The sequence below is a fragment of the Dromiciops gliroides genome, chromosome 2, assembly GCF_019393635.1.
Source record: "Dromiciops gliroides isolate mDroGli1 chromosome 2, mDroGli1.pri, whole genome shotgun sequence".
In the NCBI taxonomy this organism is placed as follows: Eukaryota; Metazoa; Chordata; class Mammalia; order Microbiotheria; family Microbiotheriidae; genus Dromiciops; species Dromiciops gliroides.
The window spans coordinates 460,476,452-460,764,809 of NC_057862.1; the positions used below are offsets into that span (position 1 = coordinate 460,476,452).

Below are 288,358 nucleotides of genomic sequence, written 5' to 3' on the forward strand. Positions count from 1 at the left end.
GGTCTAGTCTTGGCTCTCCCACTGGCCTGTGACCTTAGGCAGATCACTTCTCTTTTCAGATGTCATTTTCCATAAAATGAAGTGATTAGATGAGTGAATCTCTTCCCTAGTTCTGCTATTCTAAGTTCTGCATTCTAAGGTCCCATCCAACTCTGACATGCTCTGATATATCCCAATACATCTCAGAGATGAATTAAAAGTTCTTTTTCAGGACCTGTCACCTTCTCTTTCTTGAGTTCTTCATTCCCACCATTTCTTTGTTTCTATTACATCTCTCTGAGATTGTGAGCCAATTTGGCAAACAAGTAGCATTACTGATCCTTGGGTTCATAAAACATCTTAGATATTTATTGGTGCCCGTTCTATACATAACACACATACTCTTCATTCTATATGATTTTGTGTGCATGTTGCCACTTTGCCTTTTGCTTTAATATCTGTCATGCATTCAAGTTTGGATGTTGTAAATTTACATACATGTCTCCCTAGGTAATAAGGAAGATGAATTTAGGATGCCTTATCTCAGTCATCAGCAACTTCCAGCAGGAATTCTTCCCATGGTGCCTGAAGTGGCACAGGCGGTAGGAGTCAATCAAGGACATCATACCAAAGAGTTTACCAGGGTAGCTCCCAATCCCGCCAAGGCAACAGTCACAGCCATGATTGCTAGAGAGCTGTTGTATGGGGGGACTTCCCCCACAGCGGAGACCATTTTAAAGAATAACATCTCCTCAGGCCACGTCCCCCATGGGCCACTCACCAGACCCTCTGAACAACTGGATTACCTTTCCAATGTCCAAGGAATCCAGGTAATTATTTTTGCATCCCGTGTAATTGTCTTTTCATACCTTCCCAGATTGTTGGGGAAAGAGGAACTTGCTAAAGAAATTTAGCATATGCCACAAGGACTAATTATAAAGATTCCATTCTTTAGGGGAGGATACCGAGCTAACTTCTGCCTTGGCATAGACTTATAAAATTTTTTGCTCAGCTTTTAGAGGAGGTACTTTATATTGTGGGTCTGAGAAAGAAAGAATTGTAAAATGTCACATCACTTGGTTTTTGAGGAGTCTAATACCTCTGAAAAAATCGACAAAGCCTTCTGGAGAAACTAAGCCTTTGATTTAGTAGCCTTCTTACAACTTAGCCTTTGAAAGGAGTGGTTTTGATGAAGGTGACATTCTTTGCATATGACATTTTGTTCACCAAGGTGGAGAAATGATTTCAGACCTGGAGAAATTAGCAGAAATTAGGGTCCCTGAGAGGTATTTTTAGGCCCAGAATTGATTGTATATTTGAAGATCTCAGTTTCTTCTCAGCAACAGCAAAGTAGCTTATAGGGACTGATTTGGTGTTAATGCAGGTTGCAGGAGTATATGTGATGGTGAGTAAAAATATTCGTCTCCAGTCCTTGGAAACTCTTTCCTGGCCCAGTCAGGCCTAATAACCAGTATGAAAGATATAGACAGAGTAATGCAGGTGTGATCTCTGCGGCCCAAAGCACTTGTCTCATTTTTCTTAACCTCTTTTGTAGAACTAGCTGAGACTTGCACAGTCATTTTCCTAGTTGTCCTTAAGAATGATCATAATTTTCTTTGTTGTTTTTGCCCTTCTTAGGTGGAGTACAAAGACTTCCCAAAAAACAACAAGAATGAATTTGTCTCTCTCATAAATTGCTCCTCTCAGCCACCTCTGATCAGCCACGGAATTGGAAAGGATGTGGAATCTTGCCATGATATGGTAGGCTAAATCCTTAAGTGGCCTTGCCTATTCTCAGTATGGCCCTTTGGATTGAAAATTAAATCAGTTTTGAGCGGTGAATAACAAAGCCCAAGCCTATCCCACTTATTTCAGCTGGTAGTTGACTTCACATTTTCTTTGAAAATCTACTCTTTATAATTCCACCTCTTTGCAAACTCCTCGTTTATGCAGAACATTACCCCAAGGACACTGTAACTGTATCCTGAGTTTCAGTTGTTCACATTTCTGATTCTGTTTCTCACATAGAATTAATCCACTTTTGACCTACAAATATTTCTCTGGGGCAATTGTTCCTCTTGGTACAAACCTTGCACCAAGACAAGAACTATTTTTTACTGTTTCCTCCTAGTATCTCTTTCTTTTCCTTCTGCACACTGCTTCTCCTGTCATTTGTGACTTTGGGATCAGTTGTCTTGAGTTATAATCCTCTTAGACTAGTGTCTAGCCCTTGGGAACTCTCACCAAAAAGAAGTTTGTCAGTTCCCAACAGTGGCCACTAGCTAGAACACCTGATGCTGGCAGTGAAAGCACTCTTGTACTTTATATTTACCTAAAGAATCTGAGGTTTCCTTAATGTCGGTGTCCCTCTGGCCATACTTTAGTAGGCAGCTTTCATTAGTTGGCACATCTGTAAAAAGAAATTAGACAAAATTTTTTAAATCCTAGCAACAAAATCCCTGGGGATGAGCTTCTTTGAATTTAGGCTGTTCAGGCCTGCACCCCAAGGCAAAGGACCCACCAGAGCTTGTGGCTCACCTTGGACAGTTCCAGGCCACCTTCTTGCCACCATTAGATGGAAAAACGCTGAGTAATGAAGGTTCTTCCTCAAACTAATTTTAAGTGGTTGCTGCCCACCCTGACCATCACAGTCAAAGGGATCTCCATTCCCCACTTTAAGGTTATTGCCCTGTGGTTAATGAGAAATGTCTTTTCTTCCCCTCCCCAGGCTGCACTGAACATTTTAAAGTTGCTGTCTGAGTTGGACCAACAGAATACAGAGATGCCAAGAACAGGAAATGGACCAATGTCTGTGTGAGTGCATTGTTAACTATGGGAAACAAGCCTTTGCTCCCCTTACACTAACTCCAATAGTCCCTTGGGCTTTATCAGATCATCAACTGGGGAGTGATCTTTCTCCCTTTCCCTGGAGAGTACTTTCCCATTTTAAGTAGGAAGTGCCACAATCAGCCTTTGCCATAAGCCCAGAACTACCTGATGGACTTCCTGAATGTGTTGTTTTTTTGTTTGGTCAGGGACTGAATGTATCACATTTCATAACTGGTGCCTCATGACTTCTTTTGTGTGTTTTTTCTCTAAAGGTGTGGGAGGTGCTGAACCTTTTCTGGCCACAAACCACTTTAAACGTTCAACATATATACTGAATATACTGAAACTGCTTTGCAATTTTGGAATTTCTGATGCCTCCAGTGGCGAGATGTGGTGAATGAAGGCAATAGTGATGAGAATGGAGACAAACAGGAGGAGGCTGTGATTGTGAACTCTCATGGTTTCTTCTGGTGGGGCCAGACAGGAGGTGGCAGTGGGGGAGTTCTGACAAGAGCTAAAATCATGCACAAGCTACTGCTTGGATATGTTCATGGAGAAGGAGGGTCAAGTGAAGGGAGATCAACTCTCTGGTCTCCTGCATTGAGTCCTCCTGTCTCAACTAGGAAGTAATTGTTCATCATCCTGGAGTCACATGGTCTTCTTCAGTGCTTTTGTCTTGTGTTTTATAGATGTGTGAAACCAGAAAAGGAAAGCAATCCCCCTTCTCAAACTGGCTAACTCAAACCTTTAGGGACAGACACTGGACAGCAGTGCCTGACAGGCATTAGACTTGACCCAAGTCTGAAAGCACCAGAGAAAATCAAATGCTTCCTATTCAGTGTAACCTGTTATAGAGTGAGTGCTGCAGCCCTTCCATCTTCCTTGTAGTTACTGAAACCATAACCATTGCTTTATCTGAAAACAGTGATACATTTTTTTAGTTTCCTTTTTTGTTTTGATTGAAAACGACACTATACGTTTTTTTTTCATTTGAAAGTTTCTCAATTGTATCTAGTTATATAGCACAGTTTAGAAACTTGTCTGAGACTGACGTTCTCTGTAAACTAACCTGCAAAGATCATATCCATGTATGTGGCTATACATTTTGTTTTTGTCGGAATAGCTTTGCACCATTCCGATGATGCCAATTGTGTGCCATCTAGTTTAATGTCCCAGATGTATATAGAGATATATACCTATCCATATATCTCTCTATATATCTCTCTTTATATAGAACCTTGATGAAGTTGCCCAATGGTTGTGTAAATTGGACATTTTAGGAATTTTAAGCTTTACATGATCATTTGGTTCATTTACTATTTCCTTCTTTGTTGTTGTTGTTAAACACAACAGAACTTAAAATAAATGAATTTTGATCTTTCTTTTTAAACATTATTAAAAAATAAATGTGTGTATATATAGCTCTCTGTGGCACACAGCTTTCACAACACTACAGGATATGATCTCAGTGTAGTGCATATAAAAACTGCAGATTGATTTTCCTTGAGTGCTTTATACTGTTGAATTACATCTCCATGTAGGGCTGAAAAAAATTAACGATGTTTATATATAAAACTGTGTTGCTTTTGATGTTGTGTTATTGTGCACAGAAATGTGTGCAGTAAGTTTTTGCATATGGTCCAGGTAAAAAAGCACGGTCGCCTTGCAAGTTAAGTACTGCTTCAGTTCATTGTTCACGCTGGAAATTTTTTCTCCCCATGGAATGTAAGTAAAACTGAGTGTTTGTCACCAATAAATGGTCATACTAAATTTTTTGGGGTTAATTTATTCTTGTATACTATTGTTGTTGCTGGATTGCTTCCCCCTTCCCTTTCCCTCTTTAGGGGAGTGGAGGGAAGGGTTTGTAATGCTAATGTGATTCAGTCTGGCCAGTAATCAGAAGGTCTGAAATAACTTTATATAAAAACCATTGATCAATAAAATTGCAACTAATGAATCCTGGTAATCTTGAGCAGTGACTAAAAAAGGGGGAATGCAGAAACTTGTTTCTGGATCACAAGCCTCGTGGGTTATTGGACTGTGATGTTAATGGATGTTCAGTTGTAACTGGGGCAGCACAAACTCAGGACAACTTAACTTCCTCCCGTGGCTCTTACTTCTGAAGGTCCTGTTAGTTGCCTTCCTGAGGCCACACCGACACTGGCAGACACTTTCCCTTCCGTACATCTTTTTGGGGCTCGGGAAGGCTCAGGTGTCTCACACAGGCATAGGCCAGATTCTCAGGGGAGGGGAGTAAGCTGTAAGCTGTGCCTTACTTGACACAATGGCACCAAAATGGGGCAGCCCCACTCTCGTCCCTCCTTACTGAATTTGTCCTGGACACCACAATTGCTAGTTACTTATCTACGAATGTGATCTGAAAACATTGCTGAAGATCTTCAATTCAAAAATCAAGTGTGGGTTTTCTTAACTTGGAAGAACAGATTAAGCCACTGAGGGAGCTGTGTTGGCTGCTGTGTTTCTACCCAAAGTCACAAAACCTTACCTTCAAAAGTACAGAGCTATATTGGAAGCTCATCTAGAGAATTAAAATCACCTTCAACTCCATAAGATGTAAGCTTACATTTTTGTATAATGCTGTCAGTTATGAAATAGGTAGAAGATAGTTCATTATTTGATTCCTATTCAAGGTCTTGGATTTATTTTAAAACTGGAAGGACCTTGTTAATACTTTTCACTTACGAAGAATTAAAGTAAACAATAACATGGTGTAGATCCTCTGAGACAGACTGATGATAACACATGGGTGATTACGTGGCAGAGTCTGAGACCTGTCTTGGGTAAATAGTCACCCACACCAAGGAAATGATGGATCATTTAAAGTATCTGAAAACTCCAGATCATTCTGTTTTCACAGATCCTTAGTAAGAGCACATATAGACAGCAATAGGCTATGGCAGAATGTCAGTAGTCTTGCTCTGCTTGACCAGAACTCTACCAGCTCTTTTAACATATAGCATCAGACTATGCCTTTGACAATCCATTGAGCAGATCTTTTCTCTCTTTTCTTGGCTATTTAAACACTTATTTTGGTACTTAATTACAGAAACCATTGGAATGTACTAAATGTCTTCTAAACTATAAAACTGATTTTGAGCATTATATGCAAAATGTATGGTTAAAGGGTTTGTTTTTTTTATTATTTTTGGACAGAACCAGAATTTTGTAAAACAAGTTTAGCATGCTATTTTTCCAAGTTGAGAAGGTTTTACAACTGACTTGCAACCTCTGGGTAATTGGTGTGATAGAGAAAAGTTAAGCTTCAAGAAGGGGTAGGAAGCAGGTCTTATGTGTTTTAGTTAACATATAATAATAATATAGTATTAGATATGGGTAGTGTCTAAGTATTCCCATTTTACAGACGAGTCTGAAGCTCAATGAGGGGAACTGACTTGTTCAGGACCACACAATTATAAAGCAAAAGCTAGAACTTGAACCCAAATCTCTTCAATCCTAGTCTAGTTCTTTTCTGACTATGCTCATTAGGAATGGTAGGTAGGACTGTATCTGTAGCTCTGGGCTGATAGTTTTTTGTTTTTTAAGATTACCTTCATTTTAAAACATACACCTCCCAGGGGCAGCTAGGTGGCACAGTGGATAGAGCATTGGCCCTGGATTCAGGAGGACCTGAGTTCAAATCCGGCCTCTGACACTTAACACTTACTAGCTGTGTGACCCTGGGCAAGTCACTTAACCCCAATTGCCTCACCCCCCCCCCAAAAAAGAACAACATACACCTCCCCTTTCGCCTACCCAATTTGGTTTCTGCTTTTTAAATTCCTAATTATGAGATATTTTAATGAATAGTGTAAATCCCTGGGAGTCACCAAATATAAACTACATTGAACATTTTGCCTCTGCAGAAGGCGATCTCTGTTAAAATGAAGGACTATGGTGATGTTTGAGGTGTGATTATACTGTTCCACTACCTCAGAATCTGCATTTAAGAACTCTCTGAAAACTCCATATTCTGCCACCAGTCATTAGTCCAACTATGGTATTATCTCTGTTAGAAGTGTGTAAACTCAGGGCATCTCCTACCTGAAATGCTGAGTGTTTCTGGTCGTCTCAAGAAACAGAAGGTCAAGAGGAGGGCAACTGTAAGGGCCAGGGGCAGTGGCAGTGGGAGGGGCTGTTACTTGAGGACAGGGAAATGTTAGGACTCTTCTGAGGTGTGTATTATCTTGAAGCGGGAAGTCATCTAATGGAACCCCAGTAAGGCTATGCTTAGAGCTTATAGTTATAGTAGGACTAGATGTTTTTAGAATTTGAAAGACAAAAATATATATTTTTTACATTGGACAATAAAGTTATTTAAGATAGAATGATAGAATCCCAAACTTAGGAGGAGCTACAGAGGCACTGTAAACTGCCAGCAACATCCATCGTTTACCTAGATTCTAACAGAGCATTTAATGGTTTTATTCCATGTTACTGCAAATAAGAGATGTGTAGCCCAAAGTTCAGGTAAGTAGTTTTGGAATTGGTCTGATGTATCCAACGAATGATGGCTGATTCATGGTCTCTCTTGGAATACCTCAGGAATCTCTGCTGGGCCTTCTGCTGTTAATTTTATCCTGGCAGTATTGGCATGCTCCTTGACTTTCTGGGGCACACAAAGCTGGTAGAGGTATCTTTGTATGAGAACATTCAAAAAGATCTTGAACACTGAACTGAATTGAATATGGTAAAATTTAATGGGAATAGGTATTTAAAATCCAAGACGAGGAAGATGTGGCTAGAAAGCAGTTCAACTGAAGGTCAGTGAAAAATAAACTCTCAATGCGGGAATAGGGATTGAGATGGCAGCTCGAAAAAGAAAGCTGTTTCCATTTTAGAGGGCACTAAGAAGGCATGGTGTTCAAGGATAGGGAGGTGCTAGGGTGAGTATACTGCCTTGGTCAGATATCTGGAATTTGGGCATTGAATCTCCAGAGATTCAAGAGAGCCACCAGAGTAGAATAACCAGGATCATGGAGGATCTCAAGATCCTCCAAAATCAAAATTGAAGGAACTGGGGATAACTTTATTATTCAGTCCTTTCAGTCATGTCTGTCAGCTTTGATCTAATTGTGGAATTTTCTTGGCAAAGACAGTGGAGTGGCAGTATTTTAATACCCAGAGAACATAAAGAAAAACACTGAATAAAAGTTGCAGAAACAGGCTCCTAGGAAAACGTCATATAAATTAGTTATCCCAAAGTGAAATGGACTGCTTGTAAAGATAGTGGCTTTCCCTTCACTAAAGATCTTTTGAGCAAAGATGGTCACTGAAAGGTGATAACCTTTTAAGAGTGGCTGGCCTCTGAACAACCAGAATTATAACTGTATTGATGTTTAGATATAGTTAATCTGTGTTTCCTCTAAATCTTTCCAAGCCCAACCTCTCCAGGGCCCAGAATACTGAGATTAGTGGCCCACAGACCTCATACTGTGAAGCATTTTTTTTTGGGGGGAAGGGGCAGGGCAATAAGGGTTAAGTGACTTGCCCAGGGTTACACAGCTATTAAATGTTGGGTCTGAGCCCATATTTGAACTCTGGTCCTCCTAAATCCAGGGCTGGTGTTTTATCCACGGCACCACCTAGCTGCCCCCAATTGTGAAGCATTTATAGCAGTTTTCCTATTCTTAATTGTGCTAGTCACAGACAAATGCAGAACAGGGCTTGGATTCATATGATCCTTCAAGGCCCCTTCAAGTGACATGAACTATCCAGGCCCTAAGCTCCAATATATATTGCACTACATGAGCAACAGAACAAAAAATCGTGGTTCTATTATTGTGGTTTGTTGAATATTGATGAATTTAAGAGAAAGTGTTCGAGTGCTATTTTAAGGTTGATGTTGATGATCTTGGAATGTTCCCTTGAATAAACAAAACCAGTTTGGATGTCATCTTGAATTGGACTTTACCAGTTTACCTTTGAAGTATCTCAAAACTTGCTAAGTAGCTTTGTAAAAGGGCGGGAAATGCAGACTCTGCCCTATCTACCTCACAGGCAATTAATCTGCTGTTGTGGGGAGCATTGAGTTTATTATTGATACCACTTTTATACTTATGTTGATGGCAGGCTTTTGGAATGAGGAATTCTACATGAAATTGTGCACTTCTGTTGTGTAGTTTAGTCTGTCTTCAATTTAATATAATAGCAACAAACACTGCCCTCTTTGTCATTGCCTTCTCCTGAATTTCCTTTAGCTCTTTTCTGTACATTTAAAAAACCTTCACTGGTACTCTTTTCTTCCTTTTTGAACTTTAATTTCTCATCATCTGGTTTGCCTTGGTGTTGCTAGGAGAATCTGGGAAAGGAGGATGGAGAGAGAGATGGAATACATGTAGCCTTGTCTCCCTCTGAGGCCATGGCAAACATCAGCACCCTTGGGATGGAGAGTGGAGACCAACTGTTGAGAACACTGAGAGCTGGCCTCATACGTCCCTGTTATTAATAAGTGTTTCCTGTCTTAGTGAAGGCATCCTATCTTACATGAACAAGATGAAACAGCAGCATCTCATAGAGTAGCAAGGGGTTTCAGTTTAATGTATACTTACTCACCCCTCAGAACTAGACATTTGTTGTACCTGGGGAAACATTGCAGAAGATAACACTTAATAGATTTCCACTCCTAACAATAGATCACAACATGGTCAAAAGTGCTTACGTCATGAGCTTACAATTCCATAGTCCTTATTTGGTAAAGTAAGGATTATATTATCCCATTTCAGAGGTTCAGAAGTAAAGTGACTTACTCATGAATTATGTTAATTAAAAAAACAATAGGAAGCTGTGAAACTGAGAGGAATTGAAGTTAATAGGGCTTAGATCAGGTATCAAACTCTAGGCATGTGGACCACCCCCTCCACCTCACCCCCCCCCCCAACACTGCTGAGTGCTGCCAGAACCAGATTAAAATGTAATTGGGAAATGTTTAACAAAATAAAAATACCATATAACCTTGGTGGTAATTTGAAGTTTTCTAAGTCAAGTTGTGTTTGTGTTTAACACAACTTGTCTAGATGTGTGAGCCATAGGCTAGAAGACAGATGTGGCTTCCAGATAGTTTTGTGCCTAGAGGAAAAATGTGATCTTTGTCTGAGATTTGCAAAACGTGAATGCATAATCACAGGCTCCAGATCAAAGAAGACAAGTGGAAAAGAACAGAACAAACTTCCTTTTGGCACCTTCTTATTTCCCTCCTATCTAAAGGTGAGGGGTTTCTTCTTGTTTTCTTTACTAATAGTATCTACCACAGAGTAGGAACCTAGTGTTTATTGAATAAAATGAAAACTACTCTCCTAAGCTACCACTTGTCAGGTTCTATGAAGGTGTGCATTAACAGTTGTCAATAGGGCAATCCTTGTCCAAAGAGAATTTCTGCACCAAAACTATTCAGTCTGTTACTTAAAAATTTGAAGAGTACTTTTGAAATAGTTCTTCACATTAATTCTGTGTCCATACACATTTAGTTTTTACCATGTCGTATAGCATCTTTAACCCATTTGGTCAGAGTGAAACAAAAGGGTGCTGATTACCTCAGCTGAGATTTAAACAATATGTGGAGGATCTTTATTTGAAGAGCCATCAGAGGTATGGAATGACAACCAAATAACTTGGTTTTCCCCTCAATGACAGGCCAGTAAATAAGGATGCAGAAAGATGCTTTAAGGATACTAGTACATTTTAGAGTTTAAGAGGAGATAGTTGAGGTGTTGTGTACACTGAGAATTAGGGATACCATTAACTCTTGAATAAGGGGCAGCTAAGTGAGTCAGGAAGACCCATCTTCCTGAGTTCACATTTGGATTCAGACACTTACTAGCTGTGTGACCCTGGGCAAGTCACTTCACCCTGTTTGCCTCAGTTTCCTCATCTGTAAAATGAGCTGGAGAAGGAAATGGCAAACCTTTCTAGGATCTTTCCCAAGAAAACTCCAAATGGGGACTGAAAATGACTAAACAAAAAGAGGATTCTAGACTTGGTTCATGTCGTTTCTGTCAATAAAGCCAGTAAAGTGTAACTTCCTAAATAACTTTTCAAACTCACTAGTCTAGTTTCTAGCTTTCCACTGCCTTGGGTAATCACCTTACCTTATGTATAATTACATTCAATTAACAGGACAAAGGCATGTGTTCAATGGGCCTCCTTACTGCCAAAAGCAAAAAACATTCTAAACCTGTCTCACAGAAAATATCATGCTTATTCTAACTTGATATAAGACCATTAGAATTACAAAATACACCTTTTAATTGTGCTACTAAACAGAGTCCTTATATAAATCTGTGCTTGCTTCTAGTGAAGATGAAGTCTGTTGTGGTGTCTCTGGGAAATTAGCAGGGCACCAGGAATCAGCTGGCTGCTTTTCCTCTCTGTAGAAAACATCCTCTAAAGCAGTAAGGTCCACTTCTTTTTTGTTTTTGTTTTTGGTGAGGCAATTGGGGTTAAGTGACTTGCCCTGGGTCACACAGCTAGTAAGTGTTAAGAGGCTGATCTGAACTCAGGTCCTCCTGACTCCAGGGCCAATGCTTTATCCACTGTGTCACCTAGCTGCCCCGGTCCACTGCTACTATAAGTATTAGAAGTGGGCTCATTTATGGCCCAGATTGTTGCTTTTCTCTTGTTCTAATGAACATGGCCTGGCAAATATTTGTCAGGCCCTTCAATTATGCCCCAGGCTTGGCTGCCCAGTCTCTTGCCTGGCTATTTTCTCAGGGTTCTTCAGGTGTCCATTGTCACTGTTGTTTTAAGAATCTACAGGGCAGTGGATAGAGCACCGGCCCTGGATTCAGGAGTACCCGAGTTCAAATTCGACCTCAGACACTTTACACACTTACTAGCTGTGTGATCCTGGGCAAGTCACTTAACTCTCATTGCCCTGGCCCCCACCCACCTCCCAATTCTCAGTTGTGGTCTATTTCCCAAATGTGATCCAACTCAGTTTCATTCAGTCCTAGACCCAGTTCAATGGTCATTAAATATGCACTGATGGTGTTTTAAACAGCATGTTATAATAATCAGTGGCATGTTAAGCTGGTCCATACTAAATAGAAAATAGTTATGTTACAGGGTAGATGCCATGAAGACCAGACTCATAATATGCCACTTGAGAAAGCTGATGGTATCTTTGCCCCTTCAAAATTACATTTCACTGACGGTTACTTCACTGACACAAAAAGAATATGTGTTTAGATTCAAGAAACCCTTAAGATCCATAACACTCTAATGAAGAATTCACACCTTGGGGTGAATCTAAATTAAAGTTCTGTCCAGTGACACTTAAACCCCATCACCATTGGTATAAGTAGTCAATAAACTTCTATCTCTGATCTTATTTGAAATTCAAATCTATTCTTTTTTTCTTTTTCCCCTTGGGTGAGGCAATTGGGGTTAAGTGACTTGCCCAAGGTCACACAGCTAGTAAGTGTTAAGTATCTGAGGCTGGATTTGAACTCAGGTCCTCCTGACTCCAGGGCCAGTACTCTATCCACTACGCCACCTAACTGTGCCCTCAAATCTATTTCTAAAGTGAATACTTGGCTTTACTGATGCTTGATGTTACCCTAAAACCAATGACTGATAAGACTAATCAGGAAAAGGGGACAGCTAGGTGGTACAGTGGATAAAGCACCAGCCCTGGATTCAGGAGGACCCGAGTTCAAATTCTGCAAATACATAAAACTTAAAAGTAGCCAAGAAAAAAATAGCAAGCCCAAGAAATAGAAGGCTGGTAGGCACTGCTGATATTAGACACTAGATTCATCTTTCCCTAGAGGAAATGAAATATTTATATGATAACTGATATTAACAGTAAATACAGATCTTAGAAATAGCCTGTAAAGTATGAAGTAAATTTCTTTTTTTTTTTTTTTGCAGGGCAATGGGGGTTAAGTGACTTGCCCAGGGTCACACAGCTAGTAAGTGTCAAGTGTCTGAGGGCGGATTTGAACTCAGGTACTCCTGAATCCAGGGCTGGTGCTTTATCCACTGCGCCACCTAGCCGCCCCCAGTAAATTTCTTTTAAAAACATTTTTAAGTGTCTAGGTTATTTATCTTAGCACTCTTGACAACTCTATGAGAAGGAACTGGGCAGAGTGGAGAGTTGACCTCAGAATCAGATCTACCTTCAATTTACTCCCTTGACACTGTGCCTCAGCAAGTTTGTAAGTTTTATTCAGTGACCAAGAAAATGCTCTAACCTCATAACGGCTAAATAATTTGTATTGGTAGAAGAAATCTCCTCTACCATTCCTACCTCCCCCCAAAATACTCCCCACTAGTGATTTTAATAAACAAAGTTTTGAGTACAGAGGAAAAGAATGTAAATTAACTGCTTATCTTAGTAGCTATTCTACCCATAAAATTGATTTTTAAAAGCTCTATTCTTTCACACCATTAATATGAAATAAATCGATTTGTTAGAAAAAGGAATTCAAGGTTTCAGATGTTCTGAGAGGTTAAGTATGTTAACAAATATATTGCTCACTGTGCAATTGTCTATTCACTTAATAGCTGACCATAGCTTTGTCATACAGTTTAGGGTTTTCTACCAAGCCAGCAAATGCTCTGTGCCTACTTATACCTCCAATAGTCTCAGCTGTCTAGACTTAGCAGAGGAAAGTGAGATTCCAAAATAGTGAAGCAGCCCTGATGACTATGCTTGTTAGTGCTAGAATCAAGACTAGAGCCCCCAGCCTCCACTTCCAATCCCATGCTGCCAGGTGAGTTATGTTCTAGTTAAAAACACATCACACAGAAAATCTTTTTACTCAGAGTCTGCTTTCTTTTACACAGAATGTTGTAACAAAGTAGACAATATAGGACCTGAAATTTCACTATGATACAGCTTCTGCCAGACATTTTAGAATGATGAATGAAGTCAGCGCTCAGATGTCTACTTTTTAATCAATGGAAGGTGACAAAGCCAGAAGCAGTCTTATTAGACCTGGTGCACACACACTTAAGCTGCTTTAAACGTCTCATTCAAAACTATAAAAACAATAAGCATTAAGAGCAGTAGTAAGCATTTACAAGTCAGGTTGTCTGAGGCTTTATGAAGGTGAAGGCATATCCTTGAATAATTTTCACTAAAAAGTATTAGGGTTAGGTTTAACTGATAGGACCCTGAATATATAATTTTTGCATAAAGTAGATTCCAAACAACATTCACTTAAAAGTACCATAGGGCTAGCGTTGAAACCCTTTTAAAGTTTTGTCCCCTTAATGGAAGCCATAGGACACTTTTATAGTTAAGCTCAGAGAGGTTCAACTCTTGTTCACTTTAAACACTGTTGTCAATAGTATCTCTTAAGATGAAATTGAGCTCAGTTCCTTTCTAAGCATGCCCATCAAAATCCTGAGCGAAATCTTGGGATAGATATAAAGGACAATTGCCAAAGTAGGGATAGAAAGGATGGAAAGAGATAGAGGACACTAATATATCAACTCCAGAAAATTCTATTGGGGTAAAAGCTAAGTTCTTAAAAATCAAGTTATGTCACTGATCTAAAACACAAGGCAGAAAAAGACAACCCAAAACTGACTTCAATTCCTAAAAAATGAATATAAAGGAAAAAGTACCTAGTATCTACACACAGGGCATTGAAGGAGTCAAAAACATTTATCACACATGGAGAAATTCTCACAGCATCCTTGTGAGGTTGGGATAGTATTAGCCCCAATTTGCAAACAGAGAAGCTGAGAAAAATAACTTAATCACCCAGCCCATATTATTGTGGCAACATATCATTGTGGCAATGGTACAAGAACCACTTGAAATAGCTCTACTGGGTTGTTTTTCTTTTAGATAGTCAGTTCTCCTTTAGAGATGGAGAGGAGGTTCTAAGGGACCTGATGATGTATTTCTCGAGGTGATTTCCCCCCCAAGGGATCATTATTACAAAACCCCCAAAGATCATAAGTAAACCTATTCTTCAGCTATTCTGTAATATAGAGTTTAGAGTTTTCTTTATTGCTGACTACACAATTAAAACCATTCACTTTGCACTGCTTGGCAATTTACATAAACAAAATTCTGTATTTATCCACATTTTAAATAAAAGAAGCTAGAGGAAAGACACAGAAAATACAAAATGACAAAAGCATCAAAAAGGAAAAGGCATTTAGTGACAGAATATGACTCTCTACAGCAGTGCTCTCCAGAAAAGTTAAAAGGTTATCCAAACACAGCAAATGTGGATCCCAAAATCAATCCCAAATAATGAACTGCTATATTCCCTTTGAAAGCTGCAAATTGGGAATGGAAAAAGTCACCCACCTCCATTACCTATGATCACACAAACCACCTAATTTACTCAAGTTCTGCTTTAAGTAACATTTAATATCGTTTACAAGATGGATTCTGTGATAATTTCCAAAAGGAGACGCTTGCATCGGTTTATCGAAGCTTGGCTTACAAGTCAATATCCTTTTATAGGAAGCCACTATTGAATTGTTGCCCATCAAACAAATGAAGTTCAGAGCAGTGTTACACTTGCTGCTTGGAGATATCCCTGGAGATACTGTAATGCTTCTGCATTCAGACTAGTGCTCACCATTGAAGGAACCTTCAAAAACAAGAAAAAGAGAATTTCATTGTAGACAACAGGACTCTCATGCCACAACATTAGTTCATATCTATGTTGTTAATAACATCAGGAAACCTTGTTGTAAACTCATTCTTTTGGCTACCAAAAGAAATGTAAACAGGGAGATTAGCTAGTAAGTAAATGACACGGGCATTAACTCCCCTGAAGGTATGGTTCTGCTTACCATCAACCATGCTGCTTTCTACTTGTACATACACATCATTCCAATGGTACTAGCTGTCCCCTCTAATACCATTTTGCCTAATGTTGTGTTATGTAGGATATGCATACACTGGGGTTTTAAGGTAATCTAATTATGTATTAATAGCCTGAGATCTGACAAGGCAAACTTATGCTTTACAAATAAATGTCCACAACAATGTATCCTGGGGAACAGCAACATGCTGTGTGAATTAGTACAGTCATAAATAAAACTGTGACTTGGTTATTAATGGGAGGAAACCACATTTTATAGAAGAACTGAGCTGAGACTTAGTCTCATTTCTTTCTATACTACCTGCCTTATCTGATTGAGATGTGTGTGTACACTTGTAAAGATCTAGATATTGACCCTGAGAACTTGAGTAGGGTGCGCTATTTCTGTGCAAAGACTTAATCACCTGCCTAATACTTATTGCTCCAGGGGCAGCTAGGTGGTGCAGTGGATAGAGCATCCACCCTGGAGTCAGGATTGCCTGAGTTCAAATCCGCCCTCAGACACTTAACACTTACTAGCTGGGTGACCCTGGGCAAGTTACTTAACCCCAATTACCTCACTAAAAAAAAAAAAAAAAAAACCAACAAAAAAAAAACCTTACTGCTCCTTAGTATAGATCATCTGGGTATAAAGAAAAAAAAAATTTTTTAAAGGAAACTGCAACTAAAGACCACTGAAATGGAATTATAGTTCAAAAACTGAAGGCATTTCTCCCTGATCCATAAATTTAATACTAAACATGTGAGAGTTGACAGAAATCTCTATATTTCAGGAAGACTATCTGGAGTTTTTCTGGGCCAGGAGTAAATATAATATAAAAACCAAGTAATTCAAGAGTTTATCCTTAGCACTTTTCTGCAAAACATCTCCTAATCATTCAAAATAACATCCTCAGGGCAGCTAGGTGGCGCAGTGGATAGAGAACCGGCCCTGGATTCAGGAGGACCTGAGTTCAATTCCGGCCTCAGATCCTTAAACACTTACTAACTGTGTGACCCTGCACAAGTCACTTAACACCAACTGCCTCACCAAAAAACCAAAAAAAACCCCTTCAATTATAGGTGTGGGGGAGTTGGGGGGAGGGGAGAAAGAGCTCTATTCCCTTCCAATTCAACAAAAATAAAACTGGTGAAGAACTGCAGTGTAAATAGTTTTCTCTTTTCACAAAACAAGTGATACCTACCCGTCCTGGACATGCAGTAGACAATTTATGAAGAGATTGTGCCAGGTGGATTTTGGGATTATTCACCAATTGACCTACAGGATCATGCTCTTTTTTGCCAGCAAAGGCAAGCTGAGAGAAAGCAGTCTGGTATCCTGGTGTATCTTCAATATCAATAAAATGTTCTTCATCAGGGATTGTGTCATCTTCAGGTAATTCAAAAAGGCCAATAAGAGATTGCAATAAAGGTGTCCTAGAAGAGATATTGGAAGAAAGTAAAGATCACGAATGAAAGGCAGACTGATTAAGTTTGATTAAAACAAACAAAAAAAAATTGGAAAATACAAATTAAGACTTGAGTATTAGCAATTCCTCTGAAAATCAGAATAAACTCTAAGACCTGGAAAGGACATAAATCATACTCCTAGGGAAGGTCCATGTAGGAAGGGATTACATTTTACTGATATATATATATAGTTGTTTATGAGGATCTACCTAGTGCAGTGGATAGAGTACAGGGATTGGAATAAGGAAGACTTGCTTTCCTGAATTCAAACCTGACCTCTAACACTTCCTAGCTATGTGGTCCTGTCCAATGAGCTGGTGAACGAAATGGCAGACCCCTCCAGTATCTCTGCTAAGAAAAACCCAAATAGGTCACAGAGAGTTGGACCCAACTGAATACAACTGAACATGGCTATATTACCTCCTCAGTGTCTCATTAAAACAGTGTATAGTAGGCAATTCAGAAATGATTATTGAATTTTAATCACTTAATTTGATGCCATCATTTTACAGATGAGGTAACTGAGGTTCTAAGAAAAATTACTTTCCTGAGATCGTAGAGCAAATTAGCGTTTAGAGTAAGGGATGTAGAAACCAGGTCTCCTGAACTGCAATTTGGAATTCTTTCCAAAACTTTATCTAAACAATTTTATGGTCATAAAGACAAGTAGGAGTAATAATGAAAATACATTTAGATCTCTGTACTTACCAAAGCTTTGTGTACTCAGTATCCATCATTGGAGGACATTCCGTTAGTAATTTAGTTATGCCAACAGCACAGATCTTCTTTTCTACTTGTCCAGAAACTTTCTGTATTTCAGGAATAATGATTTTCTCCAAGACCATTCCAAACATTCTGTTAAAATAAAGATGTACTCTGTATCTTTTTTTTTTGGGGGGGGGGGGGAGGGAGGAGGCAATTGGGGTTAAGTGACTTGCCCAGGGGCACACAGCTAGTAAGTGTCAAGTGTCTGAGGCCAGAGTTGAACTCAGGTCCTCCTGAATCCAGGGCTGGTGCTTTATCCACTGAGCCACCTAGCTGCCCCTTGTATCAGTATTAAAGTAGAACACAATGCTGAAAAAATAAAGCAAAATGTTTTGGCATAATTTTTGTGCCAGTGTTGAAAGTAACAAAAGAAGCCCCAAAATTATTCTTTCTACCAGCAAGAACAGAGGTTTTTAGTTCCTGGGATTTGACCCATAAGTAAAAGACCAAAAGGTTGTCTTTGGCTAATCAACACCAATATTTGAAAATAAACAATGATCAGTATTAATCAGGACTCTTTAACAAATTAATTCTCTAAAGTAAGTATTAATAACATTTTTATCACAGTCCAATTTACTCCATAACTTAAATTACATCATTAGCTACATTGGGAATCTACTTGGAAATGAACACAAAGCTCTAACACCCTAACAAAATAAGATAGAATGAGATAACTGTGGGGCTCCAGAATAATTTCTTATAGGGTCTCTTCCTTATAACACATCTTCAAGGACATTGGGGAAATCAAATTATGGTAGCCAAGGTGTCAAATTAGTGAGCAAATCCCAGGACACAAAAATCCTACAAAATGGATCTGTTAAGTTTAAGAGAGCTAGTCTCTCATTTTCCTGCCAACTTTTGGATGGATGTGATGATAATACTCTAAGAACTGAAGTTATATGAATACTCAAGTAAAGTAGAAGGTAAGGTAGAATTACGGCTACAGCTAAGAGAAAGAAGAAGTTAAAATCCAAAAAGGAGGTGGAATAGAGTTAGGGAGAAGATGGATGTCTAAGTGCAAAACCTACCATGAATAAAAACCTTAAGGCTTAACATGAGTTATTTAGGTTTGGGGGAAGGGAAGAGGATTATACATATATACCCACCTTTCCCCCACTCCCCTCCTCCACTTATATGAGCAAATGGCTTGAAGAAGAATGGTATTTGCTATAAGGAGAGCTGGTGCAAGGAGGAGATGATGCATGTGGACATGAGAGAAAAGAAAAAATAAGAAGCCCTGTGTCAGGTAGGCAGTTGTCAAGTATTTATTAAATGCCTACTATATTCCAGGAATTGTGTCAAATGCTAGGGGTACAAATAAGACCCTCAGGATACAGAACCTACCCGTAGAAAGCTCACATCCTACTATGGAAGATAACACGTAATTAACTAGGTCCTCATACAAGCTATGTACAGAACACATGGTAATCTCAGGGCGGAGATATGAGCTGAATCTTGAAGGAATCTAGTGGAAATAGGAGGCAAGAGTGAAGGAGCAAAGCAGTCTAGACATAGGGGACAGCCAGGAGAGGCAGTGTGTGTATAAGGAATAGCACATATAGTCAGATCATATTAGAATGAGTGGAAGGGAGTACAATTCAAGACTGAAAAGGGCAAGAAAGGACTAGATTATAAAGAGTATAAATGCCAGAGGACTTTATAGCTGATCCTGGATAAGAGGGAGCTGATGGAGTTTACTGAATTGGAAGTGGGAAGGACCAGGGAGGAAACCTGATCCACACATTATAAAAATCACATTGCCAACTGAGCAGAAGATAGACTGGAGCAGTAAAAAACATGGCAAGGAGGCCAATCAGGAAGCTACTGCAATGGTCCAAGTGAAAGGGCAATGTGAGTCCAATCTATAGTGGTGGCTGTGTGAGGGGAGACAAAAGGAAGAACATGAGAAGGCTGGGGAAAAAATAAAACTTGGCAGCAGATTGGCAATGTGGATGAATGAGTGAGGAGTGGACAACAGAGGGTGAAAGCCAAGATTTTTGGGAGGATGGTGGCACCCTAGATGATAGTACAGCTCTGAAGAGGGAAAGATTGGGGGGGGGGGGTAAGGCAAGTGACTTGCCTAGGGTCACACAGCTAGTAAGTGTCAAGTGTCTGAGGCTGAATTTGAACTCAGGTCCTCCTGAATCCAGGGTAGGTGCTTTATCCACTGTGCCACCCAGCTGCCTAAGAAGTGAAGATTTTAAGGGAAAAGATATTGAGTTGTTTTGGACATGTTGAATTTGAGATGCCTACAAGACACCCAATTTAAGATGTCCAAAAGGCAACTGGTGAGGCATGACTAGCTCAGTAAAGAGACTAGGACTGTTTTTAACTTCCATTATATCTTCAGCAGAGTCCCCAGAACATTACAGGTGCTTAATAAATGCTTGTTGATTCAGTAATTATATAGCACCTTCAGAGATTACAATTGAATCCATGGGAGCTGATGAAAACACCAAGAGCTATAGTATAGAGCAGAAAGATAAGGGGGCCAGGCTGGAACCTTATGGGATACTCAAGGTTGGGGGGTGTGACATGAAAAACCACCAAGGGAGTCCAAGAAGAGGTGATGAAAAAGACAGGAGGAGAACAAGGAAAGAGGAGTGTCATGAAAAACCTGAAAGGAGAAAATGACCAACAGAATCAAAAGTTGCACAGGACAAAACAGATGATAACCCCATGAATGAAGACATTTGGCATGCCATATTCTCATGACTAAGCCTAGTTACGTGAGGCAATAACCCTTAGGAAGGGACAGGGTATGGACCTGTGATTTAAGCAATTGCTTAGATGGATCTTTCAAACTCTTAATTTCTGTTATTCTTTGATAATGACCTGCTATGGGAGGTGGTTACAACCAGAACACTGGTTTAAGGGCTAACAAAATCACATATCATCCCTTTTCTGGGTATTTTTAAAAAATGATAAAAAGCAAAAATAATCAAAGAGAGTGGTTAGAAACTTAAAATACACTGAATGTCAAGTAAACACATTACAATTATACTTACTTTGGCTGTATGCTGTCAAAGATCTCTTGAAGTGCTAGTGCCCCATATTTTATGCAGTATAAATTAATAAAGACTAAGAAACCTGTTGAGAAAAAATGTTTAATGGTGATCATTTTAGACTGGCTCATAGTGAGGGAGAGGGGAATGTAGAAAACATGAGTCTAGAAGTACACAAAAGTCATCTTAAACTTCAGTGACACTTTGGCTAAAGTATAAACACCACTAACTGTTCACCTAATAATGGAATTTCATGCTGTAGATGTCTGGAGGTTATCTTAAATTAAAAACCTATTATATATGGGTATGGGGAATTCACAGGGTCATAGGACTCCTTCATTTTACATATCAAGAAAGTGAACCGCAAAAGGTTAAGTGACTATTCCTTGATCATGGAAGACTCATTCCTACAGTTCCCATCCCTCTTGAGGCAACCATCTTTTGTCTCTATCAGAATTTCTAGGGAGTAAAGAATCCTGAGAGGTTGTCTTCTCTTGTTCAATCACAGCCTTAAAGTGATTATAATATGTCAGGCCTCAATGTTTTCAAACCCTCTCCTACGATTTTCAAAGAACTTAGAGCTAGAAAACATCTTATGATATCAACTATTAAAACTCCTTTATTTTATAAAATGAGGAAACTAAATGCCCTGAATATGGTGAAATCCCCTAGGAAACAGGGAGTAGGGCTAGTTTCTGAATCTAGAGCCTCTGCCTACAAAGCAGGAATTTCTCCTACTACCACATGGCTGCCTAAAGCCACCACTGTGGTCAGATGTATTTAAGTGCCCAGAGTTCACACAAGGTTGTATTCTCCCAAAGAAACAAGTGTTACAAACAGTGGTCAGATACTGTTGAAATAATATTACTACTTCAAGCCTGTTATATTATAAAAAAGCTCTGTGGCTGGTATGGTAACCTAACCACTAGTTTTAACACTATTTCTATGGGAAAATCTATTCTGAGTTCTAAGTAACTACTAAAAAAAAAGATACACAATTGCCAGACCCCAAAATACCACAAGTCCACAGAACATTCTTGGTCTTAGCTCCAATAGCCTCCAATTTACACAACTCTCTATGGTTTGCAAAATACTTTTCTCCAAATGTTAACAGTTAAGTAATACAAAAACTTTGAAAAATCTGAGGGTAGGGCAGCTAGATGGCACAGTGGATAGAGCACTGGCCCTGGAGTCAGGAGTACCTGAGTTCACATCTGGCTTCAGACACTTAACACTTACTAGCTGTGTGACCCTGGGCAAGTCACTTAACCCCCATTGCCTTACTTAAAAAAAAAAAATCTGACAGTAAACAGGTTTGGAAAAGGTGATGAGATTGGGGGGGGGGGGTGGGGCGGGGTGGCAATGAGGGTTAAGTGACCGGCCCAGGGTCACACAGCTAGTAAGTGACAAGTGTCTGAGGCCAGATCTGAACTCAGGGCCAACGCCCTATCCACTACGCCACCTAGCTGCCCCGAAGGTGAAGAGATTTGTCCTCACATTTATAGAGATGGTAGGGCCAGGAGCTGAAATTGAAAGCAGGCCTTCTAATGCCAAGACTTTTCCCCCCATGTGACATCAATGAATCTATTAAAAACCGGGGGAGGGGTGGTGGTGGTAGAGCTAGGTGGCGCAGTGGATAGAGCACCGGCCCTGGAATCAGGAGGACCTGAGTTCAAATCCGGCCTCAGACACTTAACACTTACTAGCTGTGTGACCCTGGGCAAGTCACTTAACTCCAATTGTCTCAATTAAAAAAAAAAAAGAGAGAGAGAAAAACTGGGATAGGTCAAGAAAGATGAATGCAGGGAGGCAGGAAAATTTTTAGGACAAAATAAAGAGAAACTAAATTTAAAAAAATATAAACATGAAATTTATAAAAGTTTTGATTTTGTAAATAATTCTCTGTTCCTGTTCTGTGTAGATAAAATTTTCATGTTTGATGTTTGTCAAGTACAGAAAAATAAAAACAAATTATAAAATCTTGTATTTAAAGAAAAATGTGAATAGCTAGAATAACAATTTTCTCATAGAAGCACTATTCAAAGGATCATAAGCTATCCAACAGGGATTTCTAACAATAATCTAAGAATTCACATCCCATGAAGCATGGGGTTCATGTGTTATGTGTTCAGTAAATAAGATTATTTATACTAACGATTTCTAGTAATTTTTCTACCTTAAAAAAATTTTCTGTACATCACCAAAATACCTAGAGGTCTCTTTACTTACTCTTGATAAACTTGGTGGTTTTGGAATTCTGAAGTCTTTGGAACAGCAAAATGAAGATTTGCTTTCTGTACTGGTCAACTGACTCCCTAGTGAATAGAATAAAAGTATGACATTATTGAAACAGCTTTATTATCTTTCTTAACATCAAGTGAAGAAGTTATCAAACACAAATAGAACTGTAGTGATACTCACGGAGGCATATGCTCAATAATACTGTTGAGAAGAAAGAAACCTTGGTGATCATTTGCTTTAGAAGCAATAAGCTTCTGGAAAACACCTAGTAATCCAGGCTGGAAAAAAAAAAAAGAGAGAGGGAGGGAGATAGATCACAATTAAATAAAACAGCTCAGGAAAAAAATGCACTTCTTTTTTCTGCATATATGTTAAATTTCATCAACTTGTTAAAAGGATGATTCATGCTAAGAAAACAGGAACTTTAACATTAATGTTGTTCAAATGCAATGAAAATATTGTATTTAACATGAATGAACTAGGCTTCTGATGTAATTTTAAAAAGATAATCTTGGGCAGCTAGGTGGCACAGTGGATAGAGCACTGGCCCTGGATTCAGGAGGACCTGAGTTCAAATCCGACCTCAGATACTTGACACTAGTTGTGTGACCCTGGGCAAGTCACTTAACCCCAACTGCCTCACTATTAAAAAAAAAAAAGATAATCTTGAATGACATCACCTTTATAATTTAAATCTATCACACCTCCCATCATGAGACCACAAATCTATTATCAAAGACCAAAACAAATCTATCCTCATGGGTTCAATTTCTGTGCCAACAGCTAGAACACAGACTCAATCCATGAAGTGTTCAACCTCCCAATAAGCCATTCTTTGTCACATAGCCTCCAATCTGTGCATCAGAAGGTCCATCTTTTGCCTATGAACATCACATTGTAGAACGGTTTATCCCACTGGGAAAATCCAAAGGCTTTCATGCCACTTACTAATTTTTCTTACTAACTCACACTCTTCATAATTACTTAACTATCTTACAATTAACAATGCATTTACTAAATTTACAATGACCCTGCAGATATTATAAGTCCTTTTATCTCCATTTTGCCAAAGTAGAAACAGAGAGGTTAAGTGACTCGCCCACCATCACACTCCTAGTAAGTGCCTCTAACCTAGGTTTTCTGGCTCATGTGTGGTGTTCTTTCCACTACATATCACTATATGGTACCACCTAAAGAGTATGGACAAGGGAGAAAAAATGCTGTGAAACTCTAAGCCCTTTTAGCCAATAGGTAATAATTTCATTAAAAAAAAAAGTTTGGCTGGTAAGGTCAAAACTGTTCTTTTTATCATTTTCTCATAGGAATACAGATGTAGAGCATGAAAGTACCTTAGAGGTCACCCATACAGTGATGAACGTGAAGCCTTGGGACCTTAAGTCATTCCTGCAAGGTCGGTCAGTCAGTACTTAGCAAAAGCCAAGATTCAAAACTCAGCTCTTCTGACTGCAGGTGCAGCTACTGAGGCTATTTTTAAAATAACCTGATTTTTCAAAATGGAGATCTCTTACTACTAACTTTTCAGGTGTTAAGAGTATGTATATTTTAATAATCTAGATAAAAATAACTCCATCTATAGTGTTTTTTAAAATTACAAAGCACTTTTCTCACAAAACACTTGAAGAAAATAATGCAAGTATTACTGAAGAGAAGAAACAAGAACCTACATTAATATTATTTATTGATTCAATGTAACTCATCTTAAAAAACAAACAAAAAAATAATAAAAATAAAAACATACTTTATTTTGATAAAGCTAGCTTTAGAGGACAAAATTAATCCAACTTACAATTTTATCTGCTGCAGCACTTGCTATCGTATTTGAACCTTTTTCCAAAAATGCCTGGAGGAGCCTCACCAGTGGAGGAATGTTTCCTGCTCTTTCCCACAGCACTGGCTGGAGGAGGTGAGGAAACAAGGCCATGTAGGAAGATGGAATGCCATTTTTGTGTGTTTCCAGAAGCAAAGACATCACTTGAAACACATACGGAATAAACTCTATTTGATGGAAGAAACAATATTTGTATTAAAATCAACATATCAACCACATCTCACAACCATCATTCCTACTCCCTTATTCAGCAGAGGAGCTTGCACTAGCTTACCTTGTACATCATTTTGCAGAATTTCTGTAAATACCATAAACAAAGCCTCCTCAAAGTTTACGACAGCAGCAGGGTTGGCTTTGCAAGTTATCCTTATGGATAAACATATTGCCTCAAACATGTAATGATTAAAGTGAGGTTTGCTTGGGTTCTGAAATAGAAAATAAAACCAATGCAAATTACTTTATTGTTAGTATTTAGATAGCTATCTTAAACTGCTGATAGTTTTGAGATGAAGTGTCTTTATTTCATATTATTATAATAGCCCAAGTTATATATTATATTTTATAAGCTGTATTTTACAGCTTACAAAAGACTTTCTTGGGCAACAGTAATTACAAGTATTTTTACAGATGAAAAACTGAGGTTTAAAGGGAAAGGACACTCCACAGCAGAGCCAGAATTTAGAATCAGAATCTGAGAGGTGGATATGCCAAATGTATCTATCCGAAAAGGAATTCCGTTAACAATATCCCTGACAACTGAGTATCCAGTTTCTCTAGTAAAGGAGAATCCACCACCTTCCAAAGTAATTCTTATTATTAAGAAGTTATTCTTTCCATTGAAATGAAATCCACTTCCCTCCAACTTCCCCACAATGTTTCTAGTTCTGCCCTCTGGAGCCAAGCAAAACAAGTACAATCCCTCTTCCACATGGCAAACATCACATCATCTTCCCACATCTTTCCATCTTCAAATGATCCTCATGTGGCCTGGCCACCAAGCCCCACACTAACCCTAGCACATACCTCCTCTGGATACATTCCCACCTTGTTATGGTCTTCCTTATAGGTGGCTCCCAGAAATGAATTCTAGGTGTAATGATTTAGGAAAAAAAGAAGACAGTGGAACTACAAATTATAGGCAAGGCTCTTTCTATCCTGTCATATGCTTCTTTCTTTGTATTGATTATTTCTTAAGTAAAGGGAAACCCTAAAAAGCAGCTTTTCAAACTTAAGTTTCATACAAGTGAACTTAAATTAATTTAAACTAGGAATGCTTATGCATTTTTTAAATTGCAAAAACCAAACTCAGGTGGGAAGCAAAGCGCCCTTTTCACCTTTTAAAAAAATTATCCTAGCCTGAAGGCTTTAGATTAACCTGAAAAAGAAACCCTTATCAGTTTTGCTTTAGATATCAAATCAGAAATCATGACTAGCTTCCCTCTCTATAACTCACCCACACAGGGACTCTTTCCTCAGCTATTAGAGCCAGGGGCCCTTGACTGATCAACTCAAGAGAATTAGAGTATAAACTAAAAGGAGGAAAGGGGGTCTCTTGATTATTTCAATTACCAGTTAGGAGAAACTCTTGAGAAAAGTGGTAAAAATCAGACTCAATGACTTTAGGAAACCGACTTTCCAAGGGTGTGCCAAAAGGACCAAATGAGTACCTTTTATTAACCCTAAATTCTGTAATTTTTTTTCACACTGTGAGATTTTCCTTGCTCAACGTTTCAATGTTACTTTAAAATATCTTGTGTTGAGAGATGTCTGAAGACATGAGGAGACTGTGTATTGGAATAAAGAAAAAAATTTAAGTCATTCCTGGGAGATTTGGGGTCTAGAACGCTGAGTACAATAGTAATAGTCTTCTATGCAAAAAAATTTTCAGGGTATGTAGGAAAGTAATGATATAACCAGGGAATTTTAAAGCAGGAAATGACATTAGAGATTATTTTAACGACATAAATAATTGTTATAGAACCCAACCAAAATAAATAGACTGAAATACTAAAGTTTTTAATCTAATGTTATCCCAAGTATTCAATTATATATCTAACAACTGCTTACAAACTGCTTCTGAAGAGATATAAAGAGTAGGACATGAGTAAAGGAAAAAAACAGAAAAGAGAAAACATTCACTGACAAATTTTCTTGACAAACCAAGTTTCTGAAGATAGGGCCAAAGCCTAAAATACAAGTTTTTCTGGGGGGCTTTTTTCCTAGCCATAACTTCAAATGAAAATAAAGTGAATCTAAGTTTTCTAAACAAAGACATGATTATAAAATGTCTCTTAGCAGTTTTTCATTACAATGTCTATTGTATACAGAGTCAAATTTTCCCTGGAGCCCAATAGCACTCCCTGAGAATAAGATCAAGTTTTGAAAATCTTGTTGGCCAACAGTGTGCCATTTGGCAAAATGATAGTTTGAAAGAACTAATACACCTCCCCTCAATGTCTAATTTATTACAAAGGAGAAGTAAAGGATGATTTGTATTTCAGAACTGTCTCTCCTTTACCTTACTAACAGCTAACAGCTTCTGGGTAAGCTGGGTGATGAGAGTGGGGATGTATGGAATTATGGCTTCTTGCAGGAGAGAAAAGCTTCTCATGATAGCTGTAAAAGAAAAAGGAAATCAGGCTTAGTCAAAATTCCAGAACACAATATTAACAGCTTAAGTAAAAAAAAGTCTCTGGTTCCATTGTGAAATGGAACACTAGGTGGCACAGTGACTAGAGCACTCAGCCTGGAACAGGAAGAGCTACGTTCAAATTGGACTTCAAATACTTATTAGCATATGACCCTGGGCAAGTTATTTCACAAACTGCCTCTACTTCCTCATCTGTAAAAAGGGGATAATAACAGCAACCACCTCTCAGGGTTGTTGTGAGTATCAAATAAGATAATATTTGTAGTACAGATCTCTGCAAACCCTAAAGTGTGATGTAAATGTTACCAATTATTATGTTAACAAAATTTTAAATATCTATTTAGCATCTAACAAAACTTTACACAGTTGTCCCTTGACACCCGTGGGATTTAGGGGCATGGGACAACTGTGGATGTGAAAAACCAAAAATAACTTTAGGTCCTACCCCAAACTTTTATTTTTAATAATTCTCATTTTAAGACACTAAACAAGTAAAACAACACATAACACCCATGAAAATGTTGCAGTTTCAGTCAAAACAATTCTAGGGTACTACCACAGGACTATCGGATTGGATAATAGGGCAACAGAGGAAAATAAAAAATGTTGCAAGGGATATGGGGAAAATGAGACAGTAATGCTCTGTTGGTGGAGTTGTAAACTGATTCAACCATTCTGTAGAGCAATTTGCAACTATAACCAAAGGGTTATAAAACCAGGCATACTCTTTGACCTAGCAATACCACTACTAGATCAGTATCCAAAAAGAGATAAAAACCAAAAAGTTAAAAAGGACTTATATGTACAAAAAATATTTATAGCAGTTCTTTTCTGGTAGCAAAGAATTTCAAATTGAGGGGGTGCCCATCAATTGGAGAATGGCTGAACAAATTGTGGGATGTGATTATGATGGAACACTATTGCGCTATAAGAAACGATGAGCAAGATGCTCTCAGAAAAACCTGGAAAGACTTACATGAGCTGATCCAAAGTGAAATATACTGTGTACAAAGTAACAGCAATATTGTAAAGATGATCAGCTGTGAATGACTTGGCTATTCTCAGCAATACAATGATCCAAGACAACTCTGAAGGACTTATGATGAAAAATGCTATCCATCCCCAAAGAAGTGGTGGTGTCTGAATACAGAATGAAGCATAATTTTTAAAAATTTCATTTTTCTTGAGTTTTTTCTGTTTTCTTTCTCAACATAATATGGAAATGTTTTGCAAGACTACATACGTATGACATATTGAATTGCTTATCTTCTTGGAGGTAGGAAGGACGAGAATTTGGAACACAAAAATGTTAAAAGTTGACATTTCTATGCGAGACAGATTAGTATCTCACACACTAGGCTAAGTCTTCTCAGCTGCCTATATAGCTGTAGTAACTGCTTCACAGATTTCCTTCTATAAAAATCACGAGATACAGAGATCACTTCGAGAAAACCAGGTGACTGCGTCTGGATGGTAGAGAAACAAAGAGGAGGCATTCCAAAGAGAGTGCACAGCCAGCAGTTCTTTAGTGCACTAAAAATGTGACTGTTTATGATAAATTTGTATATGTATACTCATGGTAGTAAATGTTAAAACATATTCATAATATATAATATTTATGCGTTTGACTTACTAAATTTAAATTTTTAAAAAGTTTTCTTTACAAACACTGTAATTTTTCACAGCAAATCTCAAAAAAATTCCCCTCTAATTATCAATAGCCAGCCCCCAATAAACAAATCTGTGAAGGAGAAACCTGAGAATGTCATATGATAACTGTAATTCTCTATCTCTTGATGAGCCCTCCACATTTTCAGGGGACAAAGTCTTAACTAGTTAGTTTCCCTGATCTCTTTATAGCATACCAAAGGCACAGACAAGGGAAAAAAAAAAAAGAAGAGATAACAAATAGCACAGAAAGCTTTAAATCTAGGAGCAGCAGAAGGCCTCAAGTGCTACCACTACTACATGCCTGAGTACAACAGTCTAAAAGATATGGTAGCCTCCGTTTGGAGGATATAGAGGATCCAAAGAAATGCCAACAATCAGAAAAAAAGGAATGAAGAAACCTACACAAACTGCACAGAACTACACTTTGTGCCAGAAGTCAAATAGACCACCATGAACAAACTGGTTAGAACCAGATTAAAATATAATTGGTGGGGGCAGCTACGTGGCGCAGTGGATAGAGCACCGGCCCTGGAGTCAGGAGGACCTGAGTTCAAATCCGGCCTTAGACACTTAACACTTACTAGCTGTGTGACCCTGGGCAAGTCACTTAACCCAATTGCCTCACTAAAATTAAAAAAAAAAAATTAATTAAAAATATAATTGGTAAATATTTAACAAAATGAAAACAGATAACAATACATTAAAAAAAACTAAGTAAAAACAAGCAAATAAAATAATTAATTAAAAAAAACAAAACCTAAGTCAACAAGAATCCAGCCTACAAGCATCCTTAGTGTAAGAATAAGAGTTTGAGTATTGCTGCTTTAGGCAAATGTTATGCAAATACTTTGCATCTCTGTTGAAAATACTGTCACAGCCACAGAATGAGGACTACCATTGTTGCTAAGGCATAGGAGATATTGCAACTACAGGGTACCATTTTTGGAATTGTTATTTTTCCTACAATAATCTTAATTAGTAATTAAAGTGCTATTTTCCTATTACATTTCCTAAAGATCTTGGAAAAAATTTTTTTTAATGTTTTGGCATAAACATACAGTTTTTAAGGCACACAACTAGGTACAATTCTGAGTAATTACTGTCTGGAATCTGAAATTAGCCACTTAGTTATGGTCTCAGGGTATGCTAGAGAAATGCTTACCTTTCATTATATACTCATTTTCAGAAGAGCCAGGATGTGTGAGTGCTTTGAAAAGGTTTGTTAGCAGAATCTCTACAAAGGGTGCGATTTCTGCAGCTGTAATACTATAAACACAATTTCCAATTAATATTAACAACTATTTTTTCTGTGAATTACCTAAAGCAAAAATTTTAATCTGAAGCTAATTTCTACCACTCTGCAAGCCATTAATTATGCTATTTCCCACCAGATGACTGCCAGTTCAGAAAATAACGATGGGAAAAACCAAAGCCAAACTTAATTAGAAAGGCAACTTTTTTCCAGCAGTCAGAGTATGGGACATACATACTCAAACTAAATAGCCCCAAAGCCACAAAAAAAAATTTTTGAACACACTATTTTGCTATCATCCATGCCACAAATCCACAACCTAACATTGACAACACTTACATTTCTTCTATCTACTACTACATGAAAAGCATGATTGGAGTGAGAGAAATGGTTTGAGGGAAGCATAATTCATAACCTTTGCTAAGCAGGACCAGCAAAGCTTCCCCATAAACAACTTAAAACTATGAATGTCATAGTTCTGGCACCAGAAAACTTACAGTATAGCATTGTTGGATCCTTTCATGGTAAACAGTCTTTCAAGAGCATGAGCTGCATATGTATGAACCACAATACTTTCAGCTTGAAGATGATTGATCAGAAGAGGAATGGAAGCCAAAAGTTGTTCTTTGGGTACCTGAATAATTCGGTAATATGCTTTTCATTCATAACAAAAATACATTCATCTACATAATCAGATATAAATCAGAGAAAAGTTTTAAAATCAAATTTAGAGACTTATCTTAAAAGTTTAAAAGCCATTTTAAAATACAGAGTGTTTTTATAAAGTATATGAATCAGAGGGGAAACAATCTGACTCCTAGAACTGCTTGGGGGCAATTGACTTCCTCAACCTGTCCAACAGCCAATGTGTTGAAAGAGATGATCCAATCCCAGACTTCCTGACTCTGAAGCATTACAGCTCCATTCACTATACCAAGTTGTCCTATGATTTACTATATTAATTGGGGAAAAAAGGGCTAGGGATCTACAGTGGAACAAATCACTTTAAACTCATTACAGAAAGAATAATGAAAGATTCTTGCAAGTACATGGGTAAACTGTAAAATGCCCAAATCAAGGAAAATATTAAGTTTTACCAATAATAGGGAATAAGAAAAACCAAGGTTTTGAAAAATCTGATGCCAAAAGGCCACCCAAAATACATATTCCCGAAAAGTCGGCTCAAAAGTGAAAGATGGGTAACACTAATACTTCTCATTGTGTATTAAATATTCCAGTTGAAAGACCATTTCTATCTAAAAAAAAAAAAAAATGAGGGCACAGATAATAAAGGGATTAGAGGTTGTTAAAGTATATGAATCAGAGGGGAAACAATCTGTTATTGTTAAAAGATCCACGTTTGCACTGTTGAAAAAATTAAAATTGCTTTAGAAATACCTGAGAAAAAAAGAAAATAATGAAGAAAAGAGCAAACCTATTTTAAATGTTCACAAAATTTATCTTGTAAAATTTATCATTAAAGAAAAACAGAGGATAATACTCTTGGTAAAAGGGCAGGAAAACTGATATATAAGGTATTAAAAAGTTTAATACAAGGCTTAAGATTTTCCCACTCATGATCCCTTTTTGCCCAAGAAATTTTTATGCAACTCAGGGTATAGAAAATAGATATGTGGGGCAGCTGGGTGGTGCAGTAGATAGAGCACTGGCCTTGGAGTCAGGAGTACCTGAGTTCAAATCCAGCCTCAGACACTTAACACTAACTAGCTGTGTGACTGGGGGCAAGTCACTTAACCCCAATTGCCTCACTAAAAAAAAAAAGAAAATAGATTTGCATAACCTTTTATTGTTGCTGAATTTTTCACAATCCCCACATTCAGTAACACAACCCCAAAAGGGGTTGCAACGCACAGTTTAAGAAACTTTGGTTTAGGAGATAAATAATGATTGAAAAAGAAAAAAACAACTTACCTGATTCCTGAATATCATGATATATTTGATACCATCAGCCTTAAGTACAGGAAATTCATTCACTGTTAAAAAACAAGAGAACACCATGGTAGAACAAGTCATGAACTAAATCACTAAAAAGTGAACCATAAGCAAATCATTCCAAAACTTAAGACATCTGGGAGTAAAAATTGGTTTTGTTTAGGCTTTAATTCCTTTCCCAATACTTTAGAGAAAGCCAGAGTTCTCAATAACTAATAAAAAGATTTTAGGGGGCAGCTAGGTGATACAGTGGATAGAGCACCGGCCCTGGAGTCAGGAGGACCTGAGTTCAAATCCGGCCTCAGACACTTAACATTTACTAGCTGTGTGACCCTGGGCAAGTCACTTAACCCCAATTGCCTCACCAAAAAGAAAAAAAAAGATATTAGATCAGATATATGCAGTTCTGCTATAATGCTTGTTTTGAAAACATGAATTTGTTCCAGAGAAACTGATATATTAGGGAACACTTTAAGCATAATGTGAATTTCAGGGTTTGCTTATGCACAACTTCTTCTAAGAGAAATACCAAGAACGCAGAAAACTACCCAACTTCACGATAACTCACTAGCTGCAAGCCTTCTGACACCCACTTCCACATGCAAACTTCAGGCCTCTGCCTAGGAAAAGTGCTTTCTTTATTGCATATCTTCTGTTGCAGTGAGAGCTGTGACCTGACCAACGTGTCTGAGGCCAGGCCAGGCCAGGCCAGAACTAGAGCTGGGGTGTGCAGCAGGTTAAGGCTAAGAATCACGCCACTATTTAGTGGAGTAGCTATGTATTTAACTATTTCACATGTATAAAATTGTGCTACCATTTTTATTATGTTCCTATCTTTTTAAAATACATCACTGCTGAAGTTTTTGAGCACTCTGCTCCCAACCCCACTTTCCCCATAAACCCAGTTTTTTTAATTGTGTAATTCAGCATAGCACATTGCTTTCTGGGGAAAGGATATATCATGTTATAACAGAACTAACTCTAAGTATTCCCTTGAGGCAAGGTCCTGAGTCAGCCTGACCACACGTAATAAGGAAAGTCAACATATGTCAACAGTCCATTAAGTTTACTGAGTTACCAAAAAAATCTAATAGAAAGGAGTCATGGCACAGCTCTAACCCATGGCTAAACCTGAAACCCAAGGGTATAAATTCACCCCCAGGTCTCCAACATGATAGAAATAACTAACTGAAAGGGCTACCATACAAAAGAAGAATAAATATTTCTAATTTTAAAATTCCTAGTGGAAAAAATGTCACACAGATGGTGAATATTATGCAGCTAGGTGGTCTAGTGAATAGAGTATTGAACGAGGAGAAAGATGACCGTAATTCAAATCTGGCTTCAGACACTTGGTAACTCGATCAGTCTGGGGAAGTCATTTAACTTCCATATGCTTTATCTGTAATAAAAATTCTGGGACTACTTGCCAGAATTGTTGTGAGGATCAAGTAATATTTGTAAAGCCCTTTGCCAACCCTAAAGCATTGTATAAATGCTTGCTATTATTGTTGCTATGTGATATTAGGGTCCAGACAATTACAGGAATTTTATCCTCAATATATAAATCTGAGAAGTGTGTTTCCATTTTTAAGTATAAAGGTACTCTTATCAAGCAAAAACACAAAACAAAAGAAAAATCATCTTTTGCAAATATTTAGAAAGTAAAAATTTCATTAAATTCTATGGGACCTTCAAATTAATAAGTCAGGTTTTTGGACTTTAATGTTATCTTTTCCATAATCAGATTTAATTTCTAGAAACAGAATCCATTAAAAATGAGGGGGAGAAAATTAACAAAGCTCAACTTACCATTAGGTGATTTCAAATCAGGCAGAATGTGATTCACAAAGAACTCAGTAAGATTTACCAGTTCATTTGCTTGTGTAATTCCATGCTGAAAAATAAATTTAAATTCAAATGGAGTTAAAAACCTAGGGATTCTAACCTAAAATATTAGAAAGTTGACAAAAATCTGACAAAGGAGCTTGACAAAATTCATATTTTAAAATAAAGACTAAGACTTCAAAACATAAACAAAACAGTCCAGGAGAATATTGAATAAAGAACAACACAACTGCATCATAAATAAGTGGAATATGCTAGTGTGCCTGATGGAGTTTTGAAAGCAAGAGACTAAGCTCAGGTAAGAAATATGGTACATGATAATTATTTTGACTCTCAACAGACTTTAGGCGACCTTGTACCACCAGTCACACTCTCTGAGCTAGGTTAAGCAGAGAATTATAACTGTAATAATAGAAACAGTACTGAAAATAGAGTCAAAAGACATGAATTCAAGTCCCAGCTCTGCCTGTATTACCTTGGTTATTTTGAGAAAAGTGTTTTGAAAACCTTAGAACATTAAAGAAATGAGTAAGTACTTCCTACACTGGAGATACCAATAACGAGCCTCCAAGAGTTACAGATATCCTTAACAGTGAAGGAGGCAAATAAAGCCAGTCTACAATCACCACAGAACTATTTCTTGACTAGAAATCATAGCCCAACAGAACTGGACTGTAGAATATAGATATTCTAGTCCCTTTTTTTGTTGTTGTTGGGTTTTTTTGTTTGTTCTGTTTTTTGTGGGGCAATGGGGGTTAAGTGACTTGCCCAGGGTCACACAGCTAGTAAGTGTCAAGTACCTGAGGCCAGATTTGAACTCAGGTACTCCTGAATCCAGGGCCGGTGCTTTATCCACTGTTCCACCTAGCCACCCCGTTCTAGTCCCTTTTTAAAGATGGGGAAAATGAAGCCAATAAAAGCTCAACAGTTTTGTCTCAAGTCACACAAGGAAAACACAGCAGAAGTAGTACTACAATTCTGGTCTCCTCATTTTCTACCCAGGGTTCCCCTTTACCACTTTATTCTCCCCTAAACAAACCAGAATGACACTGACAAGACTTCTAATAATTTCTTAAAATAAAATCATAAATGAAAGGCATTACTCTTTGCGTCTGAGCTTTTGAAGCTAATGATGTTACTAGATAAATTGCTGCATCTTTGTGTTTCCAGTTGACAGATGGGTTCTTGGCATATTCCTGCAGCATCGAATTGACATAACCAGAGAAGATCCCTGTCACAGGTCCTTCAAAAAACTTGCATAGTCCTCTTACTAGATCACAAGCAGCCCTTCGTCTGGTATCAATATCTATAAAATCAAAAAGGTGAAAATGATCAAAGAGAAAAAAAAACCAGTCAGTAGATAACAAACTATTATACACCAAACAGACAAAAATAACCCAAGAAAAGGAAGATAATTTGTAACAGCAAAACAAACAGAAATTAACCATGAAGATGTAACCTAAGGAGATCACATCACTTTTGTAATATCACAAAAGACGGCCTGTGATATTATAAGGGATGTGAGTTTTTGTGTTGCTGATGATGAATTAGCATTACTTGAAGGAATTTCAGGTTAAAATTGCTAATACTAACAAGCTCATATTTAGAGAACACTTTCTAATTTAATAAGTACTTTCCTCAAAACAATCTAGGAAAGCAGGGGAGTGTCAACCAAATATGAGGTTCAGGAAAATTAAGAACAATGTATAGTCACAGCTACTAAGTGTGATCTTCAGCCAAGACCTAAACACAGGACTTGCTCACTTATGAGGCTGCGAACAAGCTGTTGGTCATCTTTGGGACCATTTCTTCATGTGTAAAATGATAGTGGCTGAGAAAACAGATCCAGAGTCAGCAGGAGACAACAAAATCCATCCCCCATGTATTTCTGAGAGCTAGATATAGTTTCTACATTTTAAAAATTAGCTTTATTGTACTTAAAAAGATAAAAACCATTTTTACTCTGGGGCCACACAGAAATAGGCCAGCCCCTGGCCTGGATAATCTCTAAGGACCCTTCTCCATCAAAACTGCCTGGAGCCTACTGATCTGAAAGCTCTTTCCATCCCTCGCTACAGACCAAAAATTAGTTTGTGCTAAAGTTAATGTGCTTGCCTTCCTAAATTTCATTTAGAAATAGAAATGTAGTAAAACACTTAAAAGAGAAAAAAGTGTAAAGCCTTATTCTCTACTAAAATGTTATCCTCCATTAAATTAATAATAAAAATATAACAAATTATTGATACCTAGATATTCTTCCAGACCTTAAGTTTAAAATATGTTCTATTAAGCCAAACTGAAAACAAAGACAACAAACATATCTATTATAGGGATAACTCCAGGTATGAAAATTGTATTACTGGATGAAGAACAAAGAAAAAAGGAAAATATAAAGGCCAGATATTTTAAGACAGATTATCTTGAAAGGTGAAGTTGAGGCAGCACAGTATAATGCAGTGATTCTTAAACTTTTTGATCACAAGACTCCTTTACCCTCTCAAAAATTATTGAGGACCTCAACCTTTTGTTTATGTGGGATAGACCTATGAAAATTCTGTACTCTCTTCCCTATTATGGTTAAACTTGTCACTTGAGAAGGCCATCTATAATAGGTATCTCTAGGGTACCTAGGTGGTGCAGTGGATAAAGCACCGGCCCTGGATTCAGGTGGACCTGACTTCAAATCCAGCCTCGAACACTTGACACTTACCAGCTGTGTGACCCTGGGGAAGTCACTTAACCCTCACTGCCCCCCCAATATATATAAAAGGTATCTCTACTTCCTCTCCTCTCACTCCCCCTTCTTAACTCTCTAGTCAGGTTTCCGACCTTGCCATTCAACTGAAACTGTGCTCTCCAAAGTTACCACTGATCTCTTAATTGCAAAGCTGATGGCCTTTTCTCAATCCCCATCCTTCCTGAACTCTCTGTCACTTCTGACACAATCAATCACCCTTTTCTCATTGATAATCTCCTACTTCAAGGTTCTGGTGACAATATTCTCTCCTGGTTCTCCTACCTGTCTGACCCCTCCCTCTCAGTTTCCTTTGCTAGATATCCATCCAAGTCATGCCCACTAAAGGTGGGTGCCTCCAAGGCTCTGTCCTCTGTCCTTCTCCCTCTCAACTATTTCACTTGGTGATCTCATCATGGTTTCAATTATCATCTCCATCTATGCTCATGATTCTCAGATCTACTTATGTAGCACTAAACTCATCCTGACCTTTCACATTTCCAACTGCCTATCAGACACCTCAAAATGCATGTCCTCTAGTCCTCTTAAATTCAACATGTACAAAACTGAACTTGTAATCTTTCCCCAAAAAATCTTCTGCCTTCTGAACTAACTTCCCTATTATTGTTGAGGGCACTATCACCCTCCCAATCACCCAGGCCCACAACCTAGGTGTCATCCTTCATTCTTTACTCTTTCAAACACTAAATCCAATCTGTTGCCAAGTCCTACCTTCATAACATCTCCCCTATATATTCTCTTCTCCCCTCTGACACTGCTACCACCCTGGTGGAGCATCATCAGTTCATGACTAGACTATCACAATAGACTGCTGGTTGGTCTCCCTAACTTGTCTCTCCATTTTCTAGTCCATCTTCTACTCAGCTGTCAGAAATGATCTTCCTAGAGTCCAAGTCCAATTATGTGTCCCCAAGTCCCATACAATCAATTCCAGTGTCCATCACCTCCAATACTTTTTGATTAAATCTGATTTAATGCTTTTTTGCAATTAAGAGAATCTCATATTTTTATACTTTTTCCAATTATTTTGGAAGAAGAAAAACTCAACGACTCCTAAGAATAGTTCAGTAATATTTTAGGGGTTAAAAGATAAATTAACAACAAGAATTTAAAACAAAAGTTAATGCTATATAATTATAATAGTCAAGTTAATCCACCAGAAGAGTTGAGAAAACTTTCATCCTCTTCAATATTTAGGTAGCAAAGCAGGATTATGAAATGTTGTATTTACTGTCAGATATAATCAATGTGCAAGTTGTTCTTACTGAACTATTTTTTTCCTCTTTTTAAATCTTTGTTATACTAATATCCTTTTATCTAGCAATACTACTGCTGGGATTATATCCTAAAGACATCCCCCAAAAAGAGAAAAAGACCTACTTATACAAAAATATTTAAAGCAGCTCTTTTTGTGGTGGCTAAGAACTGAAATCAAAGGGATGCCCATTAATTGAGGAATGGCTAAACAAGCTGTGGTATATAACTGTAATGGAATATTATTGTGTTATAAAAGAATAACAAACAGGAGGATTTCAGAAAGTTCTGGAAAGACTTATATGAACTGAGGTAGAGTGAAGTGAGCAGAACCAGAAGAATGTTGTGCCCAGTGACAGCAATAATGTTTGATTGAAGAACTGTGAATGACTTAACTAATCTCAGCAATACAATGATTCAAGACAATCCCAAAGGACTAATGATGAAGCACACTATCTACCTCCAAAGAAAGACCAAAGCATGCTATTTTTCACTTTCATTTTTTTCTTTTGAGTCTTCTTAAACAAAATGACTAATATGGCAATGTTTTACATAATTGCACATGTATAACATATATCTGACTGCTTATTGCCTCAGATATGGGGGAGTGGAGGGAGGGGTAGAATTTGGAACTCAAAACTTTAAAGAGTAATTAATCAGTGGAATAGATTACGCACATAACATACAAACAACCATAATAAATTATGTTTGATAAAACCAAAGATCCAAACTTTGTGGACTTGAACTCATTAGTCAACAAAAACTGCTGGGAAAACTTTAAAGTTGTCCTTAAACCAACATCTCATACCATATGCCAAGTCAAAATGAACACATAATTTAGACACAAAGGGTAACAAAAACAAATCAAGGTAGTACGGGAAAAAACTACATTCATATATGTGGATAAGGGAAGATTTTATGACCAAACAAGAGATACAGGGGACCACAGGAGTTAAAATGGATAATTGTAATTATAAGAAATTTAAGTTTTTGCACAACTAAAACCAATGCAGACAAAATTGGAAGAAGGAAACTGGGGGAATTTTTTTTTTTATACAGCAAGTTTCTCTGATAAGACTAATTTCTCAAATGTATATGGAACTGAGACAAATTTATAAAAAGCCATTCCCAAATTGATAAATGGTAAAAAGATATAAACAGGCAGTTTTCATAAGAAATCAGAGCCATAAATAATCATATGAAAAAATACTCTAAATCACTAATAATTACAGAAATGCAAATTCAAACAACTCTGAGGTACCAACTTATACCTAGCAGAAATAATAAATGAGGAAATGAGGGAAAGATAGATATAGTAATGAACTGCAGGGAGAGTTGTGAACTGGTCTGGAAAACAATTTGGAGCTATGTCCAAAAGAGCTATAAAACCGTAATAGATTTGACCTAAAAATATCACAGCTGGGTCTGTATTCCAAAGAGATCAAAAGAAAAGGAAAAAGACCTATATGTACAAAAATATTTATAGCAGTTCTAGGGGATGCCCATCAATTGGAGAATAGCTAAACTAGTTGTAGTATATGATTACAATGGAATACTATCGTGCTAAAATAAATGAAATGGGGGGATGGTTTCATAAAAACCTGGAAAGACTTCTATGAAGTGATGCAAAAATGAAGTGATCAGAACTAGGAGAACATTATACACAGTTATCCAAAACAATTCCAATATACTCAAGATGAAAATTGCTATCTACCTCCAGAGTGATAAACTCATGAATTCAGTACAGATTGAACCATAGAGCTTTTTCACTTTCTTTATGTTTCCTTGCATTTATTTATTTTTGCAGCATGGCTAATATGGAAATATATCATTTGAATGACTTCATACACACACACACACACACACACACAGATATCATTTTGCTCGCCTTTTCAATGGGTGAAGGAAGGACTAGGAAAAGGGAGAAAATTTGGAACTCAAAATTTTAAAATGAATGCTAAAAAATAAACAATTTGAAGAAATACTCAAAGATAAACTGAGGAGGTGCAGAGGTATATTCATAAATAAATGCAATTCAAATACAGAAGCCATCAATCAAAAATAAGATAAGCAAAGATCAAAGATTACCAGATCCTTCCAAATCCCTCCTTATGTATTCTTCAGAATTATCTTCAAAGGCCTCCTCATCAGCAGCTGAAAATAAGAATTAATATATGAGACACAAGACATAAAACTGAAACCATTTTACAAGCCATCACACTTTGTTGCTAAGTACTTGTAACTAGTTTTATTCCACAGAAACACTAACCTTGCCTCAACTGAGTAGATGGCTATTTTTGCTCCCAGTTGAACAGTAAGTATCATTGGGAAATCTGGCTACTATCAAGTCAATTGAGGCAACAGTCATACACTGTAGGATCAACGCGTGTTTTACAGGGAACTTGTTCCCTCCTCCCTTCACAAATTTGCTAATTTACTTAACATGCTACATCATATAATTAAGCTCCAAGATTTTAGAAAATGAATCTTTTTTGTCAAGAGTTCTAAGGAAATATTTCCAGAGTTATAAAAGTATGAAAACATCAGGACTCATTGTGAAAAACTGCTTTTATTTGAAGTCTGAGCCTAGCTAGGTTCAATAAAAACTAAAAATCATCAGTTTTATTCTCAAACCTAAAAATGTGGATTGAGTAAATAAGAGATACATAAAGAATTACTGATGACTTCATATGACCCTGTAATCTGGTTGTTTTAAAACTAAGACCCCATTCATCCAATAAGCTAGTTGCATGAATGACAATAGTTACCTCTAAATTCCATGTTAGGAACAATAACCTTTTCGCAGATACTTGTGAGCGTATTCTGATCTTCAAAGAGATTCTTATAATGAGGTCTCTCACAAACTGAAGCCAGAAATTGAATTGCATTACTTACCAACTAGAACAAAACATAAAAAGGAACACTTAAAAACATAACTAACCATTGCATTTCTTGAAAAATGAAGTTCTAAACATCTGTTCTGATCATCTACTTACCAAATCATATTTGACCTCTTGGCCTGTTGTTACTAATAAATTCCAGATTGCTGTGACAAATCGGGGCAGGTATGGCTGGAATTCTTCATCATATTTTTGGGCATAGAGTGCAGCATTATCACAAATTTGGGATTTTAATAACTCCAATAGGCCTGCTTCCTCTTCATCCTCACATAAAAGAAAACTGAAAACTCAAGACATACTACTATGAATTTAGAAAACAAAACTGAGTACTATAAAACTCAAAACTACTAAGAATCAAGTTCTCTAAATAGTACTACCCAAAGAACTGGAACAAAACATGAAGATTCATTTGTTCAGTCAACCATCTGGGGGACTAAATAATGATGGATTTTCAACTTTACATTTATCTAAAATTGCATTGAAGAAATATTGCTGAATCATGCTCTCAAAAGATTCTCTGCCTTAAAGGTTTTCTTTGTTTGTTTTCGCAAGGCAATGAGGGGTTAAGTGACTTGCCCAGGGTCACACAGCTATTAAGTGTCAAGTGTCTGAGGCTGGATTTGAACTCAGGAGCTCCTGAATTCAGGGCCGGTGCTTGATCCACTGCGCCACCTAGCTGCCCCCTGCCTTAAAGTTTTGGGTTTTTTTTTTAACTTTTTCTTTTCTTTCTTTTTTTTTTTTGTGGGGCAATTAGGGTTAAGTGACTTGCCCAGGGTCACACAGCTAGTAAGTGTCAAGTGTCTGACGCTGGATTTCAACTCAGGTACTCCGGAATCCAGGGCCAGTGCTTTAACCACTGCGCCATCTAGCTGCCCTGCCTTAAAGTTTTAAATAGAAAATATTTAGAGATTAAAACAAGATAAAATAAGATACTGGAGAACCTGGAAGCTACTGATTCAGCTTTATCGAGTGGCAAAGTATATTGTCTTTAGAACTAGCAATAGGTTGCTATAGCACAAGGCTTGAATGAGTTTCTTTAATCAGTCAAATATTTCACTGAATTTGATGAAAATATGTCTTCATGCTAATAAAAGAACAGCAATAATCTAAAGGCAAGTACTTGTCAGTATAGTGTGTGGTGTGGGAACTCATTCCTGAACCAAAACCTTCAACAGCTGGCTCAGTAAGTCCTGAGCTGCCTGAGAACACATAAGTGAATGACTTGTTCAGGGTCACACAGAGTAACAAAGTCAATTGAATTCCAGAATTGACTATATCTCATTAGCTTTCTACTACACTATGCTACCATCAGGCTGTTAAATCAGGCAACTACAAAATTCAGGGATGTGGTGTTCTAGCCAGTGACAGGAGAATCAAACAGTTATTAAGTGCCTACTGGGGATATAATGGAAGAAACAGTTCTTGCCCTTAAGGCTTGTAACATTCTTTTGGGAGATATAACAAGTACATCTATAAATATATACAAAATACAAAGTAAATTTTGTTTCTTGAGATGGGGATGAGGGTTACTAACAGCAGTACGGATCAGGAAAGGTTTCGTGGAGAAGGTAGCACTTGAGCTTTCAGGGAAAGTGGGAATTCTGAAGAAAACAGAAGTGAGGAAGGATTTGTACATTTGTGGACTGAAACTAAGGAAATTATGAAAATTTATGGTGGAATCAACTGAAACTTATATTAATGTCAATTGTTTTATGTTGTTTCATTTACACAGGAGCATTAAAATACATGTATGGGAAAATGAATCCCAGATGTATCCAGCCACCTTTTTTTTTTTTTTAAGTGAGGCAATTGGGGTTAAGTGACTTGCCCAGGATCACACAGCTATTAAGTGTTAAGTGTCTGAGGCCAGATTTGAACTCAGGTACTCCTGACTCCAGAGCCAGTGCTCTATCCACTGAGTCACCTAGCTGCCCCTCTAGCCAACTTTTAAAGCATTTCAAGTGTTTTACATCAAGCCAGCCTCTTGGAAGACAACTGGACAACAATTATGCTTTATGGGTAGCTAGGTGGGACACTGGATAGTGTTAGGCCTGAAGTCAGGAAGACTCATCTTCCTGAGCTCAAATCTGACCTCACACACTAGCTGTGTGACCCTGGGCAAATCACTTAACCCTGCTGGTCTCAGTTTCCTCGTCTGTAAAATGAGCTAGAGAAGGAAATGGGAAACTTGTCCGGTATCTTTGCCAAGAAAGCCCCACATGGGGTCACAGACACAAGTAGAATGACTTTATATAATATGCTTTACATAAATAATACTTACATCAGTTTGAAGCAGCTTATTATCCAAAGTTAAGAGAGTATGGAAATTATTCATCCATGTTTCCATATTATCTTCAAAAAATTCTGGTAGGTCCTAAAAAGTTAATAGATGGTAGCTTAAGAAATTTCATTAAAGTGAAGCATTATGCTATTTTTATAAGTTCTCCAATCTTTATGTTCCTTAGTTCCTACCTAATAAAAGTCCAAGATCATTAGCCAGGCATTCAAAGATCTCTAAGATCTAGCTCTTCCAGTCTACCTTTTATCATATCAACCCCTTATGATCAGGAAACTGGAGTGTTTACAACATGGCTTGCTTTTCTAGTGCCATTTTCCATACCCTGAATATACTCATTAACATATCCATCTGCTCAAATACATCTATCCTTAAAGGGGAAATTCAGTTGTCATGAAACCCTCCAGTTCCCCAACAAAGTTAAACTTATTCTGTACTTTAGGGTCCTATAGCACCCCATACCTTTCCACTGATCATTTGTATCAGGGTATTTTGTGCACACAGCACACTACAGCATGCATTAGAGAGCTGGCACCATGTTTTTTCTTTGATCGCCTTCAACTTCAAGTACATTCTACATGTTGAACAATTATTAACAAGTGCTGAATTGAACTGGTGTTCAATAACACTTGAATTAAGGAATTTAACATGATCTTAAATATGTACATTTCAAAAGAGGAAAAGGTATAGTTTCTAATATTTTGTACAGCAAGGAAAAAAGAGTGGCAGTCTTTCTCTGACGTCTCAATGTGACCTGGAGAAAACTAATGAGTGCTTAATTCTTGAAGACTATGCCAATTAAGCCTAAGCTCTAGCAGGTCCTACCAAAATGGAAAAACTTCCAGTATGGACCCAAGGACAGACTTTTTACTATCTATCTAATTAAAGCAGAAGAGTCCAATCACTTAAAAGTTAGCCATGAAGTGATGACTACTTTGGCCAGAGCAACTACTTAAGCCATCTACTAAATCAATCTGACTTGGTGGAAGAAGCTTCCAGAGATAAAATCACAACTACTGACATAATGAAACAGTCTTTCTTATATAGAATTCTATATAACTAATGAAATTACTAATGGGAATGCTGAGATGCTAAACTTCCTTAATAAAATAATTGAGATCCAAGGTTTTTTTATAACCATCTAATAACAACACAGAAAAATAGTAAGAATTAAGATGAAACTTACCTGAAAGTTTAAACTGTAGAACAGTTTTGCGATCAAAATTAAAGAGGAAAAAAGAACTTTCAAAGCAGATGCATCATTTGCATGGGTGCTGCAGAGTTCGATAGTAGCCTTAAAACGGGAAGAAATTTAGGTATATAATCAGTAAAGAAAAAAATCCCCTTACAACATGTGGTCTGTTTTGTATAATGCAGCCAATTGCCAGGCTGGATCTATTCATAGTTCTCAACTTAGCCAAAAAACAAAAAAAACAAAAACAAAAAAACCCCAAACACCCAAAAAAACCCCAAAACAATGTAAAAATGAACAATCTTCTTATACCATATTGTATTTTTTATGAAATAACATCTCTTTTCCATAACTAGCTCATACTTAAAGAAAAATCAAATTACACCAGCAAAGTTTTTTTAAGTTAAAACAAAAACCTAAATACTTTTGGTCAAAACAGGATTTCAAGGTAGTTCCATAAATTTGATTTTTAAAATTTGGACAAACTCAATTAACTTAAAATTCTCACCCATACCTTGAAAAGATTAGTCAAAGGTAGTGCAAAGGCATCCAAAACAAGTTTAATTTCAGTCCATAACTCGTTTGACTTAAATTCATGGCGATACCTAAGAAATAAATAAGTAGCCATTTTATTTGAACTGTTTTTATTAGAGCTTAAATTCTTGTATATTCACATTGTAATCTTTTCAGCAATTGACAATGGTGACCAACCCTTCTCTATATTTTCCTCAGGTATGGCTTTCATGGCAAAATACCTTCCTACCTTTATGACTGTCTCCTTCACTAGTTCTATTTCCTAATGCTTTCTTAGGCTTTTATTATTTTCTTCCTTTTAAGGGTTTTGTTTTGCTATTAGTCTTTATACACAAATATGGACTTTTGTACAATAATAATATTACAGGTACTTTACATATAGGAGACATGGGCAACTCATTTACCCTCTTTGAGATTGTTTAACCTCACAACCCCAATCTACATATGAGGAAACATGAGGAGACAGCTTCTATCCTAATTTTTGTCATTTCCTCAGCACTAATGACTTTTTTTCTTTTGCTTTTCTAAAATGTCATGTTTTCATTATCTCTACTTAGGTGTCTACTAATACAAGAAATTATATCATATTTCTACAATACGAATTTCACATGGGAGAGAAATTTTTCTCATCTTTTATAAGTCTGGCCACAGTCACTTATGTTAGGATATCACAGAACAAATTAGACTTAATTTACTATAGAACTCATGGAAGACTGTCTTATATTTAGTAGGCACTTTTAAAAAGGGTTTCCAAATTAATTTCTTTGACATTTTTAAATAATAAAATATGAAATATTTTATATATTTATAAGAAAACATAAATGACACATAGGAGAATTTAGTGAAGGAAATATGTATGCACTGTGTATTACAACTGAGAAACAGATATAGAGATATAGATATAAACAAACACATGAAAATACTGTGTTTGCCACAGTAACTTAGTGTTTGATAAACCCAAAGATCCAAGCTATTAGGGAAAGAAAGAAACTCACTATTTGGCAAACAACTATTAAGAATATTGGAAAGCAGGGGGCGGCTAGGTGGCGCAATGGATAGAGCACTGGCCCTGGAGTCAGGAGTACCTGAGTTCAAATCCAGTCTGAAATACTTAACACTTACTAGCTGTGTGACCCTGGGCAAGTCACTTAACCCCAATTGCCTCACTAAAAAAAAAAAAAAAATACTGGAAAGCAGTCTGGCAAAAACTAGGTATGGACAAACATCTCAAACTGTATATCAAGAAAAGCTCCAAATGGGTACATGATTTGGAAATAAAGGATGACATCACAAACAAATTAGCAAGGCATGGAAAAAATCAACTGTTAAATCTACAGCTAGGAGAAGAGTTTTATAACAAAAGATAGAAAGGCTTATAAGAGGTAAAACAGACAATTTTGATTATATAAAATATAAAACTTTTTACACAAGCAAAATCAATATAGCTAAAATTAGAAGAGAAGCAGAAAATTGGGAGGGAAATATTTGCAGAAGGTTTCTTTGGTAAGAGCCACTCCCCAAATGACAAGTGATCAAAAGATATGAATAGGCAGTTTTCAGAGGAAAAAATCCAAGGTATCAATATTTATATGCAAAAATATTCCAAATCAATAGTGATCAGATAAATAATAAAACAAATCTAACATACCATCTTCACATTCATTGGATTTGATAAAAAAGAAAAATGACAAATGTTGGTTGGGTGTGGGAAACAGATACACTAACGCACTATTGTACTGGGGGAACTGAGAACTGCTCCAACCATTATAGAAAGCAATTTAGAACTATGTCTAAAAAACTACTAAACATTTTATATCCTTTGATTCAGTAATAATCCTAGTTGGTCTATACCCCAAAGAGAAAAAGAGAGTCTATCTACAAAAATATTTATAACAGTTTTTTATCATAGCAAAGAACTGGAAACTGAGGAGACACCCTCAATTGGGAGAAAGGCTGAATAAGTTATGGTATATGAATATGATGGAACACTATTGCACTATAAGAAATGATGAAAGGGATGATTCAAGAGAAACCTGAGGGGCAGCTAGGTGGCGAAGTGGATAGAGCACAAGCCCTGGATTCAGGAGGACCTGAGTTCAAATCCGGCCTCAGACACTTAACACTTACTAGCTGTGTGACCCTGGGCAAGTCACTTAACCCCAATTGTCTCACCAAAAAGAAAAAAGAAAAAAGAGAAACTTGAGAAGATTTGCATGAACTGATGCAAAGTGAACAGAACCAGAAAAATAACTTAGATAATAACAACAATATTTTAAAAGTCAAAGGACTTGGAAAGATTCAAGTAATTGTTTATAATGTCACCCTTTAAGAGCTGATTATGATGTCAACTTTTATTTCTAAATGATGTATTCATTTAGAGGTTTTCTTGATACAGTCAGAGATGTCTGTCCATGACTAGTTTTTGCCAGACTGCTTTCCAGGTTTTTGTCAATAAAACATAATGATCAACAATAATTCCAGAGAACTCATGATGAAACATTCTACTCATCTCCAGAGAGATAAGACTCAAGAGGGCAGATTGAAGGATATGTTTTTGGACATGACCAATAAGGGAATCTGTTGTGCTTGATTATATGTAATGGGTTGTTTTTCTTACTTTCCCAATGGGAAACGTGGGGGAAGAAGAGAGAGGGAATGGGAAGAAGAGAATTGGCACCTAAAAGGGAATTTAAAGGAAAAAAAAAACAAACTTGCTTGTTTTATTACAGAGTTGATAATTATCCTTCAGATACAATGCCAGTAACCACAAAAATATAACTGTTAACAATTCAATAAACATTTACTGAGCATCTATCATGAACAAGTACAATCAAGATATAAGTACATGTGTTCATATAGTTCCTGGGTTTGTCTTGGCAAGTAGACTCCCAAGTATTTTATATTGTCTACTGTTACTTTAAGTGGAATTTCTCTTTCTATCTCTTGCTGCTGGACTTTGATGATGAGTGAGATGAGCAGAACCAGAAGAACATTATATACAGTATCATCAACATTATATGTTGATCAACTGTGATAGACTGGATTCTTCTCACCAATAAAATGGTACAAGAAAGTTCCAAGGGACTCATGATGGAAAAGGCTCTCCAAATCCAGAAAAAAAAAAAAAGAACTTTGGAATATGGATGCTGATTGAACTATACTATTTCTTTAGTTTTTGGTGCTGTTGTTTTTCTATTTTGAGGTTTTTCCTTATTGCTCTGATTCTTCTCTTATAGCATGACTGATTCAGAAATATGTTTAATGTTGTTATGTATATGTATGTATATAAAAACCCTATATCGGATTGCCTTCTGTCTAGGGGAGGGGGGGAGGGAGGGAGAAAAATTTGAAATTGGAAATCTTATATAAACAAATGCTGAAAACTATCTCTACATGTAACTGGAAAATAATAAAATACTTTTATTTAAGAATAAAAAATAAAATAAAGAAAGATATAAGTATATTTGAAAAGCAAAACTAAATAAGCATTTGGATTCTTTTTTAAAAAATCTGAATTCATGCTTTCTGTGTATATATACACACCCACACAAATCCTGTACCTTTTAAATAATGAATGTGCTGTGCGAAGAACCCCATTGATAACATGGAAATCTCCACTCTGAAAACGATTAACCATTTCCGTCAGTAAGTCAGGCCATTTTTGAGGAAAATCTTCTCGGCCAATGATGCTAATTGCATCACTCAGCTATAAACAAAAAAAGAAATAATTCGATTGAAGGAAAGCTCGATAAAACAAGTCTGAAAAGATAATAAAATATATGATCCTTCATTACCTGTTTCTGAATCTGTTCAGGACTGCTAAGCATCAAGTGCACTATATTGGCTTTTATGGCTATCCGATCTGCTTCACAGATTTTGTTTGGTTCATCCTCAATCTAAAAGTAAAGTATTAATAATTAACATAAAACAATCATACATTCTCTTCTAAGTTTCTGGACAAACTACAATTATATTTTCTCTTCAAGGAGGGCAAGTTTGAATACTCCTTGCTACCCATCACCATTTCTTGGTTAACCCTCTATCATCATAAATTCAGTAATCTCTTCTCTTTTGAGGTCCACACAATCCACCTAATCAAAATCCTGGTAGCTGGTGTTATGGACCTCCAGAATATTCTTCTTTCAAGTTCTGTACCTGGATCACAATTTTTTCTCTCCCTTCCAACTCCAGCCCTCATCATAGGCAACTTCAACACACATATGGATATTCTCTCAAACATGCTCACATCTCTCACAGTTCATCAACTTAACTCATTAGCCACACATAAAGATGGTCGGTCATACCCATGTGATCTTGCCATCCTCAGAAATACAGCATTTCCACTTATTCCCTTATCTGGTGAAAATCTACTGTCATTCTGCCTGTCTTACAACCCGTAAACCTTGTTCTTTGTCTTGTCTTCACCATGACCTCCAATCCCTGAATCTACCAGTTCTTTTCCATGCCATCTCCTCTCCATTAGCTATACTCTCCTTTTTTCCAAATCCTGACTCCTTGGTAAACAGATTTAACTGTGTTCTGAGTCCCTGATTCCTTTATCATATTGCCATTCTTGCCCCATCAATCCTCACCCTGGGATAAGACCACTCCCACACCACCTGCTGCCTTTGCTCCTACAAATATGCTGCTGAAGCTAGGGGGGGAAAAAAAATCAGAAAACCATGTTTACTGGGTCCACTACAAATTTATGTTATTACATAACCTCAAAAGGGACCTTATTATAACAAGGCAATCCTTTTACACTTCCCCAATTAACTCACAATCCCACTTACCAAGTTTTTTCATCTCTCCTCAAACTTTCCAAGGCTCTCCCCTCCCCCCATCCTCTCAGCTAAGAACTTTGCCTCATATTTTAACGGGGAAAAAATTTTGATGTCATTTGTCCAGAGCTCTTTCTTCTCCCCTTCCTCCTCATCTCATGTTACTCAGATGCCTTATACTCTTACTTAATCAGGCAGGCAGGCTTTCTACTTTCTCTACGTGCACAAGTGATTCCATTCCATTCCTTCCTATCGTGTTCAGCAGATTGCCCCCTCCCCTCCATTATGCCTGTCCTCTCACTTGTCTTCATTCTCTCCCTGTCTACTAGCAGCTTCCCTACTGCCTATAAACATGTTTATGTGTCTCTCCCCACCATCCTTAAAAATACCTAACTTGATCCACCTATACTATTATTACACATTTCATTGCATAGCTATTTTCCTATATTTCTATTCCCTATCATGGTTAAACTCCTCACTTAAGAAGACCATCTACAATAGGTATCTCTACTTCCTCTCCTCTCACTCCCCCTTCTTAATTCTCTAGTCAGGCTTCCGACCTTGCCATTCAACTGAAACTATGCTCTCCAAAGTTACTACTGATCTCTTAATTGCAAAGCTGATGGCCTTTTCTCAATCTCCATCCTTCCTGAACTCTGTCACTTCTGACACCATCAATCACCCTTTTCTCATTGATAATCTCCTACTTCAAGGTTCTGGTGACAATATTCTCTCCTGGTTCTCCTACCTGTCTGACCCCTCCCTCTCAGTTTCCTTTGCTAGATATCCATCCAAGTCATGCCCACTAAAGGTGGGTGCCTCCAAGGCTCTGTCCTCTGTCCTTCTCCCTCTCAACTATTTCACTTGGTGATCTCATCATGGTTTCAATTATCATCTCCATCTATGCTCATGATTCTCAGATCTACTTATGTAGCACTAAACTCATCCTGACCTTTCACATTTCCAACTGCCTATCAGACACCTCAAAATGCATGTCCTCTAGTCCTCTTAAATTCAACATGTACAAAACTGAACTTGTAATCTTTCCCCAAAAAATCTTCTGCCTTCTGAACTAACTTCCCTATTATTGTTGAGGGCACTATCACCCTCCCAATCACCCAGGCCCACAACCTAGGTGTCATCCTTCATTCTTTACTCTTTCAAACACTAAATCCAATCTGTTGCCAAGTCCTACCTTCATAACATCTCCCCTATATATTCTCTTCTCCCCTCTGACACTGCTACCACCCTGGTGGAGCATCATCAGTTCATGACTAGACTATCACAATAGACTGCTGGTTGGTCTCCCTACCTTCATTCCATTTTATCTTCCACTCAGCTATAAAATCTTCCTAAAACACATTTAACCATTTCACTCAATTTGATAAACTGTTGGCTCCCTATCACCTCCATATGAAATATAAAATTGTTTGTTTGGCACTCAAAAGACCTTTACCTGCCCCCTATCTAGTTTCCTTACACCTAACCTCCAACATACTCTGTGATCTGGTGACTGGCCATTTTCACTTACTGTTCCCCATGCATGGAATACTGTCCCTGGTTTCAAGTACCATCTAAAATCCTATCTTGTATAAGAAACTTTTCTCCATCTTTCTTAATTCTAATACTTTCCCTCTATTGATTAGTTTCAATTTATGCTATATGTATCTTGTCTGTAAATGATTGTTTTCATACTGTCTCCTCATTAGACTGTGAGGTTCTTAAGTGTCTTTTGCCTTTCCCCAGCTGCTGACAATTAATAAATGCTTACTGACTGACTTTTAAACTACTAATTTTCTGGGATATACATCTCAAAAGGGCCTGCCGACCATTAGAAACAAATAACTCCATGAAAACATAATATTACTAAAGATGTCACAGGGAGAGTTAGTGCTACAGGAGTAAGATTTTGCTACCAATGCAGGAAACCATACAACATGGCAATGGGAAGCAAGCAGTCAAAAACAAACAAAAAACCCCAACACCACTGGAGCTCAAACAGTGGTTGTAGAATATTCAATTTCATTTTTCATCATTAACCTGATGTTACAAGTGGGTTTCTCTGTCATTTCAGTGAGTCTTGAATATAAAGTATTAATAGTTCTAACATAAAAATATGCCGGTCAAGATATTAAAGCATAGTATGCTTGCCTGCACATTTATTTGCTCAAAAGGTCTGTATCCTTCCTACTTCACCTCATGTGCGTTGCAGTAGTGAAATGAAGACAAAAGTTTAAAAATATGGAAGTTAGTTCATTTCAAACCATAATCCAAATCTAAACCAAATGAATGTTTCATCTCATCCTGATCTAAGGCATCAAAGACATTTTTGTTTGTTTGGTTGGGTTTTTTTGCGGGGCAATGGGGGTTAAGTGACTTGTCCAGGGTCACACAGCAAGTAAATGTCAAGTGTCTGAGGCTGGATTTGAACTCAAGTACTCCTGAATCCAGGGCCAGTGCTTTATCCACTATGCCACCTAGCTGCCCAAAGACATTTTATAAGAGAATTTCTTGGAATTCCAGACCTAGACAGAGCTGGATGACTGGAATGCTATGGAGTGCTAACATTATTTCTTTAGAACCATCATGTCGCCAAAGGGTGTTGAGTTAAATAAGAAAAACAGGTTCTGGGGGTAGATTGGTTCTGTTCAGAGTTTGAAAAGAGGAAAGAGAAGGGAGGGTAAAAGGAATTCACTAGTGCAGAAAGACAAAGTGGTTAGAACTTAATATTTCTCATACTTGAGATGTATGAAAAGAGTATGGAGAAAGGGGTAGAGGCAAGTGAGCAAATGAACTTAATTCTTATATGAAAAGGACAGAGGAGGGTTGAAAGCATAACTGTGGGGGGCGCCCCCCCCCCCCAGCAGCTCATTTGTGCAGTGGATAAAGCACAGGCTCTGGATTCACAAGGACCTGAATTCAAATCCGACCTCAGACACTTGACACTTACTAGCTGTGACACCCTGGGCAAGCCACTTAACCCTCATTGCTCCCCCGCCCCCCCCCCAAAAAACCAAACAACATAATTTGGTAGAGGAAAACAAGTAGGATATGAGTGGGGGAAATTAAGAGGGAGAATAAAAGCAGGAAGGGAATATTGGGAAGCAAAACAAACTCCCTTATTATTCTAAAGTATCCAAAAAGGCAAAAAAAATTATTTTTAAAGAACCAGAATATAAGGAATTGCCTTAGATCTCAAGACAAATGGCTGAACAAACTGTGGCCTATCACTGTAATAATATTGTTGAACCACAAGAAATTACCAAAAAAAGAAAATTTCTGAAGATCCTGAGTATTATGAACTAAAATAAAGTGAAGAGAACAAGGAGAACAATTTATACATGAACAAAAATATTATTAAAAAAAAAACTTTTTGAATCCCAGCTCCATTACTGACCCTACCTGTGTGACCTCGGACAAGCTTAACCTCAGTTTCTTCACCTAAACAATAAAGGGATTGGCTTTGAAAAAAAAAATCTGTGACTATGAATTTTGGAAACTGTCTTTGATGTAGTATTAGCCACATTATCATTTGTAATATAAATATCATTTGTAATATAAAAACTTAAAATATAGATTGACTTTCAAAAAAAAACAAACTTTGACTTTAAGAGAGTTAATCAATGCAACGATCAATCAACTAATTGTGTCCCCAGAGGATCTATGTATAATGAAGCATGTTACTCTTCCCTGACAGAGAAGTAATGGACATAAGGAACACAAAGAGGCACACCTTTTGAAGATAGTTAAAATAATTGTAATAGACACAGATTTTGAGTTAAGCTTATTATCAATTTATAAATCTCTATCAGTAAGAGATTGATCAAATGTCTCCCAATAGAGTGCATGGCAAACTGTCCAGGTTTTTTATTCCTTTTTGATAAAAGGCGGGTCATTATACATCAATCAAGTATAACGGTTTCATTTGGAGGTGCATTATATTAAAAGGAAGTGAAGTTGACATGTAGAGAACCCCCCACCCAAGCTGACACAATGGTTTCCACTGAGAACTGGTTCATGCAGGCTACATCTCATCAGTAAAGTACTCCAGCTTATCTAGACAAAAGAATCTGTCTCCACCTAAGGATCCTTTTGTGAGCTTGGGGTTGGGGTGGTGTTAACCTAGATAAGATTTGAAAGAATCTCTCTAGGAGAGCTTATCTTTGGGTGGAGGGAAAAGAAGACTAAATAGGGGAGCTCTCTGGGTCCCCTTAAATACTGATTATTAATAATGATTTCTCACATTTTGGACATGTCCACTGTGACAATTTATTTTCCTTGATTATTGTTCACAAAGGCATTTTTTTCTTTCTCCTATTTTTAATGTGGGGAAGAGGGAATGTCAGGATGGAGAGCTAGCCAAGAAAAAGAGGGACACAACATTTTTCAAAATAAACACAAGAATATACTGAAAGAATTCAGAAGGATACAAAGATAAGCCAAACAGTTTTCAAAGTAACATGTACAACTTATATACTTTTTTCAAAAATTCAGTTTCATATAGAAATCTGTTTTTGTGTTCTATATAAAAATGTTAGTGGGTTTTGGTATTTTAAATTAAAAAAAAAATTCCCTCCAAAAAGTTCTTAATCATTAAGAAAAATAATATACCCTTAGCAAGGGAAGCTATGAAATTTTCTGATAATTGAGCTATACAGACTGTAAAGGATAGGTACAGTTTCTTGAGTGGAAGTAGGGAGATGTGCTGAGCAATCCTATTTCTTTTCAGTATTAGAAAAAAAGCTACATCCATCAAATGCATATATATGTAGATATATACATATACATACATACATGAAAAATACACACACACAAATACTGGCATGTGGTTAATAAGATAACATTTTCTAATTTACTGTCTGGAAAATAAGTAGCTTGCTAAATAAATGTGCTCTAAACAGTAAGCTTGAAGAATTCCTATATGGAATAAATTCATTTCTGACACCCAATTAATCTTATCTGTAATATCATTGCTACTATCCCTACGAGGAAACTGCTTGTTTCTTTACTCCAGAGAAGAGTGAAAAAGTGAGAACAAATCATTAAACCTGTTTCATAATTTAAAATTCTGGGGTAGTTTTAAAACCTATAGCCACAAACAACTACATATATCTTTTATGTAGTTATGAGTATTTTTACATTCCAAAATACAGGGGCTGGCTGCCATTATGAAGAACTCCTAGGAATAAATAAAATTATTTTGCCATTATATAAAAAGCCTTTTCTCCGTGATGAGATTTGTTCTTCATTTGGTTAGCTTTATTCCATTTATGCATCATCTCATAATTTTAGTCCAAGACACAGAAATAACTCTTATTGTACATTCAGGCCATTAAAAATACCATTGTTTCTTCTTGACAAGGCATCTTTATCACACGATTAAATTTATAAAATCAAATAAATAACAGCACTAAAAAGAAAAAGGGTCATTGAAAAAAAAATTTAAATGCGCAGAACAAAAGTTTAAATGAAGATATGCATACAAAAAAAGATCTGAAGCTAACATGCAGAATTTATTATAACAATATATTTATATGACAAATATTTATTATAACAATAAAACAAATAGGATAAATATATATTTTTTAAAGCAACATCACTTAATTCAAAGGTTCTAACAGTTGAAATTAATGGAGATGAGATAAATAAAAATATAAAAACTTAGCCATTACCAAGGAATTCAAATCTATAAAAATTGTTCAAGTAAACAATGAGGAAAAGGGGTTTTGAAACAGTCTTATTCCAAAAGTCCAAAAGTTTCTATTTAATTTGTGTTAACCAATATTTTGTAAATATTGCGTACAAAGGTCCTATAACTTTACAGGAAAGATGAAAGTTCAAAAATTATATTTACTAAAATACCTACAATTCTCCAGTTCCTTTTGATGTAGTTCTTGAATGTTACTGAGGCACACACTTTGATGACATTATCTTGAGATTTCTCCAGCAATGTTAAAAGCAACAATGGGTAATTTTGATTTCCTTCAACAGACTCGAGGAATTTCTCAGCTGTAAAATAATATAATTTTTAGAGAATGCCAAATCTTATTAAATATCAAAATTCTTTCACTTTAATATACAAGAAACAAAAATTTAAAGATTTCAATTTCAAAGTTAAGAATGGACAAATCTAATCAAAACTACCTAAGTCAGATGTCCTTAATCTGACTGAGGTTCTCAAAGACCTCCAAATGTTAAAAGCATAATCCCAAGCATTCTAGTTTTCCATTATAATACAAGACAAATCTATTAGGTCTATTTTCCCTCATGTATAAAATGAAGGGAATAAACTACATGATACAACTACCTAATATATATACAGTGACTTGCAGTTCTAAATGTACTTTTAATATATATCACCAAAACTTAGCTCTTCTCAGCAATACAATGATCTAAGACAATTCCAAAAGAATTATGATGGAAAATGATCTCCAAATCCAGAAAAAAAAAAAAACTGTGGAATCTGAATGCAGATTGAATTGTACTGTTTCCACTTTTGCTGCTGTTTTTTCTTTTTTTGAGATTTTTCCCCTTTCATTCTGATTCTTCTTTCACAATATGTTTAATGTGATTGTACATATATAACCTATATCAGATTGCTTTCTGTCTTGAGAAGGGGGGAGGGAAGGAGAAACATTTGTAACTCAAAATCTTATAAAAACAAATGTTGAAAACTAACTTTACATGTAACTGGAAAATAATAAAAAATTTTATGATTAAAAATATTTCTATTACCTCATTTCATCCTTAATACAATGGGGTATATGTCTTTTTTTTTTAATTTTTTTTTTTTAGTGAGGCAATTGGGGTTAAGTGACTTGCCCAGGGTCACACAGCTAGTAAGTGTTAAGTGTCTGAGGTCGGATTTGAACTCAGGTACTCCTGACTCCAGGGCCGGTGCTCTATCCACTGCGCCATCTAGCTGCCCCTGGGTATATGTTTTAAAGAAGAAAAAATTGGGTACAGCAAAGTGAACTGAATTTTGCTAAAAATCACAAGTAAGTTGCAGAGCTAGGCCTAGAAAGAACACTTGTTGAATCATTTCAGTTGAGTCCTCTCTTAGTGAAGATATTGGAGTGGTTTGCCATTTCCCACTCCAGCTCCTACTCAGGAAGACTGGTCTTCTAGACTCCAGGTCTGGTGCATTATCCACTGCTCCACCTAGAACACCTAGCTGTGTTCTAGTCATATACGTCAAACTAGAACACAGGTAATGACTTTTAGTCCCACATTGTTTTTGCTACCCCATGTTGGTAATATATGGTCTCTAATTTGCTTTCCAGATATAATATATTGCATTTATGATCAATTAATTTACCTAAACCCTTTTTGAATCTCTTTAAGTTTTCACTCCATATGAAGTAAAGAGTTGCTATTTTTTTTTGGCCATTCTTTAAAGCAATGTGTTCTTTAATATTTCCTACCTCTTCCAAATTTCTTGGGGTTTTCTCTTTTCATGATATTCCAAGATTTACTTTAATAAGTCTGTATTCGGGGCAGCTAGGTGGTGCAGTGGATAGAGCACCGGCCCTGGAGTCAGGAGGACCTGAGTTCAAATCCAACCTCAGACACTTAACACTTACTAGCTGTGTAACCTTAGGCAAGTCGCTTAACCCCAATTGCCTTACCCCCCCCAAAAAAAGTCTGTATTCACTCTTATGTAGAACATTCATGATCTTTTAGAACTGAACCACACATCCTCTCTGCATTCCTTTTTCTAGATTTATGGGGCTCAATCCTTTCAGTGTTTATACTGTTAAGGGCTAAAATTCTAGCTAGTCTTTCTAAAATATCTAATGAGTGGTCGCCAATAAATTATAAGCTTTAGTAAGAGTTAGGCTTTTAAGCATTTATTAAGGAGAATAAGAATTTGGTAAAGAGAGAGAAAGGCCTACATTCATCTATTAAAGGGAGAACACGTTTCTAGCTCCCTTCTCTGCCAGTGTCCCCAGGAAAGAGCATCAGACAGAGCGCTACTCTCTTCCTTCTTCCTCCCACTCGCCAGCGTCACTTCCTGATGCCAAAGAAAAGACTCCTGGTCTTGCCTTCAAAGACCTTCGCTTCATGGGAGGAACTCTTCTACAGTAAGTCTCCAGCAGGTGGCGTCATTCCAATCGTTACAATACAGATAGCAACCTTTCTACTACCTTTACATTACTCATATGAATCTTCCCCCTCTGCTCATGTAAATATGCCCTTTTCTCCATCTTCTCAATTTCCACTTATTTTTCTTCAGGCATGACCAATAGAAATAAGAGTAGACCATATATCAGATCATCCCACTAAGTGCTGGTCTGAACTCATGCCAAGTTTTTCATTCTTATAAGTACAATTTCAATTATTTCTTTTAACATTCATTACCTTAAACATGCCCACAAATAAATTTGTCACTTTTTTTTAACCCCCTTACATAGCCACCAAAAGAGCGACATATGTCTGTGTAATATATATATCTATCAGCTTAGTGTTTTACTACTCAAGAAGAGTTTAGGAACATTTGAAAATGTGGAAACTTCACCATGAGCTGCTTCTTCGAAACCACTTACAAAGATATTAAGTAAGTTCAGTTCATAAGAAATATTCTGGATAAATTCTCCACTTGGAGAAGCACCAGTTGACTCCTATTCATTATTTTCCATAAGACAATTCCCCAACTAGGACAAAATATTTCCTAACTAAAATAACTGTAATCTGAAGGACTTTGTCAAAGGTTTTCTGAAAGTCTTAGTATATTGTAGTCATATAAATATTTAACACTTAAAAAAAAATACATGTCAGGTAAGACTCCCTTTAAAAACCAGGCAGCCTTAATGTTCAGTGATCCTATGCCACCAATTAGCCAGTCTATACTTTTAGGGAATCCCCTTATGGATCCAGAGACAACCTCAAAAACATATTGGAAGAAAAGTAAGTTATATATTCCATCATATTACTGTGATATATAAAATCACATTATATAAAGGCTTACACAATTTGGACTTTTAACATTTCTAATAAACATTAGATTAATTTAGTAGGAAATAGTCAATCACTATTTTTTTGTTGTTGTTTTTTGGATTTTTTGGTGAGGCAATTGGGGTTAAGTGACTTGCCCAGGGTCACACAGCTACTAAGTGTCAGGTGTCTGAGGCCGGATTTGAACTCAGATACTCCTGAATCCAGGGCCGGTGCTTTTATCCACTGCGCCATCTAGCTGCCCCCCAATCACTATGTTTTTAAAATTTGAGCCTTAAAAGAAGTTTATTAGATTTAATATAATGTTGTAGGTGACCCTACTGTATTTGAGTCCCATACTTCATCAGAAATTTAATGACTTGCTTTCAAGGAATTAAATTTAATTTCTGTGCCTTAATTTCTCTCTCTCCAAAATGGACAAGTTTCAACCAGGGAATTAAAAAAAAAAAAAGAAAGAACAAAGTAAAACACCATTTATAAAGATATACTCTCAGATTTAAGCTAACACCTTTCCACTTCAAAGATCCAACAAGCAAAGTTTAAATATTGAGAATGAAAATAAAAGTAAAAGGCAATAAGGAGATACGTAGAATTCACTCAATAATATTGGCTAAAAGCAAAAGTCAATATTGGGGCGGCATTTGTAAGCAAAGTAGATTGAATTTTACCTGGACGTCTGATAGCAGGATCAGGATCAAGCGTTTTCTTTAAATACTCTGTTAGAGTTTGCAAATTTGCATCACTTAATTCCATTGTAGCAGAACCTAAAATTCAGAAGAGGTTTGAGTAATTAATCAAGTGACTGCTATAATTTCATTCATGGAATCATAGATTCAGAACCAGAAGGAATCTTAAAGGTCAAGTCCAAACTTTTCATTTGACAAGTGAGGCCCAAAAAGATCTTAATCTTCCTGACTTGGGTCACAAAGCACAAAGTGGCAGATCCATGTTCAAACCCCAATCCCCTGACAAATCCTACTACACCAGGGTAACTGATCATGACATATTCCTTTCTCGTATATATTAGCCTTTTATGTTTAGGGCATAAATTAATTGAGAAAGGCTTCTAGGAGCTAGACTTTAAGGGAAGAATGATTACCTTGATAAATGAAAACAAAAGTAAAGCATATCAGAATAAGGAAAGGTATGGAAAAACAGAAGCAAGAGAGAGGCAGAGCCAAGATGGATGAGAAAAGATTTCTCCAAAATCCCTCTGGACACCTTTAAATAATGTCATTAAAACAATTCCTAGAATGGCAGAACCCACAAAAGGACAGGGTGAAATAATTTTCCAGCCAAAGACAACTTAGGTCAGCAGGAAAGGTCTGTTGTACTGGGGTGAGAGTAGAGCACAGTCCAGTGCAGGCCAAGACAGCACAGAACCCACCCCAGCAAACCAGGAGGTTTTGGAAGCCTCTGAATCAGCAGCAACAGCAGCTTCTGGAACACGCAGTCCACAGAAGGTAAAGGGGTCAAAAAACTGATCATGGGAGCAGCTAGATGGTGCAGTGGATAAAGCACTGGCCCTGGATTCAGGAGGACCTGAGTTCAAATTTGACCTCAGACACTTGACACTTACTAGCTGTGTGACCCTCGGCAACTTAACCCTCATTGCCCTGCAAAACAAACAAAAAGCTGATCAGAAGAAGACTACAGGGGTCTCTTTGCTGGCACTGGGGGCAGGGCTCTTTTACTTTCCCCATACTTGGATCTGGGTTGCAATCCTGGGTGGCACTCCCATGACAAGAGGAAGCACTAACACACTAGAGCTTGCAGCTTCAGTGAAGCAGAGAACCATATCACAATTCCAGGGCAGAAAAGAATGCTAGTGCTGACTCACACACCAGAGCACAGACCAAAAGAGTAGTAAGCACACCTCTCCTTAGATTATACCTTCTTGGAATAATTGAAAACTTACAGGTCCCTAAAAGTATCTCTGAAAACAGCTATACAAAAATCCTGAAGCTTGGGACAATGAACCTTCCACACTAGAAGCAGGGCCCCATTTTAACAAAGAGTTAAAAGTCAAGAAATAGACTGGGAAAATGAGCAAACAACAGGAAAAAAAAATCTGACAATAAAAAGTTACTATGGTGACAAGGAAGATCAAAATACATACTCAGGAGAAGACAGAAAAGTCAAAATTCCTACATCCAAAGTTTCCAAGAAAAATATGAATTGGTCTCAAGCCATGGAAGAGCCCTTTTTCTGGGTCCCCCTAGTTATTAGTGCCTTCCTCTTTGAGATTACCTTACACCTATACTATATTTATTGTTATTTATGTGTCTCCCCCATTAGAATGCTACTAGATCTTTGTGGGCAGGGATGGGTTAAAGGGTACATAAGAAAGATCAGGCCAGGCTGGGGGGGTGGGGGGGCCCTCTGGGGAGTCCCAAAATCCCATTATTTTCTCACACAGGAATTACCTTAGTTAAATGTCACCCTTTATATTAGCCACTTTTGGTGCTTCTAAAAAACCCTCTAGTTTCAATAAGGAAAAAATGTTTTCACTGTATTAGGCTGATTTCAGAAATTCTACTTTATTCACTTAGACTTAAAATATATTCGTGTTTATTATTTTTTAAAATGATCTATTCAGTCTTTTTTCTTCTTTTATGTACATAATAAAGTGCTTTGGAATCCTTAATGTATTTATAGGAAAGCTATACGATATTCTTTTATTTCTGATTTCTATTTTCTCATTTTTCCATGCTGACATGCTGAATTTGTAGTGAAATAGCTTTAAAATTTCCACAATATTAAGTGTTTACTGTTTTCTGTCCTTGCTGTTCCTCAGATGGGTCAATTCATCTTCCCATCTCAGCACCTTTACATGTGATATCTCCCCCTTCCTGGAATGTACTTACTCCTCACATCCAGTTCTTACAGTCCTTAATTTCCTTCAAAACCACAGCCCTATCACCTCCTATATGAGGTTTTTCCTGATTCTCCCCAGCCTCAGATGCTAATGCCTCAAAAGAAAAACAGCAATTCCAGTAAGTTCTGCTGTAACACTATTTTTGAAAACAGAAATTTGGGAAACAACTTGAGCATTACTCAAATTTCACTTTTGCTTATATGCACTTTTTTCTGTGAAGGGTAAAGTACCATATTTATTGCATATCTTCTGTTGCAGTAGGAACCTGTGAGCAGTCTGAACTCATATATTTCCCTTCTGCCACCACTTTCTGCTATAACCTCCCTGGGTCCCTGAACTCTGGCCCTACTTCTTGATTTGAGGAAGTTTTTTGAGTGTTGTGCCCTGTGATTTTTAGGAATGTATATGTTAAATTGTAGATGAAGTGCCTGTATCTTGTTTTTATTTTGTACATACTTCTATCTATACATGTTATCTCCCCTATAGAATGTAAGCTTCTAAGAGTAGGGGCTTTCAGTTTTGTCTTTGTATATCCACCTCCTAACACACAGTAAGTGCTTAACAAATATTTATTGATTTCAAAAGTAAAAATGTTCTAACTGCTGAGATATAGGCCACAGATTTGCTTTTCTCATAGAAATATCTTGGTTCCTTTACTCTTATTTTGAATTCTATCATTTTCATAATTATAATAGAAGTACAGAGGCTGGCCCTACCATTAAGTCCAAAGTAAAAAAAAAAAGGCTAGAAGAATGAGCAAACAAAAAAAGAATTCCTCCATAAAGTACTATTATGGTGACAAGGATGTTCAAGACAAAAACCCAGAAGAAGAGAATGGTTTCAAAATATCTACAAATAAAGCCTCAAAAAACAAAAACAAAAAAGATAGACTAGGCACAAATTCAACTTAAAAATCATAGAAGAGAGGAAAAGTAGGAACTTTGTTTTTTGTTTTGCTTTGCTTTGTTTTTAAAAAGTAAAAATGTTTTTATAAATAATATGGAAGGGGGCAGCTAGATGGCACTGTGAATAAAGTACCAGCCCTGGATTCAGGAGAAAGTGAGCTCAAATCTGACCTCAGACACTTGACACTAGCTGTGTGACCCTGGGCAAGTCACTTAACCCTCATTGCCCAATAATAATAATAATAATAATAATAATAATAATAATAATAATAATAATAATGGAACACTAAAGGAAAAAATTAGAAAAGAACCAAAAAGCTATGAAAGATAAAATCAGAAAGGGAGTTAAAAGCTAACGTTGCCCCAAATAACCAACCCCCAGAAAACTAGAATGGACCAAAAAGAAGTTAATGGCTTCATTAGAGACAAAAACATTGAAACAAAACAAAAAGACTGAAAAAAAGGAAAGAAAAATGACACACCTAGAAAATAGACTGAGGAGAAAAAAATCATTGGACTACTTGAAAGCCAAGACAAGGGGCAGCTAGGTGGCACAGTGGATAAAGCACAGGCCCAGGATTCAGGAGGACCTGAGTTCAAATCTAGCCTCAGACACCTGACACTTATTAGCTGTGTGACCCTAGGCAAATCACTTAACCCTCATTGCCCCACCAAAAAAAAAAAAAAAAAAGGAGGGGAGGGGGGAGAGGCCTAGACGTTTTATTTCAATAAATCAAACAAGAAAATTGCCCAGAGCTCTTAGAACCAGAGAGCAAGGTGCAAAGAGGAAGAATTCCCTGGTCACCTCCTGAAACGCCAAAATAAAAACTCCCAAAATTCCAAGTCAAAGTGAAAATAATGCAAACAACCAGAAAGAAAGAATTCAAGTGCTGCAGAGCCACAGTTAAGGATCACACATGATTTAGCAGCCACCACTATATGGAAGTGGAGAGCCTGGCATATAATTTTCCAGAAGGCAAAGGATATATAGGCTTAGAACCAAGAATAACTTACCTTACAGAGAGAAACCAAATCTTTAATGAAATAGAGGACTTTCAAGCATTTCTGATTAAAGACCTGAGCTATGTATGAACTACCAAGTTCAAACATAGGAGTCATGAAAAACATAAAAAGGTAAACGTGAACAGTCTTAAGGGCCTACATAAAGATAAGAACTGTTTACATTCTTATTTGGGGAGATGATGTATGTGGTCCCCTTTGAACCCTATTATCATTAATTGTCATAGAAGGAATCTAGTAACTGGAAAAAAATAAAATACTTTTATCAGAAAAAAAAGAAGGAATCTCACTAAACAGAAGGCTTGGGAGTGATGGTCATGTCTTAATGATCTTAAAAAGAAGAAAAATAAAGAGGATAAGAAATACATGGGAGGTGATGGCTGAAAAGGATGGTGGTGCTGGTCAAAATAGTAGTGGTGTTGGTAGTAGTAGTAATGATGGTGGTAGAACAGCAGCAGCAGTAGGAGTAGTAGTAGTGGCAGTAATGATACCTACATAATATTTATATAGTGCCTACTATGTACTTGACACTTTGCTAATCAATTTACAAATGTTACCTCATTTGACCCTCACAAAAACCCTGGGAGGTAGATGCTATTGTTAGGAAAAATTATGTTACATAATTAGTGTGGAAAAGAAGTCTCTACAAAGAAGTGAAGATGAGGGGAAAGGCCAATACCTGAATTTCACTCTCATGTGAACTGATAAAAGAATAAATAAACACACACACACGCACAACATACACACACTAAGGGTACAGAATTACATTTCACTCAACAGAGAAAAAAGGAGGGAAAGGAAAATGGAAAAGGGGAAATTGAGAAACTAGATTAAGGAAGAGATTAGTTTTAATTAAAAAAAACAACTCTAAGGATGTAGCTCTTTTTTAGTGGAAAACAAATGAAAACTCAGAGGATACTCAGAAATTCGGAATGACTGAACAAGTTATGATATATCAATATGATGGGATAATTGTGCTAAAAGAAAAGATGAAGAGAATGGTTTCTGAGAAAGCTGAGAGATTTGTATGGATTAATAAAGTGAAATGAATAGAACCAGAAGAACAACTTATACAAAGACAACAATATTATAAAATCAAACAACTCTGACTTAGGAGCTCTGATGATCATAAAGACCAGCAATGATTCCAGAGCAACAATGATAAAACAAGCTACTCACCTCCTGAGGTAAAAGACTTAAGAGTACAGAATGAGACATACTCTGGGTCTAGTTGGGGGTTATCTTTTTTAGACCTAGCCAATGTGAAAATTTGTTTTCCTGGACTACAGGTTTGTAACAGGGATTTTGTTTTTCTTTCTTTCTCAATGGGACTCATGCTGATTGAAATGAGCAGAACCAGGAGAACACTGTACACAGTATCAACAACATTGTGTGTTTAACTGTGATAGATTTGACTCTTCTCAGCAATACAATGGTCCAAGATGGTCCAAAATGCTCTCCAAATCCAGAAAAAAAGAACTATGGAATATAGATGCAGACTGAACCATACTACTTCTATTTTTTTGTTTTTCTTTTTTGAGGTTTTTCCTTTCTGCTGATTCTTCTTACACAGCATGACTAATGCAGAAATATGTTTAATGTGATTGTACATATATAACTGATATCAGATTTCTTGCCGCCTTGGGCAGTAGGGGAGGGAGAAAAATTTGAAACTAGAAATCTTATAAAAACAAATGTTGAAAACTATCTTTACATGTAACTAGGAAATAATAAAAGGCTGTTATGAAAGGGGCAAAAATAAGATACAGCAATATTTTAGAATACAGACACTGTAAAAGCTTATCAAGTTATTTCTAGTGATTAATAACTTTGAAAGTGAATTTTTTATAAGCTCTAAAGCATATGGTCATTTATCATCTGGAAACAATACTCTTTTAACATTTATGTTCACAATGCCATAGTCTTAGAGCTGAAAGAAACCTCAGAAATCATCCAATCCAGCATCTTCATTTAACAAATGAGGACCATGAAGTACAGAGAAAGAAGCAGACTTAGCTAACATCACAAAGTCAGTAGTAGAAAAGATAAGACTAGAACCCAAGTATTCTGACTTCCAGTCTGGGATTCTTTCTAGTACATCATCCTATCAGCAATCTCTCCACATACTTTTTCATGGTATCAAAGAATTTGCTTATATTTGATTAAAAATTAGTGTCTCATGAAAAGTTCTATAGAATGTTTTGGTAGTGACAAACTAAAACAGGTAGGGACCTGGATTCCATGGAGGTTCTTTGGCCTGCCAAAGTGGTTCTAAGCCTAAAAAAGCTTGAGAATCTCTCTTCTGGACCAAATGAAAGAGATTTACTTTTGCAGAATATTTAAGTCAAGACACCAATTAACAAGTATTTCTTAGGTGCTGGGGATACCAAAGCAAAAATTAAAGTTCTCACTATTTGACAAAAACTGCTGGTAAAACTGGAAGATAGTAGGACAGAAACCAGACATAGACCAATATCTTACATCATATACTAAAATAAGGTCAAAATGAGTACATGATTTAAACATAAAGGGTGATACAGGCAAATTAGAAAAGGAAGGAATAGTTTACCTCTCAGATCTATGGAAAGGAGAAGAATTTATGACCAAAGAGATAGAGAATATTATGAAATGCAAAATGGATCATTTTGATTACATTAAATTAAAAAGGTTTTGTACAAACAGAAGCAATGCAGCCAAGATTAGAAGGAAAGCAGAAAGCTGGAAAACAATTTTTATAGCCAGTGTTAAAGGCCTCATTTCTAAAATATAGAGAACTAAATCAAATTTATAAGAAGACATTTCTCAATTGAGAAATGGTCAAAGGATATGGACAGGAAGTTTTCAGATGAAGAAATTAAAACTATCTACAGCCATATGAAAAAATGTTCTAAGTCACTATTGATTAGAGAAATGCAAATTAAAACAACTCTGAGGTACACCTTACACCTATCAGATTGGCTAATATGACAAAAAAGGAAAATAATAAATGCTAGAAAAGATGTAGAAAAATTGGAATACTAATGCATTGTTGGTGGAGTTGTAAACTGATCCAACCATTCTGGAGGGCAATTTGGAACTATGCCTAAAGGGCTATGGGGCTATGCATATCCTTTGACCCAGTAATACCACTACTAGGTCTGTATCCCAAAGAGATCATAAAAAAAGGGGAAAGCACCCATATGTACAAAAATATTTATAGCTGTTCTTTTTGTGGTGGCAAAGAATTGGAAATCGAGGGAATTCCATCAACTGGGGAATGGCTGAACAAGTTGTGGTATATGAATGTAATGAAATACTATTGTGCAGGCAGATTTCAGAAAAACCGGGAAAGACTTAAGTAGACTGATACTAAGTGAAGTGAGCAGAATGAGGAGAACATTGTGAGATGGTCAACTGTGATAGACTTTGCTCTTTTCAGCAATACAATGATCCAAGACAATTCAAAGGACTCTTGATGGAAAATGCTCTCCACATCCAGAAACAAGAACTGTGGAATCTGAATGCAGATTGAACCATACTGTTTCTACTTTTTTTTCTTTTTTGAGGTTTTTCCCTTTTGTTCCGATTCTTCTTTCATAATATGACTTGGGGAGGGGGAAGGAAAGGGAGAAAAACTTGTAACTCAGAATCTTATAAAAACAAAAGTTGAAAACTATCTTTACACGTAACTGGAAAAAAATGAAATATTATTAAGATTGAAAAACAAAGGGGCAGCTAGGTGGCCCAGTGGATAGAGCACCAGCCCTGGAGTCAGGAGGACCTGAGTTCAAGTCCGGCCTCAGACACTTGACAACTTACTAGTTGTGTGACCCTGGGCAAGTCACTTGACCCCAATTGCCTCACCGAAAGAAAGAAAGAAAGAAAGAAAGAAAGAAAGAAAGAAAGAAAGAAAGAAAGAAAGAAAGAGAAACAAAAAAAGTTCTTGTCCTCAAGGGGCTTACTTTCTATTAGAGGAGAAAACTTACATATATAAATATTTACAAAATAAATACCAAGAAGTGGAGGTGAGGGGAAGTGGAGAGATACAGAGGAACTTAGCCACTGGGGAAATCAGGAAAGCTTCCATGTGGTACTTCCATGGTACTTGAGCAAAGAAAGCCTTGAAGTAAGAGTAGGGGTACTGTGTGGGACAATTATGGATTTGAGTCAGATTAAACTCTGAGGATGGAGTATGAAGGATACCTAACCCCGCCCCCCCCCAATAGATAGCCTCTTGCTTTGCCTAAAAGTTAATTGCTTGTCAAATTCTCACTGTCTTCTTTAAGTTTTATTGTTGAGATAATGGACTTGGGACAGTTCTGTAAACTTTGGGGATGGGGTCTGGGAGATATCCAGTTCCCCAGTAAGTTTTATTACTTGTCACAGTTCTACCAATTAGCACTATTTACTTTACTTTTGCTTAGTTCCCACATGCCAGCTACACCTTAGTTTATGGCCTGTAATAAAAAAACTCCCCTCTCACATGTCAGAATCCCAGTCCTTGTAATGATAAATTGCAGTCAGATAAGGGAGTGATTTCTGCCTCCCTCTTTCTTTGACATTCCTCAGACTTGTACCTCTTCCCCTTTTCCCCTTTGTTCTTGGACGTGTCTCCATACATGGATCACGAGCCGGGTACACACCTTGGATGAGACAGGATTGGATGTTAGATTGTGAGCTCATCCACCCTAAGTGTACGTGGGGACAGTCCTTTTCAAGATTACTATAAAAACCTAGAGGATTGGGCATATCTTTGCAAGACTTCAATGTATAATTGGGTTTTGCCCGTCCTCATGAGGATGTAATAAATCTGTCTCTGCTTGACTTGGTGGTCTCCTCGAGTTATTTGGATAAACTGAAGCAGTTTGTCCCAAACAGTATGGAAGATAACTAATACAATGGAGTGTAGATGAGAGATGGAATGTTAGGAGTGAGGAACACAAAGGAGTTCAGTTTAGCTGGAACAAAGAATGAAGGAAAGAGAATAATATATACTAAGGGTAGAAAGGTAGTTTGGAGCCATTTTGTGAAGGGCTTTAAACACCAGCGGAATTTGTATTTGATTCTAGAAGCAACAGGAAGTCATTGGAGTTTATTAAGTGAAGAAGTGACATGGTCAGATCTATGCCTTAGGAACTTCCCTTCAGTGGCTGTGTAGAAAATGGATAGAGAGACCTGAGGCAGGGAAAACCAATAAGGATGCTATTACCATAGGCTAGGACAGAGGTGATTAGGTTCAACACTATTTAAGGGGTGACAGAGTGAGTGAGCAGTGATAAAAGGAAAGAAGCAAGAGATGTGGAGGTAGAAATGAAGAAAAATATTAAATAACTGGCCATGTGGGGTGAAAGAAAATGAGAAGTCCAGGATAATACTGAGGTTGTGACTATGGCAGACTGGAAGAATGGTGATGCCTATACACCACTGCCAAGGAACTTCCCATGCTTCAGTTCAGCACTTTTAAAGTTTTTAACAATCTAATTTCATGAACCATGCAGTATCAAATCAATGTTAGAGAAACTGCTTAAGACTATGGAAAGAACAGAAGGTCTAGGCCATTGTTATGTGAAACTAACCATATGGAAGAATTTCACAGGAGGGAGCCTTGATGAATTTGAGGAGGTGAACCTTCTGACTTTATGATGTGTAAATTTGAGAGAAAGGGAGTAAACAATTATCTCCAATTACCCTCTCACTGAGTTCTATGCATGGAGCCTTTAAAAGCCAACTGTAATAAGAGCCAAGGTTTTAAATCTTGGCGTACTGTCTTGAATCTGCTCTTATGTTTACTAGATCTACCTACTATAAACTTTTGGTTCCAGTCTCATCATGTCTGTCTCTGAATTCAGAGGAGCATGGGAAGAATTATATGAACTGATACAGAAGGAAATAAGCAGAACCTGGAAAACAATATACATAATAATAACCCAACCCTGCAAAGAGAGAAAAACAAACTGAACACCATTAATTATAATAACTGAATTTCTCCATAAAAAGGAGATTAGAAAATCCTCTTTCTTTGCAGTGGTGAGGGAACAGGGGTATTGAACACTGCTTATACTATAACAATTGGCTAATATATTACTTTTGCTGAAATGCTTCTCTCTCTCTCTCTTGTTTGTTTGTTTGGGGTTTTTTTTTGCAGGGCAAAGAGGGTTAAGTGACTTGCCCAAGGTTACACAACTAGTAAGTGTCTAGTGTCTGAGGCCGGATTTGAACTCAGGTCCTCCTGAATCCAGGGCCGGTGCTCTATCCACTGTGCCACCTAGCTGCCCCCCCTTCTCTTTTTGTTACAAGTGATAGCTCACTGGGTAGGGAAAGGAGAGACAGAGATAGATATGTGTATATGTATACACATATACATGCATATATGTATGCATGTGTGTATACATGTATGCTTTCATTTATATATGGTATATATTTATATGTATGCAATGTAAAAACAAAAGATCAATAAAAATTAAACATTTTAAAGAAAAAGAATCCCAAAATTCTCTAGGACTGTTTATAAGATGCAAAATATGGGATTTAGTTTCTATTTTTAAAATAATTTTTTATTTGTTTAAACTACTTGATATATCTTGAGATATATCTCACCACAAAAAAGACTGCCCTCTAGAAAGTCTGAATGATGTGTCATTTAATCTAAACGAGATAACCTATGTAAAGATAGTCTGAAAACTCTAAGGGTCTATACAAACATAATGAATATTTATGACACTTGAAAAAAGAAACATTTTTACTCCTATCAATTTTGGGTTTAAAGTAAAAATAGAGGGGCAGCTAGGTGGCACAGTGGATAAAGCACCGGCCCTGGATTCAGGAGTACCTGAGTTCAAATCTGGCCTCAGACACTTGACACTTACTAGCTGTGTGACCCTGGGCAAGTCACTTAACCCTCATTGCCCCCCAAAAATAAAAATAAAAATAATAAAGTAAAAGTAGAGCCAGAAAAATAGACTAACAAAATTCATCAGGAAGAATACAAGTTTAAGAATTTCAAGGGAAATAATGAAATCAATAATAAATATTTATGAAGCATAGGGTACTGTGCTAAGTCTAGAAAAAAGGAGAATGAAAGAAAGCCTAATACCAGATCTCAATAACATTTCAAAGTGATAATCGAAGCAATTTGATACTGGTTAAAGTACTGAGAAGTCTACAGTGGAACAAGTTGGTTACACAAGAAATAAGAAGCAAACAGTGGTATACTGTTTGACAAATCCAAAAACTCCCAACTACTGGGGCAAGAACTCACTACTGAACAAAAACTACCAGGAAAACTGGAAAGCAATTGGACAGAAATGGCTTTTAAACCAATATTTCACACTATACAAACCAAGGTAACTTCCAAACACATACATGACTTACATATAAAAAGTCAAATTGTCACATTTATAGATAAAGAGAGTTCGTGAATTATGCCCAAAGGGCTATAAAGCTGTGCATACTTTTTGACCCAGCAATACCACTTTTGGGTCTTTTTCCCAAAGAGATCATGGAAAGGGGAAAAGGACCCACATGTACAAAAATATTTATAGCTGCTCTTTATGTGGTGTCAAGGAATTGTAAGTTGAGGGGGTGCCCATCAATTGGGGAATGGCTGGACAAGTTGTGGTATATGAATGTAATGGAATACTATTGTGCTGTAAGAAACAATGAGCAGGAGTTCAGAGAAACCTGGAGGGTCTTGCATGGGCTGATGATGAGTGAGATGAGCAGAACCAGAAGAACATTGTACACAGTATCATCAACATTGAGTGTTGATCTACTGTGATGGACTATATTCTTCTCACCAATGCAATGGTACAGAAGAGTTCCAGGGGACTCATGATGGAAGAGGATCTCCAAATCCAGGAAAAAAAGGGAAAAAAAAAAAAAGAACTTTGGAGTATAGATGCTGATTGAACCATACTATTTCTTTTGTTTTTGGTGGTGTTGTTTTTCTATTTTGAGGTTTTTCCTCATTGCCCTGATTTTTCACTTGTAACATGTAACATGCAGAAATATGTTTAATGTTATAATCTGTATCAGATTACTGGCTGTCTAGGGGAGAGGGAAGGGAGGGAGAAAAATCTGAAATTGGAAAACTTGTATAAACAAAAGTTGAGAACTATTTTTACATGTAATGGGAAAACATTTTTTTTAATACTTTATGAAGAAAAAAAAAAAGAGTTCGTGACCAAACAAGAATCACATAAGATAAAATGGACAAGTTTCACTACCTAAAATTGAAAAGGTCTTGCACAAACAAAATTAATGCATTTAGAATTAGAAAAGAAACAATTAACTGGGGAAAATCTTTACCATAAGGTTTATTTGTCTGTCAACAAACGTTTATTAAGCATTTACTATGTCAGGCACTGTATTAAATCTTGGGAATACAAACACAAGCAAAAAGAAAGGCAGTTCCTACTATCAAGGAGCTTACATTTTCTAGGGAAGGCTGAAAAGAAGAGAAAAGCATAAAAGGAAGCTGAAAGGAGATGGGGGAGGTCTGGTATCTAAGATTTCTGAGTCAAATATATAAGAAAAATAATCATTACCGAACAGATAAATGGCCAAAAAGGCTAGGAACCAACAGTTCTCAAAAGAATAAACTAAGCTATCAACAGCCATATAAAAAAAAATGCTTCAAACCACTGATAATTAGAACAATGAAAAGTAAATTAACTGAGGTTCCAGCTTCTAGCCATCAGATTGTCAAAAAACACAAAAAAGAAAAATGACAATTTTTGAAGAGGCTGAGAACACATAAACACAATACTCCAAAGCTGATGAACTGAATTGATCTTACCACTCTGGAGAGTAATCTGGAACTATACACCAAAATTCACTGAATTTGACTGAACAATAACACTACTGGGTATAAAGCCCCAAAGAGTTCAGAGAAAGAGGACAGGTCCATCTGCATAAAAATGTTTGCAAACAGTTCCTTTTGTAGTGGCAAAGCTAGAAACTAAAGAAATGAGAATCAGATATTGGGAATGGATGAACAAATTATGGTATAGGAATGTAATGGAATATATATATATACACACACACATATATCTTTTTTTAATATATATATTATATATAGGTGAGGCAACGGGGGTTAAGTGACTTGCCCGGGATCACACAGCTAGTAAGTATTAAAAGTCCGAGGCCAGATTTGAACTCAGGTCCTCCTGACTCTAGGTCCAGTGATCTATCCACTGTGCCACCTAGCTGCCCCGAAAAAATACTCTTACTCACTATTTTTTTGTCTTTTTTTGGTTTTGTTTTTTTGCAGGGCAATGAGGGTTAAGTGACTTGCCCAGGGTCACACCGCTAGTAGATGTCAAGTATCTGAGTCTGAATTTAAACTCAGGTCCTCCTGAATCCAGGGCTGGTGCTTTATCCACTGCACCACCTAGCTACCCCCATAATGGAATAATATTACCACCTCACAACCTATCACATTGGCTAATATGAAAGAAAAGGAAAATGACAAATGTTGGAAAAGATATGGGAAAATTGGGATACTAATGCATAATTGGTAGAGTTGTGAACTGATCTAATCATTTGAGAACAATTTGGAACTATGCCCAAAGGACAAACTGTGCATACCCTTTGATCTAGTAATACCAGGGCTAGTTCTGTATCCCAAAGAGATTTTTAAAAAGGAAAAAGGACAAGTACAAAAATATTTATAGCAGCTCTTCTTTTTTTGTTTGTGTTTGTTTTTGTTTTTGCAGGGCAATGAGGGTTAAGTGACTTGCACAGGGTCACACAGCTAGTTAAGTGTCAAGTGTCTGAGGCTGGATTTGAACTCAGGTTCTCCTGAATCCAAGGCCAGTGCTTTATCCACTGCGCCACCTAGCTGCCCTAGCAGCTCTTCTTGTGGTGGCAAAGAATTGGAAATTGAGGGGAAGCTCATTGATTGGGGGAAGGCTGAACAAGTTGATATGAATATAATGGAAAGCTATAAGAAATGATGAGTAGGCGGATTTCAGAAAAACCTGGAAAGACTCATGAACTGATGCCAAGTGAAGTGAGAAGAACCAGGAGAATATGGTACACAGTAACAGCAACACTGAGATGATCACCTATAATTGACTTAGCTCTTCTCAGCAATACGATGATCCAAGACAATTCCAAAAGACTCATGATGGAAAATACTATCCATATCCAGAGAAGGAACTGATGAAACCTGAATGCAGATCAAAACATTTTCTTTCTTTTTTTTTTTGCAGGGCAATGAGGGTTAAGTGACTTGCCCAGGGTCACACATGTAGTCAAGTGTCAAATGTCTGAGGCTGGATTTGAACTCAGGTCCTCCTGAATCCAGGGCCAGTGTTTTATCCACTGTGCCACTTAGCTGCCCCCAAAATATTTTTTTCCACTTTTTTTTGGTAGTTGTTTCCCTTTTATTTCCATTTCTTCTTTTACAACATGAGTAATATGGAAATATGTTTTATATGAATGCACATATATAACCTATATCAAACTGTTGACACTCTTAGGGAGGAGGGAGACAAATCTGAAACTCAAAATCTTATTTAAAATAAATGTTAGGGGGCAGCTACGTGGCACAGTGGATAAAGCACTGGCCCTGGAGTCAGGAGTACCTGAGTTCAAAGCCGGCCTCAGACACTTAACACTTACTAGCTGTGTGACCCTGGGCAAGTCACGTAACCCCCATTGCCTCTCAAAAAAAAAAAAAAAAAGTTAAAAATTGTCTTTACATGCAATTGGAAAAAATAAAATACTATTAAAAATGATGCTGGGGGGGGGCATGCGCGCACGGCTAGGTGGCACAGTGGATAAAGACAAATCTGAAACTCAAAATGTTAGGGGGCAGCTAGGTGGTGCAGTGGATAGAGCACCAGCCCTGGAGTCAGGAGGACCTGAGTTCCAATTCGGCTCCAGACAGTTGACACTTACTAACTGCGTGACCCTAAGCAAGTCATTTAACCCCAATTGCCTCACCGCCCTCCCCCCAAAATGGGGAGGAAAAAAATAATGACAAAAGAAATACATCATATCAAAATTTTAGGGGGAAGCTAGGTGGCACAGTGAATAGAGCACTGGCCCTGGATCCAGGAGAACCTGAATTCAAATCCAGCCTCAGACACTTGACACTTACTGGCTGTGTGACCCTGGGCAAGTCACTTAACCCTCATTGCCCCACCCACCCCCATTCTGAATTTGCTGTATCATACTTAGAGGGAAAAGAATGGGTATATGGTGCTGATTCTCAGTACTTTTTCTTGTTTTTCCCCCCTTTTTTATTGCTTTGTATGTGGAAATACTCATCTTATTTGGTGTGATAAGTTTAGGATAAAACTAAAGGATAACAATAATAAAAGCAAAGGGCTATAGTATGGAACACTATATATATCAGAGCTTTTCAAATCTTTGTTAGTTTTGTTAAACTGTCATGCCCCTTTTTATTGTAAGAAAGGCTCTCTGTATAGGGAGAGAACGATTACACTGAGAAAAATGTGATTTAAAACCAAAATCTATCAATAAAAATTTATTTTTTTAAAAAGTCGGTCATAAAATACCTATATTTTGAACTAGAGATCTCAATAACCAAGAATGTCAAAGATAGGAAGATCCCATATATACCACAATATTTATAGAAGCACTTTTTGGAATAAGAAGAAACTAGAAACTAGAAACAAAGGAAATGCTCATAGACTGGGGAAATGGATAAACAAAACATAATACATAAATGTAAAATAACATTAAAATACAGAAGTATGGGAATTTATGTGAAATAATATGAAATAAGCATGACCATATAACTACAACAATGTAAATGAAAAGAAAAAAAAAAGAAAACGAAAGCTGTCTACTGAACTCACATCTCAAAGAAATGAGAAAATGTTTTAATTTCCCTCTCTTCATTGGAGAGATGGTTGATAAGTTTTACTGGACTGTTTTGTTTTGTGTTTTTGTTCTTCCCCATTGTTTTTTGTTACCAGAAATGATTTTCTGAGGATGGAGGGGAGGGATATTTGGAGACAGAAGTAAAGAGTATTTGGAGACAAGAGCAAAAATACCAATAAAAATTGTATAGGGGAAGCTAGGTAGCGCAGTGGATAAAGCACTGGCCTTGGATTCAGGAGGACCCGAGTTCAAATCCAGCCTCAGACACTTGACACTTAACTAGCTGTGTGACCCTGGGCAAGTCATTTAACCCTCATTGCCCTGCAAAAACAACAACAAAAATAAATAAAATAAAAATTGTATAAAAAGGAAAAACATTTAGTTATCACCATGCATTTCCCACACATGGAACTTACCAGGGAAGCACTAAAGGCAGGTCAAATCTGTCAATAACTCATTTAATTTGGGGCCTCTAGGCATCAAGGGTACTAGATTCCCTGAAGTTCCCAGGACTGAGAGATCAGAAGTATTTGCTACAAGAGCACTATCTTTTAGGAATGTCTGATCCGCAACGTCTTGATTTGATAAAGCTACAGGTAGTGAATGTGAGTTCAACCTCAATACCAAATATTCACTGATCCAGATGCCCAGAAAGGTATCTGGGCATCTGCTGATTCCACTTACCTGCCAACCACAATCCCCAGCTCTCCGCTGATTGGAACAACAACAGCACAGAATTTGCTAACTCCAGGACAACACTGTGTTTAGTCAACATAGGATCTTCCCTATTCTACAAATGGAAAACTTCCACTATTCTACAAATAGAAAAATAGGCTCCTTTTACCCTATTTGAGTTGATGGCTTCCAACACAAAAATCCTTTCTCCCTGCTCCATACATATCCATCTCAATCCTATCCTTTTTTCCTTATCCTTATCTTCTTTTGTTCTTCTATCCCATTGTGCCCTTTATTGTTAACAAACTCCATCACAGATCTCTTCCTCTCATATTCTATTCCTGGCTACTCTCAGTACTGAATATTCCTCACATTCCCCACAACACAACAAAGGAATATAAGCATACCTCTTTCTTCTCACTGCCACTTCTATACTTTTTCTTTGCCATCAAAAACTTCTTTTCTTTTGACTTTCACCCCATCCATATATATTACCTAGTTCAGGTCCCTGTACAGTCTTCAAATTCAGTTTCAAGCTCACCGTTTTGCTCTCCATCCCAATCCTCATTAAAATACTCTGGGATTTCAGTATTGAAATTGCCCTCTCGCCCTGGATCCAGGGGAAACTGAGTTCAAATCTGGCCTCAGCCACATGACACTAGTTGTGTGACCTTGGGCAAGTCACTTAACCCTCATCGCCCTGCAAAAATAAAATAAAAATAAAAAAGAACTTCAGGCTTATAGGGGAGATATTAGGAAAAAAAAAAAAAAAGAATGAGCCAGGCATGGATCATTGTGCTATGTGCGTGCTCACTTGGAAGCCTCCCCCTCCCCCCCACAATAAATTTAACTGAAAATCTTTGAGTTTTCCTTTTTTCCTGGTTCCCAAAAAAGTAGCCTATGGTGATCATTCCCTTCGCTTCCTAATGTTAGAGTGGCATTCTTTGATGCAGCAAAATGATGTTTGACATTTCTGACTTGTTTTCTTGCAAATAATTAAAGAACAATTTTATCAAATTAAAAAAAAAAAAGAAATTGCCCTCTCAAAAAAAATTGTAATTGTCCAGTGGGGCAGCTAGGTGGCGCAGTGGATAGAGCACTGGCCCTGGAGTCAGGAGGACTTGAGTTCAAATTTGCCTCAGACACTTGACACTTACTAGCTGTGTGAACATGGGCAAGTCACTTAACCCCCATTGCCCCGCCAAAAAAAAAAAAATTTAATTATCCTCTCAAACACCCTGACTACCTAGTAAGTCAACTCCCCCAAATCTTATGACCTCTAACTTTACTTCAGCCACCCAAAGAGATGGTCACATCTTAGATTTAGATATCACACATAACTATATTAACTTTAGTATCTTAAAACTCTGAAATTCCTCTGTTCATTACTGCTAGCCTTCTGTCTCTACCTCACTCCACCCAAATCTATTTCTTAACCTTATTATTGTGACCTTTAGTCCCTCCCTATCTCTGTTTTCCCAATATATCACCCCAGCACTAGCCTTAATTTCCTTCTTTTAGTCAGGCTTGACCATACATCACTGACCAATTCAAACTGACACTAGCCTCATCCTACTGATACTTGTGCCTTGCCAAAACCCAACTCTTGATAATATTCCCAATGCCCACCTTCTTTGCACCTCCTCAAGGAACACCATATGTAATCACGACAACTAGGTCCATTACATGATAAAGTTTTCTAATCTCAACCAAGCCCTCACTGCTGCATGGTAGTCCTTTTATTCTTTCCTAATTCTTTATTACACCCCTCAAAATGGTGTTGTTCCCTATGCTCTTCCCCTGCAAAAAAAGAGCCCATTCTATTTTACTGAGAAAAGGGAAACTATTCTTTCTCCTCTGCATCTTAAAATATGAGTGCAGACAGTCCAATTCGCATTTCTTCTGCTCTGTCTTTGAGGAAAATATGGCCATTCTCTTTGCCAAGGCCTAACCCACTTTTGCTCTGGGATGTCATCCTTCTGGTCTGTTTCCAGAGTAGTACCCTTAACCATTCTTTCTTCTTTCATCACCTGCAGTCTTCCTCATTCAACAGTTCAGTCCCTGCTTCTTAAAAACACCAAATAAAATGAAAGTTCCTTGAGGGTAGGGACTGTTTCACTTTTGTACCCACAAACATATATCCACAGCATATAAGTTGTTTAAATCAAATTATTTTTGAGTTAAATTACCAGGTCTCCATCCCTGAAAAACCTTTTACTTGACTCTGCCACTTCTTAAATTGGCCTTTATCTCTCCTCCCTTTCACAGTTAAACTTCTAGGAAAAAGTTACCTTCATTTACTGTCTCCCACTTCCTCACCTCTTCCAAACTGGCTTCTGATTTAGCAACTTTACTGAAACCCCTATTTTAAAGGTCTTCAGAATCCCTAATTGATGAATCCAATTACTATTTCTTAGTCTCTTTCCTACTTAACCTCTCTGCAACAGACACTGCCAATCACTCCTCTTCCTCCCTTGGCTTTTGTGATACTACTGTGAGAAATAATTCATCTGGACCCCTACTCTAGTCCAATCAGTATTAATTAGTTTGATATGATCCCATAGGGCTAGTTTTTCCAAGTTCTGTATATTGGACCTCAGAGCTGAGAACTGCAAATTGTAAGTTCACTTGCTTAATCATAATAAGCTAACTAAAGGCCCTCCACCCTTGTTTTTCCTTGTTATGGTGACCAAGCCCAGTGCAGTGGAGGTGACTCAATTACATGGAAAGTACTCCAACTTATTTTTGTACCTCTGGATCACTCTTTCTTGTTCAATATGAGCAGGTGACCATCTTATGATTTTTTAGTCAGTGTAGATGCCTTATGCTTTGCCAAACCTGAGACCCCATGATAACATACCATTTCTAGGTGATGTATCATTTTTTGACCCATGAAGCAAGATCTATCAAACAATGGGATTCTGTACTTTGTATAGCCTCTTTAGAAAAAAAGGTCAGATATCAAATGTGGTATTGAGCCTTATAAAAACAAGATCCTAGAAGAAGGAGGCACATCAGATCATGAGGAAGAACTGAAGTCCACTTCATTAGGGGGCACCATGGACCCTTTAATAAAATGCCACTGGCTCAGAGTTCTACCTCAGTCTCTTTTATTGTAGGATGGACAATTTTAATCCTCACACTAAGCTCTACTGGTTTTCATCATACCAATCTTACTGCTCTTAGTGTCCTTGGCTGGATCATTATCCACTCTTCCTCACTAAGTATGAACATCCTCCAAGAATGTCCTGAGCTCTCTTCTCCACATTCTCTTAGCTGATCTCCACAGTTGCCACAGGTGTCTCTTCTCCACATTCTCTTAGCTGATCTCCACAGTTGCCACAGGTTCAGTTATCTCTATGCATATGACTCTTAAATCTTTATCTCCACCCTTTTCTCTTTCTCCTGATATAGATGGTCTCACACTGCTAATCAATTACTAGACTTCTCCAACTCAATTTTCTATCACCATCTGAAAACCAACACATAAAAAAATGGAACTCTGCTGAGGGCAGCACCGTCCATCTTTCCAGATATGGAGGATGGCAACCATAGAATTATTCCTGACATTTTGCTCTCCCTCACCCTCCAATACCCAATCAGATGCCAAGTTTTCTGGATTCTACCTGCTCAAAAAATATCTTTCCCATCCCTTCTATTCTCTCTACTACATTAAATTACCATAGCTCAGGCTCTCAGCACCTTTCCTTTAGACTATTACAAAAGTCTCCTAACTGGACTCCATGGTCCATCTCATCTTTCACCAATCCATTCTCCACACAATTGCATCAATATTCCTAAGACACAGATCTGAACAGAAATAAAAAGGAGTATACCTTTTCCTCAGCTGTACATGGCATCTTCACAAAAACTGACCATGTATTAGGACATAAAAACCGCACAACTAAATGCAGAAAAGCAGCAATATTAAATGCACCCATTTCAGACCATAATGCAATAAAAATCACATCTGATTTTTTAAAGAATTCAGCTCACATGCCAACTCCTCTGTGAAACCTTTCTTGATCTCCCCATTCACAACTATATTTATCTGTGTACATTTTGTAACTCCACAATAAAAAGTAAGCTCCTTAGAAAAGAGGGTTTTTTATATTCCTAACACAGAGCCATGGCACATTGTACTTAAATAGTAGTTGAATTGAAACTCCCACCAACACATATTAGTGCTACAAGGAAATAAGTAAATTAAATCTTCTCCCCCTCCCCATTCAAGGAAATTCCAACATTTTCCTGTTGGGATTGTTTGGAACCTCTACCTCCCCAATTAAAAAAAAAAAACTTTTAGATTAAAAGTAAATTATTTTAGGGGCAGCTAGGTGGCGCAGTGGATAAAGCACCGGCCCTGGAGTCAGGAGAACCTGAGTTCAAATCCGACCTCAGACACTTAACACTTACTAGCTGTGTGACCCTGGGCAAGTCACTTAACCCCAATTGCCTCACCAAAAAAAAAAAAATAAAAAAGTAAATTATTTTAGAACCAGTAAGTCATAAAGCAAAAGGGAAAAAAAAGAAATATAATCTTGAGAATTGTTGAAATGGTGTATTTCCTACATCTTTTTCCTTGTAATATTACACTTTAACAGAGGATTCCAATTTCAAACTCATGAAATATGAGAAAGGATTCCCCCCCAAAAAAGGCTTATGATAAGCACAACTGTTAACCTTAACCTCAAAGTAACCACTACTTTCAGTTTACCACTCCTAAACCCTTAAGGACTTTAGGTGTCCTTATATTCAAACTGGCCACTCTAACTTGCTGCTGAGAAGGGATTTCCTCATGAGGTAAGGATTTCCCCATTACCTTTCTATCCCCAAAGGATGCTGATAGAACAATAACTTAGGAGGAAGATAGGCATTATCACTCTGGATTGGGAGTGAGGGGAAAAGGAAAAGAAAAAGAAAGGAGAAGGGATATGGAAAAATGTAGGCGTGAGGAAGGTAAGTAAAAGAAAAGGCCCTGGATCATTAGGAAGGTATCCGACAACACCACCCCACCAAATGGGAAAAGAAAAAGGAAGTCCTGTCCCCTCCTCCCCATCCCCTGCATTTATGGCATAGCGGGGAAAAGATGCCTAGGTAAAAGATGTATCTGTGCCTCCTGGGGGCAATACGGCAGTCATGCCTCACCCCAAAGTCCCCACCAAATTTAATGTTGTGGATTCCCGGAAACAACTAATAGATAACAATCTCATAGTGGGGGGGGGGAAGGTTCCCACGGCCGAGCCCCAAATGGAAAAGAGTAAACCCAATAAACCCTACTGGCTGGGGAAAGGCGAGTCCCTCATGCTTAGGGCTTCCCCCTCCACCTAAACCTGCTGGACTAAGATAGACGTGAGCTGAGAGCCAATCAACAATCGGCTACCCCTGCCGCAAAGCACCGCCGCAGCCAATGAACGAGGCGACGGAGGAAGGGGGCGGGAGTCCCGTTGCGATCACGCTAGGCCGAGTCTCAGCTTTCCCTGGCCCCCACAGGCCCAGCGTCCAGCCCGTCCCGGCCTAAGGGCGCAGGCACCGCGGACACAGAGGCAGCGGGTCCCATGCAAGTGGACGAGTGCAGGGAAAGGGGATCACGGAGGGAGGAACCTGTCTGCAAGGCGACCCCTCCATCCGCCCTCACCTTACCACAACGCGGCGAGGCCCCCAGTTCCCGGCGGCCAGAGCTGGGCCCCCAAGGGGAATGACGGGAACCTGGCAGGGCCAGCTAGCCGGACCCAACCCAGCCCTGCTCCGCTTCTTACCTCTTAGTAATACGGAAAAGGAGAAGAGGATGCCTGGCTTTAGACAGTACCCAGCTCTGCCGCTCCAGCTACGGCACCGCCTCACATTCAAACCCCGGCAAAATGGCGCGGTGGCGCGGCGGAGACCAATGCGCAGGCGCTAGGGCGGCCAGAAAGAGGGCGGGCTCCAGAACGACATTGAACCTGCCCACGAAAAGCACAGCCAATCCGCTGCCCGAAGTCTGGACCTGGCTCCTCCCACTTACCCAAGCTAGGCGGCCCCCCTCCCCCTCCCCGGTGTCTGGAATTACAGAATGTTAGAATGTGAAATAGCCAAAAATACTTTTGAGTACCTCGAACGCTGGGGTTTACAGGTCATTTAGTCCAAGCACCTCATTCTTACAGTTGAAGAGAACGTAACCAGTGTTGGTGGTCGAGCCAGGATTGAAACCCAGGTCTTCTCATTCCATTATTTCTATTACGCCACTCTGTGTCCCCATTGTTGTATGAAAAATAATTGATAGGTTTTAAAGCGCTTTGCAAATGTTGCCTGCAATTATATCGCAGATCTAAAGCCAAAGGGATTTGGAAGGCCCTCTACCCCGATTTTCATTGACAAATGATGCAAAAAAAAGACCTAGGGTGGCTGGTAGTTGCCCAAGGTCACCTAAGTAGCAAAGGTCAGAGGTAGTATTTTTGAACCTAGGTTCTCTGACTCCAGAGTCAGGTACTATTTCGTCTTTAAATAAAACCAACTTTACTTCGTTGCTTTATTATGAAATTTAAAAACAAACACACACCCTGGGTTCTGTCTATGCTAATAGAAAAATAACCTCTGACAGGTACTCCATCACCATGGAAAAAGTCTGACAATGAATTATGTATCTGTTGTCCAAGAATCAGCCTAATTAAGTGCAAATAAGCTCATTACTTGAAGGCTGGACACAAGAGATGAAGTTTTCAGCCACAACCGCTAAAATTGTCTACTCAGTGGTGGATAACTCTATCAAAATCACACTAATGGAATCACAGATCTTTGAAGGATTATAATTAGTAGTATTGTAAGGGGCTAAAATTCTAGCTAGTCTGTCTAGAATATCTAATGAGTGGTTGCCAATAAATTAAAAGCTTTAGCAAGAGTTAGACTTTTAAACATTTATTAAGGAGAATAAGAATTTGGTGAAGAGAAAAAGAAAGGCCTAGATTCATCTATCTATTAAAGGGAGAACACATTTCTCACTCCCTTCTCCACTGGAGTCCTGAGGAAAGAGAGAGAGTCAGAGTGCCAGGCTCCCCCTTCTTCCTCCCACAAGCAAACTTCAGGTTCCTGACGCCAAAGAAAAAAGATGCATGGTCTTGCCCTCAGAGACCTTCACCTCATGGCAGAGCTTTTCTACAGTAAATCTACAGCAGGTGGCGTCATTCCAATCATTACAGTATCATTTGGTTATTTTCATCTTTGCATCCATATGACTTTGACACAGAGTAGGAGCTTAATAAATATTTGTTTAGTTGAAGACTCTCCATTCATTCAACAAAAGTTTATTGTTCGATGTCTGAAAGGTATATTTGCAAGGTGCCCAGGAGGATGCAAAGATGCTTAATTCATAGTACTGTGTATCTAAGAGCTTGCAGTTAGTTCATTTGGAGAGAGAACTTTCCTTTGAACCTTGAAGTTTCATTAATAAGCTCACAACACCTCCATGTAATTTTTAAAATTATTTTTAAAGTTTTGCCGATTTTTTAACCTTACACACATTTGTAGATTACTCTCACTTTATGAGAGTTCTCTTGTAACAACGTAAAACAGTTAAATAAAACTAATAATAGTATCCTTGTATAAAAGTTCATATAATATCTCACATCTGTAATATAGTATCCCCCCCTCTCTTTTTTTAATTAATGGAAATCTATTTTTCTCTGACTTCCTAACCAATCCATTAAAAAAAAATTTTTTTTTAAAAGAAGACATCTTCCTGAATTCAAATCTGGCCTCAGATACTCATTGGCTATGTGACCCTAGGCAAGTCACTTCACCTTGTTTGCCTCACTTTCTTCATCTGTAAGAGGATCTAGAGAAGGAAAGAGCAAAATACTCTACCATCTCTGCCAAGGAAACCTCAAGTGGGGTCCCAAAGAGTCAGACACTTCTGAACAACAATGGATGGTATGTTTCATTATCTGTCCTCTGAAATCATGAATGGTCATTGTATTGGTAACAGTTCTTAAGGCTTTCAAAGTTGTTTTTATATTGTGGTATAAATTTGTCTCCTGATTATGCTCATTTTATTCTTCATTGATTTATTAAAAAAAAGTTCTCAAAATTATTCATTTTAATATTGATGTTATAAATTGTTCTATTTCTGCTTATTTCACTCTGTATCAATTCATAACAGTCATTCTTAGAGCCCTTAAACTTAACATGTCTAAAATTGAACTCATTATTTTTCCCTCTGATACCTCCCTGATTCCAAGTTTCTCCATATTACTATCCTCTATTCCTCACTATCTCTCACACACCCCATCCATATCCAACCTGTTGCTAAGATTTCACTACATTTGCTACATCTCTCCTTCTCTCCTCTAATACTGCTACTACCAGAGTAGCATCCCATGCCTTGACTAATAACAATAACCTGATGGCTGGTCATACTGCCTCATGCCTCTCCCCACTCCAGCCCATCCTCCATTCAGTCACTCAAGGAATTTTCCTAAAGCATTGATGAGACCATGTTACCTCTACACTCAGTAAACTCCAATGGCTTCCTATAACTCTCAGGATCATGTACAAAATGCTCTTATGGCATTTAAAACCCTTTATAACCAAGCTTCTCCCCATACCTTTCCACTCTTCTTCTGTCACACAACCCTCCCTCCCCTCCCAACCCAACTCCAATGTATTCTTTGATCCAGTGATATTGGCCTTCTTGCTATTCCATGAACAAGACACTAAGACACTACTTCTCTAAGTTCTAGGCATTTTCTTTTTTGTTTGTTTGTTTTGGTGAGGCAATTGGGGTTAAGTGACTTGCCCAGGGTCACACAGCTAGTAAGTGTCAAGTGTCTGAGGCCAGATTTGAACTCAGGTCCCCTTGAATCCAGGGCCGGTGCTCTATCCACTGTGCCACCTAGGTGCCCCTAGTTCTGGGCATTTTCACTGGCTGTCTTCCATATATAGAATTCTCTTTCTTCTCATCTCTACCTCCTAACTTGCTTGGCTTCTTTTAATTCCCAGCTAAGATCTCACCTTATACAGGATGGTGAGATTTTTCCAATCCCTCTTGATTCTAGTGCCTTCTTTCCATTAATTATTTTCTATTTATCTTGTAGTTTGTTCATACATATTTGTTTGCATGTTGTCTCCCCAATCAGATTTTGAGCTACCTTAGGGAAGGGACCATATTTTGTCTTTTTTTGTATCTCCAGCACTTAGCATAATTCCTGGCACATAGTAGGTGCTTAATAAATGCCTACTGACCAATTGATTTCCATGTTTCTTTGAAATTATCTATTTTTTTCATTCCTTAAATCACAAGACTATTCTATCACACTGATATATCACAACTTATTCAGTCATTCTCAATTGTTGGACATACTCTTAATTTCTAGTTTTTTGCTGACATGAAAAAGAGATGCTATATTTTTTGTATATATAGAACCTTTTCTTCTTTCTTTGTTCTCTCTTGAATTTAGGCCTAGCAGTGAGTGCTATGTCTAGGCCAAAGGGACTACACTGTTTACTAATTTTTTGTGTATAATTCAAATTGATTTTTCTAAAATTCAAATTTATTTTCAGTTCCAAATTTTCTCTCCCTTCTCACTTCCCCCAACTATTAAGAGGGCAAGAAAAACAAAACCCATTACAAATGTGTATAGTTATAGAAAACAAACTCCTTTATTAATCATGTCCAAAAGAAAGAAAAGAAAGATGAGAAAATATACTTTAATCTGCAATCTGACTCCATCAGCTGCTTATCTGGAAATGGGTAGTATATTTCATCATGAGTCCTCTGGAATTGTGGTTAGTCAATGTATTGATCCAAGTTACTGAGCCAAAGTTGTTTGTTTTTACAATAGTATTGTTACTATATAAATTATTCTTGAGCAGCTAGGTGGTGCAGTAGATAAAGCACTGGCCTTGGATTCAGGAGGACCTGAGCTCAAATCTGGTCTCAGACACTTGACATTTACTAGTTGTGTGACCCTGGGCAAGTCACTTAACCCTCATTGCCCAGCAAAAACCAAACAAAAAAAACAAAAAGAAAAAACAAAAAAGCAAATTATTCTCCTGGTTCTATTCTTTTCACTTTGCATCAGTTGATACAAGTCATCCCAGGTGTGAGAAAATAATGATTATTAATAGATTTCTTGGGGGGACCCAGAGATCTGTTTCAGTCCTTTCTTCCCGCTACTCCAGAAAATCAGTTCTTGAGGAACTTCAGCAAATCTTGTCTGGGAGAAACCAAAGGGGAAAAAAAAGAAATGGAGATAGATTCTTTTGTCCTCTTAGTGAACTGATGGGATCAAACCACACCTAGATACTGCCTTTGCCCTTCAGCAAGGTCCTTTGCATACTCTTTCTGATATTATTTGTAGAGTTCATTTTAATTTAGACCACCCTCAAATCATGTCAATCAATGGAATTGAATGATGCTAACCAATTAGCTTTGATCAGCAAGTAATGACTCACCTCTATCAAAAGAGGATAAAATGGGCAGCTAGGTGGCACAGTGGATAAAGTACCAGTCCTGGATTCAGGAGGACCTGAGTTCAAATCTGGCCTCAGACACTTGACACTTACTAGCTGTGTGACCCTGGGCAAGTCACTTAACCCTCATTGCCCTGGGAAAAAAAAGGAGGATAAAATCCTTGGACATGCCAGGGCCTCAATCTCTTGGCTCTTGCTAGGCTCTCTTGGTGTGCCCTCTTCTTCTCAGGACAGTGTAGGTTTTGTAGGTCTTCTGAACTCTCCTTAAGACCATGTGTTGTCTCTCTGAGAGACAGTATGGGCTTTTCTCCTGCTCATGCTAATTGCCACTCAGTAAATTCTTTGCTGGTATATATCTAATATTAAATAATAAATGCTAACTTCCAAAACTCATTCAATAACAACTTAATTTATAAAATATAGCAATAGCAATTTAAATTAGAAAACAGTAATATGAATTAATTTAGGAAATACAATTTTAGCCATAATTTAAAAAACACACAGATATTTGTGAAATGATATCCATCATTTCTTATAGTCTTGTAGCACTATAGTCTTTCATCATATTCATATATCATACTTGTGAGAAAATGGGTAGCTGTCTCCTCTCAATGAGGATATAACAGTCAATCATACTCCTCTCGATCTGTTTGTAGGACAAAGGTCTCAGATCCCCTCCTCCCTCTCAGGCTAACAAAATCACATGACTTTTCCTGACAGCAGACAAGATGGCAGAAGTGGAGCAGAAGGAGAAGCGAACCTTCCAGGAAGTTCATGTACCACGGCATGGACCTGGATCAGCTCCTGGACATATCTTATGACCAGCTCATGCAGTTGTACAGCGCTCGGCAGTGGCGGAGACTCAACCAGGGTCTTCAGTGCAAGGAGCATTCTCTCCTTAAGCTCCTGAGGAAGGCCAAGAAGGAGGCACCCCCCATGGAAAAGCCCGAGGTTGTGAAGACACACCTTTGAGACATGATCATCCTGCCAGAGATGGTGGGCAGTATGGTGGGCTTCTACAATGGCAAGACTTTCAATCAGGTTGAAATTAAGCCCAAGATGATTGGACACTACCTGGACGAATTCTCTATCACCTACAAGCCTGTGAAACATAGCTGGCTGGGTATTGGAACCACCCACTCCTCTCGTTTCATCCCTCTCAAGTAACCCAGATCCTAACAATAAAAATAAGAAGGTTCTTAAAACAAAACAAAACAAAACAAAAACACATGGTTCAAGGAGCCCTGGTCTCAATAAGGTCCGCTCTGGAGTTATGTCCATATAAGGAAGTATAGGGTCCACTCCTGAATTATGCCCATACAAGGAAGAGGGGTGGGAATACTACATTCTGATTAGCTAGTTTTTGCGCGTAGATTGTAACCCTTGAGTAATCGGACCAATGATGAAAAAGGGGAAGGTCCATTCAAGTTAGGGACTAGGGTATAAAACAGGGCCTTCAAGCCCCCTTTTTTTGGCACCCACTAGCTGTACACTAGGGTGCATCCTTTTCACGAAAAGGAAATAAAAGAGCCTTTGTCACATCGCTGCTGAATTCCTGAGAATTATTGAGAAGAGGATTGTTTTTCCCCTCACAATATTCAACCATTCCCTAATTAATGAGCATCTTCTCATTCCAATTCTTTACCACTACAAAAAAATGCTGCTGTAAATCTTTTTGTATATGTAGATCCTTTTCCCTTTTTAATGATCTCTTTGGGATACAAACCTAGTAATGATATTTCTGGGTCAAAGGATATGTGCAGGTCAACAGCTTTTGGGGCATAATTCCAAATTGCTTTCCAGAATGGCTGGATTAGTTCACAGCTCCACCAACAGTCCATTAATGTATCTATTTTCCCACAACCCCTACAGCATTTGTCATTTTCTTTTTTGTCACCTTAGTCAATCTGATGTATGTGAAGTGGTACTTTTGTGTTGTTGTAATTTTCATTTCTTGATTAGCAGTTTAAAACTTTACTTATATAACTATTGGTAGTTTGGTCCTCTGAATACTATCTCTCTCCCTTGGCTATTGATAAAATTGGGAAATGGCTCTTGTAAATTTGACTCAATTCCCTACATATTTTAGAAATGAGACCTTTATCAGAGAAACTTGCTGCAAAGACTTTTCTCTAGTTTCCTTCTTTTGTCCTAATTTTATCTGCATTAGTTTTATTTGTGCAAAGCCCTTTTCATTTTGTGAAATCAAAATTATCTATTTTACTCATCATGAATCTTTCTCTTATTTGGTCATGAATTCTTCCCCAATCCATGGATCTGACAATTTATTCTATGCTTCACTAATTTAGTTATATCACGCTTTATGTCTAAATTATGTACCCAATTTTTAATTTATCTTGGATTATGGTGTGAGATTTTGGTCTATATTTAGTTTCTGCCAGAGTACAGTTTTTCCAATAGTTTTTGTCAAATAGTGAGTTCTTGTTCCAATAGTTGGGATTTGGGGATTTATCAAACATTAGGTTACTGTGTTCTTTTATTTCTATATGTTGTGTACCTAATCTGTTCTACTGATCAACAAACATCTCTATTTCTTACTGAATGGGATACGGTGAACTTGAGTCAGTTCTGACTCTGAGGATGGGGTCTAGAAAGTACCCAGCACTCAGTCCCTGTTAGTGTCAGATTATTTTGTCCATGTTTTATTCCATTGCTAGTAACAGAAATCATGTATTTTGATGTACCCTGGTACCATCCCATCCTGCCTACATTCCAAAGCCCCCAGTCCTTTGTTATGGGTTAGTTATGCCATTGCTACAACACACCTCCTACTCCTCCCTTGCTCTATGAATAAGCCAGAGAGCTGTCTCCTGCTAGGGCAGATCCACCCAGATATTACCTCTCCCTTCTTGCATTCCTAAACTGCAGCTCCTGGTACCATCTCTCCCCTCTTCCCCCTTGCACCCTCCTTGCACTCTCCTTATATCGGTGGAGTGGTTTCACCCTTTCCCCCTTCCGTGGTTTGACCTTTTTCCCCCTCCCCTTGCCCCTTGCTCTTGGAACATATATCCATACTCTGATCACGCACTGAACATGCATACTGGGTGAGACAGGACTGGATGTTAGATTGTGAGCTCACCCTGTGCATGAGGGCACCCCCCCCTCAAAACTTCCACAAAAACCCAACTCATGAGCCCATTAATGCACTCCTCATCCCTTGCATGGGGTTGCCCATTCTCATGAGAATGAAATAAATCTGTCTCTGCTTGACTTAGTGGTCTCCTCAAATTATTTGGGTAAACTGAGGCAATTTGTCCCAAACATTACCAACATCAAATTGCTTCAATTAATACAGCTTTGTTGTATAGTTTGAGATCTGGTACTGCTAATCCTCTTCTGACACACAAAGCACTTCATTCTGATTTTTTCATTGATTCCCTTGATATTCTTTACCTTTTGTTCCTCCAGGAGAATTTTACTATTTTTTTCAAGCTCTCTGAAGTGATTTTTGGTAGTTTGATTGGTATGGTGTTGAATATGTAAATTAATTTAGATAAGGTTGTTCATTTATTATATTGGTTCAGCCTACACATTAGTAATTAATGTTTATATTAATGTATATTTATGTGAAGAGTGTTTTGTAATTGTGTTCTATAATTTCTGTGTATGACCTGGCAGATGGACTCACAAGTATTTAGACTGACCCTAGTTATTTTAAATGGAATTTCTCTATCTTTTGCTGCTGGGCTTTAATGGTAAGATACAGAATTGTTAATGATTTATGTGGGTTTATTTTATATCCTACAATTGTGCTAAGATTGTTAATTATTTCAATTAATTTTTTAGTTGATTATCTAGGGTTCTCTAAACTATCATTTGTTGTCGTTCAGTCAAGTTTGATACTTTGTGACCACATTTGAGCTTTTCTTGGCAAGGATACTGGAGTGGTTTGCCATTCTTTTTCCCTAGCATATTTCACAGATGAGGAAACTGAGGTAAACAGTGTTAAGTAACTTGCCCATGGTCACACAGCTAGCATGTGTCTGACTTGAACTCAGAAAAATGAGTCTTCCTGACTTCAGGCCTTGTACTCTATCTACTGCATCATCTAACTGCTCATCATATCATCTGCGGAAAGTGATAGTTTTATATCTTCTTTGCCTATTCTTGCTCCTTCAATTTCTTTGCCTTGTCTTGTTGCTATAGTTAGCATTTCTAGTACAATATTGAATAGTAAATGCGATGATAAACAATCTTTTTTTTTCACCCTAGTCTTATTGGAAAGGTTTTTAGCTTATCCCTATTACAGACTTATATAAACTGATGCTGAGATAGCAGAACCAGGAGAACATTGTACACAGTATCAACAACATTGTGTGTTGGTCAACTGTGATAGACTTGACTCTTCTCAGCAATATAATGGTCCAATATAGCTCCAAAGGACTCATGATGGAAAATGCTCTCCAAATCCAGAAAAAAAGAACTGTGGCATCTGGATGCAGATTGAACCATATTATTTCTATTTTTTTGTTGTTTTTCCCTTTTGCTCTGATTCTTCTTTCACAGCATGACTAATGCAGAAATATATTTAATGTGATTATACATATATAACCTATATCAGATTGCTTGCTTTCTTGGGGAGGGGCAGAAGGAGGGGAGGGAGGGAGAAAAATTTGAAACTAGAAATCTTATAAAAACAAATGTTGAAAACTAGCTCTAAATGTAACTGGAAAATAATAAAATATTCTTATGATTTAAAAAAGAGAGTGTATTTGTGTCATGGAAGGAATTTGGTAGGACTCCTTTATTTTTTCTTTTTTTTCCCCCCAGAGCAATGAGGGTTAAGTGACTTGCCCAAGGTCACACAGCAAGTAAGTGTCAAGTGTCTGAGGCTGGATTTGAACTCAGGTACTCCTGAATCCAGGGCCGGTGCTTTATCCACTGTGCCACCTAGCTGCCCTAATTTTTTCAAACAGTTTAATTAATATTGGAATTAGTTTGTTGATCTCTTCTCTCTTTTTTTCATGTAAACATCTAGAGATATAAATTCTTCCATAAGCACTACTTTGGCTGCATCCCACAAATTTTTGTATGTTGTCTCATTGTTGCCATTATCTGTAATGACATCATTAAATCTTTAGGAATATTTTAAAATTTCTTATTAATTTTAATATATGTTTCAAAGGTCCTTTATTGAAGGTAATATTTACTGCACTATGATCAGAAAAAGAGGTATTTAATATTTGTTTTTCTGCATATTAGTGAAGTTTTAATGCCTTAATGCATGATCAAATTTTGTGAAATTGCCATGCATAGTTGAGAAAAAGGTAGATAACTTTATATTCTCATTCAACATTCTTTAGAAGCCTATCACATTTATTTTTTCAAAAATTCTATTAATTTCTTTAACTTCTTTCTTGTTTATTTTATGGTTAGATTTATCTAGGTTTAAGAGGGGTAAAATGAGCCCTCCTCCCTCACAATTATAGTTTTACTATCTATTTCCTCTTGTAATTCATTATAACTTTTCCTTTAAGAATTAAGATGCTATGCCATTTGGTGCATACATGTTCAGTACTGATATTAATCCACTGTCTTTGGTAAATACTACCTTTTAATAAATTTTCATTTCCATGTTTATCTCTTTTAATTAGGTCTATTTTTGCTTTTGCTTTTGCTTTGTCTGAGATCATGATGGCTACCCCTGACTTTTTTCCTTCAGCTAATTTTTTCTCCAGTCTCTTATTTTAAATATTTTTATCTTTCTGCTTCAGATGAAAGGGAGGTTCAAGTGTCACTTACTCTGCCCCACTCTACTGCTTCCTCTGTTATATAAACTTTTCCTTTTACATCCCATTTATGTGAGACAATTTTCTCCTTTCTTTCTGTCTCTTTCCCACTCTTTCAGTGGATTCCTCTTCCTCATGCTTCCATTATTCTTTTGAGATCATCCAAAAATAATAGAATCACATTCAGGTGTTATGTCTAATTAGACCCCTGCTTAAGATCTATGGTCATGATGAAGCTCTGAGGTATCACATGTGTCATCTCCCAATATAAGAATGTAAACAGTTTGACCTTGTTTAGACCTTTAAACTTGAAATATAATTTCTTATTCATGTTTATCTTCCTATGCTTCTCCTGAGCCATATATTCAAATGTCATATTTTCTACTTAGCTTTGATATTTCCATCAGGAATGTTTAAAATTCCACTAAATAGTAATTAGAACTTTGTCAAATGTATAAGAATATGAGTCATTCCCCAATTGATAAATGGTCAAAGGATATAAACAAGCAATTTTCTGATAAGGAAATCTAAACAATTTATAGTCATATAAAATGCTCTAAATCATTATTGATTAGAGAAATGCAGATTTAAAAAACCTTGAAATATCATTTTATAGCTACCAGATTGGCTAGAATGATAGAAGGGGAAAGTGACAAAGGTTGGAGAGAATGTGGAAAAATTGGGACACTTTTTTGTTGGTGGAATTGTAAAATGATCCAACCATTTTGGAGAACAATTTGGAATTATGCCCAAAGATTTATTGAACTACCTATACTCTTTTGACCCAACAATACCACAACCTGGTCTGTTTCCAAAGAAGATTAGGGAAAAAGGAAAATAATCTATATGTTCTAAAATGTTTATAGAGGCTCTCTTTGTGCTGCCAAAGAAGTGGAAATTGCATGGATGCACATCAGTTGGGGAATGGCTGAACAAGTTATGGTATATGGTTGTGATGGAATACTACTGTGCTATAAGAAATGATGAGTTCAATGATTTTAGAAAAAATATGGAAATATTTGCATGAAATAAAGAGCAAAATGAGCAGAACTAAGGGAACGTTGTATACAGTAATGACAATATTGTTTTAAGAATGAGGAAATAGTTATTTTTGTCTATTATAAATACCCAAATTAACTATAAAGGACATATGAAGAAAGATGCTATTTGCTGTAATGATTAGAATGATGCCACCTGCTGGAGAGTTACTGTAGGAAAGCTCTGCCATGAGGAGAAGGCGTCTGAGGGCAAGCCATGCAGCTTTCCTTGGCATCAGGAAGTGACGTTTGCTTGTGGGTACTGTCAATCAAGGCTACCAGCCAATTAGCTTGGAGATGTGTGTGCGAGTGGATGGGATGTTGCCAGTTTAACAGGAGGCTTGTGGGATGAAGGAGGTGTGGCTCACTTTTTTTTTGCCAGGACTCTCGTGGAGAGTGGAGCAGGAGAATTTTAGCTCCCTGAGATAGATCGCTGAATCTAGGCCTCTTTCTCTTTTTCTTCACCAAATTCTTATTCTCCTTAATAAATGCTTAAAAGTTTAAACTCTTGCTAAGCTTATAATTTATTGGCGACCACTCATTAGATATTTTAGACAGACTAGCTAGAATTTTAGCCCATTACACTGCATTCAGAGAAAGAACTGATAAATAGAAGTATGTATAGAATGATTTTACATGTATGTGAATAATATATATATTATATATAATATACATATATACATTATGTATAATATACATATATATATATACACACATATATACACGTGTGTGTGTGTGTGTCTAATGGTAGCCATCTTTGGGGGTGGGGGAAGGGAAGAAAAAAAATTTACATGATAATTTTGTTGTATATCTGAAAGGAATAGAAAACTGTGTACAGTAGATTTTCAGTTTCATGTATAATTATTTTTAATTGTATTGTTATGAGAATGCTTGTTTTATTCCATAAATTAAAAAAAAAACACTTTAAAGTCCTCTATTTCATTAAAGATCCATTTTCCCTCTGCAGGATTACACTCAGTTTTGTTGGGTACCTTATTCTTGGTTGCAGTCCCTTTTCTATCTGGAATATATTATTCCTGGCTCTCCATTCTTTAAGGTGGTGGCTGATAAATCTTGTGTGATCCTAATTGTGGCTCCACAGTGCTAGAATTCTTTCTTCCTGGCTGCTTGCAGTATTTTCTCCTTGATTTGGGAGCTCTAGATTTTGGTCATAACATTCCTTCTCAATTGTTTTTCTATTGAGATATGTCACATTTTCTTCCTTTTTTTTTTTTCAGTCTTTGAGTTTATTATTTCTTAATGTCTTATGGAGTCATTAACTTCCATTTAGCCAATTCTAATTTTCAAGGAATTATTTTCTTCAGTAAGGTTTTGTACCTCTTTTGCCAAGCTGTTATCTCTCTTTTCATATCTTTCTTGAATAGCTCTCATTTCTTTTCCCATTTTTTCTTCTATTACTCTTATTTGATTTTTAAAAATAATTTTTTCAATACTTTAAAAACTCTTCCTTTAGGAACTCAGGGAGTCTTTATAACTCCTAGAAAGTTAGGAACACTCTCTTCTAGGAATTCTTTTTGAGCTTCTGTCCAATTTTTAATTTTCTTTGAGGTTTTGTTTGTAGATAGTTTCAAGTTACTGTCTTTTTCTGTTTTTGTATCTTGTTTCCCTGTTATCACAATAGCTCTTTATGGTTCTTTTTTCATTGCTCATTCCAGTCTACTTCTTGGTTTTGCATTTTATGTTACTGATGGGTTCCGTGCACTTCTGCGAATGATGTCTGACCTTAGCTTTTGTCCTTTTATGTCCTTTAATTGATTTCACAGCTCACTATGGGAGCCCGAAAGTTTTCAGTGCTCCCAAATTGGTGTAATCTGGGGAGAGGTCTATTCACTGTCCCCCTTGTCTGAACTCAGCATGTTCCTGATCTGTTGACTTGTACATGCCTGGGATTTAGTAGCCTACTACTAGATTAAATCCCTGTTAGCATGCAGGCAGACTCTGCAGTTTCAGAGCAAAGTGAACTACATGCTTGCTCTGCTTTGGTCTAGGATTCTTGCCCTTATTATTCTACTGTAGGTTTATATGCTGGACTGAAGGTTAGAACTGTCACCACTTTGCTCCCAGGCTCAGAACCAAATAGATACACTTAGAAACTTGTTCCTTGCTCAATACTCAGATAAGGCCCTGTTCACAACCATTCCTCTTTACCCAAGATCTATGAACCAGAACTGGGTAACAGGCAACAGAGATGCCATTGAGGATGAATTCTTGCACCTAGCACTAGTTTGCCCTGGTACTTCCTGTCCTGATGCTCTGACTCAGCTTAGTTTTAGTCCCTGGGCCCTGGAACAGTCCACATCCCTGTCTCCATTCCTTTGTGCATTCCTGGCCTATCTCTGTTTTCTGTCTCCACAGACCTCTCTGTCTGTCTCCTTAAGCTGCCCTCGACTGAGGAAATGATTCACTGCAACTTTTTTTCTTCTTTAGTGATCATAATTCAATCTGGTGAATTGTCTAGTTTATTGTAGAGGAGGTATAGTTGGGTTAGCTAGGCAAAAATTCTTCCTCATTCCATTATCTTGACTACTCCAAATTGCTTTATAGAATGATTGTACTCCTTCATAATGGGTGCACTGATAGTGCATCCAGTGTGCCTATTTTCCATAGCCCCTCCAACATTTATAATTTTTCTTTTTGATCATCTTTACCACTCTGTGGGGGTGAGATGGAATCTCAAAATTGCTTTCATTTGAATTTTTCTAGTTAGTTGTATTTTTGAGCATTTGTTTATATGACACTAAATAACCCAGATTTCTTCCCTTGGAAACTATCTTCCATGTCATTTTATCTCTTTTGTGATTTGTAGTATTGTCCAAAAAAAAATTTCACCCCTGATACCCATCAGCTTCTGAGTCCTTCTTCCTTTAGCCAGGCCAGTCTTTAGATTAACAAACTCAGAATCTCTTCCTAGGCCTTTGTTCAAAACTATGCCAGCTTGGGAGGAGGACTTGCTACCACTAGTAGTCAAGTCATAGCCATAACCTTGAAATATAGCCACCTCTATGTCACAATGGGGCACTGGGAAAGAATTCCAAGCAGAGAGGTGATATGTAAACAAATAACTACCAAATTATGTAGGATGTGATCAGTACCAAATAAATGGTGTGGGTAAGTAGGAATATAGGATCATTGATTTCGAGATGGAAGGGACCTTGAAGACCATCAAGTCTAGCCTCTTTGTTTTAAAGACGAAGAAACTGAGGACTCAGAAACATTATGTGATTTGCCCAGGATCACTTAGTTATTATATACATGTCCAAGGCAAGATTTGAACTCAGACATGCCTGACTCAAATTCCAGGGGCCTAGCTACTATGACAAAGTTTAGAAGATGGAGAGATCACTGTGAGGAAATCAACTAGAATGCAAATTTCATTAGGTCAGAGATTGTACATTATTAATTAATATAACAAAGTTCATGGAATTTTGTTTTGTTTTGTTTTTGTGTGAGGCAGTTGGGGTTAAGTGACTTGCCCAGGGTCACACAGCTAGTAAGTGTTAAGCGTCTGAGGCCGGATTTGAATTCCGGTCCTCCTGAATCCAGGGCCAGTGCTCTATCCACTGCACCACCTAGCTGCCCCAATGTTCATGGAATTTTAAAACTTCATTATACTCAATTCTCTCATTATACTTAAGAGAAAACTGAAGACCAAAGAGGAGAAATTACTTGACAAATGCCAGTTGCACAAGGAACACATGTAGTATGTTGTAGCAGCAGCGTGGTAAGTCTGAGTCCAGTTAGGGATGCTCTGGCCCTAATGGGGACACTATGACCATGGAGAAATACGGTTGATCAGATTGCTGGGGTCAGTTCGAGATGACTCTTTCCTTGGAGAAGCAAAGTAGTTGATTAAGCAGGTAGTGGTTGGTCAAACAGATAATAAAGTAGACATGTCAGGGACACCCAGAAAGCTGGATGCCTTGAATTGACAACATGAGCTTAGCTGGGAGCCAGTTGTGTTTGCTATGTGATTAGGACCAGGTAGTGACAATAATCTCAAGTTAGAAATGTGGAATTTTTATTATTCATATATCCAAATAGCTAACATCTTCATTTTCAAACTGCTGTCACTTTTCAGTCTTAAGTCTCTCCCCCCACCCCCTTCTCGCCTCTATAAAACTGTCATCTTCTTTGTTCTGTGAGTTGAAGTTAGACTTCTCCCAGCCATACCTCTATGGCTGTCTGATTAAGGAACATGCCATAAACCTGTACCTCCCAGGGGAGTTGAAGTCTAGGCTTTTTCTCCTGGCCATACCTCTGTATGCCAAATAATAAAACCTTTTCCTTAAATTTTGATTGGATCCTGTGGGCAAGTAATTCTTTGAAAGAGAAGTGTTTTCAAGCTGTTAACTTTTTTTCTCATGCCTTTCCTGCATCATCCTCATTTCTCTTTCCATTTTTTCCTTTACCTCTCTAATTTTATCTACAAAGTCTTTTTTGAGCGCCTCTATGGCCTGAGACCAATTAATGTTTTTCTTGGAAGCTTTAGATATAGGGGCCCTGTTGTTGACATCTTTCTCTAAGGATGCACCTTGATCTTCCTTGTCACTAAAGAAACTTTCTATGGTCCTTACCTTTCTCTGTCTGCTCATCTTGCCTTTCTTTTACTTGACTTTTGGCTCCTTAAAGTGGGGCACTGTTTCCAGGTGTCAGTATCCCAAACTTTAGAAGTCCCAGGTGGTATGATTTAAGGAGGAGCAAGTTCTTCACTCACTTGGTCTGTTCCCTGGCCCGTAGATGACCCCAGACCAACCTGCTAATCAACCAGCTTTGTGTGCTATGGTTGTCAGCTCTGATGATCCTGTGCCCCTACCCTATCTGTGCCACTGCTACTCAAGCCTACCTCCTGGTTCCCAGCAGGGGTGAATAACCCAAGTTCTGCCTCAGCACTAGCAGAGACCCTTGCAATCTCCCCCTTGCCAAGGACTCATCCCTCTCACCAGACTGTGAGCTTAGTTCCAGATGACACTGGCGCTGCAGCTGATTCAGAGGCTCTGGGGATCTCTTTCTCTGGTGAGGCCTTCCTGGGACTGGATCTGTGTCAGCATGACTGTGGGGTTGAGTTCCATTCCTGTCTCAGCACAACAGCTCCCTCCTTCAGACCTTACAAGCCATCCTTGGTTGGAAAATGATCTCAGCACATTCTTCTGTGGATTTTGCTGCTCCAGGAATTGTCCTATGGCATTATTTGGATGTTTTTTGGAGAGATTGTGTAGTGAGTTTGAGGGCTCACTGCCTTTCCTCCGCCATCTTGGCTGTGCCCCAGAAGTGAGGAATGTTTTCAAGAACCCATTTAGCAGTAACAATGTAATTAATAAATTAATTTATCCAAGTCAATAGCAAAAAAGAAATCCAAGAAAATAAACCTATAACTGTGTACCAGACAAAATACAAGAGTGAATGAGCTCTATCATTGGGAGGTATATCACTCAGCTAAACCAAGAGAGAGAAGCTAAATTTCACCCAAGGGGAAATTTCCTAATGTCTCTAGTATAGTAAACTAGGGATAGGTACATGATTGAGGTACCAACTCTTCTACGTGTCAATATCTTTCCAGATTCTTTCTCTCCCTTTAAGGACCTGAAGAGAATCTGGAAACATGTTTTCTCTCTCAAAGCTGGAAGTCAGTAGACCAGAAGCTCTCCTCTCTTAAGCTCTCACCATCTCTGCACCCCATGCAGGCACTGCATAATCAGTTGCCAGAGTTGGTTACACAAATAGTAGTTAGTTCATAAATGTTTATTGAATCAATTAAATTTGGTGGGGGGGAGGGTGACATGGACTTAAAATCTATCAGAAGGGGTTTTTCCTATGAGAAAGAAAATCAAAGATGCAGCAGGACCTGGAAAGCTCTTCCTGGGAAAAATGATTAATCTCAAGGGACTATAAAAGTCTAGATTGGGGGCAGCTAGGTGGTACAGAGGATAAAGCACCAGCCCTGGATTCAGGAGGACCTGAGTTCAAATCCAGCCTCAGACACTTGACACTTACTAGCTGTGTGACCCTGGGCAAGTCACTTAACCCTCATTGCCCCACCAAAAAAAAAAAGAGGGGAAAAAAGTCTAGATTGATCAATAAGATATCAGGACAGACATACAGAGGAAGTAAGGGGAGATAAAAGTTTACAGCAGGAAGCCAACTGTTAATCAGGTGCTCTGTCACCTGGCTGACCCAGGAGACAGATAATCCCAGAGGTCAGTATTATCATATCAAAAGTTCCTCTCAACCTCAGGGCTCAGGAATGTGACATGCACTCCCCCCCCCAACCTGTAACCTAAGACCCCAGAGCTCAGGAAATGTAATACCAACTGTCTTAGTATCCCCACACCCAAACTGTCAATGCCCCCCCCCCCCATCTCTCCTCTATAAAAAGATTCACCCTTCCCTCTGTCCTTTGAGGAAATTCAAACTATTTTCCTCTAAGAAGCTGTCTCTGACTCTTTTCAGTTACCTTACCTAGCACCAAATAAAAGATTACTTTAATTCTAATTGGACTGTGTGTGAGAGTTATTAATAATACCTTCTGGAGGAAGGCAAGATTTAAACTGTTTTGAATGATGAGTAGAGATGAGGGCTGGGGAGAGACACCATCATGGATACTTATTTGCCCCCTTATTTTGAAAATGCGTCCAAACTATCTCTCCAAGCCCTCTTTCCAAGGTCTCCACTTCCAAGTCAATGAACGTTTAAACTATTAAAGACAATCTGACTCTAAGACTTTGGCAAGATAGAAAATACATAAGTGATTCTGCCCTCCCTTTTTTTAAGAACCAGTACCTTGAACCCATCTAGTGAAGATCAAATAAGATGTATTTATGTAGCAAAGACGACTATAAACTTAAAAGTGATGTATAAATATAGACTGTTGTGATAATTTGCTAGATACATCAGTGTTTCTGGTAACTGCTGAACTGTTTTGTGGCTAGCAGCTCTTTGCTTTGAAGGAGGTAGAGAAGACAAAGAAACCCATTTCCCCAAGTTGACAGTAAAATAGAAATCAGAGAAAGTCTACATAAGGGAATAGAAACCAGACAATACAGAGTGAAGGAGCTGTCCCATTGGAAGCTAGGGTAATAACTCAATCAAGAAAGTGCCAGATCTCACCAAGGACAAATTCCCTAAAGTCTCTAGTGTAGCAAGCTGGGGATGGGGATGGATAGAAACTGCCAGGTCCTTTCATGTCAGATTCTCCCAAGAATCTTATTTGCCTTTCAGCAACCTGAAATGAGGTTGGTTATCATCCATCTTCTCTCTCAAAATTGCAAAGGAGAAGTGCCCAAAGTGACTGCTGAGCCCAGAGAGACTGAATAGACTCTTAAAAAGATTTCCAGAGCTTGAAGAGACTAAACTCTTCTCTCTGGCTTGGGCCAATTCCACCCCATCCCTTAGTCAGGCACAGGGTATTGATCTCCACCAATGAGGAGAGAGTTCCATACCAATTGGATTTGGGACTTGGGGTGTGGGGTACTAGATTTTTAAATGTTTCTTATTTACTTATTTTATTTTTGCGGGGCAATGAGGGTTAAGTGACTTGCCCAAGGTCACAAAGCTAGTCAGCGTCAAGTGTCTGAGGCTGGATTCGAACTCAGGTCCTCCTGAATCCAGGGTCAGTGCTTTATCCACTGCACCAGCTAGCTGCCCCTTATTTACTTATTTTAGCATTATTTTTCCCCCAAAAGCTGGGACAATTAATTCTTTGTCTTGTACACTTTTCATTTATTTCTTGAAATAAAGTTGGGGGCAGGGATAGGCTTCAAAAAAGCTAGATGTGATTCAAACGGAGCTACCTTTAAACTCAAGGAACTTGGGTTTTCATTGAATAGCCAATAATAGGTCACAGTAAAAGTCTCTCTTGCTCATTGTTTGGGTTTTGATGGCTCAGAGTAAGTGTAAAGTAACAATTGTTGACTGTTCTGGCCAGAAACTCTGGAGGAAAGAGTAAGGCTGATGATGTTGCCTCACTTAAATCCAATTCACTGGCAAGCCAAGACATCATCCTCATGATGTCATTGGTCCTCTTCAAGAACTAAGGACAAACAACAACAACAACAACAACACATTGCATCTAGTTTCAGGAAAATTGGCCTCCTTGCTGCCTGTGAGGTGGTGCAGTGGATTGAGCACAGACTCTGGAGTGAGGAAGACCTGAGTTCCAATGTGGCATCAGATAGTAGCTATGTGACTCTAGGCAAGTTATTAAACCCCTATTGCCTTTAAAAAAAAAAAGAAGCCCTTTCATGTTCTTCACCAGAAGTAGTTTAAACTTAGAACTACTGAAAATAGTTATTCTCCTTTAGGGGATTAGTCACTTCGTGACAAAGGATCTGTACAGGAGACATTTTAATTGGAGCTACAATGGTTTGTTTGCAATTTTATAAAGCAGTGCTAAAGGACAGCATTTCATAGGTGGCAGATTCTGTCTTAGGCAATAAATCCAAGATATGGGAATATTCCACATAAATAACACAGCTTAGACTCGTGCTATTTTATAGTTACATCGTTAATGCAGTATAACCAAACACTGAAAAGCAAATGTCAATGATACGATCTAACACTTAAACCTCAGCAGGTTTGCCAGCCTAAACCTATTTAGAATGTTGTTCCTTAACTGTAGTCACATTGTTCACTGTGTAGACCCAATTAATGGCAGATCCGTTTATATATACACATTCGGTATATGCAAGCCCTAAAAATGTCCTTTCCCTTGCTTAAGAAGCAGCATAGAAGGGGCAGCTAGATGGTGCAGTGGTAAAGGACTGGCCCTGGATTCAGGAGTACCTGAATTCAAATCCGGTCTCAGACGCTTGACACTTACTAGCTGTGTGACACTGGGCAAGTCACTTAACCCTAATTGCCCTGCAAAAAACCAAAAAACCCAAACCCAAACCCAAACCCAAAACCAAAAAAACCCCAAAAAACAAGAAGCAGAATAGAATGGAAAGAGAAAGCTAGTGTTTGAATACCATTTCTAACACCAGGTATGACTATAGGCAAAATCCCTAAACTTGTCTGACACTGTTTCTTCATCTGTAAAATGGGATCATATCTCACAAAGTTAAATGAAATAATATATCTAGTAGTGGAATTCTGGCCAAGAAGCGCAACTTAAAATGGGTAGCCCAGTTAACACTTCTCTAGTAAAACTCAATAAGAAACCACAGTTACAGTAACCTCACCCACCCCAGAACTGCACAAAAAGTCAGCTAAAAAGACCACAGGCAATAGGGCAGGTATCTGACAGCAAACAAGCACAGCACAGACAAATAAACCATCAGTCTCTCACTACCTGGAGACCCCTCTGCAAAGTTCTGTATTAAGAGGGAGCAAGAGTAAAGGGCTCGGGGCAGCTAGGTGGCAGAGTGGATAGAGCACTGGCCCTGGAGTCAGGAGGACCTGAGTTCAAATCCAGCCTCAGACACTTGACACTTACTAGCTGTGTGACCTTGGGCAAGTCACTTAACCCCAACTGCCTCACTAATCCCCCCCCCAAAACAAAAACAAACAAAAAAAGAGTAAAGGGCTCGTCTGAGAAAGCTCCAAGATGGTAAGAAGCCCACTGTGGTCACCTTGGGAGTGACCAGTGTAGTACGGCAGTGCTCAGGCTGAGACATTCCAGGCCTAGGGGCTTGAGATCTCTAGTCCTCTGTCCTGAGATGCCAAAGAGTGCCTTTAAGAACAAGAGCTCTGTAGAAGAGCCTAATCCTGAGAGGTAGATAGCCGCCTAGGAACACAGGTGATCCAAATCAAGATCAAGCAAGGCTGAGCATCTGACCAGAAAGCAGAAGGGGCAGAGCCCAGCTTTAACACAAAGCCCCAATTCAGGAAGGTTGGAAGGAGGGGTAAATAAAAGAAGATGCTGGGCAGCTAGGTGGCGCAGTGGATAGAGCACTGGCCCTGGAGTCAGGAGGACCTGAGTTCAAGTCCGGCCTCAGACACTTAACACTTACTAGCTGTGTGACCTTGGGCAAGTCACTTAATCCTCAATGCCTCATTAAAAAAAAAAAAAGAAGATGCTGACTATACTACAAAGTTTTGTTGTACATTCTGGAATATTCCAAAATCCAACCTGAATATGAATAGAGACTAACTCTACAACTGTAAGCAGAAACTCAAATTAAAAAAACAAAAAAAACCCAACAGATTTTCCACCAGGAATATGTGAATGCCTGGAAGAAATGAAGTAAGAGATAGAAAATGAAATAAATGATGTGGCAGAAAGAATTGAAAGCAACAGCAGTAGCTTGGAAAAGAAAGTGGTAAACTTGGACTCCATGAAAATCAAAATAAAGTAAATAGAAATAAATGATTTCATGAAACAAGAAATAGTAAAACAAAATTAAAAGACTGAAAAACAGAAGAAAATAGAAGACATTTACTATAAAAAACAACTGACCTGTAAAAGAAGTAAAAGAGATAATTGAAGAATCACTGGACTCAGCTACTGAGAAGGCTGAGATTGACAGACCATGGCTTGAGTTTAGGTATGCTGAGCTTCAGTAGTGCTAAAAGTTGATCCAGTGCCTGCACTAAGTCTGTATCATAGGGTGATTCCTCAAGGTGTAGGGGGACTCACCAGTCTGACTGAAGGGTGAAACAGCCTGGATTGGAAATAGAGCAGGTTAAAGCTTCTGGGCCAATCAGCAGAGAGAATGACCCACCGAGTGTCTGCTTCACCTTTAGCATGGACAAGTTATAGAGATGGAGTCTTTTTTTTTTTTTTAAGTGAGGCTTGGGGTTAAGTGACTTGCCCAGGGTCACACAGCTAGTAAGTGTTATGTGTCTGAGGCTGGATTTGAACTCAGGTACTCCTGACTCCAGAGCCAGTGCTCTATCCACTGCGCCATCTAGCTGCCCCTAGAGATGGAGTCTTAAAAAAGAGAATCTTCAGACTCCATGATTTTAAAAAATTGCCTAGACACAATAATTTTTAAAATCATAAATGAAAACTAACCAGATCATTTAAAACCATAGGACAAAGTGAGAATAGAGAAGAATCCACCAATATTCTCCTGAAAACATGAAAAAGACCCAGGAATTTCAAAGCCTAAATCCAACGTTCTCATGCTGGGAAAAAAAGATAATAAAAAAGCAGCCAGATAGCTGTTCAAATACCAAGGAATCAGTCAGGACTACAAAAGATATGTGAACTACTAAAAATGAGAGATCACAGAATACAATATCCCAAAAGGCAAACAAGACAGAAAAAATGACTTACCTTGAAATAACTGATTATTATCCTTTGAGGGAGAATAGACCTTTAATGGAATAGAGGACTTGGAAGCATTTCTGATGAAAAGATCAGAGATGAGTAAAAATCTTAAAAGTACAAACAGAAGAGTTCAGAGAAACCTAGAAGGATAAATTTATTGAGCAATGGGATGATGAATAACACAATAGGAGGATGCTGAAAAAAGTTATATAAGACAGAGGACCTGGAGATTAATTGGTTTTGTTCTGGTCTTACAGGTAGAAACAAAATTAGAAGGTAAAAGGATTATTGTAGAAGGAGGAAGAAGGGTATAGAACTTATTATTTCTCAAAATTAGGGGGCATAAGAAGTATACAAAAACAAGGTAGGGGAAGGAGCAGTTATCAAATGAACATTCTTATTGGAACAAGACAGGGAAAAGGAGAGAGACAGAGAGAGAGAAGAATGGGAATAGTTACAAGCAAAACAACCTTCTCCTTCAGAGAACAGATCCCCAAAGGGGGATTAAAAGTGGAAGGTGGAGGGAGAGAATGAAGAAGTGAAAACCAAAGGTTTACCAATCAATTGAGGAAGGAGCTACAAATTGTGGTAGCAGGACATGGATGCATTGTGAGATTTATGAGATGTTTTCCAAGAAATTTGGACTATTATGAATGGATACAGAATAAAATAAGGAAAATAAGCACAACCAGAAAAATTTATTTAATCATTCAGTTTGAAAGATTTAACTCTGATCAGAGCAGTGGCAAATCACGACACTCCACTAGAAGCATTGTATACACTTTCTGAAAGGTGATGGACCCAAGGTGCAGATGAACTCATTTTTTGTAATGGTGTGAGGGTTGAGGGGGAGGAATGTTAGCAACAGGAAGAAGGAGGAGGAAGAAGACCACCACAGCATTGTTTTTAAAAAATGCACAAAGGTGAATAGAAGGAAGTTCGGAAAGAAGCCCAGATATGCAGGACAGCTCTGAAAGTCATATTAAATTAATTATACATTTTTTTAAAAAAAGCAAATGATGGGGGCAGCTAGGTGGTGCAGTGGATAAAGCACTGGCCTTGGATTCAGGAGTACCGAGTTCAAATCCAGCCTCAGACACTTGACACTTAACTAGCTGTGTGACCCTGGGCAAGTCACTTAACCCTCATCGCCCTGCAAAAATAATAAAAAAAAAAAGCAAATGATACGAGATAGAGATTTATAATTTCCCATACAATCTTCTTTTTATATTCTACTTTGTACATGGAAATGCTCATTTTTGTTTAATTTCAGAATAAAAATAAAGTGCTATGCTATTATTGTTCATATCCAATAGTTAAAAGGTATGACTTCAATCACATATATGGCTAGCAGTGCTACGAGTTTTTGTTTTCTCAGTAACATAAGTTAATTACAGCAGTTTCAAGAAAATGTTATTCTTTTGTGGCCAGTTTTCCTTTATCTTTTCAAGGAAAATAAAAAATTGAGACACAACTTATAATTACTGCTAATAAAAACAAATCCTCTTGCTGATGAACATTTAGCAATTTAAAACTTTTATTTTTTTTAAGAGCTAAGAGGAACCTGAGATCAATTAGCCAAGCCTCCTTATTTTATAAGAGAAAATGAAGTATGGGAAGAGAAAGTGAACTACCCATGATGACACTGGTAGCTAGTGAAAGAAGCGGCACAAGCCTGAGGATGAGTAAGAAGAGTTGTCTCACAAACATAAAATAACAGCTTGATGCATTTTAATTAGTACATTAAAAACAACTTCATTTTTAAAACTTTATTGATTTACCACCTGATTAAAGCATGGAATATTTTAACAGTATTATACATAATATTTTTACATAGAAAACTTTACATAGCATTTCATATTATATAATTCTGCTCATTCTTTCAAAAATGTATACATCCATTGGGTAAGGAATGCTTTTCATTAAATTACCAATATTAAATGCACTTAATTATAGTATGTAGATTAAACCAAAGTAGCTATATAACTAATTTTTAGGCATTTTAAGTAGGTAAAACATACATTTTTGCACATGAAATATATTTGATGCAATATGCAGAGAAAACTTTTTAAAAATCAGAACACTGAGAAAACAACACCTTTGATCAGTATTTAATTTTTTTGACCAAGGGTTTCTAGCCATAGTCATTCTTTAAAATGCTCAGTTTTTATTTTTAAACTTCAAAGTTTCTGATGAAAAAACAGATTTGAATTTAAATAATATCTATCTTAAAACATTAATGGAAAAAATACATATTTAGGACCCAGCTCAAATTTAAAACCTATATTCACTTGCATCATAACAACAAACACTAGAAATGAATGAGAGATGGACACTCTTGGGTTGAGCTTAGTTAGAAAGCTATTTTAAGATTTTTTCAGATTACTTTTGAGGGCTCTTGTCATCATTAAAAGATATTTTTTTTAAAAGTCTAGGTTATTTTCATTTTGTGCAAAATTTAACCTTTTTTTAAACTTCTTTTTTTTTTTTAAAGTGAGGCAATTGGGTTAAGTGACTTGCCCAGGGTCACACAGCTCGTAAGTGTCAAGTGTCTGAGGCCGGATTTGAACTCAGGTCCTCCTGAATCCAGGGCCGGTGCTCTATCCACTGTGCCACCTAGCTGCCCCAAATTTAACCTTTTACCTAAATATTTTGACCTTTTTTCAACACTAGAATATAGTATTCATAATGCATATTCTTTGGTTATATTGGAGTACAGGGGTGGGAAAGGGAGTAATAGGATATTTTACCATGAAAAAAATTCTGTCTAGAAATGTCCAATTTCCCTTCCTAGGTTCGTCATCATGATGCCTATGTTGTATTGTTCCCCATTGTACAATGAAGAAAAAACAGAACTGGTGTATGAAACATTGGCATTTTAAAGAATATCGTTGTCTAGAGACACAATCAACATTTAAAGCACTGTGAAAAAGAAGGTTGTGAGCTCTTCATTTCCCTACTCTACAGCTTTACTGAATGGCAATCTTCACCAAAACCAGACACCCAACTATCAATTTCATCAATTTTTAAACAACCGAGTTTTATAATGTCAACTCTTAAGGAAGTAATCTAAGGAGAAGAATAAATTTACTCAAGAATCAGGTTGGGTTTTAATAGCTTACTACTAAAGGCTAAGTGCTCTCAATAGCAATTTTCCAACCCAGCATCATGGAAACTGCTCTAGACGATTTTATATCAAGCTTTTAAAAGGTGCAATGCCTGCAAAACTAAAATGTTATGTTCGAAAAAAAGGCTTTTACTTAAAATGATTTTAAAAAATAAATTCAAGCTTGAATGTTCAAAGGGAGAGCCTTGCAATGCTGCCCCAGACTTCTGAGAAGAGAATCTTGTGATTGTTCACGAGTAGGTGTTTAAAGAGTAACACAGGCATAGCTTCCAGGATGATGACCTGGCCAATATCATCTGACAACAGCGACATTATAATCAGACCCCCTCTAACACCAGGAAATCCTGGTTACTGCTGGGTTGACTGCCCATTTATAACCTGGCTTCTGTGGAACTACTTGCCTCCTATACGAGGTAATTTTGCCTAATATTGTGTTTTCGTGAAATAAACTGAAGACAAGGAAGTATGTGGCTAATATGACTGAAAATTCTTACAGTTCACATCTGGTGAAACAATGGCACACCAAAACACTCACAAAGGTGTCTCCATGCAAAAGGGGCAGCCATTACGAGGACCAGAATGCACATGGATAGAGGTGCTTGGTTTTCCTGGCTATACTAAGTATAAACAAATATCAACAGAAACTACTGACATATATGTAACAACCCACAGCACCAGGGAATGAGTCTTTGTACTAAGTTGGATGTTGCTAGGTAAAGAAGCAATGACTTAAAACATAAATAAGTTAGACGCTACATTTAAAAAATATTTGAATCACAGTAAAATATACCTATTTATTCCTTTCTACTGAATTCAACTTTCTTATGTGCATTAAATAACTTAAAGGCCCCAAACTCCTTTTATTTCTTTGGTAATAAAATTAAACTCTCTTAAGGGATGGGGGTAAAAAGTCGATATAGAATTCTGCTGGCCAAAACCTGATGGTCAAGGCTATAAAAAACAATTAGTGAAAACTTTCATTAACAAAAGCACCAGGAATCTTACTCAAAGAAGAATCCCAACTCCATCAGATCTACAAACTGGTTTCCCAAGATATCAATCTCTAAGGCTCCAGAAGTTTAACTAAAACTCAACTAAAAGGATCAGGGGGTATAGTTAGAAACAAAAATATCTTAATAATTGTGAATTATACTCTTTTATAATTCTCAGTACTGCTGGGTGCAGCTCATGAAAGGGCTCAGATTGCACAGAGTAAGGACTTTATTTCCCTTGACTATAACACATTCAGCTTGTGACCTTCCCATGATGCAGTATACAGATTACGGGCTTCTGACCACATTTTTGCAAACAGACAATTCATTGTTTTAAGACCACTGCATCTACAATTCCGTTATACTGCAGTTAGGTTATTGCACTGTCGGCAGTGTGATGAGAATTCTAGAGCCTACTCCAAAGTATGTCACGAAGAGTGAATAACTGCTGTGCTTGATCCTGCTTGTTTTGGGGCAGTTCTAACATTTTGACATGTGCTCACTTCAACTTAAGCACACTGACTTTGGACAGTAGAAATCATAGTGTGATGCCTGAGGACTCTCTCCCCCAAAGTCACTATTAACAGGTCCTGCAAAGCTGTGATATTAACAATAGGGCACACTATCAGTTCTGTAATAAAAATAAAATGTCCTGATATTTATTGTTCAAATATAAATTAACTCTGGCTAAATAGACATCTTTACTATTACTTATTATACTATAGTTAAGAGGGAATAGATTACACAACAAATTCTGGAAATGTTTGGTTTTTTTTTTTTAACTTTCCATATACATTCTGACTTCTGTTTGAGCAATTTCCCTCAGATGTTTGCCTTCTCTGATGGCTTAGCTCTAAGGTATATTTAATACACAGGGAGGTAGGAGGCATTCACTATAGTCACTCTTACCACCCAATCTTAACCATAGCACATTTAAACTTTTGATAAAAGCTGTTCATAAAATACTTTTCAAAATTCTCAGACAGCTAGAGGTAAACCTTCTTTCCCCCTACTTTTTCCAAACGGGGCTAACAATAGCTAATCCCAAACTAACATATACCCAGCCCGATCTAGCTTAGTGTGCACTCAAAGAACAACAAAGAAATCCAGCCTAGTTTTTAGGTGGCAGTGAGCCATTACAATATATTTTATTAACATACTCTCTAAACAGCACAAACCAATACAACTATATTCAGTATTTTCAAAGATAGAAATTCTCTCGATAAATCATTTACAACCAAATATGTGAATTAGACAGAAAATGACAGCATCTTTCATTGACAGATTTGACAGACTCGAATCAGCAAATAGGAAGAGAATGACGGGGGTGAAACAGACAAACATCAATTTGACTACTAACTCAGGATGCAACAATTTAAATCAAATATTACCAACCCTTGGTTAAGCTACTTTGATGAGATGCTCCTTGTTGGCCAGAGTAGGATGGACACTATTCCAAACCACAGTTTGAAATGCAAAATGCTGCTTCCTTGGTTTTCACAGTAAAGCACCAATGAGCATTTCTCCCCTTGTGAACGGAGGCGTTACCAGAGCTTGGCAGAGCGTCAGCAATGGCCAATCTTGCTTGGAACTACCAGGCTGGCAGCTGTGTCCCCGTTAGCTGTAATGGCTCTTTTGGAATCCATATTTTGTACACGGCACCTATACGGAGGAAAAACTTCCGCAGAACAGCCCGAAGCTCAGGGATCAGGTCAAACTGCATAATTTCACATAGATAAGGGTAATACATGGAAGCATGTGCTTTAAACTGGAAAGAGAAAGAGCACTTGTGAATCATACAAAATCAGAAGAGGAGCTCATCAACTATAGATTTACAGATGCTATGATTTGTCTTTTCCTAGCATTCACTGATAACGATTTTCACTAAGTATTTTTTTTTTTTAGTGAGGCAATTGGGGTTAAGTGACTTGCCCAGGGTCACACAGCTAGTGAGTGTGTAAAGTGTCTGAGGCCAGATTTGAACTCAGGTCCTCCTGAATCCAGGGCCGGTGCTCTATTCACTGAGCCACCTAGCTGCCCCTTCACTAAGTATTTGATAAGATAATCATTCACTAGAACCTGTACTCAGCTTTAAAACCAATTCCTCATAAATATGTCAGAAAACTTTATCTTCATTGGGGAATTATATTATTGCTATTTTTTACCTGTTATTTTAACTGATAATTTAAAAAAGCAACATAAAGGTAGTCAAACATTTCCTGGACTATAATACTCAGAAGCTCACTAACTTGAGTCCTGGACTCTGGTGTTCTTTCATAGCAGAGTGTAATAAATTTAAAAATTCGAAACCAATATACTCTTCCTAAGCCAATGTGTGCTATTCAAGTTGTAAATAAAACCCAACTCTAAGCTTAAAATATTCAGAGATGGAGTGAATTAAGCAAAACACAATGCTCAGACTTAACATCAAAATACAATAAATTAGAATATTTACCTTTTCATCACTTATTTTGAGTGTTTTGGTTAGAAGTAACAATAATAGGCTTGTCCAGGCCTCTCGATGGCTTTCTGAATTTACAGTAATAAAATAACCAAGAGCTTCACTACAAACACTAAGAGGAAAAATCAGGGAGAAAGATATTTATGTAAATTCATTCATTCAATAATCATTAATAAAATGTTTACTATGAGCAATCTACTGTTCTCTTTTCTCAAACACATCCTGCACTTTCCTACCTGGCTTGTGCTATATTCCCTATTCTTAGAATACTTTCTTCCTCTGTTCCCACTTGATGACCAATCTCCTTCAAGACCCAATTCAAACATCCCCTTTTCTATGAAGACCTTCCAGATCTTCCTAGATAGGGGCATTCTATATTGCACCTCTCTGGTACACCTGGCAGATGTGATCTATATTATAGATATTGGTATACACATGTGTTATTTTCTCCTATTAAAGGAGAGGCTCCTTGAATGCAGGAACTATATATTATTTATCTCTAACCCATAAGACCTTTTGATACTATATAATACTGATACTCTGTAGGTGCTTAATAAAAATCTATTGAAGCAATAATAGAACCTATGGAAATATAAAGATAAATAAAATGCTGTTCTTGCCCTCAAGAAGCCTATGATCCAACATGGGATATAAGATGTAAATGTAGATAAATGATATGTAAAATAGTTTATAGTACTTTAAGGTTTACAAAGCACTTTCCTTACAACTACCTTGAGAAATTTTTAGGGTGAGGATTTCTCATTGTGAAAAGAGCAAAGAGACTCCAAAAATGTAAATGAAGTCCTAAAATCACTATGGTGGAAAGTTTCAGAGATAGATCTGAACCCCAATTTCACATCCAAGTCTAAATGTGATGAGAAAAATGAAGTGGGTTACTGCTCATCTGTGGTCATAGGATACTGTTCATTCATGCAACAAGCAGTTAATGAGAATTTGGCAGCAAAGAAGCATAGTCCACAGTGGTCCCTGGGAAGACAAGTTCTCTACATATAAAACTGGGAGGGGACGGCCAATGCCAAGCCAACATATATATGTACAGTGTACATGGTATCTACAACAAATACCATATAAACCAAGCATACAGAGAAGATGGAACAAAGGTATATAGAAAACTCAATTTTCTTGTGCTTTTATTATCCATGCTTTCTCTCACCATAGACACTGGTTCTTCCTTCAGCCTTATACTTCTCATTTTGTTTTCTATCACTGAAAAGGTTTTAACATTTCGGAGGGGGGGGGGGGCAATAAGGGTTAATTGACTTGCCCAGGGTCACACAGCTAGTAAGTGTCAAGTGTCTGAGGCCAAATTCAGGTCCTCCTGAATCCAAGGCTGGTGCTTTATCCACTGTGCCACCTAGATGCCCAACTTTTTCTTAAGCGAGGCCATAAAATCTCCTCCTCTGGAGATTTATAAACACATACATAACTACCTTTGGACCACATCTTAAGCACAAGTCTGATATGTTATGAACCTTTTCTTGCCACTAAGTCTAATAAAGAGGTTTTATAAAAACCAAGCAAGATTTGAGAAAATTTCACCAGAAAATTAACTATAAAAACACACTAGATATGTATCAGAAGACCAAGTGGTTAAAGTTCTGGCCCTAAACTAATTATGGTTGTTACCCTGCTTCACAAGATTGTTTCAAAGAAAGATCTCTGTAAATCTTAAAATGCTACAGAAATATACATTGTTATTATTGTATCAGATATTGCTATACCATGTAGTGTGACAAAATAATTTTACATTTGAAAAGTGCTTTTTCAAAACACTGAGTTTTCAAATTGTTTAGCAACATTATTTCATTTTCTTCTTATAGCCACCTGGTTGAAGTAGAGGGCAGGCTCTAACACGGAACATTCTTAGAGCTTAATGGTGCCTTAGATTTAATGTGCTCAACTCACTGAAATGAAGGGCTCACAGAGGTCTATGCCCAAGGTCACAGAGTTAATTACTAAGTCTTGGAGTTGACACTGAAACCCAAGCCTTCTGATTCCAGGCTCAACTTTTTTTTTTTTTTTTTAGCACATGATGCTGTGTCACTACCTGATAACCATTACCATCTCCATCTCATCAATAACTAAAAGAGTCAAACAAAAGTTTAGGGACCTATGAAAAGTCAAAGAGAAAGCTAATAATAGACATATCTTGATTCTAGGAAGATCAGGGCATTTCCCACTGTTATTAGACTTTCTTCCAATTTTAATTCCATTTTGTACTAAACAATTAACATTTATATGTGTTATACAAACATATATATGTATATAGATATCCCTTTAATAAATATCCTTTTCTATTCCCATCTCCATTAAATAAGGGATGTCCACCCACTGCTCCTTTTTTTGGTAAACAAAAGACAAGCCATCCTACGTTAAAAGTCGATGCTGTATCTGCTCCCAGGAATCTCTGCGGTTTTCATCAATGTACATTCTGAAGAGGATTCTTAAACAACATGCCAGACTGCTGGTCTCTTGTTTTAAAAGATTGGGTTTAGATTTGCCTTTAAATCCTAAAAGCAATTAATGTGAAATAAATACTTTGGGAATAATTCTTAAAAATGGTTCAGAAGGAAAAAGAGAACTTTAAGCACAACAGTTACTTCTGCAAGTGATAAAAAAGCCTATACATTTTCATACATTCATGTGCATGGCACACTTGAGATAAGATCACACCTAATAAAACAAATAAGAATGTCTTGTAACATCAGAGAAATCACATTCACTTTCTCCTTAAATACAACAGCTCTTTATGCTGTAATTGCACATTTCTGTTTCAGGGGGTTTTCTGCTTTCTATCTGTGATCTCATTGGTGTCAGGAACTTTCTCTACTAATGCAGATCAGCAACTCACAGGCTTGGAGAGCTGCCCAGGGTCACACAGCTAGTGTGTGTCAGAAGCAGGGCCTGAGCCCAGGTCATCCTCACACTGGCTACTCTACTGCAGTGCCCCTCCCTCAGTCTTAAGTTATAAAATTAACTTAATAAAGCAATCAAAATGTGTTAGAGTGTAGGAAGTTTCACAACAAATCAAAGGGACTAACCAATTCAAATGAACAGATGAACTATGCAAGCCACTGACATCATTACCTTCAATGATGCTTTACTATGCATCATTAGAAGAATAAAATTTGGGGGAATTTTAAAAAATGGGTTAGTGTGTTTGCATTGGACAAAATGGAAATATGGGAGAAAACTTAAATATATAATACTTTTTTGGGTTTTTGTGAGGCAATTGGGGTTTAAGTGACTTGTCCAGGGTCACACAGCTACTAAGTATTAAGTGTCTGAGGCTGGATTTGAACTCAGGTCCTCCTGACTCCAGGGCCGGCACTCTATCCACTGCACCACCTAGATGCCCCTATAATACTTTTTAAAGGCACTTTTTTCTTTTTCTTTTTTTTTTTTGCGGGGCAATGAGGATTAAGTGACTTGCCCAGAGTCACATAGCTAGTGTCAAGTGTTTGAGGTCAAATTTGAACTCAGGGCCTCCTGAATCCAGGGCTGGTGCTCTATCCACTGAGTCACCTAGCTGCCCCCCAAAGGCACATTTTTAAAAAAAATGAAATCACTCTGTCAAAACACATAGAGGACTAAGAAAAAGCAGAAAATTCAGCTATTTCCTCCTCCTTCTTCTACACCCCACCCCCCCAACCCCTACCACAACCGTTTTCTAGTTTGGGAGGAGAAAACCCAACAACTTTCAGATTTTCCTTGGCCTTTTATATAGTCTCATAATCTTTTTTCACGGCACAATTTTAAAGTGAGATTAATTATTTTAATTTGACTTTCAATCTCTAAAGCATTTTCCCTCTAAACAATTCAAGGAAAATAATATTTTCTGGCCATAGTACAAAATGTAAAATACTTCTTTTTAATACCTTAGGGTAGCAATCAGATTGTTTCATTCTTATTTAGTAAAATTCAATTTTTATTTACCTGCTCTCCATAGGACTGTTCGCTGTTCATAATTTGAGTTAAAGGCCTTTGAGAATGAATGAGACTCTTGCAAACAGTCAAGTAATTTAAAAAGATGCTGTGAAGACATATATTTATACATTCCTTGATCCTCTGTGTCTATATGAATATCGGCATCCAGTGTGTCTCTCTAGGAAGTGAGAGTAGGCAAAATTGAGGGATATCATAAGTTTTACAAGAGGAAGATAATTTAGGTGAAGTAGTTTTTCCATATTAGCAAATAGGGACTAATATTTTATATTAGACTGGAATACACCTGGCAGCAAGGAAAATACTGCCTTTTGTGGGAAAGAAACAGGATTTCCCCCTGATATATTTGCAATCAACTGCTTCTAGTTTAAACACAGTTAACAATAATACAGTTAAACCTTCCACATCACGGGGGTTAGGGGCCCCCTCAAGCTGGAAGATCTACATAAAATTTTTTGGCCCTCCCTTTGTACCAGAAAAGAAGTCTGATTTTTTCCTTTTTCTTTCTTTTATGGGGTGTTTACAGTACCTTATTGTAAAATTTGGGTTAAGTATTTGGTCATAGGTTCTGCGTCATCTGTTGGCGCTTGCTTGTCATCTGCAGCTTCCTTAAAACTCACCCAAAATTCGCATTTCATCTCTTATGCTGACCTCAATATATCAAAACCATGATGGGGAAAGTTGCAATGTGGAAGGGATAAGTGTAGCTGGTATTTATATTGTACTTAATGATTTATAGAGTATTCAGAATACACCATTTTATTTGATGTTTCACAGGTCTGTGAGGTATCTATTGTATGAATTAGTATTATTTATTATGTGAGGAAACTTGGGTTCACAAAAGCAAAGTGTCTTCCTCAAGAATTTCCAGAGTCAGATCCTGAATCCAGGTTTTCTGACTGTGTTTGTGCCATTATACTGGCTGGTTTCTATTTCCCACTTGAACATTTCTCCTATTTCAAGGCCTCCAGATAGAGGAGGGTTGCTTGGTTATTTCTTGCTGGGGGCCACTCTTCTTTTCCATCCTTATTTCATAATAGTCTGCTCCAAGTGTACTATAGTCTCATGCCTTTTCTCTGGAATTCTTCAGAAAATCTAATTTCTTCACATGCTCAATTCCTATCTAGCCCCTTTCTCTAAGTCCTATTCAGAAGCTGCCTCCTCTAGGAAGACATTCTAGTTACCCCAAATTGGTAATGACTTTTCCCTTCAGACCTCACATATTTCTATGCACTGCTATAATGTACCTGTGTTTGACTCTTATTCTCCTACTATAACAAGTTCCCTGAAAGCAGGATTAATTTCTTACATAAACCTTGTATCCCCTCCAAGGATGAGCACAGTACTCTGCACCTGACAGGTACCTACCAAATGTTGTATCACCAACAAAAATAAAAGGGAGTTTGGGTGGACAAGATGCGTTGCCCCAAACATGACACCTTACCTGAGCTGCCACCATGTGTTCAGCATCCTCCTTTTTGCTGGTTGCTGGATAGAATACTATGTTGTCAATGGTCTGTATCAATTCCAGCTGAACCACACACTTGATGAGGAGACCAGCAAACAGCTTCTGGTCTAGGTGGACAAGGCAAATTAAAAGTCAAATTAAACCCTGGTAGTTATAGCAATAATTCAGACCATGAAACTTTAACTGAATTTGGACACAACAGAGAACTAGAAACAGACAATGAAACTGCAGATTCAGTTGGGGCTGAAGATACATGAATTTCAAAAACTGGCTTTAAAACGACTGATCCCTCTCCAGATGAAACTAGTTGGCATGGAACCAGATAGCTTACTTGTGAGAAATTAGAAACCAAGGAAACTGGTAGAAGGTGGCTCCTAATCATGGTTTCAATTCTTTAATTACACTACATTTAAGGACTCCAGAGATTGTCATGAAACACTCCAGCTATAAGTAAACTGCACATAGCCCTGCTCACATTCATTATGAAGGCTTTATGAAGAGCCACCTACTCAGGAGCCTTCTCATCTTCTGAAGACTTCTTGATCTCTTCCCCAGGTAGAAGTGATTTCTCCACTGCCAGTCTCTCATCCCTCTCTATTAAATCTCTTCCCTGTACCTGTCACAGTCTAATTTGTAGTACAACTATCTGTGTACATCTCATTTCTGAAACGCATTATAAGTTACTTAAAGGAAGGGGCTCTGTCCTGTGTAATCTCTCATTTTCTATCACTTATCATAGGGATGTGCAGTGTGATTTCAAAAACTACTGGAAATTCTTAAAGAAAAAATTCTGAATTTACTTTAAGAATAAACATTCTGTCTTGTGCTTTCAGAGATGTTAAAGGCATCTGCCTGGCTCCTATCAAACAGGAACAACCCCCTCCCCCTAACAAATCCACACCATAGCCTTACTTAAACTGAAATGTTGTCTTAGCAGGTCTCTTCCACTGTGCATTCTTCAAGTTCAAATGTGAAGTCTTTCCTGAAACTGATTCCTCCCATCTGGTCACCTAATAGTCTATCTTCCTCCTATGCAAATGTCAGATTCTTATATCTTATATTTATCTCATTTTTCTGCTCCCAGAATCTTTTTTTTTTTTTTCAGGGCAATGGGGGTTAAGTGACTTGCCTAGGGTCACACAGCTAGTAAGTGTCAAGTGTCTGAGGCCGGATTTGAACTCAGGTACTCCTGAGTCCAGGTCCAGTGCTTTATTCACTGTGCCACCTACCCGCCCCCCAGAATCTTAATATTGTATCTTCTTGTCCAGTATTTAGCAAAGTGCTATGCATGAAGTACACACGTAAATATTTCTAAATTAATGAATAATAGGAATATCAACCCGAAAAGGCTTGAGAATAATTTTTTGATGATGATGATAATTAAAATCTAGTCTTACTTGCATATGGTCTACCTTTCAGCTGTCATCAGTTGGGTTAGAATCTGGCTCTGGACCTCTCTCAGAGGGATTTTTATCTATACTGCTTAAAGACTGGCGGTCCAGATCCATGTCCTACAAGTTTATCAGAAAAGAAGAGTATTTACTAAGCATTTTATTTTTCAAACAAGACTCCATTTCTACAATATATTAAGGTTATTTCATACCATTAATATCTTTGACACAGCTTGCATTTAACTTTCCCACTTGTCTCAAAGTAAAGTTCACACTGATTGAACATTGCAGTGCCCTTAAAAGGCATTATGTTTGAGAGATGAAGAGTTTGAATTATTTTTCCTTCTATGAAAATTTAAAAACATTAGCTATACTATTTTAATCTTAAATACTTAATGTCCTTCTTTGGGAATAAAAAAACTGTTTAATGGATGCCTTTTATTTTTTATCTTTAGCCTTTTTTTTTTTTACCACTAGTTATTTCTTGATACACTCCCCACCCAGCAATGAATCCCTTGTAACAAATGAGAACAGTTAAAGCTAATCCATAGAGTGATTTGGTCTGCCAATACATGCAGTATTTCATACCTCACCACTGACAGGAAGGAGATAGATACATTTTATTATCTATCTGTAGGACTAAGAATGGTTTTTAAGAGTTCAGCTTTCTTTCTTTTTTTTTCCAGGGCAATGAGGGTTAAGTGACTTGCCCAGGGCCACACAGCTAGTAAGTGTCAAGTGTCTGAGACCACGTTTGAACTTAGGTCCTCCTGAATTCAGGGCCAGTGCTTTATCTACTGTGCCACCTAGCTGTCTCCTCAACTTTCTTTTAACACTCTTCATTTACATTACATGGTCCTTGTCTTGATTATATTTGTTGAGCTTACTTCATCATTCAGCAGTTCCCACAAGTCTTCCCATGTTTCTATACAGACCTCTGATTTGCCATTTCTTACAGCATGACCTTATTCAATAAAATCCACAAGCCACAATTTATTTAGTCACTCTGTCAGTCTGTGGGCAAGCATCACCTGAGAGGGAGATCTACTGCTGATCTACCCATCCACTGAGATGGCATTCGAACCTAGGTTCTCTGTATCCCAATCCTGTACTTTTCCCTACCACATCATTCTTTTGTTGTTGTTGTTGTTATTGTTTTTGGATTTGTTTGTTTGGGGCTTTTTTTTGTTTTGTTTTGTTTTGTTTTTGTGGAGCAATGAGGGTTAAGTGACTTGCCCAGCGTGGGGACCAATTTTTAATTGGGGAGTGTTAGTTAGCTAAACGTTGCAATATTGGGGCAAGGAAGGAGATCGGCAGCCTCCCTCAAAACAGAACAGGATTTATTTTAACAAGAACGAACTTAAAACAAAACAAAACACAAATAGGATCAGTAGGATCAAGGGAAAGGAAATAAAATGGGGAAAGGGAAATTATACAACCCGAAAAAATACCACCGACCAGGAATCAACTAAGAATACCCAGCTCCGCTCCTGTTGCCTTCCAGCTTCCAGCTAGAATGCTGGACAAAAAAAAATTCCTTTCTCCCAGCACCCCAACACAGTCCCCAGCCAATTGGATGGCCGCTCTGACAGTCACACGACTGCCCTCACTAGGCTTCCAATCATTATAACTTTGCCAGGCCCATGTAGGTGTCGGCGAGTGTTGATGACGTGAGGTGCCAGCGCCATGGCAATGGCTACAACCAGTGGGTGGAGCACCATTGGGTTTGCGGAGCCCCAGGCCAGTGCGCTGAGGCATAAAAACCTCAAATAACAATTAATTCTTTACACCAGGATCACACAAACTACCACATCATTCTTACTTTCACTTACAATTGTTTGAAATAGCAATCCTGAAGTTTAAAACCTACTAATGTCCCAGAGATTAGAGAACCATGAACTCTTTAGGCAGACAACTTTTGTTTTTGTTTTTTGTTGTTTTTGTGGGGCAAAGAGGGTTAAGTGACTTGCCCAGGATCATGAAGCTATTAAGTGTCAACTGTCTGAGGCTGCATTTGAACTCAGGTCCTCCTGAATTCAGGGCCCGTGCTTTATCCACTGTGCCAGCTAGCTGCCCCATGGCAGACAACTTTTAAAAAGATATAGAACCGGGGCAGCTAGGTGGCGCAGTGGATAGAGCACCAGCCCTGGAGTCAGGAGTACCTGAGTTCAAATCCGGCCTCAGACACCTGACACTTAGTAGCTGTGTGACCCTGGGCAAGTCACTTAACCCCAATTGCCTCACTAAAAAAAAAAAAAAAAAAGATATAGAACCACTCCCATCCCCAAAAGATAGCAAAACTACTCTACCAAGTGTTTTTCTGATGCATCATCCTCTATTCCAGCAGGCTTCCATGTCAGCAAGCTAAAGAAAGGGAAGAAAAGATGGGAGAGAGAAATATTTAATGGAAAAAGGAGCTGGAACCACTTATGAGGATTGAATGCAGGATAAACTGCACATCAACCACTTCATTAAAACTTACATGTGTGGAATGGTCGTTTTGAAAATGTCCAGCATACAATTACAAGTTTCATCCCAAACATCAGGGCTGAATTTCTCACCATTTGATATTACCAAGTTTTCTAAACAATTTGTTCCAGATCGGGCCAGCTGCTCATTATCTATAAAATAAGAATATCTGTCAACAAACCTTGACTGCTTTTTCTATGCCAGCTGTGTTGTCCTCATGCCACAATGTAAGAGTGAGAATATGTAACTGGTGGTTGGGTACCTTGCAAACCTTTAATTAAAGCAGTGATTTCATACTGATACTCTAACCAGAAAGTTAAGAAGAACCAGTTACCTGCATCACTGTTACTTTGCCAACTCTATTTGTTCTACATCCTATCTTCTTAAACTGTGGGTCATGACCCCATATGGGGTCAAGTAACTAAATGTGGGGGTTGTGAAAAATTTGGCAATGGTAAAAGTTTATGTATACCTATTTTAAAGACCTATGTACCGTGGGTCATGTAAAAATTTCTCTGATGAAAAGGGATTGTGAGTGTTACATTCATTCTACTGTATTATATAATTTAGAACAGTAAGTGCAGAAAAAAGAGTATGAAATCCAAGAGAAAACATGATTTTCATCCAACTAGATCAGGGAGAGCTTCTTGGAAGGGATTTGGTCTACAAGCAGCTCTCTACTTATTGTTCTAATTTATATTATACTAATGGTAGAAGGAATCCAACAATTCACTCTTTTTTTGGGGGGGGGGCAATGAGGGTTAAGTGACTTGCCCAAGGTCACACAGCTAGTAAGTGTTAAGTGTCTGAGGGCAGATTTGAACTCAGGTCCTCCTGAATCCAGGGCCGGTGCTTTATCCACTGAACCACCTAGCTGCCCCCAACAATTCACTCTTATTCACCACTGTGCATAGTTACTCGGATATCTGAGGAATGTTAAAATGCAGATGGAAAATAGCTATTGGAGAAAAGTCAGGCAATGTTTTAATAGTATATATAAAATTATACAATCACATTTTAGACATTTAAAATACTTGAGATACAAAGCTAGGGTGGACTTTGTATTATTATCATTGAACTGCAAATATAATAAACACATGTCTATTTCCTGCTTCCTAAATTTTTATTATGATAGTCTGAAAAATTTGGGTAAGTAATGAGTCCTCAATGCACATTATTAATGCATATGTAATGTCACAGTTTGATAGGGAGCTGAGTACATGGAACATGTCAACAAGTTTCAGACATGGCGTTGGGACGAAAGGGATGTCAAAGGTTCTAATATGAAAATGCTTTGCATGACTGCATAAATATAATCTTTAGCAAATTGCTTGTCTTCTCAATGAGAGGGGAGAGAAGAGAGGGTGGGAGAGAATTTGTTACTCAAAATTGTAAAAAAAAATGATGGTTAAAATTGTTTGCAAATGGGAAAAAAATAAAAAATTTAGATTAAAAAAACAATGGTGTCAAAAAAACAACCACACCTTAATGTGTATTTTCCAGGAACTCGGAGATGCCTAGTGAGAAGCTGATAGTGAAATAGTAGAGAGAAATCAGGGTCACTTATAAGAGTAGTTCACATAGACATAAATTTAGGACATTTCTTCACGGTAACCCCATAGTGGTCAAGCAAAGGGTCACTGACATGGGACTAAGAGGGCTAGAAGTGCCTGTGAGTGGGATGGAAGGGACTTCAAAGGTTATCTAGGACCTCCCTCATCTGAACCATGAATCCTCTCTTTATAATGTCTCCAAGGAGTGGTCGGGCCAGTCCCTGCTCAAGCACTTTTCAATGATTAAGAAATCGCCACTTCTAAGGCAATCTGTTTTCACTGTCAGTGGAGCTCTAATTGCAAGAAATTCTTTCTCCCTTGGTGACCCATCAGAATATGCCTAATCCCTCTTTCATCATGATTCCCTTTCAGCAATGCCTGTCTTAAAACGGATATTAAATCCTCCCCTTGTAACAAAAGAAAAATAAATGCCAGTTGCCCTAGTTTATGCTATATACAATTAAAGTTCACACTTTGATGGCCATTAGGAGCTTAAAAAATTATAATGAGGCATTCTTAGGCATCTACCTATCATTGAGTGACATAGCCAGAAAATCATTGCATATAAAGTTGAAGAGTACCTTGTTTTACACACCAGTGTAACTGTGCAAATACATCAGAAAGCAGAACTTCATTTAAAGCTTCATAAAACTGTGTGAACACATCACAAATAGCATAAAGTGCATGATTGCAAGTTGTGGTCATCCATTCTGATTTCTGGAAGAAACAAAGAAATATTAAAAGGCTTTCTAACCATTGCCATTTAAAAAATATCTTGAAACAAAACAATTAAGGCCTACTGACCATAAATTAGGCATTAAAAGCTCCCTTTTAAAACACAGCTTAAAATGTAAAAGATAAAGCTATTTACTCTTGGGGATATTATGTAAAAATGTTTTTAGGTGCAAGCTCAGTAGCAAACAGAAACTAGCAGAGTATATCAACAATTACTGAAGAAAAGACAATATGCTGTACTAGAAAAAGCATGGGACTGGGCATCAGAGACCTGAGTTCAAGTCCTGAAACTAGGGCTGACCACACCTTTGTATGACTATGTGCATATTATTAACAACTGTGGGTTTTAGCATCCTCCTCTCTACAAGAGTAGAATACCTGTATTGTCCTTCTCACAGGGACTTCACCAAGATCAAAAAAGATAATCTAAGTAGAATGCTTTATAAACTATGAAGCCTACTAGACAATATGTTCTATACAGTGGATATGAAATGGGGTTATGGCTTAACTAAAATATTTATCTCTCTCTATGAACAGTGCTCTGTGTCAAGCTGAAGTGTAATCAATATTTCTTCTTAAGTGAAGTTAGCTATCACCTGACTATTCATCTCTCTGTGTGAACATACTTATACACACTAGAACACAATGGTCATAATGATCAGCATCTTTTCTGAAAGTAATTGTATTGGGGGGTGTGGGGGTAGGGGCAGGGCAATGAGGGTTAAGTGACTTGCCCAGGGTCACACAGCTAGTAAGTGTCAAGTATCTGAGGCCGGATTTCAACTCAGGTCCTCCTGAATCCAGGGCTGATGCCTTATCCCCTGCGCCACCTACCTGCTCCCAATAATTGTATTTTTGACAAAGATCCAAACAAGCAAAGTGATTTTAATTTCCTCTCTGATCTGGAATAGGGAGATACTCTAGGTCCTGACTGGTTTATGCTGGTTAGAAGTTTGACAGAAACATTTTAAACCTTAAAATACCATGTTAATATAACATTATTGAAGAGTATTTCCTATAATCTCAAAGTAGCATTAAAATAGCTCAAGTTTCAGTATAGGAGATGAAGCATCAAGTAGATAAAATTCAAAGAAAAAGTTCTCTAAGTATTCAATTTACCTCTGACTGCTGCTCAGGGAGTTTCATGTTGTCAAAAATTCTAAACACAATTCTGAATAGATCCTGCCACCAATGCTTTTCAAAAGTATGGCCATAGCTCTTCATTATCTCAAACATCACTGTGAGTCCTCTATAGAGGGTAAAGGTAGAAAGTAGAAGGCAGTGTGAAAAGGGGAAGATCTGCCAGCTTCAGCAATTGACAACGATATAATTTCAATCAAAAGAATGCAGCAATGGAATGCACCTTTCATATAATTACCTTGTCCGAACATCTAACTTGCACCTATTAATAATGCAAGAGAGTTCAAACAGGATAGGGAACCAGCCTCGAACCCAGACTCTGTCTCCAGGAGCTACATTCATATCATCACTTGTGTATTCTTGAAGCACCTATAATAAAAATCAAACCTAAGACATTAAGGCCTACTATAGAACAAAATGCATGTTGGGAAAGAGGTAGTATATGTGTTTCTCTCTTCAAAGACCTGGTAATTCAGTCTATCTTCTTCTGGCATAGGGCCACCTCCCTTCCACACTGAGCAAACATGGACAACAGCCCACCCACCATCTGGTGCTGTTAATGTCACACCAGTCAATTCCTTTGGGCTAACTTTTAAAGTGCAATGGGAAACTTGGGAACTGGAGCAGATCACTAAAGCCCTTTTGAAAAGATCAAAAGTTGGAAAATCAGGAATTCTCATATATTTAGAAACATAGTATAGAGGTCAAAGCATCTTGGAATACTCGACTGGATAGTTCAAGTGCTCATGCCTTTCAGGAATGCAGCTCTATCAAACCTGCAATGACAAGAGCCTTCTTTCTTCAACCATGTCAGTTATATGTAGTTATGGCCATCTTTACACCTCACCAAGTTCTCAGACTGCACCACCTGCAAGAGCTTCAACTAATAAATCCTAAACTCTCACCTCAACTTACTCACTCATCTTCTGCTCTCACTTACATTAATCCTACTCTCTGCCCTCATCCTGACCACTGATCCCATAACCTCTCCTCCATTTCATCTCCCTCCCTCAGGCTTCACACACCTCTTCTCTATCTGTGCCCTTCATGACAAACCTTTTAGTCTTGTTCAGAAGTCAATCTCTCTACTCTCTCTAGTGGGAAAATCCAATTTCTCCACTGCTACCACCTTCTTCCTATCTGATTACAAATAACATCAAGTTGTCTTTCACTACTCCACTGTTTCTAGGACCTTATTACTTCCATCTCTTTCTTTCCCCTCAAGGCCTAACTAGAAAAATTCTACATCTAATGCCTCCTTCCTCATCACCCAGTCTTTCCCCAAGCCCTTGCAATCCAAATTTTGTTCACATCACCTTAGTGAAATTATTCTCTTAAAAATTCTTGTTGATCACCTAATAAATTCAATGGCAGTTTTTCATCATTTATTCTCCTTGACATTCTGTAGTATTTGACAGTATTGATTATTCCCTCCTTGGGGATATTTTCTCTTCCCCTGGCATCAGATATACTAATCTAATCCAACTAGTATTTATTAAATGTCAACTATGTGGGAGGCATGGTACTAGACACTGAGGACATCAGGACAAAATAAAGAATAGTATAAACTGTAGGAGCTTATATTATATTGGGGGGGAGATGCAACATATAACTACGTGAGTAAATTTAAGATCATTTGAGACAGAGGGAGAAAGCCTTAACTACTAAGAAAATTAGGAAAGGCTCCATGTAGGAAAGGGCCTAGGAGCTGAACTTTAACAAAAATGAGAAATTCTTTTCTTCTACTTTTGACAACTTCTTTCCTTCACTGGCTCCTCATGTTCTTCTCTCTAAAGGTGAGTGTTCTTCGATGTTCTGCCATCAGCCCTCTTCTCATTCTGCCCCTTGGATATTGTATTTGCTGCCACGAGGAAGCATGACATAATGGAGAGAGTGCCAGGCTTAAAGTCAGATCTGAGTTTTAATCCTGGCTCACAGGTTAACTATATGACTCTAGGAAAATTAACTTAACCTCTCAGCTTTAGTTCCTTATCTCTAAAAAGAGAGTTGGATTGATCAACTCTAAGGCGATTTTCCAGCTCTAAATAGATATGTATGATCCTTTGACTAAAACGTATCAACTTTATACAAATGCCTCCTAAATTTTTTTAAAAATGGTAATAATGGCATCATTGATTTATTCCTATTTGAGATTACAGATTCCGGGCTGATGATGAGTGAGACGAGCAGAACTAGAAGAACATTGTACACAGTAACATCAACATTGAGTGTTGATCTACTCTGATGGACTATATTCTTCTCACCAATGCAATGGCACAGAAGAGTTCTAGGGAACTCGTGATAGAAGAGGATCTCCAAATCCAGGAAAAAAAAAAAAAGAACTGCGGAGTATAGATGCTAAATGAACCATACTATTTCTTTTGTTTTTGATGCGGTTGTTTTTTTTTTTCTATTTTGAGGTTTTCCATCATTGCTCTGATTTTTTTTCTCTTATAACATGACTAATGCAGAAATAGGATTAATGTTATTATGTGTGTATATATATATATATATGTATATATATATGTATATATATATATATAACCTATATCAGATTACCTGCTGTCTAGGGGAGGGGGGAGGGAGGGGAGGGAGGGAGAAAAATCTGAAATTGTAAAGCTTGTATAAACAAAGGTTGAGAACTATCTTTACATGTAACGGAAAAAAAATAAAATACTTTATTAATTTAAAAAAAAAGATTACAGATTTCTCACTGCTTTGCAGTGTGTTCCATGGGCATGTAACACCAGATTTTTTTGGATGTATTAATATTTTTGCTGAATTCTCCCCTCTCTGCTTAAAATTCTTTGTTATAAGAGGTGGCTCTTTGGCAGATGCAGGGAGAAAAAAGGAAGTTTACATGAGAAAATTTAAGTAAAACCAAAAGATACTAATAAAAATCTTTAAAAAAAGATAAAATAAAATACAAACAAATTGATATAGTGTTAGAGCTGAGAATGATCTTTAAAATAATCTAATTCAATGCCTCATTTTATAGGTGAGGAAACTGAAGCCCACAGAAATAGTGACTTGACAAAGGAATGATTCCCAAATCAATCTCTTTCCCATGCTCCACAATCTACATCTTCAACTACCCTACCTGCTGACAACCTTCCCTTGTCTTCAAGGTTCAATCCAGGTGGCCCTTTTCTTCATGAAGCAGTCTATATTTCCCTAGTTCTGAAAGTGATCTCTTCTTTAAAGATTTTTTAGTGCTTCATTTGGAACGCTCCCTAGTACTTATCACATTTAGTCTTTTAATAAAGTTATTGGCTTATGTGTCTTATTGCCTATTGGACTGTGTTAGCTCCTTGAGGGCAAGGATATGGTAATTTTTTTCTTTTTGTTCCCCCAGTGTCCAGGCTATTGGGAGCTTAATACATATTTTTAATTGAATCTGCAAATTATCATGTGTTTTGTTTTGTTTTATTTGCGGGGTAATGAGGGTTAAGTAACTTGCCCAGAGTCACACAGCTAGTAAGTGTCAAGTGTCTGAGGCCACATTTGAACTCAGGTCCTCCTGAATCCAGGGTTGGTGCTTTATCCACTGCGCCACCTAGCTGTCCCCAAATCTGCAAATTATTATGCAAAATGAGTAAGGCTTTCCTTCCCTCTCAGACACAAGATGGTCATGTGCTTCTGTGCAAGTCACACTTCCCCAGCCTTAGGCACCTTTCCAAGACTCTAAGCTTCAGAGAAGGGGCTACACAGAGAGCATTTTACAATTTATAATTTGCAATCTAATTAATTAGAGAAATCTTTAATGTTTTTTAATTTAATTTTTTTAAAGTGAGGCAATTGGGGTTAAGTGACTTGCCCAGGGTCATACAGCTAGTAAGTGTTAAGTGTCTGAGGCCAGATTTGAACTCAGGTACTCCTGACTCCAGGGTCAGTGCTCTATCCACTACGCCACCTAGCTGCCCCGAGAAATCTTTAATGTTAATAAAAAGTAGGTTATTTTTAGAGTTATTAGTGAGACAATTTTAGCTCAGTTTTACCTCTATCCACATTTAGTGCCATATCACTTCCTAAAAGGGGAGCTTATTTCTATCTGAAATGAAATAGTCTAACACCTACACTACTTATTTCAAAACAAACAACTAGTTCAAAGTAAAAACATATCCACGGGGGCAGCTAGGTGGTGCAGTGGATAAAGCACCGGCCCTGGATTCAGGAGTACTTGAGTTCAAATCCAACCTCAGACACTTAACACTTACTAGCTGTGTGACCCTGGGCAAGTCACTTAACCCCTATTGCCTCACAAAAAAACAAAAAAAACCATATCCGCAATATAACAAGGTGGCAAAGAATTGGAAATTGAGGGGATGCCCAACAATTGGGGAATGTTTGAACAAGTTGTAGTATATAAATGTTTTGGATTTTTTTGGGTTTTTTGCAGGCAATGGGGGTTAAGTGACTTGCCCAGGGTCACACAGCTAGTAAGTGTCAAGTGTCTGAGGCCGGATTTGAACTCAGGTCCTCCTGAATCCAGGGCCGGTGCTTTAACCACTGCACCATCTAGCTGCCCCGGAGTATATAAATGTAATCGAATACTATTGTACTATAAGAAATGATGAGCAGGCAGATTTCAGAAAAACCTGGAAAGACAATGGACTGATGCTGAGTGAAGTGAGCAAAATCAAAAACACACTGCACACAGTAACAGCAACACTGCTTAATGATCAACTATGATAGATTTAACTCTTCTCAGCAATACAGTGATCCAAGACAATTCCAAAAGACTCATAATGGAAAATGCTCTCCACGTCCAGAAAAAAGAACTGTGGAATATGAATGCAGATCAAAACATTCTATTTTTCCTTTCTTTGTTATTTTTTCTGTTTCTTCTTTCTTGTGGTTTTCTCCTTTTGTTCTGATTCTTCTCTTACAACATGACTAATGTGGAAATATGTTTAACATGATTGTAATGTATAACCTATATTAGACTGCTTGATGGTTTTAGTGGGGAGGAGGGAAGGGAAGAAGGGAGAAAAATTTGGAACTAAAAATCTTATGAAAATGAATCCTGAAAACTACCTTTACAAGTAATTGGAAAAAAATACTATTAAAAATATAACATAGCAGTTGACAATAATCATTTTTCCTAATTAAGTCATGTGTTTCCTCCCAACCCCTAGTAAAACTAAGGGAAAAATAAAACCTACCCTGGGCCTTTCAGAAACGTATTTCCCACAGTAGCGGATCAGACGAATCGCTTCCATGCTGGTGTCAGGAAAAGAAGCATTGCAAGCAAACTCAGATAAGCACTTTACAGCATCTTGAAAGGAGTCTATTGCAGCGGGAAAATGGTGCTGAAAGATAGTTGCTGGGGAAACATAGATTGTGTCATCATTTAAAAGTGTTAGGTGGATAAGACAGTAAAAGTATGCAAACTCTGAGAGAAATGCATCAATGATTTTCTCCAGAACAAAAATTTTCATTAAAAATTATTCCTGTATAATATAACAAATATACCTGTTCAATTGGTTCAAATTACTTCAAAGAATATGATGAAGGCACAAATAGTTGAGGATCATGACATCATCAATTTGAACACATTAAGTTATGCCACAGTTTAGAATATAGGGAATTTGATGAACTAATTAAAGAACTGAGTATCTAAACGATATTATTTCACAGTGTAGTTTAGTGGAAACTAACCATGACTTCTATTTAGAACTGGGCTGGAGTCCTAGGTCTGTCACTTAGAACATTTAGAGTCCAACCCTCTTCACCTTACAGAAGAAGAAACTGAGGCCTAGGGAAAGAAGTAATGTGCCCAAGGTCATGCAGGTATTAAGTGACAGAGTTGGGATTCAAACCCAGATCTTTTGACTCCAAATCCAGTACCCTTGCCACTATACCACAGCATACTAGCACATTCACCCATACTCACTAGCTGTATGAACATGGGCTCTAAGACCCTCAATTCCTCAGTCAGCTTGTTGAAAGCTCATCTGTAAAATGGGGATAATACCTATTAAAAACCCACCTCACAGGCTTGTTGTGAGGTTCAAAGTATGAGATAAGGTATATAAGTGCACTGCAAACTTTACAAATGTTATATAAGTGCCAGTTACGATCATTATAAATCATTTGGCTCTCTTTGAATCTCAGTTTTCTTATCTGTAAAATGGAGATGATATACCTACCTACCTACCTTGAGAGGGCTGTAAAGTGACAAGTACATAGGATACTGCTTCATAAACTGTAAAGCCCTAGATCAATCAATCAAACAAGGCTTTAATAGGCACCAAGCTAGGCAGCTGGGATACAAATCTAAAAGTAACAAAGTCCTTGCCCTAAAAAACCTTACATTCTTACTAGGGAGACACAATATGTTCAAAGATATTTAAATCTAGTATATAAAAAAAATTAATCCAAGGTAATTTTCAAGGCACCAAAAACAGGGAGGATTAAGGGACGTCTTATAAGAATGTGACACCAACTGAACTTTGAAGAGAGATGGGGATCTCCATGAGGTGAGAAGAAAGAGCATTCTGGCTTAGAACAGCTTGTGCAAGGGCAGAGTTGGAAGATGGAATGCCAAGTGGAAGAACGTCATGAAGGGGGAACAACAGCAAGTAGGAGGCTTTATGGAATCAGCAGAAAGACAGGCTGTGACCAGATTGTAAAGAACTTTTAAATGGAAGAGTGTATATTTTTTCTACATACAATGAGGAAAAATATGAGCTCTTATAAAACTAGTCTTGCTGCTCTACCTGGTTTCAACTCCACAGAACAAGTTCCTCGTTGGTGTCTGTTTCCTTCTCCTACCCCAACTTTCCGGTCTCCTATTTTGTGTTGTCTCCTCAATTAGATTGTAAGCAAGTGCAAGGGCTAGCTTTCTTTTTATTAATTGTATTCCCAGCATCCAGCACAGTGCCTGGTATATCGTAAGCATGTAGTAAATGTTTATTAGATTGGATTGAAAGTAAATGATGTCTTTTTTGTTTGTTTGTTTTTGCAGGGCAATGAGGGTTAAGTGACTTGCCCAGGGTTACACAGCTAGTAAGTGTCAAGTGTCTGAGGCCAGATCTGAACTCAGGTACTCCTGAATCCTGGGCTGGTGCTTTATCCACCGTGCCACCTAGCTGCCCCCTGACAAAAGATTTCAAAAAAGAAAGTAAATGATGTAAAAATGTCTATTTTTTCCATCTGTAGAGATAATAGTTTCAAATTTGCTATGTCGAAGGAGGATAAGGAATCTTCCAAGTAGCACATGTTCTAAGAGAAATCTTTTAAAGTTAAGATAGGGACAGCTAGGTGGCGCAGTGGATAGAGCACCGGCCCTGGAGTCAGGAGTACCTGAGTTCAAATCTGGCCTCAGACACTTAACAAGCTGTGTGACCCTGGGCAAGTCACTTAACCCCAATTGCCTCACTAAAAAAAAAATTAAATTAAAGTTAAGATGGCTGACACTTTCACAAGATCAGGTACAATTCTAGGCCATCTAGTGACTCAGGTTAGGAGATTAAAATGTACTGAGAGCTGTAAAAAATAGAATAAAAATCTCCTTACTAAGGACAAGAAATTAACTTCTAGTTAAATAGGATACAAAACACTAGTCCCCTCTGCTTCCACAGTCACTACTTTAACTGACTATGTCAGGTTTTAGAAGCATTCCTCCTCCTCCTCATTCTCTTTCTCTCCCCACCCCCAACTCCCATAAAGTTCTAGACACCAGATATCAACTCTCCCTCAGATCCTTATTACTTTAGGCAGAGAGCAAGCCAAAGAGCCTCTCCACCCTCTTAAAGGAACAGCCCAGTATATGTATCCTGGAGCCACCAGCTAGTATAGTGGGTGCTGGGCTGGACTGGCCTGGTGAAGAAGAGGAAAGGAGACCAAAGGAGCAAGGGAGAAAGTGAAAAGAGGGGGACAGGCATGGACATGATTCTCTTCTCAGTGGCATCAGAGCACAGAGAACTGGCCTGTGTCCAAAGTGGCTCTTAGTGTCCTATTCTCTTGCCTCACTTGCTGGCACAAACAATGACTCCTAATATTTGTTAAACCCCACTGAACTTTGTTGTTGTTGTTGAAAAAGTGCCTGAATAGGAGTCAGGTCACTAACTTTTTTTTTTTTTTAGTGAGGCAATTGGGGTTAAGTGACTTGCCCAGGGTCACACAGCTAGTAAGTGTTAAGTGTCTGAGGCCGGATTTGAACTCAGGTATTCCTGACTCCAGGGCCAGTGCTCTATCCACTGCACCACCTAGCTGCCCCAGGTCACTAACTCTTTAGATGAGTTTGAGTAGATCACCTGCTATTTGGCCTCATTTTTTTTATCTATAAGACTTAGCCAAAGGTGATATACTAAATAAATATTCTTTAAAGTCCAGCAATGGAAGTCTGGAATGTCAGGCAGAAGGCCAAGTTCTACTTTTACATATCTCAAAAAATTACATTTTTATAGAGCTTTTGGATTTACAAAGTGTTTTCCTCTCAACTACTCCATAAGGTACTATTAAGGTGTATTATGTATTATCACCCCATTTTACAGATGAAGAAATTGAGACACAGGTTAAATGACAAAAATCACACAAGTAATTAATGTGAGAGTCAGATTTAAACACAGCTCTCCTGATTCTAGGTCCAAGTGATCCTCCTACTACAATGTGTTGTCTTTTCACTTCTCCTCAAAAACAAAAACAAAAAAACAGTCAACTTTTGAATTAAAATCATCTAAAGAATAATCACACCTTAAGATATGAAATCATTCTCTGTAATTTTACTCTAACTTCCTCAGACTGATTTCTATGGGCAGGAACTTTATGTAGTGCGTAGGTTTTGTGAGAGCATTAAATAAAATGTATGTTATTGTTGTGAAATTTAATTACTACTTACTGACTATATGGCCAGTTGTTTGGAACGCCAGTTCCACAATATTCCCATCATGATCAGAAGCTGCCTGGTGGAATACGGCAAAGATATTCTTCCAACCTGAGCGAATGTTAGCAGCTTGGGAGTTTACCATCTGAGTTATGCAGCGGATAACCATGTCTCGAATGGTGGGTGATCTTAAGAAAAAGGGATAGCCATATAATCTGTTCTTCAGTATACAGGAAAGAGAACTTCACATACCCAGTAGCTTAGAATTAATATACTTCACAGGTACCTTAAAGTCATTAAGGCACAATAAACACATCCTACCTTTATGTCTCTCCATGCACTTCACTATTGAGCCCCATCAGACTACACTTTATTCCTATTACTCCCTCAAATATGAACTGTCCGCCTTCTCTGTTCCCCAGGCCTAGAATATCTATCTTCACCTGTTGAATTTTTAGTTTGTTTGGGGTTTTTTTTTTGGGGGGGGGGGAGGCTGCAATGAGGGTTAAGTGACTTGCCCAGGGTCACACAGCTAATTAATTGTCAAGTGTCTGAATCTGGATCTGAACTCAGGTCCTCCTGAATCTAGGGCCGGTGCTTTATCCACTGCACCACCTAGCTGCCCCTCTCACCTGTTGAATTTGCCATCTATCTTTAAAACTCCAATTCTAACGTTACTTCTTCAGTTTATATCCATTTTCCTCCTAGATTGTAACCTTCATGAAAGCAAGGGCCATTTTTTTTTTTTTTGCGGGGCAATGGGGGTTAAGTGATTTGCCCAGGGTCACACAGCTAGTAAGTGTCTGAGGCCAGATTTGAACTCAGGTACTCCTGAATCCAGGGCCGGTGCTTTATCCACTGCGCCACCTAGCCGCCCCCCAAGGGCCATATTTTAAGCTAAACTTTTAAATTCCTCTAGTACCTACAAGTGGTATTTTTAAAAATTACATTAAAATTTAAAATATCTACATAGGAGGTATTTAGAAAATTTTGGAAAACTAATTATGCCACTCCCAAAAATCATCCCATGTCTACCCCAAATCAGGTGACCTCAAGCCCCAAAGCATATGTGTGCTAATATCCAATTATAGTCAACTGAATTCCTGACACTTAGTGGGGTTAATGTGACTTTAAAAAACCTGCTTTGGTAAATTGGCTTCTGAACATAGTGCAATATTGACCAGGAGTCAATCTTACTGTTTTGGGTATGGTTCATCTTTAGGGAAAATGAGAAGGGGCTAGGGATGCAGGAGTTGTTTGGCAGAATGGGAGGTTAACAGCCCCTGTCCTTGATGCACAATGACCTAGGTATTTTCATAGATAATAAATGCATGTTTGTCTATGGTATCTACTTGCCACCGGAATAGGATCAATTTGTGTATAGGGACTCTATCTGTTCCATGTTGAGAAAGGGGTCAGTTTAGGAGTAGGGTGGCACAGTGTATTCAGTATTCCTGGCACTGCCAGCTCTGCCACTATCATGTGAAATAATCTTCAGTAAATTATGTCCCATCTCTGGGCTTCAGTTTACTTTTCTGTGAAATGAGGGGAATGGACAAAATGATCTTTTATATTGCATCCTACTCTAACAATCCAAATATTGTGGTTTGTTTGTAGTGGTTTGTGGTGGGAAGGAATAACACACCTGTTTTTCTTCATAATATGCTCAAATGGCCTCAGAAAATCCTTCTGGAATCGGAAATTGGCTAACTCTCCCTTCTCAAGAAACTTCATGGACAGCTGCCTCAGGGAATCAACAGCAAAAATGGCCACATCTTCATTAGGGTTACATCCAACCTAATAATGAAGAGAAAGTGTGGGAAAATATACAAAGCTTACAAGAGTAAAAATATCACCTAACATTTATATGAAATTTCTTTAAGGTCCTTTCTAGCTCTGGCAGTCTAAAAATCTTTAGGTCTAAGAATTAAGCAGTCCTTTGGACTCAAAGAGGGCCCTAAGATTTAAATATTTTTTTCCCCAAATTTAATCACATGACAGGTATAATTCATAAATGAGCCCCAGACACTCAAAGAAATATAATATATGCAACATATCTTGCTTTTAATACTGAAAAGACATTTATTTTGACCACAGTTCTATTTCTGGGTTTGAGCTCACAGGCCTGTCACATTTTTCCAGATTATATTAAAACATGAAAATATGTGCTATAACAATTTAACTGTAGTGAAACACATAGCAACGTACATCATAATGATGATAACTAGCATTCATATGATTATTTTGTTTAAATCCATAAATCAGCTCATTTGAGCCTCACAACAGCCTTATGGTAGGTATTATTATTATCTTTACTTTACAGATGAGGAAATTGAGACTGAGAGAAATTACATGACATGGTCCACAGCTAGTAAGTGTCTGAGGTAGGATCTAAATTTAGGTCTTCCTGAGTCTAAGTTCAATATTCTATCTACTGTACCACCTAACTGCCTCTAATAATGGCTATTTGGTGCTAAAATATCCAGAAAAATGTGGCTTATCACTATAGATGGGCCTTAAAAAGGTAGAAACAGGCAAAATATCTAATATCATTCATTAGTTCATCAAAAATAAAACATCAATGTTACAAGGTATATAGTTAATTCCCTAAAAATAATCTTAAAAATATCAGCCATAGGGGCAGCTAGGTGGTGCAGTGAATAGAGCACTGGCCCTGGAGTCAGGAGGACCTGAGTTAAAATCCGACCTCAGACACTTAACACTTACTGGCTTTGTGACCCTAGGCAAGTCACTTAACCCCAATTGCCTCACCCCCCCCCCCCAAAAAAAATCAATCATAGATAGACAATAATATGGTAAGTGAAGTTACCACAGAACTTCTGTGACATTAGGCAGGGTCTGGCCTGCTCTCATTTACAAAGGGCGGAAACTGGATTCCACAAACTTATAGGAGAGATGAAGGACTCTGTTGGGAGTAATCAAGTTTTCCAGAGCATTTTGCTTACTAGCACTGATTAGGTGGTACTGGGAGTTTAAAATTAAGAAGTCAGGCATACAGAGTCTAATCACTACATTCTGGTCTGTCTTATAAGCCTGTCATTAAGGACCACACGGACAAATATAGACTAACCATCTACATGTAAAGCAGCTGAAGAAATCAATTAAACTCAAAGAAAATGCTATAGATAATGAAGACTTGGAGAACTCAATTAGACAAATATAAGAATATATTCTGTGAAAAGAACCTGAGGCAAGAAAAAAAAGTGATTTACAGTTTCACAGTTGCCAGTTACAAGAAATGATAGATAAAATCTTTTCAAAATACATTTTTATAGCTAGTGTTTGTTCTTATATTACCCTCCCACAGAGTTGTTCTTTATAACAAAGAATAAAACAGACAAGTTTCACAAAACTCAGGATGGCAGAGGAGTCTGGTATTCCATGTAGTGCATCACAGCCATAGGGCACCCCTCTGTAAGAAGAGAAAAAGCTGTCTTCTGATAGCTCCTCTATGGGGCCAAGGTTGAATATCGTTAATTTCACAGCATTCAGGGGGTTTTGGGTTGTTCCTTTATACACATCCAGAGCTATTATGATTACTATTTTCCTGGTGGTGTTGGCTTTTAAAAAAAATTGCTACTGCTTAGCACAGTGCCTATCACAAAGTACGTGCTTAATAAGTGATTATTAATTAACTGATTTACATTAGGTCAGTTCACATCATTCTATACTTCTCTGTAGTCATCATATTTGTTTCTTATATAACAGTAATAATCAGTTACATTCATGTAGTACAATTTGGTTAGCCATCCCTTAATAAGCATGAACTTTGTTTCCAGTTCTCTGCCATGACAAAAAGTGCTGCTATAAATATTTTGGGATATGTGATGAAATGAGATTTAGCAGATACTCAAAGACCCACCTGGAGATTAATCTAGACTGATTGAATCAAGTGAGAGTGATTAACTGCTGATTAGCCTACTTCAAGTTAACTGGATTGTAATCACACCTTGAAAACACCTTCAGAAACAATGGATTTGGATGACACCAACCAATCAGCTTGAAGCAGTGTGTAAGGACCCACCTCTGTTCCAGACCTATAAAAAGCTTCCACAATCAGTTTGCTGGAGAGAGTTCGTGATTAAAGCAGGCTTGTGGCAGAGGACTGGAGGAAGAACCAGACCAGGCTGGAACTCTAGGCTAAATAGGCTTTTTTTTTTTTTTAACTTTCTGAACTCCATGGGAATATATGTATGCTTTAATAAATCTTTAATAATCTGTATGCTAAAGCTTCTAATTTAAGGAGACCACAATTTAGATTTTAAACATCACAGATACATGAAGCTGTTTTTTTTGATCAGTGATTTTCTTAACATATATGCCTAGCAGTGGAAACTCTGGGTCAAAGGATACAGACACTTTTTTAGTAACTTCTACCTCATAATTCCGAATTGCTTTCCAATTTGGCTAAACCACTTCTCAGTTACACAAATACATCAGTATGTTTGTTTTTCCAAAACAGACTAATTTCGATTTTTGGCATCCCTGTGGATGTGAGGTAAGAACCTCAGAGTTGTTTTTGACTCACATTATCTTATCATTAGTGGTTTGGAAAATTTTTTCCTTAATAATTTGCAATTCTTTTTTTTTTTTCCGGGGCAATGAGGGTTAAGTGACTTGCCCAAGGTCACCCAGCTAGTAAGTGTCAAGTGTCTGAGGCCAGATTTGAACTCAGGTAGTCCTGAATCCAGGGCCAGTGCTTCGTCCACTATGCCACCTAACTGCCCCTGCAATTCTTTTTTTGAGAACTGTTTGATCACATCCTTTAACCAATGAGATAAATTTTAAGAGAAGATGTGGTAAGGATAGTTTCAAAGACTCAGCAAAGAAGCATCCTTGTTGTTCTGTGAAGAAAAAAAGGTTGCAATGGCAAATGACACACGGACAGCCATTGCCTTCTGTTCTGCAGATCACAAATTGTGTGTATTTTCAGCCACTGAAGAGAACCAGCAGAGGTTAGTCAAAACCAGTCAACTGAAATACTGCTTTCTTACTGATAAGGAATGAATCAGCTAGTCCCAATAATATCTGATAATCAGTCTTGGAAGACTGTGTACAATAATTATTGCCTGTGCCCTTAGATGTTTTTAATTAATAATAAGTAGCATAGACATAGCACTTTAAGGTTTGCAAGATGTTTTAGAGATGTGATCTTATTTGATCCTCAAAACAACTCTGGAAGGGGTTATAGTTATCCCCATTTTTACAGATGAGGAAACGGGCTGAGAAAACCCAAGTGATTTGCCCATAGTTCTGTAGCTAGTTGGTGTCTGAGGCAGGAACTGAATTCAATTCTTGACTCTCAACCTAACATTCTATTCACTTTGCCCCCAGAGGTGTATCTTTTTGTGAGGATTTTATTTGAATAACTGGTCTTTATACAAATTAAGTTTACACACATTTAAAATATGAATTCCAGTCAGAAGAATCAGTTCTCAGATATCTGCTCTCCCCCTCCCACATATTTGTATTATATCCATAGCTGCTAGAGAAAAGGGGAAACACAAGATGGTTGCAGCAACACTTTAAAAATAAAATAAATGTTTTAAAAAGTATATATGGTCTATCTACATATAGTTACATAGAAAACCATTTTAAACACCCAAATGGAAAGGTTAGTTTTAACAAAAGATTTAAAATTAGTGATTTATTTTGAAAAGCAGAGCCAACCAAATGTTCTTATATAGGTCAGGGAACACATAAGGAAAAACTGACCAGTTCATGGATGTTCTCTTTCTCGTTGAAGCACTTAACATATTTATGTATAAATTTAATTTTAATTTTTTTTAGACAATAAAGAATGGCCTTTGTAATCTTGGGTAAAATGACTACTACTTCTTTCCAAACCAGAACACTAAACAAAAAAATCTACACTTTAAATGTCTTTTTGTTGATTCCTGTTCCATTGCCAATCTCTGAAATTGTTTCATTTTCAGCTCCAACAAAGAACCTCAGCAAAGGATGTCATCAATGAAATGTATTCTCAATGAAGGTAGGCTGGTCATGTGGTGAGAGGGAGGGATGACTGATGGACAGCTTCTGAGCCATACTAGCTAGCATCCTTACAATGTCAAGAGAAAGCAGGAAAGAACCCTCTGCCCCTTGTTATACCAGGTGGCTGTACTTCATTAAACTTACGGGAATGTGGACAAGACTGGCCCAGGAGAGGCGAGTATGGATCTGTAGCACTGGAAGGAATGTCTACAATGATGTGATCACAGACGCATTTGAAAAAAAATAAAATTCTGTTGGCCTACTGATCTAGCTGACTGAAATAGTTTTGAATACTTTTTCATTCAACATGTTAACTATTTCTTTCAGAGTTCCCTTAATGTGGATCTCTGGGAAACCCCACTCCACACATTTCCTATATAGACAGATGGCTGCCCATCCTTATTGCTTCCTCATCTTGAAGCCAGAGTTCTAAAACGTCTTGATTTTTTTTTTTTTTTGGTGAGGAAACTGGGGTTAAGAGATTTGCCCAGGGACACACAGCTAGTAAGTGTCAAGTGTCTGAAGCTGGATTTGAACTCAGGTCCTCCTGAATCCAGGGCTGGTGCTTTATCCACTGCACCACCTAGTTGCCCCAAAACAAGGCTCTGCCCTCTAGGAACTCATTCTTTTTTTTTTTTTTTTGTGGGGCAATGAGGGTTAAGAGACCTGCCCAGGGTCACACAGCTAGTAAGCATCAAGTGTTTGAAGTGGGATTTGAACTCAGGTCCCCCTGAATCCAGGGCCAGTGCTTTATCCACTGCACCATCTAGCTGCCCCCCAGCAGTGGTTCCAAAGAACCACTGAGCTCTCTGATCTGGGTGGCAGAATGGAAGAAGTCCTGAATCAGAGTTATAATATATCTCCTCATATGTGTATATGTTATTTCCATTATTAGAATGTGAGCTCCTGGAGGGCAGACTTTCACTTTTCACTTGAATCCCCAGTGATTAGTATACCACCTCAAACACAGTCAGAAGTGAAGAAAGGCTTACTGACTGACTAATTGTTTAGTCCTAGGCAGGCACAGACCTAGAAACAACTGAGGGAGGCTAAAGAAAGGCAGATTGAAGGTGGATATAAGAAAAACCTTCTCAACAATATAAGTTGTCCAAAAATAGACTAGGAGAGAGTTTCCTAATCAACAGAGGTCTTCAAGCAGAGGCTGCGGCTGATAAGGACATTGATGAGGGGATTTCCGTTCAGGATATTCTCAGATACAATGGTTCTATAAAATCACCAAGTCTAACAAATGATAAAAAACTGAGGTTTTTAAAGGGGAATTGCTGCATATTCTTTGACCCAGCCCAAAGAGATCATAAAAAAGGGAAAAGGACCTATATATACAAAAATATTAATAGCAACTCTTTTTGTGATGGCAAAGAACTGGAAATGGAGGGGATGGCTCATTAATTAGGGAATGGCTGAACAAGTTGTAGTATATGAATGTAATGGAATACTATTTTGCTATAAGAAATGATGAGGAGATGGATTTCAGAAAAACCTGGAAAGACTTACATGAACTGATATTGAGTGAATGAGCAGAATCAGGAGAACATTATACACAGTAAAAGCAACATTGTGCGATGATCAACTGTGACAGATTTAACTCTTCTTAGAAATACAATGATCCAAGACAATTCCAAAAGATTCATGATGGAAAATGCTCTCCACATCCAGAGAAAAAACTATGGAGTCTGAATGCAGATCAAAGAATACTATTTTCACTTTTTGTTGTTGTTGGGTTTTTTTTAGCTTTCTCCTTTTGTTCTGTTTCTTCTTTAGCAACATGACTAATGTGGAAAGATGTTTACATGATTACACATGTATATAACCTATATCAAATTGCTTGCTGTCTTGAGGAGGGGGGAGGGGAAGGAGGGAGAAAAAAATTTGAAACTCAAAAGCTTGTAAAAAATGAATGCTGAAAACCACATATAACTGGAAAAAATGAAATACTATTTTTTTTTTAATTTAAAAAATGAAGGAGAATTGGGCAGCTAGGTGGCGCAGTGGATAAAGCACCGGCCCTGGATTCAGGAGTACCCAAGTTCAAATCCGGCCTCAGACACTTAACACTTACTAGCTGTGTGACCCTGGGCAAGTCACTTAACCCCAGTTGCCTCACTAAACAAAACAAAACAAAAATGAAGGAGAATTGCCAAAAAATTAGACTGTTGATAGATACAGGACAGCCTGGAGACAAGAAGACCATATATCTTATTGCAATCATTCATCTGAGAAATGAAGAGCTTAGAAGAGGGTGGGAGTAGTGGATATATATAATAAAAGAAGAACTGACAGGACTTAGTGACTAGATGAAAACATCAAGGAATAGCAAGGGAATTAAAGATGTCTGACTTTTTTTTTTGTTTTTCCCTTTTGTTCTGATTTTTCTTTTACAACATGACTAACGCGGAGATATGTTTATTGTGATTGTACATATGTAAGCTGTATCAGATTGCTTGCTGTCTGGCTCATGAGGAAAATGAAGCTCAGACAGGTGAAATGATTTGCCTTGGGGAGGGTGGAGGGAAGGGAGGGAGGGAGAAAAATTTGGAACCAGAAATCTTACAAAAACAAATGTTGAAAACTATCTCTACATGTAACTACAAAATACTAAAATACTTTTATGATAAAAAAAGATTTCTACGGTTTCAAAAACAGGGTGACTGGGGAAAACTGGTAATACTATAGGCTCAATCATTATTATGAACATAAAATATGTAATATAAACTAAAAGAGAAGTAGCATAGCATTGTAAATAGAAGGCCAGTCTTGGAGGGAGGAAGATCTGGGTTCCAATCATATTTCAATTACCTATATGACGATGGGTGAATAATCTAACTTCTCAGGGAATTAGGGTAACTTTCTTTTTTTTTTTTTTTATGGTATCTGCTCGAACCTTTTTGTCTGTCTGTCTGGGGGAAGAAAAGGACACTACAGATCCGAGAACTAGCCAGTGGGCGGGCCTAGGGTAACTTTCTAAGACTAAGTAACTAAAGAACTGCTGATCTTATCAGGAAGCAGTTTCCATGCAAGAATTCCCTACACCTAAAATGGTAGCTCTGAACCTGTTGTCCTTCCTTCAAAATTAATATATCATACATACACATATGGTGTTTGGATTCCAGATAAAGAAGAGTTTCTCATAATATATTTTTGATACGATTAGAGTTTGAGACAGTTATTCAATCAAGTGGGGTATTAGTAGTGGAAACCTGTTAGGTAATGACTCAACAAGAGAGTGGATCAAATATACCTAAAAGACAGGCCTGATGATTTTTAAATGGTATTTAAAACACAGGGTTATTTTCGGGTCTGAAAACTTACCTTATTAAAGTGGTCTCCAATCACTTGCCATATCCGAGACCACTGCAATCTAATTCTATTCATATTATAGTAGGAAATTTCCACAATTTTCTGTAAGCTGAACATGCGTGGATGATGAGGTGAAGCCAGCTCATCCATGGAAACAGCGCATAGCCAGCGGACAAAGTCAACTATAGGCAAAGATTAATCAGAAACAAATAACCAAGTTAACACCTTTCAGCTGCTTTCAAACTAGAAGCACTGGTAAGTTTCCTAGAAGTTAAACTCACATACCTATTGCATTTCCATCCAGTCTAGTAGATCCAGTAAATATTCTGTGGAGCCAATTAAACATATAATAAAATTTTATTTTTTTATAACTTAAGCAGTTTTTAAAAATAGAATTTGGGAGGAATGGCCTTAGAACAGCTCAATAACTACCATAACAATAAATTACAATGCAACACATATAAAACAGAAAGATGATTACAATCAGTTGGATGAAGGTGTGCGTATAGACAAAAAATAGCTACTTATGAAAAGAGGAAAAAGGCAGCTGAAGTGTGAAAGAACAGCTTTCCAATCTTCCTTGCCTGTAATTGAAAGGCAAAAATAGAAACTGTAGAAAATGGAAGAATAAGTGATAGTATTGAGCATGATGATGAGTTGAAAAGAAACAGAATAAATTAAAATATAAGAGAAGAAGAATTTCAAAAAGTAATTTGTAATTAATATTAATTAGCCTTTGGCATTCAATAAAAATTAGTAAATAAGTGCTACGAACAAGAAAAAGTCAATAAAAGTCAATATGGAATCTACATGTATACACTGGGAAAATTAACAAATGAGTATATGGTATTTCAGATTCATTTGTCTGCTCTAAGGCAACTCTTGAGCACAGTGGAAAGAAGGCTGGATTTGGAGTCAGAAGGCCTGGGTTCAAATCCTAGCTCCATCACTTATTACCTGTAAGAACTTGGGAAAGTCACACACTCATTCCAAGCCTTAGTTTTTGTATTTGTAAAATAATGAGGTTAGACTAAATAACCTCTAAAGCTTTTTCTAGCTCTGAATTCTATGATCTTGTAAGTCAAATTATCAAAATTGTAAGATCATAGATTTAGTTATGAGAAGGCATTTTAGAATTCATTTAGTTCAGGGGTTCTTAACCTTTTTTTTGTGTCACAGATCTCTTTTGGCAATATGGACCCCTTCTCAGAATAATATTTTAAATGCATAAAATATATAAAGGATTCCAGGAAAAAAACCCAACCAACAAACATTAATGAAAATAAAGATGTAGGGTTTTTTTTTTCTCATCAAAGTTCATGGACTCACTGAAATCTATTCCCCAGGTTAAGAACCTGTGTTCTAAGAAAAAACCCTTATTTTACAGATGAGAGAACTAAAGGTGTATAACCTATATCCTGGGCAGTGCCACACAGATAATAACAGAGATACAATCATTTCTTTTTTTTTTTTTTGGTGAGGCAATGGGGGTTAAGTGACTTGCCCAGGGTCACACAGCTAGTAAGTGTCAAGTGTCTGAGGCCAGATTTTAACTCAGGTCCTCCTGAATCCAAGGCCAGTGCTTTATCCACTGCACCACCTAGCTGCCAATCATTTCTAATTTGTCAAGGATTTCAGTGTTAAATTGTTAGAGGTGACCAAAATAAGGAATTGAGCTAAGGGATAGTTATAGTTTGCAAAATAAATATTTATAGTTTGGGAGAAAAAATGAGAAACTATTATTTTTGACACTGTCACCTCATGATTATCCAGCTGTTTAAACCTTAAGTGTGTGATGAAATAATGGGATTTTAGCAGATACTCAAAGACCCACCTGGTTCCAAAGACTTAATTATTTTTTTACTGTTTCATCTAGGAACACCTGTTCCTAGAAGAAACAAAGGGGGGGAATGTGATGAAATAATGGGATTTTAGCAGATACTCAGAGACCCACCTGTAGATTAATCTATACTGATTGAATCAAGTGAGAGTGATTGACTGCTGATTAAGCCTACTTCAAGTTAATTGGATTGTAATCACACCTGGCTATCCCTTAAGAAGGTATTGTTCTCAGAAACTAGACTGTGAACTCAACTTGAGAACACCTTCAAAGACAATGGATTTGGATGACGCCAACCAATCACCTTGAAGCAGGGTGTCAGGACCGCCTCTGTTCCAGATGTATAAAAAAGCTTCCACAAACAGCTTGCGAAAGGGTGTTCCTGATTAAAGCAGGCTCATGGAGGAGGACTTCAGGAAGAACCCAACCAGGCTGGAACTCTAGGCTAGACTGGAGCTGAAGCTTCTGATTTAAGGTGACCACAATTTAGATTTTAAACATCACAGGTGCCTCTCTGTATTGGGTCAAAATAGATTTCTTGAGTGCTCTGTGAGGCACTATCTTTATGAGGCTGAATCGGACAACTTCTGAGTAGCAACTTTGGTGCTGACACTGTATACTCAGGATGGCACAGCAGAAAGAACACTGGCCTCGGGAGGCAGAAGACCTGGGCACAAGTCAGAGCTGTGAGCCCAGCTAGCTCTAGGACCACAAGGCAAATCATTTCACCTGTCTGAGCTTCATTTTCCTCATGAGCCAAATAGAAGTACTGGGAGGGAATGTTCTGTAAACTGAAAAGGGCCAAATGAATGAATTGTTAGTGTGTGTTTATGTTAAGGGAACACGAGCTACTTTTAGTAGTAGCCTATGAAATATAGTTTAGTAGAGACAACGTGGGATAGTGGAAAGAGGGTTGGACTTGGAGTCTAGACAGACCTGAGTTTGAATCCTGCCTGTGACACTTTGTGCTGATGGTCAAGTTACTATATCTCTCTGAAAATCAGATTTCCCATCTGTAAGATGGGGGCAATACACCTGTAGCATTTAGTTTACAATGTTATCGTGAAGGTCAAATGAAGTACTGTATAAGAAGCATTTTACAGATCCCAAAGCTCTCTATAAATGGCAGCAGATGCTATTATTATTAAACTAACTTTTAAAAAGTCAATATATTTCATGGGCAAATAAAAAATTTGGGGATCATCCACTGGATTTTATGATTACCACTTCCCAGTCATCAATGGCTACTTGGAACTCTTTCCCAAAGAGCCTCTGGAACATCCTCCCGTGGGGGAGGTATATAGAAATAATCCCAAACTATCTTTGAAGCCTCATTAGAAGACAAAACTATTACCTGTCCACAGCCACGACCACACTCTGAGAGCTTGTTTCACCAACCGATTCCTGAATGCTGGCCATCTGCCTTTTATCCACTCCACCACCAACTAAGTTACCTGAAACATGGCATATATCTTTATATATATACATACACACACATATACACATACGTATATATAAGTTCAATGTGAGATAAGTTACAATCTTTTTTTTTTTTTTGGTGAGGCAATTGGGGTTAAGTGACTTGCCCAGGGTCACACAGCCAGTAAGTGTTAAGTGTCTGAGGCCGGATTTGAACTCAGGTACTCCTGACTCCAGGGCCGGTGCTCTATCCACTGCACCATCTAGCTGCCCCTGATAAGTTACAATCTTCATGATTCTGTGCTAAAGGAATATAAACTTATTTGAATGTCAATCAGAGAAAAAAATGATTTGGTTAGGTAAAAAACTAAAAAACAAAACAAACAAAAAAATCAATGCATTTCAAAGGCAATGTAGGGAATTTAAAAATTAAATTAATAGAGGCAGCATGAAGTAGAGAATAGACGGCCTCTGAGCCCAGAAAGCCTGGATTTAAGTGCTGGCTCTGTAATACAGAGCAGGTCACTTAGTCATTCAGTGCTCAAGCAACTCTCTAACATTAGAAGTTTCAGAGAAGGTGCCAACCTTCCTTGGTAGAGAAAGTTTCCATACTAGGGACTTCCTTTTATCAATGATAATAGAGGCTCAGTCCCTATCCCTTTACTTCAAAATATAGAACTCTTCTTTTTTGGGAGTGTGCGTGTGTGAGGATATTGGGGTTAAGTGACTTGCCCAGGGTCACACAGCTAGTAAGTTGTCAAGTGTCTGAGGCTGAATTTGAACTCAGGTCCTCCTGATTCCAGGGCCGGTGCTCTATCCACTGCGCCACCTAGCTGCCCCAGTAAATATATCTCTTTAGAATAAAGTATCCCAGGGGCAGCTAGGTGGCGCAGTGGATAGAGCACCGGCCCTGGAATCAGGAGGACCTGAGTTCAAATTCAGCCTCAGACACTTGACAACTTACTAGCTGTGTGACCCTGGGCAAGTCACTTAACCCCAATTGCCTCACTAAAAAAAAAAGAATAGAGTATCCCTGTTGCCCAAAATGCAGAGACTAGTGAATTATATGCTAGCATTAATTTGGGGATCGTCACTAGTGATAGGTTCTCCTGAACACTGTCCTTCCACCTCTTTTCATGACATCAGATTCTTGTCTATTCCATTCAATAATTCTGATTACTCCAGAGCATCTCTCAGGTATGCTGCAGGTCATCTCACTAAGAATTAAGAGACAGCAGTGCAGCACATAGTCTATCTGTGATCTTTCGCTCTCCCTACATGACTAGCCCACCTCAATCTCTGGTCGCACATATTCCTGATTACGTTTTTGATTCATGAAAAAGTAGAGGGAACTTGTAATCATTAGACTGAACAACTCTGGTTAGCATTTGGGACCTCTTATCTTTCTATTCTAAGAAGTACCTCTACTTGACAAAAAAAGTCAATCTCCTTCTCTACTCATTTCAGGAGTACTAAATGCCAATCATTAAAAAGATAATTGGACTTAACACACACCTATAAATTACTAAAGCAGAAAGACAAATGACAGTTAAGAATCCCCCTAATCAAAATATCGATACAAATGAATCATTATCAGAAAACCTGCCATGTGTGGCCCTCCTGAGGTAAAATTTAAATGTTTCTAACACTCAATGCCACCCATTTTGGACATGAAGAAACTATAGCTCTTCCCAATTTAGCAAATAGAATAAAAGAACTCAGCCTGCTGAGCATTTGCTCAACAGTCAATCACGATGAAGGAAGCTGAAGCAGCACTTTCTTTTCTATTAATAAACAAAGAGGCAGCTATCATATGAGGAACAAATCACGACCGCGCTGGCAAAATGATCCATGTTTTGTCTTGATGCGGTTGCCAATGTACCCCCACACGTTGTCAGGCTCATTCATATTACCTAATCCCAGGCCCATGAACTCTTCTCCAGCTGATGTGTAGCCCTTCAGGCTTTCTCTTTCACGCCCAGATCCAGACAAGTATCGAGTCTTCACCCCAGTTCCTATCAGCTGAGCAAGCTCCAGTTGGCTAATACACTTCAAGATCTACCCAAAACAAGGAGAGTAAGAACCATAATGTTAAAAGTTTGACTAAAGTCCTTTTGTTCTACATTAAAATCTTTAAAACAGTTTATAATTCCCCTTTTAGGACAGAAATAAATCTAGTTTCTTAGGACCATTTACCTAAAGAACAGAATGCCTTTGAAGATGGTTATCAAAACAATGATATAAGAATTGTGAGGCCATCATGGGATGCGGTAAAGAGTGCAGCACCTGCAGCCGAAGATGTGCATTTGAATTCTGTCTACAGTACTTAACTGGCTGTGTAGCTGTGGGCAAATCACAAGTTCTCTGTGACTCAGTTTCTTGTTCTAAAAATATGAATAATTACATTAACCCTAAAGCAGGGCTTCTTAAACTTTTTCTACTCACAATCCCATTTTCGCCATAAACTTACTGTTGCCAAATCTATTGTGACCCCCCACATTTAGGCACATGACCCCATATGGGGTCACATTCCACAATTTAAGAAACTAGGCCCTGGGGCAGCTAGGTGGCACAGTGGATAGAGCACCGGCCCTGGATTCAGGAGGACCTGAGTTCAAATCCAGTCTCAAAAAATATTTGACATTTACTAGCTGTGTGACCCTGGGCAAGTCACTTAACCCCTATTGCCTCACCAAAAAAAAAAAAAAAGAAGCTACGCCCTAAAGCATGGTATAACAAATATTTACTTTGTGCCTGTTATGTGCTAAACCCTATGCTGAACACAGAGGATACATAGACAAAACATAGAGTCCCTTTAATTCTGGAGGACAATATGGCAGGAGCTATTCTTTTTTTTTTGGTGAGGCAGTTGGGGTTAAGTGTCTTGCCCAAGGTCACACAGCTAGTAAGTGTCAAGTATCTGAGGCCAGATTTGAACTCAGGTACTCCTGAATCCAGGGCTGGCGCTTTAACCATTGTGCCACCTAGCTGTCCCAGGAGCTGTTCTTAAGAGCAGTAACAACAGCTCACATTTAAATTGCATCATAAATTAAATACAACAACTCAGGTGAACTTTAAAACAATCTTGAGATAGGCAGCATAAATGTTCATTGCCTACATTTCACAGATGAAGAAACTGGGGCACAGGAAGGTTCAAAGACTTGCCTAAAGTTTCCTAGAGTTGGCAACTGAGGCTCAAGCCTGGGCAGCTTGATTTCTAGGGCTGTTTTTTTTTCCTTTTTCTTTCTTTCTTTCTTTTTTTTTTTGCGGGGCAATGAGGGTTAAATGACTTGCCCAGTTAGTATCAAGTGTCTGAGGCAGCATTTGAACTCAGGTCCTCCTGAATCCAGGACTGGTGCTTTATCCACTGCACCACCTAGCTATCCTCTCCTAGGGCTATTTTGACTCTCATTCAAATGCTAATTTAAGTATCATGTGATAACAATTAGCACAGAAAAGGACATTTCCCTTTAGTTCCTATGCTAGTGGAGCTTTGGAACAGGCTTTGTCATTCCCAGACAATAGAGAGCCATCAGGGTGTTCACATAGAGGACAATTTTTTTTTTTAAGTGAGGCAATTGGGGTTAAGTGACTTGCCCAGGGTCACACAGCTAGTAAGTGTTAAGTGTCTGAGGTCACATTTGAACTCGGGTCCTCCTGATTCCAGGGCCAGTGCTCTATTCACTGCGCCACCTAGCTGCCCCGTAGAAGACAACTTTTAAAGTAGTTAGCCCATGCCAAGTGGTGCAATGAATAGAGTGCTGGGCCTGGAGTCAGCAAGACTCCTCTTCCTGAGTTCACATCTGGTCTCAGATACTTATTAGCTGTGTGACTGGACAAGTCACTTCACTCTGCTTGCCTCAGTTTCCTCATCTGTAAAATGAACTGGAGAAAGAAATGGCAAACCACTCCAGTATCTTTGCCAAGAAAAATCCAAATGGAGTCACCAAGAGCCAGACATGACTGAAATGACTAAAAAACAAGAAGTGCAATTAAGTTATTGATCTGTAACCACTCTCCATATGGAAAATATCAGACACACTCTACACCATACCCACAGGGTTACATGTCCATGACTCTGAAAGACCAGAGTGTAGGTTTCCAGTTCATTCCCTAAAGGAAGAGTTCTGAGGAGGGCACTCATGCATAAGCCACCCATGACTCACAAAAAAGTTTTACCTTTGACAGTCTTTAGCCATTACAAATGAAAGAAAACCTTGCAACATTTCCCAAAAGTGCTCAGCCTGATGTGAATATGGGTTCCATGAAAAAATTTATACTAGGTAGCTAGGTAGTACAGTGGATAAAGCACCAGCCCTGGATTCAAGAGGACCTGAGTTCAAATCTGGCCTCAGACACTTGACGCTTATTAGCTGTGTAACCCTGGGCAAGTCATTTAACCCTCATTGCTCCGTGCCAGCCCCACAAATGCTTATTATATCTGTTGATTGTTCAAATAAGAAAACAAACTCAATTTCCTCTTTTTTGTGCCAAATTTCCCCAATACTTCTTTCCATATTCCCAGGTCACCAGAACTACCATTTTCTGGTTTCTGCTAATATATTTCAAGCTTTAGTGCCCTGTGACTAATTAGTTTGGGAAATGCTAGTTTTTAAAAGTATAGGCATGGGGGCAGCTAGGTGGCGCAATGGATGGAGCACCAGCCCTGGATTCAGGAGGATCTGAGTTCAAATCCAGCCTCAGACACTTAACACTTACTAGCTGTGTGACCCTGGGCAAGTCACTTAACCCCAATTGCCTCACTTAAAAAAAAAAAGTATAGGCATGGAAGCAGACAGACAGTATTCCTAAGAAAACAAAATTTAAAAAAAATTGTTTTAGGCTACTTAAATCCAGGAAAATGTCAGGAAGTGTCTTATAAGACCAAAAGGATTTGGAAAGACCTACCTCATGCCAAGAGTTTCCAAGGTAGTTGCCATCAGTATGAGCCACTGTAATAAGAGTCTTTATGGTATCAATATTTTTCTGTTTCATCTCTGTAATACTGGAACTAGCTGTCAACAGGGAGAAACGAGCTAGAGCTTGTACATATGCATCTCGTTCCAGCTAAAATGAAAGAAAAAAAGAAGACAGTTAATCAACTGTCAGTCAATTCAGTAAATCGATTCGTATTTAAGCACTGACTACATGCCAGGTACTAAACTCTGGGTATACAAGAATGACAGGGAAGACAGTTGTTATTCAGTTGTTTTCAGTCATATCTGACCCTTCATGACTCTTTTTGGGGTTTTCTTGTCATTTCCTTCTCCAGCTCATCTAAACATGAGGAAACTGAGGTAAACAGGGTTTAGTGCTCCCTCCACTTTGTATTCTAAGGGGTTCTATTCTAGGGGATTTTTGGAGTGACAATGTTTTAATCCCTAAGGCACAAGCCTGTAACAGTCAAATTTTAGCCACTGTGGCAGGCTAGCAGAGGAAATGTTTTGGGGTAGGGAACATTTGTCAAATCGTATCTAGGTTGGTATTAAGTCAAATTCCTACTATCTTCCACTAGAGTAAGTGTTCTTAACTTGAGGTCCACATGAATTTGTTTGTTGTTGTTTTAATTTTGATAACTGTCATTCAATATTATTGGTTTCCTTTGTAATCCTTCATATTTTATTTAATGCATTTAAAAATCTTATTCTAAGAAGGGTTCTTGAGCTTCACAAGCAAGGAAAAGAGTCTTTGCACTAAAGTGTGGTTAGCCAAGAAATTACTGTATAACTACATACGAGTCAATCACAAACATAAATAAAAACAGAGCACTGCTCAGACCACTAAAGTAACGAGACTATTACAAAAGTTATTTTACAAATTTTCTGATCACAAGTCCCCAGATGTGAAGTCCAGAGCCTCCCAGACCTCAGAGACAGATGTACACACCTGCATTCCAAAGATACAAGCTATCCGGATTGCACATCTTATGCCTTCCAAGCACAGAGAAGCCACTTCAGTCTCATCACAATTTTGAAGCCCAATGCTGTATGCAGCCAACAGAGGGGTCCACACCAGCTGGCAAAAAGAAAAAGGTTATCTTTTAAAGCCATTTTGATCACTTAACAACTGTCTTGCTAGAATGAGAAACTAGAAATGACCCACCCCTGACCCTTCTTTATTATGAAAGAAAACAATTAAGTAAAAACATCTGACACCAAGACCATTCTGACAATGAATACAATATACTGCCTTAGTAGATTCCTGCCCCTCTGCGGTGAGGAGGGAGATTATATTTCATTATGTGTTCTCCAGTTCCCTGAATGGTTTTTGTTTCCTTTCAGTGATTTCAGAGTTTTGCTTCCTTTCAGTGATTTTTTTCCCTCGACTTATGCTGTTTGTAGTCATTGTGTATACTGTTCTTTTGATTCTGGGTGAAAGGGTATGCATAGCTTTTTTCTCCATATACTGAAATAATCATGCTTTTATTTTTGTTATTAATATGATTAATTTTGCTTATAGTTTTCCTAATATTGAATCAGCTTTGCATTTCTGGTATAAATCTAGCCTGGTCATAGAGTCTGATTTTTGTGATATATTGTAATTTCTTTGCTAGTGGTTTAAAATTTTTGCATCCATATTTATTAGGGAGACTGGTCTATAAGTTTTCTTTCTCTACTTTGAGTCTCTATGGTTTAGGTACCAAGACCTTATTTGTGTCATGAAAGGAACTCCTTCTTCGCATATTTTTTTCAAACAGTTTATATAGTATTAGAATTAACTGTTTTTTAAATGTTGGTAGGATTCACTTGTAAATCCATCTGGTCCTGGGTTTTTTATCTTTGGGAATTTGTGTATGGATTGTTCAATTTCTTTTTCAAGGACAGGATTGTTCAAGATCTCTATCTCCTGTTCTATTAACCTGAGCAATTTATAGTTTTGTAAATTTTCATGTTTCTTTTAGATTAGTGATATCAAACTCAAATAGAAACAGATACCATGTACTGTCTCAGAAAACCACAAATGAACATTACCTATGTTGTATTCTTTTTAAAAAAAATTTGTTAAATATTTCTCAATTATATTTTAATCTGGTTCAGGCTGTTGAGTTTGATACTTCTGATTTAGATCATATGTTTTTAATGGCATATAGTTGGGCAAAATTAACATCTAATAACTACTTTTATTTCTTCTTCATTTATTGTAAATTCCCCTTTTCCATTTTTGATACTGGCAATTTGGTGTTTTGTTTTTGTTTTTTTTGTTTGTTTTTTTGCAGGGCAATGGGGGTTAAGTGACTTGCCCAGGGTCACACAGCTGGTAAGTGTCAAGTGTCTGAGACTGGATTTGAACTCAGGTCCTCCTGAATCCAGGGCCAGTGCTTTATCCACTGCGCCACCTAACTGCCCCCTAGTGTTTTTTTTTTAAGACAAATTAACCAATGGTTTAGCCATTTTATTGATTTTTTAAAAAATCAGCTCCTAGTTTTATCAGTTCAGTGGTTTAGTTCCAGTTTTGTTAATCTCTCCTTTGATTATCAGGATTTCTATTTTGGTATTTATTTAGGGTTTTTTTAATTTGTTGGGTTTCCAGTTTGTTTTTTAGTCACATGCCCAATTCATAGATGTGTTCTTCTTTTACCGATGTAACTGTGTAAAGATAAAGCTTTTCCCGAAGTACTGCTTTGGCTGCATCTCACAAATTTTGTTACATTGTCTCATTATTGTTAACAAAAGTACTATTTTTATGATTTGTTACTTGACCCATTAATTCTTTAGGATTAAGTAATTCATTTCCAATTAATTTTTCACCTATGCTTCAAAGGCTCTTAGTTGAATTTGCTTAGCACAGCACCTTGCACACATTAGGGGCTTAATATACTGATTCAATATAATTTTTATGACCTCTTGATAAGAGGAATTTAATAATATTTCTGCTTTTCTGCATTTGTTTGTGAAGTTTTTATGACCCAATATATAAGCAATTTTTGTGAAGATGCCATTCACAGCTAACAAACAGGTATACAATCTTACATTTCCATTTGATACTTTCCAGAGGTCTATTAGATGTACTTTTATAAAATTCTAAACCATAAGTTAAGTTTCCAGAATTTGTTTCTGTGCTCAAAACTCAACTAGACCCTCTGTTTGCTTGCAACCACTCCTGTCTGCCCTGAAACTATAACCTGGAACTGGGTAACAGGCAACAGAGCTTTCAGATGGCACCGAGTCCCACTCCCAACCCTTGTTTAGGGGTCCCCTGGGATCTCTTTCTGTCCTGGTACTTCCTGTCCTGATGTTCTGTCTCAGTGCCCATTCTGTCCCGGGGAACTGGAATGCTCCCTATCTCTGCTACCACCACACTAAACTACTGGCCATTCCCAACCCTTAGCTTCTACAAACTTCTTTATCTGTTTTCTTAAGCTACTATAGGCTGGAAAAAAAAAATGACTAGCTGTGACTTCTTGCATTTCCTGATCAGAATTTGGTCTAGCGCCTTTTTATGGTAAGCCATGAAAAATACTTCTTCTCACTCTGCCATCTTAACTCTACCCACTAAGTCTTGTTACTTTTAGGATCAAATATAAAACCATCTCTTTGGATTTTAAAGTCCTTTATAACCTGGTTCCTTCCCATTTTTTCAGTCTTACACTTTTACTCCCATATATTACTCCTCAATCCAGAGACATGGGTCTTGTTTCTCGAATGAGACATGTCCTCTCTCAATTCTGAGTATTTTCACTGGCTGGCCCCTATGCCTAGAACTCTCTCCTTCCTCATTTCTGGGTCCTGAATTAATTGGCTTCCTTCAAGGTTCAGTTAGAGTGCTACTTTCCACAAGAAACTTTTCCCAGTCCTGTATAATCACTGTGTCTTCCCCTTCTGAGATGATTTCCAACTTATCCTATAAAAAGCTTTGTTTGTCTCTACTTGTTTGCATGTTCTTTCCCCAATTAGACTATGAGCTCCTTGAGAGCAGGGAATGTTTAAAAAAATTTTTTTTCTATCCCCAGATCTTAGCACCATGACTAGCAGGCAGGCACTAAATGTTTTACTAATAAATATTCACTGATTTGACTGCTTATTGCATTCTAAATAAGTTCATACAAATTTTCTCATGTTTCTCTGGATTCTTTATGTTCATAATTTCTCATTGATTAAACTGGTATTATTTTTTTGTTGTTGTTTTGTTTGTTCGTTTGTTTGTTTTGCAGGGCAATGAGGGTTAAGTGACTTGCCCAGGCTCACACAGCTAGCAAGTGTCTGAGGCCAGATTTGAACTCAGGTCCTCCTGAATCCAGGGCTGGTGCTTTATCCACTGTGCCACCTAGCTGACCCAGTATTATTATTATTTTTTTTTTAGTGAGGCAATTGGGGTTAAGTGACTTGCCCAGGGTCACATAGCTAGTAAGTGTTAAGTGTCTGAGGCCAGATTTGAACTCAGGTACTCCTGATTCCAGGGCCGGTGCTCTATCCACTGCGCCACCTAGCTGCCCCCTGGTATTATTTTTAATAGCCTTACTCTCTTGACATTCCCCAGAGTATTTGGTAGATACCCTAATTTCCTCCCAGCCAGAAGCAATACTTCTCATTTTCCTACACTAGTTGTTGAGGGGTAGGGACTATTTGTTAATTTCTTTATGCCTCTCAGTACCCAAGCATAGGGTCAACCATCTAAAAGGTACGCAATAAATTCTTGGGAAGAAATCCACCTGTGACAAGGTATAAATATTTCATCTTTTTTAAATCATTAAAAAGCAGTCTAGGGGCAGCTAGGTGGCGCAGTGGATAAAGCACCAGCCCTGGATTCAGGAGGACCTGAGTTCAAATCTGTTCTCAGACACTTGACACTTCCTAGCTGTGTGACTCTGGGCAAGCCATTTAACCCTCATTGCCCCGCCAAAAAAAAAAAAAAGTATATATGCCAAAAGGGTAAATCAACCCTTCATTGATAGAGCACCAGCCGGAGAGTTAGGAGGACCTGAGTTCAAATCCGACCTCAGACACTTAACATCTACCAGCTGTGTGACCCTGGGCAAGTCACTTAACCCCAATTGCCTCACCAAAAAAAAAAAAAAAAAGCAGTCTATCTTTACTTTACAGTGCTTGCTTCTCAGTGCTCCATGTTTGAGCCAAACAGGATTACCACCTACCCCCAATCTCATCATGGTCTATTTTCTATGCATATATGCAGGCCATTCCCTATGCTTGGAAAAGATGCTCTCTGCCTACTCCTGACCCCTGGCCTTCTAATTTAAATCTTTCTCCTTTCAAAGCTCCACTCAGGTCCAGGATACCTTCCCCAGTTCTACCAGTTAAAGGTGATCCCTATCACCTCCCCTAATTTCTGTGTCAAGATAATGGAATGTGATAGATGAGATTTAGCAGATACTCAGGGGCCCACCTGGAGACTGGTTTAAACTGATTGAATTGGATAAGGTGACTGAATGCTGACTGGATTACTGGCTTACTTCCCTTGAACTTTACATAGAGACCACCTTCTGGTCCAGTGAACCAATGAATCTGAATGACACTAGCCAATCAGCTTGAAGAACCTCCCATTTCTGGGAGGGGAACATGAAGCAGGAAGTGGATGCTGGGGAGAGAGTTCTGCACTTTTTGGTGCAAGAGATGGGTGTGGTGGCAGAGGACTTCAGAAGTGGGAGTTTAGGAAGGTTAGGATTGCCAGGTTATAGGAAATCTGTTCTCAATCTTTCTCTTTTGTATGGGATAATTATGGATTTGAGTCAGATTAAACTCTGAGGATGGGGTCTGAAAGATACCTAGCCCTCCCTCACCCCAGTATAGTTAGTCTCTCACTGCCTAAAAGTTAATTGCTTGTTAAATTCTCACTGTCTTCTTTAAGTTTTATTGCCGATTCACTGTATTTGCTTTTGTTTAGATAATGGATTACTTGTCAGTTCTACCAATTAGCATTATTTACTTTACTTCTGCTTAGTTCCCTCATGCCAGCTACACCTTAGTTTATGGCCTGTAATAAAAATCGTGTACCTAACCAGTCTGTCTACCCTGTCTCACATGTCAGAATCCCAGTCCCTGTCATGGATTAATTGCAGTCAGATAAGGGAATGATTTCTGCCTCCCCTTTTCTTTGACATTCCTCAGACTCGTTACCCCTTCCCCCTTCCCCCTTTGTTCTTGGAACATGTATACATGTCTCCATACATGGATCATGAGCTAAGCACACACTCTGGGTGAGACAGGATTGAATGTTAGATTGTGTGCTTACCATAAGTGCACATGGGGACATTCCTCCTCAAGATTACTATAAAAACCCAAAAGTTTGGGCCTATCATTGCAGACTCAAATTTGTAACTGAGTTTGCTCATTCTTGCAAGAATGTAATAAATCTGTCTCTGCTTGACTTGGTAGTCTCCTCGAGTTATCTGGGTAAACTGAGGCAGTTTGTCCCAAACATCTTTCTTTTACTATCTTTCAATAAACCCTTAAACAACCTAAACTTGTTTATCAGTGATTTTAGTCAGTTTCCCCCCAAAACTGGGGGGACAGATTAGAACCCACATTTAGAATTTTAAGTTACACATTTTGTAGCACCTCTTTGTACATTTGGTTATTTTCTAAATCATACATACTTGTGCTCTACTATCATAGTCTTTGAGGAACCAAGGTCACCTTCATATTATAATAAAGCATCAGAGTAAGATACTGTCAGTGAAGGGCGCAGCTTCACCAAAGAATCCTCAGATCAAGAAGACTAGAATTATTTGCAAACATGTCTCCTTTTCCTCCTTCAGCCTCCTCCCATAAAATGTTAATCCCTTTGAAAGTACCTTAGTTCATCTCTGGATCCCCAGCACCTAGTACAATAAGGCTGCACAGGGCAGATGGTTAATACATGTTGAACGGATTCAATAATAGTTTACCAAGCACTTACTATGGGCTAGGCACTATACTAGGGAGCAGGGACACAAATACAAAGAATAAGATAATCCCTACTCTCAAGGAGCTTTCATCCTATTTGGAAAAATATGTATATCTAAATATAGAGAATATGTACAAATAAATGCAAAGTGGTTTGGTAGAAAGGAAACTAGCAGTTAGAAGGGAGAAAATCAGGAAGAAATTCAGATGGAGGGCAGTTCTTGAGCTGTGGGGCCCAACAGGGAGGACATTCCAAGGCTAGGGAGTGAGCAGTGCAAAAGTAGGGAGATGAGATGGAGTGTTATGAGAAGCAGAAAGATGCCAGGCTGGCCAAATTACAAAGCATTGGAGAGGAAGTTATGCACAATGAGGCTAGAAAAGATAGGCTAGGGCCAGGCTGTGAAGGACTTTAAAAAGTGAAACAGAGAAAGCGTTTCTACTTGATACTAGAGACAATCAATAGGTGGTGACTGTGGCTAAGGGAAAATCATATTGGGGATAGTGCTTACGATGGATTAGATCAAGAGAAACCTGAAAAAAGGAAACCATTAGGAAGCTGTTGTAATGATATAAGTGAGGTTATAAGGGCCCAAACTAAGGGGAAGGAGTCAAATGTGAGAGGTGTTATAGAGGTAGAAATGGACAAGGTTGCAACTGACTGGATGTGTGGAGAGAGGACAGTGAGGAGCCCAGGATAACAATGAGGTTATAAACTGAGAGACTGGAAGAATGATGGTCCCCCTCAGAGTAACAGGGAAGTTCAGAGGAAGGAAAGGGCTTTTTTGGGGAAAAATACAGGGGAGTTCTGGATATGAAGAGTCTGAAATGTCTCCAGGACATCCAGTGCGTCCAACAGGCACTTAGTGATGTGGGACTGAACTCAGGAGAGAGAACAGGGCTATCTGGCTACACACACCCATGCACATATCCACATGTGGACACAGACACCTATGTGTGTGGTTCACCTACATGGAGATGATAATTAAACGATGGGAGCTGCTGACATCACTAAGGGAGAGTGAAGAGGAAGAATAGAAGAGAACTCAGAACAGAGTTCTGGGGAAAACGCACAGTTCGGGGTAGAGATGTGATGTGGAAAGAAGCTGGGATCAGTCAGACAAGTAAGAGAACTAGAGGATCCAGGAGGAGCACATGGCTAACAATGTTAAATGCAGCAGACAGATGGAGAAGGATGAAAACTGAGAAAAGGCCCTTGTATTTAGAAATTAAGAGACCACTGATAACTGTAGAAGGAAAAGTTACAGCTGTGTGATGAGACTGAAAGCCAAATTGCACAAGACTGAGGAGGAGAGGAGACAAAGTAGAAGAAATGGGTATAGATAGTCTTTTTTTCTTGAGAAAGAGGAGATATGAGATTAGGGATTGAGGTGATGGGGCAGACTCTACTAAATGCTTTTTTTCCCCGCAGGGCAATGGGGGTTAAATGACTTGCCCAGGGTCACACAGCTAGTAAGTCTCAAGTGTCTGAGGCCGGATTTGAACTCAGGTCCTCCTGAATCCAGGGCTGGTGCTTTATCCACTGTGCCACCTAGCTGCCCCTTCTACTAAATGCTTTTTAAGAATGGGAGAGTGGACATGTTTGTAGCGGTAAGAAACACTCAACAAGGAAAGGCTGAAGATTAGAGAACTGAATTAAATTAAATTAAATTAAATTATTCCAGGTCCTACATGGAGAAAATGACAGAGCTTTAGTCGTCCTCTTTAGGGGATTACCATCTTCTCATAGTTTTTTGCCTGCCTGATCATATCCTTGCTTCCCAATTCCTAAGAGATGCTCACTCCTTCCTTGTTTACCTTCCCAAGGGACTCACCTTGAACATGGGCCTGACATGGTCCAGGTGTGTGGCACTTGTGAAAGGTGCTTTGGCGTGACTTACAGCTTCCATCAGAGCTTTAGCAGTTTTAGCCATTTGTTCCATTTCCAAATTATAAAGTAATCTTCTCTGCTTTTCACTGGCTACATCTGTGAAGGTACACAGCAATATGAGATTAATGTGTTTCCCAAATGATAAATGATCAAAGGATATAAGCAAGCAGTTTTCAAAGAAAGAAATCAAAGCTATCAATATGAAAAAATGCTCCAAATCATTAATAATTAAAGTAAAGCAACTCTGAGGTTGTACCTCATAACCCATAAAACTGGAAGGATGACAAAAATGGAAAATGACATGGTGAAAGGACTTTTGAGAAATATAGGTACATTAATGCATTGTTAGTGGAGCCAGCCACTGGTCTGGAAAATATAGAAAGTAATTTGTAATTCAGATAGTTACCAAACCATATATCCTTCAACCCAGAAAAATCAAAGATCAAAGAGAAATAAGACCCATAATGTAAGAAAAATATTTGTAGTAGTTCTTTTTGAAATGGTAAAGAAGGGGTTGTTAATCAGTTGAGGAATGGTCCAACAAATTATGGTATATTCATATAACATAATATTATTGCACTCTAAGAAATGACAAGAGATAATTTCAGAGAATCCTGGGTAGCAGGAACTGATGTTGAGTGAAAAGAACAGAACCAACTGAACACCAACAACTTTGAGAGATTTAAGAATGATGGTTAATACAATGACCAAGGACAATTCCAGAAGACACATGATGAACCATGCTCTCCACCTCTTGACTGAGAGGTAATGGACTACAGATGTAGAATGAAGCATCCATTTTTATTCAAGATTAATGTGGGATTTAATTTTACTTGACTTGAAATATTTATTTATTTTTTATTTTAGTTTATTATTTTTTTGGCGAGGCAATTGGGGTTAAGTGACTTGCCCAGGGTAACACAGCTAGTATGTGTTAAGTGTCTGAGGCCGGACTTGAACTCAGGTCCTCCTGACTCCAGGGCCAGTGCTCTATCCACTGTGCCACCTAGCTGCCCCAAAATATTTATTTTAAAAGATTTTCTTTTGATATATTTTTTTTCCACTGAGGGGGTGAGGAGAAAAAAAATACTTGTCAAATGAATGATGGGGAAAGATGAGACCAATGTGTTGTGTGTAAGGGCCCAGTGACTGGATTCTGGACCTTCCAAGGGGTAGAGCCCAAAATTTGAGGGCAGGTTTTGATTAAGAAACTAGGATTCTCTATTTCTCTGTTAGGACTCCATTCAATAGTGTAATTTGGCTCATGAACTTAGAAGTGCTTTAAACTACTTCCAGTTGCTAATATAAAATCTTTCCCCAAAATACTATTATGAAAGAATTACTATAATCTCAATAATTATTTTAACATCAGATTTCCTATGGAATTTATGGATATGCAAAATAAAAATCTAGAAGAAGGCATTTATTTATGCATTCTAGGAAAAATCAAAGCTACTTGTGACAAAAATTTGCTCTTAGGCCTTACTCTGCTTATTAGATTTAGTAGCAATTGTGTGCTCTTTTGTCTCTTTCATTGCGATTTTCTTTCCTTCAATCTCTTCATAAATAGTGGAGAGATATTCCTCTGGCAGATCTTTACTGTCATTGATACCTCGATTCATTTTAATATATTGTTCTTTTGTCATTTTATTCTTCACCTGAAAAGAAAAGTTTTAAGAAATTACTTTAAAAATCTTATAGTCTGAAAAAAATTATAATTCTTCAAGATGAAAAGCATTAGCAAGTACTTTACCTGAGGACTGTGTAAATCTGTTGTGAGCATAATAATTGAATATGCTAAGACATAAGCAGTGTCAGCACTAGCAAACATAGTTTGCCTGGAAGAAAAGATTAGAGATTTTAAGAATATCACTCATTGCTCTGTGGTAAGGAAGCTATAAACTTCTTCTTCTTTTTTTTTTTTTAAGTGAGGCAATTGGGGTTAAGTAACTTGCCCAGGGTCACACAGCTAGTTAAGTGTTAAGTGTCTGAGGCCAGATTTGAACTCAGGTACTCCTGACTCCAGGGTTGGTGCTCTATCCACTGCGCCACCTAGCTGCCCCAGCTATAAACTTCTAATTGGGAGATATTCAAGGGAAATCAGGCTGCTCCATCTAATAGCAAATTAATCAGAAATTTTAATAGCTTTGCATTATTATTTAATATTTATTAAAGACGATGCATGGTATGTAAGGCGTTGATTAAGATAAAGTATCAAAGTCTGGAATTCTCTTTCTCAATAAAGCAGTTTACTGCTTAGACTTTCTAATACATTCAACAGTTACACAATCCACTGCACTATTCAACAATAAGAATGCAAGGATAAAACTGAGCTTATCTGAATTCAAAATGCTGACAAAATTCAACTTTCTTACTTGGTTTCAGCAAGTCTTTGGAAATAGTGCTAAGTATATTAGGTTGAAATAAAGCAATAGAGTATGTATGATTTAAAAGAGTTAAGAAAAGAAAATACTTGGTGATTAAAATACTGAGTCTTATTCAAGTAACAAATTAGTAAAAGGATCTATTGTATAATTTTAAATTTGACTGGGCCATAAATTTGCTGATTAAGGCAGGCAGAGGCAGGTCATTAATACCCACATGGTATTAAGAATGCAGACACATGAAATCTTTGAAGCAAATCAAGATTTCCACTAGGTTCAAATGACCTGACTGCTGACTTTGCTGACTATCCATTTCACAAGAATGGTTTTTTCCAAATATTCAGCAGGTGATGGTAGCTTAAAATAAAAACTGTGTATTTGGTATCATGATGGAAAGTAGCTATCAAAATGTTTCCACAGGGTTTTCCACTGGGTTTTCACATATTTAAACATTCTTAAGAATTTGGTACATGTCATACACTTATTCCTCCAGAAAATCTGTGGTGAAAAGAGAAAATCTAGTCCATCTTGCCCCATGTATGAATTCTGACTACATCATCATGAAAAATGATCATCTGGTATCTGCTTGAATAGCTCTATTGATGAGGAGATAGCTACCTCTTAAGGTAGCTCTTTTCATTTCTCGAAGGCACTAGTCATAACGTTTTTATGTTGACCCAGGATTTGTTTTACATTACTTGCCAATGAATACATAAAAAGAAAGAAAAATAAAGGTCAAAAGAGTTTCCTAGATATTAATCAGGGAGCTAAAAATTTCCCTATTCTAGATATAATAAAAAATGTCCACTTCTCCCATCCATGGCTCTCAAGCATTGTCATTCAGCACAGATCTAGAAATAACTAAGTCTATCCCCCTGCCCAAGAGGAAAATGATACAGAGATAAAGCCAAACAAAAAACTGCTTTAGAAAGTAGGTATGTGCTGTTACCCTTGGTTGCATTCAAGATATCTTGCTGCAAACTTCTCCATTAACCTATCAATCTTCTGAGCTTCACCAGGTAAGCGGAAACCTTCAAGAAATATTCGTAGAGCTGAGACGAAATCTTTTCCACAGAAATCTAGCTGGTCCACATAGGCATACATCACCTCCTTGTTGAGTCTGGTGCTTTCTCCCAGGAAGTCTCCTACTTGGGTCTGAAAAACATCCCACCAATGGGGACTCAGGAGTGAAATTTCCTTAACCCAGAGGAGAGGCTAAGTGCAGTCATCAAGTTAGTTCTGACCCCTTCATAACTACTACTCATATCCAATATTTGGAGGTCTGGTGTGGTATGTGAGGGACCGTGGGCAGAATGGGTATGTATAGCAGGCAAAGAGGAAGAGGTAACACAACAAAAAAGAAATACTAATCCTAGAAGGTCCAGAATGAGGAATAGCTAAGAGTTACCCAAACTTTTGCAGCACAGACTAATTCTAGCCTCTCACATGCTCTGATTTTAACAACTTCTCTTCTCTTTGACTCCCTCCCAGAATGGTGCTCTCCACAACTGCTCCCATCAGAAAGGTTGTGCTACAAAATGCATGTATGTGGCTTGTTGTGTTTTAATCAGGTATGTGGACAACAGTCAGGTCACCCTTTGCTGAGCCATTACTACTCTTCTGAACTTTCAGGAATCTCATGTGCAATCTTACAGAATCCAGCCGCTCTTCCTGGTGCAGAAATTGTGCAATATCTTCCACTGGAGTTCCAAGCATGCCCTGCTCCTGAAGGTACTGGATACCCCGCTTTGGTTTTTTGTTAAACCTAATCATGGAATAAGGTAGCATTAGATGAATTCTGTCCAGGTGTTTATGAAGTCTTCCTGCTTGTCTTTTTTTTTTTTTTTTTTGGTGAGGCAATTGGGATTAAGTGACTTGCCCAGGGTCACACAGCTAGTAAGTGTTAAGTGTCTGAGGCTGGATTTGAACTCCTGACTCCAGGGCCAGTGCTCTATCTACTGCACCACCTAGCTGCCCCTCTGCTCGTCATTTTTTATAGCACAATAGTATTCCATTACATTCCTATACCACAACTTGTTCAGCCATTTCCCAATTGATGGGCATCCCCTCAATTTCTAATTCTTTGCCATCACAAAAAGAGCTCCTATACATATCTTTGTCCATGTAGGTCCTTTTCCTATTTTTATGATCTCTTTGGGATACAGACCTAGAAGCAGTACTGCTGGAGCAAAGGGTATACACAGTTTGATTGCCCTTTGGACATAATTCTAAATTGCTCTCCAGAATGGTTGGATCAGTTCACAACTCTACCCATAGTGCATTAGTGTCCCAATTTTCCTACATCCTCCCCAACATTTATCATTTTTCTTTTCTGTTACATTTAATTATATCAGATGAATTCTGGAACATATTGCTTGTTTCTGAAATGTCTAAGGGACTGAAAAAGCGATACCCACTTAGTAGCAAATTATGAAGGAAAGCATGATGGACAAGCTGCCACAAATTGGCTATTCCAGACTATGGATAAAAGTCATAAACTCCACCGTGCTTTTTTCTGGGCTTACATTCTTGCCTCTCCTTCCTATCCTGCTTTTAATCCTGCTAAGAGCAATTTTTCTTCTAAGAACCTTCAGGTTCTTGGTGACCTGCCATGCCTCTTTTTATTTTAGCATTTATCAGTCTTTCTGGAGGCATCATACCCAACCCTTCTTTGTCTGATTTTACAAAATATCCTCCTCACCTGACAACAGCCAAGGGTATAGTCTTTGTCAGAATCATATTACTTTATTCTAGCAATAATCCTGTCTAAGCCACAAAGGAGAGATCATGTCTTGTTCAAGAGCACCAACACTTTCTAAAGAAGCAAAAAATTGTGATTGGGGCATTTTGATGACCTATCTCAACAAACTAGGTGAAAAGCACAGGTACCTAAAGCGCTATAAGAAAGGAAGAAGAAAAGAATTTGGGGTAGGTAGAATACTGTCTCAATAATAGCCAGTCTATGAATAGACTATTATGTGATATCCAATATTCAAGAGCTACAATGATTGTAATTCTCTTGGTTTCTTGGGTAATTAGGATCAATTAAAAGGCCATAACGAGTAAAGGTTTTGCCCAGTTAAGTCTAATGGGAGGGAACAGAATTAAGTCTAAACAAGCTAATCTGAGTGTCTTGGTAGCCTAAAACACACACACACACACACACACACACACACACACACACACACACACACACACACACACACACACGCCAGGTATAATTCTTGATCCGACTTGTCTATAATTGCTTTCTTCCATTTCCATCTGTTAGGATCTTGCTCATTCTTCAGGACCCAGCTCAAATATAATTTCCTGAAGGAATTCCTCCCTGGACCCTTGCTAAAAGAGAATCTCATCCTCCCCCTAAAGTTCACAGGATTTTGTTTCTCTTTTTGTGCTTTGCTTCATATCAAGCCACTTTATGCACAGCTTAGGTTTCTTATTTAGAATATATGCTCTCTTCAGGCAGGGATTATGTCTATATTTACTTTTATAACCTCTTCACCAAAAAATGCATGGAACAGTGCTATGCACATAACAGGAACATACACAAAAAAATTGTGACTCGATGAACAGTATGAATTCAGTTTAGAAAAACAAGATAGGAAAAATGTATGTCCCAAAACTAGTTCCAAAACACAGCATGAAAAATTATTTAATGTGGGGTAGAAAAAAATGATTTTATCATAACTCTTTGTATTATTTACTTCTTTAAGTGTCCAGCAACACCCAATGACCACTGTTACACTTTGAGACAACAACAGCAACCTAATGAGCCCAAAGGAAGCACATGAGGGGGAGGCTCACTCACAATTCTATTCCATGTTCAATGATTTCCTTTTGTTGTTTGATAACCTCAAACTGCTCAGGGTCATCAGGGACAGAGGTCTGGGTACCAACACTTCCAATTCCTGAGGACACAGTGGAGTCCATGGAGCTTACACTGCTCCTCCTCCCAATGTCAAGACCTTTGGGATCACCCAGGTCCTGCTCTGTTGGTCTCTCCGGGCCTGCAATTGAACAAAAGAGCACAATCAATTTAAGGAGTTAAAAGGACACAAAACAACAATGAAGCCAAGACTGTAGATTCCATTGTTCTTTTCATTCATCTCCTTCATTTTCAACCACATTCATACAGCCAAGTTTTATTTATCTTTTTAACAAGAAAAAAATTTTTTAAATGGCAGAGGGGAGCTAGAAACTAAGGTTTCTAGTATAATTCTATAGCTTACATCTATCTATCTCTCTCCCTTTCTCTCTCTCACATATACACACAGTAGAAAGAAGAAAAATAAGACTCTCACCAAGGCTTGTTTGATGGTTGGGGTTTACATATAGGTCTTTACTCCACTCCACCATGCATTTGAGTATAGATACTAAACATTCAAGACCCTTCTTCCTTAGACTTAATTCCTAAGTGAGAAAAGAGATACAGGATTCATATTCAGAATAAAACTAAGTCACAAAACTCTACAGAAATGTAAGAGAACACTGAGGTAATCTAGTCCAAATGCCTCAATTCACAAAGACTGGAGCTCTAAGAAAGATAAATCAAATGGAGGCAGACATTGTTTGGAAAACCTGAAATGACGCTGGATATGAATATTTCTATATTCCAAAAAAAGATAAAAACAAGGGAAATGTTAACTAATGATATAAGTATTGTGCATTTTGGGGGGAGGAAACTGTTAAAACTCTTATAAAGTACAAATTGCAAACACCTTAGCAACAGAATCCTGGAAAGAATATTTACTAAAAAGTCAAGAACTATAGAAGCTAAATTAATCTTCTCGAGAGTTAAAAAGTTTCTTGTCACACATTCCACATGTTGGCCTAGGTTATACTCTTATGTTTTAAATACCCACGAATAATAGTTACACAGAATCTGTATCATTCTACATTAAAAAAAAAAAAAGAAACAGGAACATTTCCTACAGAAATAAATATTGACTATAGAGAATTTATAGATAATTAAATATGCCTTTGACACATACAGGAAGCTATTATGACTATAAAAATCATAACTGATAGAATCTGAGAAACTTATTTGGTAAGTGAAAGTGAGGGATAATAGATTGAAAGCCAAATGTTTAAATACCCAGAGGAAGTCCTCTTCCCTACCCACAACCATCAGGCACTGGGTAGATCACTGATAGAGGATTATGTAAAGACATAGACAAGAACTGCACATAATAAGAAGTCACAAATAGGCTGTGATCTGTGACTAGGGGGAATCAACAACATCAATGTATCAATGAGATCATGGATACCTTGAAAATTGATTAAGTATCCTGAAAGTAGTCAGACTCAATGATAAAAAGATGGTGTATATTTCTATTATATTCTGCATTTAACATTAAAGCATTAGGCTGGTTTATAGTAGTAAACCCCTAGACATAGGCTCTGAGTGCCCTATCTTCACTAGCATCTAGCAAGGCAAATTGTCCATGATAGGTTCTGAATGAATGCTTACTGAGTAAATGATTATATGTTGCATCCCAACGCTTAAGTTCAAATGGAAAACACTGTGAGGGCCCAGATCAAGTATGGAAAAGAAACAGAGTGAAGGCACCTTTACTGGAAGTGTAAAATTTTGATGACTTTTAGAAATTCACGATCATTTTAGCATCTGATCATGAATGTATAGTACAAATACTCTGGATTCAAAAGTTAATGAAAGCTGAAACTTTGCTAGAGAATGCACAAGGACAGTCACTAGTGAAAAGTAGTAGCAGGGAATTTTTTAATGAAATGGAAATCTTTACTATTAAAAAAAAAAGCCTAAAAAGCCAGCATTAAAAAAAAAATAATCAAGGTTCTAATTCCAATTCTTCTGTCTCATGAGTAAACAAAGATAATCACCTGGGTGCCACTGAAGAATCAGTTCAAGGGCACCCTTATTAATTTTTTTAAATGTGCTAGGTCCTGAACTTCCAAAAGATTTTGTCATTTTCAATTTGCATTCACTAGAAATAATTACTTTCCAAAACATTAATAAATAATGCCATTCACTTATTTATTAAAATAATAAGTATGACTTCTTTTCTTAAAAATTAACTTTTGCTTTTATCTTTTGTTTTTCTCAGCCTAAATTTTCCTTTGTATCCTTGTGACACAAGGTGTCAGAAAGACCCCTCAAAGAAAAGAGACTTCTACGTTAACCTCTCAAACTATTATGTATGTGACAGATATTTTAATAATTGTGTAAATCTTTATTATGTCTATAATGGAAATGGGAGTTTAGAGTTCTATACTTTCTACTAGACTAGGTGACTCAAAGTATCTCTCTTCCTCTCTGTGTTTTACCTGCAGAGGTGTCATTCCCAATTCATGTCCACTTCTTCCCTGAGCAATTTTCGACAAATCGTTTACAAGGCGCTCAAAAATATTAGCAGCATTCAAATCACAGTCATAGTTGACATAAATATCCACCACACACTGGGCATCTTAAAGGATAAGACATAAAGATTAGGGGGGGGGTCTTATAAAGGACAAAAGAAAATAAAATCCATAATTTTAGCAATGAGTTTTAATTTTAATTTTTTAAAAGTAAATTTAAATCTGAATAAGATCTTTGTGAACACTTCTTAAGATGTCAAAAAAATAAACAAAAAAACAAGGTGGTTCAGATCAAAGTTAGTTTAGTCATTTTCAGTTGGGTCTAACTTTTTATTGTTTTGTTTTTTTTTTTAGTGAGGCAATTGGGGTTAAGTGACTTGCCCAGGGTCACACAGCTAGTAAGTGTTAAGTGTCTGAGGCCGGATCTGAACTCAGGTACTCCTGACTCCAGGGCCGGTGCTCTATCCACTGCGCCACCTAGCTGCCCCGGGTCTAACTTTTTATGACCCCATTTGGGGTTTTCCTGGCAAAGATACTGGAGGGATTATCATTTCCTTCTCCAGCTCATTTTACAGATGAGGAAATTGAGGCAAACACGGTTAAGTGACTTGCTCAGGGTCACACAGTTAAGTAAGTACCTGAGGCCAGATTTGAACTCAGGAAGATGAGTCTTCCTGACTCCAGTCCCTGCACTGTGCCACCTAGCTACCCAAAGCCATTGGAGTAAGCACTAAACTATTGGTCAAGAGACAGAAAGTCTAGTTTCAATCGATCAACAAGCATTTCTTTTTTCCCCTTTTCATCTTTATTTTCAGCATTCTTTTCTTTTTAAATTTTTAGTTTCAAATTCTCTCCCTCCCCCTCCCCCTGAGAAAGCAAGCAATATAACATCAGTTAGAGATGTGAAATCATGTAAAGCATATTTCCATTTCCATTTTTTTAAAAATTAGCAAGAAAAATTTTAAAAGGGAGAAAATTATATTTCAATTTGCACTCAGAGTTCATCACTTCTCTCTCTGGACATAGATAGCATTTTTTCATCATGATCCTTTTGGAATTGTCTTGAATCATTTTATTGATCAGTCTTTCACAGTTGATCATTATTTCTTTTTTTGATCATTATTTCAATATGGCTGTTACTATGCACAATGTCTCCCAGCCTTTCCCACTTTACATCAGTTCATCTAAGTCTTGCCATGCTTTTCTTTTTTTTCTTTTTTGTGAGGCAATTGGGGTCAAGTGACTTGCCCAGGGTCACACAGCTAGTAAGTGTTAAGTGTCTGAGGTCGGATTTGAACTCAGGTCCTCCTGACTCCAGGGCTGGTGCTCTATCCACTGCGCCACCTATCTGCCCCCTTGCCATGCTTTTCTAAAACCACCAGCCTTGTCATTTCTTATACCACAATCGTAATGTCACAACTTCTGCACTCATTCCCCAACTGACGAGAATCCCCTTGATTTCCAATTCTTAGCCACTACAAAAAGAGCTGCTATAAATATTTTTGGTACATACATGTCCTTTTCCTTTGATCTCCTTGGGATACTGAGCTAGTAGGGGTATTGCTAGGTCAAAGGGTATACACAGTTTTATAGGTCTTTGGGCACAGGTCCAAATTGTTTTCCAGAATGGCTGGACCAGGTCACAACTCCAACAGTTCATTAGTATGTCTGTTTTTCCTTCATCCCTTCCAGCATTTGACAGGTGTGAGGTGGTTCCTCAGTTGTTTTAATTTGCATTTCTCTAATCAATAATGATTTGGAACATTTTTTTCATCTGACAGAAAGCTTTGATTTCTTCTTCTGAAAACTGCCCAGTCTTATCCTTTGACCATTTATCAATTGGGCAGTGGCTCTTATTCTTATAAATCTGACTCAATTCTATACTCAGTACATATTTGAAAAATTTAGTCTTTATCAGAGAAACTTTCTATAAAATTTTTTATATTATTTCTTCAGCTATAACCTTTAGCAAAATGTAGTTTGCCTGATTATTTCTTTTAATTGCATCCATTTTTGCTTTGTTTGAGATCATGATGCTACCCCTGCCTTTTTTACTTCAGCTGAAGCATAACAGATTCTGCTCCTGCCCTTTATTTTAACTCTGTATGTCTCTTTCTGTTTCAAGTGTGTGTCTCTTGTAAATAGCATATTGTTGAATTCTGGTTTCTAATCCATCTGCTTCCGTTTTATGGGGGAGTACATCTCATTCACATTCACAGTTAAGATTATTAACTGTGTATTTCTCTTCATCTCACCATCTTCTGTTCTGCCCTCTCTCCCTCTTTTTATCCTGTCCCTCCTCAAAACCCTACTTTGCTTCTCTAACCACTGGCCCCCCTTAATCCAGCCTTCTGTTTGTCGTCCCTCCTTTATTCCCTCCCTTTCCCCCCTCCTATTTCCCTACTGGGTAAGTTACATTTCTGTACACAACGGAGTGTACATATAGATATTCTTTTTTTCTTTTAACTAATTCCAATGAGTGTGAGTCAAGCACTGCCGGCCACTACCCTCTCCCATTTTCCCTTTTGTAAAAGCTCTTCCTTGTATGTCTCTTTTCTCACTTTACGTTTCCCTTCCTCCTTCTTCTGGTGCATCCCTCTTTCTCTACCCCTTCATTATTTTTGAAGATAATTCCAATATAATCCACTTATACCCATGCTCTCTGTCAATGTAAACTCCATTTAACTGCCCTAATAATGAAAAGGTTCAATAGGGGTTACATGTATCCTCTTCCCATATGGGGATATAAACAGTTTAACTCTATTGAGTCCTTATGATTTTAACTTTGAGTCTGGAGTATTCTCTTTGAATATCAATTATTCTACTCAGCTCTGGTCTTTTCATTAGGAATGGTTGAAAGTCCTCTATTTCATTAAATATCCATTTTTTCCCCTGAAGGATTATCTTCAGTTTTGCTGGATAGATTATTCTTGGTTCTAATCCTGGCTCCACTGCCTTCTAAAATATATTATGCCTTTGATGTGGAAGCCTCTAAATCTTGTATGTTCTTGACTATGTCTCTATAATAGTTGAATTGTTTCTTTCTGGCTGCCTGAAATATTTTCTCTTTGACCTGAGAATTCTGGAATTTGATTATTCTATTCTTTGGAGTTTTCATTTTTGTATCTCTTTCAGGAGGTGATAGGCGGATTCTTTTAACTTCTCTTTTTCCCTCTGGATCTAAGATATTGAGATAGATTTATTTCCTTGATAATTTCTTGAAATACGATGTCTAGACTCTTTCTATGATCATGGCTTTAAGGCAGTCTAATAATTCTTAAATTGTCTCTCCTCAATCCATTTTCTAGGTTAGTTATTTTTCCAGTGACATAATTTACATTTCATTTTTTCCCACTCTTTTGACTTTATTGTTTCTTTATGTTTCATAGAGTCATTAGCTGCTGCTTCTTTTTTTGGGGGGGGGGGCAGGGCAATGAGGGTTAAGTGACTTGCCCAGGGTCACACAGCTAGTAAGTGTCAAGTGTCTGAGACTGGATTTGAACCCAGGTCCTCCTGAATCCAGGGCTGGTGCTTTATCCACTGCATCACCTAGCTGCCCCCGAGTCATTAGCTTCTAATTGGCCAATGTTAATTTTTAAGGAATAATTTTCTTTAGTGAGATTTTTGTACCTGTTTTTCCACATGGCCAATTCTGTTTTTTAAAGACTTCTTCAGGGAATTTTTGAATCTCTTTTACCATTAGACCATTCTGTTTTTTAAGGGGTTATTTTCTGAAGTACTTTTTTGTGCTCTTTTATCAGACTGTTAATTCTCTTTCCACAATTTTTTTGCATCATTCTCATTTCCCAATTTTTCCTCTACCTCCTTTAATGCTTCCAGGAATTCTTTCTGGGCTTGGGGCTATTAACATTTTTCTTTGAGGCTTTTTGGTAGCTCTTTTCACATTGTTGAGTTCTTCTGGTTTTATGCCTTTGTCTTTCCTCCCACTGTAATAAATTTTTTTTTTTAAAGGCAATGGGGGTTAAGTGACTTGCCCAGGGTCACACAGCTAGTAAGTGTCAAGTGTCTGAGGCCGGATTTGAAATCAGGTACTCCTGAATCCAGGGCCGGTGCTTTAACCACTGCGCCATCTAGCTGCCCCTGTAATAATTTTTTATGGTCAAATTATTATTTTTTTTCTTGTTTGCTTATTTTTTCAGCTTATTTCTTGACTTTGAACTTTATGTTAAAGTTGGACTCTGTTCACCTTGGGGTAAGAAGTCACTATCCCAAGCTTCTGGCTTTTTTTTGTGCTGTTTTAGTTCTGGGGGTATGTTTTTTGGTGCTTCCAAGGTGGTGTAATCCTGAGAGAGATGGTCACTGCTCCCTGGTCTATAGTCTGGTTTTAATTCAGGAAGGGCCCCTACTCCCCTGCAGCTGCATGTACTTGCACTCCTCTTTGCTTTGGTACTGTGATCAGAGCCCCTGTTCCCTTGTGACCGACTCCCAGTACTTCTCTCTAACCTGGAAATGCGACCCAGAACTGTGTATGGGCGACAGAGTTGCCAATCAGCACCAGTTGTGCCCAGTGCTAGCAAAAGGTCCCTTGATATCTCTGAGCAACTGCCTGATCCCTGCACCATCTCTGGACTGAGAGCTCCTGAAATGGCTGTTGCTATAGCTATTAGCCATGTGTGCCACATGTGTGGGCTCTGTATAGACATCCACCCTAGAGTTAGACTTTTTTTGCCTACCTTTTATGTTTTCTTAGGCTGGAAAAATATGTCACTTCCTCAGCTCTCTCACACACTTTGTAACTCACTAAAGTCATCCTACTCTTTTCATCCAAATAGCTATACTGCAGAAACAGAGATGTGTCATATTCTGCCTCTGCCAAACTGTGATCTCCACAAAGGCAGCCCTACTGATGTGATTTACACCATTACCCCAGCCCCTAGCACAGAGTTCATGGTATCGCTCCTATCAGATGTTTGATAAATGATAGCTGAATGAACGAAATACCTGCACAAATCCTAGTCAGAGTCTGAATAACCATCCATTTGTGCTCAAAAGAACTTGTTGATGTTTCTAAAATGTTCAAGAAAATCTCTTTGAAAAATACCTGGATGAATGAAAGCGAGAAGAAAAGCATTTAACAGAAAGGTAATAATTCCACACAGAGTAATTCTACCCCCCCAAATCTTTCTTTTTCTGCAAATGCAAAGTTCCTTCAAAGCAGTCCTGATTTTTAAAGCCCTAGTTTCTAACTGTGAAATGAACAATTCAAATGCTACCAAGTAATTAAACACAAAATTCAATGATTGTACCTCAATCTGCATTTTCAAATGTGTCTTAAAGTTTGAAAGAAGAGTGAGAAAAATGGCAAGAGACAGCTCAAAAACATCAGGCACTGAAGAAACTCCATTTTTGGATAATGCCACACAGAGGTATTGCTTGATTGCATTGATGAACATTTCATGGGTCCTGAAGACAGGGCCAGCATTTTGCAACACTGAGAGAAGCAGCTGAAGGGAAACCACCTTTGAACGTAGCTCGTGAGATCTGAAGAGAAAAAACAAAATGTAGTCTTAAAAATATTGTTGCTCCTTAACATATAACAAAAATATTTACTTGTCTCCCCCATGTCATCGAGGGTATCTTTTCTGCAGTGGTCAGTAAGTCATGAGTTGGGTTCTGTCCCTGACTTACTGTGAAAATTTGAGGCATAGTGAGGTAAAGCAGATCTAGTCTCAACTCTAGCTGCTTTCCCACCTACCAGCTAGAAAAATCTAAATGTTTTCTTCTTCATCATCATGATCAGCTCTGCTCTGCACCAGAGGAAGCATGGACTAAACATCGCTGTGGGAGTTTTCTTTAAAAACTTCTGAGAAAGAGTAGCCTCATTGGCTGCAGAAAAGGATAAGTGCAAGGGCTTAAATATGAATCCATAATGAAATACTACAATAATTATGAAAGGTTCTTAAGCTGAATACTTGGTGTTGAAATTCCCAGCAGCATAAGAGGCATCAAAATAGGATGACTGTTGCTTAAGAACTTTCTTTTTTTTTTTGTGGGGCAAAGTGGGGTTAAGTGACTTGCCCAGGTTCACACAGCTAGTAAGTGTCAAGTGTCTGAGGCTGGATTTGAACTCAGGTACTCCTGAATCCAGGGCCAGTGCTTTATCCACTGTGCCACCTAGCTGCCCCAGCTTAATAACTTTCAATGTAGAAAACGATATATTACTTCTGGAATGTGGTGGAGAAGGTACGTTGTGATAAACTTCCTTACTTGGGATCTGGGGGTCCTTCACCTAGTGGCTTCATGGAGAGCTTGCAGAGGGACCGGAACACTAGAAAGGCATCTTTCTGCAGAATGTGAGAAAATTTAGCAGCTACTTGAGGTCCATGAACATCTGATTCCTAATGTTAAAGTAAAAGAAAAACAAAAAACAGTCAAGATGATGACTTTTTAAAAATTGTACAATTAGCAAACAAATTCACTTCTTCAAAAGAGTTGAATATAATCAAAGAATTCAATTATGTCCTTGAACTTGGACTTAAAGGGTGGGGGAATTATAGGAAGACTGAAAATAAAAACTATGTTTGGTTCAAAAGTTTGTATCAACAGGACTAAGCTTATTTTATAAACATAAGCACAATTAATTTCGAAACCAGGCAAGGTAAAGCACCACTCTAACAATCTCAGATGTTAAATTTTTCTTAGGCCTTATCTTCCTCTCTTTAATTTTTAACACCACTGACCTTCCCCCCCATTCCTGGATATTTAGTCCTCTCTTGCACTGTGAGACATTGTTCTTTATTCCCATGTAACTCCTTTCATTGGATTATTATTCATCTCACAGAAGCAACCCTGGCTTTCCCCAAGACTCTTTCCTGGGACCTTTTCTGTTCTCAACAATTTCTCTTCTGGTAACTTCAGTGATTCCCATGCATCAATTACCTATGCAGTTAATTTCCAAATCTATATATCTAGTTCTAATCTCTTTCTTCGCATCCGATCCCACATTACCTTGCCAGCTGGCCATTCTCACCTGGGTAACCCACAAGTATCTCAAATTCAACATGTCCAAAAGAGAATTATCCTCCCCTCAAAATTATTTCTCCTTTAAACTTATCTATTTCTATTGAGAGCACCCCCATTCTTCCAGCCACCCAAGTTCACAATCTGAGTCACCCTTGACTCTTCTTCTTTTCCTTACTTTCTATATCCTATCAATTATCAGGTCTAACTGATATATTGCCACAATCCCTCTCAAATTCATCTCTTTTTCTCAACTTCAGCTACTACTCTAGTCCTTATCATTTCTCTCTTATGTGTACTACTACAAGAAGCTCCTAATGTGTATCTGCTTCTTGTCTCCAACATTGCAAATTCATTCTCCCTAGAGGTGCCAAAGTTGACTCCTCTACTCAAAAACATTCTGTGGTTTCCTGTTGGAGCTAGAATAAAACACAAAAAATATTTATAGCAAGTCTTCTTATGGTGGCAAAGAATTGGAAATTGAAGGGATACTCATCACCTGGGGAATGGATGAACAAGTCATGGTAATGATTGTGATCAAATACTATTGAGCTGTAAGAAATGATGAGCACTCATACATGTAAAACCCATATCTGATTGTTTGCTGCCTCAGGGAGGAGAGAGAGGGAAAGAGGGATAAAAGTTGGAACCCAAAACTATTAAAAAAATGTTTATTACCGCCCCCTCCAAAAGAAAGAAATGATGAGCAAGCTGATTTCAGAAAAACATGAAAAGACTTACATGAATTGATACAAAGTGAAATAAACAGAACCAGGAGAACATTGTACTCGGTAACAACAATATTGTATGATCAACTGTGAATGATTTAGCTATTCTCAGATAATTCCAAAGAACTCATGATGAAAAATGCTATCGACCTCCAGAGAAAGAACTGATGGAATCTGAATGCAAATTGAAGCAAACTATTTTTCACTTTATTTTTTTGGGTGTGTGTTTTTTTCTCTTTTCGGTCTGTTTCTTCTTTCACAACACGATTAATTTGGAAATGTGTTTTACATGATTCCACATATATAACGTCGAAAAACTGATTACCATCATGGGTGGGGAGGATGAGAGCAGGAGAAAATATGGAACTCTAAAAAATTTTTTAAAGAATGCTAAAAAATTGTCTTTACATGTAATTAGGAAAAAATGAATAAAGTACAAACTCCTCAGGAGTCTGAAATTTTAAAGCATTATCAATCTGGTTCCGACCTACCTTTCTAAATTTATTTTATATTTCTCCTTTCATGTATTCTATTACAAAAGAAAGTTAGTCTACCAAGTGTTTCCTGAACTTGGCATTCTACCTTTATAACTTTACACATGCTGTCTCTCTCCTGGAATGAGCTCCTGCATAGCTACTGTTAAGGTGTGAAACTTTCCTTAAATTCCTCAGCTATTACTGTTCTTTCCCTCCTCAATTTACTTGGTCTTTATTTACTGCTACACTTGTAGTATATTCCAGTGGCATGTAAGATCCTTGTATAGCAACTGTTTTCTTCTTTGTATCCTGGACACTCAGCACAGTGCATTGTACAGAGTGGAGACTTTCTAGGGGTTTAGAAAATGGAATCTAAACTACCAAGCCCAGTAATCATTATGTGAATAAAATTCAATAGGAGCTTGATTTCAATTTTATTTTATATTAAAAAAGCTCACTTCAACTTAAAGGATTTGTATATCCAATGAAGATACTCCCTTCACCAACCCAGGGTATAAGCCCTCCCAGTCTTAAAAGGCTGTTGCTATGAGCAACTGAGGCTAAAAAAAAATTTATCACCTGGTGGTCAAGCAGCTCAACTGGTCTTTAGATTAGTGACACACAGCCCACTCCCAGGCCTGTCCTCAAAGTCTTTTCAACTTGGTAGATAGTTGTTAAAGTTAATGCCTGCATCAATCAGACCTTCAAGATCCCAGGATCACTCTGCTCTTACAATGTCATGTTATATGAGAACTACTTCAGAGGAAGTTGCATTAAAAAAAGGAACATAAAAAAGTTAAACTTGGCTATACAAAGTAGTTATCACCATATCAATAATCTCATACCAGATTATCAGCTGATGATAATGACTGTCTATCATCTGCAATTCCATTGGTTTGGGAGTTTTCATCAATTCCAACCGAAGTAAGGTCCTTGGTCTCCAATTCTCCCAGGACTCTCTCAGTTTCCAACACACCATGTTTTCCTGTGGCTTCTTAAAACAGGAATGCATAACACCACAAAATTAGTATTTGCAATTTTAAAAAGTATCTAAAAGGGTTGATTACTCAGAATCATTTTAAAGTTAAAAGGAATTTTTTAAAAATCAAGTTTAGCCTTCTCAATTTACTGGTAAGGAAACTAATGTCTAGAGTCAATGAGTGACTTATTTCTGGGTACACAGTGGGTTCGGTAGTGTGGAAATTTATTTTGATTTGGGGACCCTACCTTTGGACTGAGATTAGAAAGCCTTAGGCCCTCAGGGTCTCTTCTGTGTGGGAGGAGCTGGTGCCCCTCCCCCTCTGCTTCAGCAGAGCCAAAAAGCCCCGTGGGCTGTACAAGACGCCAGGTCAGACAGCTGGGGGAAAAAAGCCCCCAGCTCCCTCCGACCTGAGCGGAGCTATCCGAGAGATCCAGGGCTCTGGCATAGCCTGTACTGAGGCACGTGATGCTCAAGCGTGCCCCCAGCCCCAGCCGCAGCCCTGGCTGGTGGATTAGCTTGGTGTGTGGGTGCAAAAAGCCCCGAGATTTGAGTGGAGAAAAGGAAAATATATATAGACCTGTGAGTCAGAGTGGAGGGGGCGGCTGACAAGATTAGAAGGGTTGGAGAAGACAGACAGCGGGGGCTAGAAGGATGCAGGAGAAGGCTAAAGGACTAGGAGCAAGGAGGAAAGGCCGGCAGACAAGATTAAGAGAGGCAGACAAGAGACAGGGGGCTACAAGGACGCAGGAGAAGGCTAAAGGACTAGGACCGACAAGAGGAGGAAGCCGGTGGACAAGACTCAGAGGGGGAAAGGACAAGATAGAGAGACTGGGTGGACAAGATTAGAAGTTCCAGGCGCAGCAGGTGGGAAAGAGACGCAGTGGAAAGAGATGCACCGCAATGCAGTCAGGTTGTACATTTTATTTCCCTGTATTCTTAATTTTAAATAGTATCTCATAAATAAACTCTGCTTTGATTATTTAGTTAAGGGCTTCTTAATCTTTCGCTTATCAATTTTGGGAGTGGAGCAGTGTGATAGAACTTTATAAATGGCCCATGTTAAATTAATAGCAGTCAGATAGCCAGTTAGTCAAGAGTCCCAGATTAAGTACCCCAGTCAAATTAGCCCCCAAATTAGCCTAATCAGTTAAAATATTCTACATTTGAATGGCGACCACGGCAGGACTTACGGCCCAATTATAATTTTTCTAAGCTTATAATTTTCATATAGTTATAAGTTTTCATAAGTCAAATTATATAATTTTCCAGTAGTCAGACTGGGACTAAAGGACTTCTTGCTAAATAATCTGTTGGCTGAATCTCCTCCCCACATCTATCATTATCAGTGATTGGCACCAGAAAACAGAAAAAACTACAAATACTGAGATTAGAGAGGCACTTTACTATGATAAATGGAAACACCTAATGACATCTTCTGACATTTTTAAAACAAGTGACAGCTAGATGCCTTATCATATTGGGGGGGGGGGTCCTGTCTCAAATATCAGTGAGATCAAAGTTACTGAAGGTTTATAATTTTGGGGTTCCAAGGAAAAGGTTTTGTACCTTAATTAAAAAAAAACCCACCCATGCTAATATATATGTAAGATATTCATTTACCTTTAACAGCAGATGTTACTACATCTTCTAAGATGTCCTTCACCACTTCATGAGCTCCTTCAGTAGGGGTTTCCTCAGAACCTACATACCCAAAGATTTCCAGGAAAAATATAAGGGGGCAAAAAGGTAAAGGACATTATTGATCCTTTTAAAGAAACTGCTTAGAAGATAAAATGAATAAAGTGCTACAGAGAAAAACACTTAAAGCATATACCTGCAAAATTCTACAATATCATTTGAAATACTGCCTCTGAAACCTGAAAATCACTGAATTGTATCTATTCATATTCTACTGAATTTCCCCTTTTCTGTGATATGTGTGAGTGTATATATTTAAATGTACATCTATCTGTCTGTCTGTCTATCCATCAATCCATGTATCTATGAGGGGTATCCACACAGACACACAACTTAAATTTTACATGCTATAAATTTATAATGATTTATATTGTGGAAAATGGGAGAAGTATCCAAGACTATAGACAAGTTCTATTTTTCAAAAAGGAGATGAATTCTTCAAATAGCCTGGTAAGTTTGACTTTTATTCCTAGCAAAAATTCTACAGTGTATTCATATGTTCTAGAAAATAAATACTTTTTCATTCAACATATGATTGAGAATGATTTATGAATACTTAGAAGGGGAAATAGTGATCATTACAAGACATAAGTGAAATCAGGAACCATTTATTAATCACCTACTGTAAACCAGACACTGTACTATATGCTAGGGGCACAAAGACAAAAAAGGAAAAGTCTCCAGCCTCAAAGAGCTTACATTTAAAACAGAGAGAAAGCATATACATATATAGGTTTATATAAAATAACACAATGCAGATATAAGGTAAACTTTAAAGAGTTAAAGATAAAAAACACTAACAGAAAAAGGGGTCTAGGAAAGGTCTCATTAAAAAGGAAGACCTTGAGCTATCCTGAAGAAAACCAGCCTTGGGCAAATTACTTCCCACTCTGGGCCATGGCTTCCTCATCTATAAAATGGGAAGCCATGTCTCAGAGTGGGAAGTGAATTGCCCAAGACCAAACAGTCTGTCGACAAGGGAACTGCCTTTTGATGCCAAATACAATATTCCATATACCCTTCTGTCCCTATGGTTTTTGTTCCCTGAGAAAGACAGGTGATAAGATAAAATGAAAAGAGCCCTGGACTTGGACTCAGGAGATGGGGGTTCAACTTCTCGTTCTGTTACTTGTTACCAACATGACAACACACAAATCGCTTCCCCATTCTGGGTCTAAGTTTTCTTCTTTACAAAATGAGAGGTTATATTTAAAGGTCTCTAATGATTATGAAATAAAGTGTGAATCCTGAACCTGACATTCCTGGTCTTTCATAATCTGATTTCAACATGCTCTTCCAGCTTTATGGATATGGCATTACTCTAAGAACTGAGCTGGGTGAGGAGGGGAAGAGTAGAAGACAAAAACAAAATTGTCTCTGCCCTTGGAGGGTTTATATCCTGCTGCTGGGGCAGAACATGTACATAGAGAAATGTAACTCCAAGTAAAGAGAAAATGGGATATGGAAGCATACAAAATGCCCTAAGAAAGAAGAAAGCTGGCGGATGAAAGAGCACTAAGAACTAAGGGATTTGAGGGAAGGAGTCATGGAAGAGGTGGTACTAGATTTAAACCTTTTTTTTTTTTTGGTGGGGCAATTGGGGTTAAGTGACTTGGCCAGGGTCACACAGCTAGTATGTGTCAAGTGTCTGAGGCTGGATTTGAACTCAGGCCCTCCTGAATCCAGGGCCGGTGCTCTATCCACTGGGCCACCTAGCTGCCCCTAGATTTAAACTTTAAGGGAAAACTGAGAGACACTGGAAAGGGAGAGCTAGCCCCAAAGTGAGAAAGACCTAAATCTGACTTCTACCACTGACCCTTACTAGTATGACCAGTCATAAGACATCTCTCTAAGGCTCAGTTCCCTTACTGAATAATGCCTATAGCACTGATTGTGCCAAATTATCTTGAATAAGGCTTAAATGAGATAAGGGATACAAAGTACTTTGCAAACTTTAAAATACTACGTAACTGTCATTTAGTGGGGACAGGCTGATATAATGAAAAGAATGCCAGATCTGGAGGCAGAGGCCCTGTGCTTGAAACTTGGCTCTGCCACTGGCCCAAGGTTATAAAGGCAACAAGTCACAACTGTTTTGAGTCATGTAAGATCACTAAGGTTATGATTTTAGACAGGTGGTGATAAGGAGGGAATGCATTACAGGCATGAGGGATGGCTTGTGCAAATGAATGGAGGCAGGAGATAAAATGTTTATTTCATGGAACAACGAGTAGTTCAAGTTGGTTAGAGTACAAGAAGAATGATTTGAAATGATGCTGGAAAGACAGGTGAGAATAATTTTTTTAAAAGGAGGTAAATGACTATGACTAGGAGAGAATTCTTTAAAAAGTAATAAAGTGATCCCCAAAACTCACTTTTTATCTACATAAAGTTTTAAAACTTTGGCATAAGCACCATCAATGCAGGTAAAATAAAAAGGGAAGCTGCTGCCTATGGGAAAAACAATCTTTGCAACAAGTATCTCTGACAAAAGTCTGATATCCAACATCTATGCCATTATACATATATGGCTGTATCTATTCCTTATATGTGAACAAGAGTCATTCAACACGAACAGTGAGTTTTCAAAAAAAAAAAGGAAATGAAAATTAGTTATAACCAATCAATCAACAAACATTTTATTATATGTTAACTATGTTTCTGGCACTGAGCTAAGTGCTGGGGATATTGGGGGGGAGGGGAAGTAAAACCAGGCCCCCACTCTCAAAAGCAAAAGTAGCCTAACCAAAGGAAAAAATGCTTGAAATCAATAATAAGAAAAATGCAAATTAAAACAACTTTGAGATTTCATCTCATACCACATTAGCAAAGATAAAGAAATAGTAAATGTTAGAGGAGCTGGTGAAAGACAAGCACACTAATGCTCTGTTGGTAGAAGTATGAATTGATCCAACCAAACAATTTGGAATTACACTAGAAAAGTCATACAAACCCTCTGATCCAATGATATCACTATTAGTATATAGGAAAATGAAGCTTAAGACAGAGGAAAAGGACTCATATACAGACAGTTCTCACTTGATGTAAATTCACATTACAGAAATTTGACTTTTCATAAAAGAATTCTGAGAAACGTGCATTCCAAAAAAACCTCTATGATAACTTTCCCATACAGTACTGTGCTTTCCCTCTCTCTCTGCATCTGCCCCTTGACATGGTACTCCAAAGAGCCCCCCCCCAGGCCCCTCTCCCCCCAAACCCTTTAAAACCCCCCCAAGTAAAAACAGAAAAGGGGAGGCACAGAGAGACTGCTGCTGGATTGGAGGCTTGGCTCAAGATCTCTGGCACTGAGAGAGGAAACTTTTGCCCCATTCCCCTTATGCTCCCATATGTTCAGCCCCAGCATATCTGTCTTCTGTCCATCCACACTAAAGTACCAAATGTCTGTCTCCAGCCCCCAGGTGTTATCCGTCCTTTCCTGTCTGTGTTCATGTCTGGCCCCCATGTGTCACCCCAATGTGTTTTTCCTCTCACTTCAAGCCAGGCCCCTATGTGACTGGCCCTGGCCCCCATTTCTCCCCCTGCTCTCACTTCTCTGTCCCTGGCCCCCACATGTCCTTGAACTGTAAGCTGTCCCTGTCCCTTCCCGGGCTGCTGCCTCCTTCCCTCTCTCCCTTCTCCAATTGAACAAATTCACATTACATAAAAATCACTTTACACCAGTCCACTTATGTAAGTGAGAATTGTCTATATACAAAGATGTTACAGCATTTTTTGTGGTAGCAAAGAACTCAAAAGAAAGTAGGCACCAATTGATTGGGAATGGCTGAACAAACTATGGTATGAACCTAATATCATGACATAACACTACACTGATATGACTATTACTGAAATATTAAGAAGTGGCTAATATGAGGAACTCAAGAAACCTTTTTTAGACTTGTATGATGCGGAGTGAAGTAAGCAAACTCAGAAAACAGTTTACACAGTGACAACAAGAAAGTCGAGGGAAACAACATTAAACCACTACAACAAAACTTTGAGCAGTACAACCATCAACTGACGTCAAAGCCCTAAGAGTAAAAAGTAGGTCTCTGGCCTCTAGGGAGAAAGGCAGACCAAGGCACAAAATGATGCAGTCAGATATGGACAATGTGCTGATGTGCTTTGCTTAACTATACTTCTTTGTTACAAAGGAGGCCTCCCTAGAGGCTGCTGGGAGTACAATGGATAGAGCCCTGGGCCTGGAGTCAGGAAGACCCGAGTTCAAGTCTAGTCTCAAACATAAGTCATATGACCTTGGGAAAATTACATAACCTCTGTTTGCCTAGGTCTCCTCAACTATAAAATAGGGATAATGATATCGCCTATTTCCCAGGGTTGTTGCAAATGGGACAATATCTGTAAATAGTTTCGCACAGTATGTTGAACACAGAAGGCACAATATAAATGCTAGCTATTATTACTTTAGAAAATGAACAGTCATTGAAAAATGAAAGCAATGTGAAAGTTTTTTAAAAATTAAATTAAAAATTTTAAAAACAAGAGAAATGTAAATGAGAGTCAGATTATAGGGAGCCTTAAAATGTATGGCTGAGGCATTAAGAGATAATAGGGAATCACTGAAGGTTTTTGAGCAAAGGAATGACTCAGATTTAGACCGTGGGAAAAAAGTTTTGGAAATTTTTTTTTTGAGGCAATTGGGGTTAAGTGACTTGCCCAGGGTCACACAGCTATTAAGTGTCAAGCATCTGAGGCCGGATTTGAACTCAGGTACTCCTGATTCCAGGGCCAGTGCACTATCCACCATGCCACCTAGCTGCCCCTGGAATCTCTCTTTTTTTCCCCCCAGCAACAAACATTCGTTTTATTTTCCAGTTATGTGTAAGGGTACTTTTCAACATTCATTTTCATAAGATTTAGAGTTCCAAATTTTTCTCCCTCCCTCCCTCCCTTTCCTCCCCCCTCCACAAGATTGCAACCAGGTTATATATGTACAATCCACAAGTGTTCTTTTTATCAGTTCTTTCTATAGGGGTGCATAGTAAGCTTCCTCATTAGTTCCTTGGGAATGTCTTGGATCATTGCACTGCTGAGAGTAGTTAAGTCATTCACAATTGCTCATTGAACAATACTGCTGTCACTATGCACAATGTCCTCCCACCTCTGCTCACTTCACTATACATCGATGTTCATTAGTCGTTCCAGATTTTTCAGGGATCATCCTGTTTGTCATTTCTTGTAGCACAAGACCATTCCAGCTTTTTCCATCATTCCTCAAGTGATGGACATTCCCTTGATTCTCAATTCTTAGCCTCCATCAAGAGTTGCTATAAATATTTTTTGTACAATTTTCCCCCTTTTTCTCTTTTTCATGATTACTATTGTTAACTGTTTCCCTTCCATCCTATTCCCTTCCCCATAATATTTATTCTATTATCCATCTTCTTTCATCCTATCAACTCTTCAAAAGGGATTTGCTTCTGTCTGTCCCCTCCCCAACTCTGCCCTTCTTTCTTTTGCCCCTCTCTTTATCCCCTTCCCCTCCTATTTTCCTGCAGGGTTAGAGAGATTACTCCACCCAATTGAGTGTGTACATTACCCTGGAATCTCTTTTAAAGATGGCCTGAAGAGGTCAGATGGGGGCTAGTTTAGGTGGGGGGTAATAAGTTGAAAGAGGAGGTACTTCTGTGAAATGAAAGAAAGTAGTGATTATGAGAAATACTACAGAAGCAGAATAAACAGGAAATGGACCAGATACAGAAGAGAAGGGAGACTCGAGGACTCATGCTTTAGGTGACAGAATGGAAGGATGATGTTTCCTATAACATAAAACAAGGAAACTCAGAGGAAGGGTAGGTTTAAGTAGAAAAATGAGGAATTACTTTAGACATGTTAGCTTTGATATGCCTGTAGGAAATCTAAACAAAAATGCTGTGTTAGAGCCTATTTCAGCCCCCATGCCCCTATAATTGCCTGCTATCCCAAACATTGCAAGATATTCCAGTATACAAAGCACTGAACAAAAACTCCCGAGTGAATGATCATCTGATCACTGTACTCATAACATGCTATGAGTCTAGAGACTGGCTCAGGAGAGTTAAGAGCTAAATCAAAAATTCAGGCCACAAATGATAACTTTGACACTTTTGTTCTCTGAGAGCTCATGATCACCAATAGTAGGCCCATGGAGTATGGCAATGTGTTTTAAGTTCAGTCAAAGTCCTGAAGAATTGGTTCACATATTTGAGAACAGGCACAAAGTCAGCCACAAGATAAGCCAAACTCATTTGCCCTCTTCCCTTTCTCCCTCTTTCATACCCCATCTGCCAAATACAATGCTCAAAGAATGCAAAGCATAGGTTAGGGAGTGGAATTGAAAAATATTTTTTGTAGCCAAATGAGTACTCAGAAGGGCTGGAGTTGAGTAAAAGAAACTAAGAAGGAATAGTCAGACAGGTAGGAGAATTAGGAAAGAATGTCTTGAAAACAAAGAGAACAAAAAACAATAAGGCTGAAGAGAAAATGGTCAACAGTATTGAGAGCTGCAAAGGAAAGAAGGTGGGAGAGAATCTGATTCTTAGGGATAGAGGCCTGCTTTTCATTTCCTTGGCTTCCCCATAAATCAATGCCCAGAAACCCCCGAAGAAGCTAGGAAAACCAACACACATTAAACATGGGAATCCTTCTTGTACAAAAAAGGGGAAAACTGGGAAGCCATTTATATGAGCTGCTATCCACTTGAAGCCCCTAAGCCAATCTACTAAGGACTCTATTGACTATGCTATAAGGAATATAACCCTCAATAAATTAAATATGGAAGCCAAAGTTTTGTGTATGGGTTCTCTTTTTCCTTCCCTAGCATGGATGCTGATTTACCATAGAACCACCCTCCTCTGGAAAAATGCCTGTCACCAAATGTAGAAATTAAAATGGGTAGGAGAACTTGATCAATTATTCCTTTCATTTTAAGAAACAATCCTAATGGGGCAGCTAGGTGGTGCAGTGGATAAAGCGCCGGCCCTGGATTCAGGATGACCTGAGTTCAAATCTGGCCAAAGACACTTGACACTAGCTGTGTGGCCCTGGGCAAGTCACTTAACACCCATTGCCCACCAAAAAAGAAAGAAAAGAAAGAAAAGAAACAATCCTATGAACCTGAAAATAGTAGTGCTTTAAACTTGTGCTAAGAGATATAATTCAGAGACCCAGTAGGCCATTAGAGATTTGGGATTGCAGTTCAGGAAAGAAATTAGAGCTATATATACAAATTTCAAAATCATCAATGAAGAGGTAACTGAAGCTATGGAAGGTAATGATATAATCCAAAAGAAGGAATATGGAGAAAAAGATTATAGAGGACCAAGGACAGAGGTGTGGGGAGATACATATATTTAGGTGGCAGGAGATGGTTGATTACCTAGCAAAGAAAACTAAGAAAGAACAGGTAGATTGCTAAGAGAACTAGAAATGAAAAGTATCATGAAAGCCAAGAGAACAAAAAGCATCCAAGAGAAGGAGGTATTCAACAGTATCAAGAAATGCAAAGAGATCAAGGAAAAAAGTCATTAGATTTAGTATTTAAGAAATCATACTTAAAGGTGTATACCTTTAAGAACTTAACTTCAGTAGAGAAATTCCAAAGGGATGTTCAGAAGTGCAAGGTTCAATTTAACCATCCTCTCTATGAAATCACTGATTCCCTCAGCTAGAAGCATTGCATTCACCCATAAACTTTCATAAGCCTTTCGTGTTACATTTATTTCTGTATATGCTTTATCCTCCCCACTTATCAGATTATAAAATTCTTGACAACAAGGATTATGTCATTTATCTGTGCTTGGCATACCGACTTACCCACTATAGGTACTTTATAAATATTTCCCAAATTGATCATGTAGGATTCCTCTAACATTTTAGGCTCCATGTTCTAAGTTCCCTTATGCCTCTAACTATGAAAAAGGGAAGGATATTGAGAACAAAATCCACCAAAGGAAGAGCTATGATGGTATTTACCTGAATTCCAAGGTGTTTTCACGCATTACTGTGATAGCTCATTTTACCTTCAAATACAAAGTTTCTTTTCAACACAATTAGAAGGCAGGCAAGCTGGGACATACCTGACAAAGCAGGGCCTCCCTCTAGCTGAGCTTCTCCATTTTCTATCCTGTCTTCATGAGAACCCCTCCGCTCGTGTTCACCATTTGTTAAGTCAGTTTTTTCAGGAGTTGATGTTTTGTTTGGTAGTTGGTTGTGCTTTAGCCGGTTAAACTTTGGGGATCCTGTCGCAGCCTGAAGCACAGGAGATTGGGGTTTGGGATGTATTGCCTTTTCTAATTCTCTGGCCTCCTGTAACTAAAAACCAATAGGAACAAGATTCAATCCAGATAATTTCCTTCTTCAAAAACCAGTTTGGATATAATTCATCCTCCATGAAGCCTCCACCAACTGACACACATGTAGCTTGAAATCTTTCCTCCCTCACTGACTTTCTTCCTCATCTGAATTTAGTATTTTCTGCTCTTCTGCTCTCATTCTAATTTGCATTCTACTGACAGCATGGTTCACCCAAAGACAATAGGAGCTTAATGTATGTAAAGAGAATTAAAGAATGCATGCCAGAAACAAGGAGGAAAAAAAGGAAAAGCAGATACTTAAGTTATCAACAGTAATAACAAGAGAAAATAAAACTTACCTAACAATTCAGACTTGCATTCCTACAAATAAAACAAGTTTGTACACAACATCCAGAGTAAAATGATTATATACAACTAAGCTCTGGACCCAAGTGCAGCCAGATGAGCCTAAATCTCGACTTCACCACCAACTAGTGATAAAAGCTTCATCTTGGTACTTCAAGTAAATGGTACTTGGTCCTTCAGTAAAATGGCAATAACAACCTAGACCCCACCTTCCTCACCAGGTAATTGCAAAGAAAAAACATTGTAAATGTGAATTATTACTATTAGGACATTAAGGATTTGCATCCCAGCCTATCTTAAATTTTCTTTTTAAGACAGTACAGAAAGTCAATAAAGATCCTTCCTCCTCCCCAACTTAAATCAAGGTAATTTTACACTTTTCTCTGATAACAGAGATAAGTAAAACAAACCAACACATTAGCCATGTTTAGGGATATATGGCTAATTTCCCAACTATATTCTACCAGCAGAACCAGAGGTATCTATCTCTACAACAGAGAAATTATACACACAAGGCCTGGCCAAGAATGTAGGCTAAAATCAAACATTTTCGGGTTTACATGCACATGCGCATGTACACACACACACACACACACACACACACACACACACACACACAGCCTCTTACCAATCCCCAATTACATAACTAAAATGACAACTTACCGCTTGGTTCTCCATTCGGGTAAAAATGACATTCAACATCTGAGTGAGAGTGGCCTTGGCAGTTGTCTGATTAATGAGATTTTTACTAGCCAGATAGATGTTGTAACATGTCCTAACTGTCTGAAGTATTGTGCCTTCATGAATTTCAATGTGTGGGGAAGTCACTGCAGTAAGAAGTGCCTAAAACAGAAAAGACACACACATTTTCCATTGATTTATACTTTGTGCCATGTACTGAGGGTCTCCCAAAGGCAAACCCATTTCCTTACCATTTTAAAATTTTTTTGAGAAAAGCTTAAGAAAAGAATGGTTAAGCAAGCTTTAAAAGTACGGCATAGTAAAAATGAACTATTTTTAGTGATATGAAATATTTTCAGTGATAGTATTCAGTCTGTACTCATTAAATCCATTATGCCAAATTCATTTAGCATTATAAATTAAAATTTAACTTAACTTAAAGACAGCTAAATTTCTGATTGTTCACTGTGAGAATAGGCTCTGGACTCCTCTAAAAAAGGGAAAAAGACTCGTAAAGCAAGAGGGTAGTGGGTTTTTTTTTGTTTTTGAGGCAATTGGAGTTAAATGACTTGCCCAGGGTCACACAACTAATAAGTGTTAAGTGTCTGAGGCCAGATTTGAACTCAGGTCCTTCTGACTCCAGGGCTTGTGTTTTATCTACTGTGCCACCTAGCTGCCCAAGCAAGAGGTTTAAGTTTAGAGATTCAAGCTTGGGTAAAGTGTAATTTTCCTGAGATAATGTCAGGACATGGTGACATGAGACAATCTGAATGGAAAAGGACTTAGATAGAAGGAAGATGTGTAAAACCAATAGAATGAGAAATATGCTAAATTGAATTAATATTAAGACACTGAATAATTATGTAAACAGGTTTCCTAAATGTGCCCTTTGATTAGGTAGATTTCAGGGGTCAGACTGTAACTCTATAGTAACCAGCCAATGGCAAATGAGAGAGGGACTTAACATGCATTAGGGGAATAAGATAAAAGGAGCCTGTGCGCTCCTACTCTTTACACTTACTTGCTGCAACACTGAATCACTGCTCACAGTGTCCTTTCTCATGAGAAAGAGATAAAAGAGCCTTTACGGGGCAGCTAGGTGGCGCAGTGGTTAGAGGATAGAGTGGCCCTGGAGTCAGGAGTACCTGAGTTCAAATCCGGCCTCAGACACTTAACACTTACTAGCTGTGTGTGACCCTGGGCAAGTCACTTAACCCCAATTGCCTCACTTAAAAAAAAAAAAAAGAGCCTTTACACTTCACTGCTGAGTTCCAGAAAATTATTGAGTAGGGGTAGTTTTTCCTCTCATTCACTACACACGACATTAGGTGTTAAACCCTCCACCTAGAAGCTAAAATTCTACACAACTGAGCTAACTTATATCAATCATAAAATAGGCACATCCCAGAGGAAATCAGTTGCCCATTTTTCCATAACTGTTTCTTTAGTTTCTTGTTTAAGTTTACAGCAGTGGTTTTGAAACTTTTTGTTTGGCATGGACTCCTTTCATAATCTAGTGAAATTTATGGACTTCTTCGAATAATTTTTTTTGGAATAATTTTTAAATGTATAAAACATGTAGGATTACCAAGGAAACAATTATACTGAAATACAATATCAAAATATTTTTTAAAAAACATGTTCAAGTCCTGTAAGTTGAGAACTCCTGCTTTAGAAGAAGCATAACAGTTTTTCCTAGTACTAGTCCTTTCCTTTTAGAGCAAAAAAGACTTGACATACAGAACCTCAGAATACCAATCTCTGAGTCTATTTGCAATCAACCACAGGTGTAATGTGGCATAACAAACCATTCTAGCAGTAAAAATGGAAGACAAGAAAATGGGGAATTACTAATAAGTGACCCTTGAGAAATGGTAGGTTGGAAAGGGAAAAAGACAAGAAAAACTGTCACATAATCCTTAATTCATAGGCCAATTTTAATTTGTACTAGTGGGACTATTAAGTTTTAAAACAAAACAAAAATCCTGGCTCCACATTTCTCATATCGTCTTCCACCTACAGTTAGAATTTAGTATTATGTATTGTAATTATTCACATACATGTCTTATTATAAATTTCATGAGGGCTGATATCTTATGTAAACTTTATACCTACCAGCCTACTTTATTATTCTGCACACATGCTTAATAAATGTTGTCAAATAACTGAACTGAATTAAATAGTACACTAAAAAGTTAGGTCAAACAATTTAAAGGAGGCAGTGGTTTAAGTAATACTGAATTCTTCTGTTTCGGTTCAGCACCTAATTTACTCTCTTCTAACTGAGCCAACTATATGGTGAATTAAAAACCCAAACTCTCAAAGAAAACAGCACACTCATTTAAGGACCAATCAAACCAAGCAAAAAAAAAAATACCTTAATTATTTGTAACTGCACCCCTTCATCAGTCTGAGGGCCCTGGAAGCAATTGCAAACGGTTTCAACTATCCGGTCAATCAGGCGTTTCCCAGGGGCTCCACTGTCTGGAGCATTTCCAGTGATATGCCCATATGCGATGAGTTTCTAAATGCAGAGAGAAGATACATACATACATTATATATATACATATACATATAAATACATATTAGAAAAGTTTTTGCTTTTTCTGGATAGACACAGTGAAACACAGAACAACCAATATTCAAGGCCTTTAACTTCTATTTCTCACAAATCTCATAGAAATAGACTCTCAAGGAACAAGACTAGAATAATTATCCTATAAAATCTAGCACCTCAGAGATCAAGTCCACCCTGTTTTTGCCCGGATAACTACAGTCTATTACTTTGATTGCCAAGGTAAAACTGCAACACATAAATTCATTATGAAAAACAGTGAAATTTGCATCAGGAAATTATTCGTATAGAAGATGGTCTTTCAGAAAGTGACTGCTTCTATCTGTAATACTTGAGACTATAATGGTCTGGATTTCTCAATGAAGGACTGCAAAAAAGGTATTCTGCTTACTAAGTGCCCATTCACACTTAGGACACTTTTCCATCCCCAACCTGTTGAATATAAATTTCTAACTCTATACAGCATAAAACTGGACTATAGTACCAAATCCAGATAGATGATAAAACACAAGGTACTGAAATTTGTTCTTAACCTGCCCCCCCAACCTTTTAAAGTTGTGAAAATACCACCATTTGAGAAGAAGAAAGGATAATAGATTACTAAAGGAAAACAATAGAAAATGATACTGCTGAAAAAAGCAGTACCTTACCTAAGTCAAAGCTTCTTAAACTGTGGGTTGAGACCCCACAGTTATGGGGTCCCATAACTGAACATGGGAGTTGCAAAATATCTGGAAACAGTAAAAGGTTACATATACCTTTTTACATACCTATATACCTGGGGTCACGTAAAAATTTCTTGGGCCAAAAGGGATCAGGAACAGAAAAAATTTAAGAAGCCCTGACCTAAGTAAGAAAAGAGGGTTCAAACAATGTGCTGCCCAATTCCAATTCACTGGGATCTCCACTCCTTTGATGTATGTATATTTGTGTGTATGTTAAAGGAAGGAATGACTTTTCAACTCTATCTGGATACTGGAAGTCTGTTAATAAAGCTTTAAAAAGCTAAATGCACCTTGGGCTTCATTAATAGTGGTAGTGTTCAGAACAAGGGGGATGATGCCACACCCAACATCCACAGTACTGTTTGGTTCTGGGCCCTTTACTTTAAAAAAGACATTTACAGGCTGGAGTTTGTTTAAAAGAAGGCAACTAAGATGTGTCATAGTGTAGAAATAATGCTATGCAAGGATAAATTAAAGTATCTGCAGGTGACTGACTTGAAGAAGAGAAAACTTAGGGAAGTACATAACTGTCCCGTACAAGATGATTCATTAAACTTGCTCAGAAAGCAAACCAGGACCAATGAGCAGAAATTATAAAGAGGCATGATAATGAAAACCTTCTTTTCTAAAGAAAAAAACGAGAACCCCAAAATGAAACAAAGTGCCAGTGGACTGAATCCAGCACATCTCTCACATACATCCCCTTCTTGCCACTGACCCCAGAGGTGAGTTGCCCACTGCTGACAGTTTTCAAGCAGAGGCTTTATTCACAATATGGTAGATGGGATTCCTCTCTCCTATATCTGCCTATCTCCTCACTGGCTCATCATCCACTAACTGTGGATTGTCTCCAAGGCTGTCTTAGAACCTCTCTACTTCTCTAACCTCACTCTCTCAGCTTCCATGGATCTAATTATCATCTCCATAAAGGTCTCATATCTGAGAATTGATTCAAATTTATAAGACTCATTTTTCAATTGATAGTTAAAGAATACAAAGAATTCAAAGGAAGGGAAGAATTCAAGCTATAACCACACACACACACAAAATGCTCCAAATCACTAATAATAAGAGAAATGAAATGTAAACTATACCATTACCAGGCCTATACTCCAAATAGACTGAAGAAAGAAAAGGATCCATATGTGCAAAAATATTTATAGCAGCTCTTTTCATTGTAGTGAAAGGGTGAAAACTAAGGGAGTAACTGCTTATTGGAGAAGAGCTAAACAAATTCTAGTAGATGAATGGGATGGAATATTACTGTGCCCTGAGGACTGATGAAACAGACCATTTTAGAGGAAACTTGGAAGACCTCCATGATCTGATGCAGTGACACGAGCAGAACTTGAAGATAACGTATACAAAGACAACATTATTGAGAAAAACGACTTTGAAAGACTTTAGATAGGGATTAATACAATCATAAACTATGGATTCCAGAAGACTGAAGATGAACTATGGCATCTGCCTCCCACAAGAAAGATGATGGACTTAAAATTAAGAATAAGACACGCATTTCTGGACATGGCCAATGTGGGAATTTGTTTTGTTGAACTATAAATGTTACTTGTGAAGGGAAAGAGAGATAATAAATGTTTGTAAAATTAGAGAAACAAAATTTTAAACCATCCCTATGCTGATAACCTTGAGGTCTATGAGTACAGTAGAAGTCTCGCAAACATCATCAGTTTCATACTGGATATTTTGAACTGTACATCCCATAAGCATTTCAAATTTAACATGCCTAAAACAGAATTCCTCTTCCTTTCCTCAAGTCCTGCTCTCCTGAGAACTTAACTATTTCTGTGGCAGACAGTATCATCTTTCTAGTCACTCAAGTTCATAACCTTCATGTCATCCTTGATTCCTTATTTTCACTGACCACACATATTCATTTACTAGTCAAACTTTGTCATTTCTTTCCAGAAATTTTCAGAGTTGACTGACTGACTCCAGAACATCTCTGACATACATACCCTTCTTTTATCACACTAATCAAGAGCCTTATCACCTCTTGCCTAGAAAAACGCAATAGCCTCCTAATATGTCTTCTTCCTCCAAGTATCTCATATCTCCAATCTATCCTCCACACAGCTGCCAAAGTGATTTTCCTCAAGCACAGATATGACAACATTGTTACTTTCCTCCTCCCCTCTCAATAAACTTCAGTGGCTCCCTATTACTCCAAGGCTCAAATTAAACATCCTCAATTTTGTACACAGAGCTCTTCACAGTCTGATCCCAACCTACTTTTTCAGCCTTATTACACATTACTGCTCTTCACATATACTGCCTAGCCAAAATGGCCTTCTTACTGTTCCTCATACACAATTCACCACATCTGGGTTCCATACTTTTGCATGAGTGGCATGCATTTCCTCCTCACCCTCATGTCTTACAATCCCTAGTTTCCCTTCGAGGCTCAACTGAAATGCTACCTCCTATATGAAGTTTCTCCTACTCCCAGTATCTAGTGCCCTTCCCTCAAAGTTAACATAACAATAAATGTCTATATTGTCTCCTCTGATTAGACTGTAAACTCTTTAAAGACAAGAACTATCCGTGTCTCTATCATTGTACAGTTCCTCATCTATAGCAGGTACCTAATTCAATGTTTGTTGACTGTCTTAAGCTAGGTGTCTTCCAATGTCCCCAGTCAGCTCTAGTAGTCTTGCATTCTCCTCAGTGCTACAAATTTTGTAAGCTTTGTAAAAAGGCAGTGTTTGCTACACTGCTTAATGGAGGTAGCTCTTTACATACACAACAGTGATTGAGATCTGATCTTATGTCAACTATTATTACAGTAAAACTTGTCTCCCTGTGACTTTTACACACAGGCCCTATGGTTATGGTAAAGCATCAATTTCTGCACTTCATCTTCCAGCCCTTCTCTGCTGACACCAGAGAGCAAGTGGAGAAAGGGCTGCCTTCTCAGCAAGTTTCAATATAAGATGATTACAGTCATAAGGAGAAGAATCCAAGTAAAACACACTAGAAAGGAACCTTCATAAAACCAGCTATGCTAAGGGAAAAGCTGTGATGTCAGGCAAAAGAAACTTGAGTGGGCTGCGTCCTAAGTTATCCCACCCACTGAGGAAAACACCAGTTTCACTATTTTGTTTCATGGTTCACTCTTGAATTTAATTTTTTAAAAAAGGTCAAGAGAGGCAATGTTCTTAAGGAATAAAGACAAAGAAGACTGCTTCTACCACAAACTCCACGGCTCAGACCCAACCTAACCCTAAGGACACCTATTAGAGTGTAGATTAGGGCAGATGACCTCTGAGGCTCCTTCCAACTCGGAGTTTCTGGGATTCTAGAAATAAGATCATGATTCAACCTCATGAAAGCATCTGGTAAAAAGATAAAATAAAGGGTTTTTTTTGGGGGGGGACCAACTCTTTCCTTTCCATTCCCAACACTATAATCTTGGTTAAGATTCTCATTATATATTACTACTACAATGCCCCAAAAGGTCTCATAGCTTCTGAATCCTCATCTAACTTATCCTCCACATGCTGCAGATTCAACTTCCTAATTCATAAATATAAGCATATCATCTCAGGATTCAAAAACCTCCAGCTGCACCCCACTCCCCTATTAAAGTTCAAACTCCCTTAAGCTGTTTGCTGTTCAAGACAATCCAAAAGTTGGTACTTTTCCCAGATTATCTCCCATTATTCCTTTCCATGTATATTATACTTCAGCTAAACAGCTTCTCCATCCTCTTGACCCTGAAACTTTGCATCCACTATGCATGTGGTAGAGTGGAAAGAACACTGGAATGGGGAGTATGGAGACCTGGGTTTGAATCTGGTTCCAACAAGTATATGGACCATGGGTAAATCAGTTAACTTCTCTAATCTCAGTTTCCTCATCAGTAAAATGAGGACAACATTTGTACCACCTACTTCACAGAGGTGAAAGGGGGAAAGTGTTTTATAAACCTCAAGCACCATAGACATCTGGGTTACTTTTGCTATGCCTGGAATGACCTTTCCCCTGGGCTCTACCTGTTACTATTCTAACCCCTTTTTCAACTCCCTAATAAATTTACCTTTATTTTGTATTTCTAGAAACACCCAGTGTTTCTTCTGCCACCATCAATCATCATAAAAGTGTTAGTCCCATGGAAAACAGTATTTTGGATACTAACCAAAGAACTCTAGTGTGGTTACATACTCAGAGAAGCCAAACATCCATTCTACAAGCATCTCCTTCACAAATCCCATAGTCCAACAACAAAAGGGCACTAAGGACTATTGACAAAAGCCAGAAGATGAAGAGGGGTTTTTAATCAACAAGATTATGTTTTCAAATTTATTTCTCCAAATTAAAATTTTGCAGGGTTCCATTAAAATAAGAATAATTTCTTTCTTTTCTTCTTTCTTTTTTTTTGCGGGGCAATGGGGGTTAAGTGACTTGCCCAGGGTCACACTGCTAGTAAGTGTCAAGTGTCAGAGGCTGGATTTGAACTCAGTGCTCTATCCACTGCTCCACCTAGCTGCCCCTTTTATTTTTTTTATTTTTTGGAAAGAGTTTATATTCTATTGTCAGGCTTTCAGGAATTGAGAGTCATCTTTACATCTTAAGGAGTGGTGACCACAAAGGGACCGCTAAACCCCTCAACCTTCTGATCTTCACGTTGGGTAAGAAATTTGTATGTTTCTCCTATTTTCACTGATTTTATGTGCTTATCACTTTAAATTTTCAATTAGGTTTCTTCTACTTGCTAAGTATCTCCTAAGTACCTGCTTTTCTCTAACTTTAGTCTGGTTATTCAGACAAATAGGGGATAAGATCATGTTAACATTTCATTTTTGTGGATTTTCTATTTTGATTTCTCTTTACCTGCTTTCGCCTTTAATTAATAACTTTATAAAGCTTTAGTATTATGAAAGGACCAACAGAGAAAATAAAGGGGTTGAAGAGAAACAAGAGAAACTATCATCATCATATTTCAAGAATCTGCTTCTGCTGCCAAAGACAGGGACATATTTTGCAGAAATGCAGAAATAGACAGCAAGATATTAATATGAGATCTGGAGAGTTTAGATATCGAAATATAAAATGCTCTAAATTCACTCAGAAATAATGTCAGTTCAAATGTTACATAAGGATTTCTATGCTATTACATCTACATTTTGAAATAGTATGAATTTATTTTCATAGAGATTTTCATTCTTTAAGATTGTGTTTTTATTTAGCTTTAAAAAAGGGGAATATTTGCAAAAGCTTTTTAAATTAATGTAATCAAATTTATATTTTGTAATACCCTTATTAATATTAAGTTCATATTCATTTAGATGTCCCCAGTTTGAATTTCATTGCCTCTTATTCTTCCATGTGTATTCTGTTCTATTTATCTATCTCTCCAATTTTGAAACAATGCAAGATGGTTTTGATTTCATAATACAATGTTAACTCTGGGAGTATTGTGCTCCCATATTCTAAATTGTTTGTTTTTCCAACTGATTATTTGATCAAATTATCTAAAGTATTTCCTTGGCAAATTGATTACCATGACAAGTGTAAATTAATTCTAGAAGTAGTATTTTTACTAAGCTTAAAAAAGTTATTATTTGGAATTATTGTATATTGATATTATCTTCTGAGTCAAAGAAAATTCACATTTTTTTGCTGTCAAAATTATCCTCAGTTGTTAAATCCATATGAGACTTGGATTATGGGAATTTACCATTTGAGACATTAATTGCCTTCATCCTTGAGAGGAACACATACCAGAGCAGGCAGGGGAGACATGTATGAAGTCCAAGTACTGCACTGACTTGGGAAAGGCTGAGAGAACCGCTATTGGCAAGAGCTGAGGTTGGCTTCTTTTGGCTCCATTTCCCCACAATATTGTACAGATGGCTGGAAGTTTTCATCCCACCCATCTCATTCTACACCTGGCTTCTATTCCCCCTCCAATATGCTTGATGCCATGGACATCTCAATCCCATGCATCTGATTAAGCCTGACTCAGTTTCCTTCAATATGATAGGTGGCATGGATGTATATCTCATCCACCTATTTTAAGCCTGGCATACTGCATGGGTTGTACATATTGCTCATGTGTGGGAATGTTCATCTCTCATCATTTCTCTGTTCTTTTATGGTAACCCCCATAATTATCTCAGGTATCATAATAAATACAATGTTGGATTTAGCCTTGACATCTGCTACCAATTATATTAGATTCTTTAATTTCTCATAATGGCATGAGGATAATTAGGTAGATGATGCAAAAAGTGATGAAACAAAGATTTTTTTTAAACCCCCCACAGCGGGGTTTACAGTAATATTAAGTTTTTTAAAAATCCATTTTTGCTTTTATTATATCTTTAAAAGATTCTGAATTTCCTTAGATATGTTTTTGAGAACTCTCATTGTTTGATTTGGTTATGGGCAAAGCTATTTAAAGTTGTGTTAAGATCAATTTTGTAGGAAACCTTCTGGCTGATTACCAGCATCTACATATTTGAAACACCTGAAAAGACTTCCATTCCACAACTACACCCAGAGGACATCCCAAGAATCATCTGAGAAAAGACTTCCAAAGACTTAAATGGACATTTTCCTGTTTTACACTATTTGTAATGTCCACCTTTTAAAGGGGAATGCCCCCTTTAGTTTACTGTCAATGCGTCCCTCAATTTCTTTTCTCTCTTTTCATTCCCTTTACATCGTTAGTCATAAGTATCTGTAATGTTATTGCTTCATTAAGGAAACAATGTTTTTTAATGAGACACAGGAGGGAATGTGAGAAAATAATAGGATTTGGCAGATACTCAAAGGCTCACCTGGAGATTAATCTAAACTGACTGAATTAAGTGAGAGTGATTGACTTTACTGATTAGCCTACTTCAAGTTAATTAGATTGTAACCACACCTGGCTAGCCCTTAAGAAGGTATCGTTCTAGGGGGCAGCTAGGTGGGGCAGTGGATAGAGCACCAGCCCTGGAATCAGGAGGACCTGAGTTCAAATCCTGCCTCAGCCACTTAACACTTACTAGCTGTGTGACCCTGAGCAAGTCACTTAACGACAACTGCCCCGCCAAAAAAAAAAAAAAAAAAAAGAAGGTATTGTTCTCAGAAGCTAAGGACTGTGAACTTAACCCGAGAACACCTTCGAGTCCAGTGAACCAATGGATTTGGATGATGCTAACCAATCAACTTGAAGCAGTGTGTAAGGACCGCCTCTGCTCCAGAACTATAAAAAGCTTCTACACTCAGTTTGAGGAGTTCATGGTTGAAGCAGGCTTGTGGTGGAGGACTTGAGGAAGAACCAGACCAGGCTGGAACTCTAGGCTAGACAGGCCTCTTCTTAACTTTCTGAACTCCACATGAATACCTGACATGCTTTAATAAATGATTAATGCCCAAAGACTGATGCTAAAGCTTCTAATTTAAGGTGACCACACATTAAATTTTAAATGTCACAGAAGGCATTAAACTAGCACTTTTATGGAGGCTCTTTAATATAATATTTATAGAGGTATGTATAATTATTATTTAATATAGCTTTAAAGCCCTCAAAATTTTTTCTTTATTAAACTTCTTTCCTTTGACTCTTTTTTTTTTTTTTTAGTGAGGCAATTGGGGTTAAGTGACTTGCCCAGGGTCACACAGCTAGTAAGTGTTATGTGTCTGAGGCCGGATTTAAACTCAGGTACTCCTGACTCCAGGGCCAATGCTCTATCCACTGTGCCATCTAGCTGCCCCTCTTTTTTATTTTTAAAGAGGATTGTCTAATAGAAGATGTGGTCCTCTGAAACTAACACAGCTCTTAGAGATGTGGGTTTTAATCCTGGCTTTAACACTTACTAGCTCTGACCTTGAACAAGTCCTTTAATGTTTCTGAGCCTTGTTTCTCTGATTTGTAAAATACGTGAGTTTGAGTTCCTTCTAGCACCAAGATTCTGTAGATCTACTTGAAATAAAATAATCCTTAATATCATCAAGAAAGGGGATAAGTAATAAAAGTTCTGTGTAAGTACACCAAATTTGCCCAAAATTTCTTTTCTGGCCTAAGCTGTCACTTACATTTCTTCAGATTAATTTTTTTTCAATTAATAAAAATTTATTTTCCCTTTCTCCCACCGTTCTCCATATTGGGGAGAAAAACAACCCAAAAAACTTATAACAAATATGTGTAGGCAAGCAAAACAAACTCCTGAACTGGTCTTGCCCTTTGGAATCATAGTTGCTGCTTTGATCAGAATTCTTAATTTCTTCAAAGTTGTGTTTATAATGCTATTGTTGGGGGCAGCTAGGTGGTGCAGTGGACAGAGCACCAGCCCTGGAGTCAGGAGTACCTGAGTTCAAATGTGGCTTCAGACACTTAACACTTACTAGCTGTGTGACCCTGGGCAAGTCACTTAACCCCAATTGCCTCACTAAAAAAAAAAATGCTATTGTTATTATATATACTGTTCTTCTAGTTTTGTTCACTTTATTCTTCACTGAAGTCTCCCTTGTTTTCTCTGAAAGTGTCCCCTTCATCATTTCTTAAGGTACATTAGTGATCCATTACATTAATATACCAAAATTTACATTAATATACCATTGCCATTCCCTAGTTGTTGGGCACCCTCTTAGTTTCCAAAAAAAGCTGCTATAAATATTAATATACATGTGAGTCCTTTTCCTTTCTTTGAAATCTCTTGGTGGTACAGAACAAGTAGTAGTAGAGATGAGTCACAGGGTATGCACAGTTGGGTAATTTTCTGGGCAAAGTTCCAAATTGCTTTCCAGAATGACTAGATCAGTTCACAGTTCTACCAATAGTGCACTAGAGCAAAGATGTCAAATACATGACCCACAATACTCCTGAGTGTGGCCTGAATAAGATTAAAATGTAACTGAGAAATATTTGACAAAACAAATAAAATACAATAAAATGCAGATAATATTAATGTGTAGTTTTCTAATTTAATTTGCAGCCCATAGGGATCCTTATGTATGGTTTAGTGGCTCCCATTTCAATTTCAGTCTGACAGTAACGCACTAGAATAAGCTGTTTCCCCACAGCTCCAATACTTGTCATTTTCCTCTTGTCAGCTTTGCCAATGTGAGGGGTATAACGTGGAACCTAAGAGTTGCTTTAATTTGTATTTCACTAATTATTAGTGATCTAGAACATTTTTTCATTTGGCTTTGGATTTATTTTTCTTGAGAACTATCTATTCATATCTTTAGACTATTTATCAACTGTAGTTCTTACTCTTATAAATTTGAATCAGTTCATCATACATCTTGAAAATGAGATCTTTTTCTGAAAAACTGCAGCGAAGCTTTTTCCTGGATAACTGTTTGCTTTTTAATCTTAGCTCTATTGGCTTTGTTTATGCAAAACCTTTTAAATGTTATGTAACCAAAATTGTCCATTTTATCTTCTGCGGATCTTCTTTATCTCGTTTCATCATCAACTTTTCTCCTATCCATAAATCTAAAAGATAATTTCTTGTTTGTTCCTTTCATTTGTTCTTTTTTTTTTTTAATTTTTTTTTAGTGAGGCAATTGGGGTTAAGTGACTTGCCCAGGGTCACACAGCCAGTAAGTGTTAAGTGTCTGAGGCCAGATTTGAACTCAGGTACTCCTGAATCCAGGGCCGGTGCTTTACCACTGCGCCATCTAGCTGCCCCTCATTTGTTCTTATGATACTTTATATTCAATTCACATATCCATTTGGAGCTTATCTTGGTACATAGTGTTAGACTTGTCTATGCCTATTTTCTGTAAGACTACTTTCCAGTTTAGGCAGCAGTTTTTATCAAATAGTGAGTTCTTGCCCCAGTAGCTGGGATCTTTGGGTTTATCAACACTAGTTACAATGCCCATTTGCTTCTGTACACTGTATACCTAATTTGTTTCATTGACTTACCTCTCTATTTCTTAAGCAGTTACCAAATTGTTTAGATGATAATTTACTTTATAGGACAGTCTGAAACTTAGTATTTCCATATTACCTTCCTTCCAACTTTTTTCATTATTTTTCCTTGATTATTATTTTTTTTCTAGCTCTAGAAGGTAATCCTTTGGAAGTATGACTGGCATGACACTAATTAAATAAATTAATTTAGTTAGTGCTGTCATTTATATAATGTCAGCCAAGCCTACCCATATATAATTAATATTTCTCCAATTATTTAGATGTCTTTATTCTGTGAAGTGTTTTGTAGCTGTATTCACAAAGCCCTTTTATATATATGTATATATATAAAATTAATTAAAACAGCTTCAACATAATTGTGTTGGGGGTGTGTATGTACACACACACACACACACACACACACACACACACACACACACGTAGGTAGACTCCCAAGTATATTATACAGTCTGCAATCCATTGTGCCACCTGGCTGCCCCTAATTAATTTTTTAGCAAGTGCTCTAAGGAATTTTAAGTAAACCACGCTATCATCAGCAAAAAGTTATACTTTTTTTTCTGCTTGGCCTCAATTTCTGTCTTGCAGCTACTATTTCTAGCACTATTTCAAATTGTAATAGTGATAATGGAAATCCTTGCTTTATCCTCAGTCTTAATAGAAAGGCTTCTAGTTTATCCCCAGTACAGACAATGCCGGCCCTTGGTTTTAGATGAGATATTTTTAAGGTGCTTAATACAGTGCCTGATACATAGTAGGTGCTACATAAATGTTTATCATCTTCCCTTCCCCCCTACTTATATTAAGGAAAGATCCATTTATTCCTGTAAATTCTAGTGTTAACAGGAATGTGGTATATCTTGTCAAAAGCTTTGTCTACATCTATTGATAAATTAGATTTTTTAAAGTTTGTTATTTATATGGCCTATTATAATGATAGTTTTCCAAATATTGAACCAACCCTGAATTCCTGGCATAAATCCAACCCAGCCATAGTATATGTACTCCATGATATATTGCTATAAGTTACTTCCTGATATTTTACTTGAAATTTTTATATCAATGTTTAATTTTTTCTTTTTTTAGTGAGGCAATTGAGGTTAAATGACTTGCCCAGGGTCACACAGCTAGTAAGTGTTAAGTGTCTGAGGCTGGATTTGAACTCAGGTACTCCTGACTCCAGGGCTGGTGCTCTATCCACTGCGCCACCTAGTTGCCCCTATATCAATGTTTATTAAGGTCACCTTCAAAGAAATATTTGTATCAAAAAAGGAATTTTGGTAGGGCCTCTTTTCTTATATTTTCAAGCAGCTTATATAACATCAGAATAATTGTTCTCTGAAAGTTTTATAGAATTTACTTGTAAATCCATATAGTTCAGGAGTTTTATCTTTGAGAGCTCATTTATGACTTGTTCAATTTCTTTTTCTGAGATTGGGTTAACTATTTCTCATACTGTTAATTTAAGAATTTTATACTTTAAAATATTCATGTATTTCATTTAGGTAATTCATTTTATTGCCATATAATTGGGCAAAATAATACAGGCAGGCAAGTCAGTCTAGCTAAAGCACTAAGGTATCATGAAGAAGAGACTAGAGGCAATATGTACTAGGCAAGTCACACCACTACCACTACTCTGCCTACTACTTCCCCACGGATCCTGAGGGAGATAGCTCAGAAGCCTGAGTCTAAGAGTCCTGGAAATAGGTTTCTCTCCCTCCAGACCTCAACCACTAGTCCTGCTTTCACAGCCCAGCCCCCACAACCATCAAAAGAATGAATCATTATGAAGAACCTTCCTCATTACCATCAGCAACAAATACTGACAAACTGCCACCAACAAGAAAATAGTCAGAGAAGCAACTGGAGTAGTAGTACCCTCCCCCCCCTCCCCTAACTACCCTAACAGCCATCATCCAGGGAAGGAAATCCTATAGAGGTGGTGCTAGCCATCCCCACCAACCGCCAACTAATTGTCACACACATATCAGACAAGCCAGCCTGGAGGAAGCAGTAAGAGGAAGAGACAAGAGGCAGAATGTGTCAGATAAGCCAAACCACCACTATCACCTTGACCACCATCTCCCCATAGACCCTGATGGGGACAGTCCAGCACCCTGAACCACAAGAGCTGCATGGGAATAGCAATGCTTCTAATCCAGTACTCTCAGCCATCAGCCTGGAATTGCAGCCTAGCAATGACCCCTTCTTCTTCTTCTTCTTTTTTTTTTTGCAGGGCAATGAGGGCTAAGTGACTTCTCCAGGGTCACACAGCTGGTAAGTGTCAATTGTCTGAGGCTTGATTTGAACTCAGGTCTTCTTGAATCCAGGGCCAGTGTTTTATCCACTGTACTACCTAGCTGCTCCCATAATGACCCATTCTTTAGGAATTATTTGTCTTTAGTAGTCAATTAATTTGTATTGTTTCTTCAGTAGCCCTTTATTGAATATAATTTTTATTACTTTGTGGTTCATAAAAGATGTGTTTAACATTTCTGTTCTGCATCTGTCTGTGTGGTTTTTATACATGGCTGGTTTGTGTCAAGATGACAGTAACAGCTGAAAAATATGTACAGTCCTAATTCACATTCAATAATCACCAGAAACCTGTCATATTTAAATTTCTAAAATTCTATTCATGTCCTTAACTTATTTCTTGTTTTCAAAAATATTAAATCTGCATAGTTCTGAACAGAGTCTCACTATTTTACTATTTCTCCCTGTAATTCATTTAACTTTTCTTTTAAGTACTTAGAAGCTCTATCACTTGGTGCATACATTTAGCATTGATATTAATTTACTGTTTATGATACTTTCCAGCATAATGTAGTCTGTTTCTCTCTCATTTTAAAGTTTGGGGTTTTTTTTTGGGGGGGGGGGGGTTCTATAGCCTTGTCTAAGATCTTTATGGCCACCCCTGCCTTTTCACTTCACTTGAAGCATAATAGATTTTACTCTAGCCGCTCACTTTAACTCCCTATGAACTTTTTTTTTTTTTTTTTTTTTAGGCAATGGGGGTTAAGTGACTTGCCCAGGGTCACACAGCTAGTAAGTGTCAAGTGTCTGAGGCCGGATTTGAACTCAGGTACTCCTGAATCCAGGGCCGGTGCTTTAACCACTGCGCCATCTAGCTGCCCCCTCCCTATGAACTTTAATGTTTCACATGTGCTTCTTATAAATGTATTGTTTGATTCTGATTTCTAATCCATTTTGCTATCTTCATTCCCCTCTATGAGTCCCTTCATATTCATTTATTATCATTAATTGTGTATTTCACTCCATTCTGTTCTCTTATAGTTTTCCCTCTCCATTTCCCACTCTCTCTAGGAAGACAAGGGCAGTAAACACAAGTATGTTTAGCAGCAGAGCTCTAGATCTTATTTAACCCTTTGTTCTTCTGACTATCTTCTCTTTCATTTATCCAGGGTTAGGTTCTTTTCCTTTCATTCCTTTTAGAAGTCTCTTTGAGATTCATCCTGCTCCATGGTTAGGGTTTGTTTTGCTTATGACCCTTTAGTTATTTTCCCCTCCCCCATAATATCTATGCCTCCTATTTCCCAGTTGAGTGAAATGTATTTTTGCAACAAACTATATACGTGTATTCATCACTTTGTTAACCAGTTCTGATGTTGGTGAGGTTCAAATATCACCCACTTCTCTCACATTGTTCCCCTTGGTTGTATAGTTTTCCACTTCCATACTCAGATCATATGAGCTACTTTCCATCCCTCTTTCTTCTCCCCCTACTATATTCCTTTTCCCCCTCTCTTTCTTCTTTTGAGATTATCAACACCTCCCCCAGTCCTTCTGACTTGATTCCCTCTATGAACCCTCATGGAACTATGTTCACTAAGGGAACACATGTACCATCAGCCCATTAGAATGTAAACCCTCATGGAACTATGTTCACTAAGGGAACACATGTACCATCAGCCCATTAGAATGTAAACATTTCATCCTTTTTTGGCTGTTTATCTTGACTTTTTTTAAAATTTTGAAGTTTCTATTCGGCTATGATCTTTTCATCAGGAATACTTGGAATCCCTCTTTCATTAAAGATCCATTTTTCCCCCCCTGGAGCCTTATACTGTTTTGCTATATAAACTATTCTTGATTGTAAGCCTATAGCTTTTGTCTTCTAGAATTCCAATCTCTACAATTCTTCAAAATAGTGACTGCTAAATCTTGTGTCACCCTCACTGTAAGATACTCAATAATTTAATTCTTTCTGACTTCAGTAATTTTTCTTTGACCTAGAAGGTCTGAATTTGAACTATAATGGTCTTGGCAGTTTTCATTTTGGGGGTTTAAGAGGTTTTTTTGGTCGGGGCAATGAGGGTTAAGTGACTTGCCCAGGGTCACATAGCTAGTGCCAAGTGTCTGAGGCCGAATTTGAACTCATCCTCCTGAATCCAGGGCCGGTGCTTTAACCACTGCACCACCTAGCTACCCCCTAGTGAATTCTTTCAATTTTCACTCTGCCTTTTGATTTAAGAGATCTGGATAGTTTTCTTGCAATATGATGTGAAGCCTCTTTCACTGGTCATAGCTTTCAGGGATTCTAATGATTCTCAAATTATCTCTATTTGATATATTTTCTTTTTGGGGGGGGCAGGGCGATGAGGGTTAAGTGACTTACCCAAGGTCACACAGCCAGTAAGTGTCAAGTGTCTGAGGCCAAACCTGAACTCAGGTCCTCCTGAATCCAGGGCGGGCGCCCTATCCACTGTGCAACCTAGCTGTCCTTTATTTATTTATTTATTTATTTATTGTTTGTTTGTTTGTTTGTTTTTGGTGAGGCAATTGGGCTTAAGTGACTTGCCCAGGGTCACACAGCTAGTAAGTGTTAAGTGTCTGAGGCCAGATTTGAACTCAGGTCCGCCTGAATCCTGGACCAGTGCTCTATCCACTGCACCACCTAGCTACCCCCTATTTGATATATTTTCATTGTTAGTTGTTTTTGAACTGTAGTATCTTACATTTTCTTCTATTTATTCAGTCTTTTGACTTTTTTCCATATTTCTTGATGTCTTATGGAATCATTAACTTCTTTTTGGTTCATTCTAATGTTCAAGGAGCTTGCTGCTTGGATAAGTCTTATTTTCATTCATTCATTTATTTATTTATTTTGGTAGGCAATGAGGGCTAAGTGACTTACCCAGGGTCACACAGAAGTGTCAAATGTCTGAGGCTGGATTTGAACTCAGGTCCTTCTGAATCCAGGGCCGGTGCTTTATCTACTGCGCCACCCAGCTGCACCCATTTAGATAAGTTTTATAACTCTTGTACTAAACTGTTCTCTTTTTCAAGTCTTTTCTCGATAGACTCCATGTCTTTTCCAGTTTATTACTCTAGTACTCTCCTTTCACTTACAAAGTAATTTTAAAATTCTTGCTTAAACTCTTGCTTCATTTCTTCTGGGAATTCTAGTTGAACTTGTGCCCAAACTGTGTTGTTCTTTGAGGCTTTGCTTAAAGAGTCATTCCTTTCTTCTGGATTTATGTCTTGGGTGTCTCTGTCACCATAAGAGTTTTTATTGTGGGATTATGGGACTCTTTTTTTTTTTTTTGGTGAGGTAATTGGGGTTAAGTGACTTGCCTAGGGTCACACAGCTAGTGTCAAGTATCCGAGGCTGGATTTGAATTCAGGTCCTCCTGAATCCAGGGCCAGTGCTCTATCCACTGCACCACCTAGCTGCCCCCTGTGGGACTCTTACTCATTCCTCTAGCCTTTCTGCATTAGGGCCAGGCTCGGTATAATTCTGGAGGAAATGTCTAGGTCTTGCTTTTCTTACATCTTGAATATGACTTTTTCTGGGTATTGAGTAGTACGTCCTTTAAAGATCTCAGAACCAACTCAGGCTGGGGACCTGTATGCTTTCAGTGACCCTAAAGTTGTCTGATCCAGTGTGAAATCTGATCACATCCCTCTTTATTTCAACTATGTGAGTTCCTAACCTTGGTTTGGGTGTGAGCAAAAGAGCTATGGGCTTGCCTCTAGTTGGAGCTCCAGTAAACTCCTCCTAGAACCAATCATAGTAAACTAGCTTATAGTTCAGCACAACAGGTTCAACACAACAGAATTCTAGGGTTCCCACTGGTCTTAGCTCTCTCCCATGGTTTTTCTGCTGTAGGCTTCAAAATGAGATGGAAGCTGGACCTGAGATACTGCTGTTCAAAGGGTTAGAGCACCACTGCTTCTGATCTCTTCTGTTCTTACTCTTTGCTCACTACCCAGTCTTAGGCCTGCAATTGCTACTCGTTCTACTCTGCCATACCACGTGCAAGTCCCCTCCTTAGTCTACATTTGCTCTCATATCCCGCTCTAGGGTATATGCCACAATTTCCAACTGGCATCTGTCTTTGCTACAACAAAGGGCAACAGTATTAGGCCCTTCTTCTTGCCAAAGTGTACACCTCCAGACTTCTATTCAGTCTCTACACTGGAAGGTTCTATGTGGAACCTTCTAGCTAGGTCCAATGTCCACAAACCTCTTTGTCTCTATATGCCAACCTCATCTGGAACAAAATGACTTGCCATGATTTTTTCCTTTTATTTCTCTATCAAGATTTGGTCTGTTGCATTTCCTAGAGTTCTATGGAGTAATTGTAGAGGAAAGCTGGGCTGTACTCCTTCCTTCTGCTTCATCATTCTGGTTGGTCTCTCTTTATTTAAAATATAAAGACTACTTCCATACAACCCTCAGCAGAAAGAGCAAATATTCACTTCTCTTTTATTTCCAAAATTCTTCTGGATACCCATAATGTTCTTATGCAATAGCTAATCTCTGGCTCTGAAACTTAAAATTTCTGGCCTTAAAAAATTCATGTCAGAGTCAAGTTTAAACACAATACCTGCAAGCAGTCTAGTGATGTACTGACCACCCGTGGAGATTTTGATTGACAGGCTAGTTCAAATGGAAGGAAATACTTGTCAGCCTCGATGAAGTTTGCTTTTGGTGGTACAGCAGCCCCAGGTCTGGTTTAACAAAAGGAAGGGTAAAGAGGGGGGAAAAAAAGTTGTAAACATATTAAGAACTACCCCTTCTAAATGCAGTTTTCAAATTAAATATGACTATTGTGATCTAGATCATTAAAAGTTTAATCCCCTGCATTAAGGGACACACAAGTATCACAAGCAGTAGGCAAGATCCCTTTTTAGCTGATATATATCTGTGTCACTGTGTACTGAATCTTAGTATCAGTCACAGTTATACTGCTAGAAAGAGACCAACTTGCACCATTATTAAGCAAGGATTTTCACATATGTAAACTTTCCATATGCCTAAGGTAACATAACTCTGTAAAAGACTAAGTCTTTGATCTTACAGTCAAAAAGAGATCAAACATTAGCATGAAGGTTATCTTGATTGTCCTGAGTCCAGTAACCTAATATCCCATTATTTGTATAGTAGTTACTAACCACAAGTAGTATGAAAAAAAGTTTAAAGACTATTGTAAACTCTTCACTATTTTCCATATATGTGAGAAGCAGGATAATATAATGGGGAGAACACTGAAATTGGAGGCAGAGAGACAAGAGGTTTATTTCCAGCTCTGGGACTAACTTGCTGTGTAACCTGGACAAGTCACTTCCCTTATATGTTTAACAATGGATAACCACAGCTAAGCCCCACAGCTTACCTTTGCTTTTCTAGCTCTGCTTTAATTTCATCTAGAAAGGAAAGAGGAAAAAAGGGTAGTTACATTAGATACATGAAGCAGAATATGTTTGACTTTTTTTTAGACTTAACAACTCTAAATTTTTACAATATGGGTTACAAGGAAGACAAAATAGTGGTTATAGAAAGTGAAGCAGGTTGCTTTGTAAAAATATGGATTAAACAGATTGATAGTTGGTTGTGTCAAGAAAGAATAAAGTTTAAGATAACACCAAAATAGCAGGTTGGGTTTTTGTTTTTTTAAATCCACTACCAAGATATGGGATTTTTTTTTTCCCTTTAGAGAAATTTTATCCTAGATCTTAGGTTCTCTACACTTATTAAAACAGTAAACTGGGGAAAGCTAGGTGGCACAGTGGATAAAGCACTGGCCCTGGATTCCAGAGGACTCGAGTTCAAATCAGGATTCAGACGCTTGACACTTGTTAGCTGTATAACCCTGGGCAAGTCACTTAACCCTCAATGCCCCACAAAAAAAAAAAAAAGAAAGAAAGAAAGAAAAAAGAAAAAAAGGAACCCTGCTTTAAAATAAAATACTGATTGGCATTTTTTTTTTAAGTGAGGCAACTGGGGTTAAGTGACTTGCCCAGGGTCACACAGCTAGTAAGTGTTAAGCGTCTGAGGCCAGATTTGAACTCAGGTACTCCTGACTCCAGGGCCGGTGCTCTATCCACTGCGCCACCTAGCTGCCCCATAACATTACTTTTATTTTATTTTATTTTATTTTTTTGTGGGGCAATAGGGGTTAAGTGACTTGCCCAGGGTCACACAGCTAGTAAGTGTCAAGTGTCTGAGGCTGGATTTGAAGTCAGGTCCTCCTGAATCCAGGGCTGGTACTTTACCCACTGCACCACCTAGATGCCCCTCTGATTGGCATTTAAAAATAATAAAACATTAAACTGCAGCACATCATAACTGTGTTATATATAGAGATACTGTCTAGCATCTACTCTAAGACAAACAAAAACCAAATAACACTTTTAAGCCATTAGTGGTTTAGATTCATGTGTCAGTATTTCTTCACATGGTATTCTGGTAATTGGGATTTTGTGATATTTAGTTATCTTAGAATTCCAGAACATACAGGTTACTACGGGCAGAGAACCCAGCCTAGTCCACCAGGATATTCTCCAAAGAAATGAAGCTTAGTACAATCAACAGCTCAGCTTTACAGAACTGTACAGTACCTGAAGGGGGAAGGATGAGAGAGTGAAGGGGATTCCCAGATGTAAGTAATGGGAAATACCAGTTAAAAGACCAAAAGATCAAGAGAGAAAGCATAAAATAAAAACTTAGCCCAAGCAGATAAACCAAAAGTGATAAAAATAAAACATAAGGAATAAACAAAACCTCAAGAGAAAACCACATCACTTTGAACAAGTATTATAGAATAAAGGAAAATGGTTAAATATTATCTAATGAAAGAGAATCCCACCAGCTTCTCAGGAATCACACGACAGCAAGAAATTCCAGAATGGTTCAAAAGAGAAACAAAACTCTTAAAACAACTTTTTTTGGTGGGCCATGGACCCATTTGACAGTCTAGCAAAGCCTATGGACCCCCATCTCAGATGCTTCTAAACAGATAAAATACTTTAAAATGGCTAAAATAAAATTCATAGTAAACTACTGGTTTACAAAGTAAACTAATAAAATAATTATGATGGCAACAATAATTAGTATTCATATAGCACCTTAAGGTTTGCAAAAGACTTTATAAATTACTCATATGATCCTTATAATATCTTAAAATATAATATGTGCTCTTTATAATAGAATAGATGTAATTGTCTCCATTTTATAGATGCAGATAATGCATTATATTGAAGAAAAGAAATTTTTTCTAAAAAGTTCTTGGATCCCAAGTTAAGAACTTGTCTTAAAAGAGGAAACCATTAATGAATTTGGGTTGGAAATCAGTGTTCTTAATGAAGAATTCAAAAATAGTAGAGTAGGAAAAACTGAATACATGATGGAGAATCTCTCCAAAAAGGTATCAGCTTTGAGAGAAAGAGAATAACAGATCTGAGGCACAAAAATATTAAAGGATCAACAACACTAAAATAAAACACATAACTCTTAGACAAGCCAAGGCAACAGACTTTAAAGACTGGATACAAAGATAAATTAATATCACAATTCAGGAAATACCGTAAAACTGTCCACAGCAATTTCTAAATACAAAGCAAGGATCTAGAGAATTCACACTGCTGTTAGAAAAAGAAAAGAAAAGCTCTCTCTTCAAACTTCAAAGCACAGAGTGGTTAAATTTTTCAATTTCCAAAACAAACAACAAATGTAAGCAGTCAAGAAAATGCCATTCAAAAATAAAAGGTGGGGCAGCTAGGTGGTACAGTGGATAAAGCACTGGCCTTGGATTCAGGAGGACCTGAGTTCAAATCCAGCCTCAGACACTTGATACTTATTAGCTGTGTGACCCTGGGCAGGTCACTTAACCCCCATTGCCCTGCCCAAAAGAAAAAAAAAATAAGAAAAGGCAATGGGAACAATACAGTATTATTCCATATTCATAAGAAATTTGAGGACAGAACGGAAGAGAATATTCCTTAGTCTACTGAGTATGGGAAGAAAATGGACTGTGCAGATGACTGAGTTATTTGGGCAAAGATGGAAGCACAGCCTATGGGACGCTCAATCCTGATGTTCAACGGACATATTCAAATCACAACAAACAATGAAAGACTTGGATATGAAGACTAAATAAATTCCACTGTTAAAATAACCTGAAACAGATTTATCAATAATTTGTTTGCTTTCTCCTATGCCTAAATTGTCTTTCTAATTTTTAAGACTATTAGTATTCCTTAAAGTTACTGATGATTTAAAAATTAATTAGAGGGGCGGCTAGGTGGCGCAGTGGATAAAGCACTGGCCCTGGATTCAAATCCGGCCTCAGACACTTGACACTTACTAGCTGTATGATCCTGGGCAAGTCACTTAACCCCCATTGCCCCGCAAAAAAAAATAATAATAATTAGAAATACTTCTTACACATTTAGGTTTGTTTATATAAAATTCTTTCCCAAGTCCCAACATAAGGATGGGAGTGTGGGGTAATGGGAGAGAGTAAGCATTTACACAGTACCTATTATGTGCCAGACACTGTGCTAAGCAGTTTAGAAATACTCTCTCTTTTGATCTTCACCATAATCCTGCAAGGTGGATGCTGTTATTAGCCCCATCTTACGGTGGAGAAAAATGGGGCAAACAGAAGTTAAGTGACTTCACTAAGATCACACAGCTAGTAAGGCTCTGAGGCTTTTTTTAACTTGGGCCTTCCTGACTCCAAGCCCGGTAATACCTAGTATTTATATAGTACTTACTATGTGCCAGGCATTGTGCTAAGCACTTTATATAATTCTGATTCTCACAACAATTCTGGGTGGTAGGTGCTATTATTAGCCTCATTTTGCAGATGAGGAAACTGAGATCAACAGAGGTTAAGTTACTTGCTCAGCATCACACAGCTTTTAAGTATCTGAGGCTCAATTTGAACTCAGGTCTTCCTGACTTGAAGCCCAGTGCTCTATCCAATGCACCACCTACTCTCTAGACAAGATAATCAGATAAAACATATGTAATAAAATAGGGGTCAAGCATTTATATTTGCACCCTGGGCAAGTCACTTAACTCCAACTGCTTCACAAAAAAAAAAAAAAAAAGAATTTATATTTGTTCTGTAACACTGCCAAGGAAAAATTTAAGTAATTTAGGAATTTAATTAATTAACTTGAGTAGCTTGTGAAAAATAGTAGCAGCTTTGGAAACCAAGGGATTTTTAAAAGTTTTATTGGTACTTCTGGTTTTTATACCACAGTCATTTCCCAATATATGTCAGTGAGCCAGAACACAGAAAATGAGTGAAGGAAAACAGACACAAAGAGTATAACACTTTATGCTTCCACACCCATAATCTACCATCTTTCTACCAAGAGAAAGATGTTTCATCATTTAAAAGTATGCATTTGTATGATGAGGGAAGTAATCAGAATCAGAAGAACAATGACTACAATAACATAAGCGAAAACCCTGAAAGAAAGCCAAGTTGAGTAATTATAATAACCAGTCAGTGTCAGAGAACAGAAAACAGAAAACACACCTCCCTAATTTTGGCAGAGACAAAGGATGATAAGGGGCAAGATGCTGCATAAACTATCAATGTATACCTGCTGTTTTTGCTTAACTGATTTTCTTTGTCACAAGAAAAGTTCAATCACTATGAGGGAGGGAGGTGACATATATCCAAGAATATTTGTCATGGAAAAGCAAAACACATTAAAAATCTTACTATGAATTTTTTTCAATAAAGGATATTAGGGAGAAAAGCATAGGGCTGTTTTGAGAATCTGGTTATAAATCCTAGACAAGAATTAAAATGAGGCTCCCTAGAGGTGAGAGAGGGGGAAGCAATAGCCAAAATTATTGGATATTTTAGGGTACAATCCTCATATAACTACATTCATTTAATTCAATGAAAGGATGATACAAATAAAAATCAATGAAAGATAAATGAAGACTAAAATGAGAGAAAATATATTAACTTAGAATGTACAATAGATGTAAAATTTGAGTTGGTTGTGCTGAAATTCAAGATGGTATGAAATCAGTTGCCTGGGTTTCTGAGACAGATGAATTATCATATGATTTGCATGTAAATATGAAGTTAAACAATCTGTCTTTAGAAGCTAAAAATACCATAATGTGTTATAGTTCTCAATATCATTTTTTTGTAAATATATAACAAACTGGTTTCCCCCAAAATACAACCTTTTAAAAATTATGATAATTTGAGAACAATTATAATCATTTGAAAATTTCAGCAATTTTGTTTAAATTTTTTATTGACTTTAATTTTGAAAGTGAATTAATCCCTTCATGATAGATTTACACATAAGCAATTTTAAGAAAAAAATCCACAGAAGCAGCTAAAGTTCATACAAGCAAAGAAAAAAAAAAAAGAAAGTTCAAAGTGGCAGATACAAAAATAAAGTAAAAAAAGCCCAAATCTAAAAAAAAAAAAGAGAGCCACTATGTTTATTACTTGAATTAAAAAGTACAGTTTTAGACACAGAAAAAAAACCTCTGCTTGTTTTGTACAAATGCTTTGGTTTTAGATAGCATGAAACATAATAAATTCAAACACCTTGAAAGTGTACATGCAGAATATGTTGGCAAGACCAAAAAATTATTCTAAAGACAATCAGATGGTTTTTTTTTTGTGTGTGTGAAGGCAATTGGGATTAAGTGACTTGCCTAGGGTCACACAGCTAGTAAGTGTGTAAAGCATCTGAGGCCGGATTTGAACTCAGGTCCTCCTGAATCCAGGGCTGGTGCTCTATCCACTGCGCCACCTAGCTGCCCCGAAAATCAGATGTTTTTAATAAATAAAAACAAACTTTTTCATAAGTCATGTCTGTGATATCAAAGGGACTGCTTATATCATATGAAGTTATTTACAGAATTGTTAAGTTTATACTAGCCTCAAACAACAATCAAGCAAATAAGCATCTGTTGGGTGGCCAGGTGGTGCAACAGATAGAGCACTGGCCCTGAAGTTAGGAGGACCCAAGTTCCAATTTGACCTCAGATACTTACTAGCTGTGTCTGACCCTGGGCAAGTTCCTTCACCCCAACTACCTTAAATATCCAGGGCCACCTCCAGTTATCCTGATATATACCATGCCACTGAACCCAGATCTGGAATAGAGAATGAGGCTGGTGACTTTGCACAACCTTCCTTTTCTTAAATACAATTCACTGAAAGTCATGACATCACCCTGATGTCATGGTCCTCTTTGAGAATGAAGGAAAAACAAGAAGCAGCAGCATCTATTAATCCCTTCTATGGACCAGGCACTGTGCCAAATGCTGAGGATACAAAGAAAATAGTCTGATGTAAAGGAGCTTACAATTTTCTCAGTCATTTCCAAACCATGCTATCTTGTGAAAGCCCCCATCCCCACCTTCCTCCCTAATCATTCCCCTCCTTCATAACTTCCCTTTATGTTGTTTCCCCCCATCAGAATGTAAGCTTCTTGAGGCAAAGGGCTGTTGTATCCCCAGAGCTTAGAACAGTGCTCAGCACATAATATGCACTTAAATTGATGAATTAATTCATTCATCATTTTTTAATGGAACCTGTGCAGAGGTCTCAGTAAAGAATTTTTCCTACCAATGCAGAATGGCTTGGCGAATTATAGGCAAAACAACTTTGAATGTTTCCATTAGTAGATAATAGTGGGAAGAATTGCCCAAATGTTTGAAGACCAATGCAGTCAACTAAGTGAGAAACTAAAACCTTCCTATTCTGCTCTGCAAATAGATTAAGCAACAAATGTAAAGATTTGATTACATATGCTCAATACATTGTTAAAAGTGAGTGAAAAATTGTTTTGTAAACCTACTGGTGTGGCAATTTCATATCAAGAAATGTTTCCAGTATGACAGATTTTTAAATGAAGATTCTTTAATACAGGAGGGACTGTTACTGGACTCTGTGCTACTAGAATTCAACTAATAACATGATGAAATGATGGTCCAAGAGCCCACCAGTTATAGCCATGGGCCCTTGCAATCTGGACGAATCGCACACTTTAAAGATTATCAGAAATATAGTAGATACACATGTTTTTTAAGTGGTTACAAGAATGAACAACTTTATTTTAGAAAGATCACTAAAAAGAGGGATTTTTTGTACAACTGTAAAATAATAGGCGGAACATTCAACTCTTCCACAGGATTATAAACCACACTAGCTTTCTATCTCAGTGTTCTTCAAAGAGGATTTAAGCTAAGGAGATATTACTATTTTTCTTAATAACAATGATGAAGCCAATTCATTTTATAACAAAAATTTCTCCTGAAACGCGTAGTTGGTGCATATTTTTTTTAAACTGAGTACTCCAAATAAATCAATGCAAAGTCCACAAATTCATATTATGATTCAGAAAAACAAGCAAACTGCATTTGTGAAAAAAATATAGAGCTATGGAAAACAAACTTATAAAATAATATTTTTTATCTGTTTTTCAATTTTAAAAATATCAGATATGCAAACAAAATAGTAAAGACATTTATCACTTTGGGAGGATACAGAAGCAATCTTTATTTTAAAGATCTATACATTTCTATATAGACATGGATAATTGATACATTTGGTCTTACTCATCTGAACAAGAATAGTTAATAGACCAGTCAGTACGTTAACCACGGCTTTTTTTTTTTTTTTTTTAGTGAGGCAATTGGGGTTAAGTGACTTGCCCAGGGTCACACAACTAGTAAGTGTTAAGTGTCCGAGGCCGGATTTGAACTCAGGTACTCCTGATTCCAGGACTGGTGCTCTATCCACTGCGCCACCTAGCCGCCCCCTTAACCACGGCTTATTAAGCATTTACCATGTGTCAGCTTGTGAAAATACATGGAAGCAAGCATTTGAACCTGAACGTTTTACGTTTTCACTATGGATGAATATAGAGTTCTTGGGTTTATTTTTTTAAAGCAATACAAATTTTACTACTCTTTATAACATATTCCTTGTGTAAAACAAGGTTCTTTGCTATAGCTGTTATTAAGGTAACATAGATTTGAATATGGGTTGGAAAAGGAATTATTTTAATAGCTTTTTATTGATATACTTTCTGTTTATACCATGTAGATTTCCTGTTCTCCCTCCCAGAATAATTTTTACAATTTTTTTAAGGAAAAAAAAATTCAGTAAGACTAACCAACACATTAAAAAAAAACTTGATATTACATTCAATGACCCTGAACCATGCCTCCCACCCAAGACTCCCTCCATACTGACACCCTCTCTGTAAAGATGCAGGGAGAGGTGTCTTCTCATTTCTTTTCTGTGGGGCCAAGCCTGCTCTTTACAATTTTCCAACATTCAGTCTTTACTGTTGTAGTCAGGTATATTATTTTCCTGGCTTTGCTTGCTTCACTTTGCTCCAGTTCATGTTAAGTTTTTCCATGCTTCTCTGTAGTTATCATTTCTTATAGCAAAATGATATTCTGTTACATCCATGTACCACAATTTGTTTAGTCATGCCTCAATCGATAGTTATCTACTTTGTGACCATAAAAACTGCTATCACAAATATTCTGGTATAGACAGTGCCTTTCTTTTTATAATATAAAACCTCCTCAGGTTATGTGCCTACTGGTGAAATCTTTGGGCCAAAGGGTATGGCCATTTCAGTTACTTTATTTGCATAATTACAAACTGCTTTCTCACACACTGAACCAGATTGAGAGGTGCATCAGTAATGCACTGAAGTGCCTGCCTCTCCAAAACTCATCCAACATTGACTATTCCCAGCTTTTGTCACCTTTGACAATTTGCTGGATTTTACACAAAATCTGAGTTGTTTTGATTTGCATTTTTCTTATTATTTAATGATTTGGAACATTCTTTCATATGGCTATTAACAGTCTGCACTTTTTTGAGAACTGTTTGTTTCTATCCTTTGATCACTTTTTTATTTTGGTCTCATATTTCTATTAGTTGTCTAACAAGATATATTCTGGGATATATCAAACTCCTATCAGAGACATGATACAAAGATTTTTTTCCCCAGGCTACTGCTTCTCTTAGTTGCATTAATTATGATTGTGCAGATGCTTTTCAATTTCAATTTCATAAAATTGGGTGAACTACAATTACCAAGCTTGGTTCCCAAGAGATAAGAGAATTCACCTCCCTCCTGTCTTAATACTACACATAACTATCAGATTCTGTTGATGTGTTGGTTAGTTTTACATCATTTTTTTCTGTGTTTTTCTTTTTAATTCTTTATTATAAAGGATAGCTGGTTGGATGAGGGAGAAAGATGTATATCTGGAAATAAAGGTGAACTAAAAACAAAAGATATCCTTTTTTTTAATTTAAAAAAGAAAATCAGCTACTGATGGAGTAAAAGTATTCACTAGATATGAAGTCAGAAAGCCTGGATTTAAATTGCAGCTTACTACTTACCCCCTATATGAACTTAGACAAGTCCCTTAAACCCTTTGGGTCTCAATTTCCTCATTTATAAAATGAGAGGGTAGATGAATCTGAGGTTATGTCTCATTATTTCTGTTACACATCTAAGGAGTATAATCTCATTCTTTAATTTGATACACTTAGAAAAACTCAGGAGAAAGGGGAAGCCAAAGGAGAATAACTGATATCTATGTGCTTCCTTCATAATGTGGGAAAAAGAAATTTGACACCAACGTGCAAAGTTGCCAAAAATCAACCACAAAGATCTTAGAAAGTATAATAAAAAAAAATCCTGACACTTCACCATGGCCACTCTCTCTACTAGTGCATAGCCAGGCCATACAATACAATTCAACATTCATTAAACCTATGTGAAAAGAGCTTCAAGAAAGGCACTGCGCTAGAAGCCGTGGAAGCAAGGGTAAAATGACCTCAAGAACTAGATAGAGAGGCGCAAGGGTTTAAAAAAAGGAGACCAGATTCAATTCAACAAACATTTATTAAGCACCTATCAAATGAAAAGTTCTGTACCAGGTAACCAGGAGACAGACAAAAAAGGTAGTCTCTGCCTGCAGGGAACTCAGTAGGGGTAGAATAAATATAGCAGATAAGAAAATAATATGAATTTGTTATTATAAAAGAGCTTACTAAGAACTGGGGGACTCAACAGCACAGCTCCAGACAATGAAATTCCATTTAACAAGCAGTTATTAAGTGCTAAGCTACTGGAATGCAAAAAAGAAAAACGAATAAGTCTCTTCCCTCAAGGAGCTTATAACCTACTGAAAGAAAACAAGGCATACAAAAGTAAATGCAGAAAATATAAATAAAACAAATAAAAAGGAATTTCAGGAAATGAAGGAGTAAGAGTACTATCAACTGGGAGAATCAGAAAAAACTTCTAATAGGAAGACGAGCTAAATCTCAAAAGGAGCTAAGAATACTAAGAGTCAGACTTCAGGAGTGAGAACATTAATAGGCATGCATAAAGGCAAAGAGATGAAAAGTTATAAGGAGAACAGTAAGCATGCCCTTTGGCTGGAACAGAGGATATGTAAAGGGAAAAAATGTGTAATCAGTACAGAAAAAGAGGAGGCAACTACAATGTAAAGATCTTTAAATGCCAGATCAAGCTTATATTTTATCTTAGAGTCAAAAGGGAGCCACCAAAAACTTCTTGGGATGACATGGTTAGACCTGTGTAATATCAATTTGGTAGCTGTGTGGAAGGATAGCTATGGGAGAAACTGGATTCCAGGAGACCAATTAGAATGCTACTGCAATGGATCAAGCAAGAAGTTATAAGCACCTCAACTATGTGAACAGAAAAATGGCGATGTACTTAACAGAGTAGAATTTTTAAAACTAGGCAACTAATTGGATATGGGAAGTGAGTGAGAGTGAAGAGTCAAGAATGACTCCTAAACTGCAAATGGAAGATTGAAGAACGGCGGTACCAGAGTAATAGGGAAGTTGGGATTAGGAATGGTTTGAAGGGTGGCATCTGTTTTGGACATCCTGAATTTGATATACCTACATGAGAGCCAGCTGGTAATGTCCAGAAAGCAGAATAAAAAGTGGGATTAACATTCAGGAGAAAGACCTAAGCATGTATACATTGGCAACAAGTAAGAAAACCAGTAGGAAAAAAATATGAAGACGAATGAGAAGGTTATTGGGACAATCTCCCAGGATAGATGGGATGAACAATACATGATATTAACCTTGGCAAGAAGCAGAGCCACATCTTGCTCAAAGACTGAACCGAAGGAGAAAGAGAGAGGTGGCGATCTATTAGAGTGCTTGTGAAATGTTGGAAGTAAGAAACTATGAGAGAGGGCTTCAGTCAGGTAGGAATGAAAACTCATGACAGCCAGCCTCCATAAAGAAGACAAAATCATCTGGTGAGAAAGAGTGCTTGAGGAGGAAGATTGAGAATAACCATTTTTGGAAAGAGGGAGATAAACTTAAAGGATGGCTTGTGCAGCAGTGGGGGCCCAGTTGAGGTAAGGAATTTACTGTAGACCTAGTCAGCATAGTTGCATGCTTTTTTTCCAGGAGCACTTAGCAGCACAGGAGTAGGAATTAAAATGGTATGTGGTTGGTGTAACACAGGACTGAGGATGAGCAAGTCATGAACTGTGGAAAGATGAGAGAAAGTGATTAAAAGGTAGAGGGCAGTGTAGGGGGTAGTGTGGAGTAGAATTTGTTGATTCTAAGGTCAAGCCTATGAGAAAAGAGGCTGAAAAAATGAGAGATCGGAATAAAATGGAGGAAGAGCGATATTGGAACTCAAAGGACGAGATTATGTATAGGAACCAAACAGAAGATAGGAAAATAGGGGTTATGACCAGAAAGGGGCATTTCAGAGTTCAAGTTTATGAAGTTCACCTTTACCCAGATTGCTGTCCAGCAGCACAAAGCTATCTCTATACAAGGGACCATTTCTTTTTTTGGTGGCCTATTGAGTAGGTGTATTTCTTCACTAACAGGAACCATCTGTAAATTCTCATTCTTGCTATATAAATGATCCACCTTCTTTTCTGGTCCGACGTGTCCTTGATGATGTCTTTTACACAATTATTTCCATGTATCACTGATAAGTATGCAGCAGCCTATGTAAATATACAATGTAGTTTTTCATTTCCTGAGTGGATTGGATTTGAAATGAAGAAGACCTGAATTCAAAACCTGCCTCAGACAATAGCTGTGTGACTCTGAGTAAATCATATAACCTTTCACCTCAGCTGTCTTATCTGTAAAATGAAGAAAATAATAGCATCGATCTCACAGAATTGTTTTGAGGATCAAATGAGATAATACATGTAAAGCACTTAGAAAAACTTAAAGCACCATATAAATGTTAGTTTATTATTATTCCTTTTGTGTCACTTGAAATTGTTTCCTCTCATACTGTGATTTCTATGATATATAATCATGTAGAATCACCAGAATACTGTTATGGAAAAAAATGGGCTTTTGCACTAAGGAGCAAATAGGGATAACCATAACACTGAGATTTCCCAAATCCAACAAAATCCAATTTCTCTCTCCTATCCACTATTTTTAGAATCTCCAGACTACAGGCTTGTCATACAGAAAGTTACTATTACTACTATCTCTCAAGAAGGAAGGAAAAAAGAGCAAGAGTATAGAGAAGGAAAACAGAAACAGAAGGTAAATGAGAGAAAGAAGGAAAGAGTGAAAAAAATGGCATCTTATCATTAAGAAATGAAAATAAAAAAAGAAATGACAAATGATCCTCAACTGATAAATGGTCAAAGGATATGAACTTGAACTAGCAGTTTTCAGATAAAGAAATCAAAGCTATCTATAGTCATATAAAAAAATGGTATAAATCACTATTGATCAGAGAATGCAAATTAAAACAACTCTGAGGTACCACCGCATGCCTATCAGAGTGGGAAATATAACAAAAAAGGAAAATACTGGATGTTGTAGGGGATGTAGGAAAACTGGGAAGCTAATCCACTGTTGGAGTTGTGAATGGATCCAATCATTCTGGAGAACAATTTGGAACTATGCCCAAAGGGCATACCACTGCCAGGTTTATATCCCAAAGACATCCCCAAAAAGAGAAAAAGACCTATTTGTATAAAAATATTTATAGCAGCTCTTTTTGTGGTGGTGAAGAACTGGAAATCAATTGGAGAATGGCTAAACAAGCTGTGGTATATGATTGTAATGGAATATGATTGTGCTATAAGAAATGACAAGCAGGATGATTTCGGAAAAACCTGGAAAGACTTATATGAACTGATATGGAGTGAAATGAACAGAACCAGGAGAATGTTATGAACACTGACTGCAATATTATTCGATGAAGAATTGTGAATGAACTTAACTATTCTCAGCAATACAATGACCCAAGAAAATCCCGAAGGACTGATGATGAAGCATACTATCCACCTCCAAAGAAAGAACTAATATTGATTGAACACAGACTGATGCATGCTATTTTTTACTTTCTTTAATTTTTTCCCTTTTATTTGTGTTTTCTTATACAAAATGACTAATATGGTAATGCTTTACATAACTGCACATGTATAACCTATATCTGATTGCTTACCACTTCAGGGACGGGGAGGGGAAGGAGAGAAAGAGGGATCGAATTTGGAACTCAAAACTTTAAGTAAAAATGTTTATTTAAAATTTTTTTAAAAAAAGAGAAATTACAAATGAGGAATCCAGAGAAATATGAAGATTTTGTGAACAGCTGCAGAGCCAAATCAGGACACTAAAGATTACAAAGTAAATGAAAATACTACAAGAAGACTGAACTCTGAATTGAAAAACAAATGATGAGTCCCGGAACAGATAATAAAATATACTTCCCAGCTCTTCACAGGTAGTCTATGAGAACAGAACACTGCATACACTATATTACTCCATTTGTTGTTTTAGCTGGGACAGAGTGGGAAATAAGTTCAGAAACCGCAGATGTAAAAGGCAGCAATAAAAACAGTTTTAAAAGAGAAAAAGTGCATTATGGTAGCATATAGTTGAAACCAGTTCTTAAAAGACACTGGTTTCCCTTCTACCAAAACAGCAGATCTATTGGAAGCAATAAATGAACAGAATAAGAAAGAATGATCTGGGCTAGGTACAACTGAAATGTTTCTAGTTAGGCTGGTTGGTAAAAAAAAAAAAATTTAAAGCCCTCCCACAAGATACCGGCTGTGGCTGCCTTTCTGGTTTAACCGAGGGAATAAAAGACTACAACCTGATTTGTAATGTTACACAGGTACAGTTCAACCTTCTGTTTCCCAATGCTAAGGAAGCTGCTTTCCCAGTCAATTCTAAGAAAAACTCCAAGGGAATGTCTGAGTTAAATCACTATTCTCTAGCATGACTTTGCTAGACTTAGTCAAACATCTTGTGTATCCAGGAATGAAATATCAAAAATAAAACTATTTTCCAAAAATATGCAGTTCAAAATTAAAAGCATAGGGGTAGAACTGTATCCTTGAAAGGACAGTAGATAAGGATTCTGGAGACCTGGGTTCTAGTTTTATTTCTACCACTAATTTACATAGGAACCTTGCAAAAATCTTCTCAAATCAGTTCTGCCATCGGTAGAATGAGAAGACTGGACCATGATCTCTAAGGTCCCTTCCAAGCACTGAATCTTATGACCCAGACCAAAGGAACTATGAACACATTTTATCAGAATCCCTCATTTGCCTCATTAAACTCTACCTTGCATTTTGTATCCCCCAGTAAGTCATAAGCTCCCTGATGTCATTTTTCATCTTTATATCCCTATAACATTAACTGAGTGCCTTGTACATTGTAGACTATCTCAATAAATGTTTGTTCAGTTGATAACGGGATCAAAGGACTCAGAACTGCAAGGAACTTTAGATACAATCTAGTTTAACGCCTTCATTTTACAAATGAGAAAAATAAGACCCAGAATATTAGACGACTTCAGAAGGTCACACTGCAGAACATGGATCTAAATTATGACATCTTTACATCAGTTGTGAACAGTTAGAACTAAATACAATAATGAGCTATTTATTTAGGTTATGTACTTGCCAATTAATCAAAAATCTTTAAAAATCCATTCTGCCACAAAGAATGATTCTACTGTTTTTACTGACTCTGTGGTTTAGGCACACAGGACACTAGGTCCAAATATACCCAGCCATCTGCTTTGCTAGTGAAGACATCTACTGTATGTTTCAAATCCACAAAAAGCCACACAAAAACCAACTATACACAAAGTAAAAAATGGTAGTCCTTCATCTGCCTCCCCAACAACCCATACTGGTAATTTTCTCTGCATTTTTGCAGGGATATTTAAATCAATTCTAATAATAATCCAACAAACAATTATAAATAGTTGTGCACTAATCAGATCAGCAGTCCAATTACTAGTCAGGAGTTTTGGCTTCCAGTCTGACTTTCTTTAACTGCCTATTTGCCTAGGGACAGCCACTGTCTCTTCTCTGAGTCAGTTTCCTCACCTGTGATTCCCTAAAGTCCCTTCCAGTTCTGACATTGTGTGTTTCTATGGTGTACATGTAGTTTTTATTAAATTATCAAAACTTTCAACAAAAAGTAATCTGGTTATTTCAATGTGTGCCTTTAATTCTCAGATTTTTTCTTTAAAGGATAGCTACTATTAATGAAAAAAAAATAATGAAAACATTGGTATCTGATGGTTTATCACAGCAACCCTTACATTCTTTAACAGTACCTAGAAACAGTATCAATATTTACCAAACATCACAAAGTAGATCACTAACAATGAGAACATTTTTTTGAATCACATCAACATGAAAAATAAAGCAGAATGTTAAAAAGAAATACAATTTCCCTGACATTATATAGATATAACCCAATGTATGATCTGGGATGAGTTACTGGATCTTTCTGGGCTTCAGGTTTCTCAAATCTAAAATGAAGTGTTGGACTCTACTGTCTCAGAAGTTTCTTCCAGCTCCTAGTCTATCAATTAGAAGCTTTCATGCACAAATACTGCTGCTCCACCCCATCCTTAAGAAAAGTTTTAAAGCTCAGAACTGTTTGTTAGTGCTTTGGAAGTTTATCAAAAATAACTAATGTGGCAAATATTAAAACAATTCCGTTTTTGCTTCTTAGACTAAACAACCCAAAGCAGTTTTATTTCACAAGTCTACAAAGTGAAGATATTCATTTTGCTGATGGACAATATTCCCCTAAATTGCAAACATTTAACAACTAAAATGAAGTCTTTCTAGTTCAACAAATACTTATTAAGCATCTACTATGTATGCCTACTGCTGGCCTAGGCAGGTGGGATAATAGACAAATGGAGAATGCTCTCAAGGAGCTTATTACATTTACTAAAATGTATATACATGGAGCTCCTTACTTCAATTATTTCTTCTTCCCCTCAAACTTTTTTTTTTGGTGAAGTAATTGGGGTTAAGTGATTTGCCCAGGGTCACACAGCTAATAAGTGTTAAGTGTCTGAGGCTGAATTTGAACTCAGATCCTCCTGATATCAGGGCCTGGTGCTCTTTCCACTGCGCCACCTAGCTGCCCCAAAACTTTTAAAATTTTTTTGGGGGGGGGGAACAGGGCAATGAGGGTTAAGTGACTTGCCCAGGGTCACATAGCTAGTAATGTCAAGTGTCTGAGGCTAGATTTGAACTCAGGTTCCTCCTGAATCCAGGGCTGGTGCTTTATCTACTTCACCACCTAGCTGCCCCCTTCCCCTCAAACTTTAAAGTCAAGAGTGATAAAATGTTTAAAATAAGAGAGAAGTTGTCCAATAGCATTTACAGTCCAACCTGCTATACAGAGAACACCCACTATTTTACAAGTGACCTTTTAAAAAGAGGGCCTTCAGGTTACACAGTTCTGTCCTGGCTCTCCTACCTGTCTTATCACTCCTCTTCAGGCTCCATTGGTAGCATGCATACACACACACTCATACCTATGAGGTAGTTGCCATTATTATCCCCATTTTACAGATAAGGAAACTGAGGCTTACATGACTTACCCACGGTCACATAGCTAGTAAATGTTGGACAGAATTTGAACTCACGTCTCCCTGACTCCAAGCCCATTGTGCCCAGCATCCACTGTGCATATCCCTGAAACATTTCAAACTCAACATACATAAAACTAAATTCATTATCTTTCCTCCCAAACTCTCCCCTCTTCTAAACTTCACTATTTCTGTCAAACATGGCACTATCCTTGCAGTCTCCCAGGTCTATAATCTCACTATTGTCCTGGACTCTTCACTCTGTCTCACCTCTAAGTTGCTAATTCTTGCCAATTCTAGCTATACCATATCTCTCCCATCTGATCCTTCTTTCCACTTAAACATCTCTCATCTCGACTATAGCAATAGCCTCTTGGTTGGTCATCCTGTCTCAAGTCTCTCCAATGTATTCTACAACTGTTGCCAAAGCGCTTTCCCTAAGTGCAGATGTGACCACGTAACTCCCCATGTCAATCAAATCTGGTGGCTTCCTACTGCCTCTAAAATAAAATATAAACTTCTCCATTAAAGCTATTTTGAAGTCCTATATAACCCAACCCCAACATTTCTTTTCCAATCTCCCTCCCATTATCTGCTATCTTGTCAAAATATCCTTCCTCTTTGTCACATAAAGCACTCCATCATCTCCTGGCTTTGCTCTTACCTTTGCTTCACTGAGTCCTGCCCTTCCTGTGAGATACAACTTTATCAACATCTTCTGCACAGAGCCTTTTCTGATCCTAACTGCTAATGCCTTTCCCCCCAAATTACTTTCTATTTATACTTATTCATTTTATATTTCTGATGTCTACAGATCGACATATATTTGTTTTCTCACCATTAAAATATAATAAACTCCTTGGGATTGGGGATTGTTTCATTCTTTGTACTCGTATTCCCAGAGCCTAGCACAAAGCCTGGCAAACAGCAAGCATAATAAATATTAATTATTTGTTGTCCGTCTGAATATATATTTGAGTACCTACATCACCTATAATCCAAAACCCTACAAGAAGGTCATTCAACAATTATTTGTTTGGTGCTTATGAGTATATATGGCCAAAATCTCTTAAAGAGGTTTCCTTGAAATATACTGTTTGTTTCAAATACTTTTTTTTTGTATTACCATACATGATGACATTGCCATTCAATTTCACATGAAGTAAGACTTTTTTTTCTACTCTGCCTTTTATACTGTTTCCTTGCATATGTGTATTTTGGATGAGTATTATGAAAACACTTTAGTAAATCCTATTTCAGGTCCTTATCTCTTCGTAAATGTGGTAAAATATGAAAGTTTTAACAGTCGGTTAGGATAACTGAAAGACGCCAGTTTTTCAAGGACCACCCTTTTGGGGGAGGAGATGAACAGTCCGCCTGCTGCGCATGTCAGACTGCCTGCCGGGTTTTTTGACTTCCGGGTTGGAGAGAACGAGAGTAGGCCTTTTTGCCTGCTTGGCGGGACTCCTGGCGGCGCGGCACAGACGGTCTCCCCTCACTCCAAAGGTGGCCTTTTCGGTTTGGTGAATTTTTATAAGGAATATAGACTAAGCCTAGATTTAAGACGATTTGTACTGTATTTCTATTTTCCTATCCTTCTAATCAACACACACCTTATATACAATAAAGGCTCTATCTAGAAAACCAGACGCTTCTTCCATTTACTAGTCTGGGAGATAAATTAGGGAAAAGTTAAGTAGGGGAGATTTATGATCTAATATCCAATTATAAATCTCACATATTCAATTTCAATTTCAATCCTACAACACTTATCATATGCCTAGGTGATGGTGGAGGGCCAGAAGTCAGGAAGATGAATTTTCCTGAGTTCCCTTAGTTCAAATCTAGCCTCAGACACTACTAGCTGTGTGACCCTGAGCAAGTCACTTAACCCTGGTTGCCTCAGTTCCTCATCTGTAAAATGAGCTGGAGAAGGAAATGGCCAACCGCTCCAATATATTTGCTAAGAAAATTCCAAATGGGTTTGTGAAGTGGTCAGACCCAACTGAAATGACTGAGTGCTAAGTGATTGGAATACAAAGCTTGTTAAAGTCGGTCATTGCACTGAGAGAACTTACCTGTCTAACAGGTTGTTGGTGGAGGGCTAATGTGGGGGAGGAAAGCATGACATTAAATAAACCCAAATAAATAAATAAAGGAAAGAATGTCACAGGGGCAAAGGATAACCAGAAGTGTGAGAAACCTTACGGATGGAAAGATAACTTTCAACTAGGGGCGTGACCTTTGTAGAGGATGTGGTACCAAGAAAGACTTGGAAAGATTTTTAAGAGACCAAGATGAGGGAGAGAAGAAACCTAATCTAAGCAGCAGATCTTAATATTTTTGTGTGTGTCAAGGATCCTTTTGGTAGTTTGGTAAAGCAAAGACTGCTAAGAATAATGTTTATCTTCATGGGGTTTTAAAACTCATAAATGAAGGAAATGCTAAATATCAGTTAGACAGCTAGTAGCGCTAAAGATTTTTTTTCCCCATCCAAGTTCACAGACCCCCTGAAATCTATTTGTGGACCCCAACTTAGAACCCTTGATTCTAAGCATAAGAAACTTAGGTGAAATAAGCATGGAGATGGGAGAAAATATGAGAACAGAGAAAATGGATAGTGTCCAAAGGCAATAAGAGTTCCTAGGTGCTCTCTAGAGCAATGAATTACACCTGGGTCTTACTGCCAGAGTTATCATTTGACCCTTCCCATGGAAGCCATTTTTGAGTTTCTAAACTAGTGTGACCAAGGTGCCTCCAAAAACATGTTGTTCTCCACATTTTCAGGGAAGTTCAAATATTTGATGGAGTTGATTCCTTTCCATATCAATGTTGTCAACAAAAGTCTCAAATTGGTTGACAGTGTAAAAGCTTCTTAACTGGATCTTCTTGTAGGTTATCCAAAGAGTCTTTCTACTCACTTTACTGCTCTATTGAACATCTTAGGGGGCAGCTAGGTGGCTCAGTGGATAAAGCCACCGGCCCTGAAGTCAGGAGGACCTGAGTTCAAATCTGGCCTCAGACACTTGACACTTACTAGCTGTGTGACCATGGGTAAGTCACTTAACCCTCAAGCCTTGCAAAAAAGAAGCAAAAAAAAAAAAAAGAAAATCTTTTTAGAGCCTCCCACTGCCCCTGAATAAAGTAAAAGTAATCTCCCGATCCTGGAAACCAAGGCCCTATCAGGCCCTGGCTCCAATTAACCTTTTCAGTCATATCCTTTTAACATTCTCTACATTCTGCCTAATTTTGTCCAGTTCTTTATCTCTGGGCATTGCTTACAATACTTCATACAGAAATTCCCCATTACAACTAGTTCTAAGTCCATTCCTTAAAAGCTCAAGTCAGGTCCTTATGAAGCTTTCCTGAATGTTCCCTCCTACCTCCTCCCCTCTTCTCAAAGTCATGCCTTCTTCTCAAAGCACAACACAGTTTCTCAAACGTAATCTAGCCTAGCACAAAGTAGGTATTTTTTTTTTAAAGTTTCTTGGATTGAAATTTCTTTACAGAAACAGACAAGAAGTCCCATAATCAATTTTTAAATCAGTCAACTAACATTTATTAGATGGTTACTATGTATGAGGCATTGTGCTAAGCCCTGAGGATACAAAGAAAGGCAAAAAATCCCAGTCCTGCTCTCAAGCAGCTCCAGAGTCTAAAACACTTATGTTATCTGATATATATATATATATTTTTTTTTGGCGGGCAATGGGGGTTAAGTGACTTCCCCAGGGTCACACAGTTAGTAAGTGTCAATTGTCTGAGGCTGGATTTGAACTCAGGTACTCCTGAATCCAGGGCCAGTGCTTTATCCACTGCGCCATCTAGCTGCCCCCTGCTATATATTTTTAAAAGAGAAGTTTAAATTTAAAGAGAGGTCATGATTCTACTAAAAGGAATATAAGCCTGTAAGGGGCTAAAATTCTAGTTATACTATCTAAAATCTAATGAGTGGTGGCCAATAAATTATAAGCTTTAGCAAGAATATTCAAGTGTTTAAGTATTTATTAAAGAGAATTGGGGTGGGGGGCAGCTAGGTGGTGCAGTGGATAGAGCACCGGCCCTGGATTCAGGAGGACCTGAGTTCAAATCCGGCCTCAGACACTTAACACTTACTAGCTGTGTGACCCTGGGCAAGTCACTTAACCCCAACTGCCTCACCAAAAAAAAAAAAGAGAGAGACAGAGAAAGAGAGACAGAGAAAGAATTAGGATCAGAGAGAAAGGTAAAAATCTAACTATTTCTAAGAGACCCCATCATCCGACCCACCATGGCCAGGTCAGGAACCAAAAGAAGAAAAAAAACCTCTGCAGTGTCCACTTCCTACTTCGTGTTACTTCCTCCAGAAATGGGAGGCTCCTCAAGTTGACTGGCTGGTAGCCTTGATAGACAGTACCCACGAGCAAACGTTACTTCCTGATGCCAAGGACCTTGACGACATGGCTTGCCCTCAGATGCCTTCTCCTCATGGCGGAGCTTTCCTACAGTAGCTCTCCAGCAGGTGGTGTCATTCCCATCGTTAACACGCCCAAGATAAGAAGAAAGCCTTATATATCTCAAAATATTCATGTAGCATTTTTTGTAGTGGTAAAGAATTATAAATAAAGCTGATCATCATCAATTGGGGGAATGGAGAAACAAACTGTGGTGCATGAATGCATGGACTATTATTTTACCATCAGAAATGATGAATTTGATGAATATAAAGAAGCACAGAAAGACATAAACCTGATACAGAATGAAGTAGAGATAGGAAAACAATATACACAATGACCACAACAATTTAAATGGGACAGAACGATCACAAAACAAACAAAAGTGAATGTTGCAAAATTACAAAGAATAAGCATGGCTCCAGAAAAAGGATACCAAAAGAAACTGGGGGGGGGTTCTATAAGTATGGAGCATTATATCTATTTTCATACTTTTCAATTTGTTGATCAGTTTTGCCAATTATTTTCCTTCCCCCTCTTTCTTTTAAAAAAACATAATTTGTTATATAGGAAAAAAAATAAGCATTTATTAAGTGTATACGATGTGCCAGGCATTGGGCAAAGTGCTTTACAATATTATCTCACCGACTCTCACAACAACCCTGGGAGTAAGTCCTCTTTCTTTTCACCATTTTAGAGGTGAGGAAACTGAAGCAGAGGTTAAGTGACTCAGTCTGGGTCACAGAGCTAGTAAGTATCTGAGACCTGATTTAAACTCTAGTCTTCCTGATTCCAGGTCCAGTGCTCTAACCACTGTATTACCTAGCTGGCTCTCTTGAAGGGGGGAAAACAAGGAATACTGGAAGAAATTTAGATGATGTAAATACAAAAGGTATCAATACCAAAAAAAACTGTTTTTACAAAGGATCATGGTGAAAACGACTCTTGAATAAGACAGTATAGAAAGTATGGTCTTAATATCATAATTATGTTCTTTCAACACTGTTGAAAGATTGTAAGCATATATCAAAAGCCTGATTAAGAAAGTAAAGACAAGCAATGTTTCAGGAGTGATAAATACCAGATCTCCAGTTAACAGAAACTGTGGGAAGGACTCATACAAGTAGAGAGTCCCAGAAGTAAGCAGCCCCAGCCTGGGCCTGAGCAGTTAGTATTCAAGCCAAGACAAATAACCACGATTGCTCCTAAACCCTGAGGGTGACCCTGTTGTCCACTCCTTCTACAAGACAAAGTCCTAGATTTACCCTGTGGTTTTAAGTAGGGTTAATGCCCCAATAAACTGAGACTCTAGGTAATATAATTACATTCTTGGTTTTATGGGCATCTATAAACCAAAGAGGACGGGAAGACAAATCAAAATATCAAACATTAAAAATGCTTAGTTTCTGTAGCCTATCTGCTTTGCTGAAATAATTCTAACCAGGAAGCACCAACAAGTTGTTTCCTATGAATGTGCTTAATCTATCACCAAGAATTCCAATTTTAAACAGTAGTGTTGTGAATTAATCTACACGTTAAAAGTCTCATTCTCCAGATCTAGACATTCACCCTTAAGCAGAAGGTAGCTTTAAAAAATAAAAAGTGTACATTTCCCTCCCTGTTATCTGATTTTACCCATGTTCCTCTACTATATTGAGATGGGGGAATAGCAGCCAGGTGAGTCTGGTGACTTGGAATAATAACCTGAGGGGAAACAGTCACAAAATTAAGATTTCCAAACTGAGACACATGCCATATTGCAATGCCTGTCACACCCAACTTCATCTCAACCACTTGTCCTTTATTTTCTACTTCCTCTACCTAGGCCGGGCTGCCTGTATCCACTTTAAAGCTGGCAGTATGGACCTGAAGACCAACATTCAGATTGTTTCAAAGTTGCTATTTTTTTTTTTTTGGTCTTTTTATTTTTGGTAGCAACATCTCAAGAGTTCATAGTATCAGGGTGAAAAAAAACCTACCAGAATGGAATCCTAAAAAGTAATACCTGTTCAATATAAGGCACCAGGCACTTTGAGAGGTACAGGCAGATTAAATCCATATATCTCAGCATTGTTCCCTATTGCTAAATGGAAAAATGGATATTTCTTCTAAGCACCCAGGATTCTGTAAAAAATGTTATTTATAACAATGTATATAAGGGATTCACTCACTGTTAAGGCAGATCCTAGAACTAGGTACCATCAGAGCAGATACCATGTTATTCAATTAAGTTAATGTTTCCCATACTCATATGGTTTATATAGATAGATAAACTTAATTTATCTATTCGGTGCCCATAATTGTTAGTGTCAGGAGGACTAAAGTATAGGATAGCTCCAGGAAAAGAGAGAAGGGAAGTAATCAGGGTATTTTGGAGCAATAGAGGGGATAGTAAGCCAAATTTCCTACCCCAAAATTTAAACACACTCACATAATTATGTGTCTATATACATACACAAATACTATATGCCAGGCTTATGTATATGTGTATTTCATGTCCCTACAACATATACATATACATATATGCATATTTGGTACAAGAGTTCTACATTTGAAGTCGAGAGGATTTAAGTTCCAGTGGTAGTTTGATTTAATATTTGTGTGACCTTGGGCAAGTTACAACCTCACTGGGCCTGTTTCCTCATTTGTAAAATGAGTAGGTAGGATGAGATATGACCTCTAAAGTCCCTTCCAACTCTAAACTGATGAACTTCTAAATCATCTATCATTGTAGAGAAGAAAATATTGCTAGCATCAAAAGTTTCTCATGAAATTCCTATTTACATCCACAACCACCACAGTTCCACAGGAATAGCAATGGTGAACTTATTACATGTCTAGATCATGTCTTACAACTTACTCCCAGAACATTACGCAATATAATACCACGTATATATATATACCACAAAAATCTCAAAACTAAGATAATTTATCAGAAAAATATCAGAAAGTGCAAAGTTGGAATACCATGAGAATGATATGAATAATGCTTAATGACAATTCTATACAAACACCTGCATTAAATATCCTCTACTAAATAACCATTTTCTGAAACTCCTCTCAAAGCATTACCAATATAATAGAATTGCATGACATTTCAAAGAACAAAATATCAGTTGAACTGAAGCACCTTGTTTACGTAACATTACTTAGTTATACTGTATTTAAACAACTAAGCATGTAATAACCAATTATATGCTTAGTCACCAAAACTACAAAGCTTTAAAGATCTTTAAAAATTACAAATGAACCTCAACAAAGTTTTTTTCACTAAACCTATACTTTTTGTTTGTTTGTTTGTTTTGTTTCTTGGGGTTTTTTTGCAGGGCAATGGGGGTTAAGTGACTTGCCCAGGGTCACATAGCTAGTAAGTGTCAAGTGTCTGAGGCCGGATTTGAACTCAGGTACTCCTGAATCCAGGGCCAGTGCTTTATCCACTGCGCCACCTAGCCGCCCCTAAACCTATACTTTTTACTCAGGCAGGTAACTAGTTAAGACTATAATTTTCCCCTACTCAGACAACATCAGTATCTATACCCTAGAAGAAGAAAATATGATGATGACAACTTCAAACTGGCAAAACAAATGCTTTCCAACTTGCTTGGTCACTTAACAGAAAAATGTGTATTTCCTAGGGGTTCTAAAATCTTTTAAAGAAATGAAGCTTTGAGTGGCAAATTAAATGATGAGTGGGAGGCAAGAATGTTGATCTATCATCTTCCAAGAGATTTAACTTGCAAAAAAGTTGAAGTGGTTGGTGATGCCTCTCCCGTTCTCCATTCTGGGCACGTGGAATAAGCACTCTTCACCTTACAACCTCTACTGCGGATTTCCTACATGCCTCCACTGATGAAAGAATGTGAAAAATATCCTGAAGGAAAATATTCCACAACCAGGTACTTTCAAGGTGGGCCCTAGTTCCACTCCAAGAATATAGTATGACAACTTCTGCATCTTCCCTCTATTCTGCTCAGCTAAGGGAAACACATTTGGCAGGGAAGCATGATGGAAGGAGAAACCAGGAAATAAGGAAGATTCATAAGGAGCCGAGTGAGTCGTTTCTCTTTTAGTCTTACTTTTTTCATTTGTTTAAAAAAAAAAAAAAGAGGGGAGGTGCACTGGATGATCTCTAAGGTCATTTCCTGCTCTAAGATTCTCTGATCCTAAGTCACTTCCAGTGCCCAGGCCTCGGCTTGTTCACCTTTAAAATGAGGGTATCTACACCAGATGGTCTCGGAGGTCTCTGAGCCTTAAATTCCATGATTCCATTAGTAAAAAAAGGCCAAAGGGCACCCAGCAATGAGGAGGAGGAAGATAAGGGAGGAGGAATAGAGGAGGGGGGCGGGGCAGAATTGCTGACATTGGGACGGAAAGGAAAAAAAGTGAAGAGTGGAGGTGAACCGTTCAGTTTAGTGAGGGAAGAATGGCGAAGTGTCTGAGGACTTTATACGGGGAGATGATATAGTAAGGTCCAGGACCGACATCAAGGAGTGTGCCCCAAAAGGATTGTAGAATAGTGAAGGCTACGGGCCTGGAGGGCTGGGGGACAGGGTGAAGGAGAGGGGACGACACCGAGAAGGAAGGAATAAACCAGGGGGGTCCTGAGGGGAAGGAGCTGGGGGGGGGGGGCGTGCTGGTTGAGATCTCGGAAAGGAGAGAATGGGCAGGGGGAGAAGGGGACGGTGTGCGCCCAGGGGAGGGCGGTGCTGCGGCGCCGGGGGGGAGGGGGGGAAGTTGCGCCCCAGGAAGGGGGACCCGGAAGCAAGGGGCCTGGGGAGGGGAGTGAAGTGAGGGCGCGGGTCCCAAGAGGAGGAAGGGAGTGAAAAGGACAGGAAAGGGGGGCTCTGCCCCGAAGGACCGCGGGGCGGACGGCGTGGGCGAGGGCCGTGGGGACGGGCGGGCAGGCAGCGGCTCACCGAGCGCCACCTGGCAGGCTCTGCGCAGCTGGGAGTGCTGGGGCCGCTTCGCCTCCTTGTCGGCCAGGATCTTCTCCAGAGCCCGGGACACGAACATGCTCTTGGTCTGGCTCTCCTGCATGGCCGGGGTCGGGGAGGGGCTCCGCCGGCTGAGGAGCGGAGCAGGAAGGGAATCCCGGGGCTCAGGGGCGGGCACAGACTGCCACCACCGCTGCCGCCGCCCCCCGTCAGGAAGCTACACCGCGGCCCCACGGCGCCGCCATGTTGGATCCCATCACGTGACGACGACGCATCCTCCTCTCTCTCCCTCCCCCGCCCCGCTTCCTCCGCCTCCAGGACACCCTGAGCCCCGCCTCCCACCGGGAGGGGAGGAGAGAGGGGTGTCACGGCTTTTTAAGTCACTGATGAGGACTCTTTAAGCCCGGCTCTCCTGCAGCCTGAGACTTTAGAGGCCATCTGGTCCAACCCAATCGTCATTTTACAGATGAGAGATTAAGTGACGTGTCCAAGGTCATAGAGGTCATAGGTTCATAGATTTAGCCCTGGAAAGAACCTCAGAAGCTCATATGGTCAAGTCCTGTCAACAAGAATGTATTGAAAGCTTACTGTGTGCCGGAAGGGCTGGAAATACAAATACAAGTCAAAAAGCAGACAGCCCCTACTTTCAAAAGCCCTTCCATCCTAACCACCCATAGAAGAAGCTTTAAAGTTGGGGGCGGGGCGGGGGGGGGGGTAGACGGGACATTGGCCGGTTTTATTTCGATTGTCAGTCTTATTGACACGATTGAGCAAAATGAGGAGACACAGCAACAGTTGTTACTCGACCTGCCCATGGTCAGAGAAGTCATGGATTTAGAGCTGCCCTCTTAATTTCCACATATTGCAGATGAGGAAAATGAAGCTCAGTTAGATAAACCGACTTGCACAGGTTACACAGCTGGTATCTAAGAAAGGATTTGAACTCTGATTTCTCCTGACTTATACATAAGTGTATAGAGCAGGATTCAAGGCACCAGGTTCACAGACTCAAAATTCATGGCTCTTTCTGCTGTTGTTTAGTTAATCAGGCCTGTCTTCTTCCTGACTCCATTTGAGGTTTTCTTGACAAAGATATACTGGAGCAGCTTGCCATAGGTTTCTCCCAGCTCATTTTACAGATGAGGAATGAGGCAAACAGAGTTGGTTAAGTGACTTGCCCAGGGTCACACAGCTAGCAAGTGTCTGAGGCCAGATTTAAACTCAGGTCCTCCTTGACTCCAGGCCCATCACTCTATCCCCATGCCCACCCAGCTGACCCCAGCTCTTTCTGCCATATAGCGATTCAATCAATCATCAAGTATTGGGGGGCAGCTAGGTGGCGCAGTGGATAAGGCACCCAGCCTTGGATTCAGGAGGACCTGAGTTCAAACCCCAGCCTCAGACACTTACTAGCTGTGTGACCCTGGGCAAGTCATTTAACCCCCATTGCCCTGAAAAAAAAATCATCATCAAGTATTTATTAAGTACCTCTGTGCCAGGAACTGTGCCTTTCAAAAGATACAGAGAAAAGACATGGAATATCATGTGTGAAAGACAGTAAATAGGTCAACTTGGCTAGACCCTAGAGTGTCTAAAGGGGAATATATATGAAGTCTGGGAACAGCAGGCCACCACAGTGCCTCTTGAAACAACTGCCTTCCTTAATTTCCCCCACAATCCTGTGGAGTGGGTGAAACAGCTTAAACGCTTTTACAAAAGGATTGTATAATAGATGAGGAACCAGAGACCCAAAAGGGGAAGAGGACTTTGCCACAAATTGAGGGAGCAATAGGTCCTTTAGCAAATCATCCCTTATTTAATTCAAGTTAATTTTCCCCATTCATTCTATTCTGGACCCAGTTCATTGTCCAACTCTAGAGCCTGTGCAAGGTATATAAGATGTCTCAAAAGTCTCAGTGCAGTTTTAAGCTATTACAGCTTATGGTCCTTAAAATAGCTTTAAGCTATTTCAAGTTTATTAAATCTTTTTTTTTTTTTTTGGCGGGGCAATGAGGGTTAAATGACTTGCCCAGGGTTACACAGCTAGTAAGTGTCAAGTGTGTGAGGCCGGATTTGAACTCAGGTACTCCTGAATCCAGGGCTGGTGCTTCATCCACTGTGCCACCTAGCTGCCCCCTTGAATTTTTTTTTTTAAAGAAAATAAACTGAGATTTTATATCCTCAGCAACTCTGAATTGCTTGTATGATGGAAGAGGTGGCCATCTGTGAAAAAGGATCCAAGAAAGACTCCGACTGCTCTCATGTTTTCATTAAAGACAAATTCAAAGTGTACATGGACTGTTCTCATAAAGAGATGACAAAGAAGGTCTATGTGGCTCTAGTTACTAATATCATTTCAGTACGTTTTTTGCAGCAAAAAGTATCACTTAGCTCTGAGCCGGGACTACTCACTTAACTTTTGTCTGCCATCCATTTCCTCATCTGCAAAATGGGGATAATAATAGCACCTACCTCTCAGTATCATTCGTGAGGATTAAAGTAGATATCTGTAAAAGGGTGCTTCAAGCTTAAAGCTTTTAAAGTGATATATAAATGCCCATTCTTAGTATTGTCTGTGATTTTTTTAATTCCTTTCAGAATCTTCCCCTTTTTGAAGTCTACTTACTTCCACTAATCTGTCCTTCATACTTGGTTAGAAAAGCCTAAGCTAACCACTCGAAATAGTGTTGGCAGCTCCCAGTATTAAGCAGCCACTAGTGTTAGCAACTCAAGGTTGGCAGTTCTAGTTGTTGCTGGCAGGTACCTGCTCAAAGAACCCAAGCAGAAGATGAGTACTCTTCTGAATGTGCTGGAGAGGTGCACAGAAGTGAGGTCCTCACCTCCTATTTATACCCCTCAAGGTGTCCCTCTGGACCCATTCACATTACAGTTTCTATTTACATACAGCATTACAAAAAACAACACAATCATAGCATATAGTACCAACCTCCCATATATGATATCTGTAAGGACCAATCAGAGTGTATCAGTTGGCCAACAGACTGCCCCATTAATAACCAAATCAGGGGGCAGCTGGGTGGCACGTGGATAGAGCACCAGCCCTGGAGGTAGGAGTACCTGAGTTCAAATCTGCCTTGGACACTTAACACTTACTAGCTGTTTGTGACCCTGGGCAAGTCTCTTAACCCCAATTGCCTCACTAAAAAAAAAAAAAAAAGAATAACCAATTAGATTGCCAGCACTAGGCCTTAACCTTATTCTCAGCAAGAATGTCCCCTTCCCCCACTAGAACAGTGCCTGTGTCAACACACATAACCATATATAACTTTTCAAGAAACAAAACTTAAGTCGGGGTTTGAACATTGGGATCATGTGGGGATCACCTCAGGTGCCTCAAGGTGAACTCCCAGCTTAGCTCCCACAAAACCTCAGTCCAGGCCCTGCTCAGGCCTAATGCCCAGAAGCCATGTGTGCCCAGTGGCCTCCTGCTAGGAGGTTTGGGCAACAAAGCTATAGGTCCTGAAACTAGACTCACTTTCTGCACCTAGTGCTCTGAGAAGAATCCAAATATAGTTTTTTTTTTCTCTCAATACCATTGCCAGAATAAGTTTTCTTATACATAGGTTATATCACACCAACATTCCTAAATCTACAGCAGCTCCCTGTCATCTTATCTGTCAAATGCCTTTGCCTGGCATTCAAGACCCTCCGCAATTTAGCACCAGCTTACTCTTTTTTTATTGTGAACTTACAAACATCAGCAAACATGAACATTTCATACAGAACAGAAAAGAAGGTTGCATGTGAAATTTTGAACATGTAGTATATTGAGGGTTTTTTTTTAATTGTACATACATTTTAAAAACTACAGTAAACAAACCTTTCCTGCTTGTCTGTGTTCCGTTCTGAGCGTTCATCTCCTTTTTTTTATCTGTTACTTTTAAAAGTTTTTGTTGTTTTTTCTCTTTTTTCTTTCTCTCTTCTTTTTTGCTTCACTAATCCCCCCTAACCACCAAATGGAAGTGCTTTCTTATAATAAAGCCTTGACTTTAGTCAAGTCCCAAAAAAGAAATGACCACACCATTATATAGATTGTTGCTGGAGTTGCTATATATTATGTAGATTGTTGCTAGAGTTGTATTTTTCTTGTCCCCCTTCTCTCTCCTTGCTAGTCTGGGGGGGGGGGAGGGGGTGGTGTGTAATGGGACCTTCCCTCCAGGGAAGCAAATGGGCAAAATGGAACTTGGGACTGGATCTTGCTCCATTCACCGATCATAGCAGCTGGTTTGTCCCAGTCTCTTCTTCTTCTTCTTCTTCTTCTTCTTCTTCTTCTTCTTCTTCTTCTTTTTGTGGGGCAATGAGGGTTAAGTGACTTGCCCGGGGTCACACAGCTAATAAGTATCAAGTGTCTGAGGTCGGATTTGAACTCAGGTCCTCCTGAATCCAGGGCTTGTGCTTTATCCACTGTGCCACCTAGCTGTGCCACCCCACCCTCAGTCCTGTTCTTCAGCTCTCTCTGACTAGCCTCAGTCCACTCCTGCACACATTCATTTTCAGCCACACTGGCTTCCCTACTTTTGATTATAGCAGGATAGTGTATCTGCCCCAAGTTCCTTGCTGGGCTTGGAATTGAATGTGACCATACTTGACCCTCCTTCCTCTCCTTCTCTGTGACTTCTCAGGGGGTGGTGTAAAGGAATGTGGGGGGCATGATAAATTTGGCAACTTAAGGTTAAGCATACTTATTTTACATACCTATATACCTGGTGTCACGTAGAAATTTCTTCGGCAAAAAACGGGTCTCAAGTGGAAAAAAGTTTAAGAAGCCCTTGTCTATATGATATGATAAAAAGCAAAAGAGAACCATAAAAATTTCTGAGTAGGGTGACAACCACAAGGAAAACTGATCAAGAAAGGAAACCACTGGACCAGAGATTTGGGAAGATCACTTTGGCAGCTGTTTGGAGGAGGCATTGGAGAAGGGAGAGACTTGAGGCAGGCAGACTAGGCTATTACAATAATCCAGGTTAAAGGTGATGAAGGCCTGAACTTTCATGGTGGCATTCTGAGTGGAGAGAAGGAGCCAGGTATGAAAGAGGTTAGGAGGAGAACTGAGAGGCTTTGATAACAGGTTTTTCTGTGGGAGTGCTAAGAATAGGAAAGAGGCAAAGACAACTCTCAGATTTCAAGCCTGGGTGGTTGGAAGGCTATGCGTACTATCAATAGAAACTGGGAAATTTGGTAGGAGGTGCAAGTTTGTTGTTGTCCTTTGTCCCTTCCCTGAAGTCTTTATTTAGTATTTTAGTAAACTTTATAAGCAGTGCTCTGAAAAAATGAGCATAACTCTATAGTTCTTCAAAAAGAGTCTTTCTCCTTTAAAAAGTTTTTATTATTTATTTTCATTTTTATTGATATCTTTTGTTTACATATTACCTTCATTTCTGAATGGATCCTTCCTCATCCCCTATCCAGCAAGTCATCATTTGGAATAAAAAGAAAAACAATTCAGCAAAACTAATAAAAGTTTAGTCTTTGTATTAGTTAGTGTTTGCAGTATTCTACCTATATAATTCCCAACTTCTCTCCATTGCAGGGAAAGAGTTACATTATCGCATCTCATCTCTTCTCCTGGGCCAACTTTCACTCCCTCTTTGAAAGAAGGAAAACAAGATGGAAATGGCATTGGAATGAGTCAGGAGACCTGGGTTCAAATTTTGTGCTCTTCTGTTTATTAACTACTTGACTATGAACAAGTCACCTCTTCCTCAGCCTCAGTTTCCCCATTCATAAATGATCTCTAAGGTCCCTTCTAGCTCTGACATTCTATCTTATATCAAATAAAAAAAATCAGCTCCTTTATGATTCTGTGTTCTCTATATTCTAGTCAGACTGACCTAGTTGCTGTTCTCTAAATTCAATAATCTATTTTCCCCAGTCTGTGCCTTCCCATATGTGATATGTGATAAAGGCCTTGGCCAAATCATTTCCTCTCTCTAAGCCCATTACTTCATCTGTAAAATGGGAGTGCTCTTCCATACCTAAAATCCTGATTTTTCTTGCTAAAAATACATTCCTCCCCCCTTCCCATACACTTCTTCCAAGATGCCCTTAGTTTCCTTCATGGTGAGCTGAGGTTTAGATGACACCTCTTATAGGAGCAGTTCTCTGAATTATTTGAGGATTGACATCTTCTAGTAGTTAGAGGGAGTCTCCAAGCCTCAGTTATAAGTGTTCTCACCCTCCTCAAATTATCTTCTTTATACTTCTCTTTTTGTATGTTATATCCCCTTATAGAATATAAGCTCCTTGAGGACAGGACCTGCTTTTCTTTTATTTGCTCTTTGTATGTCTGGCACCTAGCATAGGGCCTTGCACATAGTAGATGATGAATGGAATGAATGGCCTAATGACTCTTCCACTCTGGCATTCTAGTGTCAGTATTTTAAGGCTTATGTCCGTTTATAGCCTTCTTAACCGCAGTACAGCATGTGCCACTAGAGGGCGCCCAGTGCTCAAATAATTCAGGGAAATCCACCATATGACCCCTGGTATTCTCTCTGGTTTGGCTCAGAGAACTCAGCTTGGAATAATTCTCATTAACTGCACCGGAACCAAAATAAAATCTGATCTCTGTAGCATGTGGGAGGAAGGGCTTGGAACTGATTTATTTTACCCCTGCAACACTAATCAGACTTCCCTCCTGAATAATATTTTTTTCCCACATATGCCTTCTTAATACATCCCACAGAGTCCTGGAAAAATGAATGGTGGCCAGGGATAGGCCTGGCAAAATAGTTTATCTTTGGTGTCTTCTTAGTCCTTCTTCTAACACTCCAGACTGACTCCCCAGAACTAAAAAGTGAAGAGACACCTGGATTCAGAGTCAGAGAGTCAGGATTCAAATTCTGACTCTGCTACTTATTGCAATATGTGACAATGGTCTTGAACAAATGATTTCCTCTCTCCCGAGCCTGTTTCTGCATCTGTAATGGCAGTGTTATTCCAGATTTAAACTCCTCATTTTCCCTGCTAAAAACAACTCTAGAAGCACTTCCTCTTAGGGACCACTTGCATTTTACTAGGTATCCCCTAAAGTCCTCCTTCTTTACTTGGGGGGTGGAGTTGATCTTGCTAGAAAAACTTTGAGTAAAGCTTTGGCAATTGGACTGTATGTATCTCTCATCCCAAGTATAGTTTGGATAAATTCAGAGATAAATTACAAAAAAGGACACTAGAGGATGGATTATTTTGGCCACAGCAACCCATAAAGACCATTTACTAAGGCACAGAAAAAACTGACCCACAATCAGTGAAATCACATATCTTCTGAATCATTGAAATAAGGGAACTTGAAAAACTAAAACTCTTTAAGAGCCAAGGAAATGAATCTTCAATGCCTTTGTTTTGGCATTTAAAGCTCTTTGCAGCATGGCCCCTTCCTATCTTTCCCACTTTCAGTTTACTGTCCTCCACAAATGCTGTGCTCCAGTCATACTAACCAACTCACTTGCTTAAACAGGACACTCCCTCTCCCATATCCATTCCTTTGTACTGACCCCATGCCTAGAATGCTCTTCATCTGCAACTCCTCCTCTTAGAATCACTAGCTTTCCTAAAAACTCAGCTCAATGCCCCATGGCCCTTTAGGAGACCTTTCTTTGTACCCTGGCTTCTAGTGCCATTCCTGCTAAGGCAGGGATTTGTAATTCTTTTTGTGTCACGGACCCCTCTGGCAATTTGGTGAAACCTATGGACCCCTTCTCAGAAGAATGTTTTTAATGCTTTAAATAAAATACATAGGATTACTAAGGAAACCAATGATGTTGAAATAAGGATATATATTTTTTTCCAACCAAATTCATGGGGTCCCTAAAATCTATCAATGTCCATTGAGCCTAGGATAAGAGCCCCAGCTCTAAGGTTACTTTTCATTCTACTCCGTATTTATTTTATATATTATTATATATATATCTGTGTGTATATACACATATATGTGTATGTGTGTGTATACAGAGGGAGAGAGAGAGATTTATATATGTCATATATTCTTTGTCTCCTTCAATCGAATAAAAGCTCCTAGGGAAAGGATCGTTGGTTTTTTTCTTTGTTTCCCCAGCACTTAGTGAAGTGGCTAGCATATTGTAAGCACCTAATAATTGCTTGTTGATAGATAATGGTGAAATTTCAGGCACCATTACATAATCCATCCATGGGGAAAAATTTTTGTGGGGAGGGGCATTTGCAGAGTCCCTCAAATCACATTCCCTTAAGTCCTTCACTGCCTTCTTGATAAGATTGGCTCTCATAAAAGCCTTTCTGTCCCTTCCATCTGTGTGACTTAGTGAACCTGGGAGCTTTCTGACTTTATGAGAGCTGCTGATTTCCTTACAAACTTGCTTTGATCTCTGGGAATTTAGCATCTTGTTCAAAAGTCTGGATTGCATACTAAGTGATAGTTCCCAAAGGCCCCTGGGGCCAGGAAAGGGGGGAAAAAGGCTCAGCCACACAATGAGCACACTGAGCTCCAAATGGAATAAATTATTTGGTAATAGAATCCCTGGAGGTATGGGGACTCCAGGAGATGTCAATGCTGCCTGGTTAAAAAAAAAAAAAAAAGCTCTCTGGGATTTGGGGATGAGTATCCATTACAAAGACAATTTCTATGAGAAAACACAACTTCCATCAGCACCTAGCCTCTATTTCTTTATCTCAGCAAAGTGATAAACCCAGGTTCCATGTCCCTAAAGGACTTGATTGTAAAGCGCCTCTCTCTTGTCCATGCTTTAAGACTCCTGCACTCGCAAGGAGCTGATTGTAGTCTCCCTGAAACTTGGAAAGAGTCCTGAACTTGGAGTCAGGAGACTTGGGTCTGAATTCTGGTTCTGGTAGTTAATAGGTGATTCATGCAGACTAATGAATAATTAATTGACTGCTTCCAGCTTACATTGTTTTCCCTCTCAGGATGACTTATATTTTAATTGTAGGAGGTGAAATATATCCTATTATAAAAAGGAACATCAGACTTGAAACATCATGGGTTCAGATCCTAGTTCTAAAACACTGGCCACCTGTGTGACTGGGCAAGGCCCTGTCCCTTCTTAGGCTGCTGTTTCCTAGTCTGGAAAAAGAGGGTGTTGGACTAGAAAATGTCCAAAGTCTCTTCCAACGTTGACACGTTGATTTTGGGTCCATCTACTTAGCTGTTATCATGGAAACCACTCAATTCAATTCAGGAAGTGTTTACTAAGCATTTATTACGCTCAAGGCACTATGCTGGGTGGCTAGGAATTGTTGTTCAGTTTTTTCGATCATGTCTGACTCTTCGTGACCCCATTTGAAATTTTCTCTCTTTCTTTTTGTTGTTGTTTGTTGTTTGTTTTTTAGTGAGGCAATTGGGGTTAAGTGACTTGCCCAGGGTCACACAGCTAGTAAGTGTTAAGTGTCTGAGGCCAGATTTGAACTCAGGTCCTCCTGACTCCAGGGCTGGTGCTTTATCCACTGTGCCACCTAGCTGCCCCTGAAATTTTCTTGGCAAAGATACTGGAGTGGTTTGTCATTTCCTTCTCAAGCTCATTTTACAGATGAGGAAACTGAGACAAATAGGGTGAAGTGACTTGCCCAGGGTCACATAGCTAGTAAATGTTTGAGGCCAGATTTGAGCTCAGGAAGATGAATCTCTCTGACTCCAGGCCCAGCGCTCTGTCCACTGCACCACCCACCTGCCTCATGCCTAGGAATACAAAGACAAAAGTGAAACAATTCCTGCCCTCAAGGAGCTAATGTTTTCCTGGAAGACTGAATCATATTACAAATCCAGAGTTCTTTCATGCATGTGTACATTGCATGTTGTGTTACATCATATCAGCATAGAAGGTCTCTGATGGTTGTGCTCAGGCTCCATCAGCTAGCTCTGCTGAGACGACCTCTCACTGGGGAGCTTGTATATATAAGGGAAGTGTCACAGAGAGACTGTGGAGCATGTTTAGAATGGTTCTGCTCAACTAGTCATATGGTGAAGAGGAAGCTCTTGAATTAGCTCGGGAGCCATCCAAAAAGCACCCTCAGCTTCAGCTACTTTCCTCTTTGTCTCATTCACTCATTTAGTTTCATTGGGCTCTTTGACTCCTTTGCTCATGCTGTCTAGGGAGAGACCATTTGGTAAGAGGAAGAGCCTTAGGACCATACCTTCCTTTGAGGCAATATAGCCCCAGGAAAATGAGCCCCAGTCCTTGGCCCTTTAGTTCATTCTTTTCTGTTCTAGGTATAGGGAAAAGAGTCTCCTACCTTGGTGGAGAGGGGCAGCCAAAGGAATCTGGGAGTCTAAGTCTAGTCTGGGTCTTGCAGTCAGTGCAGGATCGAAGGCCTGAAGACAAAAAAGCAATCTTTGGGGGTGATCCCGTGCTCACTCAGCAGTGAAGTTCCATCTGGTCATGAACTTGCTATGGACCAGTGTTAAGTGGTGAAGTGGTTAAGAGCTAAGTTTCAGTCTGTTCCCCCACAGAGAATCTCCCCTTACACACAAATACCCCTCTCAGAAACTAAAATCTTCTGGGGGAATGTTTACCCAAGAGGAATTGAGGAAATGTTTGTTTGTTTGTTTATTTTGCTACATCTTTGTAATAAACATCCCTTTAGAAAAGCCGATTGATGTTAAGTAGCTAAATGGAACTGGGTAGTGATCACAAGCCCCTAACAATAAGAGGGAACATGCAGCTACTAGGGGTTTGAGTTAATGGCAGGAAGTAAAGATACCCCAGATCCTCAGGATTGTCCCCTGGAATCCTGAAGGTGGATCTGTAGCCTTTCTGAACCCAAGAAAGTGGGGCCCGAGTGAACAAGCTGCACCACTCTGTGACTTTGGATTAATCACTTAATTCTTCAAATGTTCATTTCCCCATCTGCAAAACAGAGATAGAAACTGCACCACCCACCTTACAGGGTTCTTGGGAGGCCAATTAACATCTTGAATGAAAGAGTCTGGATCTGAAAAGATCTTGACACACTAGAATATTGGGCAGAATCTTAGAGGAGGCAATGCAACAGGGATAAACAGAAAGTCTTACATTTAGCTTCCCCCAAAAGTCATCTTCACAAATACAAGATTGGTCATGGCTAAATAACAGTTCCTTTGATAAAGTCGTTGAGTTTTCAGTGGATGGTAAACTCAGTATGACAACAGTGCTTAGATTACATTAAGAGAGGCATAGGGTGCAGTGGATAGAACACTGGCCCTGGATTCAGGAGGACCTGAGTTCAAATCCAGCTGCAGACACTTAACACTTACTAGCTGTGTGACTCTGGGCAAGTCACTTAACCCTCTTTGCCCCCACCAAAAAAAAAAAAAAAAAAAGGATACAGAGAGAGTCAGAGTGAGGGAAGTGATGGTCCTACTGAACTTTATCCTGATCAGAATAAATTGGGATTACAGTATTTAGTTCTTGGAATCACATTTTAGGGAAGAGACTGGTAAACCGAAGACCATTCAAAAGACAGTAAAAATATTAACTAAAGTTTTTAAGATTGTGCCACAGGAAGAACTGTTAATGGAACTAGAGATATTTAACCTGGAGAAAATCGTTTTGAGTCGGATGTGGTAGAACTTGAAGTGATGTTCTATGAAAGAGGGGCTAGACTTCTGCCTCAATCTGCAGGGCAGAGGTAGGAACAATGAGTGGGAAAGAGTTAAGATGGATGTAAGAAAAAATTTTCTAACCAAACTGTGTAAAAAGAGGAAGAGAAAGCCTTCCCAGGAGGTATGGTGATATCCTTCTAGACATCTGGATGGGGATAGATGACTACTTGTGGTCATAGAGGGAACCCATATTCAAACATGAGTTGGACTAGGTAGCCTCTGAGGTTTCTTCCAGCTTGGAGATCATATGATCCCACATACCCAGAGAAGTAAATACAGGCTCATATGTAGAAGAGAGCCATGCAGAGAGAAGAGAGAAGAGGAAAGAACTGTAGAGGATATCAGAGAAACCATCACAGGAAGCTAAGAAGCATTCAAAGAGATAAAAGGAGACCTAGGAAAGAATCACATCACAGAACCCAGGAAGGAGACAGTGTCCAGGAGAAAGGGCTACTCAACAGATTCAAATGCTGCAGAAAGGCTAAGGAGGATAAGCATCGAAAAAACAACAATTGTGCAGACCATGTTCCCTTACCTGCGATGCACACTGTCCTCACCTCTGTGTATTGAAAGCATTCTCTTCCTTCAAGATGAAGCTCAGATGTCACCTCTAGCTGAAAGAGAACAATCCCTCCCCAAATTGTCTTAGACTATTCCATGTGAACCTGTCTTTGGATCCTTTACATTGTTCCTTAGGACATATTTATTCGGGTACAGGTATCTCACTGTAAGCTTCTTAATGTACGGACTGGGTCATTGTTCATCTCTATAGCCCTAGAGCCAAACATAGTGCCTTACACAGTAGACAGTTAATACATGTTTGAATTGAATTGAATATAGGGCAGAGCCTTGAACCTTGAGCTTTGTGCAAAGGAATAATGACCCAATGAAATCACAGGCCCAGCCCCTATCCCCCTTGACTCTCCATCCCTAATGATTTGAATAGGAGAGGTATTTTGTTAGGGTACAGTTCTTTAAGGTACTCCTGAAGTCATACCACATAGGCAGCCTCCTTTTTTGCTTTTGTTTGGCCAAAAAGTGAGCTCCTTCTCTATTCCATGTTGATCACACACCTTTGATCCTGCCACCACGCCCAAATTTTCCACTTCCACGTTCAACAACTCTGAAATTTCCTTATCTGATCATAATATGTTGACATGCTACCTCTGTCTCTGCCTTGTAGTCCCTAACCCTGTTTGTCATCCTCAATTGCTCACAGCATCCCTCCATCCCTCAGTTCTTTACCAGGTGATCATTGCTGCACCAACATGCACAGGTGATTCTGTTCACATCTTCTCCAGTCCCTTCTATCATTTCTACTCTCTCACTAATCTTCAATTTCTCTCTGGAACCATCCATACCTGTTGGTTATCATCCTAAATCTCTCCTCCTTTTTGGGTAGACAAATTACTTAAGAAAGCCATCTACATTTGATTTCTCTACTTTCTTTTCTCTCACTCTCTAATTAACTCTCTGCAGTCTCACTTCAAACCTCATCATTCAACTGAAACTGTTCTTTCCAAAGTTATCAATGATCTCTTTTTTTTTAATTATTTTTTTTTTGTGGGGCAATGAGGGTTAAATGACTTGCCCAGGGTCACACAGCTAGTAAGTGTCAAGTGTCTGAGGCCGGATTTGAACTCAGGTCCTCCTGAATCCAGGGCTGGTGCTCTATCCACTGCGCCACCTAGCTGCCCCACCCCCAATGATCTCCTAAAAGCCAAGTCAAATGGTCTTTTCTCAATCCTCATCCTCTCTGAACTCTCTTTAGTCTTTGAAACTGTCAGCCAACCTCTTCTACCTGATAGTCTCTCCTTTGTAGGTTTTCTTGATAATGCTTTCTCCTGGTTTTCCTCCTTTCTGTCTGACCACTCTTCCTTCGCCCCAATACTAGATTTTCATTGAGGTCAGGCCCTCTAACCATGGGTATATCATAGGTCTCTGTCCTGGGCTTTCTTCTCTTCTCTCTTTATTATTTAATTATATTTTCTCATCAGCTCCCAGAGTTTCAATGATCATTTCTATGAAGATGACTCTTAGATCTACTTGTCCAGCCCTAACCTCTCTTCTGACAATCATTCTTCAATCTCTGGTTGCTTACTGGATATTTCAAACAGGATGCCCTGTAGTAATTTTAAATCCAACATATCCAAAATGAAACTCATTAAATTTCTCCCCAATCCCCTTTGTCCTAACTTCCTTATTGCTGTTGAAGATACTACCATTCTCCCAATCACCCAGGCTCACAACCAACATGTTGACTTCTCATTCTCTTTCACCCCCATATTTGATGGCACTTGTCATTTCTACCTTCCTAACATGTCTCAGACATGTCTCTCTTCTCTTCTCTGACATTGCCCTGGTGCAGGTCCTTGTCACCTCATGCCTGAACTATTGCAGTAGCTTACTGACTAGTCTTCTTGCCTCACATCTCTCCCCACTCCAATCTATTCTTCACTCAGCTGTCTTAATGATCTTCCTAAAGCACAGGTCGGACCAGATCACTCCCCTATTCGATCAACTCCAGTGACTCCCTATTATTTCCGCAATAAAATATGAAAATCTCTCCCTTTTTTTTACAGCCATTCATAGCCTAAAAGCAAGCCCCTTCCTACCTTTCCTGCCTTCACAACTCATTCCCCTCCACATTCTCTTCAGACTAATGCAATCCAATGGTCTACTTGCTGCTCCTCAAATACAGCACTCCATCTCACAATTCTGGGCATTTTCACTGGCTGTCCCCATGCCTGGAACTATCTTCCTTCTCATCTCTACTTCCTGGTCTCCTTGGCTCCCTTCGAGTCTCAAATAAAGACTCACTTTCTTCAAGAAGCTTTTCCCAGTCCTCCTTAATCTTAGTTCCTTCTCTCGGAGACTACCCCCAATTTATCATATATGTATATATCTTGTTCGTACACAGCTGTTTACATGTTGTCTCCCCTACTAGACTGTGATCTTTTTGAGAGTAGGGACTGTTTTTTGTTTTGTTTTGCTTTTTGTCTTTCTTTGTATATACATTGCTTAGCAGTGACTGACACATAGCTTAATAAATCCTTACTTACTGATTCTCCCTGAAAGAAGAATGGCTATTTAGAATGAGGGAGGATGATTTTGATAATTCTCTAACATCTTCTCTGCAACATATCTTCTTGTTGTTCACAAGTATATCACAAGACAGTCAACAAGATGTCTTGTTGAAATTCAGGTAACTGTGATATTTGTCTGATCTATCAGTCTGGCAGTCTTACCAAAAAAACAAATTAGGAACAAATTGTGGTACATGAATATAAAGGAATATTACTGTGTTGTAAGAAATTACTAATATTATGAATTCAGAGAAACATGAAAAGATTTACATGAACTGATTCTGAGAAAAGTAACCAAAGCTCAGAAAATAATATACATAATAACTATAACAATGCAAATGAAAAGAACAACTATAAAACAATCAAGAGTAAACATTTCAGAATGACAGAAAAACAAGCATAGAACCAAACAAGAGGAAGAAGAAGGAAATGAAGGGGGAGAAAAAGAAGGAGGAGAGGAAAAATAAAAAGGAGGAGGAGGAGGAGAAGAAGAAGAAGGAGAAAAAGAAGGAGGAGAGGAAAAATAAAAAGGAGGAGGAGGAGGAGGAGAAGAAGGAGGAGAAGAAGGAGGAGGAGGAGGAGGAGGAGGAGGAAGAAGAGGAGGAGAAGAAGAAGAAGAAGAAGAAGAAGAAGAAGAAGAAGAAGAAGAAGAAGAAGAAGAAGAAGAAGAAGAAACTTCCTCCCCATTTCTTTGCAGAGGTGGGAGGGCCATAGATGTGAAACATTGCTTATGTTTTCAGATTTTTTTTAATGTGTTGCTTTTTTATTTTCCTTTTTTTTTTTAAAAAGAATCTTTCTCTTTTTTCTTTAAAAAACATTTTGTTGGGCAGCTAGGTGGCACAGTGGATAAAGCACCAGTCCTGGATTCAGGAGGACCTGAGTTCAAATCTGGCCTCGGACACTTGACACTTACTAGCTGTGTGACCCTGGGCAAGTCACTTAACCCTCATATGTATGTATATATTCTTTGTTTTATGGGATGGCTTTCTAAGGGAGGGGAGTGAGAGAAATAAAGGGGGAAATTTGGCCAATATAAAAAGAAAAGATATCAGTAAACATTTTGGTTTTTTAAAGGGAAATTAGACTAATTTTTCATTTCTCATCTTTAGTGAGTCCATGCTTGCTCCTAGTGATCACTAATTACTTTTTACAAAGTACTCACAGGCCATTTGTTTAATAATCTGTTTCTGAACTTTGTTGGAGAATTGATGTCACTGTTGAGTAGGCTCATAGCACAGCAATAGCTTGCTTAATAGGAAGGGAAGGAGAATGGCCAACCCACCACCATCCAAAAGTAAATGTTATTCACTGTAAATTGAAAGTCAGTCAGTTGGTCAAATTTGGCAGCTGTGATCTTTGGATCTCTCAGTCTTACCCTTACTACAAGTCGACTAATTTTCCTCAAATTTGATTTCTGCCTGTATTTAAGGAGACAGGATATCCCATGTGTATTTTTATCTGGTTTTCTTTGTTTCGGGGGTTTGCAAACACAACCTTTGATTGGTTATCTTGAGTCTGATCTCTTTATCAGTTAGCTGCTGCCTTCAACCTCTGGCTCTCTTCAGATACCAAGCAGCTATAAATCTATGGTTTGTATTTCCTGAGCCTCAGCAACTTTCTCCCTTTCTTAAACAACGCCACCCCCAAGTAACAGGACATAAAGGTCAAATTCACCAATCTGTAGGTTCTGTAATTCACCCTTTTGCCTGTCTTTGGTCTTTTGGCACTACCATGTCCTCTGCAATGTTGTTGTTTGTCCTTCTTTCTTGAAGACGACCATGACATCGAGGTAATGTCATGACTTGGACTCAATTGGATTTAAGTGAGGGAGGGCTGTGCAAGGTCACCAACCTCACTCTTTCCTCCAGAGCCATCTGGGTCCAGTGGCAAATATATATGTATCAGGATGACTACAGATAGCCCTGGATATGTAAGGCAATTGGGGTTAAATGACTTGTCCAGAGTCACATGGCTTGTGTCAGAGGTGAGATTTGAACTCAGGTCCTTCCAACTTCAGGGCCAGTGCTCTATCCACTGTGCCACCTAGCTGCCCTTTTCTTTGTAATACAATGACACTGACCTTTTTGCTTTTCCTTCCACAAGTCCCTGCACTTTCATTGGCTGCACCCCATGCATGGAACTCTCTCCCTCCTCATTTCTGACTCCTAACTTCTCTGGTTTCTTTCAAGTCTCAGCTAAAGTCCCACCTTCTGCAAGAAGCCCTTCTTAGTTGTCCCTAATCTTATTGCTTTCCCTCTGAGACTAAGCTCAATGTATCCTATTTGTACATACAGATATCCTGTTTGTACATTTATCTTGTTTCTATATAATTGTTTCATGTTGTTTCACCCATTAGACTGTGTGCTCCTTGAGAGCAAGGTCTGGGTTTTTGGTTTTTGGTTTCATTTGCATCCCCAGGTCTTAGCAGAGTGTCTGACACATAGTAGGTACTTAATATATGCTAAATGACTGACAGACACTACCATTCACTAGGATTCTACAAAGATTGTTGACAGTTGTTTAGTGATCACATCTGCCAATTCTTTTAGCACCCTGAGATAGAAGGACATATCATCAAACAATTTTTAAGAAATCATATAGATTTGCAAGAATAGTGTCAGGGAGGATTACACCCATAAGTAGCTGAGCTTTGTAAAAAATACTAAGAACAAAAAAAAGAGCTTTTTAGTAGCTATATTTATAACAAACACAACAAGGAAGAGAAAGAAAAGTCTACTGCTTGGGGCAAATGGTGCAATGCTAACAGAGAAGCAGAACTATTTAGGTCCTAGTTTGCTTTTCTTGTCTTTTCTATTCTCAAGAAGCTTACATTTCTATCATCAGAGTCAGCAGCAAATAACTTACATATATTTATAGAATAAATACAAAGTAATTACAAGGCAGTAAGAGAAGGATGGCAGCAGGGCACCAGCCATTGGAGGGGTTCAAGAGAAGCTTCATGTAGAGGTGGTGCTTAAACTCTGTTTTGAAGAAAGAAAGGGATTCTGGGGGATGGAAACGAGGAAGGGATATATTTGAGCTATGGGGGAAATCCTGAGACAAGATATGCCATGTGTAAGGAACAAAAGGAAGGTGAATTGGACTGGAGTATAGAATGTGGGAAGGGAAGTAATGTATTATCAGGATGGCAAGCTAAGTTAAGGCCAGGATGTGAAGGACTTTAAAAGACAGAGTAGTTTATATTTGCTTCCAGAAGCAATAGGGAGCCATAGATTAATTGAGTAGGAGAATGACCTGGTCAGATCTCTTTAGGAAAATCACTTTGGCAGCAGAATAGATAATCATAGTGGAGAGAAACTTGAAGCAGGGGGAACAATTAGAAGACCATTTCAGTAATTTAAATGAGGTGTAATAAGGACTATATGGGTGATGTTGTAGATGTGGACATGGTAAAATTTGGCAACTGAATGGATATTAGTGGTAAGGAAGAGTGAGAAGTTGAAGATAAAGGTGAGGTTATGAACCTAGCATACTGAAAGAACATCGCTATCTTTGATAGAAACAGAAAAATTGGAAGCAGAATGGGGTTTTGGGAAAAGACAATGAGTTCTGTTTTGAACACCATGAGTTTGAGATATCTCTGGAACATTCAGTTCAAGATGTCTACTTGAGGCAACTTGGAGGCACAGTGGATAGAGTGCTGGACCTGGAGTAAAGAAAACCTGAGTTTAAGTCCATTATATGACACCAACCATGTTCTCCTGGGCAAGTCACCTAACTTCTGTTTGCCTCAGTTTCCTCAACTATAAAATGGGAATGATAATAGCACCTACTTCATAGGGTTGTTGTAAGGATCAAATGATAGCTTAGCACAGTGTTTGGCCCATAATAGGCACTACATAAATGTTTATTCCCTTCTCCCTAATAGATAATGCAAAGATGAGGCTCAGGGGGAGAGATTGAGTACAAGTCTTTAGATTAGGGAAAATTATATACCAGGATACTTACCTCCATCTTTTTGTAAATATCGTTTTAAAAATATGAACTCGGAAAAAAAAATATGAACTCGGGGCAGCTAGGTGGCGCAGTGGATAGAGCACCGGCCCTGGAGTCAGGAGTACCTGAGTTCAAATCCGGCCTCAGACATTTGACACTTACTAGCTGTGTGACCCTGGGCAAGTCACTTAACCCCAATTGCCTGATCAAAAAAAAAATATGAACTCATTGAAGAGTTTTCACATTGGTTTCTTGAGATGCTTCCATCTTTTCTTTCTTACCAAGACCATTTGCAATTCTATGATTAGAACTTTATTTAGGAAAATCTTTAATCATATTTCCTGGTACAAGCTTTGATCACCATGATGGCATATTTCTCTCTTCTCTGAACTTTTTGAAATATGCTTTCCTAAAGTTGAGGATTTACATCTGATTATGCCCAATAGTTCTTTCCTTGTCTGTTAAAAACTCTAAAATATCAGCCACTTTCTTCCAAAGTTCTCTCCATGTTCATTTTATCAACCACTACCTTCTTGTTACTCAAAATTAAGTGCATGGAGGCACCTAGGTGGCACAGTGGATAAAGCACGGGCCCTGGATTCAGGAGGACCTGAATTCAAATCTGACCTCAGACACTCGACACTAGCTGTGTGACCATGGGCAAGTCACTTACCCCTCATTGCCCCCATACACACACACACACACACACACATATATATATATATATATATATATATATATGTAGTGCACATTAGCAGTTCCCCTCATTGCTTCTTCAACATCCTGGGAGATGAAATCATCACCAAAATTATGAGTCAAAAATGTATCCCATGCTCTTCTTCAAGCCAACTGAGACTTCTAGCAAGTGTGTGGAACACTGAAAGCCATCATCATTATTAATTTCAGACTTTGTGTAATTTTTGTAATCATATTAGGATAGGACCATTCATAACTTCACTTGGCTGGGTGATTTGTACCATACTCCCACAACAATATTATTTGGTTTTTTGCTTTTTTTCCCTCACCCAAATCCTCTTCATCACATTTCCATGAAAGGTTTGTGTATCTCACTACTTTCCTGACATATGGTACTATTCTCTTTACTGTAAGAATTCCTATAACCTTGAATTAGCAGGGTCCCATGACCTCTTATATAGTAGTCCTCCAAGATTGTCCTTGAATTTATGACTAGATTCATCACCTCCAGATACTTCAGTATTCTCTGCACCCCAAATCTTGAATGACTAATAGCACAACTTGGAATACAAGAATTCCCTAGGGGACATACAATGAAAGGGAACAAAAATATAGACAGATAGGTGTATTTAGATTATCTTGGATTTCTTAGCATGGGGCATTTTGAGTGCCTCCACACATGCAGAAGGATGCACCTACTTGGCGTAAATGATGATGCTGACTTGGTGGAGATAAGGCTGACGTATCCTATCTTGTGCTGACATTTCCCAGCTGTGTGGGGCGCAGAATTGGTCTAAGAGTTTCTTTGGGGAAAGACACATGCAATGCCAGACTCTAGTCCATTACCTTTCTGTCAGGAGGTGTGGAGAATTCTTCATCAGTGGTCCTCTGGACCACTCATGGTTGGCCATTACCTTGACCAGAGTTCTCACATCTTTCAAAGTAGGTTACTTATACAATGTTTTTTTGTATAAATTGTTCTCCTGGTTCTGGTCATTTCTCTCTGTATCAGTTCACATGAGTTTCTCTGTTTCTCTGAAACCATCCCTGTTATTGGAACCCTCATGATCCATAGTATCAATTACATTCATATATTATAATTTGTTCAACATTTTCCCTAGTTGATGAACATTCCCTTAGTTTGAAACAATTATTCTTAATAACTAGGTGATAAGGTTGTTTCTTTCTTTCTTTCTTTTTTTTGGTGAGGCAATTGGGGTTAAGTGACTTGCCTAGGGTCACACAGCTAGTAAGTGTTAAGTGTCTGAGGCCGGATTTGAACTCAGGTCCTCCTGACTCCAGGGCCGGTGCTCTATCCACTGCGCCACCTAGCTGCCCCACGGTTGTTTCTTTACTTCTGGCAACCAATAAGCTTATCACTAATGAGGTAGCAGTAGAGTAATGAGCCCTACAGAAAACAGATACAGTTATCCCTTCCACATCACAGGGGTTAGGGGAATTTAGGCACACCTCCCCCCCTCAAACATAAAAATTTTTGGCCCTCCCTTCATACCAGAGGGGGAAAAAAAAAAGAATTTTTTTCTTTTTCTTTTATGGGGGTATTTACAGTATTAAAAGATACTAAAAAAAAAAAAATTTAAAAAATAAAAATAAGGGGGCAGCTAGGTGGCGCAGTGGATAGAGCACCAGTCCTGGAGTCAGGAGTACCTGGGTTCAAATCTGACCTCAGACACTTAACATTTACTAGCTGTGTGACCCTGGGCAAGTCATTTAACCCCAATTGCCTCACTAAAATAAATAAATAAATAAATAAATAAATAAATAAATAAATAAATAAATAAATAAATAAATAAATAAAAATAAAAGATAAAATATGTTGATATTATACCATACATATATTTTATACATTTCTGAGTTTCTAAACCTTTACTGTGTCATCTGCTGGCCTTCCGTGTGGTCTGTAGCTTCTTCAAAACTCCTCCCCCCCAAATTCCCATTTAATTTCTTATGCCGACCAGAAATATATAGAAACCACAATGGGGAAAGTCACAATGAGGAAGAGATAACTATAGTTGCTTTGGGGGAAGGTCTGAAAGAGACCCTAAAAGAGACCTCAAAAATCCTCAAAACAATCTCATTGTTAAAATTCTCTTCCTCTTGAATTTACTTTGTACGTACATTGTAATTATTGATTTTTATCCGGGTTTTATACATGTTCCTAGTGGAACTTTAATTTTTTGAGAAAGAGTGATGGAGACAGGAAAGAGTACTAGGCTAAGACTCCAACAGCCTGAGTTCAAATCCTAGCTTAGCTATCATCTATCTACCTGGGTGATCTTGGGCACGTCACTTACTTCTCTAGGCCCCAAATTTTGTCAACTGTAAAATGAGTTGGACTAGATATCCTCTAAGATCCTTTTTAGCTATAAATCTATGACAACAGAAAACATTTTACCTTTATTTTTATAGTCAGAGTACCTAGCGCAGTGCCTTGCATTTAATAGGGACTTGATAAATGTTTGCAGAATTAAATTGATTTTAAAATGTCTTCCCATGTATAATGAAGTAAGCAGAACCAGGAGAACATCATGCACAGTGACAGAAATATTGTTCAATGAAGAACTGTGAATGACTTAACTACTCTTAGCAATACAATGATCCAAGACAATCCCAAAGGACTAATGATGAAGCATACTATCCACCTCCAAAGAAAGAACTGATATTGATTGAACACAGACTCAGGCATGATATTTTCACTTTAATTCTTTCATTTTTTTCTTTTATTCAAATTTTCTTATACAAAATGACTAATATGGTAATGTTTTACATAATTGCACATGTATAATCTATATCTGATTGCTTATCACCTCAGGGATGGGGAGGGGACAGAGGGAAGAAGGGATAGAATGTGGAACTCAAAACTTTAAATAAAAAATGTATATTCTCAAGAAAAAAAATGTCATCACAGAATGTTTGAATGGCAAGACACCTTCAGGATTACTTATTTCTGATTCTTCTTTTACAAAGTAAGGCAAATGGACCCAAAGCATGGAAGCAATTTGGTCAGAGTCTCAGATGAAAGCTATTTCTATCCTTACTGAAATGGAGGCTGACCTAAGATGAAATCAACTGGAGTCCAAATGTCATAGCTTCATAGACTGATCGATCTGCAAGAGACTTTAGAGACCCAATTTTTAAAAATGTCTTTTTCTTTGGTGGGGCAATGAGGATTAAGTGACTTGCCCAAGGTCACACAGCTAGTAACTGTCAAGTGTCTGAGGTCGGATTTGAACTCAGGTCCTCCTGAATCCAGGGCTGGTGCTCTATCCACTGCACCACCCAGCTGCCCTGACCCTATTTTTTTAACCCCCTAATTTCACAGAGGAGGAAAGAGGCCTAGAGTTCATTTCAGAACAGGGATGTGAAATCAGATCTCCTGACTCCCATTGGCTGGGAGCTCTTTCATCCAGGTTGTTTAAATTTAGCTTCCTTATGTAACGATTGGAATGATGCCACTTACTGGAGAGCTACTATAGGAAAGCCCTGCCATGAGGAGAAGGCACCTGAGGGCAAGGCATGCGGCTTTTCTTTGGCGTCAGGAAGTAATGTTTGCTTGTGGAAGGAAGAGGGGGTGAGGCTGGCTCTCTTGCTCTTTTTCCACCAGGACTCTCATGGAGAGCGGAGCAGGAGAACTGTAGCTCCCCAAGGGAGATAGATGAATCTAGGCCTTTCTCTCTCTCTTCATCAAATTCTTATTCTCCTTAATTAATGCTTAAAAGTCTAAACTCTTGCTAAAGCTTATAATTCATTAGATATTTTAGACAGACTAGCTAGAATTTTAGCCCCTTACGCTTAGATATGGGCAGGGCTCACTGGCTGGGGGTGAAAGAGCAGGGCATATTTGGGGACCAAAGATTAGGCCAGCTTGACTGGAGCATAGAGTACATGTGAAGGAGAATAATAATAATAATAGAAGATAACTCTGGAAATGTAGGCTGCCACCAGATTATAGAGAGCTATAGAGAGCCTTGAATGTCAGGAAAATCATCTTTTTTCTTTCTGGCTTCCTTTTCCTTGTCCCACACTTAACTACTCACATGTCAAAGGAGATCCTCTTGGCCTAGTACTAATTCAAAAGGAGAGTGTGGTCTAGCACTTACCACTTTTCCCACTTCCAACTTCTTTCAGTAAGTATTGCTGGAGGGGTATGAAAGTACGCAGGGCATGACATCAGAGCACCCCAGTCTCAGACTGAACTCCACCACTTGCTAGCTTCTAAGCTGCCACTTAGAATTATAAATTTAGAGGTATAAGGGACCTTGGAGGTCATCTAGTTCACCCACCTCATTTTAGGAAACGTGGGATCGTGGGAATAGGAGGGGCTTGCCCAAAGTCAAACAGGTAGCAAGCATTGGAGATTATGATAGCAATCAAATGAATTAGAGGGATATGAATCTATATCCTCTGATTCCAGTCAGAGGTAGCTAGGTGGTGCAGCAGATAGAGCACTGGGCCTGGAGACGAGAAGACCTGAGTTCAGATTCAGCCTTAGATATCAATTAGTTATGTGATCCTAAGTCATTTAGCTTCCATCTCAGTTTCTTCAACTATAAAATGGAAATAATAGTTGTCCCTACCTCTTGGGTTGTTGGGAAGATCACATGAGAAAATATCTTTAAAGGGCTTAACATATCAAGTGGCTGGCTCATAATAAATGCTTGTTTCCTTCCTTTCAGAAACAGTATTCTTCCTACTGTACCATGGACTTTGGGTGAGTCATTGGCCTCATTTCCCTCATCCATAAAACAAGAACAAGAATATTGGCTCTCCTTACCTCAGAGAAGTATTGTTTGTAAAATACTTTGTGACTGGGAAATGTTATTCAAGTAGAACTATTGTTCAGAACTCTGCTAACCATTGTAGGGGAGACAGGAGGAGAAAAAAACCACATGACCTCTGCCCTTGCAGATGGTTCCAATTTTTATCCCTCTTTTCCTCCCTTCCCAGGCCCCTCCCTGAGGTAGCAAACAATCAGATATAGGTTATACATGTATGATTATGTAAAACACTACTATATTTGTCATTTTGTACAAGGAAACTTGAAGAAAAGAAAAAAATGGAAGTGAAAAATAGCATGCTTCAGTCTGTTCCATCAATATCAGTTAGTAGAACAACAATGCTGTCACTATGTACAATGTTCTCTTGGTTCTGCTCACTTCACTATACATCAGTTCACACAAGTCTTTTCAGGCCTTTCTGAAGTCATCCTGCTTGTCATTTCTTATAGCACAATAATATTCCACCACCATCATACACTACAACTTGTTTAGCCATTCCCCAATTTGATGTCCAATTCTTAGCTACCACAAAAAGAGCTGCTATAAATATTTTTGTACAAATAGGTCTTTTTCTCTTTTGGGGATGTCTTTGGGATATAAACCTAGCAGTGGTATTGCTGGATCAAAGGGTATATACACAGTTCTATAGCCCTTTGTGAGAATAATTACATTTTTAAAAGTTGGGGATGGGGGTACTATGTCTCATAATGACGATTGGAATGATGCCACCTGCTGGGGCATTACTGTAGGAAAGCTCCGCCATGAGGAGAAGGCGTTTGAGGGCAAGCCATGTGGTCAGGTCCTTGGCGTCAGGAAGTAACGTTTGCTCATGGGTACTGTCTATCAAAGCTACCAACCAATTAGCTTGGAGCTATGTGTGGGAAATGTTCCCAGTTTCACAGGAGGCTTCTGGGAGGAAGGAGGGAGTGTTGGGTCTTTTTTGTTACTGACCTCGCTATGGTGGGTTGGATGATGATGACCCCATCTCTTAGAAATAGTTAGATTTTTACCTTTCTCTCTCATCCTAATACTCTTTAATAAATACTTAAACACTTAAATACTCTTGCTAAAGCTTATAATTTATTGGCGACCACTCATTAGATTTTAGATAGTATAGCTAGAATTTTAGCCCCCTTATACTATCATAGTATAAATTATAATAAAAAAATTTTTAAGCATACGAATGTATAATCCTGGGGGACAGTGAAAGAGCTTTGTTTTGGGAGTGGAAAGGCTTAGGTTTAAATTACTTTCAGACGCATATTAGTTGTGTGACTATGGGAAAATTGACTTAACATTTGTGAGTTTCCTTATTTGTAAAATGGACATAATAATACTTGTACTATCTATACCATGGGAATGTTGGGAAGAAAGCGCTTTGTAAATCTTAAAACACTATAGAAATTTTTGTCACCATCCCCACCACCACCACCACCACCACTACCACTACTATTAAAATTACTATTAGGGGGGGGGCAGCTAGATGGCGCAGTGGATAGAGCACCGGCCCTGGATTCAGGAGTACCTGAGTTCAAATCCGACCTCAGACACTTAATACTTACTAGCTGTGTGACCCTGGGCAAGTCACTTAACCCCAATTGCCTCACTAAAAAAAAAAAAAATTACTATTAGGGGGGCAGCTAGGTGGTGCAGTGGACAGAGCACCGGCCCTGGATTCAGGAGTACCTGAGTTCAAATCCAGCCTCAGACACTTAACACTTACTAGCTGTGTGACCCTGGGCAAGTCACTTAATCCCAATTGCCTCACTAAAAAAAAAAAATTACTATTAGGACTACTATTACTACTACATAATGTGACTCAGGCTATTTGCTGTGAATTGAGAGGTGGGGGTGTGTGGAAAGTAGAGAAGGGAGTGTCAGAAGCTGCTGAGAGCTTTCACTGTGGCAGAATCTTGCTGAAGTCATAGTCACACTGGGAAGAACTTCAGGGAAAAAGAACCTGGAGCTGAGTGTAAGGTTTTCTAACTTTACAAGGGAGAATCCCAAAGTCTTGTCTGGGGAATTGAAGCCAAACTCTCCTACATGGAGCCATCCAACTATATAGGAAGCAGGTATATGAAGCTGTCAAAGCTGGGAGACAGGCAGGCGGGTAGGATTGGTGAGCCCTGTGTCACAGGAGCTGTTTTCATGCCTGACATGACCATGCCCAACTCTGCTAATCTCCTGCAGCTCTGCTGGCCAAGAGGCCAGACACTAGAGTTACTCAGTGAAGGACAAATCACTGTGAACCCAAGTAACCAGACCTCCCCCCAAATCAGCAGCAGCAGCAGAATATGAGTTGTTTAGACTTGAGGAAATTACATTGCACTTAAGAGTCCGAAGTTCTGAGTTTGAGTCTCTGGTTCAGCTGCTTATCAGCCATGTAACCTTGAGAACCCCCTCAGTTTCTTCATCTGTAAAATGAGGGCATTAGACTGGATGATCACTAAGATTCTTTCCTGCTCTAACAGATTCCTCCTACTTCTGACAGTCTACATTTATACTTCCTAGCTCTAATATTCCATGTACTGAAGTCCCTCCCATCACTGGTATTCCATGTTCTTAGGTCCCTCCCATTGCTAACATTCCATGTTCTGAGTTTTCTCCCATAGTTTATATTCCATGTTCTGAGGCAGAGGTGTCAAATTCGTAGCCCCACTCCAACTAGATTAAAATGTAACTGGGAAATGTTTAACAAAATAAATTAAAAATACAATACAACATAGATAATGTTTTCTAAGTCAATAAGTCTCACAGTTTGTTACTATTAAGGTCTCTTGCAGCTTAGATATGTTGTGATTCTCAGATGCTTAAGATTCTAGGACATGGAGCAGAATATGAGGGAAGATTATGTATGGTTCAGATACTACGGAAAACTATGTAAGTTAGAAACTTGTCTTTTAACTTGTTTGCAAGGCTGAATGAAAAACAAGATTAAGGATGCCGGGATCTATTCCCAAATCAGCACTAGACTTCACATGTAATCTTGGGCCAAACTCCTTTTGCGCTTTTGGCTCACTACCCATCTGCTCCATGAGGGCATTATCTCCGCTATCTATTTGGGAGGAATGGGAGAATGGATGCTGTCAGGGCAATGCCTTTGAGCTCTTCCTGGAAAGAAAAGGGCTAGATAAAAGCCATAGATGATAATGGTGCCTGCAGTACACACACACACACAGGGTAGTGTTTAGTAAGCACTTCTGAGGGATTACATTCACTCTTGGCCCAAACTCAATGGAACTTTTCCTCGGTAAAAGTAGCACCCCTGGGGTTTCACAACACTGCCTGGTGCAGGGGAATTTGAATGTGTGCTATTACTGGCCCAGGGGTTGTGCAAGATTCCAGACAAGAGCCAAAAGCAGAAGAAATCAAGGCAGGCCATCAAACATTGTCAAGCCCAGAGCATCTAGTGGCTAGGACACCACCTCCACTGGGAGGCAGGCCAGTTGTCAGGGCTTTTCTTCTGTTCTCCTACACAATTCTTACAGTACCTCTGTGAGGGCCAAGGCAGAGATTTTTATCCCCATTTTACCCAGGAGGTCTACTGAGGTCCACAGGGGAGAAATGACTTTGTTGAAAGTTAAACAATATCAAGATAGAATTTGGATTGAAGCCTAGGGCTTCTGATTTCAAGTCCGGTATTCTTTCCACTAGATGATAGGAAAGACTCTCCCATGGTATTTGTTCTACATAGGCCCCCAGTCAAGTACCCCAGGTTTAAGTCACCTCCTCAGTGAACATTTGCTCAAAAACAAAGCTCATTCCCAACAAGACAATGATCCAAGACAGTTCTAAAGGACTCATGATGGAAAATGCTTTCTATCTCCAGAGAAAGAACTGATTAGTCTGAATATAGATCGGAGCATGCTATTTTTCACTATCTTTATTTTTTCATATGTTTTTTCTTTTGGTCAGTTTCTTCTTCTACAACATGACTAATATGGAAATATGTTTTACATGATTACACATATATAATCTATATCAAATTGCTTACTGTATTAAGGAGGGGGCAGGTGAGGGAGGGAGGAAGAAAATTTGGAACTCAAAATTTTTTTAAAAGAATGGTTTAAATTGTCTTTACAACATAAAATATTATTAGACCAAAAAAAGCTCATGAGTCTCTACCAATTATTACTTTTACCAGATTAGCCAGAAGACACACTATGTCAAGACAAAAGACTTAAGTTAAACTCTCCTACAGGTTACCATAGCAACAAGGGAGAGAAGGAAACATACATGACCAAAAAATACACATGGAGTCACATAAGTGTATGTACCATGTATAGCCAGGGAATACCCACAAAATACCTTACATGGGGCCTATGTATGTTTGGGGTGAATAATTAATGCCTCTGAACCTGTACTACCCTTAATGTCTTTAGATGATGTCATTGTACTAGTTGTTTATTAAGTTGCTACTCTGTGGCCACTACTGGGCATCTCCACTCTTGTAAACATCTCTATTGCTGCTGCTGGGGTCCTCTGCTATATTTGCTGGCCTTTGACTGCTCAATGATGCCATCTGCTGGATTAGAGTGTGTGTGTGTGTGTGTGTGTGTGTGTGTGTGTGTGTGTGTGTGTGTGTGTGTGTATTTGATTAGGGGGAGTTGTTTTAGTGTATCAAAAGTGTTACACTTAGTTCTTTTGTGATGCAGACCCCAGCCAGCTGGTTTGAAGATTTTGTTTTTTCCTATTGCCCTTGAGTTCCCTGACCTGAGTTTCTTTTCTAACCTGGGATCAAAAAATTCCTTTCATCTTTTATCATATACACTGTAAACTTTCAAAACTTCCAGGGGGCTCCATTTAGCAAAACTGCAAAGGAGCTGTATGGAGCTGAAATGACAATGCTCTTTTGAATTCCCATAGGGCCCCTGGTTCCATGCAGATCAAATTAAAACCAGACCTAAAGGGCCATGGGGAACCATTGGAGCTGGCTACCTACCACTCACTACCCTAGAACCTTTGCTCTACATTCTGCTTTTGCTCTACATTCCTGCTAGTAGCAGAAATGCTGTTCCCATAATAATAACAACAACAGTAATGTATGGGAGGCAGCATGGTATAAGGCAAAGAACATTACATTTGGAATAAAAAAATCTGGTGTTTTCTAATGCACTTAATGCTTCTTCTGTCACTTAATAATTGTATAATCATGGGCAGGTTATTAAATCTCCATGCATTTCAGTTTTCCTCTCTGTAAATGCCATAACCTCTCTAAGGTCTCTTCTGGCTCTAAAAGACCTATGTTTTTTTTTTCAGGGCAAGGAGGATTAAGTGACTTGCCCAGGGTCACACAGCTAGTGTCAAGTGTTTGAGGCTGGATTTGAACTCAGGTCCTCCTGAATCAAGGGCCAGTGCTTTATCCACTGTGCCACCTAGCTGCCCTGGACCTATGATTTCAATTGACCTTTAGAGTTTAAAAAACACTTTCCTAATATCCGTTCTAAGAAAGTAGTGCACATATTATCACCCTCATTTTAGGTACTTAAATAATTGTTCTGTTGTACTGTACAAATAAGAAACTGAAGCCAAGAAAGAGAAGGGTCACAGTCAACAAGAGTTAGAGCCAAGATTCAATTCAGGTCACATGACTAACTCCAGTGTCCTTTTCACTACACTGAGATACTTCTTTGAAAATATGAAAGGGTGGGGTAGGGGGAGGGGGAAGGAGATGGCAGAAATTTCATTTCTTTTAATACAAGGTTGAGATTGCTGTTACTCAAGATGGCGGTGTTGTTATCTACTGCCTCCTTCACATCACCTTGGTATCATTCTATTGGGTGACCTTTTTTTAGTCCTGATCTCATGGCCCATGTTGTTCCATGAGTTGGGGAGGGGAGAAAATATATCTTTACTGACCACTTAAGACCTGAATCTTTGGCCTAGTTCGATTTGCTGATTTTTCCTCTCAGCTTGGGCTGGTGCCATCTGGGAAAAGGGCTTTGTGACCGGGATGAAAGGATACAGTTACCCATACTGCCATCTGCTTCTTCCTTCTCTCCAAATCGACAGGCTCCTAGACGGTTAGAACTGGAAAAGAACTTAGAGATCATCTAATCAGTCTAATTTCATTGTTTTATGGAAGAAGAAACTGAGGCACTATCGAGTTAGCGACAGACCTGGGATCTGAGTCCAGGTTTCCTGTCTCATGAGTCAGGGTCTTTTTTTTTTTTTTTTTTTGCACACTTCCTTACTCTAAAAAGCCACAGGTGTTTCTGGGGCGTTAGGGAGGGAGAGAGTTTAAGTGGATTCATATTCCTGTAGCCCCTTGAGGTCCATGGCGCTCAGGGAGATGACTCAAACAATTATTACAAGCCATCTGTTCCTGCTAGGCCTCCACTCAAACTATTAGTGTATTGAAAAGACTGCTGGATTTGGAGTCACGACACCTGGGCTTGAAGCCCAATTCTGCCACATACTACCTTATGACCCTGGACGACTTATTTCACTTCAGCACGCTCATCTGTCAAACTGAAAGAATAATCCTACCACATAGGGTTGTTCTAAGGAGTATGCTATAACAATGTGAGATTATTAGCTGCTTGGAGGATCACCAGTTGGCTAATAAGTCAGAATATTCCCCACTCCGGTATTCCTCCCCTCTTCTGTCCTCCTCCTCATCCCTGGCACTCCTCCCTTTCCAAAGCCCATCCATCCCTCAGAAATCAGCTTAAGTTATACAAGAAGACTCCATGGAAGACATAGGACAGAGAGAGCTCAGCACCATCCAGCTCTGGATGGGAAGTCGTTGCACTGAAGTCAGGACAGCCTAGCAGCTTAAATGTAGAGTGCTAAAATGGTTCTCTAACTGCCCTCCTGGTCTCCTGGCTAACCCTTTACCAGGCTTTCTGCACACGCTGCCAGACTGATCTTCCCAAGTGTGTTTCTCCTCTGGTCACTAATGTTCTGTGGCTCCTCATGGCCACCAGGAAAAAGTCCAAATTAGAGTCACATTCGAAGCCTTCCCTTCCTTTTGGGATTGATTCTCTGCTATTCCCTTAGCATATGCTATGTTCCAGCCATACTTATTTCTTTTGTGACTCCCAAACACACATTATACTTTCCCTCCAAGGAACATTTATTCACACAATTCCCTCTCCTGCAGTAGTACCCTACCTTTTCCTGAAATGCCCTTGCCCTCACTTCCCCTCTCTAACATTCAATTTCACCTTCTACAAAGATTTCACTTTGTTCAGCATTTCTCAAACTTTATGGTTTCAGAACCCCTTCACAGTCTTCATTGTTGGATTCCCTACCCCAGCCTGCAAAGAGATTTTGTTTATATGGGCTATGTCTATCCACATTTACCATAGTAGACATGAAAGCTTTTTAGTATTTTTATGAAAATAGTTTTGCCCTCATGGACCCCCTGAAAGGGTGTCAAGGACCACACTTTGAGAACTGCTTATCTTACTTATGTCCTTCAAGACACAGCATTGCCTCTAGGAGCAGTGAATTCCACTGCACTTACTGTCTCTGATACAGGCTTACTGTCAATCTCTGGAACTCAGTTTTCTTATCTGCAAAATGGAGATAAGAACTGAAGTTGTTGTAAGGGAAGGATTTTTGTAAATTGCAAAGCTTTAGAGAAATATGAGATTATGATTGTTGCTATTATTATGATTATCATTCATTTGGTAATTTAATATAGATATGTAGGACATTAGAAGGCTAAAGGGACTTTAGAGAACATTTAATCTAATGGCCTTCATTTTACAGATAACAACTTCTATTCTTTAGCACTTTAAGGTTTTAAAAAGGACTTTTCTTAGAAGACCCCCCTAGTGGTCAGATAATGAAGGTATTATCACAATTTTACAGAGGAAATGGGGCTTCAAGAGGTTAAATGACTTACCCAAGGTTACCCCATTATTAAGTGTCAGAGCTGGGATTTAAAGCTGGCTTTTCTGACCTCCATATCCAGAGGTTCTTTCTACTGCGCCAGGCTTCATACCTGTCATGAGCTACCTGGGGACACTCTTCCGTTGTTCCTGAGAACTGTTATTTTAAAATCTTGCATTGGGGCAGCTAGGTGGTGCAGTGGATAAAGCACAGGCTCTGGATTCAGGAAGACCTGAGTTCAAATCCGACCTCAGACACTTGACACTTACTAGCTGTGTGACCCTGGGCAAGTCACTTGACCCTCATTGCCCCACGAAAAAAAAATCTTGCATTGTTTAATTTTCCATGTGTTTGTGTCTTATCTCTCCACATAGAATGAGAGGCTTTTGAATAGGGTCTTTGTCTTTTTCTTCTTTTTAGCCTTCATAGAACTTTTCAGGTGGTTCTGCACATAGTATGGATGGTAGGTTATTAATAAATACCTAGAATCATAGATCTAGACCTGAAAGGGACCTCAGAGCCCATCTAAATCCAACCCTCTCATTTTACAGATGAGGACACTCTGAAAGCCGGCTCAGACAGCCATGCTCTCCACCTTCCTTGGATCACAGGTCTTTGCCAGAGGAGAAGCATTCAGGTGCTTCCTTCCAAAGGAGGCAAATCCTGGCTGGACAGCCCTAGATGGCCCCCGGACCAACTCTCTTGAGTGTCTTCATCGGAATGAGCATAGTGTGTTAATCAGATCTCTGTCTTAGAAAAGGGTCCTAAAATGACTTCAGGGAAATTCTGAGTGCTCATCCTAAGGCATGGAGGGAGGGGGGATGCCTTGATAACTGCAGGAAGGAACACTGGGGTGCCATGGTCTGAAAATCCTCCTAACCCTAAGATTCATAACCTAATGCAAGGGAAAGAGATGGTCAGAAGGTAGTTCAGCCACAAACTCTCTGTGTGACCTTGGGTGAGTCACTTAATTTCTCTAAGCCTCAGATTTTTCATCTATATAGTGAAGGGGTTAAACACAATGACCTTGGAAGTCCTCTCTCTCTCTTTTTTTTTTTAGTGAGGCAATTGGGGTTAAGTGACTTGCCCAGGGTCACACAGCTAGTAAGTGTTAAATGTCTGAAAGCTGGATTTGAACTCAGGTCCTCCTGACTCCAGGGCCGGTGCTCTATCCACTGTGCCACCTAGCTGCCCCTGGAAGTTCTCTCTTGCTGAAGATCTACCATCTAAGTTCCTTCTTCCTTTTAACATTCTGTGTACTAAGATATCATTTAGCTCCTTCTTACAGCTGACACAGTGGATAGAGCCCTCGACCTGGAGTCAAGAAGACCTGAGTTCAAATACGTCCTCAAACACTAGCTCTCTGTTCTTGGGAAAGTCACTTAAACTCTATCTCAGTTTCCCCAGCTGTCAAATTATAACAGCATTTGACTCCCAGGGTTGCTGTGAGAATCAAATAGAATAATTGTGAAGTGTTTAGTACAGTTGTTATTATCCCATGTCCTAACATTCCCTGCTCTTAATCTTCTGTATGTCCTGGACGCCTTGGCAATCTGGTGAGACCTGTGGATCCCTTCTCAGAATGATGGGTTTTTTTTAAATAATTGGAAGAAATGCTACATTTCAGTCAGGTGTTATTGGAAATAAAGATCTAATTTTTTCCCTCCTCACCTTGGTTAAGAACCTCTGCTCTGGGCTCTATGTTCCCTGCTTCTAACATTCAGAGAGATTTTAATCGTAGGTGTCCTGGAGCTTTGACATTCTCTGATTTCTCTCTGAGCAGCTGTAACGGTTTGTTGTCTAAGGTGATGAGGTGGCTGAGGAAGGGGGAGGGGGAGGGGTTTGCAGGAGGAGGTTCTGTTTCTTTCTTTTCCTTCTTAAATCCGATGTTATTTAAAAGCCAAGTGGGGAGTTGTTAAAAGCTGCTTGGCCTTGTCTCTGCTCAGCTTATGCACAGAGGAACTGTTAATTAATGCCGCTATTTTCACGGAACTCCGGGGAAGGGAGCTCAGAACACATTCCATTCATCCTTCGATACACTGTGTCCAAGGCAGCAAAGATCATTCATTGTCTTCGGACTTGGGCTGGACTTCTGTCCTATCCTTCTTCCTCAGCTCCCTTGGCCTGGACCTGGGAGCTGAGGAAATGGATTAAAACCCAGTAACCCGCTTGGGCTCATTTTCCAAATGACCTATACAAGTAGATTACCCATTAAAAGCCTTACAAAGTTAGGGGTTACAAAGTAATGGGTGGCAAGCCTCCTCCTCAGGCTAAGTCTCATATCCTGGCAACCTGGGCTGCCTGCCCTGGGTGAGTATGCTCCTCCGCAGAACATTTGTCAGCAGGGATTTCAAGGCTTAAAATAAAGGGGGATCTGATTCCTGCCCTGAATCTGCCAGATGAGGGAGTTTTGCCCAGCTCTTACCCCTATGTTCCTTCCCAGACTCCCAACAGGGGCTCCTCCCGCCCCCTTCTGAAGATCTGCAGAAAAGAATAACGGGACACAGGTAGCACTTTCGGCACAACAATCCAGTAAAGTGGGTAATGAAAAATAGACAGAGAAACTATAACCAAGAGAAATGGGGAACTCGACAAAGTTCACACAGCTAGTAAGTGTAAGAGTTAGGATTTGGTGCGGACAATCTATGAACACCAGGGCCAAGGTTCTTCCCACTAATCAACGCTGCCAACAAAAGGCTTTCCCCCACCCAAAGCTCAGTGATTTTTTTTCTTCAGTGAAGAGTCAGTGAATGTTAGAGGTAGAAGGTGCATTAGAACTAAGAAAAATTAATTTTAGAGTTAAAAGTTACCTTAAGAATATGGAATACAGGGGCAGCTAGGTGGAGCAGTGGATAAAGCACTGGCCCTGAATTCCGGAGGACCTGAGTTCAAATCTGAACTCAGACACTTGGCACTAGCTGTGTGACCTTGGGCAAGTCCACTTAACCCTCATTGCCCACAAACAAAAAAATAAAACAAACAAACAAAAGAATATGAATACAGACTGTTGGAACAGGGAAAGCTTTAAGAATATAGAATGTCCAAAAAAGAAATATAGAATGTCAGTGTACAAAAATAATTATAGCTGCTCTTTTTGTGGTGGCAAGGAACTGGAAATTAAGGGGAAGCCCATCAATTGGGAATGCCTGAACAAGTTTGTGGTATATGAATGTAATGGAATACTATTGTGCTGTAAGAAACGATGAGCAGGCAGATTTCAGAGAAACCTGGAAGGACTTACATGAACTGATGCTGAGTGAAATAAGCAGAACCAGGAGAACATAGTAACACAGTATCAACAATACTGTGTGTTGATCAACTGTGATAGACTTGATTCTTCTCAGCAATACAATGGCCAAGACAGTTCCAAAGGATTCATGATGGAAAATGCTCTTCAAATCCAGAAAAAAAAGAACTGTGGAATCTAGATGCAGATTGAACCATACTATTTTACTTTTTTTGTTTTTCTTTTTGAGGTTTTTCACTTTTGCTCTGATTCTTTTTCACAGCTTGACTAATGCAGAAATACGTTAATGTGATTGTATATTATATAACCTATATCAGATTGCTTGCTGTCTTGGGGAGGGGAGAAAGGGGAGGGGGAGGGAGGGGCGGGAGGGAGAAAAAATTTTGGAACTAGAAATCTTATAAAAACAAATGTTGAAAACTTTCTCTACATGTAACTGGAAATAATAAAATACTTTTATGATAAAAAAGAATATAGAATGTCAGAACTAGAAGGAGTCCTGGGAACACAGATCATGAAATTAGAGGGGGGGGAAGGAACCTTAGAAACACAGAAATGTTAAAGCTGAAAGAATACTGGTCAGTTCTTTCCTATTTATCCTGTTTGTAGCTTGCTTTGTATATTATTTATTTGTACAATTGTTTCCCCCATTCGATTGTAAGCTCTTTGAGGGCAGACATTGTCTTTTTCTCTTTTAGTATTCCCCAGAGCTTAGCACATTGCCTGGCACAGTGTAGGCTATTAATAATGTTTGTTGATTGACTGATAGCTGAAAAAACTGTGGCCCAGAGTGGAAAACAACTTGTCCAAGGTCATACAGTAAGTCATTGGTAGAACTGAAACTTGTGAACCCAGGGTTCCTGAGGTTTGAGTCAGAGATCATGCCTGTTATATTGCTCTCTATGCCATGGGCTGGAATGTTCTGCTTGTATAATAAAAGTTCATTGAATGGAATCAAATAGTGGTAACAGTGGTAATAACGAATTTCAATGAAATTATTTCTCAGGCTTCTAGAGATGACTAAGGTAGTGGAAAGTGATGAGTTACAGAGAATTCTGTGTAAAGGTGTGTCTGCAGAAAATCTCCTCCCTCTTCTCCTATATGTATTAGTCTCAAAATTTAAGAGTGAAGATAGCAGGGAATTTGGGATAGTTGATGATGAGGGGAAGGGTCTTCATAGATGTAGCAGCAATCTCTATCATGCTCTCTTTTTTGAAAATTTTCATTAAAATCTTGTTTTACATCTCCTTTATTTCCATATTACATATTCTCTCTCCTATCCCAGAAGGACCACCCTTGTAAAAATGAATAAAACAAGGAAAATTAAAAAGTAGTTTAGACAAGCCACCACACATCAGCTGGTCTAACAGTGTGTACAATAATCTACACCCCTGGTTCCCTACATCTATAGCTTGCTTTTTGAAAGAGAGTGGGACAGTGGAGAGAATCTAGGCTAGGCATAAGATCTGGTTTGAGGCTTGGTTAACAATATCACCTTGGACAAATCACCTTCCCTCTATGATCTTCATTTTCTTTTCTCTGTAAAATGGGGATATTTATCTTAAGGGCTGTTGTGAGGAAAGCCTTTTGTAAGTCTTGAGGAGCAATAGAAGTGTAAGTTATTATTATTATTATTACATCTTTTTGTGGGGGGGGGCAATGAATGGTTAAGTGACTTGCCCAGGGTCACGCAGCTAGTAAGTGTCAAGTGTCTGAGACTGGATTTGAACTCAGGTCTTCCTGAATCCAGGGCTGGTGCTTTATCTAATGCACCACCTACATGCCCCTTATTATCATAACATCTTGACTGCCCTCCTTGACCCCCGTTTCCATCTATTTCCATCCTATCCCTCCTTCCAGGGCCTATCTCAAATGCTACCTCCCCTGTTTAAAGCTGACCTTGATCACCCCTAGCTGGAAATTTTTATTTCTCATCTGATCTCATAGATTTCATGGTACTGTTGTACTCTTCTAATTTGCTGAGAGAAAATCAATTTATCAACTTTAAAGTACTATAGAAATGTGCAGGACCTTAAATAATTTCACTTTTTGTGTACCGAAATTTTCTTATTTATAAAATGAGGGAGTTGGATTAGATGACCTCCAAGGTCCCTCCTGTCCTAAATCTACGATCCCTGTTATCTGATAACCTCATCTGCTTCATGTATTTGTTCTTCTGAGGAGGAGTGCTTTGTAAATTGTAATCTGGAAAAGAGCAAGGCATCTCCATAGCTTCAATTGACATAGTAAGAGGTGTTTCACTGTCCTATGACTATCACACTTTGGGATCCCATGATCCTACTGCTGTAAGTCAGGGACTTGGCTTCAAATAGGCTCTGTGCCTTTAGGTTCCACTTCGAATGTCTAGAAGGTCTGTTTTGTTCTCCACTCAGTTCTAATATATACTTTGGTGCAAGTTCCATTTCCAATTTGTTCACCAGGTAGCTTCCCCTCTCTAAAAGCACCTCTTAACCCAGCCCCTGCTCCCCAAATCTCCAACACAAAACTATAATAGTTCAGCCCCTAATTCACATCTGTGTTTGGTTTGGGGCTCAACCCATGAGGGTAACTTGCCTTTTTTCTAGTTCCAAGTTTTCTTTCAGTTTCTTTCACCACACATCCAGGAGGCCTTCACTCTTTTCTGGGGAACGCCCTATTTCTTTTCCCCTGAAGCCCGAGATGGAAAGTTGGTGGTGCTGACAGGAAAGTATCTGATGGGAACTGGGAGATAGGACTGTTGGGGACTTTTCTCCCCATTGGGAGGGAGATGACCCATAAGAACCCTTAGAGGACTATGATAGCATCTTTCAAGCTTACGAAAGGCTGGGGAAAAGATATCAGACTTGTTTTGCCTGATCCCAAATGGAGGGTAGAACTAGGACCAGTGGAGGAAGTTGCAGAGGCAGACTTCAGCTTATAATAAGGTAGAGCTTCCTAACAATTAAAGTTGTTCCAGTGGAGGATGGATAGCTACTGGGCATGGCTAGCTCACTGACAACTAGGTGGGGTGGTGGATAAAGTGCTGGGTTTGGAGTCAGGAAGACCTGAGTTCAAATGTGATTTCAGATGCATACTAGCTGAGTGACCCCGGGCAAGTCACTTAACCCTGTTTGCCTCAATTTCTTCTTCTGTAAAATGAGCTGGATAAGGAATGGCAAACCACTTCAGGATCTTTGCCAAGAAAACCCATATGGGGTCATGAAGAGTCAGACATGACTGAAAATGTCTGAACCAGAGCTTTGCTCTAGACCTGCAACATTAGAGTGGAGAGGTAGGAGTGAGCTTCCTCACTTGGTGACCACCATCCCTATCTATGCCTTACCTCCAGTTCTTCCCCAGATTCAAGTTCCCTAAGCGAAAACAAATACCTTGAGCCTCCTTCCAAACTGCCACCTAATTTAATATAAGGAATTTTATTTTTTTAAAATATTCCCTTTTGTAGTATATTTCAACAGAAAAACTAATATAATATATATAGGGTCCTGTTAAAGTGATTTCCCTTCTCCCAGGACCCCTTTTCTTACTGTCACCCACCAAAAGTACCACACTCTCTTGGAGGCATTTAGCATGTAAGTTTCATGTTGTTCAGTCCTGTCTGACTGGACCACAGCACAGACCCTTCTAATTCCCCACTAAGTAGCATGGAGGATAAAGTGTTGGACTTGCATCAGTCAGGAAGACCTGAGTTCAAATCCTAACTCAAACACTTACTTTGTTGTGAAGATTAAATGAGATGAAGTACTTTGAAAAACCTTAAAGGACTATATAAATGCTTTGTGATTAGTTGTTTCAGTGTGTCTAACTTTTCATGACCCCTATGGGATTTTCTTGGCAAAGATACTGGAGTGGTTTGCCATTCCTTCTCCAGCTCAATTTATGATGAGGAAACAGAAGCAAACAGGGTTAAGTGACTTGTCTAGGGTCATACAGCTAATTTGTATCTGAGGCCAAATTGGAACTCATCTCTTCCTGAATCCAGGGCAGGTGTTCTATCCACTGTGTCATTGACATCACTACCACCACCATCATCATCGGCTCCTGTTCCTAGAACTACTTACACTGTTTTATACAACCTCCTTTCTCCTCATCTTCCCCATGAATTTACCCCAGACCCCAAGATTCTGATTTATAACTCTGATCATTGAGATTGTTGTGTAGAGGGGACTTCTGGTCAGTAATGAGTTGGACTGGATGACCTCAGAGGTTCCTTGGAGTTCTGAGATCCATGATTCTCTAAATCCTGGGACAAGACAAGTTAAGTCAACAGGCATTTATTAAGTTGCCTACTATGTTCCAAACCTTGTGCTCAGCACATTGGGGAGCAAAGACTACTAGAGGAGCATCCATGGTGACAGTCATCATCTTGGAGAGCTACCACCTAACTGATCTACCATCAATTCAATTCAGAGCAGCTGTGGTTAATTAGAAAAACAGCAACAGTTTGTGGCATCAGAACCTTGGTTTGGAATCTTAATGCTGCATCTTAATACCTGTTTGACCTTGGTGCAGATCATTCAACATCCCTGGGCCTCAGTTTCCTGATATGTAAAATCATAAAGTCCCTTCTAATTCTAATTTTATGGATTTTGAATTCATTCAATTTAACAGCCATTTATGAAGGCTATGCTAAGTGAGAATAATAACTTTAAGGTGTTAACAATCAAAACAAGGATAAGCAGATAATTAAGATATAAATTAGAATGTGATAAGGGGCATGAAAGAGGCTGAAACTGAGGAATTCAAGGAAGGTTTCATGAAGAAGGTGCCCCAGAACTGAGCTTAAAGAAAGGGAAAGATTTCAACAGGTAGAGATGTAGAGAATACATGGAACAGGCAACTTGCTTAGTGTAATGTACAGTATGAGGAGGACACTAGATAGAACATGATCCACTCTAGTCTGCCTCCATCAGAGAGGAGGTAAAGGGGAGCAGTTTTGTTTGTAGCAAGTATGCTCTGGCCTTGGGCAGCTCGGTGGTGCAGTGGATAGAGTACTGGGCCTGGAACTCTTTCTGAGTTCAAGTCTGGCTTCAGACAGTTAACCAGCTGTGTGACTCTGGGTGAGTTACCTAACCCTGTTTGTCTCAGAAGGAAATGGCAAAGCATTCCTTTATCTTTGCCAAGAAAACCCCAAATGAGGTCACAAAGAATCAGAAATGACTTTCCCACCTTTCATAGACTCCTTTTAGCACTGTCTTCCCTTACTAGAACATAAACCCATTGAGGGTAGGGACTTCCTTTTGTGCTATATTTATATTCTGAATGCTTAGCCCAGCAACTGGTACTTAAGTCAGCACTTAATAAATGTTTAATCTAATCCAATCCAATATAATATAATCTAACACTAGGCTGGGTCCAGAAGGTCACACTCTCAAAGGTCATCCTTGTTCCTATGCGTATTGATGCTGAGCTGGCTATCAAACCTAGGTAGTGAGACAGAGACATCACTCTTCCTTCACCTAGAATGAAAGAATAAATAGCAGATTTATATTTACAGGGTCATAGGGCCTTGGAGGGGAGAAGATAAAAGACTTCTCTCTCCCTTTATAGAATGGTCTCTCACCTTTGTTTTTCTTTTTTCTTTTTTTTCCACCTTTTTTTTTTTCAATGAAACAATAAATAGATAGCATCTGAGAGGAAATCTAAAATTCACCAAGACTGCAGAGAAAGAGCAAAAATGGCTAGGGATCTCTCTGTTAATGCATTTTGAAGGCATTCTCAGTCTCGCTTACATAGCCAATTGAAAAAGGCTTCTCCTAAGCACCTGGGTAACAGACAGGAACGGGTTACAGAATGTCTAACATATTGCAACATTTCTACAAGGCACTTCTATAGGCAATCCTTACAACTTCCTCAGAAGGAAGCTTCCTAGTTTCTCCACCTAGGGAGACACTGTCAGAAGCATTCTGCACATGTGTCACTCTTGCCACTTTCTAAATGGGCTCTGATGCCAGGTTAGCAGTTCGTATGTTCTCCTTCAGGCAATGGTAAGCCACTAAAGGTATTTAAACAGCAGAGGACAGGATCTGACCTATATAGTTGAAAGAATGCAATTCCAGCTCACTGGTTGGGAATCCTGCAATGAGGAATCCTTGGTATAAGAACTGGCCCTGTGATTTCATTTCTATATAAATTCCAGGTGAGGAAGCCTCTCTAACAAGGCTTGGCATTCTCTGCAACTTCAAGTTTTGGAGAATTGCCTAGAGCAAGGAAGAGGGTTAAATAGCCTGCCAAGAGTCACACAATCAAGTATGATACAAAGACAGGACCTGACCCCAGTTTCCTGGCTTTGAGGTTGCTCTCTAACCAGGATATCATGGTACCCCTCCATGAGGAATTAGAGCACTATAGAGTCGAACGGGTCCTTAGAATGGAGACCAGAAAGCATATCAGTCAGAATGGAAGGGACCTTGGACATCAATTAGTCCAACCCTATGATTTTACAGTGGAGAAACTTTGTCCCCAAGTGATTGTCACACTGTCCCTGTAGCGATTGGAATGATGCCACCTGCTGGAGAGTTACTGTAGGAAAGCTCCGCCATGAGGAGAAGGCATCTGAGGGCAAGCCATGCGATCAGGTCCTTGGTGTCAGAAGTGGACGGTTACTCGTGGGTACTGTCAATCATGGCTACCAGCCAATTAGCTTGGAGATGTGTGTGCATGTGGTTGGGATGTTTCCCAGTTTCACAGGAGGCTTGTGGGATGAAGGAGGTGTGGCTCATTCTCTTTTGCCAGGACTCTCAATGGAGAGCGGAGCAGGAGAATTTAGCTCCCCGAGATAGATAGCTGAATCTAGACCTCTTTCTCTCTCCACAAATTCTTATTCTCCTTAATAAATGCTTAAAAAGTCTAACTCTTGCTTAACGCTTATAATTTATTGGCGACCAGCTCATTAGATATTTTAGATAGACTAGCTAGAATTTTAGCCCTTACACCCCCAAGAAGTAAGTGGCGAGTTGGATATGACTCTGATCCCACCATATGAGAATGCTAGGGACAGGAAACCAAGAAAGGACAGCAGAGATTAGGGACTTCCATCTCCTTCCTTGATCTTCCAGAGTCGGGGTTTTGAGTTTACATAGTTATTTCTAACCCTTATGGAGTAAACTTAATCAATCTGTGCATGTTGTGGTAAGGGGAAGGTATTGAATTTGTAAGCTCATTTTTTCCCTCAGGCTCATCGGGAGGGTCAGGGAGTAGTTATACAGGCAACTCCCTGAAGCAGAGGTGCCAGCCAATCAGTTTCAAGGCCTTCATCTTTTTCCCCCTTGAAAAAACCATGATTTTCCTCCATATCATTCCAAGCAGAGAAGGCTTGGAGGTCCTGATTTTGCATGGAAGGCAATCTTCAGAATGAAGACTTGTCAGAGTGTAGGTATCTGGGCAGCTAGGTGGCGCATTGGATAAAGCACTGGCCTTGGATTCAGGAGGACCTGGTTCAAATCCAGCCTCAGACACTTGACACTTACGAGCTGTGTGACCTGGCAAGTCACTTAACCCTCATTGCCCTGCAAAAAACAAACAAACAAAAAAACCAAAAACCCCAAAAAACCCAGTGTAGGTATCTGTTGTTTTCCCCCCTCTAAGGAACTGCCAAACCTAAAAAGTACTGGGGATGTAGTAGAAAGAAGTCTGTACCTGCTTTTAAATCTTGGCTCTGTCTCTTAGCACTTGTGTGACTCTGGGGAAATAATTTGGCCTGGCCCTTTGTTTTCTTCTTTGTAAAATGATGGGATTGGGCTAGGTGACCTCTACGGCCCATTCTGCATCTAAATCGTAGATTCTATGAAACAGAGCCTGGGTTCTAGACCTGGTTTTCCAGCCTCTTCATCTCATGATACTGAGGGCAAGTCTCTTCCCCTCACTAGATCTCAATTTCCTCTTCAACAAAATGATGGGTTTGGATTAGACTTCTCTAAGGAAGGAAGGGAGGGAGGGAGGAAACAAGGGTCTACCATATGCCAGTCACTGGGCTAAGCATTTTAAAATATCATCTCATTTGATCTTTACAGCAACCTTGGGAGGTAGGTGCTGTTATTATCGCCATTTTACAGATGAGGAAAAACTGAGGCTGAGAGAGGTTCAGCGACCTCCCTAGAATTACACAAATTGTAAGTGTCTGAAGCAGGATTTAAATTCAAGTCTTCCAGGCCAGTACTCTATTCACTATACCACATATGGACCCCTAGGACTGACAATCTATGTTCTTTTTTTTTTTTAATTATTTTTTTTATTGATAGAATTTTATTTTCTAAAATATATGTAAAAACAAATTTTACATCAATTTTTAAAAAAATTGTGTTCCAACTTCTTCCTCCTCCATTCCCACCCCCGACCCACTAGAACTCAAGCATTTCAAAATAAGTTATACATGAGTAGTCATGGAAAAACATTCCCACATTAGCTAGGTTGTGAGAGAAAAACAGTCAAAAAACTCCCCAAACTTCAGACTGAGGAATTGTCAAAGAGCGAAAAAAATTTTTTTTTTTTTTAATGTGTTCCAGGGGCAGTTAGGTTGGCGCAGTGTACAGAGCACCAGCCCTGGAACCAGGAGCACCTGAGCCCAAATCCGGTCCCAGACACCCAATACCCACCAGCCCGCGTGACCCGGGGCAAGCCACCTAACCCCAATTGTCTCACCAAAAAAAAAAAATGTGTTTCCATCTATTTTCAGATACTATCACTTCTTTCTCTGTAGATGGGTTGCATTTTCATAAGTCCTTCAGGTTATATTGGACCATTGCCTTGCTGAAAATAACCACATGCTTCCCAGCTGATCATCTTACACTATTACTGTTATTTTGTATACAGTACTTTCACTCTGCTTCAGTTCATGTAGGTCTTTCCAGGTTTTTCTGATAGTATCCTGTTCATCATAACCTAAATAAAGTACCTTAAACTTGACAAAGAATTTTCTTCATATTAGCCCAGCAAAGTAGGTACCATATGGTTTTTGCCATTATATTCAATCATCATAACTATTTCCTTCATCTTATTCCCTTCCCATGATATTTACTCTATTTCTATCTTCTTTTAAACTATTCCTCCTCAAAAGTGTTTTACTTCTGATCGTCCCCTCCCCTACTCTGCACTCCCTTTTTTTTTCACCCTTCCTTCCTTATCCTCTTCCCCTCATACTTTGCTGTAGGGTTAAATAGATTACTCCTCCCAACTGGGTGTGAATGTTATTCCCTCCATGAGCCAACTCTGATGAGTTTAAGGTCTTTGAGCGAATTCTATGTTCCATAATTTTCTTCTCCCTCTCTCATCAACCCTCCTATGAAATCAAGCAATTCAATATGTCATACTATGTGCTGTTATGCCAAACATCATTTACCTTTCCGTGAAAGTATTTGCTTTTTACTACTCCCTCCCCGAATCTGCCTTCCCTCCTTCCCCCTCTCCCCCCACCCCTTAATCTCCCTCCCCTCCCTCAGGGCAAAAATATATTACTATACCCACTTGAGTATGTAAATTAGTCCTTCTTTGAGTCAATTCTGATGATATTAAGGTTCACTCACTCCCCAATTCCTTCCCCCTCTTCCCCTCCCCTCCATAGCTTTTTTCTTGTTTCCTTCATGTGAACAACCTCTCCCCAGACCATCTCTCCCCTTCCCCCTCCCCCCAGTCTATTTCTCCTACACCTCAACCCTATTTTAAGGATGTCATTATGGGTTAGTTAGGTGGCACAGTGGACAATGCACCAGCCCTGGACCCAGGAGGCCCCAAGCCCAAATCTGGCCCCAGAAATAAGACACCCCACAAAGAACAAAACATAACATCCCTTTGTATTCAGTTCAGACCTGTGTCCTCTGTTAAATCCTTACTGAGATAGTTCTTATGAGTTTGAAGTATTATCTTCCCATGTAGGAATATAAATTGTTTGATCTTTTAACATCCCTCATTAAGTCTTTTTCTTGTTGATCTTTTTATGCTTCTCCAGGGTCTTGTATTTGAAAGTCAAATTTTCTATTCAGTTCAGGTCTTTTCATAACAAATGCCTGAAAGTCTTCTTTCTCCTTGAAAATTCCATGTTTGCCTCTGAAAGATGATGCTTAGTTTTGCTGGGTACATGATTTTTGGCTGTAGTTCCAGTTCCTTTGCCCTCTGGAATATCATATTCCATGCCCTCTGGTCCCTTTAATGTAGAAGCTGCTAGATCTTGCTTTATCCTTATTGGAGCTCCACAGTATTTAAATTCCTTTTTTCTAGCTGCTTGCAATATTTTCTCCTTGACCCGGGGAGTTCTGGAATTTGGCTATAATATTCCTGGAGGTTTTCCTTTTGGGATCTCTTTCAGGAGGTGATCTGTGGATTCTTTCAATTTCTATTTTAGCTTCTGCTTCTAGAATATCCAGGCAATTTTCCCTCACAGTCTCTTGGAGGATGGTGTCTAAGCTCTTGTTTTGGTCATGGTTTTCAGGTAGTCCAGTGATTTTCAAATTATCTCTCCTAGAATTTATTTTCTAGGTCAGCTGTTTTTCCAAGGAGATATTTCACATTGCCCTCTATTTTTTCATTCATTTGGATTTGCTTTACTGTGTCTTGGTTTCTCATAAGGTCACTAGCTTCCATTCAATCCTAATTCTTAGGCAATTATTTTCAGCAGACAGTTTTTTAATCTCCCTTTCCATTTGGCTTTTCAAACTGTTGACTTTTTCCTCATGACTCTCCTGCATTGCTCTCATTTCTCTTTCCATTCCTTCCTCTCTTTCTCTACATCTTCGTTCTATCTCTCCTACTTTCATTCAAAGTCCCTTTTGAGAGCTTCCATGGCCTGAGACCAGTTCATATTTTATTGGGAAGCTTTGGATGTTGGAGCTTTGACCCTATTATTATCTTCCTCTTCTGAGGATGTATTGTGGTCTACCTTTTCCCCCAAAGAAGTTTTCGATGGTCTTCTGCTTTCTCTGCCTTCTCATCCTGCTACTATTTCTTGCTTTTTACTCCTTAAAGTGTAGCACTGCTTCCAGGACACACTGTTCATGCTACAGCGTGGCCCAGGGGGTGATTGGGCTTCTTCTCAGCCTGCCTGGCTTGTGATTAATCATAGCCGCTTTCTCTTGACCTGGAAACAGAAGTCTGATTGAACATCTGATTCTCTATGGTCGAAGCTTGGTGTGCTTTTACCCCTCCCCCACTGGGCACCACCACTCGATTCAGCCCCACTGGTTCAGACCCAGGGCGCTTTGCCCCAACTCCAGTAGATACTGCTTCCACTTCACCCCGGCCTACTGCCGAAACCCCTCACCAATCCGTGATCGGAGCCTCAGAAGCTGCTGGTGCTGAAGACTCTGACATGCGCTGGAAGCAGTGTCCCTGGCTGGGTCCGGACCGCGCACTCGACAATCTATGTTCTAATATCCTGTCTAGGTCCAGCACTCTATGTGCAGTGCTCTATGTTCTAAGGCATTCCCTAACTCTGACATTCTAGGTATCCCAGTGGATAGAATGCTGAACTTGGAGTTGGGAAGACCTGAGTTTGAATCCTGCCTCAGATACTAGCTCTGTAACCCTGGGCTAGTCACTTAACCTCTCTTAGCCTCAGTGTCCTCATCTATAAAATAAGGATAACAACAGCACCTACCTCCCAAGGTAGTTAGGAGGTTTAAATGAGATGAGACTTGTAAAGTGATTTGAAAGCCTTAAAGAACTATAGAAATAGCTTCTTCTTCTTCCTCTTCTTCTTCCTTCTTCTTCTTCCTCTTCCTTCCTTCCTTCCTTCCTTCCTGTCCTTCCTTCCCTTCCTTCCTTCCTTCCTTCCTTCCTTCCTTCCTTCTTCTTTTTCTCTTCTTCTCCTCCTCCTCCTCTTCCCTCTTCTTCTAGCATTTTGCAGCGCTAATATTTTTGTGTGGATTGTAGATTTACCAATCCATCAACATGCATTAAGCACCTACTATTTGGCAGGCACTTGGCCAGGTGCTGGAGTTGAAAGTACAAAGAATGAATCAAACCCTACTTTCTTTTTTTTTTTTTTTCGTGGCAATGGGGGTTAAGTGACTTGCCCAGGGTCACACAGCTAGTAAGTGTCAAGTATCTTGAGGTCGGATTTGAACTCAGGTACTCCTGAATCCAGGGCCGGTGCTTTTATCCACTGCGCCACCTAGCTGCCCCCCAAACCCTACTTTCAAAGCAGAAAAGTTCATGCCTATACAAACATAAATGTAATGTGAATAAATACAAATATGTACAAAGTAGTCAAATGCAAGGTCACTAGGGAAAGAGGGCACCAGCAGTTGGGAGGATCAGGCAAAGTTTCGAGCAGAAAATGGTGTCTGAGCTGTATCTTAAAGGAAGAGTAGGACTCTGAGTCAGAGTTAAGAAGGGGACTGAGGACAAGAAAGGGGAATTACCTAACATCACCCTACAGGTAGCAATGTCAGAGGCAGGATTTGAACCCAAGTCCTCTGACTCAGATGTGGCTAACTCTTAGGTTCCTTGCTGTGTTGGATGGGAATAATATGCTAACTCTCCAGATTCAGCCTTGGCAGACCTCATCTGGAACTTGCAGCTTCTTCAGTAGAGTCTCTCTGCTCTGCAGCAACCAGAAGACTTTATTATTTGGTTTGTTTAATTCCCTGTCATTCCTGCTGATGCTGGGGATGAATGTAGATGCAGCTGCCGGGGAAAGTCTCCTAGAGAGTGTGAACTTGAGAACTAGAGGTGAAGATCTTGCCTGTGTGTGAAAGAAAGTTGTTGCTGAGTGAGTTTGTGGGAAAGGAAAGCTTTGGAGTCACCTGACTTGGCCAAAATATTCCTCCCCCAATGCCTTTTCAAGTGAGAATTTGGCCAGCCGCTTCACCACTCAGGGTTAAGATTGGTCAATCTACAAACTCAGGTCTTCCTCTCTATTCCTCTATTCTATAAACCTTTCTCTAATCTTTGATGGGGGCGCTAGGGAATAGAGTGCCTGCCCAGAGTCAGGAAGACCCCCCATCTTCCTGAGTTCAAATTTGGACTCAGATACTTACTAGCTGTGGGACCCTGGCAAGTCACTAACCCTGTTTGCCTCAGTTTTCCTCAGTTGCAAAATGAGCTGGAGAAGGAAACAGCAAACGACTCCAGTATCTTTGCCAAGAAAACCCAGATGGAGTCACAGAAAGTTGCACACAACTGGAATAATTGAACAACAAACAAAGTTCTCAGATACAAAGGCTGATCTGTCAGTAAGGAGCCAGCACAGTTAGGGAAGGGAGAAAGGTGGCCTGTGGTAGTAATATAAATGGTTCTGGTTCCAGAGCCCCAAACTCTGGGTTCTAGTCTAGGCTTTAACTCTGTGTGACCTTCAGTCAGGGGTGTGCTGGTAATTTTGGACTCTCCAAAATTACCTCTTCTCTCCCTCACCACTTTTAAGTTTAATTTGTATTCTTAGCATTTTCTCCATCTCTTTCTTGAGCCTCAATAATAGACGAAACAAGAAAATCAAGCCCTAATTTGTAGTATTTGCTGATTTGAGTTATAAAATGCTCACATTGAAAATTTAACCAATTTTCCCCAGCCCATCCCCACCTTCAGTAAAACATAGATTGTCAAAACTGAAAGGGATCTTCAGTTACAAAGTGACTTAAAATAAAAATTTTCTCACCAGGGATAAAATTGCTGCTTTTCTTAAAATAGTTACTTATTGTATATTTGTCCTATCTCCTCATTTGCCTGATGGCTCCTTGAAGGCAGGAATCAGTCTTATCTAAACTTTGTCCTGTCTTCCTCCCATCCTGCCTCCCCCCTCCCCCTTAGTGCCTAGTCCCTCACTTAGCACACCAACGGGTGTTTTCTGCAGAGCTGAATTGTTGAATACAGAACACAGACACCGTTAGAGCTCAAAGGGAACTTTGAATATAGAATGTCTCAACTTAGATAATCGGTCATCAAGGATTCAGTTTATTAAATGCCAAATTATGTTTCAGGACCAGTGCTTGGTGCTGAGAATACAAATATAAAAGTGAGACAGTTTCTACCCTCAAGAAATTAAATTTATGTAGGTCCGAGCCATTCATTTAATAAATGAAGAAACTAAGGCCTGTGTGGAGAGAAGTGACTTGCTTAGGGTTACACAGCTGCTGTTGTCATCCCGTTTTAAGGCTTGGGTTTTCTTCATTTGTCAAATAAGGACCATAATCAATGTCCTGTTTATTCCTGGGATTTTGTAGGGGCATTAGTGAGTCAATCAACAAGCTCTTACTAAATTCCAGGCACTGTACTAAGCAGCCACGGATAGAGCAAATTAGATAATGCATTTGAAAATGGTTTGGAATGTATAAAGTGCTATACAAATGTATGACTGCGATACGGGGAGCAAGGAGATGGCAATGAACCCAAGAAACTTTTCATTTAACACATCTGATTTGCAGAATTTAGTCTTAATTGCTTATCAGCTTTTTCAAATGGGTTACTTCTCCTCCTAAAACAGCCTATCTCCCTGTGCGGGGGAAGTAACAACTTCAACTGGGTGCGTATCCAAGAATGCTGAGCTAGTTCCTTCAGATTACCTTGTGGGGAGGGGGGGGAGTTAGTTAATTTTTTTTAAAGCTGTATAAGCTCGTTGCACTGGGATTCAGGAAACCTGGGCCATAGTCACCACTGTATCACTGACTCACTCACCTTGGGAAAATTGCTTCACTTCCTTAGCCCGCAGTTCACTCATCTATAAAATGTTGTTGTTTAGTCATTTTTCAGTCTATCCAGCTCTTTGTGACTCCATTTGGGTTTTCTTGGCAGAGATACTGAGTGGTTTACCATTACCTTCTCTAGCTCATTTTACAGATTAGGCAACTGAGGCAAACAGGGTTAAATGACTTGTCCAGGGTCACTTTACAGCTAGTAAAGGTCTGAGACTGGATTTGAACTCGGGAAGATGAGTCTTCCTGACTCCAGGTCCTATGCCACCTAGTTGTCTTATGTGTAAAATGAGGTGTTGGGGGGGCAGCTAGATGGCGCAGTGGTTAAGCACCGGCCCTGGATTCAGGAGTACCTGAGTTCAAATCCGGCCTCAGACACTTGACACTTACTAGCTGTGTGACCGTGGGCAAGTCACTTTACCTCCGTTGCCTGCAAAAAAAAAAAAATTATAAAATGAGGTGTTGGATTAGATATTGTCTAAGGCCCCACTCTAATATTTTATTCTTTATATTAAGGTCTGTCAAGTGTAAATTCTATGTCCTAAGGTGCCTTCTTATTCTAACATTTTTTTGGAGGGGGGTTAGGTTCTTTCTGGCTCTGACATGCTGTGTTTTGTTTTCTGAGGTTCTTTCCAGTTCGATATGTTCTGACAATCTAGATTATATCAGGGACGTAAAGAGATACCTCCTCTAGATGTGCAATTAACCATGCTACCCACCCAGGAACTCCATTAATAAAAATAATCACTTATTATAAAGTGAAGTACTTTATACTTTTGAAGGCATTTTTCTATCCATTATCTCTGAGCCTCTTAATAGGCCTGGAAGGGAGGGAAATTATTATTTTCTCTAAATAATAGATGAGAAAAATAAGGCTTAGAGAGGGTAAGTGACTTACCCAAGGCTATGAAGCAAGATAAGGCTAGAGCTGGGACCATAAGCCAAGTATTTTAACGTAATTTGCTGCTTTTTAACGCCATATGTATCATATCATCACTTACTATGGCTGAAGTTGTGCTAGAGACTACCAGAGACCAATGGTTGGAAGGGATCTCTAAAAATGATGTGACATCTTCCTACCCCAAACAGGATTAATCCATCCAAATTTAGCAGACATTCATTAAATGCCTAATATGTGAAGGCAAGTGAGATATGACTGAGAGAGATATCAGTATAAATGATACTTGGTCTCTTTGCTTATGAATCTCATATTCTAATAAGTGGTATAGGGGCAGCTGGGTGGCGCAGTGGATAGAGCACCGGCCCTGGAGTCAGGAATACCTGAGTTCAAATCCAGCCTCAGACACTTAACACTTACTAGCTGTGTGACCCTGGGCAAGTCACTTAACCCCAATTGCCTCACTAAAAAAAAAAAAAGTGTTATAGTATACAAATAGAAAGAGCTATAATGCAATATATAATATTTTGTATATTATATATAATTGAATATAATATATATAACATAATAGAGCATGATTTCAGAAATTCCATTTAATTCAACAGATATTTCTTAATTCTTTACTAGTACAGAGAGCCCTAGACTCAGCACTAGGTATACAAACATAGATATGACTGACCCAGGCCCTGCCTTCAAGGATCTTACAATTTAATGATGGAGTGGAAGACATTGGACATGTATAGAAATAATTATGATGCTAGAGAGAATGAAATACATGAAAAGGAGAGTAACAAAATACTTTTAGGAATCTGAACAGGGAGATGTTACTTATACCTGGGAAAGGATGATGGTATATTTCTTAGGGGGTGATAGTATGTGTGGGGGAATTTGTGCCTCAGAAATAGGCAAATCACACCAAATCAGGACTTGATTTATTGTTCTGTTGATTGTCTCGATTTTAACAAAGTTATAGAGAAAAATATTACTAATTCAGAATAAAAGTGTGTTGTGGGGCAGCTAGGTGGTGCAGTGGATAGAGCACCAGCCCTGGATTCAGAGGACCTGAGTTCAAATGCGGCCTTAGACACTTGCCACTTACTAGCTGTGTGACCCTGGGCAAGTCATTTAACCCCAATTGCCTCACAAAAAAACCACAAAAAACAAACAAACAAAAGTGTGTTGTGCCCATAACTCCCTAACCCCCAACAATTTGGTTGTTAAACATTTACCTAGCACATCCCTGGTGGTGCTCAGGGAATGCCTTATGGAAGCAGTTTTATATTTTTGGGCTTGAAGATGGCTGCAGATGGCAATAGCTGCCATGAAATTAAAAGAGGCTTTCTCCTTGGAAGGAAGCCTATGCCAAATCTGGACAGCACACCAAGAGCAGAGATATCACCTTGCTAACAAAGGTCCATACAGTCAGAGCTATGGTTTTTCCAGTACCAATGTATGGCTGTGAGAGTTGAAACTATAAGAAAAGCTGAGCACTGCAGAGTTTATGCTTTGAATTGTGGGGCTGGAGAAGACTTTTGAGAGACCCTTGGACAGGAAGGAGGTCAGATCAGTCAATAGTTAAAGAAATTAATTCTGACTATTCATTGGAAGGTCAAATACTGAAGCTGAAGCTCAAATGCTTTGGCCACATAATGAGAAGATGGGACTTACTGGATGTTGGGAAAGACTGAAGGCAAAAAGAGAAGGGGATGTCAGAGGATGAGATGGATCGATGGTGTCATGGAAGCAATGAAACTGAGCTTGGGCAGACTCCCCAGAGATAGTGGTGGATAAAAGGGCCTGGTTTGCTATGGCTCATGGCGTCATGAAGAGTTGGACATAACTGAATGAATGAACGACAATGAAAAGCACTTGAGTTGAGCTTTGAAGGAAGACAGATGCTTCAATAGAGGAGATGTGGGAATAAGTCCTTTCCAGAGAGGAGGATAATGTGAGTTACAAAAGGGAGATGGGAAGAAGGCAGGATGAGAAGGGGGGTTGGTGAGTCACCTAGTTTGGCTATGTAGTGTACACCACCCAACAAGGGGCACTGTGAGTATCAGCCACCCTGCAGGTTCCTGTCTTTTAGGAGATCACAGCAGCTGGTTGCCGATCACTCCTTAGTTCGCTTTCCACCTGAGTAGGTGGCATGAGATTCTTCCTCTGTCTGGGAGAGGCCTTCTTAAGCTTTCTTGAATCACCTTTGGCAGTCTGGTGAAGCCTATGAAGCTTTTTAAAGGAATTTTTAAAAATGTATAAAATAGGGGTGGATAGGTGGCGCAGTGGATAAAGCACCGGCCCTGGATTCAGGAGTACCTGAGTTCAAATCCAGCCTCAGACACTTGACACTTACTAGCTGTGTGACCCTGGGCAAGTCATTTAACCCCCATTGCCCTGCCAAAAAAAATGTATAAAATAAGATGCATAGGATTATAGGGGAAAAGAATTATACTGAAATACAGTTATCAAAATATTTAAAAAGTAATAGATTCATAGACTTCAGACAAAGAATCCTGCTCTAGGGATTCTACCTGCTCTATGTTTCTACCAATCATTTAATCAAAGTAGTAATCAGTCAGCAAGCATTAAGTTTCTAATCTGTTCCAGACACTGTGCTAGGTCTCAGGGCTACAAAATGCAAAAATGAAACAGTAACATTAACATGGGCAGGCTCTTCCCAATCCGTACATGTGCATCATAAACTAAGACTTTCATTCAGTCTTTGATCTAATGCCTCA

General features: G+C 38.5%; 3 protein-coding genes and 1 pseudogene across 23 annotated transcripts in view; 2 read left to right on the forward strand and 2 right to left on the reverse strand.

Annotated features, from left to right (window-relative positions):
* The window catches only part of STAU1 (staufen double-stranded RNA binding protein 1), a 59,414-nt gene extending 54,836 nt beyond the window's left edge, over positions 1-4,578 (forward strand). For all 21 annotated transcript variants that reach the window (XM_043982795.1, XM_043982794.1, XM_043982798.1 and 18 more), the window contains 4 exons: positions 490-809; positions 1,618-1,740; positions 2,708-2,793; positions 3,081-4,578. In XM_043982795.1, the coding sequence (XP_043838730.1) occupies positions 490-809; positions 1,618-1,740; positions 2,708-2,793; positions 3,081-3,096 (545 nt within the window). In that variant the 3' untranslated portion in view covers positions 3,097-4,578. The remainder of the gene's footprint in view (positions 1-489; positions 810-1,617; positions 1,741-2,707; positions 2,794-3,080) is intronic.
* An 8,993-nt stretch (positions 4,579-13,571) lies between these two features.
* Positions 13,572-82,170, reverse strand: CSE1L (chromosome segregation 1 like). Its single transcript, XM_043984769.1, has 25 exons — positions 82,046-82,170; positions 59,642-59,737; positions 55,885-56,027; positions 49,032-49,133; positions 48,798-48,943; positions 45,218-45,308; positions 44,698-44,805; positions 43,497-43,589; positions 41,312-41,479; positions 41,084-41,213; positions 40,404-40,469; positions 35,410-35,612; positions 34,271-34,355; positions 32,438-32,499; positions 31,003-31,139; positions 30,416-30,519; positions 27,451-27,548; positions 25,207-25,357; positions 24,891-25,099; positions 23,264-23,361; positions 23,072-23,157; positions 20,846-20,927; positions 17,781-17,927; positions 16,808-17,039; positions 13,572-15,386 (listed from the first exon to the last, which is right to left on the reverse strand). Exons 2-25 carry the CDS (start codon positions 59,724-59,726, stop codon positions 15,297-15,299), a joined length of 2,916 nt encoding a protein of 971 aa, XP_043840704.1. The 5' UTR covers positions 59,727-59,737; positions 82,046-82,170; the 3' UTR covers positions 13,572-15,296.
* A 5,275-nt stretch (positions 82,171-87,445) lies between these two features.
* LOC122737955 lies at positions 87,446-87,899 on the forward strand (annotated as a pseudogene).
* Positions 87,900-106,326: 18,427 nt separating this feature from the next.
* On the reverse strand, positions 106,327-235,173 carry ARFGEF2 (ADP ribosylation factor guanine nucleotide exchange factor 2). Its single transcript, XM_043982845.1, is given in 40 exon segments — positions 106,327-110,636; positions 111,324-111,441; positions 113,722-113,860; positions 115,287-115,455; positions 116,740-116,870; positions 118,161-118,181; positions 118,184-118,274; positions 120,464-120,518; positions 120,637-120,775; positions 122,758-122,893; positions 124,031-124,160; positions 124,290-124,420; positions 129,217-129,377; positions 132,897-133,069; positions 134,527-134,678; positions 142,227-142,396; positions 142,500-142,540; positions 145,409-145,508; positions 147,387-147,531; positions 150,382-150,540; positions 151,360-151,488; positions 159,146-159,297; positions 160,688-160,859; positions 160,955-161,039; positions 162,535-162,740; positions 163,239-163,350; positions 165,397-165,595; positions 165,890-165,998; positions 167,892-168,031; positions 172,887-172,986; positions 173,192-173,426; positions 174,153-174,283; positions 176,955-177,103; positions 178,712-178,792; positions 186,871-187,105; positions 188,116-188,295; positions 190,511-190,657; positions 208,186-208,309; positions 208,975-209,005; positions 234,873-235,173. Coding segments are annotated over 40 exon segments (5,376 nt in total). The 5' UTR covers positions 234,994-235,173; the 3' UTR covers positions 106,327-110,459.
* Between the last annotated feature and the right edge of the window lie 53,185 nt (positions 235,174-288,358).

Bases quoted from the DNA above. Each gene is read 5' to 3' on its own strand.
- CSE1L (XM_043984769.1), bottom strand. From the start codon at position 59,726: ATGGAATTAAGTGATGCAAATTTGCAAACTCTAACAGAGTATTTAAAG. The intron at 31,140-32,437 runs GTAAGTTGTTTT...CGAATTATTCAG, and splicing joins TCATGATATTCAGGAATCAG to GTACCCAAAGAACAACTTTT. The intron at 20,928-23,071 runs GTAAGTAAAGAG...TTTTCTCAACAG, and splicing joins AACCACCAAGTTTATCAAGA to GTTTCTTAGTCTTTATTAAT.